The sequence below is a fragment of the Monodon monoceros genome, unplaced genomic scaffold, assembly GCF_005190385.1.
Source record: "Monodon monoceros isolate NGI ecotype Baffin Bay Population unplaced genomic scaffold, NGI_Narwhal_1 Super_Scaffold_15, whole genome shotgun sequence".
NCBI lineage: Eukaryota > Metazoa > Chordata > Mammalia > Artiodactyla > Monodontidae > Monodon > Monodon monoceros.
In genome coordinates, this window is record NW_021703771.1 from 12435627 (window position 1) to 12713274 (window position 277648).

Here is a 277648-nt window from a genome sequence, read left to right on the forward strand (position 1 = left end):
GATGGACCTAGAGTCTGTCATACAGAGTGAAGTAAGTCAGAAAGAGAAAAACAAATACCGTATGCTAACACATATATATGGAATCTAAAAAAAAAAAAAAAGTTGGTCATGAAGAACCTAGGGGTAAAACGGGAATAAAGACGCAGACCTACTAGAGAATGGACTTGAGGACATGGGGAGGGGGAAGGGTAAGCTGGGACAAAGTGAGAGAGTGGTAGTGTATATATGTCCATACATACACTACCAAATGTAAAATAGCTGGCTAGTGGGAAGCAGTCGCATAGCACAGGGAGATCAGCTCGGTGCTTTGTGACCAGCTAGAAGCGTGGGATAGGGAGGGTGGGAGGGAGGGAGACGCAAGAGGGAAGAGATATGGGGATATATGTATATGTATAAATGATTCACTTTGTTATAAAGCAGAAGCTAACACACCATTGTAAAGCAATTATACTCCAATAAAAATGTGAAAGAAAAAGAAAACAAAAACAAACAAACAAAAAAATTCAACTGACAGAGATCATACTGTACTTGACTTTTCTGTTCTTTGCTACATTTATTTGTTGAGACAAACGTCTGTTCTTAGCGTTTTTATATGGCTCTGTTAAAATATAACTGACACACAGTAAACTGCACATATTTAAAGAACACAATTTAAGTTCTGAAATAGGCATATACCCATGGAAGTGCCAACACAATCAAGAAAAGGAACATATCCATCACTTGCAAGTGTTTTTATGCCTCATTCATAAAGCCCCCTTTTTTTCCCGACATTCCACCCCTCCACATCCCCAGGTGGCCACTGATATGTTTTCTATCGTTATAGATGTGTTTGCACTTTTCTAGAAATTTATATAAATGGATTCACACAGTGAGGACTCTTTTGTCTGACTTCTTTCACTCAATGTAATTATTCTGAGAGTAATTCATATTTTTGTGGGTATCAATAGTTTATTACTTTGTTTTGCTGAGTAGTGTTTCACTGTATGTGTATACCACAGTATGTTTGTTCACTCGCCGGTCGATGGGTGCTCGAGGTTGTTACAATTCTGTCTATTAAAAATAAACATGCTGTGATGATCCATGTAGAAAAAAATAATAATAAAGATGAGGCAATACGGAAACCTGGACTGGTTAAAACGCATGATTAAAAGTAACACAGTTAATTGCTGAAAAGTTAAAATAATACATGCTGAATGCAGCTGGCTTTCTTTGCAAAATTAGAAATTTAATTGGAATTTCAGTGCTCTCCACAGGACCAAGGTTATGGGTCCAGTTTTAAAATTTCCCCAAACAGGCCCTTACCCTTAAATCTTTGTTCTTGACTTTGCTCTTCAATCTACTCTGGTTCCTCTGAACCTCATTTTGTGTATTTCAGTTCAATTTAGCAAATATTTACTAACCACCTACAATGTGCAGGACACCACCCTAAAGCATATACTTATTTTGTCTTCACTTTTTACATTTTAATGGAAACATTTTTCTTTGACTATTTATATTTTGTCTTAATTCACAAATGAGGGAATTATAGCTTATCAATTTTGATATTAAAAATGACTAGTTATATAATCATATTTCACCTTTAACAATCTCTGTATTTTAGATTGATTAAGTAAATTAATTAGCTACTTAGGTGATATATAACCTTAATGTGTTATGAATATTTAATACAGCAATTTTTCTGTTCGTAGTTGTAATATGCCTCTGGTTGTACCTAATTTCTCTTCTGTTGTTCTGTTCTAAATTTAGAAATAATATTTCAAATCCAAATTTCTAAAATAAGTTGGGCTTGTGGACATAATAAACAAAAATCACAATCAAATGTGTTGCCCAGAAAAATTAAGTTGAATATCATAGATGGCCTGAAAATAGGGATGATATTACCTACCATCTCCGCTGGTTCACATACATTCACCCTGACACATACTCACATGCCACTCATGGCTCTAATGAAGAAGCACCATAATCACTCTGTAGGCAATCTTGAGCACAGTAAAGATATTAACATGCCTTATTTATCTGTTTATAATAGTTAACATAGTGGACATTTTCTGTGTGCCAGACTCTTTGCTATGTGCTTCAAGTGAATTATCTTTTAATTTTCACAATAAACCTATTATCATCTTCATTTTATAGATATGAAAACTGAGAGCTGGAAAAGTTAAGTTTTTAAGGTGACACAGCCAGTAAGTAGAAAAGCTGGCATTGGAGTTGAAGTTGTCTGACTCTAGAATTTGCACTTTTAACCACAGTGCTGAAAAGCTCCAGTACTTTTGAAACTCTTAACTCATTTAGGGGAATGAACACTTAATTGGATAGAAGATCTATGTGCCTCAAGCTTAAATTAAAGCCGGATTGAATTTCAAGAAGGATTTTCCATATTTCCCTTACTGTTCTCTTAAAGCATTTCTCTCCTATTATTCGTATCTTAAATATATTCGGACGAGAATTAACATAATGAACACAGAATAAAAGAGTTGTTAATATCATAACTTTCTCTTACCATCCTCTTCAACCTCCACTGTCATTTCCTCTTATTTTTTATTAAAAAACCTGAGGGACTTTATTACTTTATATTGGGAATCACTCCATTTTACTTCATCAGAATATTTTGAATGGAAATTAGGCATTTTTGAAAGACAGAACTCTTACTTGAAGCAGCACACTGACATATTAATATTCGCACAGATTTGATTTTAAAAGTAGCTTCCAGAATATTCTTACTCCTTCTGAATTCTACGACACATGCATAAAGATTTCAATGAACATTTTTGTATGGTTTACCCCTCTCACCTCTAGAGATGCTGGAGTAAAGATGTAAAACAGGGATCACAGCCAAGGCTCGTTCGTACCCCACGTCACTCAGAACTGGAAGAGACCATTATGGACAGCAGAGGCTTCTTTTCCTAATGCACAAAGACAGGGCGACTCTATGAAGTGCTAGCACAGAACAATTTATAAGTGAAGTTTTAGCTCTTCCAAATACATTTTCACGCTGTTGCTGCATCTGTCCAATCAAACCAAGAGACAAACAAAAGGAGAGGATTTGCTTGAGGATGGATTTAAGCTAGAGTAAGAAAAGGATGGAGACAATAAGCCTCTTATGAGTCTACCCTAAAGGCAAACACTCACCTCCAGCTGGGATTTTAAAATTTGTTTATCTGGATGAGGCATTAGATAGTATAGAAAGCAATCCTCAATAGCATAGCATTTCTAAAACATAATCAAATAGTGAAATCATTGAGGACAAAGAGCTTTAGTTATCTCAAGATACAGTAACAGATCTTCAGTTTTAACTCTTAAAATGAATTATTATTTGTGCACCAAAGCTACTGATTTTCAGCCTGAGGAGTACAACTTGAAAGGACAGGTAAGAATTAGAATAAATAAAAATACTATAATTTCTGAAGAGCATACAAAAGGCCAAAGGTCTTTTCACAATAAACAACTGGAGACAGCTTTTCCATCAGGGAGTTAAGTAGTATATAGGTAAGAAAACGAATATTCAGTTGTTATTAATCTACCAGCACAGTTCAGTTTATTTTGATAATGTACATCAGGGATATTAACTGGAAAGTGTTTTTGTTTGTTTTAAAGAGGTAGCAATTAAAAATTACCAGTAGATCTACTTTGATACACATCCTGGTACATCAGACCCCATTAGTCCTGGGATCTGAGACCCGGCACTTTTTTCCCAAAACACTGTGTATCCTCCCTTGTCATAACTTTACTCATCTTATCAGAATTCACCTTTGCCATTACGTCTTCTAAAAAGCCACTCCTAACTCCCTCCCCTAAGTAAGTCTGGTGTCTGTTCCCGTATTTCCCATAGCATCCAGTGTTGGCCATCATTAAAACACGTGCTGCCCTGTGATGTTTGTTAACTGTCTGTGTCCCTGAGACGCTGTGAGTTCCTTAATGGCAATTTCTACATTCTTTGCCCAGTGTTTTGCATGGCACCTCATAGGAGTCTAACCAGCATGGGCCACCAAGAAATGAATACAGGGTTTTCAGTCTCTCCAAGGTCCTCTGTCAAGTTATATATTCGAGGAGCAGCTAAGGCAGCCTGATTCTTGTAAGCGATATACCAAACACTTGAAGATTAGTAACAAATTGAACGTACTTAAATTCTATACACAATCCGTATCATACATTTATCCATTTTTCTTAATAAGGTCATATGTGACATTTTTTTAAACAGGGAGTACAGAAATACTTTTTCTTTTTTCTAGAAAAATGGTGGGAAATGTGGAGGTTATGCAGAAGGATAAATGACAATTTCAGAAATTGAAAATTAATAATATGGTCTGGGCACAATTACAATTTCAGGGCTGAGAGGAATTTCTGAGGTCATCTTGCCCCAATCCTTCCTTTTACAGAGAGGTAAAGAGATTTTCCCAGGGTCACAGTGCAATAAATGGCAGAATACAGATGAAATCCCAGGTGCTCTGGCTCTAAATCCACTGTCTGTTTCAGGATATCACAGATCCCGTCAACAGTGAAAGTAGAAACTGCATGTTTCTGGCTCCAATTTAGCATTAGGAATAACAGATGTTTATTGCTTTAAGTAGAGAATGTCTGTCGCCATTTTTGACACAAATTCCTTCTGCTGTAATAAGGCAATACCATTAGAATCAAATGAATAACCCTTTATACAAGATCATTTGCTGGCTAACTAGTAGAATAGAAAGGAATATGATTTTAGGGTACAGTTAGTCTCACAGTTTGTCAGGAGATACAACTGTGGTTCACTTGGCACTGAAGGTGTATCATCAGAAAGTCTGGCCTGAACTAAGTCTTTGAACATAAACAAAAGTCAACAAATCTCAGTGTGTGTGTGAGTTATGTGTGTGTGTGGTACAGGGAGGGGTGGGGGGAGCCAGAGGGGTATTTGCTTCATCTGGAAGGAATAAACCTGAGGCTGAAAGTGACTCCTCAGAGGGTAAAGGAGTGTCTGAAACGGGTTGGAGCCTTGATTTTGCTACTTAAAATGCTTGGGTGACTTTGTGAATGTTCCTCACCTCACAATGTGATTTGTTAATGGAGGGAGAAGAAAATAGGAGTATTTACCTCCTAGAGTTGTGGTGAGGTTTACATGAGAAGAGGCATGCAAAGACCTCAGCAAAGAGTGAGGCATCAATAAACAATAGATATTGTGGTTACTTGTTATTGTGTGCACATTTCAGATGTGCAGCTTAAACAGCCTTGGCTGAGGTCTGTACCCAAGTAAACACTCAACAAACAGAAGTCGAAGCAGAAAATAATGTGTAAAATTTGTCTTCAACACATCATAACTGTGTAGATTCTTTCTCTTCTCTTGGGCTGCATGTCATATAGAAAATTTGATACTGTTGGCTATGTAAACTTCTCTTTGAATAAAAACTGGAATATGGGTAATCTTTACACAGTTCTTTAAAATTTACATTTGGAGGACACTATTGATAAATGGAATATTGCCTGCCACAGTCATCAGCAATTGCAGCCCTCCAACGTAAGCCAGTGAGCCCTGAGGAAACTCAGGAAGGAAAGCATACCTGCCATCAGACTTGCAGCCACGCCCCATGGTGAGCCCTGAGGAAACTCAGGATGTGAAAACACAGGATACTGGCCCCAGATAGCTGAGGTGCCTATCAAAGGAATAATTTCAGTGAGCCCAGACTCTTGCATCTTCCCAAATAGAGAAAAGCGCTAAATTCCTTAACTTGACATATCAGGTTTTTTTTAAAAATTAACAATAATCTGCCAAATGAAACATAACTCTCAACTTTTAGGTTGTGAATAATTTTTTAGTTGATACTACGAAGAAGGTTATTTTGGCCGGTTGGAATATCTTTTCAATTTCTATCGCACCTTTCCATAATAAACCTTATTTAAAAAGATGTGCTCAAAGGCAGTGATTTTGGGAGGCTCAGTGCATAGGAAAGTGTTTGGGAAAAGTTTATTGGAAAATTTGTGTTCTGTTAGGAGACCCAGATTTACTTATGAATTCTTGTTACTGAGGATAAAAGCAGTTGAGGGTTTTCTTACGGATAGTAGTTGCTATACTCCTTTGCTAATGGTCAGAGAAACACAGCAATATGAACTACAGTAATCTATTTACTTTTATATCTGAGCTGCTAAAACAAATCAGTATGCATGGGAGGTCAGAATTCAGGTAGTAATAATAGCTAATATTTATGTAAAACTTAGTGTGTGCTAAAGACTTGTGAATGAAAAATACAGCCTGCTATATCTGTAAGCAAAGGATGTTGCATCCATCAAGCCTGACGATGAGCCCTGAGGGAACTCAGGGTGGAGGCAGGATGCCCCCCCCATCTAGCAGTCAGCTGCTGCAGGCACCCTGATGGTGCACCCTGAGGAGACTCAGGGTGGGAAAGCACAGGATCCTGGCCCCAGATAGCTGAGATGCATGTAAAAGGAATGATTTCAGAGTCCAGACTCTTGCATTTTCCCATACATAGAAGAGCACTAAATTCCTTAACTTGAGATGTCTGTTTCTCCTTAATTAGCAGTAATCTTTTGATGTTCCGACTACCTGGGTCTTTGTTGCAAAAACTCCTATGTATCCTGGCTCCCCCTTCACTCGCACTTGCCTCTTCAGAGCAGTTCCTCAGAGCTATCTGAGATGCTGTGTCCCGGGCTTAAGTCCTCAGTTTTGTCCACGGAATAATACATAACTCTCAGCTTTTAGGCTGTGCATTTTTTTCAGTCGACAGACTGAACTGTTATGTATAAATTATATCATTTAATATGAGTGCAACTGTCATCATCTCCATTTTATAGATTAGGGAATTGAAATCTTAGAAGTCAAGCAATTTATCCTGTGTCACTTGCTACTTAGAGGTAAAACTAGGAGCTGAAACCAGGCAGTCTTAGTTCAGAGCTATGCCCATAATCACTACACTCTATGACTCCTATCAATGTTAAAAGAAAAAAAAAAGACAAATTCATCTCAATTAAGGATAAAACAGATGTATTGTTAGATAAAACAATAGGAGATGGGCTTTTCTCTATTCCTCAGTATTTTTAATACCTATCTTTCTGACTCAGGCAGTTTTCATTTCTTACTGTGGCATCTCCGTGGTCAGATCCACACTCTTCCACTAGTAGATTTGCCATTGCTGTGCATTTTTTCTTCCCTGAATATGCCTTTTTTCAGATAATCTTAATGTTCCTTTCTTTAACATAGTATTTTATCCAGGCTGTTTGACACAGATGAATAACTTCTGTTGTTAAATAAGACCAAAATATTGTCACTTTAAAATGTTACCATTACTAAATTAATTTTGTTTGCATTTTTAATGGTTGACCTTACCAGAATTCATTCTGAGTGTTTCTTGATATTTCTGCCTAATTCCTATATTTCTTTTATATAAAATTAATGCTTTGAAAGTACATTTTTTTCATAGCACCTATTTTGCCTTAACGTTCTTTGTTAGCATTTGTTCGTCTTTCAGAAAATCACAATGAATCTGCAGCAGCTGAGCAGTTTGCACTTCTGCAAGCTCTCTTTCATCTCCTCAGAACGCTTTCTATATATAGTGCCTCTAAAACCCCTTTTCCAAATTGTTAACATACCTAAGTGATTTCCAAGATGAGCCCAAGCTTCTTTTTTACTTGAATACTTAATAGAGTACCTTTGTTTCCTAACAGACCTAAAATGCCTTCTGTCCTGTTTAGAATTCTGGTGGGTTAGTCTAATTTATTTTGTGCATCTTTTCATTAATTAAAGTGATAAAACTGTGAAACTTTTCATCTAAAAAAAGCACAAAAATTCACTAATGTGCTGCTCTGAGAAGATAAAATATGCTAACAATTGAGTTTACAATCATATAAATTAGGAAATAGTTTTCATATGAAAAAAATTATTCACTTTACAAATAGATTTTTGTTTTTTGGCATGTTTCTTTTAAAACCGAAGATTCTCTATAAATCCTAAATAAAAATCTCTTTAAAAATACTTTAAAAATTCTTCTCAAATATAAATAGGTAAGGTAGCATACTTTAATTTGGGGAATAATTATTTTTACAGTATGTCATTTCAGGTAGATTGAAAAGAGATATAATTCATAGATACAAAAGCTTCCTTTCCTCAGCCTTGTTCTCAATTTTTCCTCTTTTGTAGAATTCTAAACTTTTAGATTCAAAATTAAGTGCTTTTAAAAAACATACTTTTTATTTTTTCATGCATTTGATGTAGTTTAATGGTGCTAAACACTCGGAAACTTTTATGGATTTTACTCTTCTTAAAGATAACAACCATATTGACAAAGGTGGGGGAAAAGTTGCAAGATGCCATCTGGACAATACTAATAATTATATACACCACAGAATAAATTACTCATTTTGTGTTAAGAGTAACTGAACTATTAAAGATAATGCTATGTAGGATTCTGTGGAATATTAATTCTAATGATCATGAGATCATAACCTGCTGAAAATTATGTTATGCTGTTAGATCAACTTGAAGAAAATGTGGGCGATGGAATAGTGAGTGTTGATAAATACGGATATGAAATTAAAGCAGGTGTGAAGGTGATCAGGTAGAAGCCTAACCAAGAGACTTAGGTCCAAGAAGTCTGATGAACGGTTAAAAGCATTGTAGAGCCTGCTGCCTCAGATACCACTGAGAATATTAAGATACTAGCGGATGGAACACCCTGTATAGGGACTGAAATTAAAGGACAGCAGCTAAAGAGAGTGCATCTGACTTCCTGGATGTGCTAGAGTGAAGGGATTAAGTTCATGCACTTTGGAGTAAGATGGAGTGAGGTGGGAGTCTAGCTCCACCATCTATTAACTGAATGTCCTTGGATGAGTTAACCAATCTAAATTTTAGTTTCAGTTTCCTCCTTGTAAAATAAGACTGGAAAACAGTACTTGACCTCTAAAAATTTTGTGAGGATTAAGTAAATGAGACAATCCATGATTAACTGGCACAGTGTGTGAGGTGTTTGCTAGTCATTATCTTGGCTGTAAAATCTGGCTCCCTTACTACATGGTGAGATCATTGAGAACAGGACTTTCTTATTTATACTTAGGACCTAACATAATAAATGTTTCTTGAACTATTGAATTGAATCCAGAGCTAATAATTTTCTCCTGTGTAAATGGGTGTTGGCCTACGAATTATTGATGAAGTTTCTCTGTTTCTTGATAGAACAATTTACTACCATTTTCACAATTTTATTTTTAAATGCAAATATTTTTTAAACAAATAACATTTTTAACTTTTAAAAATATAATATACATTCTCCTTTGACATTTTATCAGATATTCTACTCTCTGCTCTTTGAGGTTAAAACAGCCATTTTAAAATTAGTGTTGTTCCTTGATTACATTTTTTGCACTTAATTTATCCATTTAACTTCTTTTAGATTTATATTAAACTGTCTAATAATAACTTAGTATTCTTCTCCAGCTAAGGTTTTATATTTTGCACAGAGGTAAACCATTTTTCCTTTGCGCTTTTATTTGGACCCTGAAAATTTGTGGGTACCATTAACAATTTCCTCTTCTATAAACAGACTGGCAATCAATGAAATTGCTGTCTTGAAACCTTAATGAGAGAAGCATGATTTTCTAAGACATTCTATTCTGCCTGTCTACTCAAGCCCCCTTCAAATATTTTGCATTTAAGTGCAATTAACTTAAATGAAGTGCAAAGAAGACCGAGAAGCCCCTAGGTGCATCTTTGCACATTTTCACCTTCCTTTGGTCTTTATAAACTCCTTTAGCAAAGTTGTTTGGGCCCTGGTACACACAGCCAGATGACAATATTTTTAGAAAAGTAGTTTCTAAAAGGCACAAATTAAATATTTTAAGATACTGGGAATCCACTTATTTCTTTATTCACCAAATATTTAATGATGACTTATTATACATTTCCACTAGGGATGACTAAGACAAAAACTAGTATGAAAACTTGTACAATTTTCAAGGAAGTTATTTTCCACTATACATTTTCGTAAAATCCATAACCACTCCATCTTCAGAAGCTAAAAAAAACTATAAATGTTTCTCAGGTTAATAGATATTTTACCCACGGTTTGATGAGAAAAGATAAGACTTTAAAACTGACTCTGCAGTTTTCCAATAGGGTTTCAGTGCTTGCACGATATTTTGATAGTTTGTTTACCCATTTGTTTTAATTACCAGACTGTACAGTTGTAAAGGGCAATAATCATGCCTCAGTGCCTGGCACATAATAGTTTAATGCAATTTGCATAATGAATGAATGAGTGGAATTGAAATGCATTTCGCACATGCAGCAACACTGACAAGTTTGCAACACTTCCCCTATGTGACCCAAGATTATGTCTGCGATCAATGAACTATGATTGGATTTACATTTCTGCAAAAGAACAGCAAATACAGTATTCCAAGTTCGAAATCCCCCTTCCCCCACTAGAATCATTACAGTAAACCATTAATCTAGTATTCATTAATTTGTAGTTCAAGATAATTCTGTCTTGGCTTACCTGAAATTTACCTCTTCAGGATTAATGAAGAATGCTATAGTAAACAAATTACAATGGACTTAAAATCATTGATTCTCTTTAATGGGCAGATGGCTAGAGCAATGATGCTTAACATTTTAAAGAAATTTACAATAATGGATCGGATGCAAATGGATGTCTTAATAAAGAAGGTTCATCCATTTAGTAAAATAAGCCAAACAGATCTTCACGTAGACATCCTCTGTATTTTATTCTATAACTATATGCGGAGACTTCCACCCAATAGCAGCCAAGTATGTAACACTAAAGAAGCCTACGGAGAATCTGTCCTCAGAATAAGAATTTTTGAACGACGAAAGGCAAGAAAAAAAAAAAAGACAATATAGAATAAATAATACGATGTGAAAGGTGAAAAGCGAGCAAAATCACTCTATAATAATCACATTTTCGGGGGAAGAAATCCAAGTTAAATTTCACTTCTGAAAAAAGAAAAGTCGTTTTAGAATTCATGCTGTCTTTAGTCGCCCAAGTTCTCCCGCCCCCAGTGGAATCACTGTACCTTTTTCCAGAAGTCTCGCAGAGGACCTTTTGCTTCTTTTTCTGGCCTTCCTTTGAAGCTCCGAGTTCCCCTTCCGGCTATAAAGCCGAGGGGGCGCCCTCCTTGGGAAAGCGCCTGGCTTTCCCTCTTCCCTTGCCTTCTCATGGCAGGCCCTCGGCCGGGCGGGCCTGCTCCCACCCCGCAGGAGGCGCGCTCTCTGCCTTGAGCCCGCCCCTGGGACCCGCAGCTCAGGTGCCGACGGGCGAGCGCGCCGCGGGGCCTTGTGGGGCGCGTGGTCAGGCCCTCCCCGCCTCCTGCCGGAGGACGGAAGCCGGCGCCGGGCGGCGTTCTCACTCTGGCCGGGGAGCCGCCGCCCGGGAACGGCGCAGAGCTCTCGCCCCAGCGCCCCTCTCCACGCCTGCACCGGCTCCCCGCCGGGGGTGCCCTCCCTCCTCTGCGGGAGCCCAGAAGGTAGGTGGGGAGGCGCCCCTCACCCCTGGTGTGGGTTCCCACCCGAGTTCGCGCTGTTCACAGAGCCGAGGGGAGCTCCGCACATACCGTGGGCGTCTCTCTCTACCTAATCAAGTCGATCGCCTGTGCGCTGGAGCTTCTGGAGTTAGACTCAGGCCTGGGCCCCCAAGTTGGTGGGTTTCTGAGGTGTGTTCCAGCTTCCGGGCGGGTTCGAGTCTGGCCTGACCACCAAGATAGCTCCTTCCTGGGGAAGGAGAGGCTTGTGCTTGGAGACCATTGGTGGGTCGTTTAATGAGCCCCCATTGTACTGGAGGAACCGTGTAAAGTGCCGGAGGTGTCAAAGATGGGACACTCATGGCCTCTTCGCTCAAGGACCTCGCAGGCCTGGGCTGGAGGTGGATGTAGAGCTAGGAGACATTCGGGGACAGGGTGGGATTGCAGTAGGAGGATCAGATAAAATGCTGTGGGACAGAGAGGCTTCCTGGAGACGATGTCACCTTAACGGAGGCCTAAGTACAAGGTATTTGGGAAATAGGGGCAGAAGTAGGGACTCTATTACAGATGAAACGGAGGGTAAGAGGAAAGGCAAGAAGCATGGAGAAAACAATATTTTAGTGTAACTACAATGTCGAAAGTGGCAGGAAATAAGGTGGGAAAGTGGTTTGTACCGAATTATGAACGGCTCTTTATTATGGAAGTGCAGAAACACATTTTGGACTTGTGTTCCATCAGGATCCGTAGATTATAAAGACACCGTTGTTTAATATTCACAGAACGCTCGTAATGTAGAAAAACCCCAGGATAACATAGACTGTGTTCATGAGCAGGATGTATTTTTCAAGAGCAATATTTGTGTCTAATTACACACACATTTGATCACTTTCTTGGGATTGTTTGCATTGCCTTTTTTCTACTTAAAATCGAGAGATTTACAGTGTATCCTGTAGTTGCAATGAGACGCAGTCACTTGGCAGAGAATTGTGTTATCTACCATTCTACTTGTTTTTCTTTGTGAAGACTTACTGCTTTAGAAGGGTTTTAGATCAAGTGCAATAAAGAGCCTTTGTAATTTGGAACATGCATAATGCGGATGACTTTCAGAGCAGGGAAATAGACGACAGATGACAAAATTCAGAGGTAAAATTTGGGAATGAAGGTCAGGAACACAAATTGATGACTCTGAGTAAGGGTTTTATTCTTTTTTTCTTGGGTGATGGTGGGAATACCAGTATTTGGAACCAGCTTTCCAAAACCGGTATTTTGGAGGCCTTTTTAAGATTTAGAAAACGTTACCTTAAATATGTTTTGACGTATGTAAAGATGTTACAAGTCCACTGGATACTGTGGTGAAGATCAGACTGAATACTTCAGCTCTTTCATGGGGCCTGTGTATGTCATATGTACATTAAACTCTGCTGTCCAAAGGCACTTGAAGCTGAGTCACAACTTAATAGAACCAGTTAAATTACTTTGGAGCATTACTGAGGTGAACATATGACTTCACTGTGCAGAATGGATTGAAGGGAGCTGAGAGGCCTGGCAGCAGCCTGATGCCGTCATGAAGACAAGAGGTGTTAATGGTTTGAGGGAAAAAGTAGACACGTTTTTAGATATATCGGGTTATAGAATTGACAAGACTTGGTGTAGAAGGAGAATCGGGAATAGTGGCACTAAAGGCAGAGAGCAAAGCGTGTTAAGAACAGAGGCGTGGTCTTAGGGTCAGGTCTGCAGAGAAGTGGAATGAGAGTTTATAAATAGGCATCAGGTTTGGCCACTGTGATGATGTTATTTTCAGCCTTAGTAACAACAGCTGGGTGGGGTGGGGGTGATGGGATAGCTTTTCTTTTTTCCTTATTTTTTTACAGCTGGGAGCAATCTGAGCATGATTATATATTGAGAGAGAGAAGTCAGGACAGAAGAAGAGATTGAAAGAGCAGAGAAGAGATGGTGGAGGGTGAAGCTACCAGGGGCTGGTATGCAGTTCACGCATATTCCTAGAGCCTAGCTCAGGGTCTGTAAGGACAGGAGACATTGGCCGTTAGTTTGGAGGAGCATGTCACAGGACGACCTGGTGTTCTTATACGCTGGCAGAGTGCTTAGGATCCAGCTTGCTTACCCATCCATTCATTCGTCAGGTCAGCCAGCTAATGTTTTTTTCAGTGCTCATCGTGTGTTCACGGTAGCGATTTCTGCTCTGCACAGGCAGGTCATGAGCTCAGTGGAACTCACTTGCCCCTGAGGGCCACTGACATCAAACGACCAATGAAGTAAGGAATTACCCAGATGCAATTGTGATGCAAGAATACGGAATGTTAAGAGCGTATGTATTAAAGGGAACTGATGTGGTCTAAGGGTATCAAGGAAGCCGTTTTCAAGGTAGAATGCTTAAGCTGGTACCTAGCAGAAACCCCCCTGGTTACCAGATCAGCCATGCCTTCCCCGTGCTGCCTCCTGTAATCTTCTTATTCCCGGTTCTTGGTTCACTGGTGGGCTCGGTCTCCCTTCTCTTGGCACTTGAAATGTACGTTATCAGTGGGTTAGCGGGTGGGAAAACTTTCAGGAACCAGGACTTGGCAAGGATCTTTCTCAAGCCAGCTATTGCTTCGTTACAGTGACTAAATGGCCATTTAATTTTATTCATGCTACATTGATTCCCATTGGGGGATGAAAAGGGTTTTGGGACTGAGCCTCTTAACGTCCTTTGGAGGGACCACAAGCACAGATCCTGTCACTTCTTCTTAGGAATTTTTGGTAACAGCCAATGAAAGCTAGTTGTTTTTTTTTTTCTTACATCTACAATTTTAATGCTCTCTGGGTCAAGTGATTGGGGAATAAGCATCCACTCATGTTTCTCTCTGCAGGGAAGTGAAGATACTATTGCTGCTGTGATCTTGCCTTTATATAGCACTTGACAATCCATTTTATTGTTCAATTTAAAAGAGAGCCTAAAATCACCCCTGTCAAATTTTGTTTGGTGTGATTCAGGGAAAAGGATGTTTGTAAAACTGGGCCTTCCATGATGTGGAAGAACTCTGATCAATCAAAAGACTAGATATAATGTAAGAGAATGTGAGTATCATCTGAAGAAGGCTAGCTGTTAATAGAAGACATTAGCCACATGACACTTTTTTGTCATCTGCCTTTATAAGGAAAGAAGAAAAAATAAGAAACAAAACTTACAATAGAAATGCACCCCTGCAGGAAGCCAAACCCCCTCATGATGACTTGGTTTGTAACTAGGGCCCCCAGGGATGTTTTATGAGTGACAGTATGTATCCTTTAATATGTTTGTCCTTAAAACATTAGGTTTTATTTAAAGCAAGCGTTGGCAAACTTTTTTTGTACAGGACCAGTTAGTAATATATCAGGCTTTGCAATCTACCTGTAACAACTCTGAGATTGTAGCACTAAAGCAGCAATAGACAACACATAGGCCAATGGACATGGCTGTTTCAATAAAACATGGTTGATGGAAGCAAGGCCACCCAGATTTGACCTGTGGGCCATAGTTTGCCAACGTCTGATCCACAGCACTTGCGAGATTTCTTTACTGAACAGAGGGTGTTGTAGCTTGGAATGATTGATAGTCAGCTGAAAGCTCTAAGAAGGCAGTGATGGACTTTTCTTGTTGACTGTTGTGTCCCCAGGTCTAGCACAGCACCTGACAGATAGGAGATCGTTAAACATATCTGTTGAATAAAGGAATAAGTAGCAAGGATATCAGATGGAAAACTACCCGACTAAGGTAGGCTAGATGGTTCTATATTCAGATTTTCAGGTCCTATAACATGTTTTCTATGGCACTACCAATTTGGGGTAGAGCAAATATATTGCAGTTGAGTGCTTAGTTCAGAAAACAAATCCACGGGGGTGGGGGGGGGGTGCCTGAAGAATGAAAAAGAGCCAGCGCTATAAAAGGATGATAAAGAACACAGGTCTGTGACTCCCCACCGGTACAAATGCATGTTGTTCTCTTTGTAAGGGACCTGAGAGAGAAGGCAGTCCAGCCTCTTCCCCAGTCTGGGGCTTTCATGTCTGCTCTGTTTCCTGTGGCTTTGCTGGCATTTGTGCTGGATACCTTCTGTTTGGCCTTCCAGATCTCCTCCCCCCGCCCCCTCCACCCTGCAGGTCCACACCAGTCCCTGATCCCTCTACTGTCATGAGGATGGTCCTAGGATGGAAAGTCACAGCTCCTGCCAGGTGGTCCTGTCCCCACTGTGCTGCCTCTCCCCGTTCTGGTAACTGCTCCCTCCTCCCTCTCTTCCCTTTAGGCCCTGGGGAAGTGAAGGATACCCCTGGCCCACTGCTGTTATTTCTGGCCCTTAGCACATTGGGTTACCCCCTTAGGTTGCCCACGCCTTTAGAAATTGTCTCTTTTATTAGCCTTTCGTCATATTACCCAAATTGAGGTACCGTTAGCTTTCTGCCTGGACCCTGATGGGTATAGCATCCTTAACACTTTTTCCAAAGGCACCTGTTGTATGTCACTGTCACTGAATGACTTTTAAGTCCCCCAAAGTCAGTGACTGTGGCTTCTATTTCTTATAATCGCAAGATCTCAGGGTGAAAGTTGTCCTGGAAGGTGATGCATTTAACTTTTCTGTTCAGAGTTTGGGTGCGGTCTGCCTCATCCCTGTCATCTCTCTCTGTGCTTGAATACCTTCCACAACAGGGAACTCACTCCACCTAAAGCTCTCTCACACATCTTTAGACACATCTGACTAATAGAATATGTATACACAGCTTGCAGCCCCTGCCCTTGTCCGGTTCCTTGGGGTTTCATGGAACAAGTCCAGCTTACATTTCACTCCTCTGTTCTTCAGACAGCAGGTTTCGAGTTCCTTTTCCAGCTCTGTCTGTTTAAAAGCAGGGTGCCTAGAACAGAATCTCTTTTCTCGTGTGTCGTCTGATCAGGCTGAGTGAGCATGAACATGATAATTTTATCTGGAAGGCTTACTACCTCCAGTGATTATGAGAAGATTACATTTCCTCATTCCTTGCTTGGAAATATAAGGGGAACAGATCCGACCCCCCTCTACATGCCCCACGTCTGCTGATTGAAGTATCATATGTCATATGAACTTTGATGTCTTTGATGAAGGCTTAATTTTGTCCCTGTTATTAGATTTATCTATACTTACAGGTTATCTATCAAGAGAGTAAAGTAGTTTATAAATTGTAGATTTTAGAGGGCTATGTCTACTATTCCGTTTTCTTTTGCTTTTCCTCAGATGTCAAATGTACCTTAATTATCCTTTAATTGCTTTGGAGGCAGTATTTAAAGTATTTTGCCTAACTTTATTTAGGTTTCAAATCTGAACAGCAGATATCAGCAGACTCAGATTTTCTTAGTATTTCGTTCCTTTTATTTTCTGGACATTTACTGTGTATATGCCCATTACTGTGCCTCTTACATTTTGGAAATATACCAAAATATATTGAAATGTAGTATCTTGGGGGTCTATAATCAAATTGACTTTAAGGAAATGTTCTGAAGTAGGTTCTTAAGTGTATCATTCATTTAAGTCAATTTTTATAATGAAAGTCCAATTTATTTTTTAACTGGCCTCCAAAATACCTGTCAGCTTTTTTAATTCTTCCTTCTGATTTATTCAGTGAGTTCATTCCCCATTTCGTTTTTGATTAGATGGCTTTCACCCTGGCAGAACTCTGGAAAATAAATCCTTTTGTATTTAATGTATGCCTTGGTTTAATTTGGATGAATAAAAGAATGAAAACAACCCATTAGAAAGTAATTTTGATTGTTGGAGAGAGAGATGTGACTTTCTTAATCTTTAATAATTTCTAGGAAATATATTTCAGAGGCTGCTTGCTGATGGCCCCTTCTCCCACGCCTTCCTTCTACTTTCATGAATAGCTTTTTCTTGAAAGATTAAAAAGCAAAACAAAACATACTTATGATTCTTTACAAATCCCCCCAAATGGGTTTGTAATTTCTGATTGTTTATGACCCATTTATTTTTATCTCTTGCAACAATGGTAAGAGAAACCTACTTTCTCTTCTGAACGGTTTTATACTTTATCCCCAGTTGTTATGCATTAGCTGGTATTTTATTTATTTTCTTATTTATTGGCCTGCCCCAGAAGGAAAGCTCCTGAGGGGAGGGACATCCTTATTTCCAATGCCAGGCATAACCGATAAATGGTGTTATATGTTAGTTGGCAGAATATAAGTTTCTCATGCCAATCCACCTTTTTATGACAGTGCACAAAACGCTTATGTAGTTCTCAAAAGGTCGCTGCTTTCTAAAAAATTATTTTTTTAATAAATATGGCTCCTAAAGCATCCACTCTTATAAGATTGTCTTGTCTTTTAACAAAAAAAAATTTATCCACCATCCATCATTCATCTATTTATTTGACAATTACTAAGCACTGTGTCATCTGTATAATGCACAGATTTTTAAAATTGCATATATCACCAACAAACTCTTCATCAAAATCAGTTTCCCCAAACCAAAATTGTAGTGATTTAAAAAGTGCTGCATGCACACAGGCAAGTAACTACAGCATCACTGTGGATAGCAAATGAAGCAGTGTTTCAGCTCAAAGACCCTGAAGGTACATTTCATACTAGGTTGCTGATGTAAAAATCTTTAGTGATAAATAATAGACAATTTCCCAGTTTCCCAGCATGTGACGACTGCATAAGATCACTGAGAAAGGCACTGATTCAGACTACTTGGCAGGAAGCTGGCTTCTTTCATTATTAATGTGCTTCCCTCCTTTTCATCACTCATTGTTAAAAAGTGAAGGTTCAGTAAAGAATTAAGGAAACAGCTTCCGGGAATAGTTCCAGTGGTCTGAGTAAATATTTTATCAACATTATTTTGTATGTTTTCTACTTGCCAGTAATTTTAGTATGAGTTTCTGATTGGAGTCCATCACATTGCTGGCCTAATATTGGAGTCATATTCAAGTATCCCCTCGCTTTGTCTCCCTCTTTCCAATCTGGCAGTAAGCCCTACCATGTCACAAACATCTTTCAGGGCATGTCGTATTCTGTGTGCACACTTTAGTGTCCTGGCCTGCCTCTCGTTCCATCCCTTCTTCCCTGCGGGGCGTCAACAGTCCCTAAGTCCTTCCTACCCAGCAATATTCTCTTCTGGAAACATCACTGGGACCATTGCACTCATCCACTCAGAAGACCATGCCTGTTTCCAGCCGTCCACGGCAGTAAGTTCAGACTCCTCTAACTCACCTTGGAGATCCCAACTTCCCTATTCTATATTATTTCCTTTTCTTCCCTAAAATACCTTATTCTTTAGTCAAAGAGATCCGTGCACTCTCCCACATATATGCCTGCTATTATCTGCTGGCTGGTTGTACTGTTCACCCCATCTGGGGCGCTCTTTTGCCTCCTCTTTGCCTTTGAGTCCTACTCATCCTTCAGATCTTCCACGCTGGCTCCAGAGGTCTGTTCTTCTGTTCACATCAGCCCACACGTGTCTCTTTCCTTGAGCTCTTACTAGATTTACGCAGTGCAGAGGCACAGGCTTTGGAGACAGTAGGCCTGGGATTGACTCATGGCCACATACTAGTCTCAAGTGGACCAAGCATTGAATTGAGTGTTTCCTGTGTGCCCAACAGAGTTCATAGGGGTTATGTGCCTTAACTCATTTCATCTCCTCAGTAACTGTAAGTTGAGTACTCTTTTGAGTCCCTTTTTACAGATGCGCAAACTGAGGCACAGAGAGGTTGAGTAACCTATCTGAGGTCACACAGCTAGTACAGGACAGAGCTAGGAAGCCTGGCTCCTGAACCTGCTCTCCTATTCCCTGTGTTATCCTTGCCTCTCGAAGACATATTTGAAATTATTTCTGATGGGGTGTTTTAGAGTTGATTAATATGCAGTGTTGCTCTTTCCTGTCTCACTGGGCTGTCTTTGGGGGTAAAAATCCCTTATCTAGCAGTGCTTATGGAGTTAGTGGGCCTGTCGGTGTGTGTGTGTATGTGTGTGTGTGTGTGTGCGCGCGCGCGTGCTGCTGTGGTGATAAGCTAAGATGCATGTGAAGGCAGATGCAAGAACACAGGGCAGTTCAGGGAGGCCCAGTCCTATCCAGAACTGCGTTGTAGAAAGAATGCGTGCCGAGAGAGAAATATTAAAAAGTCTGGTTCTACCATTTGTTAACCGGATATCCTTGAGAAACCTACCCTCTGAACTTCAATTTCCTTAGCTCCAAAAAGTGATACTAAATTCTACATCACAGAATTATTTTTTTAAATTTTATTGAAGTATAGTTGATTTACGATGTTGTGTTAATTTCTGCTATACAGCAAAGCGATTCAGTTATACATATATTCTTTTCCATTATGGTTTATCAGAGGATATTGAATATAGTTCCCTGTGCTCTACAGTAGGACCTTGTTGTTTATGCAATCACAGAATTATTAACTGAGGTCATTACACGAGGTACTGGCTGTAAAGTGAATGTGTGGTGTCTGGTGTGCAGAGGTGTCCAAGAGGTGTTTATATTTCCCTTTGAGGCTTCATGCTCCAGCCTTCATGCTTCCTCATGCTTCCTCATGCTTCATGCTCCAGGCTCAAGGCTTTCTCCCCTCTGCTGACATCTTTTCCATTGTCCATATATCCAAGGAGGCCCTCAGTTCCGTGTAGCTAAGTCTCCTAAACTTATCCTGTCTTAGCTCTCCTTTCTGTGAACTATTCCACTTCTAACCCTCTCTGAGTTATTCACGTACAGCGTGGCTTGATTTTCCCACCGAGCCCAGCGCTGGAAATAATAGATGAGGGCAGAGTCCACATGTCTGATGAGCTCCCTCTCTGTTCTAGTAGGGGAGCGGGACCCCAGATGGCTATTGATCCTACCTTGTGGTAAGAACAAGTTTCTGTGTTTCCAGAGTGCTGTGGAAATGCAGGTAAAGGAGCAGAGGTTAGCCCAGGGTGAGGAAGGAAGGAGGGGTGAATCCAGAGGACTTCAGACCAGGCAGCTGAACAAGGCAGTGAAGGGTGAGCGGAGAGTCTGCAGACAGCGGCTTGGGGAAGGGCGTTTCTGTCCCAGAGTGAACATCAGGGATCAAGGAAGAGGCTCACAGTAGTGAGAATGGTGTGTTGCTCTGTGGCTGGATTGCCCACGGGCATTGGCGATAAGTCAGGTTTTTGGTTCTCAGCAGAATCAGTTGTGCAACTAGAGATCTAGCTTAAAAGCAACTTTGGAAAAAAGATTTCAATTGTTTTTCCATTATGTCCATCTGAGCCATCACTGAGACCTGACAGTTCAACAACTTAATACCATCTTGGGTGACATTAAGAGGAAGGTTCAAGGGTTGTAACTGATAACGTTCATCGCGGAATTTGGAGGTTTAGTGCTAGGTGTCACTGAAGAGGGATTTTGACAAATCAAAGAACAGGCAGGAGAGGCTGCCAGAATGGAAAGAGGCTAAATGTTATGACGTTATGAGAGAGGGTCCGGGGGATTTTATAAGGGGAGACAGTGATTGCTCACTTCAGATCCTTGAAGGGTGATTTGGGAAAGTGGACTTTATATTATTTTGCTTCAAGGGTGGACCTGGGATTAGTATAAGCAGACATTATAGAGTGTCTGGCAGGAATTTCTAAGAACTGATGGTTAGGTAACCACATTTTCCACATGGTATTGTCCGTGGAGACTGGGTTGGGTTCCTGACGCTGTCATTGGGTGACAGACTGCATCATCCCTTCTGACACTAAGCTCTTAAGAGTCCAGGAAATAGATTCAACAGAGTTTTGGTGCTAAATGCATTTATTAATATAGGTTATCTGTGCCCAAATGTGTTAATTTAATGTATATACAGAAAGATGAAAGGTTTTAGAGTCAGATTGTATCTTCATTTCTTCCTGTGTGGCTTTGAGCAAGTTACTCCCTGAGCCTCTGTTTGCATACTGATAGAGCTGGAATGATAGCAGTTATGTCAGAGGGAGGATCAGTACGACGGTGGATGTACATCCATACATATACTGTTGTATCGTACAAATACTATCAGCTATCACTTTCTAAAAGCATTGAGTACCCTAGTGAAGAAATAAAACATTGCCTGAGTTTTTCCTAAAGTGGAGGCTTCGTTTTATCAATCAGGTCCATTCTTGAATGTTTTTTCAATGAATAGTAAATGTGAGTTTATCCGGAATGACAAAAGAGTGATGGCAAATTAACCTAAAATTATAACTCACTCTCTGCCATCTGGAAGCATCTCTAGATTCTAGCATATAGATGCAACACTCTATGGTTATTTCTTCTTCATTTTCTATTAATACAGACACATATGCATAAAATACTTGACCCTGATAAGAAATATCTGGAATCATTTTGCTCATTAAGAAGTAATTTAAAAGTAACTGTGGGCTTGCTAGTTTATAATTTCAAAATAGAAAGCATGTGTAAGAGTGTGTGTGTGTGTGTGTGTGCGTATCTGTGTGTACACACACACTGGTACACTCACGTATTTGCATATAAATGCATATTAAATACAGGTGCAGGTTGTTAGATATTCTTTCTTCTGCTAAAATACCGAATTTTTAATAGTTGTTTCATTTGAGAAAATGTTGATGTTTTCTTTCATAAGTTTTAAACTGGCACCTCAGATGTTTAAAAGATGAATGTTTCTGCATATTTCCTGGTATTTAAAAGAGGTCTAATATGAAATGAGTATGCTAAGAAGCTGACTGTTTAAATGTTTATTATAACTATTATGGTTAGTATCATCATGCTGTCATTTAATATGCTGTAACAATTCAGCTTTGGACATTGAACTCTTCTTGCCACTGAATAGGAGTAAAAACAGAAATAGAAAAACAAATTTATACACATTATATACATATTTATTTATTTTTTTATACACATGCTCCCGAGTTTACATGTCTGCATAAGCTAAATTTTACTGACCTTTGATTGTGTGCCAGGCCCTGTGTTAAGTCCTTTACATGGATTATCTCATTTAATTCTCACAACAACCGCTATGAAGTAGCTTCTGTTACTTGCTTCCTTTTTCAGATAAGCAAGCCGAGGCTTATAGAGGTTAAGTGTACAAAGCTTATAAGTGGTGGAGACTGGATTTTAACCAAGCTGTCTGACTTCACAGCTAGAACCTCTCATTGCCACACTGTACTGCGCGGGTGCTTGTATAATCACAGACTCAGAATTGGAAAAGCCATCGGTCACTAGCCTTCACGTCAGTGCTAGAATCTGTCTTCATCTCAGGCAGGTGGCCGTTCAGCCTCTGCTTGAGTAACTCCTGTAATTGGAACTTCATAACTTCACAAGCCAACCCATTCCATCGTTGGACAGCTCCTACCACTAGATCTCTTATTCATCTAATTATTGGAAATTTGTCTTACTGTAATTTCCAGGTATTGGGCCTAGTTCGGCCTTCTGGGGAAGTGCTGAACACCTCTCTCTCCTCTTCTGTCTGGCAGCCCTTCAATTGCTGTGCTTCTCCGAGGCTTCTTTCTTCAGTTCCACTTGCTGTTCCCTAGAGCCCTCACCACACGGTCGCCCTTTCTGACATTCTAGTTTAATCGGTCGTTTCTGACAAGTTGTAGTAACAGAATTGGACGCAGTGGAAAAGTTTCTGGCCTGAGCTGTAACCCCTGGGTTAAGGTGTCAGCACTGCTGCTTCCTGTGTGACCTCGGGCAGGTGGTGACATAGCTGAGCCTCAGACCCTGATGTAACACCGGCATGATAATGGCCCTAAAATACAGCGTTATTATGGGGGTCAGATAAGCTGGTGCTGGGGAGAGTGCTCTGTGTACCCCAGCCCCTGCCTCTCGTCGGCCCGCCTCTTTCACGCTCTCTGCGTCAGCAAGACTTGCTCCCTCAGTAGTCATCTGCTAATTGAGGCCTTTCTTAACCACTGTATTTTAAATGGCAACTAATCCCTTACCTTCTCTCTCCATCTTACCTGCATTAGTTTTCTCAGCTGTGTTTATGACAATTCAATGTACATCTATTTTACACGTATTTATTTTGTGACTCCCCCAACCAGAATGTAAAAAAATGTGAGCTCAAGAATGCATCTGTTTTCATCACTGCTATATATTCTCTGGACAGAGCAGGTCATAAAAAATACTTGGTGAATAAATGAATGAATTACCATCATGTTTATGTTTCTCATGTGGTCTTACCATCAAAAAGCCCAGTGAGGTGCTTCTCAGTTTTTTTTTTTTTTAAACAGAAAAAAAGTACAGCTGGCAAAGTTATTAATTTCTCTTCTGATATTTCAGTTTCATAAATTAGTTGATTTCCTTGTGCTTTGAGGGTATTTTCTCACAGAACAGTTATCTGAGCTGGACTCCTGGAGTGAAATATTAAAATTCTCAACTTAAAACATGTTACTGAAAATGAAGAAAATGTAGTTAATCACTGGCTTCAGTTTCTAATGACTCAAGGTCACAGTTTGATGGGTAAATGCATACACATTTTTATTTTAAAGTAACAACAGGTCATTCCGTTTTCTGTTTATATGTTCACTGTAGCTGCTCACCATCCCAGTTTCTGACTGCCAGTGTGTCTTACAGCTGCTGCTTATTGGCTGTTTCTGTGTTGATATGGTTTTTGGAGTTACTGGATGCAGGGGAATTAACAGAGCAAGGGAGGCAGAAATGCAAACGCACTTAGATCCTGCAAATGGGAGATTAAGTGGGACCGGAAGGGTGCTGAGGTCTTAGCTTGCCTTCGTGCATGAACAGAGTCTAGAAACATGTTTTCTGCCTAGATAGAGTTCTCAGGCTTGGGTTGGGAAAACTTCATTCATCTACGTGAAGGAGGTGGTGGGCTTCTGGTAACTGGGAGTGCAAGGAGTGCCCTATTTCCAGACTGATGGCCGTCTTTGGTGGTTTAGAGACTTGCACATTGAACTGGCTGGCTGCCTGGTTGTCCTGGACGGAACATCTGATTGTAGCAGGTCATCTGACTCCTGGCAGACTGAAGAGGGAAGAATTAGCTCACAGCAAAAAAAAAAAAAAAATAGCCTTGGGGTACAGGGAAACCAAAATAAAAAGATCCACTTTCCTTCCCCCAGAGAGTTGACTCTAGAGCTGTGAATTGTTGACACACGCCTTTTTGTTGTTGAACGTTTGCATGTCTACCCAGATCAAATAATGCTGTCAGCAGTTAGTGTTGGGCCAAGCTGTCCTGAATTTAAAGCTGCAGAATAATGTTTGGTCAGAGTGTCTGAAAAATCCCACAGCTGCTTATTTAAACTAATTTTTAATTTGCTCTATAGTGTATTTTAATCACTGAGGAGCTTTCAGCAGAATGCTATAAATCTATCATTGCTAAGTACCAAACGTTGCAAATATACTTGGCATGGGAGAATAATGAACAAATGAACAAGTTGTTTATTCACATTCTGTTTTAAATGGGAAGGGGGGTGTGTTATAGAAGAATCTGTATTGTACTAATTGCATGAAAATGTCTTTATGATTTTATAAAGGATATTGAAATTAAACAAAATTAATATATCATGGATACAAGGTCAGTGTAAACTTATATTAATAGCAGCAATCATGGTAGAAGCTTTTGTTAAGTAAATGAATACCCCTGTCTAGGGAAGTGAACATTTGGGCACAGAATTGAATAATTGTTTGTCTAGTTACACCAGAACTGCATTTGGATTCATGCTTATTAATTGGGTGTCAAGGAAGACGTTGATCAAGTAATGGTTAAACTGATAAAATTGGGTAGGAGAGCACAACATTAGGAATTATGTGGTTCCAAGACTCATTTCTCATTAGTGATAAAAATAACTAACAACTCTTTGAGTCCTACCATGCCATGAGTGCCAGATACTACCGTGTGCTTTTCAACCATGATTTACTTTAGTCTTTAAAACAGTCTTATGAGAATGTTACTAATATATTTTTCATTTTATGGATGAAACGAGATGTAGAAATTACTCTGTCATTCAGCTGGCAAAGGGCAAATGCAAATCCTCTGTTTTGACATCTGGCTCTTAGTCCCTCTGCTGTATAATTCATTTGAGAAAATGTGTACCTACTTATTTGGACCCTCTTGCGGATGTTGGTGGAGGAGTGAAGAAAGGGAAGGAGACATAGCCCGTGATCCCCAAGGAACTTAATCCTACCAGAGAGAAAAGACAAGCAGACGGTTATTGATTAAGAGCCAGAATCAGTGGTTCAGGTGATGAGTGCTCCAGCAACTGCTGAGAAAAGAAAAAATGACTCTGGGCTGAATTGATTAGGGAAGGCTTCCTGGAAGAGGTGGACTTTGGCTTATCGCTTAAGTGTTGAATAAGCTTTTTGCCACAGCATATTGTATCCTTTAGTGTTCAGATTCTGATAAGAATTTTATGAACTGCACCCTAACAAATTATAGCCTTGTTTATCTTTAAACAAGTTTTGGACACTTTTAAAAAATAGCTCAAATATGTGTATACTTTCGATGTAGTTCATTTCTGAAAATTGATATTGCTGTGCCTTCTAAAAGTGGAAGCAGACAATATTAGCTTATTAATGGTGTCTTCTGTATAGATATGGAGGAAACAGAGTTCAGAGAGGTGTTTAGGAAGAACTGAAAGGTAGTATTCTGCTGCAAGAGAGAACAATGCTTTACGAAGACAACTTTCCATGTTTTGTGGTGACACCCACAGCAGATGCTTCCTTCTTTCAGCAGTTGGGTTGGTCTTGACTATGTTAACTACATGAATGGTTTATTCAGATCTCACCTTTGAACCATTGTTTTTAACTCACATATAAAATCATTCAATCATTCCAACAGAAAATAATCTTTAAAATACATATATGCTATAACATTTTAAGACATACAAAAAAACATAAAGAATAATACAACAAATACCAGTGTACTCAACTTCCAGCTTACAAAACTAGATCTTTGCAAGGCCGAAAAAAATCCTTCCTCTTTCTGATTTCACCTTCCCCTGCAGGAGTAATCATAGTTCTAAATTTGAAATGTATGACCCCATGCATTTCTTTGTATTTTTCCTACATATGGTTATATTTCTAAGCAATATATAGTACTCTTTATATTAAATAATTATATTAAGTTATATGCATGTTTGATTCTTGGTTTTTCTTTTAACTAGGAAATCATTCATTTTGGTGTGTATAGCTTTAGTTCGTTTGTCTTTTATCACCTAATAGTATTTGATTGGATTAGTATATATCACAATTTACTTAGCTGTTCTTCTACTAGCAGATACTTAGTTTGTACTTTTTATTACAAGCAATGAAGTTATAAACAGCTTTGAACATGTCTCTCTGTGTATATATGTGCAAGTCTTTCATATGTTTACAGACCATTTTCTTACCTCTTCTGTGACTTGCTTGTTCATCTCTCTTGCTCATTTTTTTATAATGGATCTTTTCTTTATTGATTTATAGACTTTTTTATATGTTATGAATATTTACCCTTTATTGACTATATGTGTTGAAGATGTCTTTGCCTAGACTGTGGGCTACCTTTTTGCTTTTTTTGTGGTGTCTTTTTATGAACAGACTTACTTTTGATGTAGTAAAATTTGTCATTTTCTCTTTTATCATTTATACCATATGTGTCTAATTTAAGAATTCTTCCATATTGAGGGAAGGAAATTTAATTTAAAAGTAATCCCTAAATGTAAAGATGAAAAGCATGATTTTTTTAAAAAGTGAAAAGTCAAAATTGGCTCAGTGCAGTTTGACATATCTTTTATCAATACCAGTTTACTCAAAACAGAGCCCACCACTGTACCATAACTACTGTATATATAAATTTGCTGTCCAAACTCAATAATTCATTTTATAAAATGAGAGCTTAGGGAGGGGAAACCATGGTAAAACCTCAGTATTTACAGAATTATCAGTCTATTTATTAATAAAACATTTTTCATTTATAGCAAAGTGTTTATTCACACATGTGCACGTTCCTTCCTGTACAGAAAGCTCAGAGTAACCATAAGTAATTCAGATGGGCCATTGCTAGCTGTAATGAAGGAAGAAGAGGCTTTGGATATAATTTTGGTGGAGTGACCCTGAAGTGTTTCATTCATTTGGCTGTTCTCGTAGCCTTCTCAAGCTTTTCCCCTTACTTGTCGTCATCTTTTTTGATAAGTTTGATCTTAGTTGCACAATGACTTAATGCTTGGTGTCCAGAACTCCTGAAATCTTGTCTTTCGTGAACCTGTTTACAAGTGTGAAGCCTTATAAGGAGAGATGCTCATAAAAACCACTGGTGTATCTCTTGATGTGTCTGAATTTATCTGTCATGTCTCAGTTATTTGTTTTATCTCCTTTTTTTTTATCATCAGTCATAAAGTATAGCTACAGTTTACTATGAAATTGTTGTTACCATTAACAGTAAAAGTTAAACTACTACTGGATTTCAGAAGAGGATGAAAAACCCCAATGAAGCCCTCAGTAAGATTCCCAAATGATCTTGTCGGGCTTTGCTGTAAAGCAGTGATGTAGTTGGATGTTGGCTTCAGTATTCCAGGCATTCTCTTTCTTAGAGACCCATTGAGTATGCGTTTAAGAGCTTTTGGATCGGAGCCAGAGGTTATGATGACCTCATGGGTATCATCTTTTGTGCTCTGACTCTGGTTAAGTCTCTTATCAGATTGAATTATGCTTTTCTCTCTCTCCCTGACCCCTTCCCCACAAGAAAATAGACGTTTTAATGAACTTTAAAAAAACAGAATACATATAATTCATCTTTGGTCAAATTCTAATACAGTTTTGGCCTTGAGTGTTATACACACTTACAATATGTTGGTCGAACTGAATTGCTGTCACCAAGTTGCCCTATACCACACAGAATGGTTATTAGAGCACTGACCACATGTTTAGTCTTTGTGAGTAAAAATATAAAATTAATGGCCTATAGGATGGCAAATTGTTTGGACTGTGGTTAAGACCTTTGCATTACTTTAAACCACTTACCCTAGAAAATTTTATAAGAAATATTACGAGGTTTATCTTGAGATAACAATTGATTCTGGGGATGTAATGTACAGCATAGTGACTATGGTTAAAATTACTGTAGTGTATATTTGAAAGTTGCTAAGAGACACATAGGAAATACTCATTAAATGTTGGCTGTTATCAGTTCTTGGGGTGGGAGGAGTAAAGGTCTGCCTAAAGTAAGTTTTTAGGAAGTTGTGCTTTGTGAGATGCGATAGGATCTCACCTACCATTCTCAGTAGTTTAGTCAAATATGTATTGTTCCAATTCAAAGTGGAATTTGGACTTTGTCATGTAACAGAGTACTAGGTACAGCCTCAATGTGGGTGGATATCAACAGCCAAAGCCCCCATAAGAGGCTTGATACTTGGGGATTTCAGAGGATGACAGCAGGACATACAGAAAAGAGCTTGTGCTTTGATATCAGATGGGCTGTGAGATTAAGGATGGGTTCTTAAAAATATCTCTGAATTCCAGATTCCTAATCTGTTAAAAAAGAAAAAAAATATGGTAGAGAGGAGTGGAAGGTAGAAATATTTTCAGGGTTATTGTGAGATAAACTATGAAACTACCTAAAATATGAGTGCTTTTTATTGTTTGTTTTATTCTTGTTTTGGGGCTGAAAGTCATAACAGTTTTGGAATGGACCATTGCTTAGAGAAAGTATTTATAGACTTTTGAAAGTGGTATTATTCCAGGAAGGGAGTATGGTAGTGATGCTCTAAGTGTCGTTCTCAAACCAGCGACATCACTATTACCTGGGAACATGTAAGGAATACAGATTATCAGGCCAACTCCAGACCTATTGAATCAGAAACTCTGGTTGTGGACCCGAGGGATCTGTGTTTTACAAGGCTTCCAGGTGATTCCAAGGCAGCTTCAAGTGTAAGAATTACTGAAACAGGATAAAGGAGAAGGAAGCACCAATTCTGTTATTTTTTGGACTGCTTTGTGTTGGTGGCATTTCCGTGGGTTGCCTTTTCATCTGTTGCCTCTTCTTGACCTTCCTTTATCAGATGGTTTGCCCACAGTGATGGCCGCACGCGGTCAAAGTGGAGTGCTGCAAGTGTTTATCATTGTTGTCTAACCTTTCTTCATGTTCTTCTTTCGAAGGATTTGCCTTTGTTACTTACCGTTAAGTGGAAGAACATTGGAACCACTGGACTTTGCATAGTTTGCTTTCACACACGCACAAATAAGTAGCTAACATTTTGAGGGACTCCTGCAGATTTCCAGAGCTTTCTCTCTGCAGTTCCCTCCTCTGTGGGACTCTGCCCTGACAGTTCTTGTATCTCTGGCTTCTGAATTCCAACCTCAGTCTGCTCATTTCTCTGAGATACTCAGGCTCTGTTTGGGTTCCAGCTCCTTGCATTGTGGCCTGGGAACTGCCTTCAAGCAAGAAGCTGGTGCAGTGTGGGGTTCACCTTGGTTTCCTTCTCTAGGAAGTTAGAGCCCTGCATGCTTTCTGTCCAGTTTTGTTTTGCTGTCTAGTTGTTTAAGGTGGAGTGTCAATCTGGTCCTTTTAAACTCCATCTTTGCTAGAAACCCCCTGTTTTATGGGGGTAAAATTTAAATACAAGGAAATGGAAAAGATTAAGTGTACCATTGGTGGCTCTGATAAATTAACACACCCGTGTATATCAGCCCCATGAGATATAGAACATTACTGTCACCCTGGAAAATCCCTTCATTATTCTTCCCAGTTAATCCCTTTCCCCGTCTCATAGAGAAAACATTATTGTTATTTTTTCCACCATTGATAAGAGTGTTGTAGAACTTCATTTAAATGGAAACTTAGAATATGTATACTTCTATGTATGTTTTCATTATTCACACAGTATAATGTTTTAACATTCATTCGTGATATCGAGTGTATCTGTAGTTCATTACCTTTTATCTCTGAGTAGTATTCCATTGTATGGATATGCCGGAATTTGTTTTATTCCATCCTGTTACTGATGACACCTGGGCCATTTCCAGTTTTTGGCTATTACAATTAAAGTTGCTATGAACATTCTTGTACAAGTCTTTTCGACATATATTTATATTATCTCTTGGGTAAATAAATGAGTGGATTTCCTGGGCTATAGGGAGATTATATGTTCAGTTTTATTAGAAACTGTGAAACCTTTTCCAAAAATGGTTAAGCCATTTTACATTTCCACCAGCCATGTATGAGAGCCTCAATTACTTCATACACTTCTTAATTTTAGCTCTTATGGATGTGAAGTGGTATCTCGCTGTGATTTTAATTTGTGTTTCTCTAATAACTTATAACTTTGCATACCTTTTCATGTGGTTGACTATTGACTATTTTTCTAGCTTCTTTTATGATATATGTTTATGTCTTTCGGCCATTTTTTAGTTGGGTTGCTTGTCTTTTTCCTTAAGGATTTTTAGCAGTTCTTTATAGAGTTGTATCCAGGTATTTTGTCAGGTAAATATATAGTGAATATTTCCTCCTAGTTTGTGGTTTCGCTTTTTCTTTTCTTAATGATGCCTTTTGATGAGTAGCAGACTTAATTTTGATGATGTCTAATTTATCAATATTTCTTCAATGATCAGTGTGTTTTATGACTTTTATCAATAATCTTTCTTATTCTCTAATTCATTCTGTTTTCTTCTCATTTTAGTTTTTATGTTTAGGCCTGTGATTTAATTAGATGTGATTTTTGTGTAAGATCTGAATAGATGGCAGTGTTCCTTTTTCCATATATTTAACTAATTGTTCTAGCACTGTGTGTTGAAAAGACTTTACTTTCCCAATTGCCATTGTCGAAAATGAATTGACTCTAAAAATGTGGATCTAGTTCCAAACTCGCTATTTTGCTCCATCGATGTATTTGTCTATCATTATTCTAATACCACATTGTCTTGATTGCTTTGTCTGTATATTGTGTTGCAGTTAAGCCGTTTGATTTGTCCAGCTTTGTTCTTTTTCAAGATTATTTTGGCTATTCTAGTTTTTTTTTTTTAATTTCAGTATAAAATTTAGAATTATCAAGTTCTACAATGTAGTTGATTAGAATTTTGATTTAGGATTGTTTATATGGGTCAATTTGAGGAGAATTAAGATCTTAGTAATGTTAAGTCTTCTAGTCAATGAACATTGTACATCTCTTGATTTATTAACATCTTCAATTTTACTGGACGTTTTATAGATTTCAAGGTAGAAGTCTTTCACATCTGCTGTTAAATTTATTCGTCATCATCATCATTATTATTATTCTGACTTAAATGGATTTTTGCATATTGACCTTGTGTGCTGAGACCTAGCTAAATTCATTCATAAATTCTAATAATTGTTTGTTCTCAGCTTCCTGAGGGTTTTCTGTAGACATTCATGCTCTATATTAATAAGTAGAATTTTACCTCTTTATTTCCAATCTATATATCTTCTTACTTTTTTCTGTATTCTACTCCCTGTTATATCCAGTAAAGTATTTAATAGAGTTGAGAAGAGTGGGTATCCTTGTTGTATTTCCAGTCTTAGTGGTAAGGCATTCAGTGTTCCATCATTAAGTATAATACTTCCTGTGCACTTTTGTAGAACTTTATCACAGTAAGTTCTGAACGTTCTATTCTTTTGTTTGTTTGTTTTTGTTTGTTTATGAAGAAGTTTTTTTCTATCACGAATCAGTTTGCACTTTTTAAAAGTTACTTATGAAACTATTAAGATGATCATAAGTTGCTTTTAAAATAACTTACTTTGTTAATATGTTGAATTACAGTGATTGATTTTTGAATGGTAAAGTAATCTTACATTCTTGGAAAAACTCTCCTTGGTGATGATGATTACTCTTTTTATAAATGGCTCTTTGATTTGCTAGTATTGTGTAAAGGATTTTTGAATCTTTGTTCGTTACGTATATTGGTTTGTAGTGTTTATTTTTTCCCCCTGTAATATTTTTGTATTATTAGTATCAGGGTTATACCAATATACATATCAAATTATAAAACAATGTGTGGTGTTTTCTCTTTCTTCTGTTTTTCACAGAAGGAGTTTGTGAGGTTTGTTCTACCCTACTTCCATTAGTTTTTTGTTTTTTTTTTTTTGTGTGTGTGTGTGTGTGTGTGTTTTGGCCACACTACACGGTTTGTGGGATCTTAGTTACCTGACCTGGGATTGAACCCGTGTTCCCTGCAGTGGAAGTGCAGAGTCCTAACCACTGGACCTCCAGGGAATTCCCATAGTTTCTGAAAGAGATAAACTTAGTACAATTTATTCTTTCATTGTTAACTAGAATCTAGTAGTGAAACCATATGGGAATGGAATTTTTGTATGAGTGTGGGTGAGGTTTTTAATAAACATTGAATTTCTTTAATAGGTATAGGGCTCCCCAGAGTTCTTTGTCTTCTTTTATCAGTGTTGGTCAGTATATTTTTTTTTCAAGAGTTGTATTTATTTCATCATAACTTCTCAAATTTATTAAAATAAATTGTTCATAATTTTGCTTTTTTAATGGTTGAAGGGCTATATAGTGAAATCACTTCTGTTTCTCCTGATCATGATATGATTGGTGTTATTTCTCTTTTTTTCTTGATAATTCCTTCTACATATTTATCAATTTTATTAATCTTAAAAAATAGCTTTTGCCTTTTAAAAATTGTTTATTTTCTATTTAACTGCATTCTGATTATATCTTTATGATATCCTTCCTTCTATTTCCTCTGGATTCTTTTTCTAATTTTCTAAGGTGGAAATGTAGGTCATTGAATTTAAACATTTCTTTTATAAAGATAAGTATTTATTTAAAATAAAATTTCCTTTACAGGCTCTTTTAGCTTCCTCCTTCAAATTTTGATATGCTGTGTTTTCATTATTATTCAGTTTGAAATATGCTTTCAAAGTACTCTAATTACATTTACAAGTTTTTCTTTGTCCCCTGTTTTATTTAGAAATGTTTATTTTCCAAATAGTTGAGAGATTTTCTAGAAAATTTCTAATTGTTTTTCTTATGGTTAGAGAACATATTGTGTAAGATTTCTGTCTTGAAATTTAAGGAGAATTATTTTGTCTCAGCATATGATTTGTATTGTTGAACGTCCCATGTTAACTTGCAAAGAATATGCATACGTCTGCATTTATAAGTCGTAATGTTCTATAAATACCAGTGAGTTCTAGATGGTTGGTAGTATTTTTCAAATCTTATATAATCATCATTTTATTCAAGGTCTAGTTACTCTACCAATTACTGAAAGAAATGTGTTAAAATCTTCGCATATGATTGTGGATTTGTCCTCTCTTCCTTACGTACTTTCAATTTTTGCATCATATATTTGGAAGTTCTGTTATTGCTTTTATGTGCATACAGATTTAGGATTGTTAATCTTCATTGACCTTTTTAAATTATTATGAAATGTTCCTGTACGTCTCAGGTAATATTTTCTTGTCATGAAGTTTCTTTTGTCTGACATTAACATACCTGTTGCAGATTTCTTATGTTTACTGTTTGCATTTTCAGTTACTTTCAGCCCGTATTTGTTTGAAAATAGTTAATTGCTTTAACCTACGTATTTTCAGTTTAGCCCTTCGGACACAAATCAAATAACTTAGGTCGAGCATCCAGGTAGAAGTTTTACTTTGAGATAAATTGCCAAATATATGTGTAAATTAATGATCCTCCTTTATTTTCTTTATTTCAGAAAAATTAGTAAGGGAGTAAAACCCAAATCTTACAATTTTGTTATAGTAATTGAAAGGACAAATAGATACAGAAACCATGATGAGTTAAAGATCTGAATTTCTTTTACAGCCTGGGTTACTTTGGGAAATTCCTATGGCTTTAAAGAAATGACTTTACTTGATTACCCTGGAGTAACATTGAACTCCTGATCCAGCTAAGTCTAGTTTTTGTTGGAGTATACCATTTAGAAGATGAAGTAGATTGATATTATTTTCAATAAAAGGCCTCTTTCATGGCCATAGCATAGCGTAATAAAAGAGGTTCTAGAAATTCTTAATACAAGTGATGTTACTAAAAGAAAAAAAAAAAAGGTGCCTGTGCAGCTGCTGTTCTGCCTATATTTTCCATGGGCACCAAGGTTCAGACCTGGCTATGGTGTCATCATGAGGCCAGTTCTTAGCTATCATGACACTGTTTGGGTTGGTAATCTCAGGTTGGCCAGGTCTAAACTTTAAGGAGGAAGGCAAGTTCTGACGGTAGAAGAAATAGGGAGTTTGGAAAGTGTGGTATAGTTGCCTGGGAAAATTAGACAGCAGGTGTTAGGCCACAGGATTGCTGATGCCTTTGACCTTGAAAGGGCCCTGTTACATGGGTAGAGGTAGGTGTTGGTTACAATGATGGGAGGAAAGCCGGGAACCAATTCCTGCCCCATTCCCTCACCTGGTACCCAGAGACATGTGCCTTATTCTGTCTTTCTTGTTCTATTCCCTCTATTCTGTCTTGTAGAGGGTTGCATGCCAATCTTTTGGAGTGGCCTGCTGCTCCTTCTGGTACTCCTTAGTTGGTTGAGGGTTACAGTTGTACTCAGAGGGGAAGAGGGGAAGTAGTATGGATCCTGTGAATTGACAGGTCCTTGGTAGAGAAGAGCATTATATTGATTTGATATTTGTCACTGTCTGACTTTGCAGGAACAATAGGACTAGGTTGAGAGTCTGGGCAGAAGCAGGTAGAGATGCACACTGTAGAGGAAAGCATGAGGACCAGTCCTGAGTGATGGCTTCCCTACAGCAAGGGCTACATTGCCTCTGTTTTTGTTGTCTGCAGCAAGTTGAGGGGCTGAGTTTAAATGGACAAAAGGGCAAAGAACATCAAGTGCTAGAGGATGTCTAGCATCAAAGTGCTCAATATCTGTGAAACGGTCTCCCTTTTTTGTGGGCCATTCTAAGGCAAGTAAAAAAGTAGAACGCTAATCTATCAATATTTTAACTGCAAATCTAAGTAGAAAGTAAAAGAACTTTCTACTTAATAAAGACTTACTTGTGAAATGAGGCCCTGTGAGAGGCCATGAAGCGTTGCCAGTTGCTCTGTGAAATTTGTGGTGATCTCCTTGGTGAGACTTACATGAGTGAGATAGATGGGAATTAGGACACTTCTTCAGAGTTAAGATGAGCCTTAAAGAAAATGTTTCTGTGCTGCTGCTTGTGCTTCCTTGAGTTCACATTTCAAGTGCACAAGTGAAGTCTAAGATGGCGTGGTGAAAACACACCTTATTTCCTAATGTGTCATTTACAAAAGGGGACTTCTTTGGATAGGGCCTTTTACCTTTTGCAGGGTACTCTGTGCTCACCATCTTCCCTCTTTAGTCTTCTGTTTTCCTTGATGCTCAGGCCCTGGCTCAGTGGTCCCAGCTGCTCCTCTGTCTCTTCTGGAATTGACTGATCCTCTCTCAGTTGCCTCTTCTGGTGGTTTCTTTGGATTCTGGCTTCATTCTGCAGTCTTCCTCATTTTCTGACTAACAAAAGATTCCAAATTTGTGCAGTTTGTGAATTTGAGTTATGTAGATTATCAGACTTTTTAATAGAACAATATGATTGTTTTTGTGATAAGCATTATGTCTTTATCAATGTGTGAAGTAGCTAGGAACTAGGAAATACCTATAATTCTTCCAATTTATTTTCTAAATACGTGTTAATCGTATGTATCAGATCCCCATTCCTTCTGTGGATTTGCATAGTGGACGATGATTACTGATTTTGCTGAATATACATGACTCTGCGTTTCTGAATCAGTGTACTTTTTGCTGACTTATGAAATGTGTGTGATGCACTTTTCCTGTGTGAAATTCTGCAGTATTTCTTGCTAGAATCCAGAGAAAATCTTTTCTATGACAAAAAAGAGGCATTGAGGAATCCAAAGGTGAGAGTTGGGAGGTTGCATGAAAAGAAAACCATGTTAAGAGACTCTGTAGACAATTTAAATCTATGTTTAATTAATTCTTTCAACAAAAGGAAGATTACAGGTAGTTAGCCTGTTAATGATGGGAATGAAACAGAAAGAAAAAAAGCAAGTATCCTTTTATCTTTCTAAGCCTCTTGTTAAGCACAGACTCTTTGCTGAGAAAGCTTTAAAGACCCCCTTAATAATTAAAGTGGAGGGACTGGAAATCTTGAGGAGCTCCTGATTCTTTTATGTAAAATTTCACATGATGTTAATCTGCAGAACAATTCACAGTACAGTATGTGCTGAAACTATAACAGTAATTAGAGAATTTGTCAGCTGGATCTGATCTAAAAAGTGCATGTTAGGCCTTGTCCAAACTTTACTGAACTTATCAAAAAAGGCTTGTAATGTCTTACCGTTCTGGCATTGCCATAGCTCAGCTGTCCCCAGACTGGTATTTGATAAATGAATATGGCATTATGGTCCTTGGGATCTCCTCCAGCATCCAGGCTTGTCTTATCGTAGTCAGCTCAGCCATTTAGGGAATGTTCAGCCAGTGTTCTTCAGTTTCTTGCTTTACTGGGAAAGCAAGTATTTATCATAGGGTTTACATGAGATAAAATCTGGTTTTCTTCCTTATAGCTTACCCTCTGACCTAAACCTGTGTATGAACTAGATTTTGTCTTGTATTTTCTTTACTCAGGAGTTATACTGGTGAAAGTTTAAGGGTATACTCTAGAAAGGCATAAGTTTAGAGGGAGTAGACTCATTGGAGGTAGTCAAGAAAGGATGCTTTGTAAAGTGAAGAGAGGCAGATGTGACCTCCAGGTTAACTAATTAAATTCCCCTCCTAATCCATTCTCCCTGCAGTGCCACTCTCCCTAGTATGTAATTAACAAAGACTAGCTGAGCGCGGGGGTTAAGAGCTGGCCAAGCAGCCCTCTGTGACTGCCTGACCCGCACCGATATAGTCACTCACTCATTCAGTCCTTCGAGTACGCAGTAGAATGCCTGCTATGAGCCAGTCAGCTATCATGGCACTGGGGATACAGTGGCTAGTAGCTTGCTGCTTAGTCACACTGGAAAGTTTTTCTGCCCCCACTACCTCCAAAATCCACTGTGTATTTTGAATTAGAAGGAACACAAAATACATCTAACGAAAGGACATGCATCTCCTATGGACCTGGAAAGATCTGAAGTCCACAGGCTAAGTGTTATCGAACCGAAGTTGGGTCCACTCACCCGATGTGCAGCGAAGCCAGTCTACTGACCCCAGGTTGTGAAGGAAAGCACAGCATTTATTGCAGGGCACCAGGCAAGGGAATGGGAGACAAGCCTCAGATCCACTTTAGCTTGGTCTTTGAGTTAGGGATGTTTTAAAGGCAAAGAACAAAGGTGCAGGGATTAATCATTGTTTTGTGACATTGCGGTGATATTTCTTCGTCCTTAATCATAGTTTCAGGGGTCAGGATGACTCTGGTTTATTATTCTCTGGCCAGGTGGTCCACGGCTTAGGGGCCTGTTAGGAGAAACAACCTGAGTTTGTATGTTAATGATGATAACTGTTAGAGCAATTTTAGGACATTAACGCTGTTATGGGCAGCAGCAATCTTAGTCATCTGACTCTGGTTGATTAGTGTTCAGTTAGCACAGGACGGAGGTCAGAGGGGACAAGAAAGGGAATAAAGATTTGGATAGAGAGATTAGTAATAAACTCGGTAAGGGAACTCCGCTTTAGGGGGACGTGGTTTCATTAGTAGAACTTGGTGAAGGCTGATCAGGAAGGGAGACTAGAAAACCTAGGAGGCAGAATTCTCATTCCGTTGGCTGTGTTTCCTCAGTTCTGAAAGCACTTGGACAGTTAAACATTTCTGAACATGTTTAATGTGTGATTATTTCATTTTTTTTCTGATTTTATTGAATTTACTGTTTTTTTTAACTTCTTAAAAATTTATTTTTATACAGTTTTTAAACATTACACTCCATTTACAGTTACTACAAAATATTGGCTCTATTCCCTGTGTTGTACAATACATCCTTGAGCCGATCTTACACCCAATAGTGTGTACCTCCCACTCTCCTACCCTTATACTGCCCCTCCGCCCAACTGGTAACCAGTAGTTTGTTCTCTATATCTGTGAATCTGCTTCTTTTTTGTTATATTTACTAGTTTGTTGTATTTTTTTAGATTACACATGAGTGATGTCATGCAGTATTTGTCTTTCTCTGTCTGACTTAACTTCACTTAGCATAATACCCTCCAAGTCCATCCATGTTGCTGCAAATTTCATTCTTTTTTATGGCCGAGTAGTATTCCATTGTATATATATGTACCACATCTTCATTAACCATTCATCTGTTGATGGACACGTAGGTCGCTTTCCATATATCTTGGCTATTGTAAACAATGCTGCTATAAACGTTGGGGTGCATGTATCTTTTTGAATTATCGTTTTTGTTTTTGTTTTTAGATATATACCCAGGAGTGGAATTGCTGGGTCATAACGATAGTTCTATTTTTAGTTTTTCGAGAAACCTCCATACTGTTCCATAATGGCTGCACCAATTTACAGTTCCACCAACAGTGTACAAGGATTCCCTTTTTTCCACATCCCTGCCAACATTTGTTGTGTTCTTTTTCATGATAGATGTTCTGACAGGTGTGAGGTGTTATCTCATTGTGGTTTTGCATTTAGTAGTTAACATTAGCATCTGTAGTTAACATCATGTGGGAAATATTTTCCCATACTTTTAAATGTTTTCAGAAACATTTTCAATTAAGTTGTATAATATGTGACAATTTAATTAATACATTTCGATTGTTAGATGTTGAAGCTGGTGACAGGTTTTATTTTGTTTTGTTTTGGTTTTGGTTTTTTGTTCAGTAGTTATAAGTAATCCTGTAAGACCATCTATCTGCATAAAGTTTTGTTGTAGTTCTGGTCATTTCTTTAAGATAAAATCTTAGGACTTGTATTGCTGGGCCAAAGGGGGATAAATGTTTTGAAGGTGTTTGGTACATATTAGGAAAATATTTTCCTGAATGGTTATCTAATTTAAACTTCCATTCCTCTTATATATGAGTGATCTGGGGCTCTTCATAGAATTTTCGTCAATGATCTTGGAGATGAGCTAACTTCAGAATTATAATTTAAAATAGTTTTGACAGTACAGAGAATTGGTTAGTTGATAACAAATTTAAGTTCAGTAGGGGAAAATGAGGGTAGCAGAAATAGGGTAGATAAAAATTGCTAAAATACTGTTTGCTGAGTAGCTGTTTCTGCACGCATGCCTGAAGGAGAGTAGAGGACAGAGGGAAAATGACTAGATTTTTCAGTAGCCCAGTGGGGAACTTTGTTATGGTGAGGACTGTTCCCAAATGCAAGAAAAAGAAAGCCCATTTGATCAAATGCACTATTCTAAAAAGACTGTTAAAATTTTATATTTTAAGCTATTAAGAATTCAAAGACACTAAATACCTTATTGAGCAACATTAAATGTTCATTTTAATTATTTAGTATAATTATTTGAGCATAAATTGAATTTACAAAAGTCTTTCTGAAAGTTACTTCTGATTTTTTTTCTCAGTTAAACAGAGGATATATCTAGGAAGCTCATCTTTTTCTCCATGAAATTTTAGGGGAAATAGAATTATTTTCACCTTGCAAATGGTACTTTGAGGATAGGAATGCTATCCTAAAATAAAGAAGGCATATATTTATAATACACATGTACAAAAAAAAAAAAACAAATATGAGGAAGGAGCTTAAAAGCTTGCTCTGTTTGGGTGTAGGTTGTGGTTCTGTGTGTGTTTTGAGTGTGATTTATACCATAGAGTCTGCACCAGAGATGTCTGTTAGCAGTCGTATTCTGTTTATTTATGATACACTTCTTTCTGATTAATGTTCAGAAACGTGACCCTGGGATATTTTTGATCCAGAAGGACTTTATAATGCGATCTTTTTTTCCATTCACTGATACTCAGCATGGTTTTAAGACTATTAACAAATCACATATGATGACTTAAAAATCAGAACATTTAATTAATCAGCTTGCTTGAATCAGTTAATTAAATATTTCCGCAAAATGACAGGGAGTTTGCTGTGTTTTATTATCAGAGAAGTTTGTCCTCTTATGCTAATAAACTGTTTTCTTTTTTTTTTTTTAGCCAAGATTCCCACCATTCATAATTGAATGTCAGATTCTTTTCTAACAGAAACACTTTAAATAGGTCACTTATTATTAATTACTGTTACCTTTGTTATCTTCTCTCAGTACTGTTGTATATACGTGTTAACCTTCCTTAGGGAGAGACATCCGTCCCTGTGCGCTTTCTGCACAGCGTGCCTTTGTGGAGCGCTGAGAGGTGGGTTCTCCTGCTTCCCGTGCCGACACAACAGATGGAGGATGAGCCAGCCAAGTGAAAGGGGTGCTGTGACAGCTAAAATAAGTGGAGCTGTAACTCTTATTAGTTTGTCCATCTTAACAGTATCTAGTCCTTGGTGTATTCTCCAGCTGCGAAAGTTGGGAAAATGGCAGCTGTATTTTGCTTTTAGAAATCCATTTTTTATAAATTTTTTTCTGATTATAGTAGATATATATTCAATGCAGAAAATCAGGAAAATTTAGAGAAATATGAGAAAAAATCAGTAATAATTCTCCAGTAGAGGGAAGTCCTACTTAATTTTTGTACATGATTGGGTTTTACATATAATTTCATGAACTCACTGTCTTTCCCCTCAGCACATCATTAACACTTTCCCACGCTAATAACAATATCTCTGAAGATTCAGTATTTAATGGATATGTAATTATCATTTGTATGGTATATGATTATTTACTGAAATGGTTGTTGGTCCCAGTTTTAAATATTATAAATAATCCTGTAATGAACATATTGTACATGCATTCTTGTGTTCATCTCTGATTATAATAAAACAGCATTATGCTACCTGTTAGATTGTATATTTTCAGGAAAATTTATAGGATATCAGATAGGTACTCATTGTAGAGGGTGGGAATACATCTGGTAAGATTGGATATGCAGCCTTTCAAGCTGTTCTTTGAAAGGTGCACACAGGGCCTTGGCAGCTGTAAGACTGTCAGGGCATCATAATTGCGGAAAATTCATGAGCAGAGAAGTGAATGGGAATGACCTTGGGCTGTGTACATCTATTTGTATGACTGTGATCCAACCATGGTGGAGAATAGCCTTGAGAAACTGAAGGAAATGAAGGTGGGAGTGTGGAATTTGAAATTATGTTAGTATGTAGATGTGGCAACTAAAAGTCCTGAATTTTCTGCACCGTTGTACTTTTTAACCATTCATTAAAAATGTTTATGTAGCATGTTTTATGTGCAAAGCCCCTAAATTCAGTAAAGCATGGTGGAGGTCCACAGGGCCTTATACTTCATTTGTATTAAACCAGTGAACGTAGTGTCATGTTGTCCTCATAATTGTCAGACTGGTACAGTGTTGGTTTGGAAAAGTATCCTCACGGTGGCAATTGGAAAGCTTTGGAGGTGTGGAGTCAGAGCAGAGTCATAGCTAAAATGATGCAAATATTTGAAAGATTGTTCTAAATATAGATTAGAGGGGCTTGGTGAGAAGCAGGAATAGTGGGTAGACGTTCACGAAGGAATTCAGGATTGGGGGGCACTGACTTCAAGACTTAGAGTGGATTAGAGGAGTAGAAGGGCTTACATTTAAACGAAGGATGTAATTTAGTGATTCTGATTACACAGTGAACTCTTTGTAAGATGTAAAAGCCTCAGTCCTACCCCAGATTTGCCGAGTCAGAATTTTGGAGGGATGAGACCAGGTATATATATTAAAAAGCTCCCTCAGAAGGGAGGGAGACACAAGAGGGAAGAGATATGGGAACACATGTATATGTATAACTGACTCACTTTGTTATAAAGCAGAAACTAACACACCATTGTAAATCAATTATACCCCAATAAAGATGTTAAAAAAAAAAAAAAAAAAAGAAGCTCCCTCAGAGATTTCAATGTGTGTCTCTGGTTAGAAACCACTAAATGAATTAATTTGTGTTTTTTTGAATTCCAAGAAATTGTCAGATTATCCTCACCCACTGTTTTGAATCTTAATACACTTGATGTACATGTGTTTGCATTTCTCTTCTGCGTGTTTTTTTCAAACTGTCTTCAGTTCCTGAGAAATTTTTCTGCTACTTGGTTTCAAGTTGTAAACTTACTAGTGTTATCCTGCAAAATCAATTTTGAACAAATGAAATGTACTGCAAGGAATTTCTGTAACTTTTTTTTCTCATTACATGATAGGGACAAAAGCCAGGATGGATGATCAAGCATGGTATTTGAGAACTTCAAAGCTGGCTCTGGCCTTGGCAATTATCCACTCAAAACCAGCAGACAAAAGCAGCAGAGAATACGCAGAGCATCTTGCAAGGACGGTGTCTGGGCAGGAATCAAAGTGGAGAGCAAAAGTCAAAGCCTTGGAAGCTGAAGTTCTGCAATTACGTCAAAAACAACTTCTGAGCAGGATTTGTTCAGGATCATTTGAGAGTGGTGAGTGGATGAAACCTGGGGATGTATCAGTCTGTTTTATTTCAGCGTCACAGTTATTTAGAAATTTGTTACCAAGACACCGTTGTTTAGTTTCCTAAAATTAGACTTCTTCTTCTTACCCTATAAAGATTTTTTATTTCTAATCATTCATGAAAAACTTATTGTCACTTTCTAATCGATGGGGCTGCATTACACATGGGGATGGAGTTGGAGAATAAATTGTCTAGATGCAAAGGCAATAATAATACTTTAAGTTTACTGGAGAAATTAATTTAAAAATCTCATCCATATTATTTTACTCTGTATTTTATGTTACTTTTATATTACATAATTCATCCAGCAGCTCTGTATCAGGTACCAGCTCTGGACCAGACATGCAGTGGGTGATGAGGACCCAAAAACACATAGAGAGAGGTGCTGCCCTTACCGTGAAGTACCTACCATTCCAGCAGGGAAAAAAGACCTATATATAGATAATTAGCCCAGTTGTGATGAACGTTATCATAGAGTCAGTGACAAAGTGCAGAGCAGAGCAGGAAGCCATTCATTCTGCCTGGTTTCTGGAAGGGCTTCTCAGGTTTGGCCCTCGCGGGTCTGTCCATAATAGTGAGGTGGTCAGAGCCTGCAGCAAGAGGCAGGAGCGTGAGCTGGGCAGCGGGGAGAATATATGCCCCCTTCACCATGGCCAGCGGGACATCCCAGAGCCCAGAGCACCGTAAGGTAGAGATCTGACAGGGAGAGGCAGAGAGGTGAGTAGGGACCACGCTCAGAAGGGCTTTGGATGTCAGCCTGAGGAATGTTCCTTATCAATGAGTTGGCCAAACAACGTGTGATCTCCATAGAACCCGTGAGAGGCGTGAAAGGGGGACTGTAATAATGACACGAGGACAGCAGGGAAGACCAGGACCCGCTAGGACAAACCAGAGCACATGGGCGCCTCCTTCGTCAGGAGCCGTTCACCTTTTTAACTCAGAGGACTGACCCTCACATTGTGATTATGAAATGTAATTCTGCCGGTTATTTGAAAATGTAAATCAGATCGTGTTACTCCTTTGCCTAAAACCTTTCCCTGACTTCCCGTAGTGCCTCGCACTAGATTCCCCCTTGTGGCTGTGGCTCCTGACGCCACGGTGATTTCACTTCTGCTCCCCTGCACGAATATACCCTCCCGCTCTGCACACAGCTCCAGTGTCCCTGGGCTTCCTTCCAGCCTGTGCAGGCTCTTCTCGCCTCGGAGCTTTGCTGTGCTCGTCTCTCTGATGTGTGGCTGCCTCTTCCCTTCCTAGAGGTCTTATTCTAAGTGACCCCTGCTCAGTGATCACTACAGGTATAGCACCACTCACAGTTATTTTTTACCCAAACACCCCCCTATGGGTTATGTATCTGTTTGCTTACTTGGTTGCTGCTTGATCTCTTTGACTTGAGTTTGGGTTTGCTGAGGAGAGGGTCTTTGATTTGCTCACCACTCTCTACTCAAGACCCACCCCAAAGCCTGCCTCACAGAAGGTGCTCAATCCATATTTGTCAAATGAAGTGGAGCGTAGAGGATGCTTTGGCTGTGGCAGTGGTTGGAGGCAAGGAGGCAGCTTCTAAAAGGGTTTACCAAGCCCACGTGAAGGGTGATGTGTTGAACTAGATCTGTGATAGGGAGAACCAAAATGCACGGTTTCAGAGTAGAAACTTCAGAAGTTTGTGAATGAGTTAAGAGGGGGTTTTAAGGGAGCTGGAGGCGTGTAGGATAATTGAGGTTTCTAGTTCTTGTTCATTAAATTGATTGCGATGCTTTGACTCCAGATAGTGAACACAGAAAAAAGCTTATAGGATGACAGGTTGAGTCCAGGTCTGTCTGAGAGTGTTCTGAACATATCCCTGAGTATATAGGCATTACCTAGAAGGAAGGTAGAAGTATGGTCCTAAATCTCAAAGGGGATGAGCAGACTGGAAATATAGACTGACAGTAAGGATTTCTTGGTATTTAAGTGATAGTGAAGTTATCACTGTGGATGAGGCTACAGGGAGGGTGCAGCTTTGACAGGGAGACTGCAGGTTCCAACACTGCAGGGTGGGCAGAGGGAAAGGAGCCGTTGGAAAGACTGTGACTGTCATATTAGGATGTGCAGGTGTAGTGGACTGGTGCCTGCCATGGGTGGTAGTAGGGTACTTGCTAGGTTCAGGCAAACCCTGCTAACCCGATACCCATGGTGTTACTAAATCTCATCACTGTGTGAGCAGAAACAGTGTTACATGATTTATAGCCACATTTTAGTCTCTCTCGTCTTTCTAGGCAATGGCCTCTTTGAGAATATCTGTGAATGGCAAACATAATTATTTTTAACTTTTTTTGTGCAGTCATATGACTGATATAATGGCACACATGTAAAAATTCCCAGTAATATTGAACTGTGAATATCATAAGCATCCATGGTGTCAGAGCTGTTGTTTACCGTCAAGGGTCTGTTTACAACACCGCTGCGGTGTGGGGTGTGGGATTTGTTTGGGACGTGAGTGGACCTGATGGTGAGAGCCTTCAGGATGACTTGTTTTTACACTGAAATCTTTCACTTACAGTGCCTGTGAGAGGAATTCTCGAATGTCATGTAATTAAAATCTCTTTCACTCGCAGCGAGAGTTGCAGGTAAAGCGTTTCAGTGCAGATGTTTGCAAGTAGCCTGACTCTCCATCTGTTAGCTTAAACTTGAAAAATGAGGAATAAATGGATAGATTCAGATAAATAGAGTCAGTATTAAAGGGGAAAGGAAAAAAAACCTAAGAAAGGGGGGCTATTAGATTGATAGGAAAATAAAGGAGGAACACAGTTGGTTTTTAAAGATGTATGACTTGAAAGACTGACACGCCTTGCTCTAAGAAAACTCCATCGCTGAAAATCAAACTATTTTATAGGCGTATTTATATTTTGTGTATTTATATTATGTGTTTATTTACACATGCATGTTCTCCAGTGTTCGGAGACTACAGGCCCTCAAAAAATGGTGAATGGAATCCTTCCTGACGGATTGAGAGGCTGGGGAACTTAATCTACAGCATTAGCTATCCATTGAAGCAACCAAACAACCCAGAATTAGATAAAGCAGAGCTGAAATGGCAAAGTAAACAAATAAGGAAGTATGATATGGTTTATACAGCATTTCAGGAACTCAGCTATTTCTTTATTCTGATTTATTTTTCTGTAGTTTCTTAAAGGGAAATATTCTTCTTTATTGTATTTGTTAAGGGGCTAGACTATATAGAGAAGGGATAAATAGAACTTGCTCTTGGAATTAAGCCACATTTTAATTTTACCTAAATGCTTCTTATTAGAGGAAGGGAGGGAGGGAGGGAGGGAGGATGGATGGATGGATGAAAGAAGCCCAGACATCTGGTGTCACACTTCTTAAAATCTTCTGGGTGATGTGTGACAGACAGGTTAGCTGTCTACTCAATAGCCAGCTTCCTTCTTCTTTACTAAAACACTCCAATTTTGTTTTGACAGACATGTGCCCATGCCTAGTGGGTTAATCTATGAAAGGCTTAGACTTGTTTTGCCAGTATTATTCTGTGGTTAGGCAGTGGAAGCTAAAGAGGAATCTTTAGAGCTTTTGGTAAAGATTCACCTCATTGTATAAAGAGATTGAGGCTTGTGAAAGGTAGGAATTTTAAAATGTTTTTACCTCAACCACTTGCTTCCTGTACGGGCACTGCCACATGAAGATGTGATGCCTGGAACTGCGGTAGCCGTTTTACAACCATGTGGCAATATTGAAAAATTAATGTCAACATGGTAAGGATGATAAGCAGGAGGGTGAGAGGAGCCTTGGTCCTTCTTGTCATTGCTGACCAGCCAAAGCAACTCTAGGATTACTTTATTATGAATTTTGTTTTAAAAGATAAATAATGGTTTAAGCCACGGTTATTCACATAATTCTCTTCCTTGTAACTGAACACATCCTAACTTAAAGAGTGGGGAAGTGGTGGGGATAATGAATAAATTAGAGAGCTTTTTTTCCCCAAGAATCTTCTTGATTTATAGGGGAGAAAATGAGAGAGAGAGAGAGAGAAAAAAGTGTTCTTTTATCTAGAACAGCTTCCTGTTAAATGATGGCCTTATAATGTTGCGAGCATTTAGGTGGGGTCTGAGTAGGTAGTTGAGGGAGACACAGAGCATAGAGATTGGCCAGGAAGACATTAGTGGTTGTTCTTAAATGTTGACCAGGGTTTGAAAGGGATGTGACGACAGGCACAGGGCCTTGTTAGTGGGAAGACTGGCCTAGGACTTCAGTGAGCAGATTTAGATCTAAGCTTTGAGTGTGTGTGTGAATGTGCTGGTGGGACCTGGACGGTTGCTGTGAGACTTGCACAGTGCTTTGGCATTTACAGGAGGGACAGAGATGGATGTCCTGTCAGGCATATGCTTTTTCCCCTACAACATAGGCACTCAGTATCTTCATAAATGATACATAGGTTACTGGATGAGCAACTAGCTAAAGTTAAAAAGTACAAGAAAATCAAACCAAATTAACTCATCGATTTGTCTGTTTATTTAGTAAATACTCATTGAATCTGGGGCTCAGTTATCACGGGCTTGGAGCTGGGGAGCGTGGTGGGCAGGGCAGCACCATCAGTTTAGGTTGAACTCAGCTCTTGTCCGTTTGGGGTCCTGAGGAGCAACCAGCACAACCAGATGGCTGTGGAAGCTTCACCATCCTTCTTGCTGACACTCTTCAAGTTTGTCCAGCCTCCTCTGCTGTTCCCATCACTGCAGCACTGCCTACCCCAGACCCCACTTCTCATTTCCTGTAAGTTTGCATTCAGGCAAAGGCTCTCAGCCGACTGGTGCTGCTGAGGTATCAGAGCAGGGGCTGGATATCGCCGCCACCCTGCTCGGAGTTTGTCTTGGCTCCCAGCTGCCACTCTTCTGGCGCCGCCTACTCAGCCTCTGTCCCCTCCCTTCCTTCTCACCCTGTTGCAGACCACATAATGGGGAGACACCACAAATAACAGACTTGCAGATGGAGCTCAGCATTTATATGTTGGGGCCTTCCCTGTTTTACAGATGCTGAAAGAGCATAGACTATGAATGCATAGCATTTCCTTCTTCACATGAGCTCCTATAATATAAATTGTCAAATATAATAATAATGGGAATTTGCTTAAAATTGCAGTTGATTTAAAGCACACATGCATAATGTACATAAACATCAGAGAATACACCCTTAATTTAGTAGGGATTCTAATGAAAGCCTGTACAGTAATTTAAAGTAAATTTATAATTGTACGTTAGAAATGCTTTACTCATTATATATAAAAACTGAATTAAACTTTTGATATTAGAGACCACTGTCAACATGCAAAGAAATTAAAGTTAAGGCTGAAAAAGCTCAGTATCAAATGGCTTTAACAGTAACAGCAGTAATTTAGAAATGTGAACACCTTCCTTATCATCTCAGACGCTGGCTCTGGTGGGAATGGTGGAGATAGGGAATCAGGAGGGCCGAACAAGTCCTGGCACACGGACGAGGCCTGAGGGAGCCGCAGAGGCTGGGACTGGGCAGGGCGGCCTGGCGTCTCACATGCGGAGTGTTCCAGGTGGAGGCCATCCGTCCTCCCATGCTCTTCCTGTACCAGGCTCCGAATGTCCCTGTGTGGTGCAGCCTAAGCTGGGTTTCAGGTAGGTATCTGGCATGTCCAGGTGATGCCCTAGTTGGGGTGCATCTCTGGATTCCCTCCACTTCTCTGCATTCCCAGTACCACTGTCCAGGTCTTGTCTGAAAAATCCCAACTGGACTCCATCATGTCTGTGGGTGTAGCCTTGCGGTGTTCAAGTCCATATTGCAGCCTAGTCTCAGGTCCTCTCACTTACTTTAGGATGAAGTCCTCAACCCATAAAACGGGCTCCAAGCCTCTCCACAGTGTGGTACTTGCTTCCCTCTCCAGCCCAGCCTCTCACCACTGTGTCCTCCACATTCTGCTCGGCGACATGCGAAATTTCTTCCACTTACTTGAATCCACCTTGTTCTCTCTCAGCTCCAGGCTTGTACACACGTGATTTCTCTTTGGGAGGATGTGTTCTCCCTCTCCTTTTGGTCTAGTTGTGCACTACAGTATTCTTTTCTGCTGATGTAGTTTTAAAATCTCTTTTGCCTTCCTTGACTACCTCCCTAGACTAGATCAGATTCCCCTGCTAGGGGTCCCCGTGATATTCTGTACTGTTTACGGCATTTTTGAGCTAAATTACAGTGGTTTGATCAGCCTGTCTTCCCTGTAGGGCCTACACTCCATGCTTTCAGGGAGTGTGTCTTTTCTCATTACCACTGCACTCCTAGGTTAGCACAATACCTGGCATGGAAGGGCTCCTTGGTGACATTTTTGAATGAATATGTTTAGAAAAGGTTTATGTGGGTGTTATTTAATACCTCGAACAAAGTGGCCTTGCTGATCTGTCATTTCTGGAGATCTACCAAACCCCTGTAATGATGAAAGGAGAATCAGAGAGGGAGGTCCAGCATCCTAGGAAAGGGAACCGACTCAGGTAGGGTGAGTATCAGGGCTCTTCCTCTGAGGGAGCTGTGCAGGCACACAGTCATGTAATCAGAACAGAATAAACAAAGCGTGACAATGTTGAGGGCCCCTCTGCGGAACAAAAGCTAAAACTGCTCAAAGTACTTGTGTATTCCTAGGTCTTTACTCATTGTGATATTTTTGGAATAGTTTAACCTGTAGCAAATTTTCATCTAGTCCTTTCATTTAGGATTATATTTAATTTTTTTCGGTTTTATTTGTGTTTTTTGAATGCCCTGCTGTTGGTTTTCAAATTTCAAGATTCTGTTAGAAATATGAAAGTACCTTGAGGATTTTGGATTCAATACTTGGATCCTACACATCCTAAAATTTATTTTTTTGGATAAGTTCAGTGTGCAGTGAAGAGAATCCAGGTAGGTAGCTGTGGGCTACAGTTTGGAGTGGGAAAATTGATGGAATAATATCAATTCCATTATCAAAGCCAGGAGATCAGATGATGAGGGTAAATGGGAGCAGGCTGGAGACTGTGCATTTCTGATGAGCTCCCGGGTAAGGAGCCGCGGGGCTGGGGAGTCCCTGGTGGGGCGTTGGTCTGTGAAGGAAGGAGAAGTGATAGGTTGGCAGTTGGGGGCGGGGCATGCAAGGTGGAGGGAAAGTTTTCTCTTTAGGATGGAAAAGACATTAGCCCACTGGTACTTTGGTGGGAAGGAATTGGCAGAGAGAGGAAAGGGGAAGATACAAAAGGAAGATAACAAAGGAATCCCAGGTGGCTTGGGGCCCTAAACCTAGAAGAATTACAGAGCACACACGGAGAGAGGGAGAGACGGGCCCTGGGCCCCAAAAGGAGCCGCCCTCTCTTCTGAAGGAGGGAGTCGCTGCCCCTTGATTTGTGTTTCTCTGAGTCGTTCCTGGCAGCTCTTCAAGGAGTTCCTTCGCTTTAAAGCTCTCCCGGCCCACCCAGCGCCCCTGCTTCCTAATGACTTCTGGTTGTGTTGTTTCTTTTTTCAAACTGCCTTTGGAGTCTCATTCTCACATTTCTTTCCCTGCTGTTTCAGCTCTGGTCTGAATCCTCCCTACGTCTTTCCCTACCTCTTGCTTTGGTTGTATAGATAAAGGAATGAGGAAAGCAAGTTGGCTAACTTGCCTGAGGTTAAATGGATGGTAAATGGAGTGGGATTTCCGTAGGATCCTTGAACCATGCCTTTCTAGTACTTGAAGGTGTTTTCTTAAACAGGTATTTCTCCAACTGTGGTCCCCAGACCAGCTGTGTCAGCATCAGGTGGAGATGTGACAGATTTACAGACCTCACCCCTGACCTGAATCAGAAACCTTGGCGGGAGAGCCAGCATCTGTGGCTTAACTAGCCCCCCAGTGATTCTGCTGAAAACTGAAGTTTGAGAACCACTGAAACCACTGAATCAAACAAATAAACGTGAAATATATGTTCAGGGAGCATAGTGAGACCTCTCCAGAAAAAGGGTCAAACCATCCGAATGTCACACATCAAGGGATTTGCTGGCAAGACTCTGAAAGTTTCCTTAATACCAGCTGATACCCTCAGTCACCAAAGAACTGAGAAAATATTCATTTAGAGCCTGATTGAGCTGAGGCAGGTAGTAGAACTTAGAGAAAATGAATAAAAATATAAAATAGTAACATGAACATGACTCTAACAACCATGTTTGATACTGTTCCATACCGTTCAGTGAAATATGTGTGTAAGCATAATAGGAATACAAGGAGTGAGTATTGTACATTCTTGTTCTAGGAGAACTTCTCTCTTCCCTCCTTACCCCTCTCTCCTCTCCTCCTCCCTCCATCCTGCTTCCCTCATCTCTTCCTCATAAGCACCCTATGTGCAATCCTGAATATATGCCATATTTTCTGTATATATGTACAGTTGTATAAGACAGCTCCCATTTTTGCAGGGGAAAATATTTCTTATATCTATTTCAAGTAATTTTAGAGATACATTGTAGGGGAAAATATTGCATAGGAGAAGCAATATACTGTATTCTAAAAACTAGTAGAAAATCTTAAATTCTGATAATATTTTACCAATCCTTCAAAAAGAATATAATGTAATATACCTAAAAAGAAATATATTGCCAACAATGAATGCTAGCATGGTGCAGGCCACAAGACAAAAAACACTGAGTCATAAGTAAAGTCTGTCACACATGTAGAACTATAAACACAGGTACTTACATTGTATTCTGGGTGATTCTGAGGGCCGAACCAGGTAACCTGGTTATCAAATGAACTTGAATGAATTCCTAAATGGAATATGCAGGTACAGTCCTCATTCAGGAGGAAGGGCATCATTACATATTTCTCATACTGCACCTAAACTGTGGTCTTTTCAGTTGAATCTCCTGTTTTAGAGACCTCATTTCTGTGATTTTTAAAAATTAAATTTCTTGTAAGCCTTTCTTAGAGTTACTGTGAAAATTAAATCTATGGACGAGTGCCTGGCTGGGGTGTGCGCTGTAAAGGGGACAACGGGGCTGGGAGCTGCTCTCAGCCACCAGCAGATCCGTCCTATCACATTATCAGTTATTTCATGGTAAGTGTGTGATAATTTTTCTTGTTTTCGGTCGCTCCCATTTCTCTCAGAGTCAGAGAGAAATATTGCCTGTGTGTTTTTAATTCATTCAGACCACGTCTGCCAAGTTTTGTGCTTTGACGTAAACAAGAAAACGATTGCTGCCAGAGCAAGCTAGTTCTTATCCTTTCAACGCCCAGCTCTAAACATTCCTCATTACTCTTTTAATTAATGTCACACAAAGAACAAAGACTAAGTTGCCTTTGTGTCCTCCCTTGGTGCTTCATTCAATACCATCTTACACGCAGTCGATTTTCAAAGACGTTCCTTGGCTTGATTTTTAAATAATTGACTCTGATTAGGCTTGTAAATATTTGTAGCAGAAATAATTTTCCAGCTAAGGTGGGATTTTCTGTGTAAAATGTAACAGATAAAATGTTAACATTTTGTATCAATTGAAAAGTAACCACTTGGTGAAAAAGTAAAATGTTAACATTTTGTATCAATTTGAAAAGTAACCACTTGGTAAAAAAGAAACTGGTAAAACTTTAAGTAATGCCTCTGATCCTTCTACTTCTACATACTTCTAATTGTATTTGGAGTTTTTCTAACTTATTAATAAAAGAGAATATGTAGAATTTAAGCATCTTTAAGCATCGTTCCTCCCTCCCTTGTTATTCTAGTAACAGATTATATCTAGAACTTCCCCTGGAATTTAGTATAATTTGTCCATTCTTTTTTTTTTTTTAGAGATATTTTCTTTGTTTTTTTTTTGTTGAATTTTATTCTCTTTATTTTTTTATACAGCAGGTTCTTATTAGTTATCCATTTTATACATATTAGTGTATACATGTCAAACCCAGTCTCCCAATTCATCCCACCACCACACCCCCGCTGCTTTCCCCGCTTGGTGTCCATACATTTGTTCTCTACGTCTGTGTCTCAATTTCTACCCTGCAAACTGGTTCATCTGTACCATTTTTCTAGGTTCCACATATATGCGTTAATGTACGATATTTGTTTTTCTGACATACTTCACTCCGTATGACAGTCTCTAGGTCCATACACGTCTCTAAAAATGACCCAATTTCGTTCCTTTTTATGGCTGAGTAATATTCTACTGTATATATGTACCACATCTTCTTTATCCATTCATCTGTTGATGGGCATTTAGGTTGCTTCCATGTCCTGGCTATTGTAAATAGTGCTGCAATGAACATTGGGGTGCATGTGCCTTTTTGAATTATGGTTTTCTCTGGGTATATGTGCAGTAGTGGGATTGCTGGGTCATATGGTAATTCTATTTTTAGTTTTTTAAGGAACCTCCATACTGTTCTCCATAGTGGCTGTATCAATTTACATTCCCACTAACAGTGCAAGAGGATTCCCTTTTCTCCACGACCTCTCCAGCATTTGTTGTTTGTAGATTTTTTGATGATGCCCGTTCTAACTGGTGTGAGGTGATACCTCATTGTAGTTTTGCTTTGCATTTCTCTAATAATTAGTGATGTTGAGCACCTTTTCATGTGCTCCTTGGCCATCTGTATGTCTTCTTTGGAGAAATGTCTATTTAGGTCTTCTGCCCATTTTTGGATTGGGTTGTTGGTTTTTTTAATATTGAGCTGCATAAGCTGTTTATATATTTTGAAGATTAATCCTTTGTCCGTTGATTCATTTGCAAATATTTCTCCCATTCTGAGGGTTGTCTTTGGTCTTGTTTGTGGTTTCCATTGCTGTGCAAAAGCTTTTAAGTTTCATTAGGTTCCATTTGTTTATTTTTGTTTTTACTTCCATTACTCTAGGAGGTGGATCAAAAAAGATCTTTCTGTGATTTATGTCAAAGAATGTTCTTCCTATGTTTTCCTCTAAGAGTTTTATAGTGCCTGGTCTTACATTTAGGTGTCTAATCCATTTTGAGTTTATTTTTGTGTATGGTGTTAGTGAATGTTCTAATTTCATTCTTTTACATGTAACTGTCCAGTTTTCCCAGCACCACTTATTGAAGAGGCTGTCTTTTCTCCATTGTATATCCTTGCCTCCTTTGTCATACATTAGTTGACCATAGGTGTGTGGGTTTATCTCTGGGCTTAATATCCTGTTCCATTGATCTGTATTTCTGTTTTTGTGCCAGTACCATATTGTCTTGATTACTGTAGCTTTGTCATATAGTCTGAAGTCAGGGAGTCTGATTCCTCCAGCTCCTTTTTTTTTTCCCTCCAGTCCGCTTTGGCTATTTGGGGTCTTTTGTGTCTCCATACAAATTTTAAGATTTTTTGTTCTAGTTCTGTAAAAAATGCCATTGGTAATTTGATAGGGATTGCATTGAATATGTAGATTGCTTTGGGTAGTATAGGCATTTTCACAGTAGTGATTTTTCCAATCCAAGAACATGGTATAATCTCTCCATCTGTTTGTATCATCTTTAATTTCTTTCATCAGTGTCTTATAGTTTTCTGCATACAGGTCTTTTGTCTCCCTAGGTAGGTTTATTCCTAGGTATTTTATTCTTTTTGTTGCAATGGTAAATGGGAGGGTTTCCTTAATTTCTCTTTCAGATTTTTCATCATTAGTGTATAGGAATACAAGCGATTTTGGTGCATTAATTTTGTATCCTGCAACTTTACCATTAGCTCTAGTAGTTTTCTGGTGGCATCTTTAGGATTCTGTATGTATAGTATCATGTCATCTGCAAACAGTGACAGTTTTACTTCTTCTTTTCCAATTTGTACTCCTTTTATTTCTTTTTCTTCTCTGATTGCCATGGCTAGGACTTCCACAACTATGTTGAATAATAGTGGTGAGAGTGGACATCCTTGTCTTGGTCCTGATCTTAGAGGAAACGCTTTCAGTTATTCATCATTGGGAATGATGTTTGCTGTGGGCTTGTCGTATATGGCCTTTATTATGTTGAGGTAGGTTCCCTCTGTGCCCACTTTCTGGAGAGTTTTTATCATAAATGGGTGTTGAATTTTGTCAAAAGCTTTTTCTGCATCTATTGAGATGATCATACTGTTTTGTTTTGGGTTTTTTTGTGGTACGCGGGCCTCTCACTGTTGTGGCCTCTGCCGTTGCAGAGCACAGGCTCTGGACGCATAGGCTCAGCGGCCGTGGCCCATGGGCCCAGCCACTCCGCGGCATGTGGGATCCTCCCAGACTGGGGCACGAACCCACGTCCCCTGCATCAGCAGGCAGACTCCCAACCACTGTGCCACCAGGGAAGCCCGATCATATGGTTTTTATTCTTCAATTTGTTAATATGGTGTATCACATCGATTGATTTGAGTATATTGAAGAAGCCTTGCATCCCTTGGATAAATCCCACTTGATCATGGTGTATGGTCCTTTTAATGTGTTGTTGGATTCTGTTTGCTAGTATTTTGTTGAGGATTTTTGCATCTGTATTCATCAGTGAAATTGGTCTGTAATTTTCTTTTTTTGAGTATTTTTGTCTGGTTTTGGTATCAGGGTGATGATGGCCTTATAGAATGAGTTTGGGCGTATTCCTTCCTCTGCAGTTTTTTGGAAGAGTTTGAGAAGGATGGGTGCTAGTTCTTCTCTAAATGTTTGATAGAATTCATCTGTGAAGCCATCTGGTTCTGGACCTTTGTTGGAAGATTTTTAATCACAGATTCAATTTCATTACTTGTGATTGGTCTGTTCATATTTTCTGTCTTCCTGGTTCAGTCTTGGAAGGTTATACCTTTCTAAGAATTTGTCCATTTCTTCCAGGCTGTCCATTTTATTGGCATAGAGTTGCTTGTAGTACTCTCTTAGGATGCTTTGTATTTCTGCGGTGTCTGTTGTAACTTCTCCTTTTCATTTCTAATTTTACTGATTTGAGTCCTCTCCCTCTTTTTCTTGATGAGTCTGGCTAATGGATTATCAATTTTATCTTCTCAAAGAACCAGCTTTTAGTTTTATTAATCTTTGCTATTGTTTTCTTTGTTTCTGTTTCATTTATTTCTACTCTGATATTTATGATTTCTTTCCTTCTGCTGACTTTGGGTTTTGTTTGTTCTTCTCTAGTTCCTTTAGGTGTAAGGTTAGATTGTTTATCTGAGATGTTTGTTGTTTCTTGAGGTAGGATTGTATTGCTATAAAGTTCCCTCTTAGAACTGCTTTTGCTGCATCCCATAGGTTTTGGATCATTTTGTTTTCATTGTCATTTGTCTCTAGATATTTTTTGATTTCCTCTTTGATTTCTTCAGTGATCTCTTGGTTATTTAGTAACGTAATGTTTAGCCTCCATGTGTTTGTGAGTTTTACGTTTTTTTCCCCTGTAATTGATTTCTAATCTCATAACGTTGTGGACAGAAAAGATGCTTGATATGATTTCATTTTTCTTAAATTTACTGAGGCTTGATTTGTGACCCAAGGTGTGATCTACCCTGGAGAATGTTCTGTGTGCACTTGAGAAGAAAGTGTAATCTGCTTTTTTGGGTGGAATGTCCTTTAAATGTCAATTAAATCTACCTGGTCTGTTGTGTCATTTAAAGCTTATGTTTCCTTATTAATTTTCATTTTGGATGATCTGTCCATTGGTGTAAGTGAGGTGTTAAAGTCCCCAACTATTATTGTGTTACTGTCGATTTCTTCTTTTATAGCTTTTGTATTTTATAGCTTTTATAGCTTGTGTATTGAGGTGCCCGTATGTTGGGTGCATATATATTTATAATTGTTGTTTCTTCTTCTTGGATTGATCCCTTGATCATTATGTAGTGTCCTTCCGTGTCTCTTGTAACATTCTTTATTTTAAAGTCTATTTTATCTGTTATGAGTATTGCTACTCCAGCTTTTTTTGATTTCCATTTGCATGGAATATCTTTTTCCATCCCCTCACTTTCAGTCTGTATGTATCCCTAGGTCTGAAGTGGGTCTCTTGTAGACAGCATATATATGAGTCTTGTTATTGTATCCATTCAGCAAGGCTGTGTCTTTTGGTTGGAGCATTTAATCCATTCACATTTAAGGTAATTATCGATATGTATGTTCCTGTTACCATTTTCTTAATTGTTTTGGGTTTGTTTTTGTAGGTCCTTTTCTTCTCTTGTGTTTCCCACTTAGAGAAGTTCCTTTAGCATTTGTTGTAGAGTTGGTTTGGTGGTGCTGAATTCTTTTAGCTTTTGCTTGTCTGTAAAGCGTTTGATTTCTCCAGTGAATCTGAATGAGATCCTCGCCAGGTAGAGTAATCTTTGTTTTAGGTTCTTCCCTTTCATCACTTTAAATGTGTCATGCCACTCCCTTCTGGCTTGTAGAGTTTCTGCTGAGAAATCAGCTGTTAACCTTATGGGAGTTCCCTTGTATGTTATTTGTTGTTTTTCTCTTGCTGCTTTCAGTAATTTTTCTTTGTCTTTAATTTTTGCCAATTTGATTACTGTGTGTCTCTGCGTGTTTCTCCTTGGGTTTGTCCTGTCTGGGAGTCTCTGCACTTCATGGACTTGGGTGGTTATTTCCTTTCCCATATTAGGGAAGTTTTCAACTATAATCTCTTCAAATATTTTCTTGGGTCCTTTCTCTCTCTCTTCACCTTATGGGACCCATATAATGCGAATGTTGTTGCATTTAATGTTGTCCCAGAGGTCTCTTAGGCTGTCTTCATTTCTTTTCATTCTTTTTTTCTTTATTCTGTTCCGCAACAGTGAATTCCACCATTCTGTCTTCCAGGTCACTTATCCGTTCTTCTGCCTCAGTTATACTGCTATTGATTCCTTCTAGTGTATTTTTCATTTCAGTTATTGTATTTTTCATCTGTTTGTTTGTTCTTTAATTCTTCTACGTCTTTGTTAAATGTCCTTGCATCTTCTCAATCTTTGCCTCCATTCTTTTTCTGACGTCCTGGATCATCTTCACTATCATTATTCTGAATTCTTTTTCTGGAAGGGTGCCTATCTCCACTTCATTTGGTTGTTTTTGGGGGGATTTAACTTGTTCCTTCATCTGGTACATAGCTGTCTGCCTTTTCGTCTTGTCTATCTTTCTGTGAACGTGGTTTTTGTTCAACAGGCTGCAGGATTGTAGCTCTTCTTGCTTCTGCTGTCTGCCCTCTGGTGGATGAGGCTATCTAAGAGGCTTGTGTAGGTTTCCTGATGGGAGGGACTGGTGGTGGGTAGAGCTGACTGTTTCTTTGGTGGGCAGAGCTCAGTAAAACTTTAATCTGCTTGTCTGTGACGGGAGGGGCTGGGTTCCCTCCCTGTTGGTTGTTTGGCCTGAGGCGACCCTACACTGGAGCCGACCCGGGCTCTTTGGTGGGGCCAGTGGTGGACTCTGGGAGGGCTCACGCCAAGGAGTACTTCTCAGATCTTCTGCTGCCAGTGTCCTTGTCCTCATGGTGAGACACAGCCATGCCTCACCTCTGCAGGAGACCCTCCAACACTAGCAGGTAGGCCTGGTTCAGTCTCCCCTGGGGTCACTGCTCCTTCCCCTGTGTCCCTATGCTCACACTACTTTGTGTGTGCCCTCTAAGAGTGGAGTCTCCATTTCCCCCAGTCCTGTTGTAGTTCTGCAATCAAATCCTGCTAGCCTTCAGAGTCTGAATCTCTTGGAATTCCTCCTCCCTTTGCTGGACCCCCAGGTTGGGAAGCCTGACGTGGGGCTCAGAACCTTCACTCCAGTGGGTGGACTTCTGTGGTATAAGTGTTCTCCAGTTTGTGAGTCACCCACCCAGCAGTTATGGGATTTGATTTTACTGCAATTGCGCCCCTCCTACCGTCTCATTGTGGCTTCTCCTTTCGCTTTGGATGTGGGGTGTCCTTTTTGGTGAGTTCCAGTGTCTTCCTTTCGATGATTGTTCAGCAGTTAGTTGTGATTCTGGTGCTCTTGCAAGAGGGAGTAATTTGTCCATTCTTTATCTAAAATAATATTTTTGTTAGAATGACCTTATTCTTCAACCCAGGTCATAGAGATAAGATGGCTTTTTGCATATTTAATATCTAATTTTGTTGATCATTATGCCTTTAATAACTCTGCAGTTATTTCTATCTGTGTATTTTATGAAGTGTTTATCCTGATCTGATTCGTTTTTCCCCTGTGAACCACAGAGCGTCTCTTCCTATCTGTAATTTCCAAGCAGGAGTTGGTCCAAAGTAGGCCAAGTCCATGCTGGTGGCTGTTCTGTGTGGTCACGCAGCTCTCTCATGTCTGATGGTGTGAGGGAGACAGAGGAGGTGGCCCGGAGGGCTCTGGGCCTCAGTGAGCTGTACTTTTCCAGGCCTTCTGAAGCTTCTCTTTAAAGAAGCACTGAGTCCGTGCACAGGCATCTGTGATGGTGAACACAGTGATGACAAACTTAGCTGCTCACTTCCCTTATAGACAGCAAATGCCACATGCACCTAGGCGTTTTGTACCCATAGGTCTGTGTAAAAAAGTAAAGTATGTTTAATCAGATGTGCAATGTACAGTTTTAAAATTTGTTTTTATTTTTAAGTGACTTTCTGAAAGGCTTTTCCTCTTCAGAGCTGGTAGACATCAGGCCAGAGTTCCCGGTAGTGACTTAAATCCTGCCCCTGCATTCAAATCCCCGGGGAGCTGTGAAAATATCTTGATGCCTGGGTTGCACCGCAGACGGATGAGGTCAGAATCTCTAGGGGTTGGACTGAGGTATCCTTATTCTTTCACTATCCCTATGTTATTCTAAAGTGCAGCCAAGATTGAGAAACACTGCTTTAAGGCCAACTTTTATTTTCTGTGTTCAACCCAAATGCCCTTATTTCCAGTTTTCATTACTAATCCCATGTAATTTTAATGCCCCTGTTTTCTTGGCATATTCTCTGTGGAATGCTGCAGTTATTGACTAGAAAGAGTAGAACATACTGATATTGGCCCTTTGCGGGAGTTACCTGGTGATAGACTTAATCCACACTAATTTACCGTAATTATGAGATATTTGGGAGCATGGGTTATACCGGCGGAGGGGATGGTGGGTGTGTAGGCAGCTGGGGAAGGGCTGTCCAGTTGCCTGTGTGTGTGTTTGGATGTGCTGGTGACCTGACTAGGATTGGAGTTGGGCCCTTGGTGGGGTTCGCAAGCTCTTTGGTGTGGATGGTGAGCAACTATTAAATGAAATGGCATTTTTTTTCAATCTCCTCTTTCTTTATTCTGTAAGGGCAGAGAGCAGTAGCAGTAGACAGCTTCTTCTAGCTCCAAAAGCAATATCACAGGCATATCATTTTTAAATTAGGGAATACTTGTACTTCTGCTCTTTCTCCAGTATTATTTGTTCGCTTTAGTATACGGCTTATTGAACACTCTGTGGTATGCTTTTAAAATGCTCTTCTTAGGTTATTGCTGTGATTACTGTACTGTTCAGGGTCCTTGAATGAGCAGTAATACTCTGCAGTTCATGATGAGTTAAGATACCTCTTAGGAAAGAATCAAGTATTATTCCTCCCTTTGACTAACATTTAGAGATGAAATCTTAGCAATACTGTGGTATACTACTGAGAAACCCTATACCAGTTGGTGCAGAGATGTTTCCTATTGTATGATTCATAAATAACTATTTAATTAATAGAGTACTTAATAAATATATGCACACAACTACATAATGCTTTAATTAAAATTACACTAAAAACGTTGTGGCAGCATGGTCTTAATTCATATATTCTGCTTTTAATGCTGTGAACAATTTTACCAAGAATTCTCAGCTACGAAAATTAATTAATTAGGATGTTATCTTCCAGATAGTTCTGAAGTAAATGCTTTTCCCCCTCAACTAGCTAAAGTCTTCACTGGAAGGTAGTAGACACTGACTTTTTGTGGCTTGAATATCATGGATTTATGTTTACCAGAAGGCATCTTGTAAGCAAGTGGAAATGATGTGATTTTAACATCCATTCTGACATGTTTGAATGAGGAAAAGGGCAATGCCTAGAGCACCATGCTTAGTGTAAAACACCTGAATACACTAATGAGTGGTCATCATGCAAGTCTAGTACCCAGTAGGTGCTCAGTGATTAATTTAAGAATGAACATACATAAATGAATGAAAAAAGAACCAGCACAGGAAGAGGAGGTATTATTGATGGGGGGAAGGTTGCTGAGGACAAATTCTGGAGGTGGAGAGCTTACTGGAAAGAGCATGGATTTGGGAATTAGAGGAATCTGGGTTGAGTCTCAGTTCTACCGACATTGGCTAAGTTCCTTTAGACAACCCACTATCCTTCTGTGAGTCTCACTTTCCTCCTCTGTAAAATGAGGAGGGGGATAGTGATGGGCAGTGGTGAGGTTTAATGGGGAGCGCTTGGCCCCAAGCTTCTTGACACGTAGACAGAAAACAAATACTAGTTTTCTTCCTCGGCTTGATGGTCTGATGGGAATTGTCATTGATTCCTTAACAGCAGAAGAACTTAAGTTTCTTGTTTTTTGTGTTTTGTTTTTTGACTTGAGACTTTTATTGTTTAATTCTGTCTTGCAAAGACCTGAATCTAGCTTTTTAGCAGGTTATTCCGGTGGGAAAGGAAAGAACAAAGGTTTAAGGGTGTGTGTAAGTTTTCTTTTTTCCAGTAGTAAAATTGAATGATTGGCATCATTGCCATGTTTTCAGTTTGGTCAGGTAGCAGAAGTGGAAGCTCCTTGATGTGCTGCAGACCTGGAGGCCTGATTCTGTTAGGAGTAAGTAAACTCTTTAGAACATTCTGTAGGAATTTAGCTGTTACCCTGTCTCATTATTTTGGGAGTTATATTAATGGAACTGGATTTTCATTCTCTGCCCTGTCTCTATATTGTTATTAAAAATTCTAATCTCGTTTCTATTCTTTTGTTCTCATTTCTCAATCATATAATTTTCAGTGTACTCCTTCCACAAGGAGCCCTGTGAGTTCTGTCTTTTCTGAAAACATTATTTCTCCTTGAACGTTGTAGGAGCACCCTGGAGGTCATCTACCACCCATTTTACCTCTGCAGTTTTTCCTAACGCACAGTTAAGATCAGTTTTTAAGCAGTGATAGTGTTCCATTGTGTAGGAACAGATGTAATTCAGGTCCTTTCCTGTCGTGAACCCAGAATTTTTTCTCAGCCCCACATGCTCGTCTCTACGTGCCTCTTCGTTCCCTCTGCTCCAGCTCTACCTTCACACAGCCCTTGCCCACGCACCTACCTCTGTGCCCTTCCTCCATGCTCCTTCCTTCTGCAAAAGACTCCCTGGGGAAAGCTCTGTGATCCCTTGACACTCATACCACATGAGGTCTTTCTGGCTTCTCCCTGGTCAGAACTGATTCCTTCAGGTTCCTGTAGCATCACATGGACCTCAGTTTGACAATGATGCATTTTTGCCTGTGGTAGAGCTTGTTCTTGGCCTGCCTTTTTCTCATTCCCTGATGGTAGGAGGCCTTGCCTTCTTTACCCTTTGAGTCCTCTCACGCCTTATTCTAGTGCCTTTACATAGTGGCACCCAACACATATCTGATGAATTAAATTGAATACAATATAAGCTCTGTGAAATCCTCTGGTCTGGCAAGACAGGATATACTTAGTTTGGTTTATTTTCTCCCTGAAAAATGTGTGTTCATTTCATTTTTTTAATGGCAAGAGATTATGCTGCACTTTTGGTCAAGTTTATTTAATTTCCTAGACCACTGATTTTTACAATGAGTGATGGATGGATGAACTGTAATACTAAAGCTGTGCTGTACTGCTTTATAACTCAGCCTTTCAAGTTATGGAAACCAGAACTCCTGAGAGTGAACTTTATTTTCAGGAAGATCACAATAGTAAAAAGCAGTGGAAATGAGTTCTGCTTGGTTAGCAATAAGGTGTCTGCAGAAAACTGACTTTGAGCTTTCCTTTTTACCAAAGAATAAATTTTAACCATAATTGACAGTGTAATAATTGACTATTTGAGCTCTCTCTGGTTATGCCTCTTTTATCAGAATTAAGGCTATTTTTACCTTGTCTCCTTATACTAGGGAACAGACTCTACAGAATTAAGTATGTGACTTTTGGCCATATCCATATGTTCTTACAGAGTTGTCATTTGGGACTTTACTGGCAGATAGACTGTACTTAAAAAAAGAATGTTAGCTCTAAAAATGCGTGTGTCTCCAGACAGTGGCATGTGAATGACTCTTGGTCTTTGTAACAAGCCTATAATTAGCTCACATACTTAAGGCATATGATGAGCTATTATGTCATCCCTCAAATGTTTTATTCCACAGTGAAATGAAATTCAAAATTGGTCAATTACAGTGTTTTTCTATTTCTGGATTGTCTGTCAGTCTAGGGCTGTTATTCATATTTTCAGATAGTCTTGTGAGTTTTTAAAGAAAAGGATAATTTATGTGATTCCATGATGAAATAATCTTTTCACCTCTGAGCTTTTCTAACCCTTTTCTTGTAATGCTGTTATAATATCCATTTAGCAGGGACCTCTGACCACCCACCTTGTGCCTGGCACTGTGTTGAGTGCTTAGGATATAGTGTAAGACTGATGTTTGGAGTTTATAGTCACAAAGAGAAGACAGTTAATGTGTAATAACAGGTCCTGTGGAGCCCATTTCAGAGGAATCTGATCTGATCTAAGCATCAGAGAAGGCATTTAAATTAAAATTTGGAGATTGAATAGTAGTCAGGATAGGCGGGTTTATAAGGGGTAGGAGAATGTTCTAGATAAAAACAAAACAAAACACAGAGGTGTGGAGGTAAATATAGTTAGAGGAGTGGTTTCCAAACTTGGGTGCACATTAGCATCACCTGAAGAGTTTGAAAAAGGTCACTGCTTAGATCCCATTCTGAGAGACACTGTTGGATACTTGGAAAACCATTATTGAGGTATTTTGAGCAGGTGGGTGACACAGTATGATTGTGGGAGAAGATCACTGGGCTTCAGCCTGAGACAGATTGCAGAGGGCTGAGGCTGGGTGGACACAGACCCACTGAGAGGCACTGCAGTGAACTGGGCAACAGAGGAGAACAGCTTGGCGTCAGCTGGGATGAAGAACAATGGTGAGAGGAAAAGTGGGTGTCTTAGACTTTTCAGGCTGTTATAACAAAAATACCACAGACTGAGTGGCTCATAAACAGCAGGCGTTGATTTCTCACACTTCTGGAGGCTCAGAAGTCCCAAATTAAGGCACCAGCAGATTTGGTGTCTGGTGTGGGCTTGCTGCCTGGTTTATAGGCAGCACCTTCTCGCTGTGTCCTCACATGGTGGAAGGGCTGAGGGACCTCTCCGGGGCCTCTCTGTAAGGGCACTGATCCCACTCATGAGGGCTACACCCACACGACCTAATCACCTCCCAAAGATCCCACTTCCTAAACCAGCACACTGGGGCTTAGGATTTCAACCTATGAATTTTGGAGGAGACGTGAACATTCAAACCACAGCAGCTGGCAAATAGAAAAGAGAAAAGAGGCTAATTAGTTTTGAGAAAATCTGAAGTTAATATCACATAAACCAAATGAAGAGAGTAATTTGAGAATGAGGAAATGTATGAGGCGAGAGGTCAAACAAGGTGGAAACTGTTGACTGTCCATTTATTCAAGTGACCAGGAGGTCCTTTGTTCAGTAGCATCTTTGCCTAGAGAAGTAGAATATATATGAAAAACCCATCCACATGCAGTAGGCAATGAGTTTCGTGAATAATAATAGAAAAGTAACTGGCATAATGTGATTAGGAAACACTTAAGGGAAGAGAGAGCATGTGAGTGAGCCTCGAAGGACACGTAGAACTTCAGTAAATGGGAATACACAGCCCAGGAAGAAAAGAACATCCCGTGGTGTGGATGTGGTGTGTCCAGGACCAGAATATATGATTGCTTTTATGAAGTTCCGGCTTTATTTTCCATAATGAGGAGACATTAAAAGTTATGCACTTGGACTGGAGTTAGTCCAGCAGCAAGGTATTGATTGCAGGTGAGGGGGAGAAACTATACTGAAGGCAGGAAAGCCTGATAGGAGAAGATGGTAGTGTTCTAAGCACGAAAGGAGAAGAGCATGGCCTGGGATGCTGGAACAGGGAATGAAAAGGGGCAAAGTGATGCATTTTGAAACAAACAAAAATAATACAGCTTACCAAATAACTGGCTGTAGGGAGAGAAGAAAAAGAGAGTGCTCAGAGTTGGATTCAACGTTTTGAAATTTGGTGGTTTGAAGAAAGAACTTTTTATTTAACAGTGATAACAGTGATACATGTATATGCTGTTTATTGATTTAGTTGATTATGAGGTCAAAAATATTTCACATTTTGAGAGGGAAAGGAAACATGTATTTAATGAACCAACATTTAAAAATGTCTTTTTGGTACCAGCAAGATCCATTGTCAGAGTCCTGGTGGAGTGACGTCTCCATGTGAAAGGGAGAGAGGATGTCTCAGATGTGAGTGCTGATTTCTGAGCCCTGCAGGGTCAGTGAGGGTCTTGGATCAGAGTCCCCCCATCTGGGTCAGCAGAATTTATGGGGACTCCCAGAACCTGGGGGACGATAAGTACATACATCAAGGCTCTGAAAGGCACTAATAGGAGGACTGGTGTGTTTTATGGCTCGTATTATAATCATCTTCCCTGGGGAGAAACGTTATCTTTAGTCATCAGAACTGAAGATTAAAGGGGATTTTATGAATGTTTTGTGTATCCTAGGACTATGAGATTATTTCCTTGGAGAAGCCTGAGTTATTTGAAGATACATGTTTAGCAGTTACCTGGGGAAAGATTGAACTGTTACTGATTCTGAAGTAACTAAGAAGGGGGCATTGGAAGGTAGTATTGCCCATTATGGGTATAAATAAAATTATATTTTAAGTGATCCTAGAAAAATTGCCTGAATTTTGTGGGGTTTTTCTTCCTTCTATTTCATCAAAAGCAGTTTCCTTAGTATCTGAGATTGTCAGCAAGGTTTTAGGGAAAAGAAATGATTATCTTCTTGCCCAATAAGTTTTTGATAGCTTCTTAATAAAGTCTAGATTTCCCAGACTGGTTTTGATATGTCAGATGGAAACTAACAAATACAATAAAATCTTGAAACCAGAACCAATAGCCTATCTGAGGCAGGCTTTCAGAGATATCCTAGTCAGAGGAAGGCCTTATCTCCACAGATGCAGCTCGGACTTGGAGCATCCCTGTAGCAGTTTCCTGGCTGAGGTCTCTGTCTGTTTGATCTGAACAGGTGCACGTCAGTTAGACAGAAATGTGCTTGGCTCTATATTAGGCAGATCAACGGCCACATGCAGGCAAAGCCTGCAATTGCAGACTCAGAAGTCGTTCAGCACCTAATAAGATGGATGTAATTTAGAGAGTGGGATTGAAGGTGACAACATTGGAAGATGAATTAAAATAAGAGACTTTTTGCTGTGCTTGTTCAGGTGTGATACAGTAAATGTAAAAATTCAGGTACATGTTTAGGGGTTGGAGGACTACAGGTAACTGAAAGTTGGTTAAAAAAACACATTAAAAAATCTTTATTGGAGTATAACTGCTTTACAATGGTTAGTTTCTGCTGTATAACAAAGTGAATCAGCTATACATATACATATATCCCCATATCTCCTCCCTCTCGCGTCTCCCTCCCACCCTCCCTGTCCCACCCCTCTAGGTGGTCACAAAGCACCGAGCTGATCTCCCTGTGCTATGTGGCTGCTTCCCACTAGCTATCTATTTTACATTTGGTAGTGTATATATATCCATGCCACTCTCTCACCTCTCACTTCGTCCCAGCTTAACCTTCCCCCTCCTCGTGTCCTCAAGTCTATTCTCTATGTCTGCGTCTTTATTCCTGTCCTGCCCCTAGGTGCTTCAGAACCTTTTTTATTTTTTTTTAGATTCCATATATATGTTAGAATATGGTATTTGTTTTTCTCTTTCTGACTTACTTCACTCTGTATGACAGTCTCTAGGTTCATCCACCTCACTACAAATAACTCACTTTCGTTTCTTTTTATGGCTGAGTAATATTCCATTGTATATATGTGCCACATCTTCTTTAACCATTCATCAGTTGATGGACACTTAAGTTGCTTCCATGTCCTGGCTATTGTAAATAGAGCTGCAATGAACATTGTCCTGGCTATTGTAAATAGAGCTGCAATGAACACTGTGGTACATGACTCTTTTTGAATTATGGTTTTCTCAGGGTATATGCCCAGTAGTGGGATTGCTGGGTCGTATGGTAGTTCTATTTTTAGTTTTTTGAGGAACCTCCATACTGTTCTCCATAGTGGCTGTATCAATTTACATTCCCACCAAGCGTGCAAGAGGGTACCCTTTTCTCCACATCCTCTCCAGCATTTGTTGTTTGTAGATTTTCTGATGATGCCCATTCTAACTGGTGTGAGGTGATACCTCATTGTAGTTTTGCTTTGCATTTCTCTAGTAATTAGTGATGTTGAGCAACTTTTCACGTGCTTCTTGGCCATCTGTATGTCTTCTTTGGAGAAATGTCTATTTAGGTCTTCTGCCCATTTTTGGATTGGGTTGTTGGTTTTTTTAATATTGAGCTGCATAAGCTGTTTATATATTTTGGAGATTAATCTTTTATCCCTTGATTCATTTGCAAATATTTTCTCCCGTTCTGAGGGTTGTCTTTTCATCTTGTTTGTAGTTCCCTTTGCTGTGCAAAAGCTTTTAAGCTTCATTAGGTCCCATTTGTTTATTTTTGTTTTTATTTCCATTTCTCTAGGAGGTGGGTCAAAAAGAATCTTGCTGTGATTTATGTCATAGAGTGTTCTGCCTATGTTTTCCTCTAAGAGTTTTATGGTGTCTGTCCTTACACTGAGGTCTTTAATCCACTTTGAGTTTATTTTTGTGTATGGTGTTAGGGAGTGTTCTAATTTCATTCTTTTACATGTAGCTGTCCAGTTTTCCCAGCACCACTTATTGAAGAGGCTGTCTTTTCTCCATTGTGTATTCTTGCCTCCTTTATCAAAGATAAGGTGACCATATGTGCGTGGATTTATCTTTGAGCTTTCTATCATGTTCCATTGATCTATATTTCTGTTTCTGTTCCAGAACCATACTCTCTTGATTACTGTAGCTTTGTAGTATAGTCTGAAGTCCAGGAGCCTGATTCCTCCAGCTCCATTTTTCTTTCTCTAGATTGCTTTGGCTATTCGGGGTCTTTTGTGTTTCCATACAAATTGTGAAATCTTTTGTTCTAGTTCTGTGAAAAATGCCATTGGTGGTTTGATAGGGATTGCGTTGAATCTGTAGATTGCTTTGGGTAGTATAGTCATTTTCACAATGTTGATTCTTCCAATGCAAGAACATATCTCTCCATCTGCTGGTATCATCTTTAATTTCTGTCATCAGTGTCTTATAGTTTTCTGCATACAGGTCTTTTGTCTCCTTAGGTAGGTTTATTCCTAGGTATTTTATTCTTTTTGTTGCAGTGGTAAATGGTATTTGTTCCTTATTTTCTCTTTCAGATTTTCCATCATTAGTGTATAGAAATGCAAGCGATTTCTGTGTATTAATTTTGTATCCTGCTACTTTCCAAATTCATTGATTAGCTCTAGTAGTTTTCTGGTAGCATCTTTAGGATTCTCTATGTATAGTATCATGTCATCTGCAAACAGGGACAGCTTTACTTCTTCTTTACCTATTCAGAATCCCTTAATTTCTTTTTCTTTGATTGCTGTGGCTAAAACTTCCAAAACTATGTTGAGTAATAGTGATGAGAGTGCACAACCTTGTCTTGTTCCTGATCTTAGCAGAAATGATTTTGGTTTTTCACCATTGAGAGCAATGTTGGCTGTGAGTTTGTCATATATGGCATTTATTATGTTGAGGTAAGTTACTTCTATGCCTACTTTCTGGAGGGTTTTTATCATAAATGAGTGTTGAATTTTGTTGAAAGCTTTTTCTGCATCTATTGAGATCATATGATTTTTCTCCTTCAATTTGTTAATATGGTTTATCACATTGATTGATTTGCGTATATTGAAGAATCCTTGCATTCCTGGGATAAACCCCACTTGATCATGGTGTATGATCCTTTTAATGTGCTGTTGGATTCTCTTTGCTAGTATTTTCTTGCAGATTTTTGCATCTATGTTCATCAGTGATATTGACCTGTAGTTTTCTTTTTTTGTGGCATCTTTTTCTGGTTTTGGTATCAGGGTGATGGTGGCCTCATAGAATTGGTGTGGGAGTGTTCCTCCCTCTGCTATATTTTGGAAGACTTTGAGAAGGATAGGTGTTAGCTCTTCTCTAAGTGTTTGATAGAATTTGCCTATGAAGCCATCTGGTCCTGGGAAGGAAGATTTTTAATCGCAGTTTCAATTTCAGTGCTTGTGATTGGTCTGTTTATGTTTTCTTTTTCTTCCTGGTTCAGTCTCAGAAGGTTCTGCTTTTCTAAGAATTTTTCCATTTCTTCCAGGTTGTCCATTTTATTGGCATATAGTTGCTTGTAGTAATCACTCATGATCCTTTGTGTTTCTGCAGGGTCAGTTGTTACTACTCCTTTTTCATTTTTAATTCTGTTGATTTGAGTCTTCTCCCTTTTTTTCTTGATGAGTCTGGCTAATGGTTTATCAATTTTGTTTATCTTCTCAAAGAACCAGGTTTTAGTTTTACTGATCTTTGCTATCGTTCCCTTCATTTCTTTTTTATTTATTTCTGCTGTGATCTTTATGGTTTCTTTCCTTCTGCTAACTTTGGGGGGGGTTTGTTCTTTTTTCTCTAACTGCTTTAGGTGTAATGTTAGGTTGTTTATTTGAGATGTTTCTTGTTTCTTGAGGTAGGATTGTATTGCTATAAACTTCCCTCTTCGAACTGCTTTTGCTGCATCCCATAGGTTTTGGGTTTTCATGTTTTCATTATTTGTTTCTAGGTATTTTTTTAGTTTTCCTTTGATTTCTTCAGTGATCTCTTGGTTATTTAGTAGTATATTTTTTAGCCTCCATGTTTTTGTATTTTTTACAGATTTTTTCCTGTAATTGATATCTAGTCTCAGAGCGTTGTGGTTGGAAAAGATACTTGATACAATTTCATTTTTCTTAAATTTACTGAGGCTTGATCTGTGACCCAAGATATGACCTAACCTGGAGAATGTTCCATGAGCGCTTGGGAAGAAAGTGTAATATGCTGAAAAACACATATCTTTTTGAATTCAGTACAGAGGATCTTCTAAAATAGCAAGAAATATCAACTTGTACATACTAAAGATGATATTTGCTCAGTACAGTGCTTGACTTTCAAGGCTGGAAAAGGAGAAGAGGTTTACTTGGTGCCATTATAAGTTTATGGTATGATTAGAGAGGCAAGAGCTCTTGAGATAGTCACTTGTAAAGATACTACATGTGATGTATATAAATTTGTTTTAAGTTATATTTATTCATGTTTATTCATTCGTTGATTAATTCATTAATTTCTTTATTCCACAGAAACTTAATTTCTGGAGTGGTGATGAAAATAACAGAAGAAATAGAATTTATATTCCTATGGAGTGGGGGCGGGGACAGACAATAGCAAGTAAACCTATAAGCAAGAAAAATTCCGAGAGTGTTAAAAGCTGTGGAGATGCTAAACCAGGTTGAAGTGATGTAGTGTCTGGGGATGGGGTAGGGCTGCCGACTTAGACTGTGTTGTCAGTGAGACCTCGTGAGAAGGAGAGGAGATGGAGCTGACTCCTGAAGGAGCAGGGTCATCCAAGTGGCCCCGAGGCAGGAAGTAGCATGTGTACTTAGTTAGCAGAAAGTGGATGGCATGGCTGGGGAGCAGAGTGAGGAATAGAGGCGGGGGAGGAGGCCTGAGGCACGGCAGGAGCACAGGTTATGTGGGGCTTGTTCCAGTGGGTGGGACTTTAAGGAGAGTGGAATCCTTTGGTAGGTATTGAGCAGGAGTTTGAAGCTTTTTGCCCTGGCTGCTGTGTGGAGAACATAAATGGGAGGAGAGGCAGGGCTGCTGGGTAGAATCCAACGCTGCAGTCCATAAGGCAGGTGCCACTGTCTTAGGATAAGGCAGGAAGCAGACAGCTAGGCTATATGAGGCTCTCCAATTACAAAAGAGAAAATTCTGTGGTAAAGGTGAACCCTGAAAAGGGAGTGGCATCCCAGCTGAACTCTGAAAGGTTCAACATGAATTAAACATGAACGTGTAGAGAGGAAGGAGAAAGGCTTTTCTAGGAGGTTGGAAGGCAGGGGTGGAGATGGCACGAAGGGGGCACAGCCCACTCCCCTGCTCTCCTAAGAAAGCAGAACAAACATGAATTGATCTAAGGTCATGTTCCTGACACTGGAATCACTTGGGGAGTTTTAAAAAATATTAATATCTGGTCCGCAGCCCTGGAGATTCTGATGTCCTTGGCATGGGGTGTGGTCTAGCATGCACGTCACTGTAATGTCCAGCAAGGTTGAAAACCACTGCTGTAGGGTCAGTGTAGCTTCTTAGACACAGGCGGGAGGCTTTGAGCCCAGCAAAAAACTAACGAAGCGGGCTGAGTGCGTGATTTGGGAGCAGAGCACAGCAGTGTTTTTGAAGTTTTCTCAATTATGGGACTCCTCTGAGATGTTCTTGTAAAACTCAGGGTCCTAGAGTCCTCCCACGGAAACTGATTACCGTACCTAGGAAGGCCTATGTTTAGTGTGTTCCCTTTATGGTTGTGGAAACATTGAACTGGGTAAAAGATCTCAGTGCTTTTGTTTTCTGATAAAGAGAGTGAAGAGGACACATCTGGTGGAAATGAATGTCAATTTCAGTTGTCTAGCAGGAAGGCTAGGGGACCAAGCCAGCTTCAAGGTGCCATCTCAGCAGTGTACTCTGTGAGCAGGGGGAGCCCTGAGGCCAAGAGCTGAAGTCAAAGCAGTGCTTTCAGCGGTTTGGTGGAAGACAAATTCAGGCAAATTCTCTTGGAAGAGGCTTGGTCAAAGAGAGATTGAAGGTGTGTGGGATCTCAACAGGAAAGGTAACGGGTGAGATGGTAGAGAGCTATGTGGTTTGGCATCCACAGTATTAGGAGGCCAGTGAATGTGGTATATTGCTGACTTCAGTCATTTTATTATTTTTGCCAGTTCCCCGTGGTATTCATAACACCCACACACTGATGAGTGGAAGTTATGCCAGTAGAGTCATCAGTTCACTTGATAGTGAGTTGTCTTTTCATAGTTTTCATGTTATTCTATGGGGCTGTGATACTGGCATCAGTAGAAGTACCCACCATCTCTCAGCCTCACACTTCCCATTTGTTAGGAATTAGGACTCTGCATTTTCCCTATACTGCACGTCTCTGACCCCTAAATGATTGCATCCAAGGAGAAGGCACTTCTTATCAGCTCCTAATTTTATCCCAGTAATTCTTTTCTTTAGAGAAATTCTCTTGTACATTTAATCAGCCCCTTTTTATTCACTAGCTGTCAGTTACAAACGAAGTGAGGATGACAGAGAGGGATAAGGTCTGAGCCCTGCTGAGTCTATTGGGAACAAAATCGTATCACGTATTGTACCCAGGGAGACTCTGTGGTCCAGAGATTGATACTGATGTTCAGAGGAGAGAGAAGGTGATTCTTTTGCCTTAGAGAACTAGGTCTCTTAAATGTCTTTTTGGAGGAAGTTGCTGACCCTGAAGGATGGGTAGGATTTAGAAAGCTATTGATACTAGAGTAGTTCAGGCAAGAAGGAACAGTGTAAATTAGGGACACAAGAATCTACTACTGGCAAATGGTTTAATTTGACTAGGGCATGTGGGGCATGAAGAGGTATTCTGGAAAATAAGATGAAAAACCAGGTTGGAGCCTATTAAGAAGAGGTGTGACAGCCAGTGGGAAACGTACTTTATTCTATAGGCAGTAAGGGGCCCTTGGAGATTTTCCAGCAGGAGAATAGAAGAGAAACCAACATTTATTGGGTGTGTGCTCTGCACATGCCAAGCAGTATTCTTTCCGAAAGTGATTCCTCTAGGTGACCTGAGGGATAATATTATTCAGGCAGTGTAATTGGGCTGCGTGTTTAGAATTGTTTGGGGAGGGAAGAGATTGAAGATGGGAACATCATTGTCATAGCCCACGTCTCACATGTAATTATTTTGGCATAGAAATAAAGAGGTGATATAAAAAGATTTTTATTTACTGAGTAATATTTATTGGACTCTTACTCAGTATTCCAGGCTCTGGGCTATGGCAGTAAACCAGGCAGTCCAAGACTCTCATAGAGCCCACATTCTTGTGGGTGAGACAGATTTTACCAGCAAGAAATGATCAGGCAGTGACAAGGAGATTCAGAGAATGAAAACAGGGAGATGTGACAGAGGCTAATCTGGTGACATCTTTAGACTGAGTGGTCAGGGAAGGCCTCCCTGAAGAAGTGACTTTAAACAGACACTTGAATGATAAGGAGGAACCAGCCTTGAGAAAATTAGGAATGGGTTGTGGGGAGAGCAACCGAGGCAGAGCGAATGTTCAGCATAAATGCCCTAAAAGGGGAACCAATTTAGTGATTCTGAGGAGCAGAAGGGTGAGGGAGGGTCATGTTATTTGTCAGTGGAGTGTAAAGGAGGGGTCAAGGAAGAAGTCAGAGTTGACTCTTGGGGTTCAAACATTGGAGACTGGAAAGTCGTAGCACCATTGTTTGGAAGCTGGACCAAGTGTAGGTGAAGGTGATGATTTGTTTTGGACATTTGTGGTTTAATGTTGAGAGGACAGGTCACATCAAGATACCTAGGGGCTTGAGCTTGGGAGGGGAGTAGGATTGGAGATAGAGGTTTGGGAATCATCTGCCCAAAGGAATTCTTTGAGGCTGTAGGAAAGGTGGGGATGTCTAGGAAGTTAGAACAGGGGGGGAAAGCCAAAGGCACAGCCATGAGGATGGTTTACTTTGGGAACTAGAGGATGACTTGGGAGAAAGAGTATCGGGATAACCAGGAAAGTCCAGAGTTTGAGCATCGAAGGCAGGAGGAATCATACTGTCATATGGTCCTGAACCAGCCAGGCACACAAATACACTGTTTTGTTTTGTGACTCTCATGCAGCGAAGACAGTCCAGCTAAGACAGTTATTTCATTAGTTTATAATTTCATGCATTTGATATTACTGCCTGTCTTGGTGTATTCAAATTTAGACTTGTAATGCAGGCTTCGAGAGAGGGATTAAACAAAACTGCAGCCTTTTCTTGGTCAGAATTTCTTAAACATGCTTTGTCATATGCTAAAATATACCCTTCCAGAGGCAGAAGTCAAACAGTTCCTTTAAACTGAAAATTGTCTATTAGAAGATGAATTCATTTTAAAATAGCTTTTCCAAATTGGCCACCAGGTAGTGTAAACATTACTTTTAAGTTGTTCAATGTACAAGTGAGTGATTATTATTAAATTTAGAGATTGGTTCAAAATGGCAGAGTAGAAGGACGTGTGCTTAGTCCCTCTTGCAAGACCACTGACATCACAACTAACTGCTGAACAATCATCAACAGGAAGACACTGGAACACCAGAAAAGATACCCCACATCCAAAGGCAAGGGAGAAGCTGCAGTGAGGCGGTAGGAGGGGCGCAATCACAATGAAATCAAATCTGATAACCGCTGGGTGGGCGACTCACAGACTGGAGAACACGTATACCACAGAAGTCCACCCACTGGAGTGAAGGTTCTGAGCCCCATATCAGGCTTCCCAACCTGGGGTTCCAGCAACAGGAGGAGGAAATCCCAGAGAATCAGACTTTGAAGGCTAGGGAGATTTGATTGCAGGACTTCGACAGGACTGGGGGAAACAGGGACTCCACTCTTAGAGGGCACACACAAAGTAGTGTGCACATCGGGACCCAGAGGAAGGAGCAGTAACCCCATAGGAGACTGAACCAGACCTACCTGCTAGTGTTGGAGGGTCTCCTGCAGAGGTGGGGGGCTGCTGTGGCTCACCATAGGGACAAGGACACTGCCAGTAGAAGTTCTGGGAGATACTCCTCGGCTTGAGCCCTCCTGGAGTCCGCCACTAGCCCCACCAAAGAGCCTGTAGGCTCCAGTGCAGGGTTGCCTCAGGCCAAACAACCAACAGGGAGGGAACTCAGCCCCACCCATCAGCAGACAAGCGGATTGAAGTTTTACTGAGATCTGCCCACCAGAGCAACACCCAGCTCTACCCACCACCAGTCCCTCCCATCAGGAAACTTGCACAAGCCTCTTAGATAGCCTCATCCACCAGAGGGCAGATAGCAGAAGCAAGAAGAGCTACAATCCTGCAGCCTGTTGAATGAAAATCACATTCACAGAAAGACCAGATGAAAAGGCAGAGGACTATGTACCAGATGAAGGAACAAGATAAAACCCCAGAAAAACGACTAAATGAAGTGGAGGTAGGCAACCTTCCAGAAAAAGAATTCAGAGTAATGATAGTGAAGATGATCCAGGACGTCAGAAAAAGAATGGAGGCAAAGATTGAGAAGATGCAAGGACATTTAACAAAGACGTAGAAGAATTAAAGAACAAACAAACAGATGAAAAATACAATAACTGAAATGAAAAATACACTAGAAGGAATCAATAGCAGAATAACTGAGACAGAGGAACAAATAAGTGACTTGGAAGACAGAATGGTGGAAATCACTGCTGCAAAGTAGAATAAAGGAAAAAGAATGAAAAGAAATGAAGACAGCTTAAGAGACCTCTGGGACAACATTAAATTTACCAACATTTGCATTTTAGGGGTCCCAGAAGGAGAAGAAAGAGAGAAAGGAACTGAGAAAATATTTGAAGAGCTTATAGTCGAAAACTTCCCTAACATGGGAAAGGAAATAGCCACCCAAGGCCAGGAAGCGCACAGAGCCCCAGGCAGGATAAACCCAAGGACAAACATGCCAAGACACATAGTAATCAAATTGACAAAAATTAAAGACAAAGAAAAATTATTAAAAGCAACAAGGGAAAAATGACAAATGATATACAGTAGAACTCCCATAACGATAACAGCTGATTTCTCAGCAGAAACTCTACAAGCCAGGAGTGGCACGATATATTTAAAGTGATGAAAGGGAATAACCTACAACCAAGATTACTCTACCCAGAAAGGATCTCATTCAGATTCGACAGAGAAATCAAAAGCTCTACAGACAAGCAAAAGCTAAGAGAATTCAGCACCACCAAACTATCTCTACAACAAATGCTAAGGGAACTTCTCTAAGTGGGAAACAAAAGGGAAGAAAAGGACCTAAAACAAACCCCAAACATTTAAGAAAATGGTAATAGGAGCATACATATCGATAATTACCTTAAATGTGAGTGGATTATATGCTCCAACCAAAAGACATAGGCTCACTAAATGGATACAAAAACAAGACCCGTATGTGTGCTGTCTACAAGAGACCCACTTCAGACGTAGGGATACATACAGACTGAATGTGAGGGGATGGAAAAAGATATTCCATGCAAATTCAAATCAAAAGAAAGCTGGAGTAGCAATACTCATATCAGATAAAGTAGACTTTAAAATAAAGAATGTTATGAGACAAGGAAGGACACTACATAATGATCAAGGGATCAATCCAAAAAGAAGATATAACAATTATAAATATATATGCACCCAGTATAGGAGCACCTCAATACATAAGGCAACTGCTAACAGCTATAAAAGAGGAAATGGCCAGTAATACAATAATAGTGGGGGACTTTAACACCTCACTTACACCAATGGACAGCTCATCCAGACAGAAAATTAATAAGGAAACACAAGCTTTACATAGCACGATAGACCAGATAGATTTAATTGATATTTATAGGACACTCCATCCAAAAACAGCAGGTTACACTTTCTTCTCAAGTGCACATGGAACATTCTCCAGGATAGATCACATCTTGGGTCACATTATCAAGCCTCGGTAAATTTAAGAAAATTGAGAGAGAAGTCCTCCTGCCTGACTGCTTCTGAGCTGGGATGTCTGTATTTTCCTGCCTTTGGACTCAATCTGAACTGAAACCTTGGCTCTTCTTGGGTCTGGAACCTGCTGAATTTCAGACGGGAACTCACACCTCAGCTCTCCTGGGGCTCCAGCTTGCTGAATGCAGATCTAGGAATTTCTCAGTTTCCATAATCATGTGAGCCAATTCCTCATAATAAATTTACTTCTCTGTCTCTCTTTCTACCCTATTGGTTCTGTTTCTCTGGAGGGTCCTGATTTGCACACGTGCAGAAGGTAGAACCAACATAATGTGGCATTGCAGTGTGTGTGTAGGATAGGAAAAAGAGGGGGATGAGGCTGGTTCCTCTCCCCAGGCCTGGTGACTGGAGGCATAGTCCTGCTGTCAGCTGACATAGATAGCACATAGGAGAAACATTAATTGTGTTGTGTGTGTGTGCGAGTGTGAAGATGACTTGTTCAGTTTTATAAACATAGAGTTCATGGGGTTTGCAAGGTGTAAAGATGCATTTTAAACAGCTGGTTCTTTTATAAATGAAGTAGGAACTGTGGAAATGGATGAGAAAAGGCATGAAAGTTGATGTGGGTGTGAATATTTTGCGGGGGGCAGCAGAATATATATTTACTGTTCAAGGGTGAGCATTTCTAGGGCAGGATGTGTGGCAAGAGGGCACTGGCTCTGTTTTGTTAAGTATGCTTGCGATCCACTCTGAAATGGTAAGTGGATTAAAGTGGAATTTAACAACTGCAAGAAAATGGAAGAGTTAAGGGTCCAGTAAAGTGGAATAGAAGGTCTGTGGGATCCAGTGTATGGGAGAGACTGTAGAATATTTTAGGCAGAATGTAGTTTTAATTGCTATCTTATTTCATGTACTTTTGTATATGGTTTCACACTTCAGCATAATTTAGATTCTTGACATCTATAATCATTTAACAATAATAGATAATATTTGCATTTCATATGTACTGGACTGTCCTTGATCAGTTTGTGTGTGTGTGTAGTTTATTATCTCTTTTAAATCTAATAACACATGTGTTAATTAGATCATATCCAGTGACTTGGAGGGAAATTACAGTCCTCAGTCCCTTCAGCCCAATAACAAGTTAAGAAAGAAGCATCATTTGACTTCTGCTTTACCTTAATCCCTCCTGGAACAACAGGAATTACAAAAAGTTGCAGGAGCATGGCTTCATTTTCTCTCCTCTCCTTTGTTAGCCATGCTTGGCGATTTATGTTGAGAAAAGTCATCCAAGCAAATGAGTGAAATCTGATTGTGGTTATGTAAGATTCATTTAAAGAGACAGGGATCCTTTTCTGTTTCCATGCTCTGTGTTACCCAAATAAGGGTGGATATTTAAAAATCTTGTTTTATGAATAAATATTTCATTTATGACTATTGCAAGATTATAACCTGTTAATATATTCAGTATCACTGAAAATGTTTAATCCTCTCTAGGAAAGCTTTTTCCCCCTGTTTGTCTTTTTCATTTTATAAGAATATATACAATAGGAACATTTGCCCACTATTATTTACTTTATTTAGTAGGCAGTGAGGGGTTTCCACCCTGAAAGTGTTGGTTTCCAGTGCTAATGCTGTTTGCATTTCTACACAGTTTCATCACTGAGGACAAATAGAAGAGGAAATTAATTGGTTATTGGTTACCAGAAGTAGTAAATACTATAAAAAGTAAATTATTGGCTTTTTGTTAGCAAGTACTCTGAGACATTATCAGTTATTATTGGAATAACCATATTCTTTCTGTCTTTCTATCTGTTCTGTTTGATTTATCTGTGTATGTAATTGTCGCAGTTTGGTGTAAAATCGCGGTGCACCGTGAATATTGAGGGATGAGAGGAGGTCTGTCTCAGCCAGCAGCAGGTTGTCGCCCTAAGCATTTCCCCTGATAAGGTGTCTTCTACAGATGATAACATTACTCAGTGAGGGGACCACAAAGATGACAAGAGACAGGACTTCTGCCATTCAAGAGCCCAGAAACAAGTGGATAACATATAGAAATTGATGGGGGCTTCCCTGGTGGCACAGTGGTTAAGAATCCGCCTGCCAGTGCAGGAGACATGGGTTCGAGCCCTGGTCTGGGAAGATCCCACATGCCATGGAGCAACTAAGCCTATGCGCCACAACTACTGAGCCTGCACTCTAGAGCCTGTGAGCCACAACTGCTGAGCCCGCGTGCCACAACTACTGAAGCCCGCGTGCCCAGAGCCCGTGCTCCACAACAAGAGAAGCCACCGCAATGAGAAGCCCGCGCACCACAACGAAGAGTAGTCCCTGCTCACCACAACTAGAGAAAGCCCGTGTGCAGCAATGAAGGAAGACCCAATGCAGCCAAAAATAAGTAAATAAATAAATTTATTAAAAAAAAAAAAGAAATTGATGAATGCCATAGTGGAAATGTACAGAAGCTGGTATGGAAACACACAGACCTCTTTGCCGTGGTTGGAAGGCCTTGAAACAGGAGGCTTGGTTTTCCTTGCTCACTGTGTGGCTTTTCTCAGGCCTCTTCATCAAGTTGAGCCTGTGTTTTATGTCCTTATTGGTAAATTAGGGATAACAGCACACTTTCCAGGGTTCCTCTGAACAATTGAATTATTCCCTGGAGCTACTTTGTAAAGTGAAACGTGAATATAGATTCTTTTCTTCGATTTGGTAGCATGACTTTAGTAATTGTCATCCTCAGCATATGGCCTTATCACTCTGCTCTGAGGACACAGAAACAAACCAGAGAGGAAGAATGGTACTCGGTTTTGTGTACTCCTATCACCAGAGCCCATGCGTCTAGAACTACTCCCTTCAAATTTGCACCTGTGAGCACCTGGAGATGAGATGGCATGATCATTACTTGCCCAAAGGCACGCCAGTGAGGAGTGAGTGAGAAGCAGAAACAAGAAAGCAGCTTTTGCTTCCCAACTTAGTTGTTGGGAGAATTCATTTTATGAGTCTTCCCTGAAATCATCACCTGTGAAGTTCAGCTTACTTTGCTGGAAAATTGAGCAGGTTAATAAAATATTTAAACTTATGTTCACTTTCTTAGTGGAGAACCTTTTTGAATTTTGTGAAAGAAATATGTCATCTACCTGAATAATTACCGTAGTACCCCCTGTTTTACTTGTGTGAAGTGTGAGATGGATGTCTTGAGAAGTGATTTCAAATGTTTTTCCTTTGCTCCTACGAAAAAGGAAATGTCTGTTGGCTTCAAAGGAACATGTTGTCTGCCTGTTTTAATATAGAAACAGCCACGTGTCGTTAAACATGTTGCTGACAGTTCACTGCTCTGGGCACCACCACATTTGGGGATTGGCTGCATCACCTCCCTAACTTGGAGTACAGATACTGTAGTGATAATTCCCAAGCACACACTTGCACACTTGTAGTGGTCATAGTAGACACTTGTTAAATGAATGCATGCTAAATTACAGCTTAATCCTCTGCTTCTGCCTCATCAGCTTCTCATTTTACTGAAGGAAAAAAGAGCAGTAAATTAGATAGATTTCCAGTTTATGCTGGGGCAGGGAGAGGATGCTGCTTTTGCCATTGTTTTTATGTCCTGTTCAACTAGTGTCCCCCGTCTCCAAAATAAAAAAAAAATTTTAAAGACTTGGATGAGATCTCCTTTCACTTCCTATGTGCCAGGGGTATTTTTACATCCCTGTACATTCTCATCCTATTTCCTTCAGCCTGGGGGTGGGTGGGTGTGGGGAAACTCCTTCCTCATCAGTAAGTGCAACCCATCCACTGGTCCTCGACTCAGTCTCCTTCCGCCTGCTCCCGAGTCCCGCCCCACCTATTTTCTCTCCTGCCTCCAGCTTTTGCCTCTCCAGCTTTTTTCTTCATAATCTATAGTTGCTCATGTTTCTCCCAGTGTGTCCGGCCATGTTTGCCTGCAGTTACTCTCTGTGTTAAGCTGTCCCGACCCAGGTCCTCAGAAGCCTTCGCCACTCTTCACTGTCTTTGTGACTTTCCCCATCACGCTTCAGTCTGCTCACTGTGGCTTCTGCCCACCGCCCCGACTGACCGAAGCTGCTTTGGACTTGATCGCTGGTGATTTTCTAGCTGGTAATTCCGACGTGTTTTTTTAGCTCTGCATTTTATTGGACTTCCCTCCTGCATGTAATTCTCCTTGAAACTATTCCCTAGCCTTTCATGACACTGTTGTTTTTATTCTGCTTGTACCTCTTTAACTGTTTCTTCTCTGTCTCCCTGGTGATTGTCTTTTCTGTACTCAGCCCTCAGATTGATACTTCTCAGGGTCCCTCTTGGAGCCTCTGCTCTGGCCACTGCTCATCCCCTCCCCAAGTGATCATTACCATTTTCATTCTTCCACATCCCACCTGCACACTGATGGCTCCTAAAATGTAGTTTCAGTCTAGACCTTTTCCCCATCCTTTGGCTCGTGTCGCCAGTTTCCAGGTGAATATCTTCACCTAGATTTCCTCTGGTTGCTTCGAAGTTTACATGGCCAAGACTAGCTTCTCTTTGTTTCTCCTAAGCCATTTTTCTGTTTGTATTTTTACTGATCACTTGGTAGCACCATCGTCCACCCAGTCACCTAATTCAGAATCACGGGATGCATTTATTCCTACTCTACTCTGATGCCTGTCAGTCAGTCAGCTGGCTTCCCTTTGTGTTTCCTTTCCAGTCTTCCACTGTAACTGCTTGTTTCATTTCTCTCATCACTTGATATCAGGACTGATAGGAGTGACTGAACTGATCTTTCAGTGTCTCACTGGGTCCTTCTCCAGTGTGCCCTTCACAAAGCCCATAGAGTGATCTGTGAAATGAAAATGCGACCATTTCACTTTCCTACGTTATACTGTTTATTGCCCCATTCTGCTTCCACTGCTGACGTCAGTATTTCTCAGATGTGGTTGCATAGATGTATGCATGTGCTGTAGAACATTCAGTGAGAATTTTGTGTGTACGTTTTACTGATAATCATTTTACAAACAACAGCCTTTTTGTGTTTACGATGGCATCTCTGTCACAAAATGACCCGAAGTTACTAAGTTAAGCCTGAACTGCAGTATGTCTCAGCTGATGTCGGAAAATTCTGGTGGTTATATATATAGTTTCAAGGATCTGTGACATACACACACACACACACACACACACACATATATATACATAGATATAGACAGATATACTTAATAATTATAAATAAGTACACATACATATATACATTGTTTATATATTTATTTTTATATATTAGGTATATGTGTGGGTATATAGATAATTTTTCCAACTTACACTCACTCTACACTCTACATATAAATTCTGAGGTCCTTAATATCTCTTTTAAGATCTTTTGTGACCGGCCTCTACATATTTCTCCAACTTAATATCTTGCCTTATATTTTCTGTAAAAGGAACATGAAACTACTGGTGGGTCCTTATATATACAGTGCTTTTCTTTTCCTTCTTAAGTTGTGCTTTTGTGCATACCCTTTGGTAGATGGAATTCTCTTCTCTTCCTCCATTCCCCCAACTTTTTAACTTGGAATTCTTGCTTATGTGTTATAAATTAGTTCTACCATCACTTCTTCCAGGAGGCACTGATCTAACTGGGGTGGGCTGTTCAGTGTTCCTCCTATTTTCATAGTGCCCTGAGCATATCTCTATCTTACATACACCTGTTGTTTTGCAGATACCTGTTGGAATCTATACCAGACAGTGACCTCCTTCAGGTTTCGTGGTCTCTCCTCTGTATCTTTCAAGCATGGCCTTGACTGGGAGATAGTGACTTGACAAAACATGGGTGAATCATCTGTGCTTTCTACCAGATAAAGACCTTGTCTGCAGTCAGTCTAAGCAATTTCATTCACAGTTTCTCCTCTATCAATTTTTATACTACTGCTTTTCAAATGTTTAATACATATTTCATGCTTCATTTAGTATTTTAAGTTAGAAAAATCAATGTTTAGTTTTTATATGAAGAAATGTTAGGGACTTCCCTGGTGGCCCAATGGTTAAGACTGTGCTTCCAAAGCAGGGGATGCAGGTTCGATCCCTGGTCAGGGAACTAAGATCCCACATGCTGTGCGGTGCAGCAAAAAAAAAAAAAAAAAAGATACAGAAAGATAACACTTCTGTTCCTTTCTATTTCAGGAGGTCCATCTTCCCAGTTGCAGGCTCAGGAACCTAGAAGTTCTGAAAACACTTCGACTCTGCTGGAAGATTCTGGGTGCGTTTTATCAAATGATCAGAGAACTGAACCTTCAGAGATGACCGAGCATCCTGGGGAGAGCTGCATCTCCACCCCCTTCCCACCACTGTCCATTGTGAACAGACCTTGTGCTCCTCTGGAAAAGCCTCTGTCTTCTCACATGCAGTTCTTGCAACATCTGCTTGGACTGAAGACCTTGACCGAGTCAGAGAGTCTGAAAACAGACTTAAGCCACTTTGAAAACGCCTCTTCCACAGTATCCGATTCTGTTTTTCAGTTGCTGGATGGCTTGATCACTTTTTACCGAGAACCCAAACTTCCTTGTTCAAGCTTCTGGATCGAAGCTGTGGATACTTTAGCTAGACTGATCGGTGATCGTAACTTATCTAATCATATTCTTAAAAAGTGTTCCAAGAAGTTGGAAGAATTCGAGAAGACCCTGCTACAGGTTATTTTAAGCAACAACCGTATCAATCGGGTAAGTAATACATCTTTTCTATGTATGAAATACCATGTCAGTAGTTTGGGCAAGCACGCCCACTGGGTAGTGCCTGTTGTGGTCCCTTGGCCTCGTGGCTCAGTCTCCATCTGGACCTTGTTTTGCAGCCGTGTGGAGTTCTGACCCAGCAACATCTGCCTGGGTCCTCACGACCCAGCTATGGCCTCTGATGCCACGGCTTTGTTCTCTCCATAGATGCCTATGCTTTCAAGTTTATGCTTCTCCACTTTGAGTTACCTTCCCTGTGTTTTTATTGGTATCTTTGGATACTTCTCTTTTTTTTTGTTAATTTATTTATTTTTGGCTGTGTTGGGTCTTTGTTGCTGCGCGCAGGCTTTCTCTAGTTGCGGCGAGTGGGGGCTATTCTTCGTTGCAGTGTGTGGGCTTCTCATTGCCATGGCTTCTCTCGTTGTGGAGCATGGGCTCTAGGCACGCGGGCTTCGGTAGTTGTGGCACGCGGGCTCAGTAGTTGTGGCTCACGGGCTCTAGAGCGCAGGCTCAGTAGTTGTGGCACGTGGGCTTAGTTGCTCCGCAGCATGTGGGATCTTCCCAGAGCAGGGATCGAACCCGTGTCCCCTGCATTGGCAGGCGGATTCTCAACCACTGCACCACCAAGGAAGCCCTGGATGCTTCTCTTTTGTTTTCCCCTGCCTACATTTACTTCCTATTGCTCAAAAAGTCTCAATGCTTTTCAGAACACCACTTATACTTATGGTTTTCCAATCTGTAACGTCTGTGACCATTAAATTCCTCAGGATGGATTACCTGTACTGTATTGAGTTTGTTCTTTCTCTGGCATTGACTAGCAGATGCCTGAAGGTCAGAGACTGTTTTTCTCTTCTGTTAGAATTTCCCTTGTAAGTGGCATAATACCCCATGGACCCACTGCAGATGTGGGTTAATAGAATACATTGGCTGAGGAACAGATACTATATGGCATTGTTTTGGTTTTTGTTTTTCTTATTTACTTAACATGGCTTAGAAAAGTTGACTCAGGGATTCTTTTCTTACAGGTGACATTGAGGTAACCTGAAGTTGTTTTGTTGTTTGGCTCTTGAGACATAATGGAGAGTTTCTTTTTGGTATTACTTTCTGTCTTCTTCACTATCTTATCCTTTGGGATGGTTGTAAATGCCTTCATATTTTAATCTTTTTTAATTGACTACTAAAAATATCAGAGGAGACCAAAAGGTCCATTTAACTTATTTACTACATTTCATTGGGTAAAGGTTCACAAGGTTGTTGGACCTTGTTTTTTCTGATACCTCTCTGTCTCATGTTTGTTCCCAGTGTCATTATCTAATGCTCAGAGTTTTTGTACAATATCGGCTTTACCTGAATTTTCAAAACTCTGACAAAATTGAACTAATAAGCTAATTTGTTGCACGTCCATCTGTTCTTTCCTTCTCTATTAAGGTATGATTTGATCACTATTATAGAAAACTTTACAATTAAGCTTTTGGCATTTTTGAAAGATACTGAATTTTCTATCTAGGAAACTGAAAATTTTTTCTACCTCATATGGTCAATCAGAAATTAAATATCAGATTTTCCATGGTATCTATCTGCGTTATATAATCAGCTCCTTAGCCATCAATAAATACCTCGAATACTTAATATTCCTAAATCTGTTTTTTTGCATATGTTTGCTCTCTTCTTTTAAAACTACTTTAAACAGGTTTTGTGTGACTTGGAGCCTTCGAGATACTAGCATTCATATTCCTTATCAGTTACCAGATGATGCAAATATTTTTTCAGTCTAGTCTTTCTCTCACTGAAGGATTGGCCAACACAAGAGTAGAGTTGGGAACTGTATGTATAGAAGAAACTTGTGATGGTACAGGTGGGTCTGAAGTGTATTTTCATACCATTTATCATGGTACAAGCCATTGTTGAATAGTTGGTCAGCAGTGGAAGAATGAGTGAATGAGAGGCTTTGTTGTTTAGCCAATATCTAATTGTTGTCTTGGTCCTGTGTCTATCTGGGAAGGTTAAGCTGTCCTCTGCTTGCAATTACCTCTACTTTTCTTGGAGAGGTCATTGTTGCCATTTAGAGAAAGTAGGATCATAAAATTGCTCACTGCATTCACAGTTAGGATGATGGTTCATAAATAAGTTTTAATGACTTTATCTCTGGGGATTTTTCTTCTCCCCAGCAAAAGCATCTTAGACTAAATCATTCAAACTTTTGTCGTTATTACTACCATCATTACTATTATTACCATTGTCATCTTGTTCCAGATATGTTCACAAAACTTCTTTAGTAGAAAAATTGACTAACAATTACTCTTTATAAATGCTTTTCTGTGTTTTTTTTAGCTTTCCTTGAGTAATAAACAAAATCTCAAGAAAGAATATATTCTGACACGAAATATAGGATAGCTCCTACTATTATATTTTTTATTGATACTATTCTTGATTTATTAAAACAAAATATCCTAGTTTAGGGGGAAAAAGTACTTCTTTTGCAAAACCTTGTTTCCATAGATTGGAAGTGTTTAATTAAATTATACTGGTTAAAAACGTGAGCCCTGCTGTTGATTTCATTAAAGTGAAACTGTGTTTGTGCAATGTGATAGGAAAAGGTGTGGTATGAATACTTTAATATTCTGACTGAGGGATTTCATGTATCTATAATTCATGTACAGTCAGGTTTTAAATAAAATCTAAACGTTCAACAACATGTTCTCAACACATTCAGTAGTAAAATTATTCTGACCATAACTTAGTCTTTCTTTAATGATACCAATAAGAACTTGGTATCTTTCAAAATCTTGAGATCATCATGATGAATATCAGTTATATTAGAGCTGCATATACATATATATATATAGTGTATATATATATATGCATATGTTCAAGAAATAGGAGATTGAAATGAGATATCTTAGAAATTATTTTGAGTAATTCTCTGATATTAGCTTGGTTGAAATTATTAATAAGTTTAGGGGAAAGTATATGATTTCTGATTTTTTTAGATTTGGATAAATCCTATTTATTTTTGTGCTTTTTTTTAAGGAGCTTTATATTATGTTTATTTAATAACAAATTTTTTAGGAATTGTTATCTTAGTTCCATGTCTGTATTATATTTTTAGGATAATCATTAGGTGTAGGACTTGAAGGTATAATCTATAGTGTGACATTTGACAGGCATGGAAGATATATATCTTGAAACCAGATGGCTTCCAGGGGTCTGCAATGGGCCTGTTCTAGGGGTCCTGGGATGCAATGGTGACTTAACTTGGGTTGAACTGTCTTCTACTTACAGGCTCCAGTATGGCACCTTCCTCATTCCTCTGGGTACTTGCTTGGGGTCAGGAAGGTTTCCCTTTGAGTTATTTAATGCCCTTTGTTTGACTGACAAACTGACCTTTCCTATACTTCCAGACTTCGACATGTGTTTATTTCTATGATTAGAAACAGCATGAGCTAATTCTAGCATTGTATGGCCACCTATTTCTACTATCATGGAAGTTTAACACTAGAATGCTTATAGTTCTATTTAGATTTTGCAGTGGTATCTTCGTCTTAAATTTTCATTTGTTTTAAAGAGATGGGAATGATTATATTAAGTTAAATATCAAAACCTATAGTTATCATTGAGCTTTTTAGATATTTAGCATACACTGCTAAATCTTAGAGACATAATAGTGAGTTACTTAGAACACATATTCTTCAGATTTCTTATTTTTTTAAACCATAAAACAACTCTCAGATGTATTAGTTGTGAAATTGAAGAAAAAACTGATTATCAAATAGACATTAAATTAGAATCTTTTGTATGTATGGTAAGCAGAATAATCACATCCTAATCCCTGGAGCTTGTGAATATGTTACCTTCCATGACAGCAGGTGGGTGGGATTTCAGGTTGCTTATCAGCTGACCTTGGGATGAGGTTTTCCTGGATTACCCACCTTGGGCCCAGTACACACAAGCGTGCTTGTAAGTGAAAGAGGGTGGCAGGAGAGTCAGTGTCCAAATCAGAGAGAATTTTGAAGATGCTATGCTGCTTGCTGTAGAGAGGGAGGAGGGGGCCGAGAGCCAAGAAATGCAGGCTGGAGAAGGCAGGGAAATGGGCTCCACAAGGATTGCAGGCCTGCCAGCCCCTTCCCTTTGGCCCAGTGAGACTCCTTCAGACTCCTGACCCCCAGAACTGTAACGGAATAAATGTATGTTCTTTTAAGCCACTAAGTTTGCGGTAGTTTGATACAGCAGCAATGGGATGTAATAAGCTGTGTTCCCCATTTTCATACAGTAACTCTGTGAGATACGTGTGGTTGCCATTCTTATTTCCACTTGATAGATAGGAAAGATGAGGCTCAGAAAACTAGTTAGCAGTGCTGTGCACACTAGCCCCTCGAATGAGGACGGCGTGTGGCTGTGCTTGCTCGCTCCCTTCTCTCTCCTCACAATCCTCAAATCTGGAAGACTGACCCAGATGTCTGCAGGTATCGCCTACAGAGTCCTCTTCCCACCTGCTGCCGGCTCCCTGATGTTCATCCCTTCCTGCCAGAGTCCTGACTCGTCTGGCCCCGTCTGATCCCCCGCCTCACGGCTGGGAGTCCGGCGGTGGCCCCGCTGGATCCGCGAGGAGGCACATTCCTCATCACAGCCCGTGGGGCCCTTTCCTACGGCCTCATCCAGCCTCTTTGGCCTTAGCTCTCTCCATTCCATCCTAAACCTTCTTCACCCGGTCAGGCAGACGTGTTTGTGGTTGTCCGAGGACTTGCTGTTCTGTCCCTGCCCTCTGTGCTGCAGGACCTTCCAGGCCCTTCTGCCGTCCAGCCAGTTCCACCTGGCTTTCCAGATGGAGCTTGAGGCTCAGCTCCCTGGAGAAGCTTCCCTCGTCCCCTGCCTCCGTCTCCCTTTCCTTTGGCTGATTAAATACCCTTCCCATGAATTCACCGCAGCACACGTCTCACTGTGCAGGGGCTCCTGACTCGGATTTATCCTCCATCAGAATCCAGTCTCTGGGCCAGTGCCAGGCTGTCCTCACTCTGTGTCCTCAGGGCTCCATGCGGTGCTTGGTGGGGTGGGTTTGGGGGTCTCACTGTAGCTGGTGCAGGTGGGGTCTAGGCTCCTCCCGTGGCCTTTGCTCCCACAGGGGGCTGGGCCACAGTCTTTTCCTGTGATGTTTGGCAGCTTTAGGGAGGTTATCTTTTAAAGCTCTCCATCTTGCTAGGATGCCCCTTTTCTGTCCTTTGGCTAGGGGGGCAGACTTTTATTGTTGTTGTTGTTGTTTTTGTCCGTACCCATTGGCATTTCTGGGTTGTTGGCTTTTTTATTTCCAAATGTGGGATAAACGAGACAAAAAGGAAATCAGATCTATTTTTTGTTTTTTGAGGACCCTCCATACCTTTTTCCATAGTGGCTGCACCAATTTACATTCCCGCTTTTCTCCACACCCTCTCAATCCCACTCCTGGGCATATATCTGGAGAAAACCATAACTCGAAAAGATACATGCTCCCCAGTATTGACAGCAACACTGTTTACAATAGCCAAGACATGAAAACAACCTAAATATTTAACCATTGGCAGATGAATGGATAAAGAATATGTGGTATATATACACAGTGAACTATTACTCAGCCATAAAAAGGAATGAAATAATGCCATTTGCAGCAACATGGATGGACCTAGAGATTGTCATACTAAGTGAAGTAAGTCAGACAGAGAAAGACAAATATCATATGATATCACTTATATGTGGAATCTAAAAAAAAATGGTGCAAATGAACTTACTAACAAAACAGAAATAGACCCACAAACATGGAAAGCAAGCTTATGGTTACCAAAGGGGAAAGGTGAGGAGGGATAAATTAGGAGTTTGGGATTGATATATACACATTACTATATGTAAAATAACCGACAAGGAACTACTGTATAGCACAGGGAGCTATACTCAGTATTTTGTAATAACCTACAAGGGAAAAGAATCTGAGAAAGAATATATATATATGTATATGTACATGTATATATATGTATAACTGAATCACTTTTCTGTACACTTGAAACTAACACAACATTGTAAATGAACTTATACTTCAATTTAAAAAAACAAACAAAACAAAAACCTAAGTAATTACAGAAAAAAAAAAAGAAAACCAGAGAACTCACCACCTAGTCCTTCCTTTGGTCCTAAGGTTCGTAGCCTGTCCACCTGTCAGTCTTCTTGGGTGTGTTTTAAATATAATGCCTAGGGTTTTTAGTACTTAGTGAGAGGATGAGAGATACGCAAGTCCACTTTCCAGAAGTGGAAACCTGTGAATGTATTTTTAAAATATGTACTATTCCATATTATAATGACAAAGAGCTAGCCCTCTGTCCACCGAGACAAAGAGCTAACCCGAGACCACCATGGCCAGGTCTGTACTCCTCTTCTGCCCCCACTTACACCTGTGCTTTTAAACAAAATGCTTATGCTCCTATTTCTCAAGTTATTTTCTTTTTTATCTGTTCACTTTTTATCATAGAAGACAAAAATTTATGTCTTATGTGGCTGCTCTCCTCAATCATAATTTTGTCATAGTTTTGGTTAAGTAAATATTACATATTCATATTATTATAAATATGTCATGACGTATTTGTATTATTATAAACATGCCAAGATGTATTTGTATTATTATAAACATGCCAAGACGTATTTGTACTGTTATAAACATGCCATGATGTATTTGTATTATTATAAATATGCCATGATGTATTTGTATTATTATAAATATGTTACTGCATATTTATATTATTATAAAGATGTAATTTTTAACACCAACACATCTAATATACAATGGTTTCATTTCCTATTTTTACAGCTTTTTTTTTCCTTAGGATATTTTTTTCCACTTGCTTAGTTTTCTGCATACCTATAATTGATGCTTCTTTCATATACTTTGACAGGGTTGTAAACATCCTCTCAGTATGGCCAAACAAATTAAGTCACTTATCAGTTCCATCTTTTATTTATTTTAAGATACACCTTCTGGAGCCCTTCATCTTCCTGTTCTCATCTGGGCTGAGCTTCCTGTGTCTCTGATCAGCTTTATTCCATGGACTTCTTTTAATCACCACCCTGGGAATTCCCTTTGCTGCTTTTTTGTGCTGTGTCTCTGAGTCCCTAGATCTCATATATTCCTTTCCTTAGTTTATAACTTCATTTAGGTGATGCACATTGTTTACGAGCTCACTTAGAATGGATTCCTGGGATGTAAACTTGAAAAATATTTGTTTGCTTAAAATATTTTATTCCAACTTTAAACTTTATTGGTGGATTAGGATAGATTTCTGGTTGGAAATCATTTTTTCCATAGAATTTATAACATTTTTCTACTAACTTCTGGATTCCAGTGTTCCTAATGAGATTTCCAGTGTAATTCTGATTGTAATTCCTTCAACGTGATCTATCCCTCAACCTCGCACACCCGCAGAAGCACTTAGGATCTCTCCTGTTTCCATTGTTTTGTAATTACAGATGGTGTACCTCAGTGTGGGCCTTTTTCTTGAGTCCTTGGGGGGTCTTTGAATTTGGGATTCCATCTTTCAGTTCTGAAAAATTTTTGAATAGTTTTTCTCATATATTTCTGCCTTTTCTCTGTATCCTTTGTCTAGGACAGTTCTTGGTCTGATCCTCTAGATTTCTTATCTTTTTTTCTTGTACTGTTTATTCTTTTCCTTTTTCTTTTTCCTGGGAGATTTCCTCAACTTTTTCTTTTAGCCATTCTATTGAATTTTTATTTCTGCTGAAATATTTTTCGTTTGTATGAGTTCCTGTTCTCTTGATTGTTCCTTTTCATAGCCCCCAGTTCTTGTTTTATGTACAGTAATGTGTAAAACTTTTATATTTTCCTTGTTCCCTGCTTTGCCTCTATTTTCTTCTGGTCTTGATTTCCCCATCTTAGTTGATCACTGTTTTTCATACTTGAGGCTTTCCAGTGCCTTGAACTAACCTGGAAAGATGGGCAAGATTTAGAAGGGCCCCCTGAAAGATAACTTGGGAGAGGTATGCCAGCTGCTTGACAAGAGACACTGAGGCAGGGGGAAGCTTGGAGAGCCCTGGAACTGCTGCAGTCTGGGGGGTTCGGTTGGGAAGGAGTGGAGCTTTGGAAGACATGCGCCTAACGAGATGAGAAGGTCCAGGTAGTGAAGGTTCTTCTATTGTTTTGTTAAATAACTCGAGTTTCTTCTGCAGCCCTGAGGTATAAGGTGTACAATTTAAAATCACGTGCACAATTTTGTGTGTTGGAGCATGTGCTCTTTTTCCTAGGAGGGCGCTCATCCTTTTCATGTGATTCCGAAACGATGCTGTGATCCCCAAAGTAAACAACATCTGGGAAAACCATTGAGATTGACTTGCACACCCCACCCAAATAAATACGTCAAAACATGACTCAAATCTTACTTCACTCATAAATTCTGTCTTTTCAATTTGATCCTGAAATGGGCTCCTCTTCTGAACTTCTGTAGTGATTATTGTCTACATAATTCACTTTTCAGTTTGCCATATGCTGTATTATTTCAGCTTATCTAGTATGGCTTGAATTTTTTTTTAATGTTTTATTAAGCCTGTCAAATGTTTTTATCACAGAGATTAACAGCTTAGGTTAGCACGCCCAAACTTTTATTTACTAGCGCTGGCCTTAGATAACTGATATCGAGTTCCACATCTATAAAATGGGGACAGTAAATGTGATTACCTCATAGGGCTGTTGGGAATTTTCAATGTGTAGATGCAAATGAAGTGCTTATTAGCATAATACCAGGTATCATATGCTCTCCTGAGGAAGGGCCATATCCTATTTTCTCTACTATTCCTGATATAATGCTGAGCTCATTCCAGGAGCAAAATGAAGTATTTTGTGAATTGAAAATAAGAGAATGAAAGTAAATGACAAGTTATACTTCATATACTCCTATATACTTAAATACCATCTTCTGTCTTTTGGTCAAATTTTTCTGTGTATAAAACCTTCCCAAGGAGCAGCTCTGTCTTACTGACACTGTAATGACATTCCTGAAGCACCTCCATGTACTAGGCAGCAGGGCCTCATTTTGTGGTGTCACAAACTTACCCTTACAATGGCCACAGCTTCCCGCTGACCGATGAGCTTATTAGCAGGTATCATGGATTTTTCTTCCTATTTTAATTATAGAAAATCAATTTTAGGGACTTCCCTGGTGGTCTAGTGGTTAAGACATTGCCTTCCAATGCAGGGGTGCAGGTTCAATCCCCGGTTGGGGAGCTGAGATCCCACATGCCTTGCAGCCAAAAATATGAAACATAAAACCGAAGCACTGTTGTAACAAATTCAATAAAAACTTTAAAAATGGTCCACATAGCGGGAAACTTCAAGGTGGCGGAGGAGTAAGATGTGGAGATCACCTTCCTCCCCACAAATACATCAGAAATATATCTACATGTGGAACAACTCTTACAGAACACCTACTGAAGACTGGCAGAAGACCTCAGACTTCCCAAAAGGCAAGAAAATCCCCACGTACCTGGGTAGGGCAAAAGAAGAAAAGAAAAAACAGAGACAAAAGAATAGGGATGGGACCTGCATCTCTGGGAGGGAGCTGTGAAGGAGGAAAAGTTTCCACACACTAGGAAGCCCATTCACTGGTGGAAACGGGGGGTGGGTGGGGAGGAAGCTTTGGAGCCACAGAGGAGAGCACAGCAACAGGGGTGCAGAGGGCAAAGCGGAGAGATTCCTGCACAGAGGATTGGTGCCGACTGGAGCTCACCAGCCTGAGAGGCGTGTCTGCTCACCCGCTGGGGCAGGTGGGGGCTGGGAGCTGAGGCTCCGGCTTCGGTCGGAGCGCAGAGAGTGAGAGGACTGGGGTTGGCTGTGTGAACACAGCCTGAAGGGGCTAGTGCACCACAGTGAGCCAGGAGGGAGTCTGGGAAAAAGTCTGGAGCTGCCTAAGAGGCAAGAGATCATTGTTTCGGGCTGCGCGAGGAGAGGGGATTCAGAGCACTGCCTAAACGAGCTCCAGAGAGAGGCATGAGCCATGGCTATCAGCACGGACACCAGAGACCAACATGAAATGCTAAGGCTGCTGCTGCAGCCACCAGGAATCCTGTGTGAAACCACAGGTCACTATCCACACCTCACCCCACCCCAGGAGGCTGTGCAGCCTGCCACTGCCAGAGTCCTGTGATACAGGGACAACTTCACTGGGAGAACACATGGCGTGCCTCAGGCTGTTGCAACATCACGCCGGCCTCTGCCACCGCAGGCTCACCCCGCATTCTGTACCCCTCCCTCCCCCGGCCTCAGTGAGCCAGAGCCCCCGAATCAGCTGCTCCTTTAACCCCGTCCTGTCTGAGCGAAGAACAGACGCCCTCAGGAGACCTACACGCAGAGGCGGGGCCAAACCCAAAGCTGAACCCCGGGAGCTGTGTGAACAAAGAAGAGAAAGGGAAATCTCTCCCAGCAGCCTCAGGAGCAGCGGATTAAAGCTCCACAATCAACTTGATGTACCTGCATCTGTGGAATACCTGAATAGACAACGATTCATCCCAGAATTAAGGCAGTAGACTTTGGGAGCAACTGTAGACATGGGGTTTGCTTTCTGCATCTAATTTGTTTCTGGTTTTGTTTATCTTAGTTTAGTATTTACAGCTTATTATCATTGGTAGATTTGTTTATTGATTTGGTTGCTCTCTTTTTTTCTTAAAATATATATATTTTTTTCCTTTTTCTCTTATTGTGAGTGTGTATGTGTATGCTTCATTGTGTGATTTTGTCTGGTATAGCTTTGCTTTTACCATTTGTCCTAGGGTTCTTTCTGTCCATTTTTTTTCTTTTTTTAGTATAGTTTTTAGTGCTTCTTATCATTGGTGGATTTCTTTATTGGTTTTGTTGCTCTGTTCTTTCATTCTTTTTTATTTATTACTTTTAAAATTTTATTTTTAATATTATATTGTTTTTATTTTAATAATTTTATTTTATTTATTTATTTTTCTTTCTTTCTTTCTTTGTCCTCCATTTTCTTCTGACCTGTGTCGGTGACAGGGTCTTTGTGCTCCAGCTGGGTGTCAGGCCTGAGCTTCTTAGGTGGGAGAGCTGAGTCCAGGACATTGGTCCACCAGAGACCTCCTGGCCCCACATAATATCAAATAGCAAAAGCTCTCCCAGAGATCTCCATCTCAATGCTAAGACCCAGCTCCACTCAACGACCAGCAAGCTACAGTGCTGGACACTCCATGCCAAACAACTAGCAAGACAGGAAAACAACCCCACACATTCGCTGAGAGGCTGCCTGGAATCATAATAAGTTCACAGAAACCTCAAAACACGCCACCGGATGCAGCCCTGCCCACCAGAAAGGCAAGGTCCAGTCTCATCCACCAGAACACAGGCACCAGTCCCCTCCACCAAGAAGCCTACACAACCCAGTGACCAATCTTACGCACTGGGGGAAGACACCAAAAACAACGGGAAATACGAAACTGCAGCTGGCAAAAAGGAGACCCCCAAATGCAGTAAGTTAAGCAAAATGAGAAGACAGAGAAATACACAGAAGATCAAGGATCAAAGTAAAAACCTACCAGACCAAACAAATGAAGAGGAAATAGGCAGTCTACCTGAAAAAGAATCCACAGTAATGATAGTAAAGATGATCCAAAATCTTGGAACTAGAATGGAGAAAATACAAGAAACATTTAACTAGGAAATTGAAGAACTCAAGAGCAAACAAACAATGATGAACAACATAATAAATGACATTAAAAATTCTCTAGAAGGAATCAATAGCAAAATAACTGAAGCAGAAGAACGGATAAGTGACTTGGAAGATAAAAGAGCAGGAATAGCTACCACAGAGGAGAATAAAGAAAAAAGAATGAAAAGAATTGAGAATGACAAGAATCAGAGGCCACTGGGATAACATTAAATGCACCATGATTCATATTATAGGGGTCCCAGAAGGAGAAGAGAAAAAGAAAGGGACTGAGAAAATATTTGAAGAGATTGTAGTTGAAAACTTCCCTAATATGGGAAAGGGAATAGTCAATCAAGTCCAGGAAGCTCGAGAAACCCATACAGGATAAATCCAAGGAGAAACATGCCAAGACATATTACTCCAACTATCAAAAATTAAATACAAAGAAAAAATGTTAAAAGCAGCCAGGGGAAAGCAACAAATAACATACAGGGGAATCCCCATAAGGTTAAGAGCTGATCTTTCAGCAGAAACTCTGCAAGCCAGAAGGGAGTGGCAGGATATATTTAATGTGATGAAGGAGAAAAACCTGCAACCAAGAATACTCTACCCAGCAAGGATCTCATTCAGATTCAATGGAGAAATTAAAACCTTCACAGACAAGCAAAAGCTAAGAGAATTCATCACCACCAAACCAGCTTTACAGCAAATGCTACAGGAACTTCTATAGGCAGGAAACACAAGAGAAGGAAAAGAGCTACAATAACAAACCCAAAACAATTAAGAAAATGTTAATAGGAACATACATATCGATAATTACCTTAAATATAAATGGATTAAATGCTCCAACCAAAAGACAGAGACTGGCTGAATGGATACAAAATTAGGGCCTGTATATATGCTGTCTACAAGAGACCCACTTCACACCTAGGGACAGATACAGACTGATAGTGAGGGGATGGAAAAAGATATTCCATGCAATGGAAATCAGAAGAAAGCTGGAGTAGCAATTCTCATATCACACAAAATAGACTTTAAAATAAAGACTGCTACAAGAGACAAAGAAGGACACTACCTAATGATCAAGGGATCAATCCAAGAAGAAGATATAACAATTGCAAATATTTATGCACCCAACATAGGAGCACCTCAATACATAAGGCAAATGCTAACAGCCATAAAAGGGGAAATGGACAGTAACACGATAACAGTAGGGGACTTTAACACCCCACTTTCACCAATGGGCAGATCATCCAAAATGAAAATAAATGAGGAAACACAAGCTTTAAATGATACATTAAACAACATAGACTTAATTGGTATTTATAGGACATTCCATCCAAAAACAACAGAATATACTTTCTTCTCAAGTGCTTATGGAACATTCTCCAGGATAGATCATATCTTGGGTCACAAATCAAGCCTTGGTAAGTTTAAGAAATTTGAAATTGTATCAAGTATCTTTTCTGACCACAACGCTATGAGACTAGATATCAATTGCAGGAAAAAGTCTGTAAAATATACAAACACATGGAGGCTAAACAGTACACTACTAAATAACGAAGATATCACTGAAGAAACCAAAGAGGAAATCAAACAATACCTAGAATAAATGGCAATGAAAACACAATGACCCAAAACCTATGGGAAGCAGCAAAAGCAGTACTAAGAGGGAAGTTTATAGTAATACAGTCCTACCTCAAGAAACAAGAAACATCTCAAATAAACGACTTAACCTCATACATAGCGCAATTAGAGAAAACAAACTAAAAAACCCCAAAGTTAGCAGAAGGAAAGAAATCATGAATATCAGATCAGAAAAAAATGAAAAAGAAATGAAGGAAACGATAGCAAAGATCAATAAACTAAAATCTGGTTCTTTGAGAAGATAACCAAAATTGATAAACCATTGCCAGATTCATCAGGAAAAAAGGAAGAAGACTCAAATCAATAGAATTAGAAATGAAAAAAGGAGAGATAACAACTGACACTGTAGAAATACAAAGGATCGTGAGAGATTACTTCAAGCAACTATATGCCAATAAAATGACGACCTGGAAAAAATGGACAAATTCTCAGAAAAGCACAACCTTCCAAGATTGAACCTGGAGGAAATAGAAAATACAAACAGATCAATCACAAGTGCTGAAATTGAAACTATGATTAAAAATCTTCGAACAAACAAAAGCCCAGGACCAGATGGCTTCACAGGTGAATTCTATCAGACATTTAGAGAAGAGCTAACACCTCTCCTTCTCAACCTCTTCCAAAATATAGCAGAGGTAGGAACACTCCCCAACTCATTCTACAAGGCCACCATCACCCCCATACCAAAATGAGGCAAAGATGTCACAAAAAAAGAAAACTACAGGCCAATATCACTGATGAACATAGATGTAAAAATCCTCAGCAAAATACTAGCAAACAGAATCCAACAGCACATCAGAAGGATCATACACCAGGATCAAGTGGGGTTTATCCAAGGAATGCAAGGAATCTTCTACATATGCAAATCAATCAATGTGATACACCATAATAACAAACTGGAGGGCAAAAACCATAGGATCATCTCAATAGATGCAGAAAAAGCTTTAGTAAAAATTCAACACCCATTTTTGATAAAAAACCCTCTAGAAGGCGGGCATAGAGCAAATTTACCTCAAAATAATAAACTCCATATATGAGAAACCCACAGCCAACCTTGTTCTCAATGGTGAAAAACTGAAACCATTTCCACTAAGATCAGGAACAAGACATGGTTGCCCACTCTCACCACTATTATTCAAAATAGTTTTAGAAGTTTTAGCCACAGCAATCAGAGAAGAAAAAGAAATAAAAGAATCCAAATCAGAAAAGAAGTAAAGCTGTCACTGTTTGCAGACGACATGATACTATACATAGAGAATCCTAAAGATGGTACCAGAAAACTACTAGAGCTAATCAATGAATTTGGTAAAGCAGCAGGATACAAAATTAATGCACAGAAATCTCTTGCATTCCTATATGCTAATGCTGAAAAATCTGAAAGAGAAATTAAGGAAACAATCCCATTTACCATTTCAACAAGAAGTATAAAATACCTAGGAATAAACCCACCTAAGGAGACAAAAGACCTGTATGCAGAAAACTATAGAACACTGATGAAAGAAATTAAAGATACCAGCAGATGGAGAGATAAACCATGTTCTTGGATTGGAAGAATCAACATTGTTAAAATGACTATAGTACCCAAAGCAATCTACAGGTTCAGTGCAATCCCTATCAAACTACCAATGGCATTTTTTACAGAACTAAAACAAAAAATATAATTTTTATGGAAACACAAAAGACCCTGAATAGCCCACGCAATCTTGAGAAAGAAAAACTGAACTGGAGGAAACACGCTCCCTGGCTTCAGAGATTACTACAAAGCTATAGTAATCAAGGCAGTATGGTACTGGCATAAAAACAGAAATATAGATCAATGGAACAGGATAGAAAGCCCAGAGATAAACCCACACACATATGGTCACCTTATTTTTGATAAAGGAGGCAAGAATATACATTGGAGAAAAGACAGCACTTCAATAAGTGGTGCTTGGAAAACTGGACAGCTACATGTCAAAGAATGAAATTAGAACACTCCCTAACACTATACACAGAAATAAACTTATAATGGATTAAAGACTTAAATGTAAGGCCAGACACTATAAAACTCTTAGAGGAAAACATAGGCATAACACTCTGTGACATAAATCACAGCAAGATCCTTTTTGACCCACCTCCTAGAGAAATGGAAATAAAAATAAACAAATGGGACCTAATGAAGCTTAAAAGGTTTTGCACAGCAAAGGAAAACATAAACAAGACGAAAAGACAGCCCTCAGAATGGGAGAAAATATTTGCAAACGAACAATGGACAAAGGATTAATCTCCACAATATACAAGCAGCTCATGCAGCTCAATATCAAAAAACAAACAACCCAATCCACTAATTGGCGAAGACATAAATAGACGTTTCTCCAAAGAAGATATACAGACTGCCAACAAACACATGAAAGGATGCTAATCATCACTAATCATTAGAGAAATGCAAATCAAAACTACAATGAGGTATCACCTCACACCGGTCAGAATGGCCATCATTAAAAAATCTACAAACAATAAATGCTGGAGAGGGTGTGGAGAAAATGGGACCCTCCTGCACTGTTGGTGGGAATGTAAATTGATACAGCCATTATGGAGAACAGTATAGAAGGTCCTTATAAAAGTAAAAATAGAACTACCATACAACCCAGCAATCCCACTACTGGGCATATACCCTGAGAAAACTGTCATTCAAGAACAGTCATGTACCACAATGTTCATTGCAGCTCTATTTACGATAGCCAGGACATGGAAGCAATCTAAGTGTCCATCGACAGATGAATGGATAAAGAAGATGTAGTGCTTATATGCAATGGAATATTACTCTGCCTTAAAAAGAAAAGAAATTGAGTTATTTGTAGTGAGGTGGGTTTACCTAGAGACTGTCATATAGAGTGAAGTAAGTCAGAAAGAGAAACAAATACCATATGCTAACACATATATATGCAATCAAAAGAAAAAGTTCTGAAGAACCTAGGTGCAGGACAGGAATAAAGACTCAGACATAGAGAATGGAGTTTTGGACAAGGGGAGGGGGAAGGGTAAGCTGGCACAAAATGAGAGAGTGGCATGGGCATATATACACTACCAAACGTACTATAGATAGTTGGTGGAAGCACTCGCACAGCACAGGGATGTCAGCTTGGTGCTTTGTGTCCACCTAGAGGGGTACGATAGGGAGGTTGGGAAGGAGACATAAGAGGGAAGAGATATGGGGATAAATGTATATGTATATCTGATTCACTTTGTTATACAGCAGAAAGTAACACACCATTGTAAAGCAATTATATTCCGAGAAAGATATTTTTTTTAAAAAGTGGTCCACTTAAAAAAAAAAATCTTAAAACAAAAAAATCCAATGTAAGTTAACTATTTGAGTGTCTTGGTTTCACTTACTCTTTGCACCCATCCCTTCCTGTCTAGGTTATGTTTCTGCTCTCACATTTGCTAGCTGTTGATTCCCCTCAGACTGTCCTTTTTGCTTAGATCACCAATGATGTGGCCTTCAGGCAGTTTATAGGTAAATCTGAAGATACGTACGGTTCATGAAATAAGATGGTTTTTTTCACCAATCTGTGTTTCCTAGTTTTGGGGGTTTGTTTGGTTGGTTTTTTTTGCGGTACACGGGCCTCTCACTGTCGTGGCCTCTCCCGTTGCGGAGCACAGGCTCCGGATGCGCAGGCTCAGCGGCCATGGCTCACGGGCCCAGCCGCTCCACGGCATGTGGGATCTTCCCAGACCGGGGCACGAACCCGTGTCCCCTGCATCGGCAGGCGGACTCTCAACCACTGCGCCACCAGGGAAGCCCTACCTGCCAGATTTTAAAGGCTACTCACAGTCTGCTTTTTTTTTTGGACACTCCTGGGGAAACAGAAGTTGTGTCTAAGGTTAAGCCTCCATGCCCCTTTGCATCTTTTCTGCAGAGCTGTGTTTAAAAAAAAAAAAATTCTAGGCCAATATTCCTGCGGTTGTAGTTTAATTTAATAAGCATTTACTGAAACAAGTTGTGTCATAAACTAAAATCTTAATACTCGTTTGACCATTGCATAAATCAGACATTCCTTGGATTTTGTAAGTAGTGTTTAACTTGCAGCACTCATTCAGAGGAAACAGGAGTAGACAGAGCATAACTTGGTTCAGTTTACTTTCAAGGTATAGTTTATCACTTCCTAAGATAATTAACTGCAGTCTATCTTCATATTATACTTCATAACTTGTGAAGCGGTTTCACATGGAGTTTATTATCTCTTCTGTCGACAGCTCTGTGTCATGGCTGTTATTACTATCTTCAGTTTATAGGGGAAAAGATTGAGGATAGGTAGGTTAAAGGACTCAGTAAAGTTACTTAATTAACCAGTCATGGAACACCTGTGTCTCAAACCTATAGATGTGACCACAGATTTTTCCCCTTTTCTACTATATATTATTTCCATCATTAATTTAAAAATTATATCCATACGTTTTTGTCCTAAATGCAAAAGAAGTAAACTGACTTCAATTTATGGGATAAAAAAATATTCATTAGAAATCAAAGACCTTAGCAATATTTCTCTCAGTTTTATAAGAAGAATATGTATAGTTTGGGTAAGTTGCTGCATTTTATTCTGTACAAAGGTTTATGTTTATAGAAAGCAATAATGGAAAGAAAAAAAACTGCTCTGCATTATAATATAGGGTCACTTGTTCCTTCTTTTCTTTATTGGCTATAAATAACAGTCTGTTGGAGACTTTATGATTGTATATTGAGTCGTATAGCACTAATTTCTAATTGAGTATATAAACTATGTGGTTTTGCTTGTGTCTACATAAAAATTAAAATATCTTCCTTCCTGTTTTAATAAGTTTTGTGAAATACATTTAAATTTTGCTCTTTATAAATTTGTAAATAGGAATTTGAAGCTATCATTTTTTTTATAGTTTATTTTTCCCACTGAGTTCAGAATCTGCTTAAAGTACCCACCCCACTTAGTTATCAGTACTCATAAGGGTTGGAAAAGCTTAAATCATAAATGTGAGACCTGGAAAAATCAAAGAATTCTGAGAACATTAAATTGCTTCTCCTTTATTTATAGGCAACGATGACTTTGAAGCAGAACATTTTACTTTGAGCATATAATTAACCATTAACTCATTTATTTGTTTTTCCCATGGTATTTTTTGAGTGTGAGGTCTGTAATGTGAAACACAGACCCCTTTAATGGGCTGGATTCTGTCAGAGATACTGGATATACTGTGGTTGACTAATGAGACACAGTCACTGACTTAGGGAGCTAATGAGATAGCCATAAACTGTAAACTAACGTAACAGGTATGCAAAAAAGAAATGAGCAGGGTGCAAGGGGAGAGGATGAAAGAAAAGATCTAATTTAAATTGGTGGGACATGAAAGGCCTCATGGAGGAAGTAGCATTTAAGTAACATGAGAGGGAATTTGGAGTAAGGACTTTTGAGACAGTGGTTGCAGCATGGGCCCCTGAGACAGGATGGGTGAGCGATTGGAAGGTGGCGTGTGCTCAAGTTGAGAGAGAGAAGGGCGGAGAGCTGCGTAATGAGTTTGGGAAAGTATGGACTCTAATGGATTGGTAGGATGCCTACTGTGTTTATTTCCTGGGGCCGCTGAAACAAATTGCCATAATCTCGAAGGCTTAACAACAGAAATTTATTCTGTCACAGTTCTGGTGGCCGGAAATCTGAAATAAAGGTGTTTTTGTCTAGAGATGCTAGGGGAGAGTCTGTTCCTTGCCTCTGACAGCTCCTGGTGGCTTCTGGCATTGCTGGGTTGTGGCTACATCCTGCTGTCTTTCATCTTCACGTTGCCTTCTTCACTGTGTGTCCAAGCTCTGTGCCTCTTACTTATGAGGATACTGGTGATGGTATTTAGGGACTTCCTGAACAATCCAGGATTCTCTCTTCATTTCAAGATCCTTTACTTAATCACCTCCGCAAAGACCCTTTTTCTAAATAAGATAGTGGCATTCACAGGTTACAGGCACTTGATGTAGATATCTTTTGAGGGCCATGCTCTAGCCTACCGCACCTACCCACTGTTCGTTTCCACTCTTATTACCCTTTGATTTTATTAAAATGTCTATCTCTACCTATGTACAGGTCATGCATGTGTTTCTCTGGGCTTCTGGGGAAGTTTCTTCTCATTCTCTGAGAGATTCCTAGAAGCAATTCTCCATCTCTTCCTCTGGCTACTGTCTTGAGGAGATGTAAAGCTGGGACTCACAATCATCCTGCGGCATCTGAAGGGCAGAGTAGCTACATAAAGGAGGGTCCAGTCCAGAAAACCACAGGAAATCCAACCAGAGCCGGTCAGCAGCCAGAGCAGCCTCCTCAGTCTCTGGATTTCCACTCACAGGAGTCAGTGCATTTCGTTAGCCTTTCAAGTGGTTTGAGTTGGGTTTTCTGCAACTTGCAGCCCGCAGCATCTTTTGGATAGGCTGCTGCAAGGAGTTTGGATTTTATTTGCTGTGCAATGGAAGTCATTGCTTTAGGTTTCAAAACCTCACTCTGAATACCTCTGAAGTCATTGATTAGAAAGGGAACAAGAGGTGGAGGTAGAGAAACCATTTAGGCCCTGTTGCAGTCCAGGTGAGAGTGGATGACGGCTTACACTAGGTTGGTGGAGGTAGAAATGAAAAGAGTTATACAGATTTAAAATAGATACTGGGTACAAAAGTATGTGCTGGAAGATTTCTCCTTAAAGTTGGTAGAGTGAGGACAGACATCTAACTTGTCTTCTACCCTGATTAAAACAATAGTAAAGGACTTTTTAAAGGCGTAAGCATATGGGGGAAATGGGAAACCAGACAATAGCAACAAACTGTTAGAAGCTGGAGAAGACTTGGACAATTGGTAAATGCCTTAGTGGGTCCAAGAAAACAGAATTGTAAAGGAGCATTTGAGAAAGCTATTATCCAAACTAGTTTACACAGTAGACTTTCCAAAGACTCAGAAAGTAGCTCTGCTAGTTACCTTTGGAAGAGGAAATGGAGACCAGGTGGCGGTAGGTAGAATAAGGAGGTTTGGTCAGAAGTGTGCTTTGGAAGCATTAGAGCCCTGGATCCCCTCCCCTACCACACATGGCAGGGATGTGCCACTCCCACAACCGGCAAAAGCCTGGGGATTTATTCTCTGGAAACAGTAGTAGTAATAATAATGATAAGGCATCTTATTCTGGAAATTAGAGTTGAGGGTAAAGGTACTCTTTTTAAACGGGGATTAAATAAACCTACGTGTACGGTTGCTGATACTTCCCCAACTTTCTTCTCCCATTTGGCTCCAGAACACTGGCAACAAGACCTTTACCTCTCAGATGGCAAATGAGAAATCTTTTCTGGGGAAATTGAACATCCCAAGAGGAAAAGCACGAATGCACTGAAATCAAAGTTCCCCTAAGGGAAACAGCAGTGGATCCTGTACTAAAGCTTATAGTGCACTAGCCCCACCCACAAATGGGAGCTTGCAGTCAGCTTTCAGTCGTGGCTCTTATGAAGCAGAATTAGCAGATTTCTGAGGAAAGTGTCTAATATGAAAGTCAGTTGCTGAAAACAATTTGGTGGATTCAGAGAGCAGGCAGAGAGGCAAAAGTTAAATTTAAAAGTAAAATATATATGTATATATGTGTGTGTACACACACACACACATACACACACAAATATATGTATTATATATCTATATATATCTATATATTTAATGGTCTCAGAAAGGTAAAAGCATGTTTTGTAACGAAAAAGAAAATGGTGCTTTAAAATAAAATTTTCAGGGAATAAATAAGACTTTTAAAATTAAAATTACTAAAGGTTTGGAAGTTTAGGTAGGGAAATCTTCCAGAGAGTAAAGGAAGAAAGAAAATAGAAAATAATGGAGCAATAGAAAGAAAGCTGGAGGGCCAGTTTTTGGAATCGAACATTTGAATTATAGAGCTCTGGAAAGAGGGAATAAGAAAATAAGAGGAAATCATTGAAGATACAATTTAAGAAATTTCCGAACAGTGAAAAACCTGTATTTTTAGGTTGTCAGACTACCAAGTACCCTGTACTTGGATGAAAATAGACTTAAACTAAGGCCATCACTGTGAAATTTCTAAATACTATCTCAAAGAAAAAAGCTGCTTCCAGAGAGAAGAGGAAACACATTTACAGTTTTATGAGCCAAATACCGGGAATACACATATTTCAGATTTTTCAAAAGCAAAAATAGTGGAAGAATTGAAGACAATGAAATCTTACCGAATATTTTCCAGGAAATTGAGTTCCAACTCAGCATTTGGTACCTGATCAAACTATCAATCAAGTATAAGAGTAAATGGGGATATTTTCAGGCATATTAGGTCTCGGATTATACCTCCCACATATGTATTTTCTCTCAGGACACTATTGATGCTGTTCTGTCACAAAATGAGCTAGTGAACCAGGAGTAGAAGGCAGGAAATACAGGAAACTGAAAACAACACATGGTGGAAGGTTATGCTGAAGGCAGTTTCAGGACGGCAGCGTGGCACAAGGCCTAGAGAGCAACCTGGTGGAGTCGGTCAGAAGTTCCAGGCACGAGCCTTTAAGAAAGCAAGACTGACAGAATGTGGAGTATGTAGGAACATCTTCAGAGCAGGTTAAGACAATTGAAGAAGAGTGTGGGGGTGAATTTTTATTACGTGCATAAAAAAATTAGCCAATGAATAAAACTAGACAGTTATTAATTACAGGGAGGAATGTGCAGAAAAGGAAAAATGTATAGTAATCTACATGGTTTGGCTGTGCATAGCATTTATGTAGTTACAATAATATAAACACAGAGTGGATATCTATCCAAAATCATGGATGAAAAGTGGATGTGTGTGTGAATGTGTGTGTGTGTGTGTGTGAGAGAGAGAGAGAGAGAGAGAGAGGAGGAGAACGGAGATGAGTGCAGGGGAAAGAAAGATAGTCCCTTCTATAATGGAAAATCAGTGTTTTTAAGGAAGTATGTTATTTATAATCATGAGGGTAAATACCAAAAGAATCAACTAGAATAGTTTCAAATGAGAATGATGGTGGAGAGGGGTAGGGTACCACTGTCTTTGGGATAAATGCTGTACAACTCTTGGACAGTATCTGCTTGCAACACTTTAAAAAATTAAAAACTGAAAAAAGTATGTTAGAGGGAGAATCCACTGGATTTGGCTATGGACAGCATGGAGGATGAGGGAGAAGTAGTCATTCAGCAGTATTCCTTGGTTTCTGGTCGCTAACAACCAGGTGAATAGAGGTGCCATTTACAGATTCAAGGAGGACAGCCCGGAGGAGGAGTGGGGTAGGAGTGGGGATGGGCAGACCAAGTACCGAGTTTTATGATGACTGTAAGATATGTGCTTAGCAAGGCAGAGTGGGCTTTATCATCCTGGATCCCAAAGGAGAGAACCGGCCTGGAGATTATTGAGTCGTCATCAGCGTATAGAGGTTATTTAAAGCTGTGGGAGACAGCTCATAAGCAGAAATTGAGCAGGGCCTAGGGAGAGCCCTAGGAGCCCTGGGCGTTTGGTGTGCTAGGAGCCAGGAAGGATCCTGAAAAGGAGATAAAGAATTAGAGCACTGAGCAGTAGCAGAAAAGTTAGCGAGTGTTGTCATGGAAGTGAAGAGAAGAGCATCTTTCAAAGAGAAGGGGTTGGTTGTCTTGCTGCGTGATACTCAGAGCTTTCGGACGGGGAAGCTGAAAGGTGTCCATCATAAGCTCATGTTGTTCGTATGTAACTTGATAAACTTAGTGCTGTTGCCATGCATTTACTGAGGATGCTCTCAAATCTTAATGTACTGGTGGTCACTTTATTACTTGTACACAGACACCTTAATTTTTGAGTTAATGCTGGGGAAACATACTATGGATAATTCAAAATAATAATTTAAAATTATGTATTCTTCTAAAATATGTTGTTATATTTGGATTTAACTTTTGGCGGGCTTTTGACTGGAACCTGTTGATTGCTCTTTCTGTGACTAGTGTGTAAGGAAGGATGTCACGACGTTTACCACAGCTGTCTTTTTGTTGGTCACAATTTGCCGCTTTCCTGGGCTTCTATCTCTCAGTTCTCTCTGTCAAATGCTATTTTCACACACACCCCTTACTTCCACACTTCAATTCTTTAGTTCTACACTTTTATTCAGAAACTCTTAGAAACACACAACAGAAGAACATGGCGTTGAGCTGGCTATAGTTGTTCATGTTCATAGGAGGAATTCTTAACACTTTCAAACAAAAAGTATTATGTCTTAGTGAAGAAACACCTATGACCGTTTTGGAATGGCATGGTAGCTACTTGAAGTGACTTGGGGACGTCTGGGCATTAGAGTTTTAGGTAGCAGTCGCCTGATAGGGATGTGTCCTGGAAAGTAACAGCATTCTCGGGAGGTTGCGAGGGACGGAGACTCCTTAAAGCTCAACCTCAACCCCTTCAGCTCAAAGCAAGGTGCTTTCTGTGACCCTCTCATGGTTGCTCTTTTCAGGCTATATAGGTGTAAAGCTGCTCATCTGCTTCTCTAGCTCACTTGTAATTTTGGCTTAATGTTCATCTCTTCTCTATATATCATGACCTTTCAGTTCTGGGCTTGAAACTAAGTTGAGGGCTCAGCACAGTCCCTGACATATTATAGTCTAATTGAATTAAGTAGTTCTATTTCTAATATAGTCTTATTGAACTGAATAATTAATGAGTGAGTAGCTAATGTTCCTTCTGTTAAAAGTGTATGTCAAGACCATCATGCCAGAATCACCAAATGTGCTCAAATAATCATCACATATGAAGATTAATATTTATATGCAGAATGTACTCTTAAGGTAAATCATGGTAAAAATTATACTGATATTGTGTTGTGTGATAATTCAAGATTGTTTTTATAGAGCTGGACAGACATTGCCTTCCCTCTTCTGTATTATTTTCCTAATGCCTTTGATCTGTTCACATCAGTGCAGTTAGATTTTCCAAATACTGTGTGCTGTTCTCCCCCATAGCACATGAATGCTTGTTCCTAAATACATTAAAGCCTTACTCCTCAAAGCGTGTTCCAGGGACCAGCCATGCTGACATCATCTAGGAACTTGTTAGAAATGCAGACTCTCAACCCCCCTCCCAGATCTACAGAATCTGATTCTGCATGTTAACAAGATCCCTAGGTAATTCATATACATATGCAAGTGTGAGGTGCACTGAATTAAAAAATAAATTTTGATTCTAACTCTCCGGTAATGAAGTCCTGTATTTATTGAATTCTTGCTAAGTTCTTTGCGTAGATCATTTCACGTAATCCTTGTAACAACCCAGGAAAGGTGTTTCCTTATTTTATAGATGGAGAAACTGAGGCATAAAGAGGTATAAGAACTTTTCCATAGACAGAGCTAGGCAGACCCTGGATCTGACCCAGGCAGTCCTACTCAGCAGGCTCTGTTCTTCATCAAGACAGTGGCTGCCTTCCCAAAGCTGTGGTTTGCTTATGCCCAGCTCCTAGTAACCTGTGCTCCACTGGTGTGGTGTCTGTCCTCTAAGCTCAGAGAATCTCTTTCCTCCCCATACCCTAAGCGCAGAAGTGTTTCAGGAGAATGTTCACCTTCTGTCTGCCCTGGTTCCTGAGGGCTTTGGAGCCACATGCATGGATTGTGTACCTGCTGTGTGTTAGCCCTCAGGAGGCAGGCAGAATGGAGAGGGAGGAATGTTATGAATACGGTTGGTCCGGATTCTGGCATTTATAATTCCCTTAGGGAGTTGTTGGTTAGGCTTAAGGGAAAGATGAGAAACGAGGAGAGAGTCTGAGTCCCTTTTGGTCTAGATACCCTAAAACCATGGAAGTAGATGAATCTTCCGTATCAGCCTAAGATGTGATTTTACAATAAGGGAAAGGATTTCCATCTCAGAAAAATATCTTCATCTACTCAGGTTTTTAGGACAGCTTGACTGAGTTGTAAAGTAAACTACATGTGCTTAAAATACCCAATTTGATAAACTTTCATCTCTTCGGTTTTGTCTGCAATTCTTTTCACAGGAGGCAAACACTCTTATACCACAAAAGATAAAATTAGAATTATGTGGGAAAGTTTATACCACAGTAGTTGAGATCTTGGCCAAATGATATTGAATCTTTTTGTTTTGATAAGGGAAGAGGTCTAGAGGAGAGAAGTCACAGGCTGACTTCAAGGGGTAAGGAACAGGGTGCACCTGAAATTGGAATAAAGGAAGATTGGGGCCAGTTCTCTAATTTGACAGTTTTAGTCCATTTATTATCAGGTGTATAAACAAAAGGGTTCTTGTATGTAGCTGTGGCTGAACTAGAAGCATGACCATTGCTCACCCATTGCTTTGCACATAAAAGTAACTAATTATGAGTTTTGAATGAGTAACTTACTGAACATATGTAAAATTGCTTACTGTTTTTCACCAACAGGCCTTTTGTTTTTCACCAAAGGCCTAGCAACTTCAAATTCGTATCAGTCTATTGCTGAGTTAGTATAGCACATATAGGAGTAAGCCTCCATCTTAGTTGACTTCAGTTCTCCTTAGGGCATTTACCTGAAACTCAGAAGGAGTCATTATATTTCTTTGTAAATCTGTTGTTTTCTTGCACTCCTGTGTTGCTGTCCATTGCAGCTTTGCACTTTCAAGGGAAACCATGAGATGTATTTGTCTGGGAAACAGAAGACTTGAGCTTTCATGTACATTCCTGGGATCACTGTCTGAAAGATGGGGGCTTTCCTCCAACCTATTCCCTAGCAATCACAGAACAATGAATTTAGGCTCATCTAAGAGAAGGAGTTAGTTGGATGAATTGGACTACAGGTGAGCATATATGTAATAATATATACTTAATCTGTGATAGACCTAAGGGTATAAAAGGGGAAAATGGCAAAATAATTTTTTAAAAGCCCCCACGCCTTCCTTCATGATAAACAGCTTGGTTTACTTCTCAAATGCGTTCAGTTTTTTCCATGAGTCTTAATAAAAGCCATGAAAAAATCTGATGAAGCTGATCTCTCAACATAAGGCAAACAGGAAATATAAAAATAATATATATTCAGATAATTGAAACCAGAAAAGGCTTAGAAAGGTCTCTTAATTTCCTTCACCAGGAGTTTTACCTTGTACTGTGGAAGAGAGTTATTCAGAAATATGACATACATTTTTATCCAAAGTATTATTTTCTTTTATTTTAGCCATTTTCATGAATATTTCTGTTATTTTATGCAAAGCAGTTTTTTTTTGAGAAAGAACACAAAATTGAGGAAGATACTAGAAAGTAAATATCATCAGTCGGATCTTGTTTTCATTGCTTCAGAGTAAAATCAAATAATAAAATAAGATAAGAACACTTAAACACTAATACATGCTACATTTAAATGAAGATTTATACATAGTTACTTATAAATATGTTTACTAATGCTTAGTTTCAGTCTTTTGCTAAGAGATGCGTTCCCTAGAAACAGTACCGAAACTTCCTTTTTATAGCAAACTAATCTTAAATAATTGACGTGAGAGAAATCAAGTTGGACAGAATTATAGAGAACTTGAGTGTAGAATTCATCTTCACATAATTTCTACTGACTGACATGAAATTAACAATGGTCCTTAACTTGTTTTTTAAAAAAATACTGGTGCTTGAATCCCATGCCAGACCCACTGAAATGGAATTTTGGGCATCTGATGTCTTTAAAAGTTTCACAGGTTATCCTAACACTCAGTACGATGGAGAACCATTGAGCCAGAGGGGTGGTCTATTTAAAAACAAAATGCAGGCGCGCGTGCACAAACGTACAGACACACACACACACACCATTTAGTAACTGATCAGATGCATTTTTCTTTAGATGATGGGCTGTGGGTCCTGAAGTTTTCAGATGCTGAAATGAACACTGATCTCTCAATGCTGTGTTTGTGTGTCGGCTAGTTAAAGCTGTTACTAAGCCGCCACTGTGAGCTGGTTGGTTGTGGCAGCTACTGCGTTGACAAAACCTGAGTTAGCAACCAGGAGAGATTTTCTGTTCATGGACAAATGCTATTTAAAAATAGATTAATGTATGCCCTTGATGCATTTCAAGTTTATGAACATGAGGCTTCATTCTCCATGAATTAATTAAATACCAAGGGAATTAATGCTGAAGAAACACTGTACATTCTTAGGTGCAAGAGTGTCAGTTAACGCTGGCAGAACAACAATTCAATCACAGGGGTTATTAAGAAGCTCTTTTAAAATTTGCAACCTGGTAAGTAACAGCAAACGACTGGATGCGGAGCATTGTTAAATGTAAATGTTGAATTAAATTGACGTGCCCTAGGTTGTTTTTTCAGAGTACCATATTTACATGCATTATTTCTCCCTTTATACCCCATGATAAATAGAAGAGGAAATATAACCCACCATGTGGGTCCTGTTAAGTTTTCATTCTAGGCAACTCATAAATCCTACTTCTTCCTCTTACCTTCTAATGAGGTAATTATCCAGAATTTCCAAGAAATCAGTGGCAAGGCACATTGCTGACTCAGGATTGAGGCATATTAGAAATTGTCCATACTTTTTCCTTTTCTCCCAGTTACCTTTATGAATAACATACTGGCTCTACAATTTCTCCGACAGATAAACATTTGGGTTAAGCTAGTATAGAATATAGGAAGTCACTAGGGATTTGGAGTGGGAAGTGAGAGAGTTTTTCACTTCTCAGAAAGTCAAGTAACCTGTGTCATTGCATTTTATCATTTGAAAATGGATTAGAGAAGGATAAAATGGTGTAGCTGTGGCACTTTGTAAATTTTTGAAGCTTTATGCAAATTCTATTATTTTATTATTAATGCAGCTCTCTCTGGAGTGAGAGATGATACATAAAAGCTAATTCATCATTAAAATCCTTGTGAGGATTTGTTTCAATGCAAATCACAACTACGGATCATAGCTTGGGGATAATAGGCCTAAGTTGCTATCCAGAGGTATCATACTTTACACATTTGCAGTAAACTCTAAGGAATGAGGGAAGGCATAGCAAGTAGAATAAGAGGTCATTGAGAAGGAAAACGGTAGGACACAGGCTAGAAATTTCTCACATTTCACTATTCCTTCCTTCATTCTTATCAGACTCTGCTACATGATTCTATAAAGGAGTTAGGTAGAATGGACAAGCAAAAGCAAGACATTGTGACAGAGATTGTGTGTGCACGTACCACTGGACATCTGCTAGTTTATTTTTGTGAGAATATGGGAGAAATTACTAGTTTTGTATTTTGGGGGCAGGAGAGGTGAGTAGACTTTTCAGTTTTCTTTATAAGGAAGACCTTTGGCCCTAGGGTAAGAATAACCTAGCAAATGTAGCTTGGAGGAAATGGATTAGGAGAAAGTGGAGAAATAAGCAGCTAGATAGAAAGCGGGAAATTGAACAAGGAGCTGTCATTCTTCCTGCAGTTGATGTAAGGTCATCATCAGCTTTGTTGGTTTGCCCAGAGATCCCCAGTTGTCACTATACCTCAGAATCACCCTCATAGTTCCCATTAGATATACAGTTTTAGGATCTTAATACCTGTGGCACATTTACTTTTGAATGAGAGGCACTAAAACATCTGATGCACAGCCAGTATTTCATCCTGTTTCTGCCTTTGATGTCTCTTACTCAACAAACCGAAATGGCTCTTCAAGTATCCACTATTTCTGTTTCAAAGTAGAAAAAACAAACAAAAAAACTTACAGCTTGGGAACTATTTAGTTAAACTGTTTCCTTATTTTTTTTTTTTAAATTGGAACTGTGGGAGACAATTCACTATAGGGAGAAATAGTGGAGAGAAGAATTTTTTATGAGGACTATGTAAATTAACTGAATTTTGAGTGACTGTCATGGTGACAACTGACAGTGAGTTCATGCATAATTACTTAATTATCAACAAACTCTCATTAAGAGAAAATTGTAATAATGGTAAGCTTGATTGTAGAATATACACAATAATATATGTTCACTAAATTATCAGCAACTTTCTTAAGAGGCAATCTTAATAAATCTTAACACATTAATTTTTTTAACATCTTTATTGGAGTATAATTGCTTTACAATGTTGTATTAGTTTCTGCTGTATAAGAGAGTGAGTCAGTTATATGTACACATATATCCCCTCCCTCTTACATCTCCCTCCATCCTCCCTATCCCACTCCTCTAGGTGGTCACAAACCACTGAGCTGCTCTCCCTGTGCTATGTAGCTGCTTCCCACTAGCTATCTGTTTTACATTTGGTAGTGTATATATGTCCATGCCACTCTCTCACTTTGTCACAGCTTACCCTTCCCCCTCATCGTGTCCTCAAGTCCATTCTCTACGTCTGCGTCTTTATTCCTGTCCTGCCCCTAGGTTCATCACAACATTTTTTTTTAGATTCTATATATATGTGTTAGCATACGGTATTTGTTTTTCTCTTTCTGACTTACTTCACTCTGTATGACAGTCTCTAGGTCCACCCACCTCACTACAAATACTCAGTTTCATTTCTTTTTATGTCTGAGTAATATTCCATTCTATATATGTGCCACATCTTCTTTATCCATTCATCTGTCGATGGACACTTATGTTGCTTCCATGTCCTGCCTATTGTAAATAGTGCTGCAGTGAACATTATGGTACATGTCTCTTTTTGAATAATGGTTTTCTCAGGGTATATGCCCACTAGTGGGATTGCTTGGTCATATGGTAGGTCTATCTTTAGTTTTTTAAGGAACCTCCATACTGTTCTCCATAGTGGCTGTATCACTTTACATTCCCACCAACAGCGCAAGAGGGTTCCCTTTTCTCCACACCCTCTCCAGCATTTATTGTTTGTAGATTTTTTGATGATGGCCATGCTGACTGGCGTGAGGTGATAATTCATTGTGGTTTTGCTTTGCATTTAGTGATTAGTGATGTTGAGCATTCTTCCATGTGTTTGTTGGCAGTCTGTATATCTTCTTTGGAGAAATGTCTCTTTAGGTCTTCTGACCATTTTTGGATTGGGTTGTTTTTCTGATATTCAGCTTCATGAGCTGCTTGTAATTTTGGAGATTAATCCTTTGTCAGTTGCTTCGTTTGCAAATATTTTATCCCATTCTGAGGGCTTGTCTTTTGTCTTGATTTTGGCTTGTTTTCATTTGCTGTGCAAAAGCTTTTAAGTTTCATTAGGTCCCATTTGTTTATTTTTGTTTTTATTTCCATTTCTCTAGGAGGTGGGTCAAGAAGGATCTTGCTGTGATTTTTGTCATAGGGTGTTCTGCCTATGTTTTCCTCTAAGAGTTTTATAGTGTCTGGCCTTACATTTAGGTCTTTAATCCATTTTGAGTTTATTTTTGTGTATGGTGTTAGGAAGTGTTCTAATTTCATTCTTTTACATGTAACTGTCCAGTTTTCCCAGCACCACTTATAGAAGAGGCTGTCTTTTCTCCATTGTATATTCTTGCCTTTGTCAGAGATAAGGTGACCATATGTGTGTGGGTTTATCTCTGGGTTTTCTATGCTGTTCCATTGATCTATATTTTTGCTTTTGTGCCAGTACCATACTGTCTTGATTACTGTAGCTGAGTAGTATACTCTGAAGTAAGGGAGCCTGATTCCTCCAGCTATGTTTTTCTTTCTCAAGATTGCTTTGGCTCTTCAGGGTCATTAGTGTTTCCATACAAACTGAAATTTTTTGTTTTACTTCTGTGAAAATTGCATTTCATATCTTGATAGGGATTGCACTGAATCTGTAGATTGCTTTGGATAGGATAGTCATTTTCACAGTATTGATTCTTCCAAATCAATAACATGGTATATCTCTCCATCTGTTTGTATCATCTTTAATTTCTTTCATCAGTGTCTTATAGTTTTCTGCATGCAGGACTCTTGTCTCCTTAGGAAAGTTTATTCCTAGGTATTTTATTCCTTTTGTTGCAATGGTAAATGGGATTGTTTCCTTAATTTCTCTTTCTGATTTTTCGTCAGTACTGTACAGGAACGCAAGAGATTTCTGTGCATTAATTTTGTATCCTGCTACTTTACAAAATTCATTGATTAGCTCTAGTAGTTTTCTGGTAGCGTCTTTAGGATTCTCTATCCATAGTATCATGTCATCTGTAAACAGTGACAGTTTTACTTCTTCATTTCCAATTCCTTTTATTCCTTTTATTTCTTTTCCTTCTCTGATTGCTGTGGCTAAAACTTCCAAAACTGTGTTGAATAATAGCAGTGAGAGTGGGCAACCTTGTCTTGTTCCTGATCTTAGAGGAGATGGTTTCAGTTTCCCACCATTGAGAAAGATGTTGGCTGTGGGTTTGTCATATATGGCCTTTATTATGTTGAGGAAAGTTCCCTCTATTCCTACTTCCTGGGGGGTTTTTATCATAAATGAGTATTGAATTTTGTCAGAAGTTTTTTCTGCATCTATTGAGAGGATCATATGGTTTTTCTCCTTCAATTTGTTATTATGGTTTATCACATTGATTAATTTGCATATATAGAAGAAACCTTGCATTCTTGGGATAAACCCCCTTGATCCTGGTGTATGATCCTTTTAATGTGCTGTTGGATTCTGTTTGCTAGTATTTTGTTGAGGTTTTTTGCATCTATGTTCATTAGTGATATTGGCCTGTAGTTTTCTTTCTTTGTGACATCCTTGTCTGGTTTTGGAGTTAGGGTGATGGTGACCTCGTAGAATGAGTTTGGGAGTGTTCCTCCCTCTGCTATATTTTGGAAGAGTTTGAGAAGGATAGGTGTTAGCTCTTCTCTAAATGTTTGATAGAATTCACCTGTAAAGCCATCTGGTCCTGGGCTTTTGTTTGTTGGAAGATTTTTAATCACAGTTTCAATTTCAGTGCTTGTGATTGGTCTGTTTATATTTTCTATTTCTTCCTGGTTCCGTCTCAGAAGGTTGTACCTTTCTAGCATTTGTCCATTTCTTCCAGGTTGTCCATTTTCTTGGCATATAGTTGCTTGTAGTAGTCTCTCATGATCCTTTGTATTTCTGCAGTGTCAGTTGTTACTTTTCTTTTTTCATTTCTAATTCTGTTGATTTGAGTCCTCTCCCTTTTGTTCTTCATGAATCTCGCTAATGGTTTATCAATTTTGTCTTCTCAAAGAACCAGCTTTGAGTTTTATTGATCTTTTCTATCATTTCCTTCATTTCTTTTTCATTTATTTCTGATATGTTATTTATGCTGTTTCCTTCTGTTCACTTTGTGGGGGGTTTTGTTTTTCTTTCTCTAACTGCTTTAGGTGTAAGGTTAGGTTGTTTATTTGAGATTTTCCGTGTTTCTTGAGGTAGGATTGTATTGCTGTAAACTTCCTTCTTAGAACTGCATTTGCTGCATCCGATAGGTTTTGGGTCTTCGTGTTTTCATTGTCATTTGTTTCTAGGTTTTTTTAAATTTCCTGTTTGATTTCTTCAGTGATCTCTTGGTTATTTAGTAGTGTATTGTTTAACCTCCATGTATTTGCAGTTTTTACAGATTTTTTCCTGTAATTTATATCTAGTATCATAGGGTTGTGGTTGGAAAAGATACTTGATGGGATTTCAGTTTTCTTAAATGAACTGAGCCTTGATTTGTGACCCAAGATATGATCTGTCCTGGAGAATGTTTTATGAGCACTTGAGAAGGTAGTGTATTCTGTTGTTTTTGGATAGAATGTCCTATAAATATCAATTAAGTCCATCTTGTGTAATGTGTCATTTAAAGCTTGTGTTTTCTTATTTTTTTTCATTTTGGATGATCTGTCCATTGGTGAAAGTGGGGTGTTAAAGTCCCCTACTATTATTGTGTTACTGTCGATTTTCCCTTTTATGGCTGTTAGCCTTTGCCTTATGTATTGAGGTGCTCCTATGTTGGGTGCACATATATTTACAATTGTTATGTCTTCTTCTTGGATTGATCCCTTGATCATTCTGTAGTGTCCTTCTTTGTCTCTTTTAATAGTCTTTATTTTAAAGTCTATTTTGTCTGGTATGAGTATTGCTGTTCCAACTTTCTTTTGATTTCCATTTGCATGGAATATCTTTTTCCATTCCTTCACTTTCAGTCTGTAAGTGGCCCTAGGTCTGAATTGGGTCTCTTGCAGACAGCGTATATACGGGTCTTTTGTTTGTATCCATTCAGACAGTCTTTGTCTTTTGTTTGGAGCATTTAATCCATTTACATTTAAGGTAATTATCAATATGGATGTTCCTATTACCATTTTCTTAAGTGTTTTGGGTTTGTTTTTGTAGGTCTTTTCCTTCTCTTGTGTTTCCTGCCTAGAGAAGTTCCTTTCGAATTTGTTGTAAAGTTGGTTTGGTGGTGATGAATTCTCTTAGCTTTTGCTTGTCTGTGAAGGTTTTAATTTCTCCGTCGAATGAATGAGATCCTTTTTGGGTAGAGTAATTTTTGTTGTAGGTTTTTCCCTTTCATCATTTTAAATATGTTCTGCCACTCTCTTCTGGCTTGCAGAGTTTCTGCTGAAAGGTCAGCTGTTAACCTTATGTGGTTTCCCTTGTATGTTATTTGTTGCTTTTCCCCTGCTTTTAATATTTTTTCTTTGAACTTAAGTTTTGATAGTTTGATTAGTATGTGTTTTGGTGTGTTTCTCCTCCTGTATGAGTCTCTCTGTGCTTCCTGGACTTGATTGGCTGTTCCTTTCCCATGTTAGAAAGTTCTCAACTATAATCTCTTCAAATATTTTCTCAGACCCTTTCTTTTTCTCTTCTTCTGGGATCCCTATGATTCAAATGTTGGTGAGTTTAATGTTGTCCCAGAGGTCTCTGAGACTGTCCTCAGTTCTTTTCATTCTTTTTTCTTTATTCTCCTCTGTGGCAGTTATTTCCACTATTTTATCTTCTAAGTCACTTATCCGTTCTTCTGCCTCAGTTATTCTGCTATCAGTTCCTTCTAGCGCATTTTTAATTTCATTTTTTTGTTTGCTCTTTAGTTCTTCTAGGTCCTTGATGAATTTTTCTTGTATTTTCTGCATTCTGTGTCCTTGATTTTGGGTCATCTTTACTATTATTACTCTGTATTCTTTTTCAGGTAGACTGCCTGTTTCCTCTTCATTTTTTTGTTCTGGTGGGTTTTTACATTGCTCCTTCCTCTGCTGCATAATTCTCTGGCTTCTCATTTTGTTTAACTTACTGTATTTAGGATCTCCTTTTTGCAGGCTGCAGGTTCATAGTTCCCATATTTTTGGTGTCTGCCCCCAGTGGGTGAGGTTCGTTCAGTGGCTTGTGTAGACTTCCTCCTAGAGGGGACTGGTGCCTTTGTTCTGGTGGGTGGGCTGGATATTGTCTTTCTGGTGGGCAGTTCTGCATCTGGTGGTATGTTTTGGAGTGTCTGTGAACCTAGTATGACTTTAACCAGCCTCTCTGCTAATGGGTGGGGTTGTTTTCCTGTCTTGCTAGTTGTTTGGCATGGGGCATCCGGCACTGGAGCTTGCTGGCCTTTGGGTGGAGTTGGCTCTGTGTTGAGATGAAGATCTTTCGGAGAGCTCTAGCTGAGTGATATTACGTGGGGCAGGGAGGTTTCTGGTGGTCCAGTGTCCAGGACTCGGCCCTCCCACCTCGAAGGCTCAAGCCTGACACCCAGCCAGAGTACCAAGACCCTGCCAGCCACAAGGCTCAGAAGAAAAGGAAGAAAGAAAGAAAACAAAAAGAGAAACAAAAAAACGGACAGACAGAACCCTAGGACAAATGATAAAAGCAAATGTATACAGACAAAATGACACAAAGAAACATACTCATACACACTCACAAAAAGAGAAAAAGGAGAAAACTATATATATCTATATAAAAAAAGAAAAAAATGGGAAGAGAGCCATGAAACCAATAAACAAATCCACCAGTGATATTAAGCACTAAATACTAAAGTAAGATAAACGTAAAACCAGAAACAAGTTAGACGCATAAAGCAAACCCCAAGTCTACAGTTGCTCCCAAAGTCCACTGCCTCAATTTGGGAACATTTGTTTTCTATTCAGGTATTCTTCAGATTCAGGATGTATCATGTTGATTGTGGGGATTTAATCTGCTGCTCCTGAGGCTGCACAGAGAAATTTCCCTTTCTCTTCTTTGTTTGCACAGCTCCTGAGGTTCAGCTTTGGTTTTGGCCCCGCCTCTGCATGTGGGCCGCCCTCTGGAGTCTGTTACCTGCCCAGAGAGGAGGGGGTTAAAGCAGCAGCTCATTGCGGCTCTCTTAGTCGCTCAGGCCATTGGGGGGAAGTGGTACTGCAGTCATAATTGGAATGTGGGGTGAGCCTGAGACAGCAGAGGCCAGTGTGATGTTGCACCAGCCTGAGGCACCCGTGTGTTCTCCCAGGGAAGTTGTCTCTGGATCTCAGGACCCTGGCAATGGCATGATGCACAGGCTCCCACGGGGCGGGGGGGGGGGGGGGATAGTGACCTGCGCTTGCACACAGGATTCTTGGTGGCAGCAGCAGTAGCATTAGTTTTTCATGCGCATCTCTGATGTCCGTGCTGATAGCCGCAGCTCAAGCCCATCTCTGGAGCTCGCTTAGGCTGTGGTCTGCCTTCTGTGTGCACACTGGGAAGGAATCCCCTCTCCTCATGCACCCCAAAACAAAGGTCTCTTGCCTCTCTGGCAGGTCCAGACTTTTTCCTGGACTCCCTGCCGGCTAGATCTGGCGCACTAGCCCCCTTCAGGCTGTGTTCCCACAGCCAACCCCTTTTCCCTCCCTGGCGTCTGACCTCCGAAGCCCGAGCCTCAGCTTCCAGCCCCCACGCACCCTGGTGGGTGAGCAGACAAGGCTCTCAGGTTGGTGAGTGCTGGTTGACACTGATCCTCTGTTCAGGAATCTCTCCACTTTGCCCTCTGCACGCCTGTTGCTGTGCTCTCCTTCGTGGCTCTGAAGCTTCCCCCCCCAACCCCCCGTCCCCGCCAGTGAATGGGCTTTCTAGTGTGTGGAAACTTTTTTTTTTTTGAATTTTATTTTATTTATTTTTTTATACAGCAGGTTCTTATTAGTTATCCATTTTATACATATTAGTGTATATATGTCAATCCCAATCTCCCAATTTATCACACCACAACCCCCCGCCACTTTCCCCCCTTGGTGTCCATACATTTGCTCTCTACATCTGTGTCTCTATTTCTGCCCTGCAAACCAGTTCATCTGTATCATTTTTCCAGGTTCCACATATATGCGTTTGGAAACTTTTCTTCCTTCACAGCTCCCTCCCACTGGTGCAGGTCCCGTCCCTATTCTTTTGTCTCTGTTTATTCTTGTTTCTTTTGCCCTACCCATGTATGTGGGGATTTTCTTGCCTTTTGGGAAGTCTCAGGTCTTCTGCCAGCGTTCAGTAGGTGTTCTGTAGGAGTTGTTCCACATGTAGATACCTTTTTGATGTATTTGTGGGGAGGAAGGTGATCTCCACGTCTTACTCCTCCGGCATCTTGAAGGTCTCCCTTAACACATTATTGACTGGGGGATTTTTGCAGAAACTAATGCCTATGGCTGGAGTATGTCTCCAGTCAAAAATTTGTTAATAAATCTATATTAATAAACACTCTAACATTGCTATAAGTAGAAGTGTTTGATAATCAATTTCAAACATGCCTGTTTTAAAATAAGAAATCGTATCACTGCTTCTATACAGCATTTTAGTGGAGGTGCTAAGTAATGTAGTAAGACAAGAAAAGGAAATACGTACTAAGAATTAGAAGGGAAGAGGTAAAACTGTCCATATTTGTAGTTATTATGATTAATCTATGTAGTAAATACAAGATAATGTACAGATTAGAAATACTAGAATCTAACAAGGTTTTCAGATGTAAAGTCAGAATTTAGGAAGGTTCTTAGATGTAAAGTCATTATTCAGATTCAAAGGTTTTTATACCAGTAATGATTAATTAACAAATTGGATAGGAAAAAAGTCCACTTGCAATAGCAACAAAAAACAAACAGGAGGAAACACAGATTTATGTAAGATCTCTGTGGAAAAAAGATTAACATTAACAAGGGAAGTAAAATAAATGGACAGCTATACCAGATTCATGAATAATAAAACTCAATATGGGAAGGATGTCAGTTCTCTCCAGTTGATTTGTAATTATGTATATTTGTTCAAGATTTATGTTTTGGTTACTAGATTCATCAATTCATAAACGATTCCAGTTAAAATTTTGGGAACCACTTCTTATTTCTGCTAATGGAGGCTTTCTGTAGAAAACAAATATAAATTTGATGAAAAAAACATTACCTTGCAGATTGAAGAAGCTCACTGAATGTCAAATAGGATAAATATAAATAAAAACACACATAGACCCAATATAGTCAAACTACTGTCAGCAAAGTCAAAGAGAAAAATATTTAAAGCAGCAAGAGAAGAAAGACACAATGACATGTTGAACATCTGGCTTTTCATCAAAAATAAGGGGCAGGAAGGCAATGGAATGACATAGTTAAAGTGTTGAATGGAAAAAGCTGACAACAAAAATTCTATGTCTAGGAGATAACAGAATTTTAAAAACTAGAGTAAAATAAAGATGTTTACAGATAAAGCAAACTGGAGAGAATTTATTTTTAGCATACTTGCACTTCAAGAATTACTTAATGGACCAAAAAAGCTTTTGCACAGCAAAGGAAACCTCCACGAAAGCAATAAGACAACCTACAGAATCGGAAAATATATTTGCAAATGATGCAACTGACAAGGGGTTAATATCCAAAATATACAAACAGCTCATCCAATTCACTGTTGAAAAAAGAACCCAATCAAAAAATGGCAGAAGATCTAAATAGACATTTTTCCAAAGAAGACATACAGATGGCCAATGGGCACATGAAAAGGAGCTCAACATCACTAATTATTAGAGAATGCAAATCAAAATCAAAGTGAGGTATCACCTTACACTTGTCAGAATGACTGGAGAGAGTGTGGAAAAGAAAGAACCCTTTAACACTGTTGGTGGGAATGTAATTTGGTGCAGCCACTATTGGGAAACAGTATGGAAGTTCATTAAAAAACTAAAAATAGAGCTATTATATGACCGAGCAATTCCACTCCTGGGTATATATACAGAAAAAACAAAAACTGTAAACAATCCAAGTGCCCATCAACAGACAGTTGGCTTAAGAAGATGTGGTATACACACACACACACACACACACACACACACACACACACAATGGAATATTACTCAGCCATTAAAAATAATGAAATATTGCCATTTGCAGCAACATGCATGGACCTAGAGAATATTATGTTTAGTGAAGTAAGTCATACATAGAAAGACAAATACTATATCATATCACTTATATGTGGAATCTAAAAACATAATACAAGTGAGTCTATATACAAGACAGAAACAGACACAGAAAACAAACTTATGGTTACCAAAGGTAGGGCATAGCGAGAAACAAATTAGAATATAGGATTAACAGATACAAACAATAGCTAAGCAACAAGGGTTTACTGTATAGTACAAAAATTATATTTAATATCTTGTAATAACGTATAATGGAATATAAATTGAAGAAATAACTGAATCTCTATGCCGTACACCTGAAACTAACATGATATTATAAATCAGCTGTATTTCAATTAAAAAAAAAAAATCACTAAAGGAAGTTCTTCAGGCTGAAAGGACGTGACTACAGATGTAACTGAGATCCTAGGAGGAATTAAGAGTACTGGAAGTATCAAATGTGTGAGGAAATATATTTATATTTTTCTTCTGTTAATTTCTTCTGTTATTGACTCAATAAAGTAAAAATTATAAACACACACTTATGTACAAAATACTGTAAATGTGTTTCTAATATAAGTAAATATGTATGTTTTAACAATAGTACAAGAAGGGGAAAATGGAGCTAAACTGGAGGAAGCTTACTGTATTGTACTGGAAATGTCAGTAGTAACTTGAAGATCATGGTGAGTTATAGATGCATATTATAATTTTCAGTATAACACTAAAAACAAACACATAAATGCCACTAAAAAATTGACAGGTAAATAAAAAACTATACATTTGACACAAAGAAGGCAATAAAGAAGGAATAGTAGAACAAAAAAAGAGATGAGACAAATATAAATCAAAAAGCAAGATGACAGTACTAAATCCCAACATCTGAATAGTTAAATAATAATTTATTTTATATATTTAATATCATTTAACTATTAAACATTGAACATAAATTTATTAAATATTATTAATAAATAACCTTAAATACATTAAGTGTGAAGGACTAAACATTTTAATTAAGAGATTATCAGACTAGGCAAAAATGTAAGATTCAACTGTATGCTATCTATAATATAAGTGAGGCACCTTAAATTCGAAGACATAAATAGTTTGTAAGTAAAGATTAAAAAATATACACTATGCTAACTGTAGGCATAAAAGACCTGGAGTGGGTACGTTAATGTCAGACAAAATAGACTTGAAGGGAAGAATAATACTAGAGAGAAGAGGAACATTTCGTAATGATAAAAGTGTCAGTACATCAGGAAGATATAACATTTATAAATGTATACGCTCCGAATAACAGAACCACAAAACTTTCAGAATTAAAAGGAGTAAGAAAAGTTAATACTCCTCCTGCAATAAATGATAGAACAAGTAGGTAGAAAATCAATAAGCCTATCAAACACCAACCCCAACTGACTTATATAGAAAACTCTGCCCAACACAGCGGACTCCACATTCTTTTTAAGTACACATGATACATTCATGAACATAGGCTATATGCTAGACCATAATAGTGCTTGCTTGTGAATTTTCATAACAACTCCCAAATGGAAACAGCACAGATGTACATTTGCTTGTGAATGAACAAACAAATTGTGGTATATCCACACAATGAAATACTGTTAAACAATAAAAAGGTACAAACTACTTGTATGTTACAACATAGATAAATCTTAAAAACATCATGTTAAGTGAAAGATTCCATACAAAAAAAGACTACATATTGTATGATTCCACTTATATGAAATTTCTAGAAAAAGGCAAAACTATAGTGACAGAAAGAAGGCTAGTGGTTACCTGGGGATGGTGGTGAGGGAGTGTGGATTGAATACTTTATGTCTTTAACAGAACTGTTTGGGATAAAAATGCTTATTTTGATGCTAAGACAGTTACGAATTTTATAACATTGTCTTTAATAGTCATTACTTGCAGGTTCAAATCAATGAGACTAGTCTTACTGATTTGCTCCAACCCCTCTCCTCAGTTTTAGATGTTTTTAAAAATTGTCTATGGTTAACTTACCATATGTATGCCTTTTCATTTAGTATCAGTTTTGTACAAATATTTCTTTACTGTTTTAGTAGTATTATTTTGTTTTTATTTCTGACATGGTTAATGGTGTTACCAAATTCAAAATAGGAAGATATCACTCACATTGGTAAAAAAAAATTCAGCTCAAAGTATACTTCTTATATGTTTTAGAAGAAATTGCTTTAAAAATGAGTAACCAAATTAAATTCACTTTCCTCTTAAGTAGTTTCTTTTTACCTTTCAGAATATACAGGTTATGTGTTATCTTTTTCCATAATTTAAATTATTCACTAGGGATCTATAGATTTTTGACACTTTTATTCAGAGTGATCCCATTTACCTGTTACTGATGAAATCAAGTTGGCAAGTTTCTGAATATTATTCTGGATATAAGAAGGGGGAGGGGTAAAATATAGGTAGGGGATTAAGAGGTACAGATTACTATGTATAAAATAAATAAGTTGCAAGGATATATTGTACAGCACAAGGAATATAGCCAATATTTTATAATAAATTTTTTTTTTTTTTTTTTTTTGCGGTACGCGGGCCTCTCACTGTTGTGGCCTCTCCTGTTGCGGAGCACAGGCTCCAGACGCGCAGGCTCAGCAGCCATGGCTCACAGGCCTAGCCACTCCACGACATGTGGGATCTTCCCGGACTGGGGCACGAACCTGTGTCCCCTGCATCGGCAGGCGGACTCTCAACCACTGTGCCACCAGGGAAGCCCTATAATAAATTTAAGTGCAGTATAATCTATAAAAGTACTAAATCACTATGTTGTACAGCTGAAACTAATGCAATACTGTAAATCAACTATACTTCAATAATTAAAAAAAGAAATACGTAGGTGGTAAAAATTCCATGCAATATTTCCAAGCTACAAACCAACTTGAAAGTGGGACATTAGCATCTGTTATATATTACATTTGAGATATGTAAAAAGAAAACTTCTTTTTTTAGTGTAGTTTTTAGTGTAGACTTAGAATAGTATGACATTTGCATTCTAGTTGCAGAAAGGTAGCCATGACTTGTGATACTTTGGGAAGAATATATGGTGAGTATTGAAAAGACTTTTAAATAATATGACTGCTTATTTCCTAGCTGTTATTTTAGATGTTGTATTTTTGCTTAAAGCTTTCTTTAAAAACGTTTTTATTTAAAGCTTCCAAACACAAGGAAGCCATAGTTTTTTAAGAAACAATTTAAACCAAGATATGAGATGGTCAGGTTGCTCACATGTTCTATCGGAAACAGTGATGATGAATTGGACAGGTTTTTTTGGGCAAAGCTCTCAGGATATCCACACACAAAAAATCAGGAGTTGAGGGCTTCTCTGGTGGCACAGCGGTTGGGAATCCGCCTGGCAGTGCAAGGCACACGGGTTCGGGCCCTGGTCCAGGGGGATCCCGCATGCCGCGGAGCAGCTGGGCCCGTGGGCCACAACTACTGAGCCTGTGAGCCACAACTGCTGAGCTCATGTGCCACGACTACTGAAGCCCGCGCACCGCAACAGGAGAGGCTACCGCAGTGAGAAGCCTGCACACCTCAGCGGAGACCCAGTGCAGGCAAAAATAAATTAAAAAAAAAAAATTTTTTTTAAATCAGGAGTTGATCATATCTGGACCAAGCATTTGAAACATTTTGTATTTTCATTATGTTCTGGTACGGTAACCAAAACTAAAATTGAAGAAAATAATTGTGGATACCTACGTACAGCATAGAAAACCTACAATACAGTAAAATACTGATGTCTGGATAATAGAACAGGATTCCAGCACTGTCCAATAGAACTTTCTGCAGTGATGGAAATATTCTGTTATCTGTGCTGTCAGTGTGATTACTTGAGCATTAGTTCACCTGGTGTACCAAAATTACAGCCATTCAGGTTTTATTCCAGCTTTATTGGACGAGATTTTATGCAGTTAGTAGGAGTGTAATAACTGAGAATATAAGCAGAAGAAATAAAAGCCAAAGAATCAAGCTAGAGACAGTTGACCCTTGGGAATGCTGAACTACGGATGGACCAGTTGGGAATATTGCAGTTTGAGCTTGCAGAATTCAAGGTGATCATACATATTGTACACTCTATGAGTTTTAGAGTCAGCCATAAATAGCAAAGTTTGGCAAAGTGGACAAACCTATTCAGGCTAAACCTGAATATATATAATATACTATATTATATATATATAAAATAATATACAATAATATGTTATACATAATATATATAATAATAAAATATATAATAATATATTCAGAATGGAAAACAGTCCTTAGATTCTAGTTCATCTCTCTAACATCATTTAAGAAAATCTTCCCCTAGCCACAGATCATGGTGATGGATAGGTGTAGGTAGCCATGTTTGTACCTGCTTCCTTCTTGGTTACAACTAATAAGTTGACCAGGAGAGGATGCTTAATTCAAGCGAGTAAAGACAGGTTTGCTCTCCAGGAATTTAGAACTGGAACAAGATACTGAAGTCAGCTGGTGGTGAATACTAGAACTTTAGGGTTATACAATCCAAGGGTTGATCAGAATGTTGAGTTGTGGGAAAATGGTAGCATCCAGATTTTACAGAGGAGAATGGAGTAAACAGAAAAGTAGAAACAATAAAGGCAGTGGTTCCCAGCAGAGACAGAGAAACTAGCCATTGACAACTTCATTTCTCACTGGCCTGTCTATTCAATTCAGCACACTGCCCCTTTCTACCAGACCATTTCTTTCTCTCCTTCTTTTTTTTTTTCTCTACTTCTTTCCTTCCTTTCTTTTTCCATTTTTTAATATAGTGCTTTCTCTGTTGTGTAGCTCCATCAGTGGTTCACATCCCTTGCTGTGTATTCGAATTATTTGGCCAATTTTTAAACATATTGATGTCTAGGATGCATCTCAGAGAAATAAAAATATCTGGGTGATGTGGTTCAGGTATCAATCTGCTTTTAAAAGCTTCCCAAGTGATTCTGAAGTATATCCAGGCTTGAGAGGCACTGATCTACACGTGATAGTTTTCTAGTCTCCTACGATAAGAATCATCTGTCAATTTTATTTCATAGAGATCCTATAGATCTTAATATTGGTATAATATGCCAATCAAATATATTTTATGGGTCATTGATCAGCAGGCTTTATCTGTACTTTCAGCATCACTATTAGGCATATGACATTTTAATGATAAAACACTTTGAAATCCTGTTGAGCAGTGTGTTATTTGTAACTTTTGTTATTATACAATGAAGTAGAATAAAATAATAGAAGATATTTTGATCTTGGATGCGAAAGATAAAGAAAATGTCTTCAGGTTGGAAAAGTAAAGTATAAGTAGTGAAGAATGATAAGACTTAGACACAAATAAGAATTCCTTCCCCGTCATCCCTTTAGCTTTCTGATTAACTCAAACAATGGTGTCTTGAATATGAATGAAATAGTATTCTGCACACTATCTCATTACCGCTATATGTTTTTCTTATTGAAGGTGAATCGTTATAACTTCATGTGCTTTCAAACCTCCTACTTTAGATAATGCCATATTCGTTTATTTCAGTTAGATATTATTATATAAAAATGGATATTTGAAGAATCTTCTCAAGTTAAAAAAAAACTTTGCTGGGGGAACATTATTGCTCAGGGGCTAAGCAAAAGATAGGAGGTGAATTTTAAATTCTAATTTTTAAAATTTCTCTTAAATAATAATTAGCACTTTACAGCCTGATGAATAATCTTATTTTTATAACATGTAGGGAAAGAAAGCCAGTATAAGCTGTTACTTAGTGCTAGTACGTTAGACAAGAAAAATAAATATTTGGAATTAAGTTTCAAATACCTTGCAGTTTGGAACCAGGATTATTGCTTCAAGAAATGAAAAATTCTATAAGGATGATGGCAGATAGGTTAGGGATAATTTCATACAGGTTTTAAACATATTCAGGTCTCTTACACAGGCAATATAAACTGTTTTCCATTTCCCCCAAGAACAGAGCAAGAAAAAAATCATTTTATTCTGTAGCATAAGGGACTTACGAAGATTGTTTTCTGACAGCAAAATTTGTTAAGCGTTAGAACAGATTACCAGAGGAGGTTGTAAAATCGCTTTCTCTTGAGATCCCTAAAAATAGAATGATTTCTCCTTTTCCTGGTATGTTAGGAATGCTTCTTCCTAAGAGAAGAGGGATGAATAACCTGACTCTAACTGTCCCTTTCATCTGGCCTGTTTCAGGTTACTGAGTGTGAGGAAAAAACATGCTCAGAAACCTCATTAGGGTCTTGGCAAAAAAAAAAAAAAAACAGGACAAAAGGAATGATTTTAGAAAGCACATACATAAAGTGCACATGCGTCATGCTGTTAATTTCCATGAAGTCCTATTTCTGCATATATATTGCTTTGGACTTTAAGAAAGAGAAATAAAGTTCCATTTTATCAGTACTGTTTGGTTGTCTTTTCCTAGAAGAAGTGCAGTATCTACTCTGGGAGGCGGAAGTGGTACTGTCCATGATTCTATATTTATTGATGTTTTAAAACACCCAGAAATTCCCTTCAGAGACCCTATGATTACAGATTAACCAGGTCAGTGGTGGTGGAGATAAGAACTTAGAGAATCTGTAATATGTAATAAGTACTTTCACAGCATTTTATGTATACATTTATGGGGTGCTGTTAACGTTACCAAAATTCAAGGAATGTTTAAAATATGGGGCAGGATTCACCTACAGAGTTATATTTGTTCTGGGTATTGGAGTATTAATATGTGCTCAACCAAAGAGTTACCCAGATCTGTGGCAACATAAAAAATGTGAGCTTCCAGACATGGGGTAGTAGTAGGAAATACAACTATAAGTGTGGTTTGGGGTAGTCATGAAGTACCTTAGATTACTGTTTTAAAGAAATTTGGTTGTTTAATACAGGTCAGGGTTAGAAAACTATACTAGTGGGTCAGATTCAGCCTGTCACCTTGTTTTATTGAAATACATCAACACATTTGTTTATATATTATCTATGGCTGCTTTTGCATTATAATGGCAGAATGGGTAGTTGCCAGAGAGCTCTTATGGCCCACAAAGCCTAATATATTTATTATCTGACCCTTTACAGCAAAGGTTTGCCCACCTCTTTCACAGATGATAGTTTTGTTTTCTTTTCCCTGGAAAATGGCTTCATCGGATTTATGACTTATCAGGTTGGCAGCATTAAGAGGATAGTAGCTTCTTGTCATATCCTAGTTCTTTGCAAATAGTATGCTGCTTCATAGAGGCATTTTGAAGAATGAATGAGAAAATGAATGACTATATTCATTATGGGATATTAGAGTGAGTTAAAAAGTAAATTCAGATTTCAGGTGAGAGTTAATAAAAGCCTTAAATAAGGATAGTGGAAAGAGAGGTAGTAAAGAGAGGGTCTAAATTAAAGTTATTTGAGAAATAGAAATAGCTGGACTTTGTTCATTTTAGTAAATCAGTCATTTGTTCGTTTTTACCAATGGATCTTATTTTTTAAGCATTTAGTTATCAAAAGCTTTAAGTATACGCAAAAGTACAGTAAGTCCCCTATATAAGAAGGAGTTTTGTTCCAAGAGCGTGTTCATAAGTCCAGTTTGTAAGGCCAACAAAGTTAGCCTAGCTACCCAACTGACACAATTGGCTATATAGTACTGTACTGTAATAGGTTCATAATACTTTTCACACAAATAATACATAAAAAACAAACAGTCACAAAAAGTAAACATTTTTAATCTTGCAGTGCAGTGCCTTGAAAAGTACAGTAGTACCAGCCTCATCACCGCTGCTTCTGGACATCCTGGGCTTGAAATAAAGATACCGTACTGCTGTACTCTATACAGTGCTGTGCAGTAAAGTACACAAAGCACAACCACTTGTAGAGGATGCACGCACACGACAATATACACCAGACATGTGAACTAACTTATGTCATTGGACATGCGAACACACGTTCGCATCTCTGAAAGCTCGCAACTTGAAGGTTCATATGTAGGGGACTTACTGTAAGGGTGGGCAGCCATGTAATGAGCCCCCGGTTTCACCAGTAATCAACATTTGCCCGTCATGTTTTCTCTGTCTTCACTCCTAAAAAATACTCTTATTGCTGGAGTATTCTAAAGCAAAACCAAGCACTAGTCTAAGCGCAATCAGTACTGCTAAGTCTAGTAATACTCTCACTGCAGATAAGGGTTCACAATCAATTTTAGTGCATTTGCCTTTTAACTTAAAAAGTGGCTGAAGCAGTCATTGAGTTGTGCAATGGTTCTCACCCTGGAAAGGTTTTCCGAAATGCACATGCCTGGCCCTATCCCCAGACATTTTGATTTTGTGGTTCTGGAAAGATCCTATGGTCATACATTTTGAAAATGTCCCAGCAGTGATGCTGAAGAGCACCAAAGGCTGTGAAGCACCAGCTTAGTTAAACGCCATGTCTCCATGAGACATCTTATCTTTATGGTTTCACACACAAAATGTATGTAGCTACTGCATTTGGGACCTAAATCAGTACTAAGAGCTGTGAACATTAGGACACTAAAAGTAGCTGTAGGCATTCTCTAACTTCAGAAAGTTTGAAAACAATGTAGTGGACATCTTATACATAAACTGAACATACATCTCCGATTGCCTGGGCTTGTTCTGCTTATTGTCTGTTGTCTTGGAGTAATTGTTAACAGCACTCTGTGTCACTCTCTAAAGCATCCCAGTTTGGGTAATTATGAATCTTATTGAATATGAAGAGCAAATGTTCACTGATATGAAAAGTGTTCAGCGTCTTTTTTTTTTTTTTTCAATACGTGGGCCTCTCCCGTTGCGGAGCACAGGCTCCGGATGCGCAGGCTCAGCGGCCATGGCTCACGGGCCCAGCTGCTCCACAGCATGTGGGATCTTCCCGGACCGGGGCACGAACCCGTGTCCCCTGCATCGGCAGGCGGACTCCCAACCAGTGCGCTACCAGGGAAGCCCTCAGCTTCCTTTTAGGTCATGAAAGTAGTTTGAATTTTTACCTAAAAGTACAATGGAAAGCCACTGAAGTAGAAGAATAATGTGGTTTGATTTGTTTTTTAAAGATCAGTGGTTGGCATGTGAAGAATCAATTGAAAGGCAGCAAGGGTGTCCCTGCTTCCAGATGACGGTTTCCAAATGGGGATGCCATTCAGATGAAGTGTACAAACGTGAAATTCAGAAGAGCAGTGTGGATTAGAGATCAGTGTGGGAACCCTTAACATCAAGAAATATAGAAATGGTTGAGATCAACTAAAGAGAGAATGTAAAACAATTTAAAAAATAAAATTAAAAGCAAGAGAGCCAGGAGGACTGGCTCTGGTAATTCTAGCACCTTCATGTTTGTAAGAGGGGAAAAGAGAACTGGCAAAAGATGAAAATCTTGGGAGGAGGTTGTTTCTAAGAGAGAGTTCCATCTCTGTTAGAAGCTACTGTGAGACTATCGCAGGTTGAATTCTCTGGGAAGCAAATTCTGAGGAGAAGTGTAACGTGCAGGGTGTTTATCCAGGAGGTCTTTGGGATCAGAATCTGTGGAAGAGAAGGTTAGGAAGGAGGGTTACAGGAGAAGTGGAGCCACTGTGTAGGCCCGACAGCAACCTTGGCTGACCCCTCAGTGGAGCTCCGCAGCTAGGATGGTCCTTCAGAGCTCTCCCAGCTTGGGCCAAAAGGCCAGGTCATTGTATTCCCACTGGAGTGTGGGTGCCCAGAGAAGGGCTGATACTTTGGGTGAGGTAGCTCCCTGTAGCTGAGGCAGTGTCTGAAGACACTGTCCGTTGAAGGCTATCTGCCAAGAGCATTCCTACCAGCTGGGGCAACAGCTGTTTCATTGGACGGGGATCTGGGGACCCATCTTAGTGTCGACTACAGAGGACAAGCTAGATGAGGACCAATTAGTGACCTTTGTTTACTTACTTAACATATTTATTGAACATCTCTAGTGTGCCAGGCAGTGTGCTTCGTGCTTGTGGATAAATACATAAAACAGTTTCACACATTGTAATAAGTTGTAGTGAACGAAGGGAACAGGGATAAGTAATGGAGACTACTGGGTTGGGATTTACTTAGCGTATTTAAGGAGGCCCTTGTGACCTTTACAATAGTAGTTGGATGGCATGGTTTGGAGAGAAACAGACTGAAGTAGTTTGAGCAATTAATGTGCTAGCTTTATTTTCAAACAGGTAAGTTATGAATTGTTTCTATGTGGAAAGATAATATGTCAACTATTCTTATTAAAAACATACTGATTAATAACGACTCATAGATAAGGTTGTCTTACATTCAATTTTTAGAATTCTTTCACTTCTGTTCATTTAGTTGATTTTCTGCCCTGTAAGACTGACAGGAAAAGCATCATTCAGCCTATTTTATAAGGAAGACTGGAGTTCACAGAGGGGGGGGGATAAACTGAGAGTTAGCATATGGGAGGAGGTGGAATGAGGCTGAGAGACCCATCTTTTGACATATTGTCCACTAGTCTTTCTGTTAAATCAAGCTGACCTACTAACCAGGGCTTAAATATCTTTTATCAAATTCAGATAATCATGTTGCATGTAGAGTTACCAAATGAAATGCAATATTTGGGACACGCTTATCCTAAAAAACTATTCCTTGTTTACCTGAAATTCAAAGTAACTGGGTTTCCTCTATTAATTTGCTAAGTCTGGCAGCTCTGGTTGTATGACACGATGGCATTTGCTGCCTTTACAGTCTGTGGCAAAAAAAAAAAAAAAAAAAAAAATGAGGAAGGAAGGAAGGAAGGGAGGAAGGAATTCCCTCATAACATATGCAGTTGCAATTGGTGACATTAGAAATGTAACATCTGCCAAGTAGAAGAGCCATGTTGCTGGACATGCATAAATGAATGTAAGTTAGAGTGAGTTAAGTCAGTGCATGCTGAGCAAGTCCAGCTTGTATATGTTGCCTGCGATCAGATGTGGAATCTCATTAATGTCCACCGAACCTTCCCATGTGAGGAGAGACATGACAAAATCGTTTTCATGAGTGTGGAGGTGTACCTGGCAGATGGTCTAGCATTTTTAGTGCCAAGCAGCGAAACTCTGTGGTTAACGCTTGAGTGGATCTCCAAGTCTTCCTTCAGGCCACCTGGTCGAGACTCTGGCAGCCTTGTTTGGACCTCAGAACCGTAACTGTTCTGGAAAGAAGGGAATAGGAGCAGTGTGTCTCGGTACACCATGATTGGACACTGATCTCTAGGCCAGCTGCTGCCAGGAAAGGCATCTTGAGGGGTATGATCATAGGAATACAGCTGTTTATGAGCGTGGCAAGAGGGAAAGAAGGCATTTGCCTAGTGCCAGGGAATAAAAGGTAAAGGCAAGTTAGTCAATACATTTAGCAAGCATTTGTTTGAACATCATTGTTAATGTCAAGCTTATACGAAGCTCCTAGGCTCTTACTTTTATAATGTAAAAGGTAATTAAAACTCAGATTTTGGGGGGCCTTTTTCATTTTGGCCCCATTAGTAGAGTCTTACTGCTATCAAAGGGAAAATACAAGTCATAGACACCCTGAATTCTTAATATTCAAAGGTCAATACATAAGTAGGTCACAAAATATAGAAGGAAGGGTCCAGAAATGAAATACATTTTTGTTCTAGTGCACAAGCAGCAGAATCTATCCTTGTTCGTACTTTGGATGTGACAAATGGTTTCCTTTTATATCGTAACAATCGATGATCTGTCTCCAAATTAATGCATTTGAATATATCTTCTTGATTAGATCTCTTGCTGTGAGCGGGAAGAGAAGGGAAAAAATCTATTTACTTAAAATCAGAACTGCTTATATTGAAATTGATTGCATGATTGGTTATTCAAGAGTGTTTAATTAAAGCTCAGTTGTACTCCAATTTTCTTTTAACAGTTGATTAAAGCTGTGTAAATAGGTATCAGAGACATCATTCCATTGTTTATAGATGCATCTCCAGTATTGGAAAACAGATTTGTTCAAGTATACATATGTATTTGGTAGGTTGGCATGTAGTTAAGAAAAGAGACTCTTGTATCAGACGTCAGACGGTCTGGTTTGAATCCTGGCTTCACCGTTTGTTTACTGTGTGACCTTGGGAAAGTCACTTCACCCCTCTGAACTTCAATTCCTTAATCTTGTAAAAGAGGGCAAATCATCATATCTATTTCATAAGGTTGCTGTGAGGATTGAATGAGTTAATCTAGAGAGGATACTCAAAATGCTATCTAGCATAATGAATTCTTTACAGTGTATTTTGATGCTATTGTTTATGATAAGCTTATTGATTTAGAGATGATGAAGTAATTTCAAAATATTCTCTAGAAGGGCATTTAAAATAAGTCACCTTAGGAGTAAATCTTAATAACCAAGTGGGAATAAATTCCACTTGGTTATGGTGTACGATCCTTTTAATATATCATTGAATCCAGTTCACTAGTATTTTTTGGAGGAATTTTACATTTATGTTCATCAGGAATATTGGCCTGTAGTTTTCTTTTCTGGTGGGTGTCCTTGTCTTGTTTTGGTAGTGGGGTAATACTAGCCTCATAAAATGAGTTTGGAAGTATTCCCTTCCCTAATGCTTTTTAGAAGAATTTGTATTAATTCTTCTTTGAATGTTTGGTAGAATTTGAAGCCATCTGGTCCTGGACCTTTGTTTGTTGGGAGAGTGTTAATTACTGATTCAGTTTCCTTACTAGCAATCAGTCTGTTCAGATTTTCTACTTCATCATGATTTAATCTGTCTATTTCTAGGAATTTTTTCATTTTTTAGGTTGTCCAGTTTGTTGGTATATAATTGTTTATACTATCTTACCATTGTTGATACCAAAGTACCATCTTATGATCCTTTGTATTTGTGTGGTATCAGTGTAATGTCTCATCATCTGTTTCTGATTTAATTTATTTGAGTCCTCTCTCTTTTTTTCTTGGTGAATCTAGCTAAGTGTTTGTCAATTTTTTATTTTCAAAGAACCAACTCTTGTTTTCAGTGATCTTTTCTATTTTTTTTTCAGTCTTTATTTTTGTTCTAATTTTTGTAATTCTCTTCCTTCTGCTAACATTGTGCTTTGCTTGTTCTTCCAGTCCCTTGAGGTGTAAAGTTAGGTTGTTCATTTGAGATTTTTCTTGTTTCTTGAGGTAAGCATTTATCACTATGAATGTCCCTCCTAGGACTGCTTTTGCTGCATCCCATAAGTTTTTGTATATTGTATTTCAATTTTTATTTGTCTCAGATTTTTTAAGTTTTGATTTTGGTTTCTTTGTTGATCCATTGATTGTTCAGTAGAATGTTTTTTAATCTCTGCATATCTATGAATTTTCCAGTTTTTTCTTCCAATTGATTTCTAGTTTCATACCATCTTTACCACAATGGTAAAGATGCTTGATATGATTTCATTCCTTTTAAATTTGTTAAGACTTGTATTTTGGGCTATCATATAATCTATCCTAAAGAATGTACCAGGGCACTTGAGAAGAATTTGTATTCTGTTGCTTTCAGATGGAATTTTCTGTATATACATGTTAAGTTAATCTGTTCTAATGCATTATTTATTATGTGATGTTTCCTTATTGATTTAATGCCTTGATGATCTATTCATTTATGTAAGTGGGGTGTTAAAGTCCCCTACTATTACTGTATTGCTGTTTATTTCTCCCTTAGATTTGTTAATATTTGCTTTGTATATTTAGGTGCTCCTGTATGGGATGCATAAATATTTACAAATATTACATTCTGTAGTTGGATTGACCCCTTTGTTACTATGTAGTGTCATTCTTTGTTATTACAGTCTTTGTTTTGAAGTCTGTTTTATCTGATATTAGTGTAGCTATCCCAGCTTTCCTTTGGCTTGCATTTGCATGGAATATCTTTTTCCGTTCCTTTACTTTCAGTCTGTGTGTGTTCTTACATATGAAGTAAGTCTCTTATAGGCAGCATATAGATGGGTCTTGTTTTTTTTTTTATCCATTCTGCCACTCTGTCTTTTGTTTGGAGAATTTAGTCCATTTACATTTAAAGTAATTACTGATAGGTATGTACTTATTGCCATTTTGTTCATTGTTTTCTGTCTGTTTTGCAGTTTCTCTGCTCCTCCTTCTCTTGTTTTCTTCCTTTGTGGTTTGATGACTTTCTTTAGTGGTATGCTTAGATTTCTTTCCCATTGTCTCTTGTTTATCCATTGTTTTACCTTTGTGGTTAATGTGAGGCTTCTATATGAAAACTAATATTTATAAAAGTCTATTTTAAGTTCATAAAAAACTTAAATTTGAACACATTCTAAAGGTCTACATTTTTACTTTCCCCCCAACCATGTTTTATATTTTTTTAATAAATCTTTATTGGAGTATAATTGCTTCACAATACTGTGTTAGTTTCTGTTGTACAACAAAGTAAATCAGCCATATGTGTACATATATCCCCATATCTCCTCCCTCTTAAGCCTCCCTCCCACACTCCCTATCCTACCCCTCTAGGTGGTCACAAAGCACCAAGCTGATCTCCCTGTGCTATGCTGCTGCTTCCCACTAGCTAACTATTTTACATTTGGTAGTGTATATATGTCAATGCTACTCTCACTTTGCCCCTTTTACCTTGTATATTCCTTACCTAAGTGTGTAATTACAGTTACTTTTACTAATTTTGTCTTTTAACCTTCATACTAGCCTTATAAGTGATTAATACACTATATATACTATATATTTAACCTTATCAGTGAGATTTACACTTTATATATTTTCTTGTTACTTATTATCTAGTCACCTTAAAGAAATCCCTTTAACATTCCTTGTAAGGCTGGCTTAGTGGTGATGAACTCCTTTAGCTTTTGCTTGGCTGGAAAACTCTTATCTTTGCTGGGTAGAATGTTCTTGATTGGAATTCTTTTCTTTTAGCACTTTGAATATATTGTGTCACTCCCTTCTGGCCTGCAAAGTTTCTCTTGAGAAATCTGCCCATAGTTTTATGGGCATTCCCTTGTTTGTAACAAGATGTTTTTTTCCTTTCTGCTTTTAAGATTCTCTTCTTGTCCTTATATTTTGACTTTTTCATTATAATGTATCTTGTTGTGGGCCTCCTTGGATTTATTTTTTTGGGACTAGCTGAGCTTACTGGATCTGGATGTCTTTTTCTTTCTCCAGGTTATGGGAGTTTTCAGCCATTATTTCTTTAAATAAGTTTTCCGCCCCTTTCTCTTTTCACCTTAAGGAACTCCTTTAATTTGACAGTTAGTCCTCTTGATGTTGTTCCATAAGTCCCTTAGGCTATCTTCACTTTTTTCTTCCTCCCCCCTTCTCCCTCCCTCCCTTCCTCCTTCCTTCTCTTTCTTTCTTTCCTTGCTCTGATTGGGTGAGTTCCTCTGCCTTCATGATCCTTTCCTGGTTCATATAGTCTGCTGTTCATATAGTCTACTGGTTCATATACTCCTCTAGTGTATTTTTCAATTCAGTTATTGTATTCTTCAGGTCTGTTACTTCTGTTATGAACTTTCTCATATTTTCTCCTTGTTGAAGTTCTTAGTGATTTACCCATATATAACCATGCTGTTTTTCACTTTCAGTAGAGTATTCAATAAACTACATGAGATATTCAACACTATTGTAAAACAGGCTTTGTGTTAAATGATTTTGCCCAACTGTAAACTAATGCAAATGTTCTGTGCACGTTTGAGGTGGGCTAGCATAAGCTATGATATTTGGTTGGTTTGGTATATTAAATGCATGTTTGACTTAATGATATTTTCAACTACAATGGATTTATTGGGATGTAACCCCATTGTAAGTCAAGGAAGATCTGTAATAATGCACAGAATTATAATGGTGCCTGGGAGTTTACGTTGAATAACAAAGTTAATGTTTATTTTTTATTCTCTGTAGTCTCTAACCAGGTAATAAGTACAGTCTTTGATTTTTTGTGAAGAAGAGCTGTTATATGAATTATAGCGTGAAGGAGTAAGCAAATGTAGTGTTTAAAAGATAAATACGATGATGACAGTATTCAGATGATGGTGAGAATTTCATTAGGACAAGTTGGAATTGAACATTAAACACTAGAGTATTCCAAGCATTGGTATTCACAACTGCAATAAGTTTACAGCTCAAAACATCACTTAGGGAATAAACTGTTTAAACGCTTACTTGAAGTCATGTTAGAGTACTTGTATTGACAATCCATCTCTGGCTCTTATTTGATGTAAAGCTTTGATTTAGTATTCTAAATAACAGAATCAAATTGGATTGAATTGAATTGGATATGGGTTATTTAATTATGAAATGATAAATTTTAGGCTCAAAATTTGCCAACAGTTGTTTAAATATTTACTATTAATAATTTAAAATATCTGCTTACAAGAGAATGAATAAGAAGCCAAAGTCAGGTTGACAGTGTATTAAAACATCTAGGCAAGGTAGTATTTTAGCTTAGTTCAGCTACTTATATTATTTAGGAAGTTAATTGTATTTACAGTTAAGTGCCTACAGAAGGGAGAATAACAACGCACATTGCTATGTATGGGTAAGGAGGAAACCATAAAACCGAAGCTACCTAATGAAGACAGCAAGATAGTATACAGAAATTGTGAGAATGGAAAGGAGTAAGTGATGAGTTGCTACACTAGAATAAATGGAAATCAAGAGCAAAACAAAGCAAACTTTTATAAATAAGAGAATTTCATAGTCTAGAATACCACTAAGAAAAAGAAGCAGTAACACTTTTTGTTAATAAAAATGTCTTGGTCATAAAATATTAGCTCCATACTTAAAGTGTTCAAAGATGTGACCTAAAAGGTATTATGGAGACACCCTACAGAGCTCTGAGCAGTCTTGTACATAGTGAGGGCACATTTGGATATTAGTTTTGGCCGCTGATGGACAGTGAATCTCCTTCAGCTCAGTAGAAATCAGCCCACAGACCAAATTAAAGTGGAGACCTAGATGAGGAGAAACAAAATCAGATCAAGCCCCAGGGGTCAGAGGAAATCATCCCAGGCATTCCCATGCGCCTCTCCTGACACAACCTCCCAGACTGTTACTGCTGTTACCTTTGACCCCAGACTCTGACTTTCCTGCATCCTGGATACATAAAAGAAGTTATCAGTACCTTAGAGAAGCCAACATCGCTTCCATTTTTTATAATCACTATCAGTTTATCTTTTGTTTTCTCATCTATAGAAGAACAAGGGGCCAATTACAGGGAATGCTGATTAAAAGATGGGTGGAGTCTTAAAAAGAGCTAGACCGTGTTCCAGCTGTAAACAAATTCCTAGTTGCTCCCTTTCCCTGTGGGGTGGCGAAGGGACAGTGGAGTGGCTAAGTGAAACAACACCATGTCAGCCAAAATTCTAGATTCAGACCATGGGCAAAATCTGTCAGAAGTATCCAAAAGAGTGTACACCCAAACATCAAATCTGTACATGCTTTTCCCATATGGTTTTCTACTTGAGTTTAGTAGACAGGGACACCTATTTTATTCTCCTCATTAAAATGCTGCTCAGTGTCATCTCACAAGAAGACTCACTGTCGAATGTGCTAAAGGCCCGGGTCTTCTACCAAGCTTCTTAGTGGCTGGCCCTTTATACTGACCCACACATTCCCGGGCTCAGTTTCTGTCATGTTCTCTTGCATTTGCAAGAGTATGATGGCGGCATTATTAAATTTTAGGCCTCTTCTTTCCAAATAACATATACAGAAAAGTGCTTTGTTACACACACACGCGCGCACGCGCACACACACACACGTTCACATTTTAACAGATGGTTAGAAATGAACACCCATGTAACCACCACCCCAGGTCAAGAAATAAAATTTGACTGGCACCCCCTCTCCACCAGACATAAACACTTTTCTGACTTTTACACCAATAACCTTCTTTTTTGAAATAGTTATATTACCTGTGCATGTGTTTCTAAAGAATATAGTTTAGCTTTGTCTGTTTTTGAACTTTTTGCAAATAAAATACCATAAATATTCTTTAATGTGTTGAGAAAAATGTTATGTCTGTAAGATCTGATCATGTTATTGAGTGAAGCTGTAATTCATCCTGTATTTGTCGCTGGATGACACTGGTGTGTGTGTGTGTGTGTGTGTGTTTGCTTATTTGTTTTTACTTTTTAAAATATTCCTGCTTTCCAGCATTTTATCTGTAGCTCAGTTTTATTATTACTATATGTACATTATCCTTGGTATAACTCAGGTACTGAAAAAAATATAGGTAATAAAGACAACACTTTCTTGCACCCTGTGGGTTAAGTTGACCTTCCTGACAGTCTCCTGCATCTTTCTGAAAGATGTCTCCCTTTGTGAGGATTGAATGCTATAGTTCCCTGAGGGGCGAGGGGCATCCTTGAGCTTAGGATCCCTAGATTTCAATTCGTACATCCAGGGTAACCTTAGCCACCTGAATCCTCATCAGAGTTGCCTTTCTGTTTACACCTCTGCAGACCTGAGTTCTGACTGTCATTAATGGCCAGCTGGGTTGTCTCTGGACTTGGCCTGCTCTCTCTTCATTCCCTATGAATCTGTACCATCTTGAAGGAAGTCTGCCATGTGCCATATTCAGAGCAATAATTAGCTTAGCCTTTGTAGGCTCTACAACCTCTTCTTATTTCTCTAGTCTTACTCTTAACTACTCTGACAATGTTTTGATTCTTCTTGAAACTCGATTTTACTTTTTCATTCTTTTTCTTTTCTTTTCCTCCCTGAAATAGGCCAGAATAATGCAAGCAGACTGGCTTTTAGAGCCCAGAGCTCAGGTAACACGGGAAGCGATCTCACGTATCCCGTGGCTTACCGTGTTCTTCAGGGCTGCACTAGGCAGCGCTCCTGTCCCTCACTCGGGCAGTGCCTTCTCCTGCTGCTCACTGGCCTTGTCGTCTTGATAGTGACTTGAACCTCATTGCTCATGGGCTGCAGAGCCCTTAGCCAGTATGTAAGAACCTGCTCATCACAATCTATAAACCAAGTCATTGAAGCCAACAGAACAAGGCTTTTTCAAAGTTTTATTAAATTAGAGCTTGTCTTGTTTTTTTTTAAATATGATTTCTGCCACCTACCCACTAGTCTGGAAAATTTACTTTGCTGCATAGCCTTAAGTTTTCATTGGAAACTAGTGTTTATAATCAGTGTCCCTGGAAAAGTTTATTTTATATCTAATTTTCCTTTATATCATATTTGGAATGCATTAGAGGATCTGTCAAAATAGGAGTCTTATCTTTCATATTTTTTCATAAGGTAAAAATTTGTATGTCTCAGATGTATAGCAGTATATGAGTTACATTTATATCAATCTAATTGGCTTCTTAAATTCATGATTTATTGAGCTTTTTAAACAGAAATGTCAACATCAATACAACTCTCAAATTACACTGAATTAATTTTCACAATCCTTCTTCTTTAGAAACTTAAAATTTCCTTCCTGGTCATTGTTAATATACACACATTTAAAAAAATTATTTTTAAAACCATCAGTTTTTTACACCATTATTTTTTATACTTTTCTGCTGTGTATTATAAGTATTCTGTGTTATTATATAATTTTAATATTTATGGTACTTATTTAATGGATACAACCTACTCTTACTGTTCCTACATTGCTGGGTATTTAGCTGTTTAAAAAATACAGTTTCGGGCTTCCCTGGTGGTGCAGTGGTTGAGAGTCTGCCTGCCGATGTAGGGGACACGGATTCGTGCCCCAGTCCGGGAAGATCCCACATGCCGCGGAGCGGCTGAGCCCGTGAGCCATGGCCGCTGAGCCTGCGCGTCTGGAGCCTGTGCTCCGCAACGGGAGAGGCCACAACAGTGAGAGGCCCATGTACCGCAAAAAAAAAAAAATACAGTTTCAGTGTAAATATACAGTATTTTCATTCGTTCACGTTATTTAAATATTATATTCCAATTTAATGAGGTGATACCTTGTTTTAATTTAAATTTGGTTATTTTGAGGTGTAGAACATTTTTTAATATATATTTACTGTATTTACTATTTCTGTCTACTTCTTTCTTTTAATATTTTTATTGCCGTATAGTTGATTTACAATGTTGTGTTAGTTTCAAGTGTACAGCAAAGTGAATCAGCTATACGTATACATATATCCACTCTTTAGATTCTTTTCCTATATAGGCCATTACAGAGTATAAGTAGAGTTCCCTGTGCTATACGGTAGGTCCCTATTAGTTATCTATTTTATATATAGTAGGGTGTATTATCTCTGTTTACTTCTGTATGAATTATCTATTAATATTTTGCTGTTAATCATTGGGTACTCAATAATATTTTAACTGATTTAAGTGCTTTTTGACTAGCACCATTAACTCTTTTGTCATATTTAGTAGATTTTTTTTTCTCACAGTTTTTTTTCACTTTTAGTTTACTTAAAGTTGTGGTACTGTAGTTTAAATATTTTATATAGGTGATTTTTTTGTCTTAATCATATTACTGCTCAAAACTTAGAAAAATTATTACCTGATCAGAACTCTAATGGATATTAGTATTACATTCTGGTATTATTCCTAGGATTAAAAAAGTAACTCCTTAATCTACTCTTAATTCAATGTGATGTGGATATTATGATTAACCATTTTTTTTTTGATAATGGCACTTTTATTTTTTTTTACTTTATTTTTTAAACTTTTCATTATTTTTAATATCTTTATTGGAGCATAGTCACCTTACAATGTTGTGTTAGCCTCTGCTGTAAAACAAGTGAACCAGCTATATGTATATATATATCCCCATATCCCCTCCCTTATGTGCCTCCCTCCCACCCTCCCTATCCCACCCCTCTAGGTGGTCACAGACCACCAAGCTGATCTCCCTGTGCTATGCAGCTGCTTCCCACTAGCTATCTATTTTACATTTAGTAGTGTATATATGTCAATGCTACTCTTTCACTTCGTTCCACTTTACCCTTCCCCCTCCCCGTGTCCTCAAGTCCATTCTCTACCTCTGCATATTTATTCCTGTCCTGTGCCTAGGTTCATTGAAACCATTTGTTTTTTATTTTAGATTACATATGTGTTAGCATATGGTATTTGTTTTTCTCTTTCGGACTTACTTCACTCTGTATGACAGACTCTAGGTCCATCCACGTCACTACAAATAACTCAATTTCATTTGTTTCTATGGCTGAGTAATATTCCATTGTATATATGTGCCACATCTTATTTATCCATTCATCTGTCGATGGACATTTAGGTTGCTTCCATGTCCTGGCTACTGTAAATAGTGCTGCAATGAGCCATGTGGTACATGAGTCCTTTTGAATTACGGTTTTCTCAGGGTATATGCCCAGTAGTGGGATTGCTGGGTCATATTGTAGTTCTGTTTTTAGTTTTTTAAGGAACCTCCATACTGTTCTGATAGTGGTTGTATCAATTTACATTCCCAACGACAGTGCAAGAGGGTTTCCTTTTCTCCACACCCTCTCCAGCATTTATTGTTTGTAGATTTTTTGATGATGGCCATGCTGACTGGTGTGAGATGATATCTCATTGTAGTTTTGATTTGCATTTCTCTAATGATTAATGATGTTGAGCATTCTTTCTTGTGTTTGTTGGCAATCTGTATATCTTCTTTGGAGAAATGTCTATTTAGGTCTTCTGCCCATTTTTGGATTGGGTTGTTTGTTTTTTTGATATTGAGCTGCATGAGCTGCTTGTATATTTTAGAGATTAATCCATTGTCTGTTGATTCATTTGCGAATATTTTCTCCCATTCTGAGGGTTGTCTTTTCGTCTTGTTTATGGTTTCCTTTGCTGTGCAAAAGCTTTTAAGATTCATTAGGTCCCATTAATTTATTTCTGTTTTTATTTCCGTTTCTCTAGGCTGAAAAAGGATCTTTCTATGATTTATGTCATAGAGTGTTTTAGCTATGTTTTCCTCTAAGAGTTTAACAGTTTCTGACCTTACATTTAAGTCTTTAATCCTTCCGAGGTTTTTTTTTTTGTGTATGGTGTTAGGAAGTGTTCTAATTACATTCGTTTACATGTAGCTGTCCAGATTTCCCAGCCCCACTTATTGAAGAGGCTGTCTCTTCTCTCTTGTATATTCTTGCTTCCTTTATTAAAGATAAGGTGACCACATTGTGTGGGTTAAGCTCTGAGCTTTCTATCCTGTTCCATTGATCTGTATTTCTGTTTTTGTGCCAGTACCATACTGTCTTGATTACTGTAGCTTTGTGGTATAGTTTGAAGTGAGGGAGCCTGATTCCTCCTGCTCTGTTTTTCTTTCTCAAGATTGCTTTGCCTATTCGGGGTCTTTTGTGTTTCCATACAAATTGAGAAATTTTTTGTTTTAGTTATCTGAAAAATGCCTTTGGTAGTTTGATAGGGATTGCATTGAATGTGTAGATTGCTTTGGGTAGTATAGTCACTTTCATAATGTTAATCATTCTAAGCCAAAAACATGGTGTATCTCTCCATCTGTTTGTATTGTCTTTAATTTCTTTCATCAGTGTCTTACAGTTTTCTGCATACAGGTCTTTTGTCTCCTTAGGCAGGTTTATTCCTAGGTATTTTATTCTTTTTGTTACAGTGGTGAATGGGATTGTTTCCTTAATTTCTCTTTCTGATCTTTCCTTGTTAGTGTATAGGAATGCAAGAGATTTCTGTGCATAAATTTTGTATCCTGAAACTTTACCAAATTCATTAATTAGCTCTAGTAGTTTTCTGGTGGCATCTTTAGAATTCTCTATGTATAGTATCATGTCATCTGCAAACAGTGACAGTTTTACTTCTTCTTTTCCAATCTGTATTACTTTTATTTCATTTTCTTCTCTGATTGCCGTGGGTAGGACTCCAAAACTGTGTTGAATAATAACAGTGAGAGGACATCCTTGTCTTTTTCCTGATCTTAGTGGAAATGGTTTCAGTTTTTCACCATTGAGAAAGATGTCTGCTGTGGGTCTGTCGTATATGGCCTTTAATATGTTGAGGTAGGTTCCCTCTAGGCCCACTTTCTAGAGAGTTTTTATCATAAATGGGTGTTGAATTTTGTCAAAATGTTTTCTGGCATCTATTGAGATCGTATGGTTTTTATTTTTCAATTTGTTAACATGGTGTATCACATTGATTGATTTGCGTATATTGGAGAATCCTTGCGTCCCTGGGATAAATCCCACTTGATCAAGGTGTATGATCCTTTTAATGTGTTTTTGAATTATTTGTGCTAGTGTTTTGCTGAGAATTTTTGCATCTATATTCATCAGTGATACTGGTTTATAATTTTCTTTTTTTTGTAGTATCTTTGTCTGGTTTTGATATCAGGGTGATGGTGGCCTCATAGAATGAGTTTTGGAGTGTTCCTCCCTCTGTTTTATTTTGGAAGAGCTTGAGAAGGATAGGTGTTAGCTCTTCTCTAAATGTTTGATAGAATTCACCTGTGAAGCCATCTGTTCCTGGACTTTTGCTTGTTGGAAGATTTTTAATCACACTTTAAATTTCATTACTTGCGATTGGTCTGTTCATATTTTGTATTTCTTCCTGGTTCAGTCTTGGAAGGTTATACCTTTCTAAGAATTTGTTCATTTCTTCCAGGTTTTCCATTTTATTGGCATAGAGTTGCCTGTAGTAGTCTCTTAGGATGCTTTGTATTTCTGTGGTGTCTGTCTCTCTCCCTCTTTTTCTTGATGAGTCTGGCTAAAGTTTTATCAAATTTGTTTGTCTTCTCAAAGAACCAGCTTTTAGTTTTATTGATCTTTGCTACTGTTTTCTTTGTTTCTATTTCATTTATTTCTGCTCTGATCTTTATGATTTCTTTCCTTCTACTAACTTTGGGTTTTGTTTGTTCTTCTTTCTCTAGTTCCTTTAGGTGTAAGGTTAGATTATATATTTGATTTTTATTTTTTATTTGATAAGGTTAGATTCAGTTTATTTGCTCTAAACTTCCCTCTTAGAACTGCTTTTGCTGCATCCCATATGTTTTGGATTGTCGTGTTTTCATTGTAATTTGTCTCTCGGTATTTTTTGATCTCCTCTTTGATTTTTTCAATGATCTCTTGATTTTTTAGTACTGTATTGTTTAGCCTCCATGTTTTTGTGTTTTTTTATGTTTTTTTCCCTGTAATTGATTTCTAATCTCATAGTGTTGTGGTTGGAAAAGATGCTTGATATGATTTCAGTTTTCTTAAGTTTACCGAGGCTTGATTTGTGACCCAAGATGTTATCAATCCTGGCGAATGTTTCATGTGCACTTGAGAAGACAGTGTAATCTGCTGTTTTTGGATGCAATGTCCTATAAACATCAGTTAAATCTATCTGGTCTATTGTGTCATTTAATGCTTGTGTTTCCTTATTAATTTTCTGTCTGGATGATCTGTCCATTGGTGAAAGTGGGGTATTAAACTCTCCCACTATTATTGTGTTACTGTCAATTTCGTCTTTTATAGCTGTTAGCATTTGCCTTATGTATTGAGGTGCTCCTATGTTGGGTGCATAAATATTTACAGTTGTTATATCTTCTTCTTGGATTGATCCCTTGATCATTATATAGTGTCCTCCTTTTTCTCTTGTAACATTCTTTATTTTAAATTCTATTTTGTATGGTATGCGTATTGCTACTCCAGCTTTCTTTTGATTTCCATTTGCATGGAATATCTTTTTCCATCCCCTCACTTTCAGTCTGTGTTTGTCCCTAGGTCTGAAGTGGGTCTCTTGTAGATAGCATGTATACTGGTCTTGTTTCTCTATCCATTCAGCCAGTCTATGTCTTTTAGTTGGAGCATTTAATCCATTTATATTTAAGGTAATTATCGTTATGTATGTTCCTATTACCATTTTCTTAATTGTTTTGGGTCTGTTATTGTAGGTTTTTACCTTCTGTGGTGTTTCCTGCCTAGGGAAGTTCCCTGAGCATTTGTTGTAAAGCTGGTTTTGTGGTGATGAATTCTCTTAACTTTTGCTTGTCTGTAAAGGTTTTAATTTCTCTGTCGAATCTGAATGAGATGCTTTCTGGGTATCTTGATTCAGTAATCTTGATTGTATGGTTTTCCCTTTCATCACTTTAAATTTGCCCTGCCCCTCCCTTCTGGCTTAGAGAGTTTCTGCTGAAAGATCAGCTGATATCCTTATGGGGTTTCCCTTGTGTGTTGTTTGTTGCTTTTCCCTTGCTGCTTTTAATATTTTTTGTTTGAATTTAAATTTTTATAGGTTGATTAATATGTGTCTTGGCCTGTTTCTCCTTGGGTTTATCCAGTATGGGACTCTCTGTGCTTCCTGGACTTGATTGGCTATTTCCTTTCCCATATTAGGGAAGTTTTCAACTATAATCTCTTGAAATATTTTCTCAGATCCTTTCTTTTTCTCTTCTTCTTCTGGGACCCCTATACTTTGAATATTGGTGCATTTAATGTTGTCCCAGAGTTCTCTGAGACTGTCCTAAATTCTTTTCATTCTTTTTTCTTTATTCTGCTCTGCAGTAGTTATTTCCACTATTTTATCTTCCAGGTCACTTCTCTGTACTTCTGCCTCAGTTATTCTGCTATCAATTTCTTCTAGAATATTTTTAATTTCACTTATTGTGTTGTTCATCATTGTTTGTTTGCTCTTTAGTTCTTCCAGGTCCTTGTTAAACGTTTCTTGTAGTTTCTCCATTCTGTTTCCGAGGTTTTGGATCATCCTTATTATCATTGCTCTGTATTCTTTTTCAGGTAGACTGACTATTTCCTCTTCATTTTTTTTGTTCTATTGGGTTTTTACCTTGCTCCTTCATCTGCTGCATATATATCTGTCCTCTCATTTTGTTTAACTTACTGTTTTTGGCATCTCCTTTTTGGCAGGCTGCAAGTTCGTAGTTCCCGTTATTTTTGGTGTCTGCCCCCAGTGGGTTTGTGCCTGTGTTCTGCTGGGTGGACTTTATCTTGTTCTTCTGGTGGTCAGGGCCATGTCTGGTGATGTGTTTTGGAGTTTCTTTGAACTTACTATGACTTTAGGCAGCCTCTCTGCTAATGGGTGTGGTTGTGTTCCTGTCTTTTTAGTTGTTTTGCATGGCGCGTTCATCACTGGAGCTTGCTGGCCCTTGGATGCAGCTGGGTCTTTGTGTTTAGACAAAGATCTCTGGGAGAGCTCTCACTGATTGATATTACGTGGGGCTGGGAGGTTTCTGGTGGTCCAGTGTCCAGGATGTGGCCCTCCCACCTCGAAGTCTCAGGCCCGACACCGGTCTGGAGCACCAGGACCCTGCCAGCTACATTGCTCTGAAGAAAAGGAAGAGAGAAAAGAAACAAACAAAAAAGAACAGACAGAAACCTAGGACAACCCTAGGTTTGTAAAAGCAAACCTGTGCAGACAAAAATCACACAAAGAAGCTTACACATACACACTCAAAAAAAGAGAAAAAGGAAAAACACTATATATATATATATATATATATATATATATATATATAAAAAGGAAGAGAGCAACCAAATCAATAAACAAATCCACCAATGATAATAAGCACTAAATACTATACTAAGATAAATAAAAAGCGAGAAACAAATCAGATGCAGAAGGCAAACCCCAACTCTACAGTTGCTCTCAAAGTCTACCGCCTCAGTTTTGGGAACATTCGTTGTCTATTCAGGTATTCTTCAGATGCAGGGTTTATCAGATTGATTGTGGGGATTTAGCCTGCTGCTCCTGAGTCTGCGTGGAGGCTGCACGGAGAGATTTCCCTTCCTCTTCTTTGTTTGCACAGCTCCTGGGGCTCAGCTTTGGGTTTGGCCCCGCCTCTGCATGTAGGCTGCCTGCAGGAGTCTTACCTGCCCAGACGATAGGAGGTTAGAGCAGCAGCTGATTCAGCGGCTCTGGCTCACTCAGGCCAGGGAGAGGGAGGGCTACAGTTGTCAAATTGAACTGCGGGGCAAGCCTGAGGCAACAGAGGCCGGAGTGACATTGCAGTAGCCTGAGGCGCGCTGTGTGTTCTCCCGGGGAAGTTGTCCCTGGATCCTAGGACCCTTGCAGTGGCGGGCTGCACAGGCTCCTGGGATGTTGTGGGTATTGACCTGTGCTTGCATACAGGATTCTTGGTGGTAGCGGCAGCAGCCTTGGCATTTCATGCCCATCTCTGGGGTCTAAGCTGATAGCCGCGGCTCGCACCCATCTCTGGAGCTCACTTAGTTGGTGCTCTGCTAGTGTGGGCACACTGGGAAGGAATCCCTTCTCCTCACGCACCCCCAAAACAAAGGCCTTTTGCTTCTCCACAGGTCCACACTCTTTCCCGGCCACACTCCTGGCTAGCTGTGGTGCACTAGCCCCCTTCAGGCTGTGTTCATGCAGCCAACCCCAGTCCTCGCCCTGGGGTCTGACCTCCAAAGCCTGAGCCTCAGCTCCCACCCCCCACCTGCCCCAGCGGTTGATCAGGCAAGCCTCTCAGGCTGGTGAGTGCTGGTCGGCACCATTCCTTTGTGCGGGAATCTCTCCACTTTGCCCTCTGCACCCCTGTTGCTGCGTTTCCTTCGTGGCTCCGAAGCTTCCCCCCATCCCCGCCAGTGAAGGGGCTTCCTAGTGTGTGGAAACTTTTCCTCCTTCACAGGTCCCTCCCAGAGGTGCTGGTCCCGTCCCTATTCTTTTCTCTCTGTTTTTTCCTTTCGCCCTACCCAGGTACGTGGGGATTTTCTTGCCTTTGGGGAAGTCTGAGGTCTTCTGCCAGTGTTCAGTAAGTGTTTTGTAGGAGTTGTTCCACATGTAGATGTATCTTTGATGTATTTATGGGGAGCAAGGTGATCTCCACATCTTACTCCTCCACCATCTTGAAGGTCTCTCCCCTATAATGGCTTTTTTAAAGAGCTAGTGAAGACTAAAGTCAAAAACAAGTACTTTTGGTGCTCATGCTTGTTAAGAGATCTTCTCAGAAGGGAAAAACAAACTTGAGAAAAATAAATGCAGTGGTCTAATGGGATCCTCTTGAGCTGGTCCTTCTGTCTGGTGTCGCTTGCGTCAGTAGAATGAGACCAAGTTCGGTTGAGAAGCAAAGGAAAGCTTTACTCATGGATCAAAGAATGAAGAGGTGCGAGCTCCTGCTCTAGAGTCCAGGCTCTTCCCCAAAAGGCTAAGTTTAACCATTGATCACCCCAAGTTCTTTCCATCCAGAGTTTTCTTCACTTTGCCCTTGTCTTCCCCCTATGAATACATTAACCTGCGATGTGAGAAATACTTTTAAGTGATGCTCGAGAACTGGAAATTGGCTGGTAGCTTTCCTCCATTAAAGAGATCCAAAAACTGCCTTAGGAAGGAAATAATAAGGGCCTTTCTTTTTAACTGGGATTTAATATTTCCTACATATATCTTGATATTGGTTTTAGTGTATCGATTTTGTTTGGAAGAAGAGGTCCTTTGGTTTCCTATATCTGATCTTTTGTTTTTTTTCTAGGAAGATTTATTTACTTTGAGCTTTGAGAATTTATTCTGATTCATTTGTTCTATTTTCTTCTTCAAGAAAGTCTGATTTTCACAATATCTAACCTTTATATGTACCTGCTTTTCTTATTTTCTTTTCTTCATTTATTTCCTCCATGTATTATTTAAGTTTGTGTTTGCTTTTTACTGAGCTTTCTGAGAGCATAAACCTTATTTATTTTTTTACCATGTTATCCCTTTTCTCACTATGCAGTGTGTGGCTTTACTTAACACATCCAACGAATGTCAGTATTGGGATAAGCTTTCTTTTGATGCAGGCTAAAATGAATATAAAAGTATGTCTAAAAAAATCTTTAAAATAAATAGACATAAGAAAAGGGAAACAGACCTCTTCAGAATACTAAACAAAAGAGACTCCTGGGACCATTTTCCTTTTTCTTTAAGTCCAACCTTCAGAGGTCCTTTCAGTACAATTAAGTGTTGAAATCATGTTTTAGTCATTAAAATTGTCTTATTTTCTCTTTGTTCTTGAAGAATAGTTCTGCTAGGTACACAATTATTTCTAGGTATCTTGAAGGTAATATACCAAATACTTATGGCTTTAATTGTTGCTATTGAGGAAGTATGTTGTCAGTCTGTTCTTTTCTGTTAGTATACATTATGCTTCCCTTATCTATAAATTCTTGTTGTTCCTTATGCCTGGAAAACTTTCTTCCTTTATATTTTCCTATATTGTTTCCTGTCCAGATTTCTCTCTTTAAAAAAAAAGCAAAACTCTATAAATATATATCTTGTCATTCTATTCTCTATGTCTCTTAATCTTTATTCACATATTAAACATCCTTTCTTGGGAATACCTTGGTGGTCCACTGGTTAGGACTCAGTTCTTTCACTGCTGTGGCCCAGGTTCAATCCCTGGTCAGGCAAGTAAGATCCCACAAGCCATGTGTCATGGCCAAAAAAAAATCTTCTCTTTTCTGTACTTCTATATTCTGGATGGTTTCTTTATATCCATTTCTAACTTACTACTTTTCCCTTTAACTGTGACTAAACTGCTATTTCTCTCATTAACTGTGTATAATTTTAATATTTTATTTTTCAGCTTCAATTACTTTTATTTTTTCAAATCTCATCATTTCATTCATAGTTACTTTATAGCCTATATTTCATAAATCTAGTTATGTCTGAAGTCTTCAGAGATCCAAATTTGTTACGTTGTTATTGCTGTTTAATGGATGATGGCTTATTTTCTAGTTTATTTAGTCAGTTTTTATTATAAGCCCATATTTGAATTTAATCTGTGTGTATCCTGAAGAACTAAGTTGGGAATGTTTTCCTCAAGAGTGGTTTTGTAGTAGTTTCTCTGGTGAATTCTACCAAATGTTTAAGGAATTAATGCCAATTTTTCTCAAAGTCTTCCAAATAATTGAAGAGGCTGGAACACTCCCAAATGTATTATACAATAAAATAGTTTGGAGACTTCCCTGGTGGCACAGTGGTTAAGAATCTGCCTGCCAATGTTAGGGACACGGGTTTGAGCCCTTGTCTGGAAAGATCCCACCTGCCACGGAGCAACTGAGCCCGTGCACCAAAACTACTGAGCCTGTGCTCTAGAGCCTGCAAGCCATAACTACTGAGCCTGTACACCACAACTACTGAAGCCTGTGTGCCTAGAGCCCATGCTCCACAATGAGAGAATCCACCACAATGAGAATCCCGTGCACCACAATGAAGAGTAGCCCCTGCTCACCACAACTAGAGAAAGCCCATGCACAGTGACAAAGACCCAACACAGCCAGAAATTAATTAACAAAAAAATAGTTCGGAAGAAGTATAACCAAGGAAGTGAAAAATCTGTACACTGAAAACTTAAAGATGTTGGGGAAAGAAATTAAAGATACAAATAAATAGAAAAATATTCTATATTCATGGGTCAGAAAAAATTAATGTTGTTAAAATGTCCATACTACCCAAAACTATCTATAGATTGAATGGCATCCCTATTAAAATTCAAATGGTATTTTTCACAGAAATAGAAACCCCAATCCTAAAATTCTTATGGAACCACAAAAGACCCCAAATAACCAAAACAATCCTAAGAAAGAAGTTACAAAGCTGGAGGCATCACACATTTCCAAACCATGCTACAAAGCTATAGTAATTAAAACAGTATGGTTCTGACATAAAAATAGACAGAGAGACCAATGGAACAGAATACAGAGCTGAAATAAATCCTCCACATATATGGTCAACTAATATTTGACAAGGGAGGCAAGAGGACTCAATGGGGAAAAGATAGTTTCTTCAACAAATTGTGTTGGTAAAACTGTGTAACCACATGCAGAAAAATGAAATCAGACCCCTAGTCCTATCTTATACCACTCACAAATATTAATTTGAAATGGATTAAAGGTTTAAACATAAGAGCTAACACTATAAAATTCCTGGGAGAAAACAGGGAAGAAGCTCTTTAACATTGGTCTTGGCAGTGATTTTTTTGGATATGACACCAAAGCACATGCAACGAAAGCAAAATTCAACAAGTGGGACTACATCAAACTACAAAGCTTCTGCACAGCAAAAGAAAGAATCACCAAAATGAAAAGGCAACCTACAGAATGGGAGAAAATAAAGAACTTGTACAACTGAATAACGAAAAAACATACAATCTGTTTAAAAATGGGCAGAGGAACTGAACAGGCATTTTTCCAAAGAAGGCATAAACATGACCAACAGGTACATGAAAGAACGCTCAATATCACAAATCAACAGGCAAATGCAAAACAAAACCACAAGGAGATATCACCTTATACCTGTTAGAACAGCTGTCATAAAAAAGGCAAGAGATAAATGTTGATGAGGATGTAGAGAAAAGGGGCCCTGGTGCACTCTTGGTGGGAATGTAAAATGTACAGCCAGTAGGGAAAATAGTATGGAGGTTCCTCAAAAAATTAAAATCAGAACTACCATATGATCCAGCAATTCCACTTCTGGTTATATATCCAGAGGAAGTGAAATCAGGATCTCGAAGAGATATCCTTGTTCCTATGTTCGCTGTAGCATTATTCATAATGGCCAAGATAAGGAAGGAAACAACATAAGTGTCTGTCTATAGATGAATGGGTGAAGATGGGTGAAGATGATGTGGCATATATACATATAATGGAATATTATTCAGTCACAAGAAAGAAGGAAATCCTGCCATTTTTGACAACATGGGTGGAGCTTGAGGGCATTATGCAAAGTGAAATAAGTCAGACAGAGAAAGACAAATGCCATATGATATCACTTATAAGTGAATTCTAAAAATGCTGAACTCATAGAAACAGAGAGTAGAATGGTGTTTATGAAGGGCTGTTGGGTGGAGGAAACTGGGAGATGTTCGTCAGGGGGTACAGACTTTCAGCTATAAGATGAACAAGTTCTAGAGATCTAATGTACAGCATGGTGATTATAGTTAATCATATTGTATTATATACTTGAAAGATGCTAAGAGAGTAGATCTTAAACTTTTACTACAAAAAAGGAAATGGTGATTATGTGAGGTGATGGAGGTATTCACTAACCCTACAGTGGTAATCATTTCACAATATGTAAGTGCATCAAATCATCAAATTATATATCTGAAACGTGCACAAGATTATATATCAATTATATCTCAGTAAAGCTAGAAAAAAAGTGTTTTTATATTTGCATCTTCTAGTTGCCAGAAGAAATTAGCTGACTTTCTCAGCTTGGGGTCCTGGAATACCCAGTAGTATAAATTTGAACTGCAGACCCCATGTAGACATAGCTGACTTTGCACGTCCTTAGAGGTGATTATTACTAGTTCTTCCGCTGGTATTATTATTACTAATTTGGAAGTTTCTTTTGCTAGTGGATGTTTCCCAGGATGCCTTTCATTAGTACTTTAGCCCTTTAGACTTAATCTAGGGAATCTCAGGCTTTCACTTGCATCAGAAGTGCCCAGTCATTAGTTGAGAATTCTGTGCTGTTAGTACTTGTTTACTGACAAGGCAGCCCCAGCTTATCCATTTCTAAAAGTTAATTGTCTGACTTCATCTTTTTTCTCTTTATTTCCTCTTTGTCTTTTGGCCTCTGAGGATCCTTCTTTCTTTCTTAAGAATTCAACAATGCATTAACATATACTGCTCTATCTAGTGTTAAGATACATTATCAAGAGCTAGAAATAAGACAAGAGGTTGGCTGATCATCCTCTTAGTGACATACTAGGGCCTTATCTAATAGGGTAACCCAAGGAGTATTGAAATGTCTGGGAATGTACTTCATCAGAGCCCTAACTCTGTAAAGTTGCGTATTAACATATTGATTCTTGTCTAGTATAGATGCAAATGATTCTGTACAGTTGAAAAGATAAGCCCTACTAGGCACAGCCATTTGTGTTAATGCATAAATGCATAAACTCTCTCAAACCTTATAAAAAGAAAAGAAAAAGATTAGCCTGGAAGTTACGTTAGGGATTTATTCTGTAAGGTATTAACCAGTTTTGTATCTAACCTAGTAGTCTTATTACAGTATTCTTTCTTTAAAGCCAATGCTCAATTCCTCAAATGTTATTTACTCTCATTAATGATACAAATACACCACTGATGTGTTCACTCCAAATTTGTAGGAGTCACGTTTTAAACTTTTTGAAAAGAATCCTTTCACATCAGGATCAAATCGGATTGCATTTTGAAAGCTTTTTAAATTATCTTGCCCACCATAGGCAGAAGTAACCACTAAAGCAAAAGTAATCTTATTTTATTCTTTGTTGAATTCTAAGTGACCGTGGGGACTAGCTCAGTCATTTGCACAAGGTCTACACTCAGTCGAAGTTTGCTATAAAGAATGAATGAATGTATGACCATTTACTTTTGACTATTATAGCTTTAATTTTGTTGTGTCCTATTGTTTAGAATCATGGCATTTTCATGAATAATCTCCTACCTCATAGAAAATCTTAACACATGCAGTTGTTTAAAAAAAATCATTTTATGTAATTAATTGCAGCAGTAACTTTTACTCTAAACTCTACAACATATTTACTTTTGTAGTATATATTTTTTCATATGAGTGAGAGCCTTGGAAATGTTTTACTGTGATTTACTTTCGATTGAGTTTGGATGGCTTACCTTCACTTTTATTGCGCTGAAGTTCTAAGATCTTTGTAAAACAGCTTCTCTTCCAAGATCAGCACTGCTCAGATCCTGGAGGGCTAGGGAGGTGGCAGGGCCCTTCATATGGTTTGTGTAAAGCCGTGATTAGTTCCAGAGGTCAATTCTCTGGACATTTCTACCTCTAAATTGCTTGACTACTGTGGTCACCTCCATTCTGATAATACAGATTTATATTAATAGCTACAGTTTATATTGCTGAATATTTTGGTTATTTCAGAAGTTTCATAGGTGTGCTTGTAACATTTATGGGAAGAGGGTTTTCATACCTGTTTATTTCCCCAGCTTTCCTGGAGTAACATTCCCTAGAATATATATATTTTGTTCTACATAGACTTTGGTTTTCTTGTTTTATACAATTAATGCATGTTAACTATAGAATACTAGGGAAATAAAGGGGTGAATATAATGTTAGATGTTTCAGGAAGTAGGAAACAATTATCACTGCATTGTCCACCCAGATTTAGGGCTGATACCATCTGTACCTGTGTATTTGAGTCTCTTTTCCCTTACAGTTCAGCTTGTTTCCCGTGTTGGTCTAGTAACAGAAATCGATACTTTATAGTCCAGCAATTGTATCTTTAATTCAAAGTGGTAATAACATTCTTATCAAAATATGGCAAGTGGACTTCCCTGGTGGCACAGTGGTTGAGAGTCTGCCTGCCGAGGCAGGGGACGCGGGTTCGTGCCCCAGTCCAGGAAGATCCCACATGCCGCGGAGCTGCTGGGCCCGTGAGCCATGGCCGCTGAGCCTGCGCGTCCGGAGCCTGTGCTCCGTAGCGGGAGAGGCCACAACAGTGAGAGGCCCGCGTACCAAAAAAAAAAAAAAAAAAAAAAATATATATATATATATATATATATATATATATATGGCAAGTGGTTGAACATTCTCCATGAATGCTCTTTGGAGGCTTTCGGATTAATTATGCCTCCATGAGAGATTGGAATATGATAGCTTTAGGTATGCAATGGTTAAGAGCACAAGAGAATTCTGATTCTAATGTGTATTTGATCTAACTTTGAACAGATTACTCTCTCTCAACCGAATTCCTATTATTTAGATTGAGGTTACACCTCCTCCTAGGATTGTTTTGAGGATTAAATGATATATAGACACTAAGCACTGTGCATAATGCAACATAAAAGCTTAATAAGTTGCAGTGTATTTTTACTGATATTATTTTCTGCTACTCTGTTGCCATGTTATCCTGTAAGTTTTACTTTACTGGCAGCAGAGATAATAGGCATTCAAGTTGAAAAACAAGTCTAAGTCTAGTACTAGACTCTACCACTCACCGTGTAACCTTAACATTTTTGAGCCTTAATTGCCTCATTTTTCAAATTCTTTTAAAAATGGGGAATGCCATTATCAGTGTTGTCAGGATACTAAATGGAGTATCCCAATTCTTTTGCCTAAATTCTTAGGCAGAAGAAACTAGCATAGTTCTTGTTGTTCTAATAGACATTTTTAGTTGGTTTAACTTAGTTTCCTTCATTAGTAGAGTTATACAAATAGATATCATAGAAATAGAAGGCGTGGTTCAGCATCCTAATGCATTTCCAAGGCAGTCCTTCCATATAACCAATCTCTACTACTTGTTTGGTTATTCAGTGATAATTATGTACCTTTGATCTCAAACTGTTTTCTTCAGATTGTTTCCCAGAATTCAGTGTGAACTTGCTAGCACTTACGTGTTTGCTGTTATTCTTTTGTGAAGTGTGATATGATGTGTCTCTTACTAGCATGTACATCTTTAAACACATGTCAGTGACTCAGGATAGGAACCATTTGAATAAATGACAAAGCATAGAATTTATACAACCCCCTCAGATCCTTTTCGGCGTTTAAAATGCCATGTTATTATTATTATTTACTTTTGACTTCCATTCAAATGTCACACCGTCCCCAGTGATAAGGAAATGAAATTTTGTTCAGTTAATCTGCTGCCTTTGAGAAGTTTCATAAATAAGCCATCTGCATATAGGCAGATGGCTGTTTTAAAGTTTATTGGATAGGGCCCCACACCTTTCCAGATTCTCAGTCACACTGGCTTGAACAAAATGACAAAGTCTAACAAGTCATTGCCTATCCCATGTCTGAGCCTACTTGAGAAATCTTATAGGAAATATGAAGACCTTTATGAAGGTACCACTGTTCCCTTTTGGGACCTTTTGGATTCTTCTGAATGTTAATTGTCTTTAGCACCAACCTGAGTAGGTACTTAGCATATTAAAAAAAGATATTTTCAATATCTCTAGCTACAATTCTTGTTTTCAGCAGTTATAGGAATTTAAATAAACATAACTTTTCACATATCCCTATTAAATTTCACTTAATTAGGGCTAGTTATTGTAGCTGAGGGAGTTCATTTGAATTTTGATTTTGCTATCACAGCACTAGCTGTCTCTTCCAGTATTGCATAGTTTAAATTTTGATTTGCAAGATTTTGTTCAAATTATTCATTAAAAATGTGACCAAAGGACCAAATACTGTGGCATGATGTTAGAGGAGCCCCTGCAGTTACAATCCACACATGCAATTCATATGCAGTTCATTCAACCAGCCTGAAACTCATAGGGCCCCTATTATAACCACAAGAAATCCTAAAGGCTTGCTCAGAGCCTTTGTTGAAATCAATACATTCTACGTCTGGGACTTCTTTTGATTGAGTATACCAACTCTATCATAACAGGACAGGGATTAAGGTTAGTGTGCCTGACATTTATTAACTGATGCACTTTTCTCCTGGACTCTGTATGCTTCTCTTAGTTGTCAAAAATTTTCTGCATAGTAATGTCTAGAATTGTCCCAGTATCCACATATGTATTATTCTATGAATCAAGACGTCTACTCTCATATTTTTTTTTAAATCCATGTGTCACTTGCCCATTTCTATTCCTTAGGGCCTTTTTTTCTGATTTCTCAACAGTTATCATGAATATATCATCCGTCACATTTACAAGTACCTTGTGTACTTTAGGATAAAATTCTTTAAACTTTGAGCTCAGTTCAAGTAGTTCAGTTCTCACAGTATGTCTTTTTTTTCATCACATCTGCAGCTTTACAAAGCACTTAGATCTGCTTTACCCAGTAATCACTGAATTTGAACTTCTAATTCTGCATTATATTATCTTCTATTTATACTGTTTTTTATTATCTCCAGTTTGAAGATCATCCCTTTGAATGGGAAAAATGGGTTTTTTGGGGTCATCTGTTAGCCCTGTACCACCATTTTTTACATTTTTTACTCCTTGCCCTAAACTTAATCAAACGTTTGCCTACCTTTTGATTGTTTTTAAAGCCTTGCTTTATTTTGAAGCTCCGTGATACACGAAGTATTTGAGTATCTTCACATAGTGGGACTTTGCCCCTTCTACCTATTTCCCCAGCAGTCAGTTGACCCATATCTGTGTGCTTAACTCTTCCTCAAGCCCTGGGCTCCCGGCTGTTCCATGGCGAGGATTCGAGGAGCCCTGGATAATTTCATCGCAAATCAGTAGTGCTTCTAGAACTGCAGACCTCCCATTCTAATCCCAGTAAGCATATTTTGTGCTTTGCCCATGTCTGGCAGGCATGGGAACTGAGTTCCTGTCTTATTTCTCTCTGCTTGGTTCCCTGCATTGTCAGCCTTCCCAATTTCTTACTTTATCCTCAACACTGAGATCCTGCAGTGTACAGCTGATCATGGATTTTCAAACACGACCTCTGCTCAGACCCTTCTCTCTTGTACTGAACTTGATTGCCAGGGTGCCTGTCACTTCTTGCTGTTCTTCTGACAAGGTCTGAACTTGTCTACTATTACTGTCTTTCTAAACACACTTCGTTGGAGTTATCCCTCCTGCCGACCAGTGTTATCCAACACTAGGTCTCTCCTCTGGAAACCTGCTAAGCTCTAGTTTGTAGATTTCTCCTTAGTGGCGCCTCTGAGGAGAAGATTTCCAGAATTCTGCCCACAGACCTATGCACTGTCTTTAGAGCAAAAGCCCTACTATAATTAAGGCCTACCTGTAACGTTGCCTTAAAGGACTGGGATGTACCTGCATCAGGCATATGTGCATATCTCTAGTCAACAATAGTGCTTGATCTAGGCATTCTTGGCCATACTGTGTTCCTCCTGTCACCCTTTTTCCCTTCTTTTTTTTTTTTTTTTTGCGGTACGCGGGCCTCTCACTATTGTGGCCTCTCCCGTTGCGGAGCGCAGGCTCAGCGGCCATGGCTCACGGGCCCAGCCGCTCCATGGCGTGTGGGATCCTCCCGGACCGGGGCACAAACCCGTGTCCCCTGCATCAGCAGGCGGACTCTCAACCACTGCGCCACCAGGGAAGCCGCCTTCTTTTTTTTTTTAACTGGGGTGTACTCTTAGTCAGGAGATAGGCACCCTCTGAGAGTCTCTTATCACTGCAGTCACAAAGAGATGATGTTCCCTGAGAGCTAGAGCCAAAGGCACAGATCCTGTTATTTCTTTACCCAACCTGTTCCTTCTTTGGCACTTCAGTCCAGAACCCAGTCATTCCTGCACTTCTCCTCCTTGAGAGAAGAAATAGGGTAGAGGAGATGTAAGTGCTTCATAAAGCTGCAGGTGAGATGAAAAAAAAAGACATCTCCATACTTCCATTTTGTTATCTTCTTTTCTTGGAGTTGAAAATAGCTGACATTTATTGGGCATTTCTATGTGCCAAGCACTGTTACAAGTACCTATGTATATTAACTCATCTATTTTTCAAAACAAGCCTATGAAATTTTAACTCCTCTTATCCCCCTTTTACAAGTGAGAAAACTGAGGTGAAGAGAAGTGTGGTAACTTCCCAATGGTCCCATAGGGAGTACTTTGCAGAGTCAAGTTTTGAACAGGCGTCTGGCTTCAGAGTCTGAACTCTTAGTGACCAGATTATCTCACCTCTCAGAGGTGGGGATAGTAGTAGTAATAGTTCTAAGTATCTTAGTAGTAGCTATAGTAGCAGCAGAGGGATAGGCAAGTTATACCCCAAGTTATGGGAGCCTCCTGAGAAGTTATGTGATGGACATTTTAGAGAATATAGAGATGATTACAGAATCCATAGTATTGTATATCCCAAATATTCATGAAAATGCTACACAGCAATACCACTTTGATGATATAATTCTGTTACAAATTTCATTTCCTATCTTTAATGGCTGAAGTTAATATTTTTGAAGCAAAAAGGGAACCAAAGGAGATGCTGTATGTAATTTTTTTTTTGCTTTCCACCCACAATTCTTAGGTTTATTGATTTATCTTATATACTATAGGAAGAATGTATTGATAATTTAGTTGTTTCTTGCACATGTTTAAGAAAAATATATATTAAGGGAAGTTATATATAAAATACATACTCAAAAAGTGATTTGATTCTAAAATGAAATTAAGATAATTCTGTTTATATTAGTATGAAAATAACAAAATACTTAGGAATAAATTATCAAGAGAAGTACAAGATATCCTTGCTAAAAACTACCAGACATTGTTGAAAGAAATCAAAGAGAAAAATATTTCATGTTCAGGGATTATATTATTAAGATGGTAATATTCCCCAAATTGATCTAGAGATTCCACACAATCCCTATTAAAATCCCAGCCACATTTTTTTGCAGAAATTGACAAGCTGACACTATAGTTCACATGGAAATAAAAAGGACCCAGAGGGCTTCCCTGGTGGCGCAGTGGCTGAGAGTCCGCCTGCCGATGCAGGGGACACAGGTTCGTGCCCCGGTCCAGGAGGAGCCCACGTGCCATGGAGCGGCTGGGCCCGTGAGCCATGGCCTCTGATGCGCGTCCGGAGCCTGTGCTCCGCAGCGGGAGAGGCCGCAACAGTGAGAGGCCCGCGTACTGCAAAAAAAAAAAAAAAAAAGGACCCAGAATAACAAAAATAATCTTCAAAAAGGAGAACAAAGTTGGAGGATTCACATGTCCTAAATACAAATCTATAGCAAAGAGTAAGGGTTAAGGATATGTATATATATTAATGTAATAGAATTGAGGATCTGTCAGTAAACCCTTAAATTTGTAGACAGTTGATTTCAGCAAGGGTACTAAAGCAATTCAGTGTGGTAAAAATAGTTTTTTCAACAAATGGTCCTGGAAGAACTGGATATCCACATGCAAATGGACCATATACCAAAACTAACTCAAAACGGATCATAGGTTAAAGAACTAAAACTGTGAATTCTGAGGAGCAAACATAGGAGTAATTATTTCTGACCTAGGGCTAGGCACTTGTTTCTTAGATGTGAAACACAGAGATGCCAAAAGAAAATAAATAAATAAACTTTTGTGCTATTAGTGATAACAGGAAAATAGACAGACATCTCACAGAATGGGAGAAAATTTTTGCAAGTCATATGTCTGATATGGGACCTATATCCAGACTATATAAGGAACTCTTAAAACTCAATAATAAAAAAAGATAAATAAACCAATAAAAATAGGCAAATGAGTTGAGTAGATATTTCTGCAAAGGAAATATACAGATGGCCAATAAACAACATGAAAAGATGCTCAGAAGCATTAGTCCTCAAGGGAAGTACAAACCAAAAGCACAGTGAGATACTATTTCGCATCCAGTAGGATCGCTAAAATAAAAAAGATAGCAGGTGTTGATGAGGATATAACAAAGATGTGGAGAAACTCATCACTGTACATTGCTGGTGGGAATACAAGATGGTGTAGTCACTTTGAAAAACAGTTTGGCATTTCCTCAAAAAGTTAAATATAGAGTTATCATGTTACTGAGCAGTTCCACTCCTAGGTGTGTGTTCAAGAGAGTTGAAACATGTATCTATCTAAAAACATGTACGTGAATGTTCATAGCAGCAATATTCCTAATAGCCAAAAAGTGGAAAGAACCCAAATGTCCGTCAGTTGATGGGTGGATAAACAAAAATGGTATATTCATAAATACAATGGACTATTATTTGGCCATTAAAAAGAATGGCATACTGATACATGCTACAGAATTTATGAACTTCGAAAAAATATTCTAAATGGCACAAGCCAGACACGAACACCACGTGTAGTATCATTCTATTACGTGAAATGTCCAGATAGGTAAATCTATAGAGACAGAGTAGAGACAGAATGTAGATTAGTGGTTGCCAGGGGCTGTTGGGGGAGGGTGGCAAATGGAGAGCTGTTATCCAAAAAAAAAAAAAAGATCAAATTGCAAAAGTCATTGTTGGCTGATGAGAGGTGGGCAATATAATCTCTAAGACCTTCAAAGGCAACTTAGCTTCTGCTTTCCAGATGAATGAAGGTAAGAAATAGTGAACGATCAGTTACTTTGATTTAGGCTTTTCTTCCCGTGCTTCCCCCCTAAATTTGCCTCCAAGAGCATCTTCAGCTGTATTACACAAGTGTCGATATGTTGTATTTTCACACAGTAGGATTCAGGTGGTCAGCAATTAGTGGAGTGAGTGTACACAGGTAGTGGGGGCTCAGAGGAAACCCTCCAGGTCACAGGAAAGCCACAGAGGAAGGGTCAGCTTGGCAGGAACCTTCTGGGCTGCAGACGAGCCACCCTGATGCCTGCAGCAGGCATCCAGGGCAGGAGGACTTCAGGCTGCTGGTTTCTGTGGAGAGAGGGTTATGGGAGGATTATCGCCAGGCTAGGGTGAGCTTGCAAGGTCTTCAGGGGACCTGATGTTCTGGATGGGCAGCTGGGGCTGAGCTCCACCAGATGTCCTCCCATCCACGCCACTGGCCCGCTGTGCAGCAGCCAGAAACAGCAGGAAACCTTCTTTCTCCTGCAGTTAATCCTTTCTCAGTATCCTCTGCTGAGAAACCTGCTGTGTTGCTCATGTAAAGGAGAGATATTTAAAAGAATGCTGTTGTCGCTGATCATATATTGAAGGGTGAATTTGGAGCTGAGAGGCGATAAATTGACCATTGGCTCGTGCCCTTATTTCTTATGCTATAATTGTCACATATATTAATCCACATCCAAGACAATATTGTATATATTTTTACTTGTATTTTGAAGAAATTAAGGGGAAAATAAACTTTTACATTTACCCAAATAGTTACCATTTTTGATGCCCTTCGTTTCTTCATGAAGATTCAAATTTTCCACTAGTATCATTTCTACTAAGCATAAAAGTAATTTATCTTAGCATTTCTTATACTGTGGCTCTGTTGGTTACCTATTTTCTTACTTTTTATCTGAAAATATCTATTTTACCTTTATTCTTGAAGGATTTTTTGCTGGATATAGAATACTAGGTTGACATTTCTTTTTTTTCCAGCAATTTAAAGATAATAATCTAGTCTTTTCAAACCACCCTAGTTTCTGATGGGAAGTCCACAGTTATTTGTATTATGTGCCCTGTAAGGTGTCATTTTTCTCTGATTGCTCTCAACTTTGTCTCTTTATCCACAGTTTTAAGGGTTTGGCTCTGATATGCCTAGGCTTTATTTTTTCTTTTTATATTTATTGCTTGGGTTCAATGAGATTCTTTAATGTATGTCTTTGGCCAAATTCAGGGAGTTTTCAGCCATTATTTGTTCAAACATTTCCTGCCTTTTCTGACCCATTTCTCCTTCTGGATCCCAATTACACTTGATAGACCTGTGTATATTGTCCCATGCGCCCCTGAGATTCTGTTCATTCCTCAGGCTGCATAAATTCTACTGACCTGTATTCAAGTACATAGACTCTTTCCTCAATCATCTTCATTCTGCTCCTGAGCTCATCTGCCTTGAGTTTTTATTTCACATGTTCTTGAATCTCTGCTTGGTTCTTTTTACTCTTTTCTCTTTCTCTACTGAACTTGTATCTTTGGGATCAGTGCTCACATTAAGCACAGTTCTGAAATTTGTCTTAAAATCTCTTCTTGTAAACCACACCACAGAATCAGGGTTGCTGCTGCTTCTGCCATGATCGAGGCAGCACAGAGATAGAAGTTACCAAAGCTGCCAGTCCCAGACCGATAGCACTTCTGTCATCATCAGGAATCTCCCGAATCAGGAACACTTCTGCCATCTGTTCCAGAATCCTGCTGCATCTTCTAGGAACCATATCATCATTCAAAAGGGATGCCCTGGGGCTTCCCTGCTGGCGCAGTGGTTGAGAATCTGCCTGCTAATGCAGGGGACACGGGTTCGAGCCCTGGTTTGGGAGGATCCCACATGCCGCGGAGCAACTAGGCCCGTGATCCACAACTACTGAACCTGTGTGTCTGGAGCCTGTGCTCCACAACAAGAGAGGCCGTGATAGTGAGAGGCCCGCGCACCACGATGAAGAGCGGCCCCCGCTTGCCACAACTAGAGAAAGCCCTCGCACAGAAACGAAGACCCAACACAGCAAAAAATAAATTAATTAATTAATAAACTCCAACCCCCAACATCTTCTTTAAAAAAAAAAAAAAAAAAAAAGGATGCCCGCAACCTGCCTTTCACCTCAAGTAATTCTGACTATGTCTTACATAAGATCGACTTACTACAAACATTTACATTATATCCAGAACCCTCCCTAAAAGAGAGTTTTAGCCTCTTTAGCACTGGAAGCATGCTTGAAGAATATTTGAGTGGTGATCCCAGTCTACCTGCTGTGGACTGCTCCTCTAATTATTCAGTGTTCATATACTCCCTTTTTCCCATATTCAAACTTCCACCAAATCTCAGTAGCAACAGCAACGTGCTGTGAAAACATAATGCACCAGTGCTCTATAGAAACAAAAATCTATAGACCTCTTATCAAAAGGAAGGATTCAATCTCGATCTTTTCGTGTGATATAGTGTGATGTGATGATCATCCCTATGCTAGTTCAGTCACAATTCTAGTTTGATACTTTGTAATTCATGGACTAAATTATAAAATAAACACCCACAAAGAAGGAATAAAGTAACCCATCATGGCCTTCGGTTCTGTAACTGGTTATAATTCCATAATTTGTATTGATTTTCTTCCTCCACTGCCAATTACATTCTCCCTTTGCCGTCAGCCAGAACCTCACTTAGTTGGCTTACCCAGAGTTTCATCCCTGGAGGATCTGACCTTTTGGTCATCTTGCCTCATGAGATTGCTGTAGTATCCTATTTATTTCTGCCACTTGGACGTGTCAGAAATAGAGGGCAATCCCTGGCTTCCAGATGTAATCTTCCCTGCTGACATGGCATTGTAAATGCCTGTTTTCCTCCACCATAGAGGTCAGTTGCACCAGCCAACACAGGAACTTCTTTTTTGCCATTGGTACAGTGGCATAAAGAAATCCGTGTAGCTAGGTGGAAATCTCAGCTTCCAGTTCACGAAGCCATTGTTCGGTCCTTTGGTCGGAACCATTTTCACTCGGTTATGTAGACCTCTAAGACAAAATCCAATGCCACAAGGATGGGAATAACACTTTGCCAATAAATCATTAGATGTAATATTGAGAGTTCCCAGTCCGACTTTCATACCTTGGCTCCTGAACCTGTATATTCTGGACGTGGGAGAAAGAGCGTCGGATATCGGTCACTGGTTTAGAACATAAGTTTCCTATCACTCAACCTTATAAGAAGTGGTATTCTAGTTGGAACTAACTGTTCAAGGAAAATTTACTTCTGTTTTCAGTTCCCGCTTGATCCCAATTTTGTATCTAGTACAACTACTTGATGATGGAGTACTGCTGTGTATACCTAACCTTAGGTAACACCCAGTTCAGATGAGCAGCTCTGGGCGTATAGTCACTTGGTGTCCCACTATCAGGCACTCATTCAGTCATTACTGGGGCCAAATAGCATAAGCAAGGAGTTTTTCTTTTTTCTATAAAGGGTAATATTTACTTGTCAAGAAAGTTATGACATTCTTCCCAAACCCAAGTGCCCCCCCCCTTGTGATTGTCTCATTAGGGTCAGCTACAGGTATACTGATTAGCTCCAGGAATATTGGCTCTTACTGGTCATAAGGTCCATGTGGCAGAGCCTGTTGTTCCCCAACGTAGACCAGCTAGAGATCTTAATATGCTCCTCTGGGCCCTTCTCAAAGTTCACAGCCTTGTGGTTGCTCAATATATGCATCTGTGTAGAAAACCAAAGAAATATATGTTGCCTCAAATATCCAGAGACCCATCAAGCATTGTATCTGTTTATTAGTGATAGTAAGTACATCTAAAGCAACATGTTTTTCACTTTAGGGGTGTATTCCAACATGCCTAAGACCCAGAAACTGCCCAAGTGTGTCAGGCACCTGAATTCTGGGGTTCCCTCTCTGGAATGCATGTGATTTACCGGGGCCCTCAAAACCCCTGCCATATCAGCATGATGTCATCAGTACAGTGCACTGGCTCGATATCCTGTGGAACGTTTCAATGTTCAGAATCCTATGAACTATTAAATAATGGCCCAGAGCCAGCAAGTTGACATAGCCTTAATAGGACAGGAAAAGTGCCCTGCTGTCTCCTAGGTGAATGCAAACCCCCAGATCAAGACCTGTCTAATATGCATCAGAGGCAGGGAGCTACATCTGGAACAGGAATTAGCACTGTGTAATTACAAACACCACCCGATGAATTTTGTGATAATTCACTGTTATTCTCCAAGATCCTTCAATGTCCTGAACAGGTCAGATAGGCAAATTTATTGGGCATGTGGTAGGAATTTCCACCCCTGAATATTTCAAGACTTCAATGTGGCACGGAGCTCTGTGAATCTTCCAGGTGGATATATAGATCCAAGCACATTTGGGAAGACTGAGTTTACAGCAATGACTCCCTAAACCAGTGGGTCACCAAGATAGCATCCCGCTGCTTCTACTAGGATTAAGAACCTGGAAATGCAGGAAGTCTCTGAACCAGCTGCAGGATAAGCCAGAACTGTGCCGCCTCTGCTACAGTCTGCGCTAGCAAAACGCATGCCCTGAGCCCGCTTCTCTTCTTCCGTAATGCACTGCTAAATCCGGTTCTCAAATGAGTGCTCTGATTGGCAGAACTCAAACCTCATCCAAAGTCCTAACTGCAGAGGAATCTGGGGAAATTTATTTCTAGCTCCTCTGTCCCTGAAATGCAGAAAGATGTGCTAGAGTAGAAAATGATGGCGTGGGTGTTGGCAGGTCCTTCCATGGTTTCCGCTGCAGTTGCCGCATGCATAATGTGAGCCCAGGCCTCCATGTCAGCCTCTCTCAAAGTTCCACTGCATTTACAAAAGGGCAAGTGACAATTAAAATGTAAGGAAGAAGAGAGGCCATTTTATAATAATATTCACAGAATTTTAAATCACCTTAATGGCTCTATACTTAGTCTGCTCTCATTTGAACCTCAGTCATACTGGGGAGACAGTCACAGTTCATAGCTGTATTGTGGAAAATCTCTTTGTGGTGAAATTTCCTTCTCAGCAATGTCCTCTAAAAGGACCGTCTTAACTCTAGACAAATGGATTTTATTTCTAGTATTTAACTTCTTAAGGGTCAATGAATTACACGTATAACCTTCAATGCTTTTACCTTATTATCCTACATTATAACATTTAACACTTATTGGGCACTTGCTAGGGGCTTGACCCTATGTTAATCAGTTTTGCTGTCTAACTTAATATGCACGACTCTATGTAGTGGGTGCTGTCCCAGACACTGTTTTGCAGATGTGTAAGCTGAGACATAAAATGTTAAGTCAGTTGTTAGTACAAGTTAGTAAGCATGGAGTTGGGATTTGACTCAGGCGGTGTTGGGCTCCAGAGTCTAGCCTACCCTGTCACATTTTCATTTCATCCCCATTCTGTAAAGTCCCTTTCAGTTTATGGTGAAATTTTTCTTCTCTTTAAGTTATCTCCTAAAGATTAAATATTGAGGAAAAAAGATAAATAAACAATTAAAGCATCAGTGAAATACTCAACCGAAGTTTTTTAGGACTTAGGTAAAAGTACTGTTTTTTCAGGTACAAATTAAAATGTTGTAAGACATGTGACATCTAATAAGTCATACTGGAGAGTTACAAAAGATGGGAGTCTTCGCTAATTACATTGTTAGGAAATAACAATGATAAATAACTATGATTTTCTATGATAATAAATTGATGTGGTTTTAGTTTTAAATTTGATAAGTTGATTTCAAAAATTATTAACAACTAGTTATGCGTGTCCAGATTTATAATAGAAATTTCTTTTGAAGTCTATAATCCATTCACTTTCTTAGTGTCACTGATTAACTTTTAAAGTTAAAGTATACTATTAAAATGTTAGTTTGAGAAATATCTATATTAAGTATACATCGTAAAGGACACAGATGGCATTTCCTAGTTTCATATGGCATTAGTTATTTAAGCATTGTCATTTAAACATTTTACATATAAAAGCAGTGTCTCCTCAATCTGATTTTAAGCCCATAGAGAACAATGGCAAGGCAGATGCTGTTTCTGTGTTCTGAGATATTCCATGAAGCCTCCTTTGTCCCAGATATATTAAAGGAAAGATTTAATGAAATTCCAGATATGAGTTATATGCAACTTGATGTGAATTATAATCAAATGGCCTTTCTCCTACTAACTATAGGGGATATAGTTTATTGTCTCCCACAATCCTTTGAAATTTATTTAATGACGAAATCTTTTGCTGCCTCTAGATGAAAATTCAGAGTCCCACATTTCTTTCTCCTCACTCTAAAACATTGTGACTTTAGACTTTTTTTTTTTTTTTTTTTCCAATACGCGGGACTCTCACTGTTGTGGCCTCTCCCGTTGCGGAGCACAGGCTCCGGACGCGCAGGCTCAGCGGCCATGACTCACGGGCCCAGCCGCTCCGCGGCATGTGGGATCTTCCCGGACCGGGGCACGAACCCATGTCCCCTGCATAGGCAGGCGGACTCTCAACCACTGCACCAGCAGGGAAGCCCCATGACTTTAGACTTTTGACTAGTGGAGAATAAACACCCACGCCCACACCCACACCTGTCCCTCTGCAACGTGGAGGTGGGACTCCCCTCAAAAACGTCTTCAAACTTTTTCCTCTTACCCTGTTTATCCACCTCTGCCTCTGTATCTCCGTATCTATTGGGTGGGCCAAAAGGTTCGTTTGATTTTTTTCCGTTAGATGGCTTTAGTAGCACTTAGTTGTCTTTAACTTCATTCGAAACAATGTTGTTAAGACTGTATGTGACAGCTGTCATATCAGCGTGCTTTAAAAAAAAAAAAGACATCAAAATTGGTGAATTTTTGTGTATCCATTTAAATATTGAAGATGGAAGAATAAAAAGCAACAGTTTGGCATATTATGCGTTATTATTTCAAGAAAGGTAGAAATGCAACAGAAACACACAAAAAGATTTGTGCAGTGTGTGGAGAAGGTGCTGTGACTGATTGAACGTGTCTAAAGTGGTTTGCGAAGTTTCTTGCTGGAGATTTCTCGCTGGATGCTGCTCCACGGTCGGGTAGACCAGTTGAAGTTGATAGCGATCAAATCAAAACAGTAATTGAGACGTTATACCACACGGGAGATAGCCGACATACTCAAATCCGACTTATCCAAATCAAGCGTGAAAATCATTTGCACAAGCTTGGTTATGTGAATCGCTTTGATGTTTGGGTTCCACATAAGTTAAGTGAACAAAACCTTCTTGACCATATCTCCCATGCGATTCTCTACTGAAATGTAATGAAAACGTTCCATTTTAAAAACAAATTGTGACAGGCAATGAAAAGTGGATACTGTACAACTGTGTGGCACAGAAGAGATCGTGGGGCAAGTGAAATGAATCACCACCAACTATACCAAAGGCAGGTCTTCATCCAGAGAAGGTGATGCTGTGTATATGGTGGGATTGGAAGGGAGTCCTCTATTATGAGCTTCTTCCAGAAAACCAAACAATTAATTAATTCCAACAAGTATTGCTCCCAGTTAGACCAACTGAAAGCTGCACTCAATGAAAAGTGTCCAGAATTAGTCAACAGAAAACGCATAATCTTCCATCAAGATAACGCAAGACTACACGTTTCTTTGATGACCAGGCAAAAATTGTTACAGCTTGGCTGGGAAGCTCTGATTCATCCACCGTATTCACCAGACATTGCACCTTCAGATTTCCATTGATTTAGGTCTTTACAAAATTCTCTTAATGGAAAAAATTTCCATTCCCTGGAAGACTGTAAAAGGTACCTGGAACAGTTCTTTGCTCAAAAAGATTAAAAGTTTTGGATAGATGGAATTATGAAGTTGCCTGAAAAATGGCAGAAGGTAGTGGAGCAAAAGGGTGAATACGTTGTTCAGTGAAGTTCTTGGCGAAAAGGAAAGCTGTGTCTTTTATTTTTACTTAAAAAAACGAAGGCATTTTTTGGCCCACCCAATATATTTAGTGGGTAAGGGCTTGAGAGTCTTGTTTTATCATCTTGGTTTTTTTTGCCGTACGCGGGCCTCTCACTGTCGTGGCCTCTCCCGTCGCGGAGCCCAGGCTCCGGACGCGCAGGCTCAGTGGCCATGGCTCACGGGCACAGCCGCTCCGTGGCATGTGGGATCTTCCCGGACTGGGGCACGAACCCATGTCCCCTGCATTGGCAGGCGGACTCTCAACCACTGCGCCACCAGGGAAGCCCTGTTTTATCATCTTGATTCATTCTGTATGTACTCTTATCTAAATGATAATGATCTTTTGGTTCTTCAGCTAAAACTTCCATTTTAGCACCTTGTCACACATTTCAAAATATTAACTGCTATAAAATTTCATTACTTCTATTATGATAATCTGTCTGTTTCACAGTTTTGCTTGAGACTGACCCAGAATTATGTTGACACTTTTTGTACTCCCTGCAGCATGGAGCTCAATAGTAAATTTTAGAAAGTGCCCATTAAATATATTTTGAGCTAATTTGATAGAAAATAGAAATCTACTCATTTTGATCTTTAGTTTCAGGTGCAGCATTATGTCTCTCAGAGTCTGGTAACCCTGGGAAGTTGCAGCTTGTTGAGAAAATCTATAATATCTCTGCTTCTGTCAGAAGTAAACAGCTTCGCTGATGATCTGGGCGCCATCAATCAGGTACATATAACTTGACACTGTAACTTTCATTTATAGTTAATGCAGCTGTAGACTTTTCTTTCCCTTTCTCCTCCCCTCTCTTTTTGCCAGGCTGATATTTTAGTCGTTACCTTATTTCTAACGTACATGAATACTGTTGCTGCCTGCTGAAATTACAGAAAGATATTTTCAGAAAATAGTTTTCAAAATAATGCCATTTTATCATCCTTACTGGTATATATGTGCCACAGGTGTCACTAGTGATGGCAAAGGAATGGCCTTAAACCTCTCCAAGAAGGCAGTGTGTTCCTAAAGCAAAGCAGTGAGAGAAAAGTGAACAGGAGAGGATGATAAATGGAGAACAGCCTCTGACCAGTGGTTCTTATTCCTAATTGCTCATGACACTCATGTGGCTAACTTTAAATATTCTGTTGCCAAGCCATATGCCAGTCCAATTAAATGGAGGTCTGTGGGGTTAAGACGCAGGTATTGGTATTGTTAAAGTTCTCCAGATGATTCCAGTGTGCAACCAAGGTTGAAAACAATGCTCTTTTATCTGTGCAAACTCTTATGTCACTGCTGACAAATGTGTCTAAGAAACAGAAGTCATTCCCATGTTCTAATGTTGACAGTGGCATATTATGTGTTCACTTTCTCAGCTCACTTAATACTATTCTTTCTGTGGTTAGAATTAAACACAAATAAAGGAAATCAGAGACAGAAATGTTTTGATAAAGAGAAAAAATAAGAGAAATTTATATAATATTAAATGCTTTTAACCAAGTTCTTACGTCTAAGTTCTCTATATTTAATAACATATTCCAAAATATTATATAATCTACTTGAATTCAATCAGTGTCATGGTAAATCATCTAGTCAGCAGTTTTTCAAGTGACTGTTAAATGGTGAACCCTTGTAAGAGCTCTGTAGATGTATTTTTAAAAGGTAGTTGTTACTGATCTCAAGGAGCTAAAAATCCATTTGAGAAAGAAATAAGGCACATTTACTAGTGGAAAAAAACCAGTGAAGTGTTAAAATGCATGGTGCCGTTTGTAGGAGCTCCAAGATCAAGGAAGTGATCAAGGTAGGTTGCAAGTCCCTGAAAAGATTTCATGAAAAAGGAACAGCTTGAAAAATGGATTTGAATTGAAAAGGAGAGAATACATAATGTTGAGGCGCTGGGTGTTAGTTTTAAAAAGTGTGCTCAGAATTCTGAGGAAACAAGGTAAGGTCATGGCATTAAAAATAGGAAGCAATATGGGAAATTAGTTTGATGGAATCAGATTTGTGTGGAAAATAACAAAACACAGAAAAGAAAATTTTATTTACATATTCTCACTTAATTTTTACCAAAATACATGAAGTAGTTATATTATTTACCTAGTTTATAGATAAAGAAGTCAAGCCTTAGAGCAGTCAAGCAACTTGACCAAGGTTGCAGAAAGAACATATGCTAAGAGCCATAATTCAGACCCAGGCATTCTGATTGTTAAGCCACTTTAGAATAAGAGTAACAATAACACAACAACAAGAACTAGTTTTTGGCAGGCAATATGTGTTATGCTTTACCCGAATTGTCCCATTCAATCCTTTTAGTAACCCTTCAAGATATTAGTATCCTTGTTTAAAGGCAAGGAAACTGTTCATCAGCATTCTTAACAATGGATAACAGAATTCACTCCAGCCAATTTAAGCAGAAAAGGATACATGAATAGCTATGGAGTAGTTGAAGAAGAGACTAGGCCGTACTTTCATGAATGACCTCCGCAACTACCCAGCTGAATAGGAATAGGCTCCAAAGGAATTGCTGCCTTTGCTGTCATGACCAGGAAGCTGCCTGCTGACTCAAGGAGCTACTACTACAGACACAGCGTCCATAAAACAGTCCTGCTACAGGGTACAACAGCCAGATATATGCCCTGTGTTGTCCAGTCTCACTGTGTGATTCAGTTTCAACTAATTCAGTTTTTGTGAGTGCGTTTATTTCTAAGTCAACAACATATTCAGAACCCTAGCATCAAGGAAGTACAGAAAATGTAGTTTTATACTTTTTCAGCTTCTTTACTCTAAAAGGATGATAGAATGACTAATGATGTAGTCAGTCCAAGGTGTCTATCACATGTAAAGCTCAGAAATTCAGTAACATGGTGGTAAGAGATGGCGTCAGAATAGGAGGGAATACAGGGCAAAGGGCGTGAATGCAGGGAAGCCATTTATTCGGGACTCTCAATGTAATAAGTCTTCCACAAGCAGGAGTAGAAATAACCACTTGTATATAAGAAGTGTTATCCAAAGGAGTCAAGAAAAGATTTAATGTGAAGGAGAGAGAAGAATCAGTGCAAAAATTAATATTATAAAACTAAGAGATAGGAAAAATATCACTAAGAAGAATTAGGTAAATGGGAAGCAGTGCTTCTTTGTGAGCAGAAAAAATTGAGTTTGTATATATTGAATATGAGGAAACATTGAAGTAATCTAAATATAGGCAGATGGAAATATGAAATTAAAACTTGAGGGAAAGGAGGGGACATACATAAAAATTAGGGGAATATCACTATATGGCAATCATGAAATCATAGTCAGAAAGAGAACAGGGACTCAGGGAAAAGTACTGTGGAATGGGAGAGGCAGATGTACAAACAAGGAAAGAAGACAAGCTTTATTTTAATATTAGATGTTAGCTGACTATTATAAATGTCAGGCTTACATGATTTAATTTTTCATCAGATATAAACAGTAATATATATTATATGTAATATGGATTATGCAAAAAATCTATAAATATAAATATTGAAGTCATATTTTTTGACTTTCCAGTTTTCTTTATGTCTCTTAGACATAGTCTTATTGTTGGACATACAGGTCATTGCTGTATACATTTTGACCTCTGATATAAAACTTAACATTAACTATTTTCTGGAACTGATTCATGGAGATACATTTCAGAAGTTGACTTGATTGCATTAACTGCATTCAACTCTTATTGGTGATTTGCATCTCAAACTTGCATATTAAGATGATTTTTTGGAAAAAGCATAATAAAATGTCTAATTATTTAAAAAAAATAAAATTTCTTGGAACTTATTAAAAAGTATTTAAAAAGTCATAAAGTTCATTGTTAACAGAGTAGCCTTCCCAATGTAAACAGCTAAAACTCTGGAAAAATTTATGACTTAGTGAATTTCAGACAATAGGCAGTACAAAATTGCAATTCCTGAAATAAGGGAAGCGAACTATGTGAGCCCCGTGATTGCCTTGAATTTGGGCCTGGAGGCCCTTTCTGGACTGTGGCACAGGTGAAGCCTAGCCAAGTCCCAGCAGTCTCACTGAACTGATGGGGCAGAGACTGGAGTTCCAGAGAACTGATGCAGAGAATTTCTGGGTCAGAGTCATGGAGAGAAGAAAACCCTGAAAAGAAGAACTCAGGAAATTTGAACAGAGGTTTTCTGGGTCATTTGTTGAATACTAAGCTGCACATGTGTAGGAGGACAGTTCACAAGGCCAAGCAAAGAAAAACTACTCGGGAAAGAAATATTACAAAGAAATTGTGAGCTGCATAATGGCCAGACCTCACACAGTGCTTGGGACCATCCAAATTCTATCCAGATATAATGGCAAGATCTTGCTTAATAAGGCATTCAGTAGAGACCTTAAAATGTTACAACTTAGCGGTACAGTACTTTACAGTCCTAGGAAAAGGCTATGCTGGAGGGATTCTAACAGAGCTTGGAAACACACCTTGAAGATTCTTGCTGATTCACAGCTAGATTAGCTGCCTGCTGGAACATCATAATACAGAAGCTCAACAATATGGTATCATTAATGTCTACGTCCATTCAGACATCACACATGTGAAAAAGAAAGAATGTGTAACTCATAGCCACGAGAAAAAGCATTAGTTAATAGAAATAGAACCAGAAATGACAGAAATAATGGAATCAGCATATAAGGACAAAGACAGTTATTTTTATATATATACATACATACACACACACACATATATATGTGTGTTAAAAGAAAAATGAAAAAAAACCCCCACAGAATGGGAGAAACTGTTTGCAAATGATGTGACTGATAAGGGGTTAATATCCAACGTATATAAATAGCTCATAAAAGTCAACATCCAAAAAACCAAACAACTGGAATAAAAATATGGGCAGAAGAACTGAATAGACATTTTTCCAAAGGGGAAATGCAGATGGTCAACAGGCACATGAAAAGATGCTCAACATAGCTAATCATCAGGGACATTCAAATCAAAACCACAATTAGATATTGTCTCACACCTGTCAGACAGGCCATCATCAAAAAGACAACAAGTAACTAATGTTGGTGAGGATGTGGAGGAAAGAGAACCCTCGTGCACGGTTGGTGGGAATGTAAATTGGTGCAGCCACTATAGAAAACAGTATGGAGGTTTCTTAAAAAACTAAAAATAAAACTACCATATAACCCCCCTGGGTATATATCTGAAAAACAATAATTAGAAAAGATACATGCACCCCAATGCTCATAACAGTATTATTTATAATTGCTGAGTTATGGAAGCAACCTAAGTGTTCAGCAAGAGATGAATGGATAAAGATGTGATCTCATACACACACACACACACACACACACACACACTAGAATACCATTCAGCAATAAAAAAAGAATAAAATTTTACCGTTTGCAGCAACATGAATGGACTTGGAGAGGATTATGTTAAGTGAAATAAGACAGAGAAAGACAGATATGATATCACTTAATCTAAAAAATACAACAGGGAGGGACCTTCAAGATGGTGGAGGAGTAAGACGTGGAGATCACCTTCCTCCCCACAAATACATCAGAAATACATCTACATGTGGAACAACTCCTACAGAACACCTACTGAATGCTGGCAGAAGCCCTCAGACTTCCCAAAAGGCAAGAAACTCCCCACGTACCTGGGTAGGGCAAAAGAAAAAAGAATAAACAGAGACAAAAGAATAGGGACAGGACATGCACCAGTGGGAGGGAACTGTGAAGGAGGAAAGGTTTCCACACACTAGGAAGCCCCTTCACTGGCAGAGACAGGGGGTGGGCAGGGGGAAAGTTCGGCGCCACGGAGGGCAGCGCAGCAACAGGGGTGCAGAGGGCAAAGCAGAGAGATTTCAGCACAGAGGATCCATGCTGACCAGCACTCACCAGCCTGAGAGGCTTGTCTGCTCACCCACCGGGGCGGGCGGGGGCTGGGAGCTGAGGCTCGGGCTTCGGAGATGAGACCCCAGGGAAAGGACTAGGGTTGGCTGCGTGAACACAGCCTGAGGGGGACTAGTGCACCACAGCTAGCCAGGAGGGAGTCCAGGAAAAAGTCTGGAACTGCCTAAGAGGCAAGAGACCATTGTTTCAGGGTGCACGAGGAGAAGGGATTCCTTCCCTGTCTGCCCACAGAAGGCAGAGCACTGCCTAAATGAGCTCCAGAGACGGTCGCGAGCCGCGGCCATCAGCTCAAAACCCAGAGACAGGCATGAAATGCTAACGCTGCTACTGCCGCCACCAAGAAGCCTGTGTGTGAGCACAGGTCACTATCCACACCTCCCCTCCGGGGAGCCTGTGCAGCCCACCACTGCCAGGGTCCCATGATCCAGGGACAACTTCTCTGGGAGAACACACTGTGTGCCTCAGGCTGTTGAAATTCACTCTGGCCTCTGCTGCCACAGGCTTGCGCTGCATTCCGTACCCCTCCCTGCCCCCGGCCTGAGTGAGTCAGAGCCCCCTAATCAGCGGCTCCTTTAACCCCGTCCTGTCTGGGTGGGAACAGACGCCTGAGGGCAACCTACACGCAGAGGCGGGGCCAAAATGAAAGCTGAGCCCCGGGAGCTGTGCAAAGAAGAGAAAGGGAAATCTCTCCCAGCAGCCTCAGGAGCAGCGGATTAAATCCCCAGTCAACTTGATGTACCCTGCATCTGTGGAATACCTGAAGAGACAACGGATCAACCCAAAATGGAGGCAGTAGACTTCGGGAGCAACTGTAGACTTGTGGTTTGCTGTCAGCGACTGACGTGTTTCTGATTTTTATGTTTATCTTAATATAGTTTTTAGCGCTTGTTATCACTGGTGGATTTGTTTATTCATTTGGTTGCTCTCTTCTTTTTTTTAATTAGTTTTTTCTTTTACTAATTTTTAAATTTTACTTATCTTTTTAAATTTTTTTTATTTTTCTTTCATTTTTTCTCCCTATTCTTCTGAGCCGTGTGGCTGACAGAGTCTTGTTGCTCCACCCTGGTGTCAGGCCTGAGCCTCTGAGGTGAGAAAACCAAGTTCAGGACATTGGACCACCAGAGACCTCCCAGCCCCACATAATATAAATCGGTGAGACAGGTCTCCCAGAGACCTCTGTCTCAATGCTAAGACCCAGCTCCACCCAACAACCAGCAAGTTCCAGTGCTGGACGCCCCATGCCAAACAACGAGCAAGACAGGAACACAACCCCACCCATTAGCAGAGAGGCTGCCTAAAATCATACTAAGTTCACAGACACCCCAAAACACAGCAACGGACCCAGCCCTGCCCACCAGAAAGACAAGGCCAGCCCCACCCACCGGAACACAGACACCAGTCTCTTCCACCAGGAAGTCTACACAAGCCACTGAACCAACCTTACCCACTGGAGGCAAACACCAAAAACAACGGGAACTATGAACTGGCAGCCTGTGAAAAGGAGACCCCAAACACAGTAAGTTAAGCAAAATGAAAAGACAGAGAAATATGCAGTACGTGAAGAAGCAAGGTAAAAACCCACCAGACCAAACAAATGAAGAGGAAATAGGCAGTCTACCTGAAAAAGAATCCACAGTAATGATAGTAAAGATGATGCAAAATCTTGGAACTAGAATGGAGAAAATACAAGAAACGTTTAACAAGGACCTAGAAAAACTAAAGAGTAAACAAACAATGATGAACACCACAATAAATGAAGTTAAAAATTCTCTAGAAGGAAGCAAGAGCAGAATAACTGAGGCAGAAGAATAGATAAGTGACCTGGAAGATAAAATAGTGGATATAACTACCACAGAGCAGAATAAAGAAAAAAGAATGAAAAGAATTGAGGACAATCTCAGAGACCTCTGGGACAACATTAAACATACCAACATTCAAATTGTAGGGGTCCCAGAAGAAGAAGAGAAAAAGAAAGGGTGTGGGAAAATATATGAAGAAATTATAGTTCAAAACTTCCCTAATATGGGGAAGGAAATAGTCAATCAACTCTAGGAAGTGCAGAAAGTCCCATGCAGGATATATCCAAGGAGAAACATGCCAAGACACATATTAATCAAACTATCAAAAATTAAATACAAAGAAAACATATTAAAAGCAGCAAGGGAAAAGCAATAAATAACATACAAGGGAATCACCATAAGGTTAACAGCTTCTCTTTCAGCAAAAACTCTGCAAGCCAGAATGGAGTGGCAGGACATATTTAAAATGATGAAAGGGAAAAACCTACAACCAAGATTATTCTGCCCAGCAAGAATCTCATTTAGATTTGACGGAGAAATTAAAATCTTTACAGACAAGCAAAAGCTAAGAGAATTCAGCACCAGCAAACCAGCTTTACAACAAATGCTAAAGGAACTTCTCTAGGCAGAAAACACAAAAGAGGGAAAATACCTATGAAAAATAACCCAAAACAATTAAGAAAATGGTAATAAGAACATACATGTTGATAATTACCTTAAATGTAAATAGAATAAATGCTCCAACCAAAAGACATAGACTGGCTGAATGGATACAAAATCAAGACCCATATATATAGTGTCTACGGGAGACCCACTTCAGACCTAGGAACACATACAGATTGAAATTGAGAGTACGGAAAAAGATATTCCATGCAAATGGAAATCAAAAGAAACCTGGAGTAGCAATTCTCATATCAGACAAAATAGACTTTTAAATAAAGACTATTACAAGAGATGAAGAAGGACACTACATAATGATCAAGGGATCAATCCAAGCAGAAGATATAACAATTGTAAATATTTATGCACCCATCATAGGAGCACTTCAATACATAAGGCAAATGCTAACAGCCATAAAAGGGGAAATTGACAGTAACACAGTAATAGTAGGGGGCTTTAACAACCCACTTTCACCAATGGACAGATCATCCAAAATGAAAGTACATAAGGAAACACAAGCTTTAAATGACACATTAAACAAGATAGAGTTAATTGATATTTATAGTACATTCCATCCAAAAACAACAGAATACACATTCTTCTCAAGTGCTCATGGAACATTCTCCCGGATAGACATCTTGGGTCACAAATCAAGCCTTGGTAAATTTAAGAAATTTGAAATCGTATCAAATATCTTTTCCGACCACAATGCTATGAGACTAGATATCAATTAGAGGAAAAAATACAAACACATGGAGGCTAAACAATACCCTACTTAATAACCAAGAGATCACTGAAGAAATCAAAGAGGAAATCAAAAAATACCTAGACGCAAATGACAATGAAAGCACGGCGACCCAAAACCTATGGGATGCAGCAAAAGCAGTTCTAAGTGGGAAGTTCATAGCAATACAATCATACCTCAAGAAACAAGAAAAATCTCAAACAACAGAACCTTACACCTAAAGCAGCTAGAGAAGGAAGAACAAAAAACCCCCAAAGTTAGCAGAAGGAAAGAAATCATAAAGATCAGATCAAAAACAAATGAAAAAGAAATGAAAACAATACCAAAGATCAATAAAACTAAAGCTGGTTCTTTGAGAAGATAAACAAAATTGATAAACCATTAGCCAGACTCATCAAGAAAAAAAAGGGAGAAGACTCAAATCCACAAAATTAGAAATGAAAAAGGAGAAGTAACAACTGACACTGCAGAAATACAAAGAATCCTGAGGGATTACTACAAGCAACTATATGCCAATAAGATGGACAACCTGGAAAAAATGGACAAATTCTTAGTAAAGCACAGCCTTATGGACTGAACCAGGAAGAAAAGAAAATATAAACAGACCAGTCACAAGCACTGAAATTGAGACTGTGATTAAAAATCTTCCAGCAAACGAAAGCCCAGGACCAGATGGCTTCACAGGCAAATTGTATCAAACATTTAGCGAAGAGCTAATACCTATCCTTCTCAAACTCTTCCAAAATAGAGCAGAGGGAGGAACTCATTCTGCTAGTTCCTCTAGCAAAACACTAGTAGAACAGGATCCAACAGCACGTTAAAAGGATCATACACCATGATCAGGTGGGGTTTATCCCACAAATGGAAGGATTCTTCAGTATAAGCAAATCAATCCATATGATACACCATATTAACAAACTGAAGGATAAAAGCCATATGATAATCTCAATAGATGCAGAAAAAGCTTTCAACAAAATTCAACATCCATTTATGATAAAAACTGTCCAGAAAGTGAGCATAGAGGGAACTTACCTCAACATAATAATGGCCATATATGACAAACCCATAGCCAACATCATTTTCAATGGTGAAAACCTGAAAGCATTTCCTCTAAAATCAGGAACAAGACAAGTATGCCCACTTTCACTAATGTTATTCCACATCTTTTTGGAAGTGTTTAGCCACAGAAATCAGAGAAGAAAAAGAAATAAAAGGAATCCAAATTAGGAAAGAAGAAGTAAAACTGTCACTTTTTGCAGTGACATGATACTATACATAGAGAATCCTAAAGATGCTACCAGAAAACTGCTACAGTAATCAATGAGTTTGGTAAAGTAGCAGGATACAAAATTAATGCACAGAAATCTCTGGCATTCCGATACACTAACGACGAAAAATCTGAAAGAGAAATTAAGGAAACACTCCCATTTACCATTGCAACAAAAAGAATAAAATACCTAGGAATAGAGCTAACTAAGGAGACAAAAGACCTTTATGCAGAAACCTATAAGACAGTGATGAAAGAAATTAAAGACAATACAAACAGATGGAGAGATGTACCATGTTCCTGGATTGGAAGAATCAACATTGTGAAAATGACTGTAGTACCCAAAGTAATCTACAGATACAGATTCAGTGCAATCCGTATCAAACTACCAGTGGCATTTTTCCTAGAACTAAAACAAAACATTTCACAATTTGTATGGAAACACAAAAGACCCCAAATAGCCAAAGCAATCTTGAGAAAGAAAAATGGAGCTGGTGGAATCAGGCTCCCTGACTTCAAATTATACTGCAAAGCTACAGTAATCAAGACCATATGGTACTGGCACAAAAACAGAAAGATAGATCAATGGAACAGGATAGAAAGCCCAGAGATAAACCCACACACGTGTGGTCACCTTATCTTTCATAAAGGAGGCAAGAATATACAGTGGAGAAAAGACAGCCTCTTCAATAAGTGTTGCTGGGAAATGTGGACAGGTACATGTAAAAGACTGAAATTAGAACACTCCCTAACACCATACTCAAAAATAAGCTCAGAATGGGTTGAAGACCTAAATGTAAGGCCAGACACTATAAAACTCTTAGAGGAAAACATAGGCAGAACACTCTATGACATAAATCACAGCAAGATCCTTTTTGACCCCCCTCCTAGAGAAATGGAAATAAAAACATAAGTAAACAAATGGGACCCAATGAAATTTAAAAGCTTTTGCACAGCAAAGGAAAACATAAACAAGACGAAAAGACAACCCTCAAAATGGGAGAAAATGTTTGCAAATGAAGCAACTGACAAAGGATTCATCTCCAAGATTTACAAGCAGCTCATGCAACTCAATATCAATAAAACAACCCAATCCAAAAATGGGCAGAAGGTCTAAATAGACATTTCTCCAGAGAAGATATACAGATTGCCCACAAACACATGAAAGGATGTTCAACATCACTGATCATTAGAGAAATGCATATTAAAACTACAATGAGGTATCACCTCACACCGGTCAGAATAGCCATCATCAAAAAATCTACAAACAGTAAATGCTGGAGAGGGTGTGGAGGAAAGGGAACCCTCTTGCACTTTGGGTGGAAATTTAAATTGATACAGCCACTATGGAGAACAGTATGGAGTTTCCTTAAAAAACTAAACATAGAACTACCATATGATCTAGCAATCCCACTAATGGGTGTATACCCTGAGAAAACCATAATTCAAAACGAATCATGTACCACAATGTTCATTGCAGCACTGTTTACAATAGCCAGGACATGGAAGCAACCTAAGTGTCCATCGACCGATGAATGGATAAAGATGATGTGGCACATATGTACAATGGAATATTACTCAGCCATAAAAAGAAATGAAATTGAGTTATTTGTGGTGAGGTGGATGGACCTAGAGACTGTCATACTGAGTGAAATAAGTCAGAAAGAGAAAAACAAATACCGTATGCTAACACATATATGTGGAATCTAAAAAAAAAGAAAAAAAACATGGTTCCTAAGAACCTAGAGGCAGGACAGGAATAAAGACACAGAGGTAGGGAATGGACTTGAGGACACAGGGAAGGGCAAGGGTCAGCTGGGACTAAGTGAGAGAGTAGCATTGACATATATACTCTACCAAATGTAACATAGATAGCTGATGGGAAGCAGCTGCATCACAGAGGGAGAGCAGCTTGGTGTTTTGTGACCACCTAGAGGGGTGGGATAGGGAGGGTGGGAGGGAGACTCAAGAGGGAAGGGATATGGGGATATGTGTATATATATAGCTGATTCACTTTGTTATACAGAAATAACCCAGCATTGTAAAGCAATTATACTCCAATAAAGATGTTAAAAAAAAAAGAACCGAAAAAAAAAAACAAACTAGTGAATAAAACAAAAAAGAAGCAGACTTACAGATACAGAGGACAAACTAGTGGTTACCAATCGGGAGAAGGAAGGGGTAGCGGCAGTATAGGGGTAGGAAGAAAGAAAGGGTTATTATGGGATTACATAAAATCATGTGTATGAAACTTTTGAAAATTTTAAAGCATTATAGAATTTAAGGAACCTTTCATTCAATTAAAAAAAGGAAAATATGAATAATAAGGAGAAAATAGGAAATTTCAACATAAATATAAAAGCACTGTATACCAATAAAGCTGTTAAAAATATAATAGATAAATATAAATATGAAAAAAATTTTGACAGTAATCTCAACAATTTAGATTAAACACACAGTCCTTGAAATTTGAAAATTATGAAAACTGACTCAAGAAGAAATAGAAAACCTAAATTACCCTATGCTGATTAAATAAAGTATTTAAATTTATAAACTTCCCTACAAAGCCCAGTCCAGGACCAAATGATCATGCATTTAAGAAAGAAATAATAGCACTCTTCACAAACTCTGTTTAGAGAATGGAAGTATAGGGAACATTTCTAACTCATTTCATGAGACCATAAGTATTTCAGTATCAAAACCAGACTCACATTACAAGGAAAAACCAAAACAAACTCAGAATATCTCAGATGAACACAGAAGTAAAATCCTTACTGCATATTAATAGATAGAATGCTGCAGCATACAAAAAAATACTACATGATCATCAGGTGGTATTTATCCCAGGAATGCAATGTTGTTTTCTCATTCATTAACAATCAATATAATTCATAATATTAACAGAGAACCCATATTATCCAAGTATATGCAGAAAAATCAGTTGCCAAAATTCACCACTCGTTCATGATTTTTTAGAAAAAATACAAAAGTATGAATAGAAGGAAACTTCCTCAACTTAAGAAATTTTGTTTTTTATGAAAAACCTACAGATATACCAACGGTGAAAGACTAAATACTTTCCCCCCAAGATGAGAAACAAGGGAGGGATGTCCTCTCTCATCTCTTCTAGTTATCATTGTACTGGACCTCCTTGCCATTGCAATAAGGCTGCGGTACTTTGAGAAAGGAAGAAGTAAAACTATATGTAGAATCAACATGACCAGGAACAGAGAAAATCCTAGAGTTTACCAAAAAGCTACCAAGTAGATAATCCTGCAATAGAGCACACACATATAGCCAGTTGGTTGTAGACATATCTTAAGGTAATTCGATCAGGAAAGAATGGATCAACAATTCAATAAAAAAATGAGCAAAAGATTTAAACACATGAAAAAATATATACTAATGGACAGTAAATACATGAATAATGTGCAGCTTGATTAGTCAGAAGAGAAATACAATGGACAGTTACAAGAATGGCTAAAATTTAAAAGGCTAACAATACCAAATTCTACTGGGCTTGTAGGAAGTCAGAAATTGCTAGTGAGCACATAAAACAGACTGGAAGTTCCTCAGAAAGTCAATCATACACTTACCACATGGCCTAGCAATTCAGCAGCTACGTTGACAAGAACAATTGTCTGTGAATGTTCATAGTGTCTTTAATCTTGAGTATTAATCTGAAAATGACTCATTTCCACTGACAGGAGGATCAATAAGTAAATTATCTTAAACATACTTAATAGAAAATAATTCAACCATAAAATGTACTGAGTCAGTGATGCACACAACAGCGTGAATCAACCTAAAACATACTAGACTAAGAAAAATAAACCAGACCCAAAAGAACATATATGGTTTGACTAAATTTCTAATAAGTTCTGAAACAGGCAAAATTAATGTATGGCAGAAGATGCCACAGTAGTGCTTGATTCGAAGGTGGGCCTGGGATTGACTAAAAAGGGACAGGAAGGACTGGAGTGTGCTTACAAGGGCACCTGCAAGTGTCACAGTTCATCAAAATAGGCACTGAAGTTCTGGGCATTCCACTGTGTGTAAACTATACCTCAATTAAAATACATTATTTGAAATTTAAGAGTTTTTTCTGAATCCAAAATAACTATAATAACATAATTTTCTCAGTGCTTTTATAAAGTGAGTGCTTTAGCTCACTTTAAAGACTTTATTTCTTTGTTGATATCATAATGAATGCAAAGATGTCACCAAGGACTTCATGAAAAACAATTTTAGTTTTTAGTGATAGAAAGTTTTCTAAGTGGTCATTAAGTCAAAAACTATAAATATATATAATTCAGTGTATATGAATCTGATTCTATTTCCAATGTGTTTGTATATCAGAAGCAGGAGAGATCCTGTTTTATATAATTAGTGGAAATTCAATAATAATTACTATTGTAGATATTTACTGAGCCCTACTGTATATCAAACACTATTCTAAACATTTCATACTCCTCCAGGGCTTTTACATATATTTTTTGTTTAAAAGAGCTATTACAATGGACTATTACTTGGCCATAAAAAGAAATCTTGCCATTTAGGACAACACAGATGGATCTAGAGGGTGTTATGCTAAGTGAAATAAGTCAAATACCATATGATCTCACTTATATAGAGAATCTAAAAACCAAACAAACAATACAATACAAAAGTAGACTTACAGATACAGAGAACAAATGGGTGGCTGCCAGGGCAGCTGGGAAATAGGTGAACAAGATTAAGGGGTACAAACCTCCAGTTATAAAATAAATAAGCCACTGACTGCCCACCTTAGTTCTTTGTATTTCACTGGCACAGTTTTTATTTTAACTTGTCTTCATCTGATATGTATATTGCCTCACCTATTTTTATAGAGGTAAAATTATAGTAGATAATATATTTGTGTCAATTTTAACATATCCTTCATCTGTAATCTGTGAACCAGATTTATGATAAAGTGGGCTTGTATCCTCTTATTTTGTTATCCTTTTCTATAGCTTTGCTTACTTGAATGCAGTTTTCTTAGGTCTTGAAAAAATTGTTTACATGATGCTGAGCATAAAGCTGTCCTAATATCTTGACAAATTATGGTTTTTGTATTCTCCTGTTGGAGAGTCTTTTCTTTATCAATTGATTAAAATTAAGAATTTGTGTCTGTCATTCATTTTTGGAGTGACAGAATCTTCTCACCACAGTTACTGTATATTCACCACCTTGTGACATAATCACCTTGATTTTCTATTTGTTTTTAAAATAACTTTGAAAAGGTGGCTCCCATAGGAGTCCATAGACTGCTGACATATTGATTTTCTAAGGGCCTGCATTGTTTGGCTGTTCAAAACAGAGAACAAAATCAAGACATTGATTTTAATTTTTTTATCCTTATGCCATTGGGACTTTGTGTTGGAAAATTTTGTAACTCCTTCTTTGAATAGCTTTCTTCCTCTTTTCAGATAGAATTCAAGCAGCTGCCATCTAGGAAAAGCCAGCCGGTACACAAATAGTTACAGAGAATGCACGGGGTGGATATCTCTATAAAAAACAATACACATGTTTTTAGTGAGTTTTCTGTTTTATTTATTAGAATTTTATTAATAAGTTTATAGGTTTGTCTAGATCTAGATGGTACCTGATTTTCACAGAATCATCCTTTTGATCAGGCATTACAAAAATATTATACTACTGAAAGCTGGTTTATCAGTATATTTTATTTTTAAATTTTAACAAAAGTGGAGCATTTTGTTAATGCAGAAAGGCAGCATGGAAAAAGAGGCATAACTCTTTAGTTTATACTTTATATGAACGTTGAAGAATCCTAACTCCAATCCTGGCTCCAATTTGGGCCTCATTAACAAATCAGTTGCCTTGAGGTGAGAATAAGTAGGAAGGTGGCAAGGATAATATTTTTTGAAGAAACTGAAATCAATAGAAAGACCATTTCTATGTTGTTTCAAGTAAAATCAGATAGGCAGAGATAGAGAGTCCAGAAACAAGGCAGAAAGTAGACAATACAGAGGTCCAGTGAGGATCAGGCTTATCCAGGCGAAATCGCTACCCATACGTGTGAGCACACTCATGACTGGATTGTCACATTGAATCCTGTGAATCAGAGAGACCTCATTCAATACCAGCGTAACTAATTATTTCAAAGAGATAGAAAATCACAGGGCAAAGGTGGATCAGAGCGAGATGTGGGACATTCTCTGTGTTTCCCAGGGTCCTTGTGGAGAGATGTGTCTCTCTATCCTCGAACAGTAGACGAGGTCCCCAAGCAAGATTTTGCAGGATGTCTCACACAGAGGGAGCTTTAAGTTGTTAAGCATCTCCATTTTATAACCCGGAGAATTTTACAGCGTGTATGACCATCTTCAAGGAGCTCTGTCTCATAGATTCTGGGTCCATTTAAATAAGTAATTCTTTTGCTAGGAATGTCCAACTAAGGATGTTCCATAGATAAAATTTCCTCCTACTAGCAAATACAGGAGGTCCACCTGAGGAGGAGATAGGCCTAGTCATCAGCTTCTTGTCTTTCTCCCGGGGGGCATATCCCCAGTAAGTACCAGCAGCTTTGTCTTCTTCCTCCCAACTGGCTGTCACGTTCCCAAGGCCTCGGTGTGCTAGAATTGTTTATGGAACCAAGACAGCTGAGAAAGAAAATGTTTTTATAAAGGTATATTTCAGTTGTTCACATGGTAAATAGGGTTATGGTATTTCCCTCAAAAAATCTGTAAAATTTATCATTATAATTATATAATATTATATATTATACAATGAACTGCATACGAATAAGAAGAGATAAACAATCCAATAGAAAAGTGAGGTAACAATATGAAAAGGCACTTTAATAGAAGGGAAAACGCAGAAGGAAAATTAACCTGAATGATGATCAACCTCAGCGGTTCCAGGAAATGCAAGTCTAGAAAACAATGACATGTTTCATACCAATTCTATTGATATTAACTTTTAAAAAAAGATAACTTAGCAACAATATCAGGTGTTAGTGATTGTGTGGGGAAATGGAGTTTATCACTGGGTAAAGTTAAAGATATATATGCTCTAAAATACTTTGTATACTGTACAAAGGACACCTGTACAGGGATGTGCATGTTAACATTTCTGAAGTAGCTCAAACTTGGAAATAACATTGTCCCTTTTCAAAAGATGGCTGGATGTGGTATGGCAAAAATGAATATTTTGTGGCAGTTGAAATGAATAAATTAGGTCTTCATGTGTCAACAGTGATAAATTTTGAAAGCATAAATGTTGACTTATAAGGAAGAAGGAAGTATCCAAGGAGGAGAGATACTCAAACCAGTTTTGAAAATTATATACACAAAACAACTTAAACACACATACACACACACACACACACACACACACACACGAAACAGTTCTCCAGTATACTCATACTTCTAAAGTTTCTTTTAAAAATACGGACTCTGAAGTAAATATAAGAAAAATATCAATGAGTGTTGAAAATATATAGTTTGTGTACTCAAGAGCTATGCTTTTTATATTGTGAAATATTTTTATGTTGAAAAAATATTTCACAATTAAAAATACAAAATAGATTCTAAAAGAAAAAGTCTGTGAGCATCAGAACTATATTCATTTAAAATGAAACCAGTTTTTAATGGCTTTTTTACAGAAATATTTTCTCCTTATGTACAGTTTATACCTCTCAGCATGTTTTGGGGTGTAGTAGCCAAGCTATTAGAAATGGCAATGCTTTTGGAATATTGATAAGGTTGGGGTGAAATCTGAATTTAGAGTATTATATGCCTACTCATATTAAATACTTTATAAGCCTAATGTTTACAAAGCAAATGAAATTTCTACATGAAAACAGATTTTTTTAAATTGGAAGTAAAGCATATTAGCAAAAGAAAGCTGAAAAACTCACCTGCTTACATCAGGAAGCATTTTTACTTTTCAAATGTCTGTTTAACTTGTTAAATAAAATAAAAGCTAAGCAACTCATTTACAAAAATAGAACATGCTAATTAAAGATTCTGAATCTGGAATGAGATTATGCATACTTTCTCCAAAGTAAACTAACTTTTTATATCAGGGCAAAATGTGGCAACAAAATAATCATTTTTAGTAAGATAAAGAGAAAAGTAATCGTAGCTCAGAGCAAGAAACAGCTGACCTATTTCAGTTGAGAGAGAAACCATATTGTTTTCTCAAATGATGCATATTTTGATCATCTCTAGGATCTGGAAGCCTGGTGCAGTCAGCAGTCAATCCATCAGTGAGAATAGAGTTTGCATCAAACTGTGCTCAAGTGGACAATATAGGGATTGGGGTCCTCAGTATGTCTTTTCCCTTTTTATTTTGAATTATTTAACAAGGACTTAGAAATTCCCGATAATGAGCTCTATTTTAGATTAGCGCAATTTTTCCTTTACCAGTGTTTTTGATGCAAATAATAATTTATTAGGTAAGGATGAAATAAGGCTTAAAATTTGTCAAAATATACTATTGGCCTAAACGTTTCCACATCATTGAATGCCTTTTTGTAGCTACTTCTTATTAAGAAAAAACTTCTATCTATCAGCTCAACTGGCGACAAAGATGAACGTTATCTGGGGCATTTGCCACATGGAGGCTAGATCTTTTTAAGAGATGGCTCCAAGGGTAAGTGAAATTATTTTGGCTCAGAGCATGAGCTTTGGAATCAGATGCCTGGTTAAAATGCCACGTGACTTCTGAAGTAGTCTGTCTTGTCAACACATCAAACTTGAAGGCTCTAGAATGAGTTACAAACTTACAGGCAATGCAGAGGAACATGTTAAATTAACCATGAGGAAACCTTTGGTAAAATCCAGCCTGTATAGGAAAAACAACTTATTTTCCCAACAAATAGATTGTATTATAGAGAGAAGAAGTGGAAGGGGGAAAAAGAGAGGAATAAGGAGGCTATATTTTAAGACAGGGGGCTTCCCTGGTGGCGCAGTGGTTGAGAGTCCGCCTGCCGATGCAGGAGACACGGGTTCGTGGCCCGGTCCGGGAAGATCCCACATGCTGCGGAGCAGCTGGGCCCGTGAGCCATGGCCGCTGAGCCTGCGCGTCCGGAGCCTGTGCTCTGCAATAGGAGAGGCTACAGCAGTGAGAGGCCAGCGTACCGCAAACAAAACAAAACAAAAAAAAAAGAATATGGTGTCTGCCCAAAAGCTTGGGCAGAAACATCTCTGGCAAGCAGACTGGGAGCAGGGCCTTGATGAGCTGGAAAGTGTGGCAGGAATCCTATAGATGTTTGGTTTTGTATCTGCTTTCTCTCCAGTGCCTTCTGTAATGGTCATGGTCATGTCAATGTGCACCAGTAGCATGAGTGGTTAAAACTGAGAGACACCTAGTGTCTCTGGCAAAAAGCAGTGAGAAATGAGAGCAGGAGAGGATAGGGGGGAGATGGGAGGAGCAAACATAAATTCTGATTGTCTTTGAGAGAAATTAGGTAGCATGTGTTTTGTTTTTGTTTTTTTCTATTTCCAAGATTGGTTTCACAGGTTTGACTATTATAAGTTTCTGTAGTGGTGGGATGTAAAAATAATTAGCCTTTTAGAAACCTGCTAAAGTTTTGGACACTGTGCTTACCTCAAATAAATGCTTTGTGGTAGAATGGCATGCAGGTGGTGAGTATTTAAAATAAAACACCATTACAGCATTTCTATGGAGTATGGCTTCCACTTAGATAATATTACTGAGAAGGTAACACTGGATAAATAAGTGGATGTTTTCCTTTATTTTTGTCTAAAAGTAAAATTTCTTTAGATCTATTTAAGATGCCTTATTTTGCAAAATCTTCTCTATTACCATAATATCCTCATTAAATGTTTGGTAACTTTAATTACGCATTTTTTCTGTTTAAATTCAAAGCCATAGGCCTGTTGAGAAAAAACAACCAAGGAGAAAGCTATGAAAACATAGGCAGACGTTTTTATTTAAAAAAACCTATTAAAGAACAAGTAGTTCAAAATAACCATTTGAATCCCTGTCTAATTCATGCTAGAGGGCATAATCAATTTGTAAGAAAGATAAAGGCCAGGGTGATTTATCACTAAAGGCCATACGTTACTGTGTACTTGTGAGTATTTTGATGGCCTCTATGTTCTAATTTCAGAAGCCATATCTGAAGAGGCTGTGAAAAGGCAACTCAAAGTATGAAAATGAGTTATTCTTAAAAATGACATTTTCAAGTAATTATTAATTTACTCATGATTTGATCATAATGAAGACAGAGGTGTAATAGAATTGGGGAAATGCGGGGACATAGAGCAGAGTGCCAGCTGGGAGCCCTGGGTTCTGGTCTGGCTCCATCATTAACTAGTTTAGTGGCTTTGGAAAATCCACTCCTGTGAGCTTAATTCTAAAATCAGATGCAGTTGCTGTTTGGTGAGAAGTATGTTTTTTTGTGTTCAGGCAGTTGAATTAAAGACTTAAGAGTGGCAGCCAATCCAACATGTGGTTTATGGGTATTGTTCAACCAGATTGCATCATGGTCACTCCACTTTTCTGGCCATTTTACCATTTTAGTTTGGAGAACATCTCAAGGGTTGTATAGAGCAGATGCCCACACAAAGCATAGCGACGTTACTGATGCTCGTTAGAATGGATCATGAACCTGCTTCTGTTTTTCTCTTGACACAATCATTGTTCATAACTTTTTGAATCATGCTATGAATAATTCTTTTAAGAGTAGAGTTCGTGATCACAAAGCCATGTCCTAAAATTTAAATGTGGAATTTCTGAGTATTTTCACACCTGCAAACCAAATCTCTCTGTCTACCTTGAAAGGTCACAATCTTTCAAACTCTGAAAACCTAACAGAAGCCTTCTAGCAATACATGAACACATTGGGGTTAATTTCCTCTGTCTTGAAGATCTAGGCTAGTCATTTCTCCATGATTGATCAAGCTTTCTCAGCTCTCTAAATTTTTGCTTATTAATTCAGAAGTGTGCATTGTAAATTGAAATCCTTATGTTAAAGAATGATGGGACAAATACAAAACACTAAATAATTACACAGAAATCAGTAATTTGGTAAATTTTTTGATGCAAAAATTTTAAATATGCAGTGAATATATCAGAGTATATTTATTGTTATATTTACAACACTTACCATGCCTGAATCCATCCCCCACTCCTTGCCACACGTTGAGGAAGGAAGTTAAAGGCAATGGTTTTATATTTTATTATATAGATTTATATTATATGGATTTAATATAATCCATAAATATATTTATATCATATGGATAGTAAAAAATGAAAGGGAAGCCAAGATCTCCACACCCTTTCCTAGACTCCTGGACAAAGCAACATGCAAGTGGCTTTAGGACCTACGACTGCTTAACCTTCAAGGAATAAGACAGTCCATATAAGTGTTAAAATAGATGCGAACGTCGTCTTCAGCCGGGGTGAGGGTTGGTTTACAACTCCGAATTTTCAGAAATTCTTCTTCCTTTTGTCTTATCCACTGGGAACCAAGTGAAGCAGAGAAGATTTCACACTCTCCTTTTGTTTTTTTCCCCTAGTTCACCTACTTACGGTGACTTTTGATGGCTTCAGTCTCGTGTGGTTGCCTCAGTTCCAAAATCTCACCCTGTACAGGCAGCAGCCTTTGTCTTCCATCCTGTGTGGAGGTAGCCAGGTAAAACCCAAAATGTTTGTCAGCAAGGAATTGGTAAATTCCCCAGTAGCACAGCTTCAGCAGTGTCAGGCAGATCAGCTCTTGGTGTTGGCTCACTCTTGTTATTTCGGACTCCCACAGCTGATCCTTATTTTCTAGACAGTTCAGCCCCTCTCCTCCTCTTGTTAATTCTAGGTTTGTGTGTCTGTATGGGTCTATGAGGGGGAATGTATCTATTTAATACTCTTAGGTATTCTGTAGCATGAGGGTTAATTTGGTAGCCTGGTTCATCATATTGCTAAAAATTGATTCATCTCATATCTTAGTTTTCTACCTTTATTTAATATATTTGGAAAATATATTGATGCATAGAGTGAACTGAGGCTCCAAGTGGAAAAAGAATTCAACTTCCCAGTTATTTGTTAAATCACTCTAACGCCTTTCCTTGGGTTTGTGATGCCTCCTTTAGTTTATACTTTGTTTTCACATACAGCGTTTGTTTATTAATCTAACCTGTAGGTTCCTACGCTACCACCACATTAACTTAGTTACCTTAGCTTTATTAGATATTTTAATACCCAATTGTTATAACTACTTTTTATTAGGTGTTCTTCCTGTTCATACTTCTAAATGGGCTTGAGAATAAATATTTTCAAGTTCAAAAATAAAACTGTATAGATTTTCATTGAGAATTTTTTCGAGGAAACATTTTTAAAAATTACGTCTTCAAAAAGACCAGTCATTGTAGTTTATAGTTGACATTCTCTATATGAATCATATTTTTTTATTATTTTAATTTCTTTGTCCTTACCCATTATATGTCAAGTGGAACTTTTCAAGTTCTTCCTTCATTGTTTATTTGATTTTCTGTAGTATTGCTTCTTCAGTTTATTATCTTCAGTGGTGGATTTCAGTTTTCCTTTTGGAATTTTAGTTCTCATAAATTTTCATCATTTCACCACATTCCATTTTTATTTCAGTTTTTATATGCTTTCCATAATTAAATATGCTTGCCTTTTTATCTTCTCTTGGCTTCCCCCCTTATAATGGTACACATCCTTGCCTACCACTGAGCTTACCACATCCGCTTCCCTCTGTTTAGTCTGGTCTCCTTAGTAAGTCTTTTCCATCGTGCCCTTCCTCCTTGTATTTAGGATGCTATCCCTTTTCTTGTGTCACCTAAGTGTTTCTCATGGGATCTATATTTTCGTTTGTTTAATTGCCTTTTTCCTTTTCCCTTATCTTCTAATGAGAAAACTATCACTGGATCTGACCAGAATTTTCCCACAATTGCCTATGTCCTTTGTCCCTGGTCAGTGCACTCGATGACAGGAGAAACACCCCTCCCACTCCTGTCCTGGAGAGCAAATTGTGGCACCTGTGGTCAGTGCTTTTCTGTTGACCCGACATGGACTCCGGTAGCCTTGACCATAGCGTTTGGATGAGTTTACCAGAAACAGTAGGACTAGAGTGTCAAGCACTGATGGTTTCCAGAGCTTCTGCCACATCTTGCCATGTGCATGGCACCAGTGCCCCCTGATCCCCCAGCCTGTTGTTTAGCAAGTACGGGAGAATTTAGGGGGAGGTTATGGATTATGTTTCTCTATTCTGCTCAGTCAGCTTCTTGCTTAGAGTTTCTTTTGCCATCACAGATTCTTTAGTGCAAAACTGGAGGACTCTTGGGGAAGTCATTTTTAACAGGAATTCCTATCACCTTTAAAGGTTCTGTGCCCTTATAAGGAGTTGAAAGGAGTGAGGGAACATTTCCTTATTCATTTATTTTGGAAAGTTAATAAAAACATTTAAATGTGCTTAAATAAAAGAATCAGTGGGGCTCTTTCTACAAGTTCTGAGGCGGTATATGGAGTCATTCGTTATATGCAGGAGCAAAAAGTTGTGGGGAGACCAGGTGAACAGTGGCTGTCACAACAATTCTGTGCCTTACAGTACAATTAATATAAGAGAAGTTTTGAGTAAGTACCGAAAATAAAGCCAGTTCTTTCCACTCTACTTGGCTAGGCTAGCAATAAAATGTCAATTAAATATGATTAATTCTTTCTTTTTTCCATAAGTGGGAGAATGTATTGCTGCAGTTTTAACGGCTGTCAGACTGAGATCTATCAGTACTGAAAAGAAATTATAAGAGTCACTTCAGTGTCATGAGAAAATCCAAATGTATTTCAATAATGTATCCTTTCCTGATTGTTTTGCTCCCTGTGGCAAGTAAAATTATATTTGTTCTGAACAATTTTCTGATGCAATTGAAACCTAATGCCTTCTTGGAAGTCTTCTCTAATCACCAAGGGCAAGGGCACCCAAATCCTTCCCACTCCTGTCTCTGTATGATAGACATTAACACATTTTATTGGAAATAATTAGAATCCAGTATCATTCACATGCTTTTTTTTTTTAATGTACTGAGGTTAGCGACAATGTCTTATCCATTGTTCTCTCTGTAACTCACCTATGAAAGAAAGAAATGTGTTGATCAAATCAGGATTTTTCACTTTAAGTAGAAAGGAATCAACCCATAATCAGCAACTCTCACTGACCCTGAAACACATATCACTTGTTTTCTAAGCTGTGATTCACTCAAAATTAAAAAGGAAAAAAAGAAAAGGACGTTGGAATCTAAATCTCCTCGCCATGTTTACTTTGTGCCGAACTCCTTTGAGGATCTAAAAAGAATGATTTCAGGTGAAAGGCTGATCTATGGCCCTCTGTATTTTTCTGAGAAGGTACATATTTGGTACTTTAAAAAGTACTTATTGAAGAAATAGAAAGAAATGAATTTGACACCAAAAGCAAAGGCAACAAAATTAAAAATAAACTGGGACTACACCAAACTAAAAAGCTTCCTGCATAGGAAACATCAACAAAACGAAAAGGCAACCTATGGAATGGGAGAAAATATTTGCGAATCATATTCCTGGTAAAGGGTTAATATCCAAAATACATAAAGAATTCATGCAATGCAATAGCAAAAAAAAAAAAATCTGATTTGAAAAATGGGCAGAGGATCTGAATAGACATTTTTCCAAAGACGACATACAGACGGCCAATGCGTACATGAAAAGGTGCTCAACATCACTAATCATCATAGAAATGGAAAACAAAACTACAATGAGACATCACCTCACACCTCTTAGAATGGCCGTCATCCAAAGACAGGAGATAAGAAGTGCTGGCAAGGACGTGAAGAAAATGTATGCTGTTGGTGGGAATGTAAATCAGTGCAGCCACTATGGAGAACAGTGTGGAGGGTCCTCAGAAAACTAAAAATAGAGCTACCATATGATCCAGCAATCCCACTTATGGTATGTGTTCAAAGAAAATGAAATCAGGATCTCGAATGGGAATCTGCATTCCTATGTTTTTTACAGCATTATTCACAATAGCCAAGACATGGAAACAAGGTGTCTATCCGTGGATGAGTGGATAAAGAAAACGGGGTATAAATATATATAGATATAGTGTACATATACATATAATACACACACAATGTAATATTATTCAGCCATTAAAAAAGAATGAAATCTTGCCATTTTTGACAACATGGTTGCATCTTGAGGGCATTATACCAAGTGAAATAAGTCAGAGAAGGACAAATACCATACTGTCACATAGGGGCTGGGGGGAATAGGAGAGGTGATCAAAAGATGCAGACTTCCAGTTACAGGATAAATAAGTTCTAGGGTGTAAGATACAATATAGTTACTATAGTAAACAGTACTCTATTGTATATTTGAAAGTTGCTAGGAGAGTAGACCTTAAAAGTTATTATCATAAAAAGAAAAACTGGGACTTCCCTGGTGGCGCAGTGGTTAAGAATCCGCCTGCCAATGCAGGGGACACGGGTTCAAGCCCTGGTCGGGGAAGATCCCACATGCTGCAGAGCAACTAAGCCCGTGCACCACAACTACTGAGCCTGCGCTCTAGGGCCCACCAGCCACAACCACTGAGCCCACGTGTCACAACTACTGAAGCCCGCGCACCTAGAGCCTGTGCTCTGCAACAAGAGAAGCCAACGCAGTGAGAAGCCCGTGCGCCACAACGAAGAGTAGCCCCCGCTCACCGCAACTAGAGAAAGCCTGTGCACAGAAATGAAGACCCAACGCAGCCAAAAATATAAATAAAATTAAAAAAAAAAAAAAAAATATATATATATATATATATATATATAAAGAAGAAGGAAAAAGACTTTCTAACTGTGTGAGGTGGTGGATGTTAACTAAACTTACTGTGGTAATCATTTCACGATAAAAATATATATCAAATCATTAGGCAAAACACCTAAACTAATGCAAAGTTATGTCAATTATATCACAGTAAAACAGGGAAAAAACAAAAGCAACTAAAAGGTACAGTGATAGGGAGAGGTGTTTTGGATGGCCTGGGGTGTCAAGTGTTAAGTCTGGTGAATAAAAGAAAGAAACAGAAAGAAGGAAAGCTGTGTCCGGCGTGTGGAAGTTTAGAGTTTAAGATTTTAGAATTGGGGCACCCACTTGTAGCTTTTGGTTATAGTGAATGTGGTGAAGTTTCTCGCAGTTGACTAGGCAAAGAAATTATTCGAGGTATGGTTCATTATTCTTAGGTGGTTCATTCAGTGGGCAAAGGAATCAGTCAAATGACAGAAAAACAGAAGGAAAGGGGCCTGAGAGACAGGTGCCTGACTCTTTGATCAGTGCCTGCAAGAGCACTGGGTACGTCTAAGCTCAGAAAATGAATGAAAGAATGAAAAATCTTTGGATGAGAAGTAGAGAAGAGAGGGTGGTGAGGGCGCGTTATGAAGGTTGCCGCTGTGGGCGTTGGGCTCAGCTCTGCTGGGATGTCTGGGAAGAGCTTGGTGGCCATGACACAGCACATCCAGATCTGCTATGTTATCCCACCCCCTTCTCTTTGTCTAAGCTCCTCTCTCAAGGAAACTCTGGAGGTGCCACTGTTAGTTCAGAGCCAGGTTTCTTTGGGGTCACAGAGGAGGAGGTACATATATTCCTGGACTTACGATGGGTTGTCATAAGTTGAAAATGTTGTATGTCAAAAATGCATTTCAGACACCTACCCTACGGAGCCTCAGAGCTTAGACCAGCCCACCTTAAATGCGCTCAGAACACTTAAACTAGCCTACAGTTGGCAGAATATACTGTTTTATAATATACTGTTGAATGTCTCATGCATAATTTGTTGAATACTGTACTGAAAGTGAAAAACAGAATGGTCGTATGGACACAGAATGGTTTTAAGTATACTGATTGTTTTCCCTTGTGATGGTGTGGCCAACTGAATGGGAGTAGCAGCCACTGCACAGCATCATGAGAGTGTTGTAGCACGTGTCCCTACCTGGGAGAAAGTCAAAGTTCACAATTCAAAGTATGTGTAAAGCATATATATGTAACAATTTGGTATGCTTTGATTCCTTTTTGAATCAAGATGCGATACAAATAAATGCAAAAACTTTTACAGAAAGACAGCAACTAAGTAATTTAAAAGTCTTCACGTTTCAACTGTGGGCAAGGAGCAAGTGAATTTTTCATTGCACTAGAACCAGTCAAGCAAGCGTTCAAAGGGCTTGGTCTTCCCGAGCAGTGAAGTGTATGCCAACATATATTAACATACAGACAGAGACATAGAACTCAGAGGCTTCAAGTGATTGCTGCCCAAGATGTGGAGTAAGAGACCACAGGGGATTGGGCTGCCGTGGGAGGTTCCCAGGTAGAGAGTGTGCAGGAAGCATGTCTGTCCTCCAGGGAGAACGTGTATTACATGCACCTCTGGATCCCCAATTCCTTATGGGAAATGGGCAATAAGTACTTGTTTTTCTTGAGTGAGGTGAGATTTCAAAGATTTGGCTTGTTGTGTATTTGTGTTATAATTTAACACAAATTAATACATACTTCTTTAGCGCTTCCTATATGCAAGATTTGATAGACCTTAAAGAATGAGAATATAGAGACACAGTGAAAAATGGGACAGAATTGTAGGAATGGGGAAGCACACAAGAAAAAAGATGAGAAACACCAGACGTGTTTGTTCTGGGCATCAACTGATTAGAAATCACAACAGTGAACTTTTCATACTGTGTTATCTTCAAATCCTTTGGTCTAGCTTGCACTTTGAATGGACCTTTTACCCATGCATTAATTATTTGGAAAATATTGGTTCACTGAGTTACATAAACCTTCTAAATGTTGACACATTTCATTAGACAATACTAAAAAAAAAATTATATCTGTTAATATTACCATTGATCTCATCAGAAAAGTCTCTAAATATTAGAAAACTTTCCAGCCCATTGTGGTGGACACAAATCTTTCAAATGTCTAATTTTTGCTTGAAAGCTAGAATTTAGCATCAGCAACAAATACTGTAATTTGTTTTCTTTGAAATGGTGGTTTCACGTCATTCATAGTTTTCTAATAGCTATTTTTCCAAGTAAAAATTTGTTCCATCTAAAAAGAAGTTAGTTCAGCTTGCAACTCAATCACCCAAGTCATTTTTCTTGTGAAAACCATCATACTTAAGCATGCAGCAGAAGTGCTTTTTGCATGCTTCCAGTTTTGTCATATAGATGATTAAAAAGATGTGCACTCAAGCATGGCTATTTAATAAAATGAATAATTTTTACTGCTCCATGAAGCACATTCTTGAATCTAGCATTTGTTGTTGTTGTTTTGTTTTGTTTTTTACTTTTGTTTGGACTGCTAGATGATGAAGAAAACAGTACCTGCTTAGATAGCTTGGTGCTTTGATTTGGTGCTTAGGTGCTCACAATTTGACCCATTATCACTTTTGTATAATTTTAACAGATATTAACACAGTGAAAAAGATAATTTCTTACTTTTATTCTGATAGTTTTAACTCACAGACACTATGAAGGAGTCTTCAGCCCCCAGGAGTTTGTGAACCACACTTTGAGAGGAAAAGGGATCAATAAAGTCAGTAAGAAAGGTTAATTCCAGCAAAATAAGGTTTCCTACTACCTCTTAGGGCCCAAGAGCGTTGTGCTCTAGAGGGTGATAGCTCATAGAATCATACTGCTGGGTGGGAAATATAAGGTCATCTAGCCTGATCCCTGCATTTTACTAGTGAAAGAAGAACTCCGAGGAGATTCTGTGACATGCCCAAGGTTGCTCATTTTCACAGTAGGAAAAACAAGAATACTGTGCTAACTCTGCAATTTCAGTGTTTTGCGCCCATAGGAAAAAAGCCATTTAATATCTCTGAATCTGTGTCTTTGTTGTAAGTGAAAGATAACAATATCTTCACTACATAACTTAAATGGCTGTGAAAAGCACATGAGACAGTGTGTATCTGGGTGCTTTGAAAACTATACTGAAACTCTGACAGATCAAGGTCTGCAGAATTCTTATTCTCTGTCAAAATACTAAAGCTCAGTCTCTTCCAGAAGAGTTAAATCCGAAGGTTGGCCTGAATCCTTGAATGTATGTCTCAGGAATTTTCTATTTCAGGGTCTAAATTAGGTTCTGTTAGGGAATTCCCTAGTGGTCCAGTGGTTAGGACTCCTGCTTCCACTGGGAGGGGCATGGGTTCAATCCCTGGTCAGGGAACTAAGATCCCGCAAGCTGCATGGCACACAGACAAAAATAAATAAATAGGTTCTGTTAGAAGATTAGCAAATGAAATAATGAGAGTCTTAGAAAGTACAGTCTAAAAGGTAGCTATGTTAAAGAAGATCCATTTTTGATGACTCTCATTCTTCAAAGACTATGTAATATTTTATTGGAATATTCAAGTAATGGGCTATTCTGGTTAATTGGATTTTATGTTTAGCTACAAATCAATTCAACATAATTAAATATTTTCTAGATAATCTTGAAGAGTGTGATGCTGGTGAATATCACTTGTCCTTGGACTTTAGCTGAACTAAAGAGACTGCATTAATAGTGATTCTTTGTGACCGTGAACTTCCTCTTAAAACATAAATCATGTGTTCTTTTCGTATTCTTATTTTAATATTTCTCCTAAAAGCACAGCATGGAGGCAGGGGGGAACAAGTTAAATGAGGATTCTAAATCCTTTGGATTCTAGTTAAGGTTTTTGTTTGAGAATTTGCTCTATTAAAGACATGTTATTAAATTTACCCTTTAAATCTAAACGAGAGATGGTATCAGTCACCCCAACTGTTTGCTTCAGTGTTTGAGATGAAAGCCTTGGCCATCGTGCTCAATATAAGACTTTTGTCTAGAAATAATCTTTTTTTTTTTTTTTTTTTTTTTTTGCGGTACGCGGGCCTCTCACTGTTGTGGCCTCTCCCGTTGCGGAGCACAGGCTCCGGAAGTGCAGGCTCAGAGGCCATGGCTCACGGGCCCAGCCGCTCCGCGGCATGTGGGATCTTCCCGGACCGGGGCACGAACCCGCGTCCCCCGCATCGGCAGGCGGACTCTCAACCACTGCGCCACCAGGGAAGCCCTAGAAATAATCTTTTTTTAAAATAAGAAAAAAACAGAAACAAATGTAAAAATGAGTGAAATAATGTACAATACAATATTAATGTCAGCAGTAATTGTAGAGTGATGGATTATGAATGATTTTTATTTATTCTTTGTTAATCTACATTCTCTAAATTTCCATTATACTATGCATGCCTTTTTAAAAATATACTTTATTTTTAGAGCAGTTATACAGTCACTGCAAAATTGAGGTGAAGGTACAGAGATTTCCTATATACCCCCTTGTTTCCACTCATGCACAGCCGCCCCCATTATCAATGCCCCCACCAGAGTAGTACATTGGTTACAATTGATGAACCTAGGGCTTCCCTGGTGGCGCAGTGGTTGGGAGTCCGCCTGCCGATGCGGGGGACGCGGGTTCGTGCCCCGGTCCGGGAAGATCCCACATGCCGCGGAGCGGCTGTGCCCGTGAGCCATGGCCACTGAGCCTGCGCGTCCGGAGCCCGTTGCTCCGCAACGGGAGAGGCCACAACAGTGAGAGGCCCGCGTACCACAAATATAAAAACCAGAAAACAATTGATGAACCTACACTAGCACATCTTTATTACCCAGAGTCCATAGTTTACATTGAGATTTCCTCTTGGTGTTGTGCATTCTATGGGTTTAGACAAATGTATAATGACATGTACCCACTATTGTAGCATCATACAGTGTAGTTTCATGATCTAAAAATCTTCTGTGCTCTGCCTCTTCATCTCTTCCCCTTCCCCAAACCACTGATCTTTTTACTGTCTCCATAGTTTTGCCCTGTCCAGAATGTCATATACTTGGAATTACACAGTATGTAGCCTTTTCAGATTGACTTCTTTCACTTAGTAATGTGCATTTAAGTTCCTCCATGTCTTTTCGTAGCTTGATAGCTAATTTCTTTTTAGTGCTGAATAACATTCCATTTTCTGGATGTTCCACAGTTTATTTATCCATTCACTCACTAAAGGACACCTTGGTTGCTTCCAAGTTTGGGCATTTATGAATAAAGCTGCAGTAAACATCTGTGTACAGGTTTTTGTGTAGACATGTTTTTAACTCTGCTGGATAAATGCCAAGGAGCACAATTGCTGGATCTTGTGATAAGGATATGTTTAGTTTTGTAAGAAACCACCAAACTGTCTTTCAAAGTAGCTGTACCACTGTGCACTCCACCAGCAGTGAATGAGAATCCCTTCCTCATCAGCACTTAGTGTTGTCAACGTTCTGGATTTTAACCATTTTAGTAGGTGCATAACGATCTCTTGTTGTTTTAATTTGCATTTCCCTGATGATATATGATGTTGAGCATCTTTTCATGTGCTTATTTGCCATCTGTGTGTCTTGTTTTGTGAGGTGTCTATTAAGATCTTTGGCCCATTTTTAATTGGGTTGTTTTCTACTTGTTGAGCTTTAAGAGTTCTTTGTATATTTTGGATAACAGTCCTTTATCAGATGTGTCTGTTGTAAATATTTTCTCCCAGCCTCTGGCTTGCTGTCTTTTCTTGACATTGCCTTTCATAGAGCAGAGGTTTTAATTTTAATAAACTCCAGCTCACCAGTTATTTCTTTCATGGATCATGTGGTATGTCTTTTTTAATAAGGAAAAAAAGTAGTATTTTTCTTTAAAGACTAAAACACATGGTTATAAACAAAGATAAGGAGGAAGGAAAGGAAGTAATTTTGGCCAAAATACATGTTTGCCCCAGTAATAGCCATATTTCAGTAGCTTATGTAAAGGGCTTATGTGAAGATGTTTGTGTCTGGCCTGTAATACTCATGACTGAGCCGAGAAGAGGTTACTAATGACAGGGGTAGTGGTAGTGGTGGTGAACATGGTAGTGTAAACATGCCCTGACTGCTTGCTGTGTGCCAGCCCAGAGATGCGCTTGACTTACATTGTCTCGTTTAATCTTCAGAGCAACCCTCTGGTGTAGGTATAATTTTTTTTCCAATTTGCAGATGAGATGATAAATAACTTTTGAGATCAGAAATTTGTTGTCTGAGTTGGAATTCAAACCTTACTAATTTCAAACCCTCATGATTTTAGGTATCAATCTATGCTACCTCAATAATAATAATAATAATAGCTGCTGTTATTTTTTGAGCCCTTCCTATGTATGGGACTTGTGCTAAGTACTTAAGAAAATTACTGCATTTAAACATTACAAGCCCCCCAAGATATATATTATTTTCGCGTTACTGCTCAGGAACTGAGGTTCAGAGAGGGTGGATAAACTGCTTTAGGTCACATGGATAGTAAGGCTCAGGTCTATCTGACTCCAAACTCAGGGCCCTTAACTAGTAAGCTTTCTTCTTGGGAGAGTTCAAAGCAGATAAATTTAACAAGACTTTCTGTTTTGCTAAGATAAAATGGAGAAAAACTCTGCGATCACTAAAAAGGTAGTTTCAAAAAAGTCTCCCCACTCTCCCTTTGGAAAGAAATCACACTGTCAAGGAAACATAACTGTAATGGTTTACTCATCTCAGTAGAATCAGGAGTTGGTAATTGAGACAGCTGTCTTAACTATAACTTTAACAAAGAATTAGAATTCAGAATAGGCGCTTTGTATTTTTGGGAGAAGAAGTTGCTTTTTCTCTCCTAATAGGATTTCCTTACTCTCATAATTTTACCCTGGGCATCAGTTCTTCACCCAGCTCCCACAGGGCTCTATCGATAAACAGCACTTCTCTTGCACCTGCATCCATTCCCCCGGCACCTCATTAGTCCCGTGGTTAAACCCAGGCTCCCTCGCATGATAGACAAGCTGCTGTGTGAACTGGCCTTTCCAGCCAGTCTGGCACAGTGTGTACTGACCGGCGGTGTTCTCTTTCTTACATCCTTGCCTTGGTTACTCCCTCGCTGCTAGAATGTCATTCCCTAACCCCAGCCTTCCTTCTCTTTGCTGACTCTTCATCCTTCAAATTCAACTCAGGTGCCTACCTGACTCTCCCCAGACTCTGTTGGGTATCCCTGTCTTATGTTCCCATGAAACCCCATCTATTTATGTCATTGTACACATGAAGGGTTACCCAGATGTATCAGGAAGGACAGGCTTCATGAAATTAACATTGGTAACTATTTGAGAGATGGAGAAGGGAAACAGACTGATGATAACCCATTTAGAGACAGAGCCCAGGAGCATGTTATGTGGTTTGGGGAATGCCCTTTGATCTCCAACCATAAATCAAGGTCTTCTGCATTGGCCCCTCAGCGCTTCGGAGTGTGGAGTGCAAGAGCTAGGCTTAGACCTGTGTCACTCACAGCTACATAGATTTGGACAAACTAAACTTTGGGGCTGGTTGTTTATTTATAAAGCAGGATAATCTTAATGCCTCTATTGCATGCAGATGCTAAAATCAGGTATGTGAAAGGACATTGGACACCCTACAGTGAGATTCAAATGAAGGTCATTAAGTGTAAAGGAGAAAATACCTGGCAAATAATGAAAATTCAAGAACTTAATAGACACATTACTTAATCAGGCTATATAGAATTCAAAGAGAGTACTAATTTTGATATTTTTAGAATATTTTAAAATTTTAAATCTTACAACCAATTGGTGTTACTGTTATTGCTTTTATAGAGGGAATAAAAGGTGTCTCAAACTGAATCCTAAATGGTGTGTGGCCTTTTGAATACAGCTGACTTGCCATGTATCTGATGGACAGCATGAGGCTTTGTAGAACTCTGCTGTTATGTGAATATGGTTCTTTTTTTTTAACTTCACTCATCTATTTACTGATAAGTTTAATTTTCTCTTCCTAGTGAACTTTACAGCCAGCTTGGTTCAATTCCAGACAACTGCAGTAAAGCCAGGCACACAAGTTTTTTGATTTCCCAGTGCATATAAAAGTTATGTTTACACTATACTGCAGTCTGTTAAGTGTATAATTGCATTATGTCTAAAAAACAATGTACATACCTTAATTAAAAATACTTTATTGCCGAAAAATACTGTCATTGGAGCCTTCCTTAGTGTGTATTCCATTTTTATATCCACATTTTTTTTTAGAATCCTTTTTTCATTTGCTGAAGCACATCCTCAAGCAGTTCTTTTAGAGAAGGTTCATGAGCAGAAATTTCAGATTATGCTGTGATAATTTGGAACATCTCTATATCTCAAAATTATAATACAATGAGTCATCTTCAGGACAGAATTTCTCATTTTGGTAATCATGGACTTCTTAAAAGACCTATTTTTAGGGCTTCCCTGGTGGCGCAGTGGTTGGGAGTCCGCCTGCCGATGCAGGGGACACGGGTTTGTGCCCCGGTCCGGGAAGATCCCACATGCCGCGGAGCGGCTGGGCCCGTGAGCCACGGCCGCTGAGCCTGCGCATCCGGAGCCTGTGCTCCGCAACGGGAGAGGCCACAACAGTGAGAGGCCCGCGTACCGCAAAAAAAAGAAAAAGACCTATTTTTAAATATGGATACAGTTTAGTTTTGGTTGCTATTCAGCAAATAGTTGGAAGAAAGGGATAGGAAGTTGTTACTGATGAATTGATTAGAGAAAGCGTTGTTCAGAGGAGTGGGACATTGACTTCATCATAGAAGAATGATTCCTATTGCTTTGATACAGATTCTCCAATTACACAGACAATAATTTGGAGGTACTCCTAATGATTCCTTAGAAGTGACAATTTCAAAGATTCTGTGGCACAGTTTGTTGCCTATTCTTTTCCATTCCACTAACCAACATTCTGGTCAGTGTACTTTACTAGAAGATCTGTTCCCACTCAGAGAGGTGTTAACAGGGGTCATCATGATGGATTGAAATGCTATAGAATGATTTTGTTTCATAAAGAAGCATCTTTTCATTAAGAAACCACATCTCAGTCTAAACTCAGAGTTTCTTTTATTACATTTCGTATCATTATATCAGACCACTTATAGAAGAATATTTTTTTGCATTTCATTATGCCTCCTTGACCATATACAGAGTAAAATAGATATACGTGTTATGTATATATACATATACAATATATATAACATATTACACATGTATATTGAATGTCGGCATTTCCAAAATACAATTTACAACTTTCCCATCTCACCATCTCCCCTGTTACCACCATCTGTCACTTGGATGACTGAAATTGCCTCTCCAGAATGATCTCATCCCCTTCTCCCTCTTCACTGTTAATATTTTTGTTCTGTCCTTTTTTCTGTTTCTCGTTCATGTTCCTTACATTCCTGCCACAGGGTGTTTTTCCTTGTTATTCTCTGTTATTCCCTTGAATGCCACTTTCTGCCTATCTTGTCATGTCCAGCCGCTTCTTGCCTGTCCCATCATTGCTCCAAGAGCAATATCACATACTCGGAGGGGGCTGTACTGGCAGTAGCATCTGAAGCAGAATTCCTCTCAACCCCATCACTTCCATAGAACTTATCTAAAGTTACTTCATTGTAACGGTTACTTTATTGTCTGCCTCACCCTCTGTAATGCCATCTTCATTTGTCAGTCTTGTTCCCTAGTGCCCTTTTGATGGGTTGCAAAGATTTACATAGTAATGGAATTATCTGCCTCTTAAAGCTTGATAAAATTTACGTATAAAACGATCTAGGCCTGGTTCTTTTATTGAAAGGTTTTTGTTTTGTTTTAAAACAGCAGCTCCCATTTTTTTATGGTTATGCATTTTTAAACTCCTTCTTACATCAGCTTGAGTCAATACCATTTTCCTGGTAAAAATCATTCATTTAATAGAGATTTTGACTTCTGTTTCACAAAATTTTTTTTCCTAGTATTCTCTAATAAATTTTAATATTCTTCACTTTGTTACATGTACTTTCTTGTTCTTAATTTTAGATATTTGTTTTCTCTGAGTAGCTACATGTATAATCATATGAGATTGGGCTCTGGAATCAAAAGGACATGAGTTCAAAACCTGATGCAGGCACTTAGTAATTGCGTGAACTTAAGCAAGTTAATTAACTTCTCTGAGACTCAGTTTCCTCATCTGTAAAATGAGTTTTTTTAGAGTATTTATCATAAAGGTTTATTGTGAGGATTAATTGATGCAGTACAAATTGAAGCACTTAGCTCAGTGCCTGGCACATAGTAAATTCTGCATAACAGTTGGCTCTCATATTGTCATCACTCTTACTAGTAGAAGCAGTATTGCTAATTATTTTTTCTATAATTAGAGTATGTGGTCATTTGTTATTATTGTGCACATCTCAAAAAAAAAACCATGTTGAATCTTTAGTATGTGTATTGGTTTTCAGTCTTTAGTTCATTAACTTCTGCTTTTGACTTTATTTTTTCTTCTTTCTTGAATTGCATTTCTTTTGTTTTTAAAAAAAAAAACTATTTTAACTTAAAGTTTCACTCTGAGAAAGAAAATTTCATTTCCAAGAGTTTGAGAGGCAGTGTAGAATAGCAGTTAAACTGAAAGTTTTGACATAAGACTTCTTGAATTTCAGTGCTGTCTTCACCTCTAATTAGCTGGACAAGTCATTCATCTTTTTTAAGCTTCATCTGTAAAATGCAGACAATAGTAATAAATACTTCAAGGGGTGTTTGGTAGCATTAAATTAACAAAAACATATAAAATGCCCAAAGCAGTATTTGTAGTATTTAGTTAATCTTAACTATTATTTTTGGTTATTTATATTTTTATTATTAATTACTATTTCTATTGTGTTCTGGTTAGATCATGCGGCCTATGTATTTCTTTTTGTGTTTACTTTATATATTGAATCATATATAATATATATGATCACCTTTTGTGAATATTTCATAGGCAATTGAATAAATACTATATTTTCTATGAGGTTGACATTTTATAACGATTAAAACAGCCACAAAGTTTTATAATATTCGTATTCTCTATAGCTTTCTTTGGTTTAGACCCTTTGATAATGGGTCCTGCAGCCTGCCATACCATCTACTTGCCTGACCACTCCAGGCCTTCCACAATCTCTCTATACCATGCTACTCATTCACTGTTCACCTAGAAGTGCATTTGGGCGAAGTTTTGAGCTATGTACATGTTTTTGTGTTGCCATATTGGCATCCCAAGATGTTTGCTTTAAGAAAGACTAAGCATATGCCTAGGGTATGCCAACAGCTATACTTTGTAGGTGAAGCTTCTCTTTACAGTTGGTGTGTTTGGTGGCTACACATAGAACAGAAAGGGGAGAAACTCCTTGATGAATTCCCAGGAAGTACGTGTCAGTCATAAGGTTTTTTTCTGTGAACACTTAATGAGTTTTCATTCTATATCAGGCATTAGACTAAATGATTCTTAACCATTACCTCATTTGTCTTATCTTCATCCCCATTTTACAGATATTAAAGCTGAGGCTTAAAGAGAATGAATAACTCATCCAAAAGTAAACAGTTGTATGTATTAGGTAGGAATTAGAAACCAGGTCTGTTTGATTCCAACCTCATGCCCCTACCCTGGGTACCAGGCAGCCCTTAGAGAAAGGTTTTGACAAAAAGGGTCAGATTTGAGATTATACTGTCCTGCTCTCTTTCCTTATTAGAGAGCTCTGTTCCTGCTGCTGCCACTCCTCCCTTGACCAGCTTGGAAAGCAAGGGCTCCAGTGTCTACCACAAACGTTTTGTTTGTTTCCTATTTATTCTTGCACCAAATGTTTCTTGGATAGCTTCTGCGTGCCAGGGATTCTCAGGGTTAAACATCATTCTGCAATCGTAGACATCTTTTGTTTTCCTTTAAAGTAATATCTCTGAAATATAAATCTGATCATGTTTCATACTTTTCAAGATCTTTCAATAGCTTTCAAAGTTTCCAAGGCATCCAACAGCGGTTTCAACTCTGGCTGCATATTAAATCACCTGTGAAGTTTGAAAAACAAAACAAAAAAACAGGCCCTACTCCAGACAGTGATATAACGTGCTTTTGGCAGTCAGACTGCAGGGCCTCCGTGAACAGAGCAGTGATACAGATACTTAAAAGCAAAGGAAAAACTTGGGTATGTTAAGCCCTTATATACCAACAATAATATACATGTAAATAAAATAAATCTTCCATGCCAAAAAAGATACATAGAACCTTATTTTTTTAACTGTGCAAAATTAAACAAACTGTTAAAGACAAAATCTAGAGCATTATGCAGTAGACTCTCCTCTCGATGCCCCCTGAATTAATGCCGGCTGCATGAATAAGCATTTCTTAAAAGCTCCAGGTAATGCAAAAGCGGAGTCTAGGTTGAGAACCTCTGGTTTAGAGGATAAATTCAGTATGCCTAACATGCAGAGAGCCCTCTGGGATCACATGAATTCTTACCTCTCCATCCTTCTCCTTCGCAGCCCACCTCCCTACTTTCTCCCTAGAGAAAGTTCTAGAGAGGGCAGGGGAATCTGCAGATCCCTATAGGTCAAGCTATTTTTGCACATAATGTGTCATGTGCACCAAGTAACCCTCCCCCAGTTACTCCTCTACACACACATACAGTCCTGTATCCCCTTTTATCTGGATCACTTCCCTAATTCATACTTGTTCAGCCCAGTTATCAGCTTAGCTTGGGTTCCATGTTCCTCTACATCCCCAGTACTCCTCAAGGGTAATCAGTCTGTTGATCTTACATCGTGGGAGCCAAGCACAGAGCCTGGTACACAGTAGATGTGGGAAAAATAATTATTGGAAGAAAGGGCAGAGAGGGTGGAGGAAGGAACGCAGGGTAATCCCCCAGGAGAATGTTTGTAATGGGCTCTAAGTGATGGGTAGTGTCATGGCAGATGCAAAGACTTGGGAGTAGGAAAAAGGGGAAGGATAACGGAAAGAAGAGTATGACCCAAAAGGCTTGGAAACTAGCGTTTCCCAAATCAATACCCCACAGATCATTGTCTCACTAGATCTTGTTCTGTGAATAAGGCATTCAAAATAAAAGTATAGGAAACGTTGGTTTAAAGAAAGTTATTCATATGTATTTGCTGAAGAACTTATCAGAGCCTTTACTATGAATATTACCTAGCTTATTGACCATGAAATATTTTTATTTTCTTGGGATGAAGCATCTTTTAATCAAACACAGTTTGGGAAACACTACTCCAGGACATGTTTTGTGGCCAGTGAGTTTCAGAAGGCACATGTGCAGGAAAAATTTAAAAAGAAAAGTTGCCAACAGCAGGAAAGATACACGATTGATGAGGAGAGGTAGCATTTTTCTGGTTACAAATATTATACTAATTTCATTAATTATGCAAGTAAGTACAGTAGTTTTAATTTTTTAGATTATATAAGAAAACTCAGGATACAGAACATTTATCAGTTTGCCTTGCTTTCCCTAGTAGCAGTGTATGTTCAGACACTGATATTATGTACTTTTGGCAATCAGACTGCAGGGCCTCTGTGAACAGAGCAGCACTGCACATACTTGAAGAAAAGGAAAACTTGGGTAGGTTAACCCATTACACACCAGCAGTAATATACATGTAAATGAAGTCTTCCACATCCATATGTGTGTGTGTGTATATATTTAAAACTGTATTTTTTTACTGTGCAAAATTAAACAAGCTATTAAAGGCACAGTCTAGAGCAGTGTGCAATAAATTCTCCTCAATGCCCCCTTGTTTCTCCAAAAGAACAGTTACGTGATTTCTACTCAAAAGTGGAAAAAGTATAGATGTTGAAGGTAATGAGAAAGAAAGGAAGGTAAGAACCCACCTCCAAAGTTCTTGTCCCCTGTCTTGTAAGTCAAAAGACAGAGCTCTTGAGCAAAGTCTCTAGAGAAAGAATCTAAGACTGGATTAACGTCTGGCCACGTATGAAGGAGGTGTTCACATTTGCCCTGACTCTGGGGTCATCCCAAGATCCCCACCAGCAGTGCCCAGATGCAGCACAGTGAGGACCCCGGTGTGGAAAAGCAGGGACTGGCACCTGAAGGGAGCCCTGTGCTTGGTGCAGCCCCGGTCCTTGTCTGGGCTCTGCTCCCCTGCTGTTGAGATGCGGCCTCCTCTTGGCTGCATCTCCCACTTGGCCCAGTGTCTTAGGCCAGCGGTTCCCAAACTTTTCTGCACCAGGGACTGGTTTTGTGGAAGATAACTTTTCCACGGAACGGGACCGGTGGGGGGACTGGGATACGGCTCAGGCGGTGACGCGAGTGACGGGCAGCGGCAGATGAAGCTTCGGTCCTCGCCTGTCGCTCACCTCCTGCTGTGCGGCCCGGTTCCTAAGAGGCCACAACGCGGAGGTTGGGGACCCCTGCCTTAGGCAGCGGACGTCCTCAGAAAAGTCACTCCCCATTCAGCTTTTATATTCTGAATGGTGACTCCGTATTGGAGGCCAGTTTACATGGTGGGAATACTGTGCAGTGAGCCAGACAAAGTATTTCCTGGACCTTACATGAAAAAAAAGCTACATATAAATAATGCCCCATAGTAAGTGCTATGAAGAAAAGTATGCAGTGAGGAGATGGAACGGAATGGGGCCCTGTCATCAGGAAGGGTGGACCTCCCTGCAGAGGTGACATTGGAACACCAGCCTGGATGAAGCAAGGGAATGGACTCTTGTGACTGTTCAGTGAGGGGACCATCAGGGAGAGTGGCAGCAAGCACAGAAGTCCTGAGGCTGCAGAGTGCTGGGGGTAGATGTTTGGTGAGCACGGGAATGGCTGAGTGGATGGGGTGGCATGGGTATGCAGTGCGTACCTGCCGAATCGGGATTTATGGGGCTGGTGGAGCCCCTGCTCTTCCCCGCTGCCGGACACGCCACCTGGTGAGGGCTCCGGAGGTCAGGCTGGGCACGATGTGGAACTGCTCCACAGGGAGGCTTCTGAGGGCGATCCTGCCATCCCCCGGAGAGGAAACGGGCAGGGGCTACAGGCAGAAGAACAGATGGGGTGAGGAGAGACAGAAGGGACGTGGGTAAATTGGTTCCCTTTGAATGTAAACATTTTAGTGATGCGTGTTAAACCCACGTGTTTTTTTTTTTGTTTTTTGGTACGCGGGCCTCTCACTGCTGTGGCCTCTCCCGTTGCGGAGCACAGGCTCCGGACGCGCAGGCTCAGCGGCCATGGCTCACGGGCCCAGCCGCTCCACGGCATGTGGGATCTTCCCGGACCGGGGCACGAACCCGTGTCCCCTGCATCGGCAGGCGGACTCAACCCCTGCGCCACCAGGGAAACCCTAAACCCACGTTTTAAATGCCAAGGGGGATGAACAAAAGAACGTCAATGAAGTGTAGAGTGAGTTATGCAATACTGCTGAATATCACTTTACTTCCTAAAGCGATGTGCCCAAACTGTGAAGTTAAATGGATGTCGCTTTAATTTGACTGCCTTTAATTTTGGAACTTTTTTTTTTTTGACATTAACAGAGAGGTTCAGGGAGAGTTTTAGGAGAAAACAGATAATTACACGCCATTCAAACAGTTTACAAACATGAATGTTACAGAGCCAGCAAAACTATAATTACACTGAGCGAAGCCGTGATATGCTGGTTTTCATCAGGTAGTTGCGTTAGTAAAAGTTCTTTTTTTTTACAGCAGGGAAGTGTAGTTTCTAAAACGTGTCCTGAATTTGTAGTGAATATCTGGTTAGTGTAATGCTTTCTGATAATAAATTATTGAAACTAGTTCTTCCTTTTAAATTAACTACTGAAATACCATCGTTTTAGATTAGGTTCAAAACTGTAGGTTTCCTTTGAGGGAGATTTCATCAGTTAATTAAGCATTTTTTGGGCAAATGCCTATGAATTATGTTTAAAGGAGACTTCTATAGTAATAATAACACACCTCCTACACATATTTTCATATTTGTAGACTTAGCACCATGAGTTGGATTCCTTAACACTCAGAGCCTTACCTCGTTTCTGATCATCATAGAATTTACAGCTGGAGGTGGCTTGAAGTACTTACACACCTCACAGCCAATCCTTCTTTTTACAAATGAAGAGACAAAACTAAAGGGAGAAAAAGGACTTTATCGAGCAAATGGCAAAGTCAGGGCTAGGATTGTAAGCTTTTGACATCTGGTGCTCTTTTGTTCCACTAGGAAAAAAAAAAAAAGACCAGAAAGAACCCTAAGTCCGTTGAAAAAAACCTTGAGAAATTATAATCATGCTGTAGAATATACACACTTTAATTTCAATTTAATTTTGTAGATTTAGATACAGATGTTACACCATAACATAAAAAGTTACGTTCAGGAGAAATGTTACACAGGAAGGCAAAATTGTCTTCTGTGAGCCCTCAAGAAGGCAGGGAGGTAGAAGGTCTTGCCTGTTATCAATCTGGTTCCTTTAAAAGCTGAAGGGTCATGGCTAAAGGATGGGGTTCAGCTTGTCCAGGTGTGTACATGGGCCCAGGTACCCAGCCCAGCTCATGTTACTGGCGTGCTCGGCCCACGTCCTTCACAAAGGTGGCCCCTCCACAGGCTCCCCCTCCGCTGCTGGGCCCACCATGGGTAGCTCCCCATCTCCTAAGCCAATCTGTCACAGCGTTCCACTTGTTTTCTTCGTGGTGCTCATCACTCTGTGTGTGTGTGTGCGTGCGCATGTGTGCTTGTGTGCGTGCGTGCACATTTAGTTGTTTCTTTTCTTTCTCCTTTATTAGACTGTAAACTCCACGAGGCACATTGTACATCTTTTTGGTTCACTACTACCTAGAGGCCCTGAATTTTATGTGGCCCATAGGCAGTTAGGAAATGTTATGTAAATGAATGACTCCTTGAATAACTGACTGTGTGATAAGTATGAACAAAGTATAGTTTAACAATAGCTTTAGTTTTTTGCTAAAGATCTAGGAGCCTTTAAAGCCCATTATACGTCTCTGAAATTGTGAAACAAGCTTTGCAAATGGTCTGCAAACTAGACAAAGAGTAGTTTTAACCATTGTCAGTGATTTTTCGGGCTTCAAAAGTTCAGCAGTTCAGAATCTTGGAAAGGGATTTCTATACTAAATGACAGGCACTGGATTAATACTGACCCATATAGTTTTATACTAAATAAATGTTGTAATACTGTTCCGTGGCAACAGAATTTAACAGATCTTAGGACTGCTCAAAGAATTAAGAGTTGCGTTGAATTATGTATTTCATGGTAAAATGCCAATCATCCAGCATAAGAGATGCCTGTACCACTTAATCTGGGCACTTTGGGACCACTAGTCTGTATGGAAGTGATCAAACCACAGTATTCAAGGGATAGTTGAATGGAAATCCTCATTTTTTGACAAAGAAACTGTAATCCAGAGAGGCTAGGTAATGTATCTACTTCAAATCCTTTTTCTGCAATGTGATGATGTAAATCAGGGTCTCACCACCAGATACTGGAGTTCAGGATATAAAAGAACACAGGCTTCAGAGCCATAGAGACCTGGGGAGGATCACAGCTATATCATGACCCAGGTCAGTTGCACTGTTTCTTGGTCTATAAAATAACAATGATAATACTAACTGCCTAACCCAGTGTGGTTTAAATAAGAGTTCATATGTCAGGTCCCTAGCCTGACAATAAATATTAGTTTCCACTGCCTTCTCCTAAATATTACCTCTCCTCGAACCATGTCCAGTAATAGCAACCCCACAACGTTGCTGCCAAGACAATCTGTTTACTGATCAGTTAAAGCCATTAAAAATATAAAACATAATGACTTAGCAAAATATGAGACAAAATACCGTAACAACTTCAATGACAAAGTGTCTCAGGCAGTGCTTCTCAAATTAGGAAGAGAAATAGAAAAAGTGTGAAGTAGGGGGGGAAGAGGAGAGAAAGAAGGAAGAGAGAGAAAGGAAAACGGAAGTGCACAGTAAAATTGTCAAATGTTAGGGTCATGCCCATCAGTACAAGGACTCTATTAATCTTTTGTAGAATGGATACTACTTATGAAGCAGCACTGATTTAAGGCTCAGGACGGAATGTGGAACATGTAAGGAAAAATGCAGTTTTAAAGTACATTCCGATGGAAATCCTAGAAATACCCACTTTGCTTTTAACTGCTTATTTATTCATGTTGTTCATGTATATTATATATTCATATATATAAGTAATTATATATATATTATATACTTATTTTTTGTCTGAAGCGAATAAAATGGAATCACACTTAACTCTTAGTGTTACTAGCTACAAACAGGAGACATATATATCTTTCCTTCTAAGTTTCTTACGATTCTTCCAGGTTGTACCGATAAGAGCGCATTAGCAGATGGCGTTGCTCAGATTCCCTTGGCCAAATATTTAGGAAGATAATCTTTCGATGGTTGAAATGCCAGTATTCAAAAGGAAAGAAATTATGCCGTTTTCCCTGAGTGTCATACAGTTGATGGCTGACAAGGGAAGATTTCCTCACACGCTTAGGTTTGCTAACCTTTTTAATTCACATACATACTCAAGTAGATGGCTTATAGTTCAGGACGTGAATAACCATCTTAAATACTGATTATCAGAAATGGGAAATCTAGCCATTTGAAAAATGACTGTTTTGAAAATATCAGTCGCTATGACTGAGGGAAGCATTGACTCAGTCTGTCCCCCTGCTGGGTTTGATTTGGAGAGCTGAAAATGCTGTGCTCCAGGAACCGGGTAGTCCACCCCCTTTTCTGGAAAACTCACTGGGTAAGGAGCACTGGAAAAGGCGCTGGAAAATGTGAGAATGATTCTCCCTCCTCTCAAAAATCTCTTATTCTTATTGAAACACCATTTAAAAAAAAAAAAAAGATGTGAGAATCAGAAGATTGCTTGGAAAAGGTAATCCATGGTATGACTTTTTTGAAAACCGCATTACTACTTTCACCGTGAAATAGAGGTGAAGTCATAACATGTTGAACCTGATGCAAGTAAGTGGAAAGAGAGCATTTAATGATACTCTTTAATAATTAAAATTTAATATAGCAAATTAGCAATAAAATGCATCAAACAATTAATTCCTTTGCTGTGACCACTTTTGAAAGACCGCTTTGCACCGGGACCTGAGTGGTCATCATGGGCAGCACTACTGTGTCACTGGGTGGAGAATAGCTGATTCCATGGGCTTCTGCCTGTGTTTTGTCATTTATAGCTCTCTTGCTCACACGCACTCTCTCTCCCCACCCCCCACACACACACAGACGCACGCACAGACGCACACACACACACACACCCTACTAGAATAAATAAATAACCCCCTGATTTGAAAGCCTGACTACCTGTAGGTGACAAACAAAAAGGAATTAATTAGTAAATTAAGTACCATTGATTGTCAATATTCCAAACTTGAAGTGTTCAACAATAAATAATAATCATAGGACTCTTCCTAATGAATACTTGAAATGATTTGAAATAGATTTCTAAAATGCACAATTAATAGATAGGAGATGAGCATAGAAGTCTTCAGAAAAGGTAAGCATAATAATACATTGTAAAGGGACATGGTGAAATCTTTAGATGGCAATCTCTTTAAAAGTTTCATGCAATTAATTGTTGACCATTAGCTAGCTAAGTCAGAAATAGTCACTTTATAGTGGATGTTTTAATTTCAGATGACCTACAGATATTTGATCAGAGGTTTGTTATTTTATTTTTTCTATTTCATTTTTTATTGAAGTATAGTTGATTTACAATATTTTAATTCCTGCTGTACAGCAAAGTGATTCAGTTATACATATATATACATACTATTTCATGTTCTTTTTTGTTATGGTTTATCAGAGGATATTGAATATAGTTCCCTGTGCTGTACAGTAGGACCTTGTTGTTTATCCATCCTGTATATAATAGTTTGCATCTGTTCATCCCAAACTCCCAATCCATCCCTCCCCCACCCCCTCCCCCTTGGCAACCACAAGTCTGTTCTCTATGTCTGTCAGTCTGTTTCTGTTTCATAGACATGTTCATTTGTGTCATATTTTAGATTCCACATATAAGTGATATCATATGGCATTTGTCTTTCTTTTTCTGACTTACTTCGCTTAGTATGATAATCTCTAGGTCCATCCATGTTGCTGTAAATGGCATTATTTCATTCATTTTTATGGCTGAATAATGTTCCATTGTATATACATACGATTTCTTCCTTGTCCATTCATCTGTCAGTGGACATTCAGGTTGTTTCCATGTCTTGGCTATTGTAAATAGTGCTGCTATGAACATAGGGGTGCATGCATTTTTTCGAATTATAGTTTTGTCTGGATATATGCCCAGGAATGGGATTGCTGAATCGTATGGCAACTGAGGAACCTCCATAGTGTTTTCCATAGTGGCTGTACCGATTTACATTCCCACCAACAGTGTAAGAGTGTTCCCTTTTCCCTACACCTTCTTGAGCATTTGTTATTTGTAGACTTTTTAATGATGGCCATTCTGACCAGTGTGAGGTGATACCTCATTGTAGTTTTGATTTGCATTTCTCTAATAATTAGTGATGTTGAGCATCTTTTTATGTGCCTATAGGCCATCTGTATATCTTTTTTGGAGAAATGTCTATTTAGGTCTTCTGCTTATTTTTCAGTTGGGCTGTTTGTTTTTTTGATATTGAGCCGTATGAGCTATTTGTATATTTTGGAAATTAAGACCTTATCAGCCTCATCATTTGCAAATATTTTCTCCCAGTCCGTAGGTTGTCTTTTCGTTTTGTTTTCATTTTGTTCTTAATCAAATGAACCATTAAAGTACATTTTATTTACTGGTATAGGGATACATACATATAGTACTACATTGAACCATATAAAACTGCTGTTTTTGTAGGTCACAACTGTCAAATATAGAAAATTTGATATGGCTTAACCTAATACAACAAGGATATAGGTCTAGGTCTGGACCTCCTAAAGGTTAGGTTACACTCCAGGTTTTTGTGTAAGAATCTGTATGATGTGGCAACGTATAGACATTTAAGGTGGAAAACATTTGAAATCTCATGAGGATCCCACAGTCAGTGACCTAAATATCTGTTCTACAATTGTCAACATTTAAAAACAATTAGAATCCAAATTTATTCAGTGATACTGAGGATAGAATTTTTCAGGATACCGGATATTCCTTTGGCATGACAAGGCTATAATGTCTCTTTAAACATGAGTAACCTGGGAAAACAAATTAACCAAAACAAATTAACACACACAAAAAAGTTTATTTCTTTTGAATTCAAAATAAAATATGTATATAATATTTCCTCATATTAAGTAAATGTATTAAACAAAATGTGATGCTGTTTTATACTTACAGGCTATCAAATTTTTAAATTTTCAATATCAACTGCCTGTTTTTGCATCTCTAAAACTGAGTCAAACATTTGGGATTAGAAAATGATGACATGAAAAGTACACGTAGGGATTGTCTTGTATTATGTAGAGAAAACACCATGCACATCAACGACACTTAAAACACCAAGTCACAAGGCTTAAATTCAACCAAACTCGAAATTAATCATAAGTGTTTTATTCCCCCTTTAAATCGAGCTTCTGGGTATTCTCTGAAACTGTGCCAAGGCTGAATTTAGAACACATAGGCCATGCAAACTTACATCTTTGATTTCATAGCATCCTTTCATAGCATCCTCACAGCATTTCACAGTAAACAGCATCCTTGTCTCATGTAAAGGTTGAGAAGTCCCTCTCTACATGCTGCAGTTGCCCCATTAGTGGTTGAAGAGAGAAGAATGCCCTCCTACCAGTGACCTTTGTAGCCATCTTCAGTGTACACTTGTGCTGCTGTTTTAGAAGTTGTCTTGGATTCGATCTGTACAACGAGGACATGCCATGCTAGGAATGATCTGTGGAAGTTCATGAGAACAAGGGCCTCAGGGTCTGTTTTAAGGACTGCTCTTCCCTGAGTAGTTGAGGCTTCACATTCGATCACCCAGAATCCATATTTGGACCCTGAAAGTGTCTAGAGCAAACCCAGAGCAAAGAGAACAGACACTGTTTGATGTACTTCCACTATCCCAGAAAAGCTATTCTGGTGGGGCAGCTGTGCCTTAGAATGACATAGATTTTATTATTGATGAAAAACAGAAAAGCTCCAGAGAAGCAGAACAACAAGCAGACATAAATATTGTGGGAATATTTACCTTTGTTAGTTATAAATATTTACCTTTTGGACTGCTTATGCCGTGTTTTGATCTAATTGAAAGATGTTGAGCTGGAGGAAGAGACATCTAAGTGATGGTGTGAAAGGGTTTTAAACAGCAAGGGGCCCCTGATTAAACAGTACCATGTGAGGTCACTAGAGTATGAAATATGAGGTGAAAATTTTGCAAAATTTACTTGTATTCTTGTCACTTAGTTAGAACAATATCAGGCCAATATCCCTGATGAACACTGATGCAGAAATTCTCAACAAAATATTAGCAAACCGAATCCAACAATACATTAAAAGACTCATACAACATGATCAGGTGGAATTTACTCCGGAGATACGAGGATGGTTCAACGTCTGCAAAGCAGTCATCATGCTCCGTCAAATTAACAAAATGAAGAGTAAAAATCATCTCACTAGACGCAGAAAAAGCACATGATCAAATTCAACATCCATTTATCACAACGACTGTCAACAAACTGGGTATAGAGGGAATGGACCTCAACGAAATAAAGACCATATATGAAAAACCAATAGCTAACATCATACTCAACGATGAAAGGCTGAAAGCTTTTCCTCTAAGATCAGAAACAAGACAAGGATGCCCACTCATCACTTTTGTTCAATATGGTTTTGGAAGTCTTAGCTACACTCATTATGTAAGAAAAATAATTAAATGTCATCCAAATCAGAAAGGAAGAAGTAAAACTGCCACTATTTGTAGGTGACATGATACCATGTATAGAAAACCCTGAAGGACTCCACCAAAAAATCTGTTAGAACTAATAAATGAATTCAGGAAAGTCACAGGATACGAAATCAATGTACAGAAATCATGTTGTTTTTATATACTAATAATGAGCTATCAGAATGGGAAATTAAGAAAATCTCATTTATAATGGCATCAAATAGAATAAAATACCTAGAAATAAATTTAACCAAAGAGGTGAAAGAACTGTATCCTGAAAATGATAAGATACTAATGAAAGAAAGCGAAGAAGACACAAGTAGATGGAAAGGTATTCCACGTTCTTGGGTTAGAAGAATTAATATTGTTAAAATGTTGCCCATACTACCCAAAGCAATATACAGATTCAGTGCAATCCCTATCAAAATTCCAATGGCATATTTCACAGAACTAGTGCAAATAATCCTAAAATTCATATGGAACCACAAAAGACCCTGAGTAGGTGAAACAGTTTGAGAAAAAAGAACAAAGCTGGAGATAATAATACTCCATGTTTTTCAAACTGTAATACAACGCTATAGTAATAAAAACAGCATTGTACTGGTGCAACAAAAAAGACACACAGATCAATGGAACAGAATAGAGAGCCCAGAAATAAACCCACACATGTATGGATGATTAATTTACAACAGAAGAGCAAAGAACATGCAGTGGAGAAAGGACAATCTCATCAGTAAATGCTGTTGGGAAAACTGGACAGCCACATGTGAAAGAATGAAACTAGACCACTATTTAACACTATACACAAAAATTAAAATGGATTAAAGACTTGAATGTAAGACCAGAAACCATAAAATTGCTAGAAGAAAACATAGGCAGAAACTCATTTACATTGGTCTTTGCGATGTTGTTGTGAATCTAGCTCCAAAAGTAAGGGAAATAAAGGCAAAAATAAACATGAGATTCCATTAAACTAAAAAGCTTCTGCACAGTGAAGGAAAACCATGATTAAAATTAAAAGGCCACCAACTGAATCAAATATTTTCAAATCATATTTGTTAAGGGGTTAATATCCAAAATATATAGAATTTACACAACACAGCAACAACAAAAAAAATCTGATTAAAAATGCGGAAAGGATCTGAGTAGACTTTTTTTTCAAAGATGATATACACATGGCCAGCAGGTACATGAAAAAAATGCCCAACATCACCAATTATTAGGGAAATGCAAATCAAAACTACAGTGAGATCACCTCACATTTGTTAGAATGACTATTATCAAAAAGACAAGAAATTACAAATGTTGGTAGGCTGTGGAGCAAAAGGAATGCTTGTACATTTTGGAAGGACTGTAAATTGGTACAGCTACAATGGAAAACAGTATGGAGATTCCTCGAAAAATAAAGAATGACCCAGTTATTCCACTTCCGGGTGTTAATCCAAAGAACACAAAACACTAATTCAAAGAGATACATGCATGCCAATGTTCATTATGGCATTATTCATGAGAGCCAAGATATGGAAACAACCTAGGTGTTCACTGGTGGATGATGAATGGATAAAGATGTAGTATATGAATACAATGGAATACTACTCAGCCATTAAAAAGAATGAAGCCCTGCCATATTCCACAATGTGGATGGACCTTGAAGGTATTATATTAAGTGAAATGTGTATGATTTCACTCGTGTGGAATCTAAAAGAACAAAACAAACAAAAAAAAACAAAGTCACAGATAACAGAGATCAGATTAGTGGTTATCAGAGGGGAAGGGAGTTAGGAGTGGGCAAAATGGGTGAAGGGGGTCAACTGGATGGCGATGGATGGTAACAAAATAAGCAAACCAAAAAAACAGGCTCATAGATACAGCAGGCCAGGGGGGTGGGGATGGGTGAAATTGGTTAAGGTGCTCAAAAGGTACAGACTTCTAGTTATAAAATACATGTCATGAGGATGTAATGTACAGCATGGTAACTATGGTTAATAATACTGTATTGCATATTTGAAGATTGCTAAGACAGTAAATCTTAAAAGTCCTCATCAGAAGAAAAAAACATTTTTAACTGTATGGTGGTGATGGATGTTAACTAGACTTATTGTAGCGACCATTTCACATATATACAGATATTGAATTATTATGTTGTACACCTGAAACTAATATACCATTCTATGTTATACCTCAATAAAAACAAGTGTGAAAGATGAGGAAGAAATTTGGGAAATTTATTTTACATTCTTGTGACTTCTTAGATCTTTTGAATACCTTCGTGTAACTTGCCTCAACTTCAAGACAGACTGGTGTCTTCCAGATCAGTTCAGTTCTGATGCTTAGCCACCTGGACTCAGTGCAGACTTCACAGGGTACACAGTCTCCAACAAGACTGCCCTTATTTCAAGTGCCAGCCACTGGTTCAGGGGTCTGCACTTCTGACCAACTGGCTACATATGTGGGGGAGTTCCTACTCCCCCCTTGGGCTTGATAATTTAACAGAATGACTCATAGAACTCAGGAAAGTATTACACTTATTTTATTATAAAAGATACAGATCAGGATCAACCTAATGAAGAGACACACAGTGTGAGGTCTGGGAGGGTCCTAAACATAGAACTTACGTGCCCTCCCCTCCTGGAATCAGGGTGCGGTGCCCTCCAGGTATATCAGTGTGTTCACCAACCAGGAAGTTCCACTCAGCATCATTTTCCTGGACTTTCTTATGTAGCTGTGACTGATTGAATGATTGGCCACATGATTGAACTCAGTCTCCAGCTCCCCAGAGGTCAGGCTGGCTCAAAGCCTCAATCTTTTGATTACATGGCTGGTGTTGCAGGTGACCAACCCCTATACTGACTCATCTCATTAGCATAATGTCAAGTAGGAGCCAAAGGCCCACCATGAATAACAAAGACACTCAGGATATTCCAAGGACAGAGATCAGACAAATGCTTCATTATACAATATGTGCTTACTGAACTTTTTTTCCTACACTTTTATGAAAAATAATATACCTTTAAACCAAAGTTCTTATTTAATGGAAGCCTATGCATGTTTTTCCTTCAAGGTAATTCCTTGAAGACTATCTATATAAAACATTATTGCTGCAAAGATATTATATACATACTTATGAATCATTAAAATAAGTATTTATGTCCATATTAATTATATGCAATTGTATACACAGATATAAACATATGTATGCATGTATGTGTATACACACACAATTTTTCTAAAATAAGTTGTGTATATAGTTTGGGTACTCTTTCTCTGAGTTTTCTCTTTTTTTTTAACATCTTTATTGGACTATAATTGCTTTACAATGGTTGCAGTTGCTTTGTATTGCTTTATTGTATTGTAATTGGTTTGTATTGCTTTATAACAAAGTGAATCAGTTATACATATACATAAGTGCCCATATCTCTTCCCTCTTGCAACTCCCTCCCTCCCACCCTCCCTATCCCACCCCTCTAGGTGGTCACAAAGCACCAAGCTGATCTCCCTGTGCTATGCGGCTGCTTCCCACTAGCTAGCTATTTTATATTTGGTAGTGTATATATGTCCATGCCACTCTCTCACTTTGTCCCAGCTTACCCTTCCCCCTCCCCGTGTCCTCAAGTCCATTCTATATATCTGTGTCTTTATTCCCAACTTGCCCCTAGGTTCTTCATGGCCATTTTTTTTTTTTATTTTTAGATTCCATATATATGAGTTAGCATATGGTATCTCTGAGTTTTTTTTTTTTTTAACATCTTTATTGGGGTATAATTGCTTTACAATGGTGTGTTAGTTTCTGCTTTATAACAAAGTGAATCAGTTATATATATACATATGTTCCCATATCTCTTCCCTCTTGCGTCTCCCTCCCTCCCAACCTCCCTATCCCACCCCTCCAGGCGCTCACAAAGCACCGAACTGATATCCCTGTCCTATGTGGCTACTTCCCACTAGCTATCTACCTTACGTTTGGTAGTGTATATATGTGCATGCCTCTCTCTCGCTTTGTCACACCTTACCCTTCCCCCTCCCCATATCCTCAAGTCTGTTCTCCAGTAGATCTCTGTCTTTATTCCTGTCTTACCCCTAGGTTCTTCATGACATTTTTTTTTCTTAAATTCCATATATATGTGTTAGCATACGGTATTTGTCTTTCTCTTTCAGACTTACTTCACTCTGTATGACAGACGCTAGGTCTACCCACCTCATTACAAATAGCTCAATTTCATTTCTTTTTATGGCTGAGTAATATTCCATTGTATATATGTGCCACATCTTCTTTATCCATTCATCCGATGATGGACACTTAGGTTGTTTCCATCTCCGGGCTATTGTAAATAGAGCTGCAATGAACATTTTGGTACATGACTCTTTGAATTATGGTTTTCTCAGGGTATATGCCCAGTAGTGGGATTGCTGGGTCATATGGTAGTTGTATTTGTAGTTTTTTAAGGAACCTCCATACTGTTCTCCACAGTGGCTGAACCAATTCACATTCCCACCAGCAGTGCAAGAGTGTTCCCTTTTCTCCACACCCTCTCCAGCATTTATTGTTTCTAGATTTTTTGATGATGGCCATTCTAACTGGTGTGAGATATTGCATTGTAGTTTTGATTTGCATTGTAGTTTTGATTTACATTTCCCTAATGATTAATGATGTTGAGCAGTCTTTCATGTGTTTGTTGGCAGGCTGTATATCTTCTTTGGAGAAATGTCTATTTAGGTCTTCAGCCCAATTTTAGATTGGGTTGTTTGTTTGTTTGTTATTGAGCTTAATGAGCTGCTTGTAAATTTTGGAAATTAATCCTTTGTCAGTTGCTTCATTTGCAAATATTGTCACCCATTATGAGGGTTGTCTTTTCGTCTTGATTATGGTTTCCTTTGCTGTGCACAAGCTTTGAAATTTCATTAGGTCCCATTCGTTTAATTTTGTTTTTATTTCCATTTCTCTAGGAGGTGGGTCAAAAAGGATCTTGCTGTGATTTATGTCATAGAGTGTTCTGCCTATGTTTTCCTCTAAGAGTTTGATAGTTTCTGGCCTTACATTTAGGTCTTTAATCCATTTTGAGCTTATTTTTGTGTATGCTGTTAGGGAGTGATCTAATCTCATACTTTTATATTACCTGTCCAGTTTTCCCAGCACCACTTATTGAAGAGGCTGTCCTTTCTCCACTGTACATTCCTGCCTCCTTTATCAAAGATAAGGTGACCATATGTGCGTGGGTTTATCTCTGGGCTTTCTATCCTGTTCCATTGATCTATCTTTCTGTTTTTGTGCCAGTACCATACTGTCTTGATTACTGTAGCTTTGTAGTATAGCCTGAAGTCAGGGAGCCTGATTCCTCCAGCTCCGTTTTTCTTAAGATTGCTTTGGCTATTCAGGGTCTTTTGTGTTTCCATACAAATTGTGAAATTTTTTGTTCTAGTTCTGTGAAAAATGCCAGTGGTAGTTTGATAGGGATTGCATTGAATCTTTAGATTGCTTTGGGTAGTAGAGTCATTTTCACAATGTTGATTCTTCCAATCCAAGAACATGGTGTATCTCTCCATCTATTTGTATCATCTTTAATGTCTTTCATCAGTGTCTTATAATTTTCTGCATACAGGTCTTTTGTCTCCGTAGGTAGGTTTATTCCTAGATATTTTACTCCTTTTGTTGCAATGGTAAATGGGAGTGTTTTCTTGATTTCACTTTCAGATTTTTCATCATTAGTGTATAGGAATATAAGAGATTTCTGTGCATTAATTTTTTTTTTTTCTGTGCATTAATTTTGTATCCTGCAACTTTACCAAATTCATTGATTAGCTCTAGTAGTTTTCTGGTAGTATCTTTAGGATTCTCTATGTATAATATCATGTCATCTGCAAACAGTGACAGCTTTACTTCTTCTTTTCCGTTTGGGATTTCTTTTATTTCCTTTTCTTCTCTGATTGCTGTGGCTAAAACTTCCAAAACTATGTTGAATAAGAGTCGTGAGAGTTGGCAACCTTGTCTTGTTCCTGATCTTAGTGGAAATGCTTTCAGTTTTTCACCATTGAGGACGATGTTGGCTGTGGGTTTGTCATATATAGCCTTTATTATGTTGAGGAAAGTTCCCTGTATGCCTACTTTCTGCAGGGTTTTTATCATAAATGGGTGTTGAATTTTGTCAAAAGCTTTCTCTGCATCTATTGAGATGATCATATGGTTTTTCTCCTTCAATTTGTTAATATGGTTTATCACGTTGATTGATTTGCGTATATTGAAGAATCCTTGCATTCCTGGGGTAAACCCCACTTGATCATGGTGTATGATCTTTTTAATGTGCTGTTGGATTCTGTTTGCTAGTATTTTGTTGATGATTTTTGCATCTATGTTCATCAGTGATATCGGCCTGTAGTTTTCTGACTTTGTGACATCCTTGTCTGGTTTTGGTATCAAGGTGATGGTGGCCTCGTAGAATGGGTTTGGGAGTGTTCCTCCCTCTGCTATATTTTGGAAGAGTTTGAGAAGGATAGGTGTTAGCTCTTCTCTAAATGTTTGATAGAATTCACCTGTGAAGCCATCTGGTCCTGGGGTTTTGTTTGTTGGAAGACTTTTAATCACAGTTTCAATTTCATTGCTTGTGATTGGTCTGTTCATATTTTCTACTTCTTCCTGGTTCAGTCTAAGAAGGTTGTGCGTTTCTAAGAATTTGTCCATTTCTTCCAGGTTGTCCATTTTATTGGCATAGAGTTACTTGTAGTAATCTCTCATGATCTTTTGTATTTCTGCAGTGTCAGTTGTTACCTCTTTTTCATTTCTGATTCTATTGATTTGAGTCTTCTCCCTTTTATTCTTGATGAGTCTGGCTAATGGATTATGTATTTTGTCTCCTCAAAGAACCAGCTTTTATTTTTATTGATCTTTGCTATCGTTTCCTTCATTTCTTTTTCATTTATTTCTGATCTGATTTTTATGATTTCTTTCCTTCTGCTAACTTTGGGGTATTTTTGTTCTTCTTTCTCTAATTGCTTTAGGTGCAAGGTTAGGTTGTTTATGCGAGATGTTTCCTGTTTCTTAAGGTGGGCTTGTATTGCTATAAACTTCCCTCTTAGAACTGCTTTTGCTGCATCTCATAGGTTTTGGGTCGTCGTGTCTCCATTGTCATTTATTTCTAGGTATTTTTTGATTTCCTCTTTGATTTCTTCAGTGATCACTTCGTTATTAAGTAGTGTATTGTTTAGCCTCCATGTGTTTGTATTTTTTACAGATCTTTTCCTGTAATTGATATCTAGTCTCATGGCATTGTGGTCAGAAAAGATACTTGATACGATTTCAATTTTCTTAAATTTACCAAGGCTTGATTTGTGACCCAAGATATGATCTATCCTGGAGAATGTTCCATGAGCACTTGAGAAAAATGTGTATTCTGTTGTTTTTGGATGGAGTGTCCTATAAATATCAATTAAGTCCATCTTGTTTAATGTATCATTTAAAGCTTGTGTTTCCTTATTTATTTTCATTTTGGATGATCTGTCCATTGGTGAAAGTGGGGTGTTAAAGTCCCCTACTATGAATGTGTTACTGTCCATTTCCCCTTTTATGGCTGTTAGTATTTGCCTTATGTATTGAGGTGCTCCTATGTTGGGTGCATAAATATTTACAATTGTTATATCTTCTTCTTGGAATTATCCCTTGATCATTATGTAGTGTCCTACTTTGTCTCTTTTAATAGTCTTTATTTTAAAGTCTATTTTGTCTGATATGAGAATTGCTACTCCAGCTTTCTTTTGGTTTCCATTTGCATGAAATATCTTTTTCCATCCCCTTACTTTCAGTCTATATGTGTCTCTAGGTCTGAAGTGGGTCTCTTGTAGACAGCATATATATGGGTCTTGTTTTTGTATCCATTTAGCCAATCTGTGTCTTTTGGTGGGAGCATTTAGTCCATTTACATTTAAGGTAATTATCGACATGTATGTTCCTATTCCCATTTTCTTAATTGTTTTGGGTTCGTTATTGTAGGTCTTTTCCTTCTCTTGTGTTTCTTGCCTAGAGAAGTTCCTTTAGCAGTTGTTGTAAAGCTGGTTTGGTGGTGCTGAACTCTCTCAGCTTTTGCTTGTCTGTAAAGGTTTTAGTTTCTCCATCAAATCTGAATGAGATCCTTGCTGGGTAGAGTAATCTTGGTTTCAGGTTTTTCTCCTTCATCACTTTCAGTATGTCCTGCTATTCCCTTCTGGCTTGCAGAGTTTCTGCTGAGAGATCAGCTGTTAACCTTATGGGGATTCCCTTGTGTGTTGTTTGTTGTTTTTCCCTTGCTGCTTTTAATATGCTTTCTTTGTATTTAATTTTTGACAGTTTGATTAATATGTGTCTTGGCATATTTCTCCTTGGATTTATCCTGTATGGGACTCTCTGTGCTTCCTGGACTTGATTAACTATTTCCTTTCCCATATTAGGGAAGTTTTCAACTATAATCTCTTGAGATATTTTCTCAGTCCCTTTCTTTTTCTCTTCTTCTTCTGGAACCCCTATAATTCGAATGTTGGTGCATTTAATGTTGTCCCAGAGTCTCTGAGACTGTCCTCAGTTCTTTTCATTCTTTTTTCTTTATTCTGCTCTGTAGTAGTTATTTCCATTCTTTTATGTTCCAGGTCACTTATCCGTTCTTCTGCCTCAGTTATTCTGCTATTAATCCCATCTAGAGTATGTTTCATTTCATTTATTGTGTTGTTCATCATTGTTTGTTTCATCTTTAGTTCTTCTAGGTCCTTGTTAAATGTTCCTTGCATTTTGTCTATTCTATTTCCTAGATTTTGGATCATCTTTACTATCATTATTCTGCATTCTTTTTCAGGTAGACTGCCTATTTCCTCTTCATTTGTTAGGTCTGGTGGGTTTTTATCTTGCTCCTTCATCTGCTGTGTGTTTTTCTGTCTTCTCATTTTGCTTATCTTACTGTGTTTGGGTTCTCCTCCTTGCAGGCTGCAGGTTCGTAGTTCCCGTTGTTTTTGGTGTCTGTCCCCCGTGGCTAAAGTTGGTTCAGTGGGTTGTGTAGGCTTCCTGGTGGAGGGGACTAGTGCCTGTGTTCTGGTGGATGAGGCTGGATCTTGTCTCTCTGGTGGGCAGGTCCACGTCTGGTGGTGTGTTTTGGGGTGTCTCTGGGCTTATTTTGATTTTAGGTAGTCTCTCTGCTAATGGGTGGGGTTGTGTTCCTGTCTTGCTAGTTGTTTGGCCTAGGGCGTCCAGCACTGTAACTTGCTGGTCGTTGAGTGAAGCTGGGTGCTGGCATTGAGATGGAGATCTCTGGGAGATTTTCGCCAGTTGATATTATGTGGAGCTGGGAGGTCTCTTGTTGACCAGTGTCCTGAAGTTGGCTCTCCCACCTCAGAGGCACAGCAGTGACTCCTGGCTGCAGCACCAAGAGCCTTTCATCCACACGACTCAGAATAAAAGGGAGATAAAGTAGAAAGAAAGAAGAAGGAAGGAAGGGAGAAAGGAAAGAGGAAAAGAAGGAAAGGAGGAAGGAAAGAAAGGAGGGAGGGAGAGAGGGACGGTGGGAGGAAGGAAGGAGGGAAGGAAGGAAAAAAGAAAGAAGATAATGTAAAATAAAATACAGTTATTAAAATTAAGAAAAAAAGTTTTTAAAAAATGAACGGATAGAACCCTAGGACAAATGGTGGAAGCAAAGCTATACAAAATCTCACACAGAAGTATACACATACACACTCACAAAAAGAGGAAAAGGGGAAAAAATCATAAATCTTGCTCTCAAAGTCCACCTCCTCAATTTGGGATGATTCGTTGTCTATTCAGGTATTCCACAGATGCAGGTACATCAAGTTGATTGTGGAGCTTTAATCCGCTGCTCCTGAGGCTGCTGGGAGAGATTTCCCTTTCTCTTCTTTGTTTGCACAGCTCCCAGGGGCTCAGCTTTGGATTTGGCCCCGCCTCTGCGTTTAGGTCGCCAGAGGGCGTCTGTTCTTCGCTCAGACAGGACGGGGTTAAAGGAGCCGCTGATTCGGGGGCTCTGGCTCACTCAGGCCGGGGGGAGGGAGGAGCACGGAGTGCGGGGCAAGCGTGCGGCAGCAGAGGCCATCGTGACGTTGCACCAGCCTGAGGCGCCCCGTGCGTTTCCCCGGGGGAGTTGTGCCTGGATCCCGGGACCCTGGCAGTGGCGGGCTGCACAGGCTCCCCGGAAGGGGGGTGTGGACAGTGACCTGTGCTCACACACAGGCCCCTTGGTGGCGGCAGCAGCAGCCTTAGCATCTCATGCCCGTCTCTGGGGTTCGCGCTTTTAGCCGCGGCTCGCGCCCGTCTCTGGAGCTCCTTTAAGCAGCGCTCTTAATCTCCTCTCCTCACGCACCAGGAAACAAAGAGGGAAGAAAAAGTCTCTTACCTCTTCGGCAGCTCCAGACTTTTCCCCGGACTCCCTCCCAGCTAGCCGTGGAGCACTAACCCCTTCAGGCTGTGTTCACGCCGCCAACCCTGGTCCTCTCCCTGCGCTGCGACCAAAGCCCAAGCCTCAGCTCGCAGACAAGCCTCTCGGGCTGGTGAGTGCCGGTCGGCACCGATCCTCTGTGCGGGAATCTCTCCGCTTTGCCCCGACCACCCCCGTTGCTGTGCTCTCCTACGCGGCTCCGAAGCTTCCCCCTCCGCCACCCGCAGTCTGCACCCGCGAAGGGGCTTCTAGTGTGTGGAAACCTTTCCTCCTTCACAGCTCCCTCCCACTGGTGCAGGTCCCGTCCCTATCCTTTTGTCTCTGTTTATTCTTTTTTCTTTTGCCCTACCCAGGGACGTGGGGAGTTTCTTGCCTTTTGAGAAGTCTGAGGTCTTCTGCCAGCATTCAGTAGGTGTTCTGTAGGAGTTGCTCCACGTGTAGATGTATTTCTGGTGTATCTGTGGGGAGGAAGGTGATCTCCGCGTCTTACTCTTCTGCCATTTTCCCCTCCGCCTCCTCTCTGAGTTTTCTTAAAATGCAGTGTATCTTTGAAAAGACACTGCTACTAAACTTTCTAGTATACTTGCCAAGAAAAACTATTTTGTAGTAATTTTCTGTGGATAATGCTCAGGAACATATTAGTTACGCTAAAATAAGTAACGTTATTTGATGGTACATCACGTCTTCTAAAATCACTACAAAAATTATTCTGCATAAGAAAATTTCCCACATGAATAAGATACTTTTTAAACTTTAATATTTTAATGGAATGCTATAGTAAATTCAATTTATTAAACTGAATGAATCAAGCCTCATTTATACATTTGTCATACCCATCACCTGCTTTGAATTGTGCAGTGTTTGTTAGTTATGTCCTTGGAGGCACATTCAAGCATACAGAGCTCCTTTTCCATTCTAGGAGACCCAGTCTGAGTTTTATAGTTTTTCCCTTGCTGTCAGTTCTCACTTCTTTTGCTTTCCTCTAGCAGGACTTCCTCCTCTGTCCTTGTTACCTTCAGAATGAGCCCCTGAAGTGAGCTGAGAGGATCTGAGTGAGGACCCGAGACCCTCCTGCAGAGTCACATGCACAGTCCAGCAGGAACTGTCTCCTAGTGGACATTTCACTGTCTCAGGGTCTGCAAATTCCAAGACACCTGATGTCTGGAAGTTAGACATCTGGAGAAGTTGGCTTCTTATTCCCCCAAAGTGGAACATTTTACAAGAAACCGCTGTATTTCCTTACATTATAAAATTAGAGTATGAAAAAGTTTTTGAATGAAATATTCATTTTTCAGTGCTGAAGCCACTTTCTTGAAGTATTTGGAGAGTTTTTTGGTTATATTAGTGAAATATATCATCTTAAAGTTTTAATGTCATTTTTATATCAGATCCAGATATTACATTTTGGGGTTAAGTTTGAATAAAGAATCAATCACTTTTCTAATGTTAGCGGCATAGTTTAGTTTCTGAAAAAGGTAAAATTTATTGTAATTTCAGACTAAAATTCAGAAACAAATACAGTTACATTTAAAATGTGGTCAGTGTTTATTTTAAACATTTCTTTGAAATTAACCCATGATAGTCAACTTACTTGGGAACGTTTTTTTTTTTCCTGAAAATAATTGCTTATAAAGCATATAACCAAGTCCATACAGTGCTGGTTAAGCAAACTAACTGATCTGTCTTACAAATGTGGGTACTCCTCAGAATACTTGATTTTCGTTTTGCAACATGTATCTAAAAAAGATGAGAAACATTTTTATAACCTGTGTATTAATATATGTATACTGAGTTGTTCTCCCACTTGTTTTATTTTCAGTGCATTTAAGTTAACTTAATTCCCCATAACGTATTTAATTTTCCTTGTAAGCCATTGCTAGTTTAAAACAGAGGCATTTAGCATTCTCCGTTGAGATTATGTGCTGAGTGCATTCTTCATGTTTTTGACTGTAACTCATCCAGGAGCAATGCAAATACAAGAACACTCTTACAATATACATCCCATTGTATTATGCTTATTCCCATATGTAATTTTACCTTGAACCGAGATGCCTAAAGGATATGAAGCCATACTTCTAGTCATCTTTGTATAATTTCCATCTCAGCATGCAGTTGGCTGTAGTTACTGAGGAGATGTTCTTTGAAGGAGACACGGAAGGTTAGGTCCTCTGGTTCTATATTCCTTTCTTTACATTTGTCATCAGGTAGCGACTTTCACCAGCACTAACATACCAAAGCTTTCTGTAGAACCACTTAGCACTTTTGTAACAGATAAGTTTCCCCAGCAGCCTCTCAGCACAAAGGTAATGAAAATAGTCAAACCAGATAACTGTCTCAGAGTTGGAAGTCTAGTGCCTTGTCCTAAACTTTCTGCATTGCATATGGATCTTTTCTTTTAAAAAAATTCTCTAGAGTATCTTCAAGTAACAAATTATAGTTATTATAATCATGGTTATAGAAGTATTTCATATAGTAGTAAAAAAAACACTAAATGTTTTATATATATTTTAATAAATCAACTAGAAGTTAGCAAAACATTTAAAATGTTGTTAAACAATATCACATGGCTATAGCATGATTGCTTTTTCTTTTATTCAAAGATTATTTCTATTACGACATTTCTTTGTTCTTAAAAGTAAGTTATCAAATTCATGATACCAAACACTTTAAAAAGGGTAAATTTTACTGTATGTCAATTATATCTCAAAAAATCTGATTTTTAAAAAAAGAGAAATGGTGGTCAGTTGATTTTTAAAAAAGAACAAAAGAACAAGAAATGCAGTACTCACTTTGCTACAGACACAGTCTCTATGTCAATAAATGTTCATGAGAACACATTCAGTTTTTTCTCTTTTGTGTTTCCAGACTTTCCTGGGTGCTGTGCAGTTTCACTTAGCCCTTGAAAGCAAGTTCTGATAAAATGATTTCATTGAATCAGTAGTGACACATGTTTAAAATAGGAAGAAAAAGGGACAAATGTGTTGGCTTTTAATTTCTGTAAATACAACCCCGTTCAGTTGTGCTTTGGGAGATAATTAGTAGATTGATGTGAGGCCAAAGTTAGCTTTCAGTTTCCAAACAAAAGTATCGGAAAAGATCTGGTCACTTATGAGTCCACCCCCTGTTGTCACTAATCTTAGGCTTTGGATCCAGTGCTCTTAAAAATGTATCTACATTTCTTGCTTACTTTGGCACATTTATCAATGCTTAGCTAAGCAGCCTCTAGATTCTTTTTTAGTCTGGGTGGTCATCGATTCTACTCCAGCAAATCTGGTTTCTGCCTTCTGCCTGGTTGCGCAGGTTTTGATGCTGTCTTGGATAGTCTTTAGAGTCCTGAAGAGGAAAGTTTCTTGTTGATTTTATCCCCACTGCCTATTTGGACCTGTGTTTGCCATAAATAGCGGCCATCTGGATCTCTGTTTCTAATATATATCAGACATTTCACCAGCTCTGATTTCTTCTACTCACGCGGTGTCTGAACTGCATGGTGGTGGTGGCTTCACTTAGTGAAAGCAGTGCATTCTCTCTGCTATAAGGTATAATAATGACAAATTATACTTTCGTCATTTCTCCTGTTCTCCGTGCCTTCCTTCAGGAAGATAAGTGTCAGGCATGAAAGTAACCATAGACCTCACGGAACCAAACACAGTCTGTAAGATTTTCTTAACATATAGGCCTGACTTGGCCTTTGACTGCTTGTACCAGTCAGATGGGTCTGGTTCCACTGCCTTAAAGAAGGCTGAGAGGTGGGGTCTGTGCCGAGTGAGCTGTTGCAGAGAATGCTGACACCCCCCCCAACTCCCCCTTTAAGCTCTCTGCTGCTCCCTTGCCCCAGTGCATACTGAACGACCAGAGACTGAGAGCCCTGTGGTGGAAGCCAAACAGGTGTTGGCCTATGCTGACGATAACTTTCAAGTCATCTCTGCAAAAGAATCCTGCCATCCCATCCAGTAGGAGCTGAGCCTACAGGGTGATCATTCACGACTAACTCGTTTCCTGCCCTTCAGCGTCGTCTCACACAGGTGACTCAGCTATCTTTAGAGTTCCTCTATAGCCCATATAGCATGCACGCACTCTGCATTGCCATTATTTTCTACTTCTTTGTCTCCCTAGAGGCGTACGAGGAGCTCTCCTACAGGTAGGGATCCTGTCCTATTCACCTCTGCGTTCTCAGCACTCACCGTGGGGTCTGGCGTTTGCAGGTACCCAATCAGTGCTTGTAACAGGACTGAAGCAAGAGAGGAGGCGCGCGTGAGGCAGGCAGAAACATAACGTCATAAAGTGCTAAGTATTCGCAGCTAAATTCATCCTTAATGAATTCAGCTATTTTTATTCCAGTCTGTGAGCCCTGCTCTTTCACTTAATAGACTCTTATAATAATAACAAAGTCATCCGGTTTGTACTGCTTTGTCAAGAACTACTGTGATGGAAGTCCAGACAAATAAATGATCTGTTTGCTTCTCAAAATGCCTGAAAGGCATTTCCAGCCTGAGACTAAGTTTAATATTGTGGTATAAAGTAGTGAAAAAGTTTCTCTGAGTGGGGTTGATGACCCCATAATTAAGGGTGCAGATCCTAAGAAAGCAGTGGGGATGCCGGGTAAAGCTACTTCAAGTTGACTCAGGGGATCTCATAGAACAAAGAAATGCTTTGTCCCTATATTGGGAACTCTCTGTTCTTTACACAAAGAGATTTGAGAATTAAAACTGATGTGGGATCTATCTTATTATTATGTCCAACAATCTGCTATTCTGATGACCAAGAAAGGGATGAATTGGAGTCAAACCACAGGAGATTTTCCCAGAGAGATGTGCAAATATAAAATGTAAAGCACTTGGGGTTTAATCTGTGATGTTATTGAGTTAGTCACCAAAAGGGCGTACTGCTTAGAAGGTCATTTTTACCAACCTACCACTAGAATAGATGAACAAGTTGATTCATCTCACACTAGTCAATTAACTGGACCTTTTCCTATTTCCTGTAAGATGCCGTGTTTAACCCACACCTACACCTACTTCAGGGCCTTCTCATATCAGAAAGACTTTAAAATAATCGTCTCACATTTAGGTTCCTTGTTACCACCCTTCTATGCAAAAAGGAATTGTCTGCTAGATGACTGCTATTCATGAAGGATTTTCTTGGTAGAGGAAAGTAGGTGAAGGTACATCATCAGGTTCTTACGCATCTCTACAGGAACAGTTCACAGTGAACGTGGAACGCTCCCAACAGTTGACCATAGTACAGTACTCGAATAATACCAGTAGCTTTCCTCTAGGTTCAAAGTACCTTATGGATAGGGATGATACCTTTTTCACTTTGGGTAAAAACATAATGATGGCGATGATGATAAATGATAATAGGTAATACTTATTTGAAAATTTGCGATCCTGTGCTGTGTTCTTAATATTCAGCCTCAAGAAACAGATTTGAGAAAAGTAGGTAAAATTGGTTAATGAGAAAACCATCATCTTTAAACAAGGCTAATTATGACAGATTTCTTAAAAATTCTGTTATGTCTATTCCTTTCATTGATATTTTTATGTATAACTCTTTCAGATTTATACTGAAAGATTAAACTACTTCCCACTGGAAACATGGCAAAATATCAAGATCCTAAATGCTAGTCATTTTAATAGTTTAGGATTTTTCATCTAAGTTACCTACAAATTAGACATTAGCCTCTTAGAACCAGTCTCTAGGATGCAACATTTTAGGCAGATACCTATACCATTATCTATTAAAGCAAAATGGATTAATATCCATTGACTCCTTTTTATTCTTTTTGACCTGACACTTTGATCAAAAGGTGATTCACCATCTATACCCCTCACTCCCTTTGAGCCTTGGCCCACGATTCATCCCTAGGAAATCTTCCCTAATTAGCTAACTACACTCTGCTCTGATCAGCCTTTTGCCTTATACTCCCTCGGTATGGGTCTGGCACCCAGGTTGCCAGGGTTCTATTGTAACCATAAGTTCATTGATTGTGTGTGTGTGTGTGTGTGTGTGTGTGTGATTTATATTTTATATAGATGATATATAATATGCATGTGGTTCTCCTACTCTGTTCTCAGGCACTGCTGCTAGCATGGTCACGTGCAGTATCGCACTGGGCTCTTTCAGTACCTTCTCGTGTGCTTCAGAAGCTGCAAGCTGCTTGGTAAACAGCTGCTAGAGAGTTAACTTTTATCCTCCTCAGCTCCTTGACTGAAATCTACTGCCTTCTAGTAGATAAAAAAGGCTAAGTTATTAAAACTTAGGGGTAAGTTTTTCACTTAATTATCAGGTAGACAACTGACCTTTTCCTTTGAAGTATTGTGCTGAATTCATTCTTTTAGAAACTGCTTGTTTTAATTGTATCTTACTTATTGCTTCTGTCTAATAAAATCTGGCATGTGGGATACTGAGCCAATGGCATATTGTATTCTGTGAACATTTAATTTAACATTTAGGCCATGCACCTATACTCTTTGACTTGGTTTTCTGCCCTTTAACGATCCAGTTTTCTCCTTCATCTCTTACATTTGGAGCAATAAGAAAAATGTCGTGGTTTTTTTTTTTTTTACCCTTTCCGTAGCAGCATGCTTATTTCTGAAAGAGTCAGACTGCACTTCTGCATGCCCTTGGTTAGCACACTTAAATTGTCAAAGTGTTGAATTTAGTGAACTATTTACATTTTCATATTTTTCAGCATTATATATAAGCATCCAAACTGCAAGCCACACCTTACATGTACAGTCCTTTTGCTACATGACCAGCTGCCAAGGAGTGTGACTGTTTTTGTCCCTTTAGCCATCTCTGTCCCTTCTGTGTCAGAGACAGCAGCAAGCAGCACCTTTCCAAGACAAAGGAAACTTAAGAGTTTCCTTCCTGCCCAGATCAAGTCTCAAGCTTCGGATTTTAAAAGACCGAAATGGAAGAAGGGAGCCCCAGCACAGTGCAGGAAGGTACAGCCATCCTGCGTGGGTATATTGAGCTGCACAATGCCATCCAGAATCTGGCCCTTCCTACTTATCCATGGGCAGCCTTCATCCTCAGGCTCACAACAAGGCTGCTGGACCTCCAAGCATTACATGTGTATTACCAAGCAGGACCAGTGGTGAAGAGAGAAGGCAAAAGTGCATTCCACCAGATTTTGCCTGCTATTAAAGCACTTTCCCAGAAGCCCCACCCAGTTACTTATATTTCCATTTCTTTGACCAGAATTAGCCTTAAGAGAGACTGGAAAATACACATTTTTTGTTGATCCGTTGTCATTCTGAACAAAACTGGGGTTCTGTTGATGAAAAATGAGGGAGAAGTGGGTATGGAGTAAGCAAGTAGATATGTCTGCTTCAAGGATAATAAGTCTTTATAAAAATATCAAGTTAACCCTGACTGAATTTCAACTGAAACAACAATTAGGAAACTGGCACCATTTGTCTGTAGCCTTAATTTCATAATCTAAGTTTTGAAGTAAAATTTTGCAGCATGTAAAGAAATTTTTTTTTTTACTATTTAAATAAATATTTGGATACTTTGACTTTCTCAAGCCCAACTCAGAAATAGAAAAATAATCATAAGAAATATTTAATTCTAAAAGTGACCTACAAAAATACATAGTGATTTTCCTACCAGGAAAGTATTTCCTCTTCTGAAGGTCCCCTACTGTATAAAATGGGATTAGGTATAAGAAGTAGTCATGGGACTATCGAAGCTGCCTCTCAGGGGTCCTTCAGTTCAGAAAGACCCAGATAGAGAGACAAATTGATAGCTTTCTATTGGATGTACAGAGCCATCATGCTTGTGTACTGGGCTTCATTCAGTCTTCCTGGTAGGTGTTCAGGCAAAACACGTGGGCATTTTCCAGGTGAGTATGTTTCATCTGTGTTGGGGATTTTCCAGCACTGGTGCTGTTCAGTCTAATTTGACAGTGAGAATGTAAAAATTACACCAAAATATAGTAGAAGGGTATCAGCTGTCATCTTAATTCCATTTATTTTAGTTTTTATTCAGCTTATGCACTATTTCATAAAGTGTCTGAACATATGATTAGGCAGAGCAGGCGGCTGCCAGTGTGATAAGATTCAGGAACTACAGGAAAGACCTCCCCCACAGACATGCCATCTGAGTCACAGTGAGCCAGAGGGCTGCTAAGGGGTGTAAGTTAAATGTATACTGTCTCTAAATGGAGGAGTTCGTTTCAAGTTAATGTTCTATGAGATGTAAATATCTTGGAGCAAAAGAGTTTATCCAATTAATATTATGAGAATAGGCATTTGGGATAAAGGTGGAACCCAAGACAGATAAATTCTGGTAAAAGCAAAGTCCCAAACAACGTAGAGAAATGGGACACTACAGGGAACCCCAGCCCACCTGGAAGCAGAGCTAAACACGCCCAAAGTGAGATTCTCCAAGCAAATGGAAAGGGACCAAGACATACTCTGCCTGCTTTACACCCATAAAACTCCTGGAAGAAACATAGGCAGTGAGTGCCTTGACATTGGTCTTGGCAATTATTTTTTGGATTGACACCAAAAGCAAAAATCAACCTGGGGCTACTTCAAACTTTTAAAAAGCTTCAGCAAAGCAAAGAAAGTCAACAAAATGAAAAGGCAACCTACTGAATGGGAGAAAATGTTTGCAAATCATATACCTGTTAAGAGGTTAATATCCAAAATATATAAAGAACTCATATATCTCAATAGCAAAAAACCATCCAATTAAAAAATGGGCAGAGGAGCTGAATAGACATTTTTCCAAAGAAGATGTACACATGGCCAATAGGTACATGACAAGATTCCCAACATCACTAGTCATCAGGGAAATGCAAATTAAAGCCACAATGAGCTATCACCTTACACCTGTTAGGACGGTTATTATCAAAAAGACAAGAAATAACAAATGATGGTGAAGATGTAGAGAAAAAGGGAACCCTTGTGCACCTGCTGGTGGGAATGAAAACTGGTGCAGCCACTATGGAAAACAGTATGGAGATCCCTCAAAAAATTAAAAATAGAACTACTGTATGATCCAACAATTCCACTTCTATTAGTATTAACTAATTTGAAACACTAGTTAGAAAAGATATATGCACTGCACCCCTGTGTCCACTGCAGCATTATTTACAACAGCCAAATAGCCAAGACATGGAAACAACCTAAATGTTGTCGATGGATGAATAAAGAAAAGGTGGGGTATATATACACATGCATATATACATATATATACACACACACACACACACATATATATATATGTATGTAAAATGGACTATTATTCAGCTGTAAAAAAGAATGAAATCATTCCATTTGCAACACATGGATGGACCTTGAGGCATTATGCTAAGTGAGATAAGTCAAATAGTAAAAGATAATTACTGTGTGATCTCTTTTATATATGAAACTGAAAAATAAACAACTGAGCTCCTGGATATGGAAAACAGATTGGGGGTTGCCTGAGGTGAGGGTAGGGGGCAAAATGGGTGAAGGGAGTCACAAGGTGTAGATTTCATTATAAAATGAATAAGTCATGGGGATGTAATATACAACATGATGACTATAGTTAATAATACTGTATTGCATGTTTGAAAGTGGCTAGGAGAGTCAATCTTAAAATATCACAAGAAAAATTTTGTAACTATGTAGGCTGATGGATTTTAAATGGACTTATTTTGATGATCATTTTGCAGCATATACAAATATTGAATCATTACATCGTACACATGAAACTAATATAATGTAATGTCAATTATACCTCAGTCAAGAAAAAGAAAGTATCAGTTATCTGTATATGTTTTATTCTTTTATCAGATAACCTTGTTGAAGATAATTCCTCTGGGCTCTAACAGAATGTTTCTTCATTTATGTGTTATTACAGTGGATAAATTTGTTGGAATGTTTCCAACATATTTCTTAATAAGCAAATGATAAAGCCAGTTTATATCTTTACATGCTTCCTGTATCCCCTCATGTTCTGCTTTCCACTGTGCACTTTTTAGGCCTTGCTTTGATTTTTCTCACTTTCAGCCATCTAGGCCAAATAATTTCTACAAGAAACACCTGCATTTCTTCTCATGACCATCTGTCTGATTCCACACAATCTAATCCTCCTTTTCCCCAGTTTGTGTAGTCTCAGGATGAGATCACATCTAGTCGCTTACAGGTCATAACCCTAACTGCTTTAGGACTGAGTTACACTTCGAAACATGTTCCTAAAATCCTACCGCCAAAGAGCCTTTTGTTATCATTGACAGGAGTATTGGAAGTCTTTGGTGAAGCACTGAATTCAACACACAAGATTTGTTGTGTGTTAGACTCTCTGCCGAGTATTCGCAGATTCATCTCAGTAACGAATTATAGCAGCACCGTAGAGAAAGGATTCAGAACTTTGCAAACCATGAGAAGAAAAAGTCATTCACCAAGATTGGAAGAGGAAATGTTCTCTTTTGGTCTCTCTCCCCCCACTCCAATCAGAGGAACGGGAAGATAGAAGGTGTTAAATAAGCCAAGTATTTTACTTTTTGTTCAAAAATTTGATCTCTTTATTTGGCTTTTGCTGATCTGAGCTACAACCAATATTTTTTTAAAGGAGTTTTTTAAATTGGAGTACAGTTGCTTTACAGTATTGTGCAACATTGTATTAGTTTATACTGTAAAGCAAAGTGAATCAGCTATACATATATCCCCTCTTTTTTGGATTTTCTTCTCATTTAGGTCACTGCAGAGCACTGAGTAGAGTTCCCTGTGCTATACAGTAGGTTCTCATTAGTTTGTTGTTTATCTGTAGGTGCAAGCCAGTTACGACGTAACACGCTATGAAAATATTTTCTCTGTTTTCTGCGTTCTGGAACAACTTCTTCAGAAGGAAACCGAAGAAGGCAACGCTTCAGGAATGGGGCATGAGGACCAAGAAATCAAGAAATTTCTTCAGAAGCATGATGAAACTATTTTGCAACTCTCTGATGCATTTCCTTTATTTACTTTTTATTTATGGAGACTGGGCACTCTCTTGAACTCAGTAGAGATAGGAACTGTTGAAAATAACTCACGTCCTTAGTAATTTACCAAATACCAGAAGCATACTAAAGTTGAAATTATGAAGATCTTGTGCTTAACAGATTTTCAAGAATATTTTTAAATGAGCATTTTAAATGCATCTCTAAATATAATCATTAATTCAATTTAATAGTCTTAAATTGTGTATAAAAGATTATGAGTCATATTTCTATACTAAAATCAGCCAGTTTCAGTTGAGAATGCCCTCCTTATTCTTACGGAACGATATCTTACAATATGTTACTCAATACAGTCTAGCTCTGTTATTCTCTAAAATGGACCATTGTCTTTTATTAAAAAATGAGATTTTAAAAGATTTTCATGTAATAGATGCTAAAAGGTAACAGAAGAGATCTTATGTTTTGTTACTTTATCAACAGAGCATTTAAAATAAGTGGTTATAAATGTTTTTGTTTTTATTTTTGTTTTTTGTTTTTTTTTTGCAGTATGCAGGCCTCTCACTGTTGTGGCCTCTCCCGTTGCCAGAGCACAGGCTCTGGACGCGCAGGCTCAGCGGCCATGGCTCACAGGCCCAGCTGCTCTGCAGCACGTGGGATCTTCCCGGACCAGGGCACGAACCCGTGTCCCCCGCATCGGCAGGTGGACTCTCAACCACTGCGCCACCAGGGAAGCCCAATGAGATTTTTTTTAGCTTTTCTTTCTTAAATAGTTTCACTTATATAATTTTCTGTTGTCTTAGAGGGGACTCAATGTAGAAGGAGAAAAGTTCTTAACATTTGTAAACCTAATGGCCTTTAATTTCATATAATCAACATATTTGTCAAGTCCTTTTGAAAGTACTAGTTGCTAAAAATGTTGTTTGGTTTTCAACAAATTGTATGTTTTGATTCTGTTGATTATATAAAATATTCCTGTTGTTAAAATGTAGTTGTTATGTGTAATTAAGTCTAACATCTGTCTAGAAATATACTTTATATTTATTGAAAGTATATTTATACTTATGAACGTATTCGTTGAATTTTCCAGTCACACAATTTCATTGACTTTCATTCAATTATTAAAATCATAACCAACTAACTTAATGAGAACACATTATTTACTTTCCTATAGTGCAATTTAAGGCACAACAAATACAAATTTGCTTTATTAATTGTATGTGATATTGTATATAAGTTAATTACCATTCCTGAATGTCATTGGTATTAAAAAACAATTTATATAAAATCGTGTCATTATCTGACACACATTTGTGGAGTTATTTCTAGCTTTCTATCACTAGAAAAGATAAAACGTTTTTTATAATACTGAAACAAAATGTATCAGTCAGCTATTGTAATGTAACAAAGAACCACAAAATCTTAGTAGTATACAGCAATAAGTGTTTCTTCTCAGCTATCTGTAGGTTGCTACAGGGTCAGTTCATCTGGGCTCTGCTGGAAAACTCTCCTGCATTGGCAGCTCCCACTGGGCAAGGTTCCTTTTTATAGATTGGGCTTGGTTCTCTTCCACGTGTGCTTACCCTGGGCAAAAGCAAAAGGGCTCGGCTGAGAAACCACACAATGTTACTCCTGCCCACATGCCTGGGCCGAGTTACTTCAAAGGGTCAAGCTCAGAGGAAGGAGACAGGGAAGTACCCTTCACCTTGAGTGGAATATGATTGAGACATAGGAAATGATGTTGGCCTCTTATTTGCCTTTCATTTAATATGAAAGTGCTCTAAGTTGTTTTAAGAATCAACTACCGGGCTTCCCTGGTGGCGCAGTGGTTGAGAGTCCGCCTGCTGATGCAGGGGACACGGGTTCGTGCCCCGGTCCGGGAAGATCCCACATGCCGCAGAGCGGCTGGGCCCGTGAGCCATGGCCGCTGAGCCTGCACGTCTGGAGCCTGTGCTCCGCAGCGGGAGAGGCCACAGCAGTGAGAGGCCCGCGTCCCGCAAAAAAAAAAAAAAAAGAACTACTAGGACGAGGGGAAGATGGGAGAAGAGTAAGAGGCTGAGATCACCTTCCTCCCCACAGATACACCAGAAATACATCTACACGTGGAACAACTCCTACAGGACACCTACTTAACACTGGCAGAAGACCTCAGACCTCCAAAAACGCAAGAAACCCCCCACGTACCTGGGTAAGGCAAAAGAAAAAAGAATAAACAGAGACAAAAGAATAGGGACGGGATCTGCACCAGTGGGAGGGAGCCGTGAAGGAGGAAAGGTTTCCAAACACTAGAAGCCCCTTCGCGGGCGGAGACTGCGGGTGGCAGACGGGGGGCCTTCAGAGCCGCGGAGAACAGAACAGCAACGGGTGTGGAGGGCAAAGCGGAGAGATTCCCACACAGAGGATCGGTGCCAACCGGCACTCACCAGCCTGAGAGGCTTGTCTGCTCACCCGCCGGGGCAGGTGGGGCTGGGAGCTGAGGCTCAGGCTTCAGTCGGAGCGCAGGGGGAGGACTGGGGTTGGTGGCGTGAACACAGCCTGCAGGGGGCTAGTGCACCACGGCTAGCCGGGAGGGAGTCCAGGAAAAGTCTGGACCTGCTGAAGAGGCAAGAGACTTTTTCTTGCCTTTTTGTTTTCCTGGTGCACGAGGAGAGGGGATTCAGAGCGCTACTTAAACGAGCTCCAAAGACGGGCGTGAGACGCAGCTAAAAGCGCGCACCCCAGAGACGGGCATGAGACGCTAAGGCTGCTGTTGCCACCACCAAGAAGCCTGTGTGCGAGCACAGGTCACTATCCACACCTCCCCTCCCGGGAGGCTGTGCAGCCCGCCACTGCCAGGGTCCCGGGATACACGGACAACTTCCCCGGGAGATCGCACGGCGGGCCTCAGGCTGGTGCAATGTCATGCCGGCCTCTGCCACCGCAGGCTCGCTCCGCACTCTGTACCCCTCCCTCCCCCCGGCCTGAGTGAGCCAGAGCCCCCGAATCAGCGGCTTCTTTAACCCCAACGTGTCTGAGCGAAGAAGAGATGCCCTCCGGCGACCTACACGCAGAGGCGGGGCCAGATCCAAAGCTGAGCCCCCGGAGCTGTGCAAACAAAGAAGAGAAAGTGAAATCTCTCCCAGCAGCCTCAGAAGCATCGGATTAAAGCTCCACAATCAACTTGATGTACCCTGCATCTGTGGAATACCTGAATAGACAACAAATCATCCCAAATTGAGGAGGTGGACTTTGAGAGCAAGATTTATGATTTTTTCCCCTTTTCCTCTTTTTGTGAGTGTGTATGTGTATGCTTCTGTGTGTGTGAGATTTTGTCTGTATAGCTTTGCTTCCACCATTTGTCCTAGGGTTCTATCCGTGTGTTTTTTTTTCTTCCTTTTTTTCTTTTAGAAAAAATTTTTTTCTTAATAATTATTTTTTTAATAACTTTATTTTATCTTACTTTATTTTCTTCTACTTTCTTTCTTTCTTTCTTTCTTTTCTTTTCTTTCCTTTTCGTTTCTTTCTTCCGACTTTTTCTCCCTTTTATTCTGAGCCGTGTGGATGAAAGGCTGTTGGTGCTGCACCCAGAAGTCAGTGCTGTGCCTCTGAGGTGTGAGAGCCAAGTTCAGGACACTGGTCCACAAGAGACCTCCCAGCTCCACATAATATCAAATGGTGAAAATCTCCCAGAGATCTCCATCTCAACACCAGCACCCAGCTTCACTCAATGACCAGCAAGCTGACACTATGCCAAACAACTAGCAAGACAGGAACACAAACCCACCCATTAACAGAAAGGCTGCCTAAAATCATAAGTCCACAGACACCCCAAAACACACCACCAGACGTGGACCTGCCCACCAGAAAGACAAGATCCAGCCTCATCCACCAGAACACAGACACTAGTCCCCTCCACCAGGAAGCCTACACAACCCACTGAACCAACTTTAGCCACTGGGGATAGATACCAAAAACAACGGGAACTACGAACCTGCAGCCTGCAAAAAGGAGACCCCAAACACAGTAAGATAAGCAAAATGAGAAGACAGAAAAACACACAGCAGATGAAGGAGCAAGATAAAAACCCACCAGACCTAACAAATGAAGAGGAAATAGGCAGTCTACCTGAAAAAGAATGCAGAATAATGATAGTAAAGATGATCCAAAATCTAGGAAATAGAATAGACAAAATGCAAGAAACATTTAACAAGGACCTAGAAGAACTAAAGATGAAATAAGCAACGATGAACAACACAATAAATGAAATTTAAAATACTCTAGATGGGAACAATAGCAGAATAACTGAGGCAGAAGAACGCATAAGTGACCTGGAAGATAAAATAGTGGCAATAACTACTGCAGAGCAGAATAAAGAAAAAAGAATGAAAAGAACTGAGGACAGTCTCAGAGACCTCTGGGACAACATTAAACGCACCAACATTCAAATTATAGGGGTTCCAGAAGAAGAAGAGAAAAAGAAAGGGACTGAGAAAATATTTGAAGAGATTATAGTTGAAAACTTCCCTAATATGGGAAAGGAAATAGTTAATCAAGTCCAGGAAGCACAGAGAGTCCCATACAGGACAAATCCAAGGAGAAACACACCAAGACACATATTAATCAAACTGTCAAAAATTAAATACAAAGAAAACATATTAAAAGCAGCACAGAAAAACAACAAATAACACACAAGGGAATCCCCATAAGGTTAACAGCTGGTACTTCAGCAGAAACTCTGCAAGCCAGAAGGGACTGTCAGGACATATTTAAAGTGATGAAGGAGAAAAACCTGAAACCAAGATTACTCTACCCAGCAAGGATCTCATTCAGATTTGATGGAGAAACTAAAACCTTTACAGACAAGCAAAAGCTGAGAGAGTTCAGCACCACCAAACCAGCTTTACAACAACTGCTAAAGGAACTTCTCTAGGCAAGCAACACAAGAAAAGGAAAAGACCTACAATAATGAACCCAAAACAATTAAGAAAATGGGAATAGGAACGTACATATCGATAATTACCTTAAATGTAAATGGACTAAATGCACTCACCAAAAGACACAGATTGGCTGAATGGATACAAAAACAAGACCCATATATATGCTGTCTACAAGTGACCATTTCAGACCTAGAGACACATACAGACTGAAAGTAAGGGGACGGAAAAAATACTCCATGCAAATGGAAATCAAAAGAAAGCTGGAGTAGCAATTCTCATATCAGAAAAAATAGACTTTAAAATAAAGACTATTACAAGAGACAAAGAAGGGCACTACATAATGATCAAGGGATCGATCCAAGAAGAAGATATAACAATTGTAAATATTTATGCACCCAACATAGGAGCACCTCAATACATAAGGCAAATACTAACAGCCATAAAAGGGGAAATGGACAGTAACACATTCATAGTAGGGGACTTTAACACCCCACTTTCACCAATGGACAGATCATCCAAAATGAAATTAAATAAGGAAACACAAGCTTTAAATGATACATTAAACAAGATGGACTTAGTTGATATTTATAGGACATTCCATCCAAAAACAACAGAATACACATTTTTCTCAAGTGCTCATGGAACATTCTCCAGGATAGATCATATCTTGGGTCACAAATCAAGCCTTGGTAAATTTAAGAAAATTGAAATTGTATCAAGTATCTTTTCCGACCACAACACTATGAGACTAGATTTCAATTACAGGAGAAGATCTGTAGAAAATACAAACATATGGAGGCTAAACAATACACTACTTAATAACGAAGTGATCACTGAAGAAATCAAAGAGGAAATCAAAAAATACCTAGAAACAAATGACAATGGAGACATGTCGACCCAAAACCTATGGGATGCAGCAAAAGCAGTTCTAAGAGGGAAGTTTATAGCAATACAATCCTACCTTAAGAAACAGGAAACATCTCTAATAAACAACCTAACTTTGCACCTAAAGTAATTAGAGAAAGAAGAACAAAAAACCCCCAAAGTTAGCATAAGGAAAGAAATCATAAAAATCAGAAATAAATGGAAAAGAAATGAAGGAAACGATAGCAAAGATCAATAAAAATAAAAGCTGGGTCTTTGAGAAGATAAACAAAATAGATAAACCATTAGCCAGACTCATCAAGAAAAAAAGGGAGAAGACTCAAATCAATAGAATTAGAAATGAAAAAGAAGAAGTAACAACTGACACTGCAGAAATACAAAAGATCATGAGAGATTACTACAAGCAACTCTATGCTAATAAAATGGACAACCTGGAAGAAATGGACAAATTCTTAGAAATGCACAACTTGCCAAGACTGAATCAGGAAGAAATAGAAAATATGAACAGACCAATCACAAGCAATGAAATTGAAACTGTGATTAAAAATCTTCCAACAAACAAAAGCCCAGGATCAGATGGCTTCACAGGCGAATTCTATCAAACATTTAGAGAAGAGCTAACACCTATCCTTCTCAAACTCTTCCGAAATATAGCAGAGGGAGGAACACTCCCAAACTCATTCTGTGAGGCCACCATCACCTTGATACCAATACCAGACAAGGATGTCAGAAAGAAAGAAAACTACAGGCCAATATCACTGATGAACACAGATGCAAAAATCCTCAACAAAATACTAGCAAACAGAATCCAACAGCACATTAAAAGGATCATACACCATGATCAAGTGGGGTTTACCCCAGGAATGCAAGGATTCTTCAATATATGCAAATCAACCAATGTGATACACCATATTAACAAATTGAAGGAGAAAAACCGTATGATCATCTCAATAGATGCAGAGAAAAGTTTCGACAAAATTCAACACCCATTTATGATAAATACCCTGCAGAAAGTAAGCATAGAGGGAACTTTCCTCAGCATAGTAAAGGCTATATATGACAAACCCACAGCCAACATCGTCCTCAATGGTGAAAAACTGAAAGCATTTCCACTAAGATCAGGAACAAGACAAGGTTGCCCACTCTCACTACTATTATTCAACATAGTTTTGGAAGTTTTAGCCACAGCAATCAGAGAAGGAAAGGAAATAAAAGAAATCCAAAACGGAAAAGAAGAAGTAAAGCTGTCACTGTTTGCAGATGACATGATACTATACATAGAGAATCCTAAAGATGCTACCAGAAAACTACTAGACCTAATCAGTGAATTTGGTAAAGTTGCAGGATACAAAATTAATGCACAGAAATCTTTGGCATTCCTATACAGTAATGATGAAAACTCTGAAAGTGAAATCAAGAAAACACTCCCATTTACCATTGCAACAAAAAGAATAAAATATCTAGGAATAAACCTACCTACGGAGACAAAAGACCTGTATGCAGAAAACTATAAGACACTGATGAAGGAAATTAAAGATGATACAAATAGATGGAGAGATACACCATGTTCTTGGATTGGAAGAATCAACATTGTGAAAATGACTCTACTACCCAAAGCAATCTAAAGATTCAATGCAATCCCTATCAAACTACCACTGGCATTTTTCACAGAACTAGAACAAAAAATTTCACAATTTGTATGGAAACAAAAGACCCTGAATAGCCAAAGCAATCTTGAGAATGAAAAACGGAGCTGGAGGAATCAGGCTCCCGTACTTCAGACTATATTACAAAGCTACAGTAATCAAGACAGTATGGTACTGGCACAAAAAACAGAAAGATAGATCAATGGAACAGGATAGAAAGCCCAGAGATAAACCCACGCACATATGGTCACCTTATCTTTGATAAAGGAGGCAGGAATGTACAGTGGAGAAAGGATAGCCTCTTCAATAAGTGCTGAGAATACTGGACAGCTACATATAAAAGTATGAGATTAGATCACTCCCTAACACCATACACAAAAATAAGTTCAAAATGGATTAAAGACCTAAATGTAAGGCCAGAAACTATCAAACTCTTAGAGGAAAACATAGGCAGAACACTCTATGACATCAATCACAGAAAGATCCTTTTTCACCCACCTCCTAGAGAAATGGAAATTAAAACAAAAATAAGCAAATGGGATCTAATGAAACTTCAAAGCTTTTGCACAGCAACGGAAACCATAAACAAGACCAAAAGACAACCCTCATAATGGGAGAAAATGTTTGCAAATGAAGCAACTGACAAAGGATTAATCTCCAAAATTTATAAGCAGCTCAGGCAGCTAAATAACAAAAAAACAAACAACCCAATCCAAAAATGGTCAGAAGACCTAAAGAGACATTTCTCCAAAGAAGATATACAGACTGCCAACAAACACATGAAAGAATGCTCAACATCATTAATCATTAGAGAAATGCAAATCAAAACTACAATGAGATATCTTACACCAGTCATAATGGCCATCATCAAAAAATCTAGAAACAATAAATGCTGGAGAGGGTGTGGAGAAAAGGGAACACTCTTGCACTGCTGGTGGGAATGTGAATTGTTTCAGCCACTATGGAGAACAGTATGGAAGTTCCTTAAAAAAGTACAAATAGAGCTACCATACGACCCAGCAATCCCACTACTGGGCATATACCCTGCGAAAACCATAATTCAAAAAGATTCATGTACCAAAATGTTCATTGCAGCTCTATTTACAATAGCCCGGAGATGGAAACAACCTAAGTGCCCATCATCGGATGAATGGATAAAGAAGATGTGGCACATATATACAATGGAATATTACTCAGCCATAAAAAGAAACGAAATTGAGCTATTTGTAGTGAGGTGGATGGACCTAGAGTCTGTCATACACAGTGAAATATGTCAGAAAGAGAAAGACAAATACCGTATGCTACCACATATATATAGAATTTAAGAAAAAAGAAGTGTCATGAAGTACCTAGGGGTAAGACAGGAATAAAGACACAGACCTACTAGAGAATGGACTTGAGGATATGGGGAGGGGGAAGGGTAAGCTGGGACAAAGTGAGAGAGTGGAATGGACATATATACACTACCAAACGTAAAATAGCTAGTGGGAAGCAGCCACATAGCACAGGGAGATCAGCCCGGTGCTTTGTGACCACCTAGAGGGGTCGGATAGGGAGGGTGGGAGGGAGGGAGGGAGATGCAAGAGGGAAGAGAAATGGGAACATATGTATATGTATAACTGAATCACTTTGGTATAAAGCAGAAACTAACACACCATTGTAAAGGAATTATACTCCAATAAAGATGTAAAAAAGAAAAAATCAACTACTAATAGGAAGTAAAGCTTGTAAAAAGAAAATATGAATCTAACATTCAAGACATCAAACTCCATTTTATAATTCATAGGTGTACACTCTGAATTTGTAATATTTTCTTTGGATATTTTAATGTAATTTCTCTTGTAGCTGCTTAACTGGTTGGTGAACTTCTGTTGTTTTTAGTCCGTAGTTAAGTGTTCCATAGCCAATCAATTTGAGCAACCAGATTTACAGTGATAACATTAACCTCAGTTGTCTCTGATGTAAAGCAGTGGTTCTCAAATGTGGGCCCCAGGCCATCAGCAAATCTTAGGAAGCTGTTAGAAATACATGTTCTAGGGCCCCACACCAGACCTACTTTAGAATCAGAAAAGCTGGGGTGGAGCCCAGAAATCTGTGTTGGATCAAGCCCTCCATCAATGTTTAAGAACCACTGCCATGTATACATATAACAGATTCACTTTGCTGTACAGCAGAAACTAACACAACATTGTAAAGCAACTATACGCCAATAAAAATTAAAAAATAAGAAGAACCACAGCCATAATCATTGTTTTTTTACTGAACAGGAGGGATTACCACATATAATATCATTCAGAAAGTAGAAATTCAGTCATCCCAAATTACTTTACTGAATTTTTAAACTTCCCCAGTGAGTGCCTTAAAATTCCAAAGGAGGATTTGGGGAACCTAAATTATTCATGATTTACTTAAAATGAGTAGCAAATTTATAAACATATCAACCTTAATAGCACTTTAAAAATGAGCATCTTTACACTTAGCTTTTAGTTCCTTCACTAAAATACTCTCTGTTGGTGGCATTTTTTAAAATTATTATAATCTGAGTTTAAGAGATATAAACTAATTACAGCTTTCTGCATTAGTCCTAGTATGGAGCATGCAGAGAGATGCAGACAGGATGCTACTTTTTTTTTTTTTTTTTTTTTGCGGTACGCGGGCCTCTCACTGTTGTGGCCTCTCCCGTTGTGGAGCACAGGCTCCGGACGCACAGGCTCAGCGGCCATGGCTCACGGGCCCAGCCGCTCCGCGGCATGTGGGATCTTCCCGGACCAGGGCACGAACCCGCGTCCCCTGCATCGGCAGGCGGACTCTCAACCACTCCGCCACCAGGGAAGCCCCCAGGATGTTACTCTTAAGTCGAGATATTGGGCATCCCAAATAGTATCAGAATATTTCTCTTATTCCAGGAGTTCTGTTTTTATACATACAGTAAATATAGTTTAGTTATAAATATATGATTCTATTTCTCAACCCTAGAGACGAAATTCTATCTTCTTTCGATCCTGGAATATGGTGAGATGTTAATAAATAAATAATAAACAATGGCCTGTTCTCAGCTCTTGTGCTTAATTTATTTTCACCACTTTGAGTCTTTACCGTGTTACTGTAATCTCCAGAGTGACCTAAGGACAGCACCCCCGATGTGATGAGGGAACAGAACCATCACTCCTTTTAGCTTCAACGACTTGCTAAGACATTTTCATGAATGATTAATCATTTCAGGAACCCTAGAAACACCAGACACTCCACCAGCATGGAAAAGGATGTATTTGTTCTTATTTGTCTTTCAAACTCACACTCGACTTCAACATTCATTTTGTAAAAAGAGATCCAAACTTCTTGAAACTAAGTCTGTTGTTTGGAAAACAAAATATCCTTTCTTATATTTTACCTCGTGGTCCTTAAGTGTTGATAGCTAACTTGCATTGAGGACGGGGTGCAGGTCCTGGAACTACCCTGACATGAACTTCCCCTCTGCGAGGACTCCAGAGCCGGGGCACTCTCCTGGGACGAGGGACCACGGTCCATTAAAATGTGTGGTTTGTCCCCTTCCACAGTGGCTCGTGACCAAGAAGTGTAGCTCGCCACAGCTGGTAGGCTTCTTACCTCACAACTTGATAAAATCTAGGAGGGTGTTCCGGAGACTGGGCTGAGAAAATACAGCAACTCCAATTATACAACCAACAAACAAAAACACAGAGCTAGAAGTTACTATAGAAATGTGAGGATGTCTCCAACTGCAAATGAATATATTGATATTATTTCCATGTGAAAAGTTAAAAATAATGTCTAAGGCTAGTATGAGCTTGGCTCATGACATACTTTCCTTTTAATTAGAGTCCCTTCCATACATACCATCTAATCCATGTGCCTTTGCACCATCACTTTATTAAGGCAGGTTGTAATACCCAGCATTTAGTGAACCCCTGGTATGTGCTAGGCACTCCACTCAATTCTTGACATTTATTATTTTGCTTAATCCTTCTAACAACCTTATGAGGTAAGTATATTATCATCCCCAGTTGGATGATAATAGACTTAGGAATGCATTACTTACATGCTATATTACTATATTACAATATTACAACATGCTATATTACAAGGAGAAACTTGCTTCAGGAAGCAAGCACAGAGCATGTAAGTAATTAGCTCATAATCACAAGGCTGGGGAAAAAAAAAAAATCAGAGCCAAGCTTTAAAGAGGCAACGAGCCACTGAGTCAAGAGCCTGCATTGTGAGCACTCAGCTGCCCTCAGCTGCCATGTGCTCTGCAAAAGTGGCAACTAAGTGCACAGAATAAAGTTACCCTGACAGTAAAACTCCCGTGGGCACTCTTTCTAGGAGTTCATTTTAGACATACACAGCATGTGCCTGTGATAATTACAGTGGTGGGCAATTTACACTCCATTAAGTAAAACTGGGATGATTGAAACATTCCTTTATATTTGGAAGAATAAAAGTTCAGAAAGACACCAGAGATATCCAATTGGTGGCATTTATTTAAATGAAATAGATATAAATTCTGCTCTAGTATCTGATTGTTTTGTAAGCCAGTATGCGTAACACTTTCCGAGGATAAAGGAGGTTAAGTCTTTCAAAATGCAAGGATGAAGATCAGACAACCGTATATGGATTACAGCTAATTCCTAAGTCTTAGCCATGGAAATAAATAATACATGTGAAGCACAGTTTCTCTATATTGGCTCCAAAATCATACTTTCCTGTTGTAAGTGTAAAGAAAAAGATTTCTATTTCATGATTGAAATTGATGAGTATGAGTCTGTTGACAGTATTTGACATTTCTAAAGAATCCTATGAAGTAGACAGAAAATGTCTTTATAACTCTATACATCACAGGAAAAAGATGTGTAAGTAAATAAATAATTTAAAGCATCTCAGTGACATGTTCCCGCAAAAAGTTTAGGCAGTTCTCGTTGACTCATTTTCCTTTGATCTGGGAAAAGAGATATGGAGACTTGACGGGCGATCTGCCTTGTCCATCAGCTCTCACTGCACCCAGTTTCATTTGAGAGCTTTTCTATTTTTCCCACAGGGAGACAACAGTGAAGCCCAGAAAGGAAGAGGCTGTGGAAGGCACAGATGCGGGGGAATGTGTTGTGGAGTGGACGGAAGGACAGAGGACAGAGGGCCATCACGGGCCCAGCCGTCGTGTGACTTAGGACAAGTAATTTAATACTCTCGGTTTCTCCTTGTAACATAGAGCACCTGTATTTCAGTTTTCAAGTGGAAAGAACGAAGAGTATCTGTATTTCTGCTTGGAAAATGTGTTTCTCTGAATGTATGCATAAATGATTAGACTAAAATTGTTCAAGGTACCTACCCCTTATTACTAACTGTGACTGCCCAGCATTGGAAGTTGTGTCTCTTTTCTGTCTTCATGGAAGTCTTCCCTCGATATGTATTTTTACACGTGTAACAGGTTCTAGTACTTGGAGTTAAAAGATGAGGGTATCATTCTATCCCTGTCATATAAATAAAAACTCCATTTCTTCATTGTTACTTTTTTTTTTACAAGGACAATCTTACCATAGGATTGTGTGAATGAAATGGAATGATATCTGTGAAAACTACTTTGTGAACTCTACAGTTAAAATAATGATACTAAGAAGCAGATGAGCGAACACTTAGTGTTTATTACGCACCAGGCACTTTACATGTACTTCCTCCTTCAACCCTCATAACAACTCTCTAACATAGGCCAGTACTATTATTTCTATTAGTCCCATTTTACAGATGAGGAAACAGGCACAGAGAGTTTAAGAACTTTCCAGAGTCACACAGAATGTGACAGAGATCGTATTAAACAAGTTTTATTTATTCCTATCTCCTTTTATTCCAAATGTTCTACATGAATTCTAAGTGGACTCATAGCTGAGCCGTAATGAAACTCAATCTCTGGCTGAATCTTTCCCATTATATTTATGATAATCAATAAATGTCAGCCATAATTTATGTCTGCTAGAAACTGCAACATGCTTTATTATATTCTGTAATTTCATTTGCTGACCTGCCGTAGACAAACCAGTCATTCAGAAGTCTAGAACCAGTGACATTCTGAAATGGCGGTAAATTTAGGAGACCTCTTCCTGCCAGCCAGGGACTCTGGCTTTCACATGCCTGCAGCCTAGACAGACAGTTTTTTGTGTGTGGTTCACAGGCCAGGCTTCCTGCACTGACTCCTGATTCTCATTCTGATTTCCTGTTGAATTTGGGTCCTTCTCCTAAATGGGATCAGGAGAGGGGATGTTAGTTCCTCATCTTCTGGAAAGAGCATCTTAATTTTCTTTTGTGAATTTCCTTGTCCCATTGTGCACAGTCTTTTGTAACACTAAAAAAAATCAAGATGCCTTTTTTTCTAGCTGAAAGGTGTTCGCGTGACACCAGCTGAAGCATTTGGAAACTCCCTCTCTAACATTTGACTCCTGTGCAGAATCACTGAAACCAGCTGCAGCTCATTGATCCCAGCCACAGCACACTGATGAGATTGTTGCACACTTCCTGCTCCTAGATTCCCACTGCTGCCTGCTTTCTGCCTTTTTCTAAACCTGATCCTCAGCTTTCCAGTTCGGTCTGTGAGCCACCAGATGTTTGTTTGTTTTTTGCGGTACGCGGGCCTCTCACTGTTGTGGCCTCTCCCGTTGCGGAGCACAGGCTCCGGACGCGCAGGCTCAGCGGCCATGGCTCACGGGCACAGCCGCTCCGCGGCATGTGGGATCTTCCCGGACCGGGGCATGAACCCGTGTCCCCTGCATCGGCAGGCGGACTCCCAACCGCTGCGCCACCAGGGAAGCCTTTACAACTTCTATTTTGAATGATATAATAATTTACATAATATTTGTTGGAAAGAAATGTTAATCCTACATGCAATTCTATAATATTTGAGAAGTCAAGAAACTTTGTAACATTTTACATTTAAAGTCCATTAATTTTCTGATACAACACTCATTAAGTATTCCCTAAATACTAACAATGAAAGTGATCTATTCTCACGGTTAAAAAAGAGAAAAAAAAGCAAGTGTGAAAATATAGGATTGGACTTCCCCGGTGCTGCAGTGGTTAAGAATCTGCCTGCCAATGCCGGGGACACGGGTTCTAGCCCTGGTCCAGGAAGATCCCACATGCTGTGGAGCAACTAATCCCATGCGCCACAACTACTGAGCCTGTGCTCTAGAGCCCACGTGCCACAACTACTGAAGCCCGTGCGCCACAACTACTGAAGCCCGCGAGCCTAGAGCCCGTGCTCCACAACAGGAGAAGCCACCACAATGAGAAGCCCGCGTACCACAATGAAGAGTAGCCCCTGCTCTCCACAACTAGAGAAAGCCCGCGTGCAACAATGAAGACCCAACACAGCCAAAACCAAAAAATAAATAAATGTATTTAAATATATATATATAGGATACATTAGAAACAACATATATGGAAATACCTCAGACATTCAGACATGTACTCACAGCCTTTGACTATTTCAGCAAATTTAACTTAATATCCATAGATTTATTTTACTTTCTCTGTGTTATCTCCATCACTTTAAATTATAGACTACTTTCCAGATACCATAACTGGTACCTTTTACCATAGTGCCTTTGGATATGAGAGACATCACATGAAACTAAGTTACTGATATACTCATCACTAACCTAGCACTAGAAAGTAAAATCTTAGCATGTGTTGAGAAACACAGTTTTGTTTGTTCATTTGTTTGTTTTGTTTGCAATCATCTAAGGTTAAATGCTGGTTGATGGGTTTGTCATGCAGTGGGTCACTACTGTCCACCTGGAGCTTTATAGGCACAGTGAAACGTCATTTATTGATACTAGCTACACACCTGAATGTAGCAGTAACGTCTCGTGTAAGTTGGCCTAGACTCTCCAGTTGGTCCCAGTATCAATGACAAGATGGCAATACAAGATTACTAAATCACTGGAACTGGATGTGCAACCCCAGTTTAATATTTATTTTGTGAGAAATATTTATGACCTGTTTCCCTACATTACTCAGAATGCACAGGGAGTTGATTATCAAAACCAAGACATTTTCATACAGGTTTACCTTTGCCCTGGGTACACTCCTCACGTCACACATAGCCTGTCCTCAAGTCTTCCAAGCACCCAGTCGAGGGGCACCTTATCTGTGAAGTGGTCCCCCAGTGGGGTTGATCACTTCCTGCTCTGTGCCACCACTATGGCCCATACTGAGTTTCATCATAGGGTGTGCATATCTCTGTCCTACTGACAAAGATGGTGGCGGGTATCTTACATCTCCATTTCTCCAACTCTGGGCGAGGGCTGTGATCCATCTTCTGTGTCCTATACCCACCTGCTGAGTGTTCCTGGAGAAAATCACACAGGAAGACCTAATCGTGCTGTTATATTTTCATTGTTACCAATTTCAGCGTAGCTGCACACTGAACCTCTTATTTTTTTTCTCATTTTGTACTCAACTCTCATCCTCAAGAACTTTCTCAAAGCACCTCTTCTTTCCTCAGGATTTTGACCAAATTCTCATTTGCCCTCATTCTCAGCAGATAACTTTATCTTGTACTTTACATAGAAATTGGAAAAAAGAAAAAAACAGGAATTCTCTTAAATTCCTGCTATCAAACATAAGCCTGTCCGTCTACAACCATCTTCTTCTCTTTATCAAGTTTATAATAATAAAGTTATGTTGGCCTCCTCCTATCAAAGGTGATGAGGTTACTTACATTTTGTATCACGTTCTCTTTATGTCATTCTATGTCCTCTCTCCAGTGTCTTTAAATCTTTCCAAATTTCCACACCACAAACAAACAAACAGCCTCCCAGTGTGCCACATCTTCCTCTGACTAACACTCTATTTCTCATTAACTTAAATAATTTTCTACTATTATTTCCCTATCATCCTCATTCTCCTCAATTCGTATTAGGAAATATTGCCTCTCTGATAGGGTTCTTGTGATGATGAAATGTGGTAGTCGGGTAAATAGCGCAATAAAAGATGACTGTTATTCCCCATTACCCTTTCAGCACAACCACTCTCCCCTGGAAACACTCCCCTTTCTGGACACAGTGATCCGTGCTCTTTGCGTGGTGTCCCCACCTCCCTGACACCTCTATATCCTTCTCCCTTGTTGGCTTCTCTTCCTCTACCTGATGAGTCACCGTGAAGGTCCACAGGATTCTACTCTCAGGCCTTCTTTTCGCTTCATACAGTCTCTCTCTCTAGGAGAAATATTTGTCCCCATGGTTTTAGTGACCTTAATTTTGCCCTATGGGTCAGAGTGCCTAGTTGAAAACACCTGCATATCAGCTAGCTTAAGCAGAGAAGGAATTGATTCCTATTAGAGTGCTCACAAAATCTGGAGGAGGGTGAGAGAGACAGTCTGTAAAGCTAATCCCAGAAGTAGTACCCAGGCTAGGAAGATGTGTTAGTGAAAATGCTAGTGACGCCTCTGAAGAACGGGAGAGCTCTGCCACTATGCTTCCCCCTACCCAGCAAGCTCCTCGCATTGCTCATGCATGCATCCAAGTCTCTCAAAATTGCGTCTGATTAGGGGAACTTAGGTCACACGTCTGCGTCTGTCCTCACTCAGACGGCAAAGAGCAAATGTGAGTTTTCTGATTCCTAGCTGGGCGGGATTCATAATATAGAGATTATGAAAAATAGGGAGAGTATTCTAAGACATTAGGTGACCAAAAATGGCAAAGATCCACAGCAGGCCACTCTTCCTGACCCGACGTTAATATCCTTCTTTCAAAATTAATCTTCCAGGTAGCCACAGGCCACCACCCATCCCGTTGCAACTACCTATAAACAAATATATCGTCACCTTCTCGAGAAGGAAGCAATCGTTTCGTCAATCATAGTATCCATAGGACCAATGATTTTCATGACAGTCGGCCCACTGATTTATCTCTTTTACCGAAAAATGAGTTCTCAAAAAGACAGAACTGTTGTGTGCAAGGTCTTAACACTAAATATGGTATTTCATAAAGTCTGTGAATGGCGGTGCTGGAGGAAGGAGAATGAGCACGGATGCAAAAATAAATCCAAATTAAGCATGTATCCTACTAAGGACACATTTCTATTCCATAATGGAAGCAGCCTTACCTAATTAATTTACCACCCCAAACTGGATAGCTTCCCTGGGGTATAGAACCCTACTGGGGGCTTAGGGTTGTTTCCTGATGCAGAAAAATCAGGTAATGGGCAGCTGTGGCGTCCAGGTCAGCCCCGTTGTGGGGAAATCCATCGAAATCCACTGTCCTTGGCACCATGGTCACTTTATTCCTGAGTGTACTGGGCAGATTCTGGGGTGACTGGGAAGGGATCAGACTTTCATCCATCAGGAAGGTCATTTTGTCCAACTGATTACTGAGAGCCTCTTCCACGGTGGGGACCTTTTACAGAGTATTCACTTGGGACACATTTGAGAAATAAGTCCATAAATCTAACCCCAAGCTTCCTTTTCACCAACACTTCAAGTTTCTTCCATCAGGTGCCAGACCAACCAGTCAAACTGTTGCTCATTACTCATGAGTCAGCACAGAGCCAGCCTTCAGCCATCTCTCTCTCTAAGCAGAACACAAAATATGAACTTGAACTTGAACGCTCGAACTTCTGTATTTTGAGAGGATATTCCTTTTCTACTGTCTTTATGGCCGCCTCTGAATGGGTTTAATGTGACAGCTGTCCAGTTCTGATTAGTGCCACCATGTGGTGCCAAGTGAACTAGGCTCCTAACCCCCTAGGCTGAAAGAAAACTCAAGGCTGCTCAAAGCATATACTGTGTGTTCTAGCCAATACCTCATCAGGTGGGCCTCTGACTTTCTTAGAGCATTTGCTAGAAAGAGCTTACAACTGTGAATCCTTCCCCTACTCCTTTGAGATACACAGGTATCTCCTTTAACTCAGGAATGTCTTCTCAAGGTCCTGAAAGTTCATTCCTTTGAAACGTAATCATCATTAGGAAGGACAGTGCCTCTGTCTCCAGGTCTCTGTGGTGGGAAAGAATCCTAACTTCAAACATTGCCCGCTGACAGACACAGCTGGCCTCAATGCGTTTATATTGACCAACCCTTTGCAATTTCTTCACTTCCCTGGCTCTGCTCAAGCCTCCTCCAGGCCCCTACCTCACTCCCTCATTCTGCTCTGCTGCCCAGTCACGTTTGTAAAAATTGAAGTTGAGTTTCATTTACCCTGAACCCCCTTCCCTATTGCAATAATTATGCTGTATTATATAGTATATTGATTAAAAACTGTTTATCACTTTATTGTCCGGTTTTGTTTATTTTTTATTTGTCGTTTTGTGGCTACATCTGATGCCCTTTTTAAAATAAAAGAATAACTGACTTCATTTTTTTTTCTAGTTCTGTGAAAAATGCCATTGGTATTTTGATAGGGATTTGCTCTCTGGTATGCAAGTCCCTCTGGCCTTCAAAGCCAGACATTCTGAGGACTCATCTTCCTGGTGCAGGCCCCCCATGCTGGGGAGCTCAAAGCCCTCACTCCTTGGGGAGAACCTCTGCAATTGTGATTATCCTTCCCTGGGGCTGTGGGTCTTGATTATACCACATCTCCACCCCTCCTACTCATCTTGTTGTGGTTCCTTCTTTGTATCTTTAGTCGTGGAAAATCTTTTCTGCTAGTCTCCAGGTCATTCTTGTAGACAGTTGCTCTGTAAATAGTTGTAATTTTGGTGTGCCCACGGGAGGGGGTAAGGTCAGGGACACCCTACTATGACAAATGTGTTTATGCAACTTATTTGTCCTTCAGGACCTGCTTGAGGCCAAACACGTATAAATGATTTCTAATTGATGGGTTATTGCTGGGAGTGATCAGTTCTAGAGCTTGGCCTATTAGATAACACCAAGTTTATGAATATAAGATCAGGTCATTTGGTGCTCTATTGCTAGCTGTTCAGTGCCTATCATGATCTTGTTTCTACCAGAAAACCAAAAACTGTTAATCAAAAGGAAAGAGTTACTGGCAAAGAGGTTGCAATTTTGCTTCAAAACCTTGGGAACCTATACTATGATGCTCCTATTAAGACTTGACACAGGCTTTACACCAACACCTCCTCTGCCACAGGTACTTTGGGCACAATCGGATTGGTTGTCATAGGGCCCATTGGAGGGTTGCTTTCATGGCGTGTGGTCCAACTACAAAGCCTTCTCTTGCTGAGACTCCCTTAAAAAATGGCATCCTTGGAGTCCCTTGGCAAATCAATCAAGCAGCCAACACAAATGTGGTGATCATTTTCTCCAATATCCATAGAAATTCACTGTACTTCTTTTTTAGAGAATTACGGGGCAAGGTACAGCAACTTGCCTTTCACTTCAAATAGTACATGGTACCATGTCCTATACCACAGGATAATCAGAATCTTTTCTAAGGTGGCAGACCTCTGTATTTCCATGGTATTTATTACCCAAACTTTAGCATGCATACAAAACTGGTCCACCCAAAATCTAGAGTACTTGCTTTCAAATTCCTTTCCTCATGATGTCAATACAGTGAACTTGGTTGATGCCCCCTGACGTTGTGAGAAGATCAGGTCCCCCTAGAATAAATTACGGTACAGAGGCATAGATGTAATGCAGTTCCGAAGGCAAGATAGTAAAGAGGTACTGCTGTTTGTACCAGGTGAAAGCAAACTGTTACTGCTGTTCTCTAGTTATTAGGGTAAGAAATGGTATTTACCATATCAGTAGCTGCATTCCGAGTGCTATTCCAAGACTGTTTTTGAAATTTTTCCTCATGAAATAAGACTGAATCTAAAACAGTCGTTGAAATTAGAATTAATACCTAATTAAATGTAGGAAAATCTAGTGTCAAATACTACTTTGGTGGGAATATAAATCCCTATAATTCCACCTGAGATATGATAACACTTTGGTTTTTAATTTTAAAATTTAAATTTAAAGGCAAAGAATAGGTCCAGAACTTCTACTTAGCCAGCCATAATAGAGTTTGCTCCATGAGTTATGAATCCAATCTGCAAATCATTCCAGTTACTGATTATATTTATTCCAACTATCACAAGGAACTAGGGAAATAGCAACAGGATGTTTGCAAACCCACAGGGCCTACTTTGAAATATATTCGTGCCCAACCTCCCTTGCTATGGACTGAATGTTTGTGTCCCTCCCCAAATTACTATGTTGGAGCCCTAAACCCCAATGTGACAGTACTGGGAGGCGGAGCCTTTAGGAGGTAATTACGTTTAGATGAGTCTTGAAGGTGGGCTGACTCTACTGGCATATTGGTCTTGAATATCCCAGCCTCCAGAACTGTGAGAAAAAAATCTCCCAGTTGTTGTTTAAGCCACCCAGCTGTGGTATTTTGTTATAGTAGACCAAGCTGACTGAGACATCCATTAATCACCTGACCCCCCAATAAACCCAGCATTTTTAGTGAATTACAGAAGTGGCTCAGCCAGTAGTATAAAGTCAGAGTTGGTGTCCAAAACTCAACAAAATGTCTGGGTATTTCTCTTCCTTTAGGGTTCTCCCAAATGCCTTCTTTTTGATTCTAGTGTCCAGATCTTTTCCATTCACCATGCTATTACTAAGGAGTCTGACAAAGAGGTGAATTCAAGCTAATCTGAATTTCAGCAACCCAGAGCACCAGGCCTGATGTTTTATTCTTAACTATGTCAATCTTGCTGTTGCAACAAATACTTTTGACAGACACAGCAAGTCCCTGATTCTCTTAACGTCTGCCTTGAGCCAAGAATTTAAAACTTTGATCTTATCATTTTCTGTCCCTAAGCTCCCCAGTACAGCTCCCCAGTACAGCTAGAAGCAGGCAGTCTTCCTTCTCTTCCTTGTAATCCTTCGTCCTCCCTACTCATTCTTTATCAACAGCTACATGTTTTTCCAAAGTCTTGTCTTCAATAGCCATTTCATTGTAGAGGATGATTTAAGTAACTTTTTTACTTGCTCTGCCATTAACCACCAGAGTTCCCAGTTCTGGACTAGCTAGATCTTCAATACCCCAAAGCTCAACCAGGTTAAATAACCCACTCACTGATTTCCATTTCTTTTTTTTTTTTTTTTTTTTTTTTTTTGTGGTACGCAGGCCTCTCACTGTTGTGGCCTCTCCCATCACGGAGCACAGGCTCCGGACACACAGGCTCAGCGGCCATGGCTCACGGGCCCAGCCGCTCCGTGGCATGTGGGATCTTCCTGGACCAGGGCACGAACCCGTGTCCCCTGCATCGGCAGGCGAACTCTCAACCACTGCGCCACCAGGGAAGCCCTGATTTCCATTTCTTTGAGAGCTTGTTGCCTTTCCTGGAATCAAATACCATATTGGTCAGGCTTGTAATTGCAAATATTGTAAAATATTCTGATTTATTGAAAGAGAAAATGGATTTTTAAAGGGAACTTATGAGCTAATGTAAATTAGGGAAGAGTCAGAGGATCAGATTCTGAAGCTACCCATCCAGGAGCAATGACACTGCACCAAAGGGGCGCCTCTGGAAAAGATACCATGGCCGTGCCACTTGGGGCTGATTGCCCTGAGGATTGGATGCCTGATGCTGCACTCCCTTCCTTTCCTCCACACCCAGAAAGAACCAAAGTCTCTGTCATCACATGTGCTACAGTGCGTATTCTTCCTTTCATAGTCACCTCTTCACAATTCTAATTTTCTAATGTAAATCTCAAGTGGGTTCAAATGACTGGAAAAATCTAAGTCGCATGCCTGCATCTAAAACTGCAAGCGGGTCTGGAATATAAATATTCTGTCCTCTGTCTTGTGAAGATAGATTAATAATATGAGGAGTTACCAAAATTTAGGGAAAATATTGGGGCATCACACATGATAAGTATTCACTACATGGGCCATATGTTAGGATCACCTAAAATGACATCATCAATTCTGTGGTAGCCATTACTAGCACTCACAAAAACCTTTATGGATCTCTTCCTCTTCCTAGAAAATAAATGGGAACTGCAGCAGAGGTCATATAACTTGCCTTGGCTGATGTAACGTAAATGGAAATGACAAGTGTCATGTCACTTGTCACCAGGACAGGATATATTTGAGCTGATATGCCTTCTATGAACTCTTGCCTTGCCACGGTCAACGCTGAAGCCCTCAATAGAGGTGGCAGCATCATAACAAAGTAAGGCTTCGATCAGCCTGGGTGTCTAAATGATCTGAAGAACTCCCTTCTTGATCTACAATGGGCATGTAGCAAAAGCAAGAAATAAAACTTGTTCTGGGCTTCCCTGGTGGCGCAGTGGTTGAGAGTCCGCCTGCCGATGCAGGGGACACGGGTTTGTGCCCCGGTCCGGGAAGATCCCACATGCCGTGGAGCGGCTGGGCCCGCGAGCCATGGCCGCTGAGCCTGCGTGTCCGGAGCCTGTGCTCCGCAACGGGAGAGGCCACAACAGTGAGAGGCCCGCGTACCAAAAAAAAAAAAAAAAAAAAAAAAAAAAAAAACTTGTTCTAATTTCCTGAAATTTTGCTGTGACATAATCCAGCCCATGCTGACTGACAGAAGCCCAGACCTCTCTTCTGACTGCACCTTTTACATAGCTAACAGCTTGCAAGTCATGACACAGGGCTATTGTATAACACTTCAAGTTCAACACGTCCAAAACAGAACTCATGAACTCTTCCATAAATTATTCTTCCTCCAGTGTTTCCTACCTCAATAAATCCTCCAACAACTGTATGTTTGCTCAATTTAAAAACTTAAGAATCTTTCCTGATTCTTCCAGTTTCCTATTACTCACATGCTGCCAATGTCCAGGTGCTATGGTTTTTCACTTCCTCTACGTTTCTCTAGTCCTGGACCCTACTTCCAATAGCCTAGTCCAAAAAAACCCCATCATCTCTTACATAATTTAATGAAATAGCCTCATACCTAGTTATCCCCCATTTATCACTGCCTTACAAGCCAGCCTCCATGCTACTGCCAACATGGTTCTTTAGGTGATTTGTGTAGTTTTAAGTATAGATTTTAAACCTCTTCATTAAAACCCACCAATGGCTTCTCATTTCTCTTAGTGTAAGGTGGAATTCCTGACTGAGAGCTTTAAGGTTCTACATGGTCTAGCCTTTTGCTCATCAGATCTTCATACTGTTCTCTGGAAGTGCTGACTGGCATTCAGTTCTGAAGACTTGCTATCTTTTTCCTCACTTCAGAGCTTCTGTTCTGCTGTTGTGTCCTTTATCTGTAGTCACTTCCCCAACCAACCAATACATCCACTACTACCACCACCACCTCTATCTTATGGCATCACTCAGTCGCTAATGCCAGTGCCTTATCTACATCTCTGTATCTCTGTTTAGTGCTATTGCCTCAGGAAACAAGTCTTCATCCTTTGTCCTCTGGACCAGTTATATGCTCCCAAAGTATTTCATACTTAATGTGCACTCATGCCGTCCTTTTGTTATATCTTATCTTTGTTTTCTCAAAATAGTCTTTACATTCCATGATGAAGAAAACATTGGCTAGACTGCCATTGTTTCTTCAATGTCTAACACGACAAAGGCCATCAATAGTATTGTTCTGAATGAGGGTTTGTCTTTGAATAAATGACTGACACTTAGGAGATGCTTTTACAGCTTTATCATCTTCCAGTTTTTCAGTTGTTCTACCTACTTAAGTCTATGTCCAGCTATTTTTTTTTTAAAGGAAGGAAATTCTTTTTTTTTTAATAAATGTATTTATTTATTTATTTTTGGCTGCATTGGGTCTTCATCACTGTGTGTGGTCGTTCTCTAGTTGCAGCGAGCGGGGGCTACTCTTTGTTGTGGTGCGCGGGCTTCTCTTGTTGTGGAGCGTGGGCTCTAGGCATGCAGGTTTCAGTAGTTGTGGCATGCGCGCTCGGTAGTTGTGGCTCGTGGGCTCTAGAGCGCAGGCTCAGTAGTTGTGGCACATGGGCGTAGTTGCTCTGTGGCATGTGGGATCTTCCCTCACCAGGGATCGAACCTGTGTCCCCCGCTTTGGCAGGCGGACTCCTAACCACTGTGCCACCAGAGAAGCCCATATCCAGCTATTTTTTAACTTCATAGTTTTAAAAATTACCGTTGTTTGTTGTTTACATGATGTTGTTTGCCCATCTGTTCTTTATTTTGTTTTAGTTTTCTACTTAGGTCCAGCTTACTGCTAGCATGGAATCATTTTAGTTTCAATTTTCTAAACTGTTTGGAAACCAGAGGTTGGTTTCTTTAATTCTCATACCTCATGCACAGAACGCTGACAATTTTTTGGATTCAAGCTTTTGCAGAAACTATTAAATATCCTTCATACCTGGGGAGGTAGAGAAAATTCTGATACTTTGATTTGTTTTTTCTCCTCCAAATTAAAAAAAGCCTATTTTAGAATAAAAATATCTGTAGCTTGATCCGTGTGAATGCCCTAACCCCTATATCCAGAAAGCATTTTAGCAAATCACTCAAATATTACAACCTAGATTTGAAATAACATCTCTCTGAAAATCGTTTTTAGAATTTAATAGGACTGATAATATCTTGTTAACAAAAACTCTGTTGTTTAAGTATATTCCAGCTACATAATCTTTTTATATAACAATCTAAGTAATGAGATAGGAAGAACGGATAAATTTTCACATAGATTAAGTCAGTTGCAAATGTATCTGAAGCATAATCCATTGGTGGGATGTAGGAGGGATGTTTTAAAGCCCATTTAAAGAGTAATTTATGAGTCTTCCAGGATATTTGGTCTCTAATCAATAAATTGTGAGCCAGTGGGGCTTCTTAATGAGCGTCGTGTCTGCGATAGCTAGCAGCAATTTGGCAGGTCCCACAGCTGATTTTTTCAAGTGAATCCAAATCCTCCACAGACCTCTCTTACTTTCCAACACAGTGTTTCTTTAGGGGTGCACGGCAGCTGTCATAATGTTTTCCTCCATACTGTGTTAAAGAATTGAGAAAACTGCTATACAAATGCAAATTTAGGGGCCTTAATGGATTTTCTCTTGAAGCTGCCTGGATATTGTTCAGAGAAATAAAGAAATAACAAGCTTCTCAGCAAACATCAAGGGGGAGGAGTTAAAATGCAGTTGCAGTGTGGTCTTCTGCCACATTTTTACAGAACACTTTAGTGTAACTGAAGTATTATCTGCAATGATTTTTTCTATATGAAGAGATTTTTAGAGGACACATAACTTTTAGGTGCAAGTATGAGTTAGAAACTGCTTAGACTTCTATTGTGGACAAGACTGTTTGTCTACCATCAGGAGTAGGTCAAAGATCCTTTTAAGGATTTTATTCCAAGTAGAGAGGTTTACAGCCTGGCAGCTTCCAAAATAGTATAATGATAATCTGAAAAATCTCTCTTGTAGTGAAACTTAGAGGAAATTTAAAACCTCATCAGGGGAATTCCCTGGCGATCCAGTGGTTAGGACTCCACGCTATCACTGCAAGGGACCCGGGTTCGATCGCTGGTCGGGGAACTGAGATCCCACAAGCCGTGTGGTACGGCTAAAAATAAATACATAAAACCTCATCAGTACATCTGCTTTGCTTATCACGGTTCACACTCAGGGAAGGTCCACTTTATGTTTTCTTCTGTTGAGAGTTCTCAGATGTGTGTCATTATGCCCAGGAGACATGAAATCTTCTGAAGTCAGGACATACGCATCAATGTCTATATTTACCATGTCTCTGAATCTCCGACATCTGGGCCCTTGCTGATCCTGGAGAGACTGTCCCTGCCAGGGCTGGCCAATTCCTAAAGGCAGGGAGCTACTGGGCTGAGAGCACAGCTTTCATAGGCAAACCATCCAATCCAAAACCCATACCCCAACTCTCCTGTACGGGCTTTCACAGACCTCTTACATTCTGGGTACCCTCCACCTGCCCGAATCACTCCAGGGCCAGGTGCCAAATAACTAGGGACAGTCCCTAGACCCCAGAGCCTGCTGAAATGATCCAGACTAACCAATCCTGAACATGCTTACACTGCTTGCCCACACTGTCCTATGGAAACCTCAGGAAAGGCTATTGTGCTAGCCCTTGTGTTCCCTGCTCTGTCAGCCTCTTATCTAACCCCGCGGCTTCCACACATGGCCCCTCATGGGATGGTACGCCCCTCTCCTCTTGGCATCTGTGACTTTAATGATCTGTCTTTTCAAGAACAATCATCCTCTGATCTGTTGGCCTCCTCATACCTGAATAATAACAAACCCTACATTTTAAAATAATATCCTAGGTTGCACAGTATTCCCGGGGATGCTAATGGTCATTCATTTGGTCCGAGTGGGTGTCTCCTTTTTAGGTGATTTGAAAGGTGTCAACAAGTTTTCTAAATCAAAACTACCTGCGACCAACCTGCTCAAACATATACTAGTCATTTTAACTAGATTAAGGAATGACATTGCTTGAGAGTGGTAATGTACTCATTTTCCTTTAGCCGTATCTCATGAGAAAATGATCTTAACTCTTAGGCACCTAGCAGAGCACAAGATGTAAAGAGGGGGCTGTAACGTGTGGATTTGCGTAAGAGTGAGGAAGGTGGAGATATCCAGGCGTGCGAGCCCTGAGCAGCCAGGAGACTAACTGCAGAAGGGATGAGCAAGAAAAAAGAGGGAACAGGAGCTCCAGGTAAATGTCGACAGTTTCACAACTTTAGATAAGGCCCAACCTTGGCATTAGGTTATGTTCAGACACTTCTTCATTCACCAAAAAAAAAAAAATCGTTCTTTTTTTTTAAATAACACAACCATCTGTTTTGCTTAGGAGAGATAATGTACAATTAGTACATTTTAATTTGCTAATCCAATGTGCCTTGCCCACACTCAAAGGAAACAAATGTAAAGTAAAAATTGTCTTAGATGTTTGCAGCCAATTAAGTTGACTGCGCTCTTTTCCCCGTGAGGGCCCAGGGTGCAATGTCTGCAAAGAGCAGCCTCCTGGGTATAGTGTACACAGCCTATTGCCTGTATGGTTTGCCCGAAGGGACCTTGGAGATAGCCCTTTCCAGTGGACATTCAGGACTGACATGCTGTCCCTAATCTAGGCTCCAGACAGGTATGCGCGGTGCCTTTGGAAAGCCCCAGGGCACAGTGGCCGGGGTCCACATTGGCCAAGTCATAATGTCCATCCACCCCAAGCTGCAGAAGAAGGAGCATATGATTGAGGCCCTCCGCAGGGCCAAGTTCAAGTTCTCTGGCTGCCAGAAGATCCACATCTCCAAGAAGTGGGGATTTACTAAGTTTAATGCAGACGAGTTTGAAAACATGGTGGGAGAAAAGCGGCTCATCCCCGATGGCTGTGGGGTCAGATACATCCCTAATCATGACTCTCTGGACAAATGGCTGGCCCTGAGCTCGTGAGAGCCTTGGCGCTGTCCCCTCCTTACTCATGCCCACCAATAAATCCTACTTTCCTGTCAAAAAAAAATAAAGATGTCTTAGACGTATGAGGTAAAACTTGCCAGAATTCAGCTTTCAGGAGAGAAAGCTCAGGATAGGTTAGAGGTCCTGGCGATTTGAAAGGGCAGGCAGCTCAGTGTCCAGAGACTACAGTTAAGAGAGTTCTGGGGCTTCCCTGGTGGCGCAGTGGTTAAGAGTCTGCCTGGTATGCAGGGGACGTGGGTTCGAGCCCCAGTCCGGGAGGATCCCACATGCCGCAGAGCAGCTGGGCCCGTGAGCCATGGCCGCTGAGCCTGCGCGTCCGGAGCCTGTGCTCCACAACGGGAGAGGCCACAACAGTGAGAGGCCCGCGTAACGCAAAAAAAAAAAAGAGAGAGTTCTGGAACTCAGGAGCCCATAACGAAGCCTGCTCACATGCACAGGCCGTCTCCCATCTCTGGTGGAGATCTGGCTTGACCAGCGTCCCATGAGCACTTACTATTCTCAGTCCTGCCTCACCCACCTACACTTGATCCTCAACACAGAAGTCAGAGTAATCCTATAAAGTCAAATAATGTCACTCCTCTGCTCAAAATCCTCCGGTGACCCAGACAGACTCTAATAAGAGCCAGAATCCTTGCGTCACCCACAAGATGCTCTACTTTCTGAGCACCCATTGTCTCTCGGCCCTATTTCCTTTCCTTCTCCTCCACACTTCTGCTGCAGCCCTCCTTATTGTTCAAGAACATTCCAGGCACACCCTCACCTCAAGCCTTCTCTACTTGTGGCTTTCCATATCTGGAGATTTCTCTTCCTAAATATCCATCTGTACCCAGGCAACTGAAAATGGCTAAAGGTAAACATACAACCTCACATTCTTGAGGTCCGTTCACAAATGCTGTCTTCTCTCTGAGGTCGCTCAGACCATCCTATGTTAACTTGCAAGCTTCCTCCTGACCACATCACCAACTTTCTTCCCTGCTTTCATGTTCTTAACATTTATCGACTTCTCACACACCACATATGTTATTTATTTATGTTTTATTTCCTATCTATTCCCATTAGAATATAAGACACTGGAGGTAAGGGGTTTTGTTTTTCTGTTCATTGTCTTATGCCCCATATAAAACACAGTAAACAGTGCCTAACTTATGTGTTAATTGAATAAATGAAAGACATTCCGTTAGATGCTAGACAAAGAGTTAAGAATGAATAACTATTCCCATCCCTGGGGAATGCCATATACAGGTGGGTGGCAGAACCAATATTTACAACACAAACTTGTAAATCTAAGTTGTTAGAAAAAGGTGGGGTGACTTGTACCAAAGTAGTGGTGCTGAGGACTCCTAAAGCTCTTGAGAACAGAATGTCCCTCTCAGAGGAGATGGCCCCTCTCCTGGTCACTAATGGATGGCAATGACACAAAGCCATTGCAAACATGATGAACAGACATTCTGACCAGTCAGAAACAGCCCCATTTTAAATACTCACGGCAATTGATAATTCAGATGGATAAATGAAGATGGCTATTCCTTTTACAAAAATGCCGTAGTGATGCTCAAAATAGTGTTCCTGATTCATTTAAAATATTTATATTTGAAATAAAAAATTTTAAACTTCTGCTCTAGTCATTATCTACTGAGCTCCTAACCATGTGTCAGGCACTGTGCTTGGAGCTAGGAGGGAAGGAAAGATAAAGAGGATGTAATTTCAAGCCTGTAGGAGCAGAGAGTATACCTGTCTGCTTATAGATAATTTTAGTAATAGAATGGCAGAAGGCTTATTCCTTAAAACCACTAATTACCATAAACTCATTACAGATGAATGCAAACTCTTCATGGAGATACTTGTCATCAATAAGAAGGTTAGGGGAAAGGACAGATTGTTTTAAAGCAAGGCATTATCCGGAGTTAGAATCTCTCTTGGTTCTCCCTGATGCTTAACCTCAAAGAAACTCCACTGTTCTAAGTCACTTCTCTAACAGTAATGAATGCCACATCTGTATCTTCTGGATACACAATTGCCCCCAAGCACACCATGCTCTGAGTTAATTTAGTTCATCACATTACTGGGTACCTGCTTTGTATGCATATATTGTTCGTGACATTCCCCTTTCTTTCCTTCCCCATCAATCAAATCTCTGCTCACCTTTTATACCCTATTCACATGCTACTTCAGTGAATTATCCCCTGAATTCCCTAACTTGCCACTCAATCCACTTACCCATCTGTGCTTCCATAACTTGTGATATCACTTAACTAGTATTAGTTGAGTACTTCCTCTATGTCAGGCCTATCTCTAAAGTATGGGAATGTAAATATAAACAAAACAAAAAGAAAATTCCTTCCTGCATGGTTTATGCCATAAAGAAATAAATATGTTGTCAAGTGGTGATAAATGGTATTTAAATAAAGTGGTGTAACATCATTAGAGTCCTTCCCTGATTTCCTCGTTATAGACAAAGGAATGGGACAATCAAGGAAGGATGCTGAGGAGATGGCATTTGAGCAGATACTTGAAGGGATACTTTGCATGCAGAAACACATGCAAAGGCCCTGAGGCAGGAACATGTTTGGGAGCTCTAAGAAGAGTAAGTAGGTCAATGTGTCCTGAGCACCATGATGGTGGGGGAGGCATTCAGAGAGATGGTTGAGCCAAGTCATACTGTGACCTTACCAAGGACTTCAGAATTTAAGTGTGATAAAAGGCCATAGGAAGTTTTTGGACATGAGAATTACATCACCTAAAAGATTACTCTGGCCGCTATGTAGAGAAGAGACTGGAGGGGGACAGGAGTGGAAGTAGCAAGTTCAGAGGGAGATTATCCCTGCTGAGAAATACTGGTGTCACTTATTTTGTATTTAGTTGCTTATGGTTTTTTACTGTAAATTGCTTAAAGGTGGACCTTGATTTATTCATCTTTTATTGTCAGTATCCAGCAAATGCCTGGCACTTAGTAGATGTTTAATAAGTGCTTACGGAAGGAAGGAGGGAAGGATTGAGTAAATAATTAATGAGTATGATGATTCTTGAATCTAGTTAGAAGAAACTCAGATGGGAAAGTGTTGTTCTTTCCAAACAACAATACAAAAAGAAAAGTCTTCCTTATTTTTTTCAGTGAAAGGAACAAATTTGGTTTTTTGTTAGAAAATTGGAAAAGTTGGGTCCTACTCGCATTCCAACGCCAAAAATGAATGTACAGCCATGAAGATGGCTTCATTCTGCAAAAACTGACCAATTGGTTTTAAGAGTTATTGGAAACAGAAAGAAAGAATGGCTCACATTTATTGGAAGTGGGCAATGTTTTTCTAAACAAGAGAGAAACACTTCTTCCTTCTCTCTTAATGGGTGGTACTGTGCTCTTTTGGGCTTACAGAAAGCCAAGGTCATTGAGCAGATGGTCCATTATTGGGGTAGAGGAAAACAAATCTCTCATCTGAAATTAGTTTAACTTGGGAAGAAAATTTTCACTTTCACAGACGTACTTGAAGTTGGCACAAAAATGAGAACATGTTGAATTTAAATCAATTTCTCTGCTTCCTTATGTTTTCTGTTATCTATTAAGCAAATGCTTTTCTGCTATATTTGGCAAAATAACAATAAACTTTCGTCCTAAATACAATGATTAATCACCCAAGACGCACTTGTAACAAGACTGTGCTTAGGACTTCATTTAAAAATTCAAATTCAGTCCCGGCCACAAGAAATTGAACATTTGAACCATCAGTTTCACTCATAAACCAAGCCTTTGGATAGGAAAAAATGGGCAGTGTCACTGTGTCTGAGTCACAAGCATGCAATTCACCTTGTCTGGAAAGATGGTTAAGGATGTCCTGATGAGTAATTGTAGACGGTTATAATGTCTCTGAGAATTTGGGGTAAAAACATACCCACATTCAGACACAGGTTTAGAGTACACACTCAGTGATGTCTGAGCACGATAGACACTAAAGAAACTCTTTCTTGGAATATTCTTAATCCCTGGCACCCTACATCACAGTCTTATTTTTACATTTTACATTGCCTATGGAATCTGTTTCAATCTTAGGGGGTTTGTTGGTAAATGGCCATTCTATTTCTGAGTTGTTTGGGTGGAAACACTGGAGGTCTCCTTAACTCCTCTTTGTCTCACATACTCTGCATCTAATTCATCAATAAATCCTGTCAGCTCCATCTTTCAAATACACCCAGAATCTTCCTACTTCTCACTGCTCTGCTGCCATCATTATCTTTCTTCTGGAATATTGCAAGTTTCCTAGCTTGTCTCCCTGCTTCTGACTTCAGCAGCCACAGGGAGGCAGGTAAAAATACATCTCTCCTCTCCTCAGTCCCCACTATGGTTTTGCATCAGGGTAACAGACAAAGTCAGTAGACTATAAGGCACTATGTGACCTGTGTCTCCTAGACTCCTTTACCTTTCTAACCTCATCTCCTATGATTTTCCCCTTTATTCACTCTGCACCAGCCATGTCTCTGGCAAAAATCAGATATGGTGTTGCCTCAGGGCCTTTGCATATGCTATTCTCTCTTTCTGGTTTGCTTGTCTCCGGGTATTTGCATAGCTCGTTACTTTATTTCTCTGAGGATTTATTGGAAAGTCATCTTCTAAGTGAGGCCACCCTCTCTATAATTGCCATACCACACCACACGTGCCTATCTCCCTTCCTGCTGTATTTTACTTCCTGGTATTCACTCCAATGTAGTAGAATGTATATTTTATCTACATTTTGTAATTGTCTTTTCCTCTACTAGAACAGAAACTCCAAGAGGACAGAGATTTATCTGTATTCACCACTGTATCCCCTAGACACTAGAATAGTGCCTGGTACACGCTAAAGATGTAATAAATAATTTTGAATTAATTGATTAATTTATAATTTTGAATTCTACCTATCCAAATACATTTTATTTACAAATAATAATCTATGAGACTTAATTTTGGGGTTTTTCTAGATAGAGTGTTTGTGAAACTCCTTGGTTCTTTTGCTTCAGTCATAAAGTGAAAGCAATAAAAAAAATTAAGAAATATGAAAAGTGAGAAATTTAGCATGAGGAGAAGGAATCTGTGCTGTGTCCATAAGTCTTTGTTGTAACCTGGGTAAACCACAGGAACTAGAATGGAACACTCAGCAAAAGTAAGAACCAAGCTCTCATCCCTCATCTCTACTTCTTGTAGATGTTAGAATTAACTCAAAATCTTAAAGTCAGTTTCTTCATATGCAGTGAAGGAGCTGAACTAACTAACTGACTCCTTGAAGCCTTTCCTAAGCTCTAATGTCATGATTGCTTACTTAGTAAAGAATTTTTTTTAAATAATAGATACAGCATGAGAAATATTCGCTATTAAAAGGGAATTTATGGTAAGAAAAGATTTTTAAATATTGAAGAAGCAACTCTTAAGAAAGGATGAAACGGGATCTAGCGCTCGTAGCATCAAGAGTTTGTGGGTCTTTCCCTAGAGCACTGCCATTAAGGGGACTCAGCATCCAAGGCCCAGGCTCTGTCCCTCGGTTCACATTCCTGAGGTAATATGACTAACCAAGGTGAGTCAGGGCCAACCTGATGTTGCCAGACAATCAGGGTGATGTGAGAGAACTATGGTCCCTGTGGACCAACCATTACGGATCGGAGACTGTTCTCAGAGAAAAGGACCAAGAATAACTTCCTGAGTGTCTACTGAAACTTTCCATCCCAGGGAATCTAAAACAGTAGGTTTGACATCAGCACCAGTCTGACATCACACAATGGAGAGCATTCTAGGTAGATGATACTGTTTTGACTCTTTAATCACCAATATTAAGATTAACAATTCTTTTTTTTTTTTAATGAAAATGGCAGGTTACTGACATGATAATTAATCTTAGATGACCCTCAAAATACTATGTGTTCAGAGCTTCCCTGGTGGCGCAGTGGTTGAGAGTCCGCCTGCCGATACAGGGGACACGGGTTCGTGCCCCGGTCCGGGAAGATCCCACATGCCGCAGAGCGTCTGGGCCCGTGAGCCATGGCCGCTGAGCCTGCGCGTCCGGAGCCTGTGCTCCGCAACGGGAGAGGCCACAAGAGAGGGAGGCGCGCGTATCGCAAAAAAAAAAAAAAAAATACCATCTGTTCAGTCAATACTCTCAGTAACTTTTACAACTTAATTTTATAGGTCATAAAAATCAGTTTGTATGCCTTCCCCCATGCAACCCAGACCCCACATTAAATAAAATCCTCTTCCAGTTCAATCTGCCTCAAAGGGCCCAACTAAAATTTCCTCGACAGAAATAGATATGGACTAATTTAAAACTTTTTCTTATTATGTGCTCAATAACATTTCTTTGTAATTAGTTATTTTAAAATTAACTGTGAAAAATATTACTGTGATTCTTCGATCTACTTTGTCTCACCACCCAGTCTCTGAACGTTCGATTTTAGGGCTGATCTAAAAAATAAACAAAATTTATTTCTAAGTAGGTAGGAATCCTTATTTGATCTCTTGCCTAAAACCTACCATATAGTAAGTTTTAACTGGCATCTATGTGGCATCTTAAAATATCATCCACTCTTTATTTTAGAATAAGTCTCTTTACCCTTTCGTAGTACAGGGCTTGTCCAGTTTACATAGTGCTATGCTGATTTTGGAGCAGATTTTGAATTCCCAACAGAGCTATGTGTCCTTGCCAATCTTCTGTCAAATTAAGTTTAATTCGTAAATAAAGGCCAAAAATTCAATCAAGGCTGTATTGAGAAGATTTCTTTTCTGATTTCCCTGAACCAGAAGTTTTGGAGTCTCTGAAGCCTGAGTGCATATTCTGGTTTCTAAGTTTCTTCTATTGATATTTTTTCCCTCAGATTACATTGGTAGAAATTAAATGGTTCATTGTTTTGGGGGAAATTTTACTCTTTGCTCAATAGTTGAAATTTAAGATACTTTTCCCGCCTAGCTTTCACTTCCATTTGACAAGCTTCAGGCAGAATTTAAAGCAGGAATCCAGTACACCTAAACGCTGCTATAATAAGGTAGAAATGGGCTTTCCATAGACTCCTTCCTTGAGAGTTATTGCTCAACAGTGCCTTCTCTTATCCCCCCAAATTTAATGAAATGTATAAGTCGTCTCTTCTCTACAGAAGGCTTCAAAATACTAGGAAAATCTCTAACATAAGTTTTGGGAAAAACTGAATTATATCAGACACCAATAGACAATAACTACTTCAAAAATAGAAACTATTGATACACTCTAAGAATGTTTTGACCAGGGAATAATGGTATGAATTGGTAATAAATCTTACCACTATAATTACAGTAAAGCCTATTTTTTTCCTAAACTTTTGTCTTTTGCCTTCCAAGAGATTTGAAGTTGCAAGAATTCCTCATGAGACTTACAAAAATAATGAAAAGGATAGAAAGGCTTCTAAGACGTGAGGTGAAGGCACTAGGTTGATTTAGCTCAGGGAAGTGCCTGAGGGGTGGATTTACCTTCAAACATTTGGAGAACTGTTCTAGGATGCCGGAGGCCAGATGTCCTTCATTGCCACAAAGGGCAAACCAAGAGACAATGGGCTAAAATTCCAGTAGAAAAGTGTGTAAGGCAGTAGTTTACAACCCTAGGTGTATATTGATTCAACTGGGAGCTTTAAAAAATTACCACTGCCTTATGGTTACCAAGGGGGAAAGGGGGAGTGGGATGAACTGAGAGATTGGGATTGACATATATACATTAATATGAATAAAATAGATAACTAATGAGAACCTGCTGTACAGCACAGGGAACTCTACTCAATGCTCTGTGGTGACCTAAATGGGAAGGAAATCTAAAAACGAGGGGATATATGTGTACATATGACTGATTCACTTTGCTGTACAGCAAGAAACTAACATGACATTGTAAAGCAACTATACTCTAATAAAAATTAATTTTAAACAATTACCAATGCCTCAGAAAAATTAAATCAGCTTAAGCACTGGTATTTTTTTAAAGTCTCTCAGGGTATGCTAATATACAGGTAAGGCTGAGAGCAAGTGTGAGACAAAAATGTTCTATAAAATGATGTCATTAAAGCATAATAAGAATTGAGCAAGTGCGTTAGAGACAAAGAAAACATGCCCGTCGTTCTCTAAAGATGTTTGTATTCAAGTCTCAACCCTAGAGGAAGCTCTCAAATTTTTTCCATATCTGTGATTTCAGAAGGATACAAGTGCCATTTGCAGATCCAGAATTTAGACTTGGAGTCAAGGTAATGTTCCTGCTTCCCGTAGGGGATTACTCATTATAAAACCAAACACAGTCTCCTAAACCTACCAGAAACAGAGTAATCTTTAGGTTACTAAGTAGTTCTGACTCTGCCACCCTGAGATTCACCTGCTTCTTAGAGTTGTATCATTTTTTACTATAATGCCAACACCACCTGTCTGGGACAAAGAAGGACGCTGCCCTGATCCCATTTCCAGCACTTTGGCTCAAATCTGTGTCCCTTCTCTTTGGAAGCAAGCTGGAACTCCCAGAGTGAATAACAATAAGTCAGTAAGATCTAAAGAGTGTAATCCCAGACATGTTGACAAACTTCAAAAATCTAGTTACGCCTTGTCAGATTATTTGCCAAGCCTGTTCCAATCCACCCGCTGCCTTGAGACAACTACACTCCCGCCCTCCAATCCAGGCACAAGTTGTAAATATCTGGCTAATTTCTTTCCTTTGCTTTTACCCTACCTATCCCTTATATGGTAACTGCATAGTCTGGCCACATGGGATCTCTTTCTATTCTACACAATACCTCTCTGGTTAAAACCCAGATAAGACTGGGGCTTCCCTGGTGGCGCAGTGGTTGAGAGTCCGCCTGCCGATGCAAGGGACGCGGGTTCGTGCCCCGGTCCGGGAAGATCCCACATGCCGTGGAGCGGCTGGGCCCGTGAGCCATGGCCGCTGAGCCTGCGCGTCCGGAGCCTATGCTCCGCAGCAGGAGAGGCCACAGCAGTGAGAGGCCCGCGTACCGCAAAAAAAAAA

At 39.1% G+C, this 277648-nt stretch overlaps 1 protein-coding gene and 1 non-coding gene across 2 annotated transcripts; both read left to right on the top strand.

The window, feature by feature from the left end:
* Positions 1–42564: 42564 nt before the first annotated feature.
* MEI4 (meiotic double-stranded break formation protein 4) lies at positions 42565–241067 on the top strand. The gene is made up of 4 exons (XM_029224287.1): positions 42565–42796; positions 82744–83279; positions 171077–171208; positions 240716–241067. The coding sequence occupies exons 1-4, from the start codon at positions 42565–42567 to the stop codon at positions 240983–240985; spliced, it is 1170 nt and encodes a 389-aa protein (XP_029080120.1). The 3' UTR covers positions 240986–241067.
* Positions 241068–268149: 27082 nt separating this feature from the next.
* Positions 268150–268286, top strand: LOC114896408. Its single transcript, XR_003793788.1, has one exon. It is a non-coding gene; the product is annotated as a small nucleolar RNA SNORA70 (small nucleolar RNA).
* The last annotated feature ends 9362 nt before the right edge of the window (positions 268287–277648 follow it).

What these genes read in the sequence shown, in the direction of transcription:
- MEI4 (XM_029224287.1), top strand. Translation starts at nt 42,565, where the DNA reads ATGGATGATCAAGCATGGTATTTGAGAACTTCAAAGCTGGCTCTGGCC. An exon ending in TTCAGGATCATTTGAGAGTG is followed by an intron (nt 42,797 to 82,743) that starts GTGAGTGGATGA and finishes TTTCTATTTCAG; the next exon opens with GAGGTCCATCTTCCCAGTTG. An exon ending in GCAACAACCGTATCAATCGG is followed by an intron (nt 83,280 to 171,076) that starts GTAAGTAATACA and finishes TTTGATCTTTAG; the next exon opens with TTTCAGGTGCAGCATTATGT.